At 41.4% G+C, this 285,722-nt stretch overlaps 13 protein-coding genes, 4 long non-coding RNA genes and 1 pseudogene across 46 annotated transcripts; 11 read left to right on the forward strand and 7 right to left on the reverse strand.

Moving 5' to 3' along the window:
• The first annotated feature begins 437 nt into the window (after nt 1-437).
• LOC146567622 (uncharacterized) lies at nt 438-38,618 on the forward strand. Its single transcript, XM_085287559.1, has 5 exons — nt 438-700; nt 5,220-5,816; nt 6,158-6,428; nt 16,227-16,332; nt 37,785-38,618. The coding sequence occupies exons 1-4, from the start codon at nt 569-571 to the stop codon at nt 16,316-16,318; spliced, it is 1,092 nt and encodes a 363-aa protein (XP_085143685.1). The 5' UTR covers nt 438-568; the 3' UTR covers nt 16,319-16,332; nt 37,785-38,618.
• On the forward strand, nt 20,701-25,067 carry LOC146567623 (uncharacterized; annotated as a pseudogene). The gene is made up of 3 exons (XR_014893723.1): nt 20,701-20,761; nt 21,001-21,651; nt 23,126-25,067. The product of XR_014893723.1 is annotated as an uncharacterized LOC146567623 (transcript).
• On the forward strand, nt 33,133-64,423 carry LOC146567624 (uncharacterized). Of its 2 annotated transcripts, XM_085287557.1 has the most exons (6): nt 33,133-33,386; nt 35,797-35,902; nt 39,173-39,769; nt 44,902-45,498; nt 60,764-61,360; nt 62,835-64,423. In XM_085287557.1, the coding sequence occupies exons 2-6, from the start codon at nt 35,885-35,887 to the stop codon at nt 63,408-63,410; spliced, it is 2,385 nt and encodes a 794-aa protein (XP_085143683.1). In that variant the 5' UTR covers nt 33,133-33,386; nt 35,797-35,884; the 3' UTR covers nt 63,411-64,423. The 2 variants fall into 2 exon arrangements, with proteins under 2 accessions (XP_085143683.1, XP_085143682.1); XM_085287556.1 differs by lacking the exons at nt 60,764-61,360; nt 62,835-64,423 and adding an exon at nt 45,840-48,115.
• A 12,016-nt stretch (nt 64,424-76,439) lies between these two features.
• LOC146567625 (uncharacterized) lies at nt 76,440-83,471 on the forward strand. The gene is made up of 4 exons (XM_085287558.1): nt 76,440-76,687; nt 77,464-77,569; nt 79,666-80,262; nt 82,580-83,471. Exons 2-4 carry the CDS (start codon nt 77,552-77,554, stop codon nt 83,264-83,266), a joined length of 1,302 nt encoding a protein of 433 aa, XP_085143684.1. The 5' UTR covers nt 76,440-76,687; nt 77,464-77,551; the 3' UTR covers nt 83,267-83,471.
• A 1,811-nt stretch (nt 83,472-85,282) lies between these two features.
• LOC146567626 (uncharacterized) lies at nt 85,283-93,348 on the forward strand. The gene is made up of 5 exons (XR_014893959.1): nt 85,283-85,328; nt 90,194-90,346; nt 90,795-90,905; nt 91,555-91,631; nt 91,711-93,348. It is a non-coding gene; the product is annotated as an uncharacterized LOC146567626 (long non-coding RNA).
• A 2,392-nt stretch (nt 93,349-95,740) lies between these two features.
• On the reverse strand, nt 95,741-145,522 carry LOC146567627 (phospholipase D1-like). 7 transcript variants are annotated; one of them, XM_085287568.1, is made up of 27 exons: nt 131,413-131,659; nt 120,296-120,466; nt 120,043-120,203; nt 119,260-119,399; nt 119,001-119,106; nt 118,833-118,898; nt 118,277-118,335; nt 117,955-118,047; nt 116,652-116,804; nt 116,420-116,569; nt 113,807-113,890; nt 111,577-111,658; nt 111,307-111,417; nt 111,033-111,215; nt 110,250-110,469; nt 109,093-109,185; nt 105,580-105,708; nt 105,381-105,499; nt 105,092-105,205; nt 103,899-104,009; nt 103,541-103,629; nt 102,390-102,503; nt 102,068-102,117; nt 101,247-101,381; nt 99,427-99,580; nt 98,508-98,625; nt 95,741-98,248 (listed from the first exon to the last, which is right to left on the reverse strand). In XM_085287568.1, exons 2-27 carry the CDS (start codon nt 120,432-120,434, stop codon nt 98,024-98,026), a joined length of 3,198 nt encoding a protein of 1,065 aa, XP_085143694.1. In that variant the 5' UTR covers nt 120,435-120,466; nt 131,413-131,659; the 3' UTR covers nt 95,741-98,023. The 7 variants fall into 7 exon arrangements, with proteins under 7 accessions (XP_085143694.1, XP_085143693.1, XP_085143687.1 ...); XM_085287567.1 differs by lacking the exons at nt 109,093-109,185; nt 131,413-131,659 and adding an exon at nt 145,406-145,522; XM_085287561.1 differs by lacking the exons at nt 109,093-109,185; nt 131,413-131,659 and adding an exon at nt 145,406-145,522 and having other exon boundaries at nt 120,043-120,206.
• A 14,240-nt stretch (nt 145,523-159,762) lies between these two features.
• LOC146567628 (uncharacterized) lies at nt 159,763-174,285 on the forward strand. Of its 5 annotated transcripts, none has more exons than XM_085287580.1 (9): nt 159,763-159,837; nt 160,429-160,503; nt 164,817-165,090; nt 166,444-167,438; nt 168,377-168,536; nt 169,259-169,437; nt 169,537-169,629; nt 169,943-170,068; nt 170,972-174,285. In XM_085287580.1, exons 3-9 carry the CDS (start codon nt 164,825-164,827, stop codon nt 171,412-171,414), a joined length of 2,262 nt encoding a protein of 753 aa, XP_085143706.1. In that variant the 5' UTR covers nt 159,763-159,837; nt 160,429-160,503; nt 164,817-164,824; the 3' UTR covers nt 171,415-174,285. The 5 variants fall into 5 exon arrangements, with proteins under 5 accessions (XP_085143706.1, XP_085143708.1, XP_085143707.1 ...); XM_085287582.1 differs by having other exon boundaries at nt 164,820-165,090; XM_085287581.1 differs by lacking the exon at nt 159,763-159,837 and adding an exon at nt 159,878-160,169.
• An 884-nt stretch (nt 174,286-175,169) lies between these two features.
• lrrc34 (leucine rich repeat containing 34) lies at nt 175,170-202,583 on the forward strand. 8 transcript variants are annotated; one of them, XM_085287665.1, is made up of 12 exons: nt 175,170-175,485; nt 178,419-178,525; nt 178,611-178,675; nt 178,764-178,850; nt 179,098-179,226; nt 179,303-179,398; nt 179,469-179,623; nt 179,706-179,861; nt 197,248-197,290; nt 198,451-198,483; nt 201,877-202,036; nt 202,256-202,583. In XM_085287665.1, the coding sequence occupies exons 1-10, from the start codon at nt 175,379-175,381 to the stop codon at nt 198,478-198,480; spliced, it is 975 nt and encodes a 324-aa protein (XP_085143791.1). In that variant the 5' UTR covers nt 175,170-175,378; the 3' UTR covers nt 198,481-198,483; nt 201,877-202,036; nt 202,256-202,583. The 8 variants fall into 8 exon arrangements, with proteins under 8 accessions (XP_085143791.1, XP_085143793.1, XP_085143792.1 ...); XM_085287667.1 differs by lacking the exon at nt 197,248-197,290; XM_085287666.1 differs by lacking the exons at nt 197,248-197,290; nt 198,451-198,483; nt 201,877-202,036; nt 202,256-202,583 and adding exons at nt 188,075-188,110; nt 188,190-188,648.
• Nucleotides 181,971-186,869, reverse strand: LOC146567630 (uncharacterized). Its single transcript, XR_014893965.1, has 3 exons — nt 186,510-186,869; nt 182,289-182,391; nt 181,971-182,108 (listed from the first exon to the last, which is right to left on the reverse strand). It is a non-coding gene; the product is annotated as an uncharacterized LOC146567630 (long non-coding RNA).
• Nucleotides 187,177-188,740, reverse strand: LOC146567631 (uncharacterized). The gene is made up of 2 exons (XR_014893966.1): nt 188,646-188,740; nt 187,177-188,330 (listed from the first exon to the last, which is right to left on the reverse strand). It is a non-coding gene; the product is annotated as an uncharacterized LOC146567631 (long non-coding RNA).
• Nucleotides 202,584-204,824: 2,241 nt separating the features above from the next.
• On the reverse strand, nt 204,825-211,798 carry LOC146567632 (uncharacterized). The gene is made up of 3 exons (XR_014893963.1): nt 211,469-211,798; nt 206,297-206,392; nt 204,825-205,981 (listed from the first exon to the last, which is right to left on the reverse strand). It is a non-coding gene; the product is annotated as an uncharacterized LOC146567632 (long non-coding RNA).
• Nucleotides 211,799-214,630: 2,832 nt separating this feature from the next.
• Nucleotides 214,631-220,812, reverse strand: lrrc31 (leucine rich repeat containing 31). Its single transcript, XM_085287611.1, has 10 exons — nt 220,495-220,812; nt 218,762-218,959; nt 218,229-218,372; nt 217,847-218,014; nt 217,474-217,638; nt 216,699-216,881; nt 216,424-216,591; nt 216,181-216,345; nt 215,861-216,016; nt 214,631-215,587 (listed from the first exon to the last, which is right to left on the reverse strand). The coding sequence occupies exons 1-10, from the start codon at nt 220,613-220,615 to the stop codon at nt 215,199-215,201; spliced, it is 1,857 nt and encodes a 618-aa protein (XP_085143737.1). The 5' UTR covers nt 220,616-220,812; the 3' UTR covers nt 214,631-215,198.
• A 1,126-nt stretch (nt 220,813-221,938) lies between these two features.
• eif2s3 (eukaryotic translation initiation factor 2, subunit 3 gamma) lies at nt 221,939-229,521 on the reverse strand. The gene is made up of 12 exons (XM_085287630.1): nt 229,370-229,521; nt 228,280-228,343; nt 228,073-228,200; nt 226,751-226,872; nt 226,450-226,544; nt 226,031-226,189; nt 225,365-225,499; nt 225,186-225,280; nt 224,948-225,092; nt 222,691-222,860; nt 222,429-222,601; nt 221,939-222,321 (listed from the first exon to the last, which is right to left on the reverse strand). The coding sequence occupies exons 1-12, from the start codon at nt 229,436-229,438 to the stop codon at nt 222,258-222,260; spliced, it is 1,419 nt and encodes a 472-aa protein (XP_085143756.1). The 5' UTR covers nt 229,439-229,521; the 3' UTR covers nt 221,939-222,257.
• Nucleotides 229,522-230,787: 1,266 nt separating this feature from the next.
• klhl15 (kelch-like family member 15) lies at nt 230,788-237,918 on the forward strand. 4 transcript variants are annotated; one of them, XM_085287603.1, is made up of 10 exons: nt 230,788-230,867; nt 232,399-232,486; nt 233,757-233,865; nt 234,195-234,333; nt 234,440-234,628; nt 234,718-234,942; nt 236,109-236,270; nt 236,407-236,616; nt 236,827-237,017; nt 237,105-237,918. In XM_085287603.1, the coding sequence occupies exons 3-10, from the start codon at nt 233,846-233,848 to the stop codon at nt 237,862-237,864; spliced, it is 1,896 nt and encodes a 631-aa protein (XP_085143729.1). In that variant the 5' UTR covers nt 230,788-230,867; nt 232,399-232,486; nt 233,757-233,845; the 3' UTR covers nt 237,865-237,918. The 4 variants fall into 4 exon arrangements, with proteins under 4 accessions (XP_085143729.1, XP_085143727.1, XP_085143730.1 ...); XM_085287604.1 differs by lacking the exon at nt 230,788-230,867 and adding an exon at nt 231,317-231,367 and having other exon boundaries at nt 233,757-234,099; XM_085287602.1 differs by lacking the exon at nt 230,788-230,867 and adding an exon at nt 231,317-231,367.
• Nucleotides 237,919-237,949: 31 nt separating this feature from the next.
• Nucleotides 237,950-254,242, forward strand: apoob (apolipoprotein O, b). Of its 4 annotated transcripts, none has more exons than XM_085287677.1 (9): nt 237,950-241,239; nt 243,802-243,912; nt 244,841-244,966; nt 247,527-247,559; nt 248,105-248,159; nt 248,285-248,380; nt 249,515-249,606; nt 253,347-253,436; nt 253,534-254,242. In XM_085287677.1, the coding sequence occupies exons 1-9, from the start codon at nt 241,087-241,089 to the stop codon at nt 253,576-253,578; spliced, it is 801 nt and encodes a 266-aa protein (XP_085143803.1). In that variant the 5' UTR covers nt 237,950-241,086; the 3' UTR covers nt 253,579-254,242. The 4 variants fall into 4 exon arrangements, with proteins under 4 accessions (XP_085143803.1, XP_085143800.1, XP_085143802.1 ...); XM_085287674.1 differs by lacking the exon at nt 237,950-241,239 and adding an exon at nt 243,363-243,479 and having other exon boundaries at nt 248,108-248,159; XM_085287673.1 differs by lacking the exon at nt 237,950-241,239 and adding an exon at nt 243,364-243,479.
• Nucleotides 254,243-260,270: 6,028 nt separating this feature from the next.
• Nucleotides 260,271-263,102, reverse strand: LOC146567637 (diamine acetyltransferase 1-like). Its single transcript, XM_085287678.1, has 6 exons — nt 262,836-263,102; nt 261,795-261,846; nt 261,633-261,713; nt 260,861-260,962; nt 260,742-260,782; nt 260,271-260,656 (listed from the first exon to the last, which is right to left on the reverse strand). Exons 1-6 carry the CDS (start codon nt 262,896-262,898, stop codon nt 260,480-260,482), a joined length of 516 nt encoding a protein of 171 aa, XP_085143804.1. The 5' UTR covers nt 262,899-263,102; the 3' UTR covers nt 260,271-260,479.
• A 2,579-nt stretch (nt 263,103-265,681) lies between these two features.
• On the forward strand, nt 265,682-276,733 carry acot9.1 (acyl-CoA thioesterase 9, tandem duplicate 1). 2 transcript variants are annotated; one of them, XM_085287638.1, is made up of 16 exons: nt 265,682-265,860; nt 267,365-267,468; nt 268,941-268,967; nt 269,367-269,412; nt 270,729-270,899; nt 271,364-271,401; nt 272,316-272,399; nt 272,528-272,631; nt 272,762-272,835; nt 273,430-273,497; nt 273,578-273,689; nt 273,784-273,874; nt 274,544-274,629; nt 274,712-274,799; nt 275,461-275,611; nt 276,163-276,733. In XM_085287638.1, the coding sequence occupies exons 1-16, from the start codon at nt 265,847-265,849 to the stop codon at nt 276,216-276,218; spliced, it is 1,314 nt and encodes a 437-aa protein (XP_085143764.1). In that variant the 5' UTR covers nt 265,682-265,846; the 3' UTR covers nt 276,219-276,733. The 2 variants fall into 2 exon arrangements, with proteins under 2 accessions (XP_085143764.1, XP_085143765.1); XM_085287639.1 differs by lacking the exon at nt 268,941-268,967.
• Nucleotides 276,734-277,335: 602 nt separating this feature from the next.
• pdha1b (pyruvate dehydrogenase E1 subunit alpha 1b) lies at nt 277,336-284,587 on the forward strand. 4 transcript variants are annotated; one of them, XM_085287633.1, is made up of 13 exons: nt 277,336-277,471; nt 278,700-278,720; nt 279,594-279,746; nt 280,929-280,994; nt 281,472-281,645; nt 281,785-281,911; nt 282,002-282,093; nt 282,184-282,276; nt 282,511-282,666; nt 283,009-283,080; nt 283,284-283,351; nt 283,435-283,543; nt 283,640-284,587. In XM_085287633.1, the coding sequence occupies exons 1-13, from the start codon at nt 277,412-277,414 to the stop codon at nt 283,802-283,804; spliced, it is 1,356 nt and encodes a 451-aa protein (XP_085143759.1). In that variant the 5' UTR covers nt 277,336-277,411; the 3' UTR covers nt 283,805-284,587. The 4 variants fall into 4 exon arrangements, with proteins under 4 accessions (XP_085143759.1, XP_085143760.1, XP_085143761.1 ...); XM_085287634.1 differs by lacking the exon at nt 279,594-279,746; XM_085287635.1 differs by lacking the exons at nt 278,700-278,720; nt 279,594-279,746.
• The last annotated feature ends 1,135 nt before the right edge of the window (nt 284,588-285,722 follow it).

A 285,722-nucleotide genomic window follows, 5' to 3' on the forward strand; every position in this document is an offset into this window, starting at 1 on the left:
CCTTCAGGTTTAAAACTAGTGTTAATGGAGGGAGTTTGAAGGTTGAGTTTGTTCCACGACTGCATTTCACTCACTGCCTCTGTTTGTATCTCTGTCACTGCAGGACCAACATGGAGCGAGAAGTCAGCGCTCTCAGGAGGCCGACAAACCTCACAGAAGAAAGGGAGAGAAAACATACAGCTGTGACAAGTGTGGGAAGAAGTTTACTCTGAAGGAGTCACTAAAATATCATCAGGTCATCCACACTGGAGAGAAACCGTTCAGCTGTGACTTGTGTGGAAAGACTTTTTCCTGGAAGGTTGCTCTAAAAAGACACCAACTCATCCACAGTGGAGTTAAAGCGTACAGCTGTGATCAGTGTGGCAGAGCTTTTACTCACAGTAGCAGCTTACAGAATCATCTAGTTACCCACTCTGGAATTAAGGCATACAGCTGTGACATCTGTGGGAAAACTTTCAGCCGGAAAGGGTACCGAAATATACACCTACGCATTCACACCAGAGAAGATGTGTACTGCTGTGAACAGTGTGGCAAACAGTTTACAACAGGCTCACAGTTACAACAACACATGTTTACCCACACCGAGGAGAGACCTTATAAATGTGACCTGTGTGAGAAGACTTTTAAATCTCCACATTACCTGAGACTACACCAACAGATCCACACCAGAAAGAGACTCTACAAGTGCAGTTACTGTGAGGTATGTATTTATATTGTTATCTTGTCATTTTAGCCTGACTGTTTGGAACAACTCTGCTCATTAAACTGTGTTAGCATGTTAGCAATTCTACTGCCTGGAAAAGGCTGCATCTGAGGCGGCACAGTTAATCTGCCTCAGATTGTTTTGCAGCATGTTTCATAATCTGAAAAAAAAGACATAATGACACATGTACAGACCCAAGATCTGATTTCAACACATGAGGACTTACATGCTTTTCTTTCTTATTCTCATTTAAAATGTCTATCTTTTAATAAATAATTATACGAAGCTTACACCCAAAGTTTTAATCTGATGTAAAATGTATAGAAGTTCATTACTGTATATCGTAACTATCAAGTCTAATATACCCTAGTAAGCTATACTACTTTTTCCTTTGGGAAGGTCCCATCTGTGCAGTCTGCAAATCTGTTGAAGATGTTGAATCTATTTAAATGTTCTTGAAAAATAATTGATTTCCTTGCAAGTATCATGAGGTGGAGGGTGGGTGGTTGCCTTTTGTTTTTGTTTTTTTTTGCTGGGAGTTTTAGAGCCCTATTAGTTAGGTTGCTTACTCTTTAAAATACCAGAATAGGGAGGATGGAGTAGGTTTACATTCATTAGATTGGTCAGTATTGCTGAACTATGAAATATTTTGGGTGCAGTGTATTTTTTGCATACAGGTATAACAGAATACGTTTAGTGGTTTTTTTGGGTTTTTTTTTTTACTTGATCATGATATTAAAAAATGTAAATGGTAAATGGCCTGCATTTGTATAGCGCTTTTCTAGTCCATAGGACCCCAAAGCGCTTTACACTACATTCAGTCATTCACCCATTCACACACACATTCACACACTGGCGATGGCAGCTACATTGTAGCCACAGCCACCCTGGGGCGCACTGACAGAGGCGAGGCTGCCGGACACTGGCGCCACCGGGCCCTCTGACCACCAGTGGTGGTCAGTTTTATTGATTAAAAACACACAGTATCAGATTCATATTGGTATTGGCAGATATCCAACTTTATGATATCGGTATCGGACATAACAAAGTGGTATCGTGCCATCTCTAGTACAGACCCAATATCTGATTTCAACACATGAGGACTTACATGTAAGCTTTAATCTCCAGATGATCAAATCCCACTGAGCAGTCCTTCCCTTTAAATCTAACCTCTCTTCTTCCTCTCCTGTCCTGTGTGTCTTATCTTTCTCCATCTCTGAGTGAAGTTAGCTCTCTTTCTTTTCTCTCCCTGTGATGTACAGCAGCTGGACCTTTAGCCAGCAACACACTGTGAGACAAACTGCACACAAACAGTTTGTGTGTTTGCTGATGTTTGTTGATAGAAACGCTGCATTTGAAATTACCTGTTTGTTCAGGTGCTGTGCAAAAAAGAAAGAAGAACAACGTCTCATTAGGGCTGCACGATTTTGCATAAAATGAGAATCACAATTTTTTTTGCTTAGAATTGAGATCACGATTCTCTCACGATTTTCTTTTCTAATATAAATATTTATTACACTTATTAACTGCACATCAACTTCGTAATAGTTGAGACTGAACATAAGAACAATTTCGTCTCCACCGTTGCTCGACACTGCGTGTATACAGCAGGTAGTGCAACATTTGAAAAATAGTTGCAGGATGGCACTGTGTAGCGTTTGTCTAGGTCTGAAGTTGTTTAAAAGATCTGGTGTGAAAAAAACTGAAAAAAAAATTCATAAAATTCATTGCTATATCACCTTTTGGATGGGGACCATTTTGGGTCCCGAGGGATACCAATGGATGTATAATGCAAAAACTCTTATTGCTCCAAAAATAATAATGCATCCAAATCAATTCTATTCTGAATTCTTTACCTATCCAAGGCTCTAATAACCTCATGCCAAGTAGTTCCATTTGCAACTCATTTTTTGAAAATATTGCATATTATGGTTTTTTACCCCCCAAAGAAAATAAACAGAGGTCTTTATGACAACAAAGCCATAAAAACATAAAAAATATTAAGAAAATTATGAAAAACTTTATATCAGTGGATAGGTCTGAAGTTGTTTAAAAGATCTGATGTGAAAAAAACTGAAAAAAAAATTCATAAAATTCATTGCTATATCACCTTTTGGATGGGGACCATTTTGGGTCCCGAGGGATACCAATGGATGTATAATGTAAAAACTCTTATTGCTCCAAAAATAATAATGCATCCAAATCAATTCTATTCTGAATTCTTTACCTATCCAAGGCTCTAATAACCTCATGCCAAGTAGTTCCATTTGCAACTCATTTTTTGAAAATATTGCATATTATGGTTTTTTACCCCCAAAATATAAACATGGGTCTTTATGACAATAAAGCCATAAAAACCTAAAAAAATTTAAAAGAAATTAAGAAAAACTTTATATCAGTGGATAGGTCTGAAGTTGTTTAAAAGATCTGATGTGAAAAAAAATGAAAAAACAATTCATATATGATATTGCTATATCACCTTTTGGATGGGGACCCCTTTGGGTCCCAAGGGATACCAATGGATGTATAATGCAAAAACTCTTATTGCTCCAAAAATAATAATGCATCCAAATCAATTCTGTTATGAATTCTTTACCTATCCAAGGCTCTAATAACCTCATGCCAAGTAGTTCCATTTGCAACTCATTTTTAAAAAATATTGCATATTATGGTTTTTTACCCCCCAAAAAACAGGGGTTTTTATGACAATAAAGCCATAAAAACCTAAAAAATATTTAAAAAATTATGAAAAACTTTATATCAGTGGATAGGTCTGAAGTTGTTTAAAAGATCTGATGTGAAAAAAACTGGAAAAAAAAATTCATAAAATCCATTGCTATATCACGTTTTGGATGGGGACCATTTTGGGTCCCGAGGACCGTAAAAGGGTGAAAATTTGAAAAACTCTTATTGCTCCAAAAATAATAAAGTATCCAAATCAATTCTGTTATGAATTCTTTACCTATCCAAGGCTCTAATAACCTCATGCCAAGTAGTTCCATTTGCAACTCATTTTTAAAAAATATTGCATATTATGGTTTTTTACCCCCCAAAAAACAGGGGTTTTTATGACAATAAAGCCATAAAAACCTAAAAAATATTTAAAAAAATATGAAAAACTTTATATCAGTGGATAGGTCTGAAGTTGTTTAAAAGATCTGATGTGAAAAAAACTGAAAAAAAAATTCATAAAATCCATTGCTATATCACGTTTTGGATGGGGACCATTTTGGGTCCCGAGGACCGTAAAAGGGTGAAAATTTGAAAAACTCTTATTGCTCCAAAAATAATAAAGTATCCAAATCAATTCTGTTATGAATTCTTTACCTATCCAAGGCTCTAATAACCTCATGCCAAGTAGTTCCATTTGCAACTCATTTTTAAAAAATATTGCATATTATGGTTTTTTACCCCCCAAAAAACAGGGGTTTTTATGACAATAAAGCCATAAAAACCTAAAAAATATTTAAAAAAATATGAAAAACTTTATATCAGTGGATAGGTCTGAAGTTGTTTAAAAGATCTGATGTGAAAAAAACTGAAAAAAAAATTCATAAAATCCATTGCTATATCACCTTTTGGATGGGGACCATTTTGGGTCCCGAGGACCGTAAAAGGGTGAAAATTTGAAAAACTCTTATTGCTCCAAAAATAATAAAGTATCCAAATCAATTCTGTTATGAATTTTTTACCTATCCAAGGCTCTAATAACCTCATGCCAAGTAGTTCCATTTGCAACTCATTTTTTAAAAATATTGCATATTATGATTTTTTACCCCCCAAAAAACAGGGGTTTTTATGACAATAAAGCCATAAAAACCTAAAAAATATTAAAACAATTATGAAAAACTTTATATCAGTGGATAGGTCTGAAGTTGTTTAAAAGATCTGATGTGAAAAAAAAAGAAAAAAAAATTCATAAAATCCATTGCTATATCACCTTTTGGATGGGGACCATTTTGGGTCCCGACGACCATAAAAGGGTGTAAATTTTGACGGCTATCCAAGGGTTAATTGTGCAGCCCTAACGTCTCACTTTAACTCCTGACTATGACTCACAGTTTTGCCTCTTTCATCTCTTTTTATGTTTCATACCCTGGTGATTAGTACACGATCAGGATTGTCTTTCATGTGTTACTTTTCAGGCTCAAATTGGTTTGATGTTTGATGCCCTTAGTGATGAAATAACTCCCCTCAAATTTCTCAAACCAAAAGTAAAAAAGTCTGTTTTGAAAATACAATGAGTAGAAAGTCCTTTTTGTGTGGGGAGTAAAAGTAAGGAAAATAAGGAAAAAATATTTTAGAGTGTTTGAAAAGTCATGAATTATTTTTAACACCAGGTTGAATGTAATGTGTCAGAACTACCACCAGGTGGGGATAAGAGACCTTTAAGGTGTTCAGTGCCACACTCCACCTTCAGGTTTAAAACTAGTGTTAATGGAGGGAGTTTGAAGGTTGAGTTTGTTCCACGACTGCATTTCACTCACTGCCTCTGTTTGTATCTCTGTCACTGCAGGACCAACATGGAGCGAGAAGTCAGCGCTCTCAGGAGGCCGACAAACCTCAACCAAGAAAGGGAGAGAAAACACACACCTGTGATGATTGTGGGAAGGATTTTCCTGCTAAGTCTACACTAAAATGTCATCAGGTCATCCACACTGGAGAGAAACCGTACAGCTGTGACTTGTGTGAAAAGACTTTTTCCTGGAAGCGTTCCCTAAAAACACACCAACTCATCCACAGTGGAGTTAAAGCGTACAGCTGTGATCAGTGTGGCAGAGCTTTTACTGACAGTAGCCACTTACAGAATCATCTAGTTACCCACTCTGGAATTAAGGCATACAGCTGTGACATCTGTGGGAAAACCTTCAGCCGGTTAGGGAACCGAAATACACACCTACGCATTCACACCGGACATGATGTGTACTGCTGTGATCAGTGTGGCAAACAGTTTGTCACAGACAGAGACTTACAACAACACATGTTTACCCACACTGAGGAGAGACCTTATAAATGTGACCTGTGTGAGAAGACTTTTAAATCTCCACGTTACCTGAGACGACACCAACAGATCCACACCAGAAAGAGACTCAACAAGTGCAGTTACTGTGAGGTATGTATTTATATTGTTATCTTGTCATTTTAGCCTGACTGTTTGGAACAACTCTGCTCATTAAATTGTCTCAGCTAGGGGTGGGTTTTGATAATCGATTTACGATTAAAATCGATTCTGGCTTGGATAACATGACATCAATTCATTAAAATCCTGAATCGAGTTTTTTAATATAATTTTATTTTGCTCAAAATGCCCGAATCTCAGCAGCTCTGAGTGATTATTCAGATTTTCATTTCAGTTATGATTTTGTTTGTTTTTTATTTGCTCTTTATTTCAGGCGACATTCAGGATAAAAATGGTGAAGGACTGACTTACACTGTCTTTGTGTCTTTGTTTAGAAGCAGAGCGACACAGATGGATCCAGTTCTCAACCCTGTCATCACTGTGGTGGTGGGAAAGACTTTCATTGTGACCTCTCTGGAAAAACTTTCAGTTGGAAAGCTGACCTAAAAACACATCAACGTAGACACACTGGAGAAGAACTGAAATACTGCAAAGAATGTGGGAGAAGCTTCACCACATTAAGGGGATTAAAACGACATGAACTCATTCACAGTGGGACAAAAAAGCACCTCTGTGATCAGTGTGGGTCATCTTTCATTACTGCAGGTGAGCTTAAAAGACACAAACGAGTCCACACAGGGGAGAAACCATACAAGTGCAGACACTGTGACAAAAGATTCTCACAATCAGCTAATCGTAACAAGCATGAATGTGCACACATGGAAGGAAACTACAGCTGTGACCAGTGTGACAAGAGCTTCAGGAATCTCAGTTCATACTCCAAACACAAACGATCCCACGTTACTAAAAAACTGTTTCACTGTTACCAATGTCCCAAAACATTCACTAAATTATCTGCTCTGTGCAAACATCAGCGTGATCACTCAGGGCTGAAATCACTCCCATCACAGTGAATATGAAGAGACAGAAAGATCCTCTTCTGGTTTCAGGGTCAGACTCAAAACCCTTGAGATCAGGCTCCACAGAGTTCAGAGTGAATCTCCTATAAAGATCTGATGAGGCAACTATGAATGAAAATGGTTCCCTAGTCTCATTTTAAGCTTTCTAAACTGTTCTGCTTCAGTGTTCATGTCGAGTGGTTCGCTTTGTTCCAGCAGTTGGATGAAGAAGTTTGAGCTGTGATTTCATTTCCTGTATTTCAGAGTAAAGGCTGAAGTGACAAATGGAAACATGTTTACAGTCAAAGTCAGATGAACTGTTTTCAGTGGCACAGATGGAGGTTTATCAGAGGAGGAGACTTGGCTGCTCTCCACTCACACTGAACAGGGTTCCTGCAGCTTATTAAAAATCTGACCTGAAAGTTATGAAGTTTCCTTGTAACACTGAGTTACAGTAGGGGGGCTGCTCCATAATCCAGTTCAATAACACATCTCCTGACATTAAACATAAGCTTATTTAATAATGTGGATCCCTTTTTGTCCAGATTTTTATTCAGAGGCAGCAACTGTGGTAAGAATTGACCCGGATGTTTATATATCTTAAAGTTTAGTATCAAGTTCATTTTCTTGTTGATGCAGAGCCAGAATTTAGATATTTTTAGACAATCCCATAGAAGATGCATGTAAGTTCCATCTGCTGTTTTATATTTGAGAAAAATTTGAAACATCTTTAAAATCTTTTATTTTTCCTTAAACTTGCTGTAGGTATTAAAACTTATGATTTTGTGTTTAAGATGTCGAAACAATTAATTTTGGGAGCTCATTTTTTTAAAGTTGTGGTTTCATTTGTTCAGAGTTCATCAACGTTTTCCTGATACAAGGTGTGATGGATCCATGCTTTTATACTGTTTAAGACAAATTCTGAAAGCTGAACGTTGCAGAGATTTTAGCAATTCTTGAACTTAAAGGTGCCATGATGAATTCAGCTTTATTATGTGATAAGAACAAGTAGTCTGATGTCCTGTTATCATGATGACACTAAAATTTGAGATACAATAAATAAAATAAGTTTTTGTACTAGGTATCGTCGATACCACCCTGAAGTTTACTTGGTATCGGATCCGAAAGTAAATCAGTGGTATTGCACATCACTAGTCATGATACATCAATACAATATGCATAAGAGGGCAAACCATGTTTAATTTATACATCATTCTACCAGTAATCTAGTTCATCAGTTTGTAGCTTCACAAAACTAAACAAAAAGGAATTTTTGCAACAGGTTTTTCAATCAATTTTGTTAATTTTGTTTCCAGATAAGAGAGGCCAGACCTTTCTTATCCTCTGTGTTTAATCTGGACGTTGGGACAGCTAAGAGCTTTTAAACCACAGACTTCAGTGATCTTGCAGGAGCGAACCAATTTAAAAGATCAGAAAGGTTTGAGGGTCCTAACCCATGCAACGCCTTAAAAACACATAATAAAATCTTAAAATGAATTCAAAACCTAACTCGCAGCCAGTGTAAGGATGCCAGTATGGGAGACTCGGTTGCATAAGATAAGATAACCTTTATTAGTCCCGAGCGTGGGAAATGTATTTTGTTACAGCAGTAGACAGTGCAAATGTATAAAAGGCTCTGGGGTTTTATGTCTATGTTCTGCAATATTGTGTGGCAATAAAACAGCTGGCGGTGACAATCCAGCAAAGTGGAAGCCTGTTGTCCTCCTGTATCCTGACCGATACACCATCTTGTTAGCTGCTGAACCTAAAAGAACTAGCCCTCACCAAGTACTCCTCAACAGCAAAGTTTCATAGAAAACTGAGAAAAAACACTGGAGTAATATATCCATAAGATACTGTACACCAGGGGTCGGCAACCCTAGGCACGCGTGGCACAGTTGGCAGGCTGAGAAAGAAGACGTAAGGGGAAAGGTGACTGTGATATGCCAGTCTGTTCTGCCAGAACAAAATCATAGGCTGCCTGACGTCATCGACACCGTACACCGACTCGGAGCCAAGCGACAAGGTAGCACCAGACCTAGAGGCATCATCGTGCAGTTCACCTCCCGAATCTACAGAGATGCTGTATGGAAAGCAGCCAAGACATCCTCCTACCTGCAGGACAATCATTTGAGGTTCGCTGAAGATCTGTCCAGGGAGGACAGAGAACGTCGTGACAAACTGTGGCCGATGATAGACAAAGCTCGTAAGGAGGGTAAGCCGGCTTATTTCGTGGGAGGCCGAGGATTCATCAGTGGATCAGAAGTTTTCCCTCCTTCATAGAGACGCTTATTCAGTCTCCGAAATGACATTTCTGTAAGCTTGTTTACATGGTGAACTTGATATTTTCACCCTCAGGTTAAAGCTTTATTTTGTGTTGAAGAGTGTGTTTATCTATGAAAAGCTATATTTAAACCATAGTACAGTAGATAGTTAAATACTGTGTTTTTATAAGCTTAGTCACTCAGGGTTTTTACTGTTCTACTACCTAAATTGTGCAGCACCCGGTCCCCTTATCCTATAGATCTGTTCTTAGCTGTAGAAGTTTAGAACTTACTTTTTCTCTTTCTTTTTTCTAATAACTTTGTCTTTTTCATTTGTTTCTCTTAATACCAGGGGTTTAAGACAAACATGTAAACGCAAAGCTTTGTTTTTATTTGCCAAACAATTTAAAACAGATTTTTGCTTTTTCCAAGAGAGTCATTCCACACCTGCTGATACAAATTTTTGGAAATCACAATGGGGTAATGAAGTCTGGTTGTCCCATGGCTCTGAGCGTTCTGCTGGAGTTGCCACGCTTAAAAATTATTTTTCTGGAGATGTGTTACACTCTGACTGTGACACCTTAGGACACTACCTCTGCTCACTAATCAGACACAATAACAGTACTTTCATTGCAGTAAATATATATGGTTACAATAATAAAACTGAAAATGATAAATTACTTGACTCCTTAGAAGAAAAAATTAATTTCTGGCTCTCCAAATACCCAAATTCAGTCCTCTTAATTGGCGGAGACTTTAACATTGCTTTAGACAATACGGTTGATAGGTGGCCTCCAGGGCAGCAGTCTTCATACAGTGCAAACTTTAATCTTGTGGATATTTGGAGAGAAAAATTTCCAGATGATAGACTCTTTACTTGGAGCAATAAGACAGGATCCAGGCAATCACGTGTTGACTTTTGGCTTGTTTCTGACTGTATTGATAAAGATAATATTACTGTTAATATACTTGCCACCCCCCTCACTGATCATAGACCAATTCACATTAACGTCCAAATGTTTACACTGGATACTATACCTCATAAATTCTCTTACTGGAAGCTAAATAATTCTTTACTAAAAGATAAAATAGTTAACATGCAGATTAATAAAGTAATTGTTTATTATTGGAACAAAGCTAACAGAGAGAAGTCCTTTTGTACCAATTGGGAACTTTTTAAATTTGAAGCATGCAAATTCTTGAGAAGATACGGGAGTCAAATTGCTAAATTAAGGAAAGCTGAAGAACAAGAAGTAATAAGCAGAATTGCCTCTTATTACTAGAAGTCCCCAGAAGAAATCTCAGAGGAAGATAAATTAAGTTTACTAGAACTTCAAAATAAACTGGACGGTTTATATCGACGCAAGGCTGAGGGTGCTTTCATAAGATCCAGGAAGAGGTGGCTGGAGGAGGGCGAACAAAATTCTGCTTACTTTTTCAGACTTGAAAAATACAGATCAAAAACAAACTCTATTCATCAACTAAATATTAATGGCATTGTCTCTGACAATCCTAGAGAAATTTCACATTTCTGTGCCGAATTCTATACTAAACTATACGCCTCAAAATATAATGAGGCTGTCTCAACAGGATTTTTCAATAATATTAAAAACCTAAAATCTATTGTTGTGGAAGATAGAAGTTATTGTGACAGCCCTCTGACTGTGGAGGAAGTTTGTAATTCCATTTCTGCACTTAAGGCCAATAAATCTCCCGGCACAGATGGTTTGACTGCAGAGTTTTATAAATCATTTTCTAATCTCCTGGCTCCATTTTTACTGCAGGTTTTTACAGAAAGTATAGAGAATAACATCCTCCCTCCTTCTCTTACTCAAGGTCTCATAACACTTATTCCAAAACCAAACAAAGACTTACTCTTTATTGATAATTGGAGACCCATCTCCCTGCTCAATAATGACTATAAGGTTATGGCTTTAATACTTGCTAACAGAATTAAAGAGTTTTTGGACACAATTATCGATGAGACACAATCAGGCTTTATGAGAAACAGACACATTTCTAATAACATTAGACTGGTTTTGGATTTACTTGATTACTCTGATTTGGTACCTGACAATAGCTTCATTCTCTTCCTGGATTTTTATAAGGCTTTTGATACAATTGAACATCAATTTATTTTCCACTCTTTGGAAAAATTTGGCTTCGGCAAGTTTTTCTGTAAAGCTGTCAAAACCTTATACACAAATGGCAATAGTTCTATTAAAATGATTAACGGCTCCACCCCGAGATTTGACCTGAAACGTGGTATTCGCCAAGGATGTCCTATTTCACCATATTTATTTTTACTTTGTACACAAATTCTTGCAACTAATATTTCAAACAGTGTTGTACAAGGAATCACCATAGCTGATAAGGAGCTCGTCATCAGCCAGTTAGCCGATGACACCACACTCTTCTTGAAGAATGCAAACCAAATCCCACCAGCTCTTACTGTGATTAGTGATTTCTCTGAGGCCTCTGGTTTATGCCTAAATCTTAAAAAGTGTGAGTTACTAGCAATTAAAGACTGTCCTGCAAATACTATCTGTAATATCTCTGTTAAACAAGAAGTCACATACTTGGGACTGTTAATATCCAAAGACCAAAAATCAAGATGCTCGTCAAACTTCACTCCAATTAACCCTAAAAAGGTTCAACCAGTGGCTGCAAAGGGACTTGTCTTTGAAAGGTAGAGTGTTACTTACTAAAGCTGAAGGGATATCCCGATTAACATATGCTGCTCTCTCCTTACATCTGGATAAGAAAATTAGTAAAGATATTGACCGTATGCTCTTTAATTTTATATGGAAAAACCGTACGCACTATATTAGAAAAACTGTTGTGATGAATACGTACGAATCAGGTGGGCTTAACGTCTTAGACTTTTCTACTTTAAATAACACTTTCAAAATTAACTGGGCTAAACATTTTCTTAAAACCCTATCTCTATCTGGAACTTTATACCATATCATATTTTCTCTCGTTTTGGTGGCTTTAATTTTATTTTAAATTGTAATTACAATGTTGAGAAACTCCCTGTAAAGCTTTCATCCTTCCATAAGCAGGTCCTCTTAGCGTGGACCCTCATTTATAAACACAACTTCTCACCTCACAAATACCTCATCTGGAACAACAGAGATATTTTATAGAAAAATAAATCACTTTTCCTGGAAACTTGGATCCAAAATGGGATCCTATTGGTGGCTCAGCTGGTTAGTAAAGAGGGACAACTACTTACATACGACGACTTTCTTGCACTATATAATTTTCCAATCAGTGTTCAGGAATTCTCAATGGTGCTTGGTGCCATACCCTCAGGGACTTTAATGTTATATAAAAACACTGACAGCTCGATCTCTACCTCAGTCACTCTCCCTGATCCAGCTGAGTCACCAATAGGAAAAATCTGCTTTTCACAGGAACTTGGTAACAGCAATAAGAGAATACGTAGTTTATTCCAAGAAGATATCGTCTCTCTCCCATATATAATATCTTATTGGAACCGATTTGTTCCAGATATCAAGTGGAAGACAGTCTGGATGGTCCCCCATAAATATTTGATTGTAAATAAGGTGAAAGAAGTCTCATTTAAAATTCTACATAAATGTTATCCAGCCAGTCACTACATGGTAAAATTTAAAAGGGACATAAATACTAATTGTACTTCTGTGGGGATCATCCAGAAACTGTGACACATCTTTTTTGGTACTGTTCTTTTACACAGAGATTCTGGAAGGAATTTAGCAGCTTTGTTATTGTCCATATTTTAAGGGAGTTTTCTTTACGATGGGAAAATGTTTTATTCTGTTTCTTTAAGTTCCCCAAGAAGTATGATAAATGTTTTTTTTATGATAAATTTGTTAATACCTTTAGCGAAATTCTTTATCCATAAATGTAAGTTTACTAACAAAACACCATATTTCTGTCATTATTTTAAGGATGTGGAAATGTACATACAATCAATATCAGACTCCACCAACAAAAAGGCTCTCAAAACAATATATGTATGTGAATTTTTGCGTGTATTCTTATAATTGTTACCTTCGTCTTTTACCCCTGGCTTTGTGTGTTCATGTTCTGTTGTTTTGTATACTTCATCTGTTCGTATGTTGTATACTCATTGTTTGTTAAATAAAGTTTAAAAAAAAAGATACTCTGACCCGTAACTATCGTAAAACGCTTCGACCGGAAGTAGACACCTTTCGCGCATGCGGGGTACCGATCGGTAGTGATGGGCAGATGAAGCCCCATGAAGCACTGAAGCTTTTCATCCAATTGGTTCACCCCAACGCGAAGCTTCATGAAGCTTCATTTGCTCTAGCAGGACACCTACTGGACGTAAAAAATAATAGCTGGCATGAATTTGAAGAGTGTGGCCTTTTGCACACAGCCTGTAAATGTCAACAACAAAAGGAGTGTGTAAAACATCTATATTGTAGTGATGGCAGTATACTGTGTATATTTATAGTGGCAGTATGGAAAATGATTATTTGGAAATGCTTGAAATGGAAACGATCATTTACTGTGAGGTGAGGTGTGGTTGGGGTGTGGACAGTAGTTGTGCTTTTGTAATGTTGAGGTATGGACAGCTACACACTGCCTGTTCACATTTTATTCTGTAAAAACTAAATTTTCACTGCTTTTATGGCCTTTTTAGTGGGGAGAACATAGCTGGGATTTAATGATTTAACAAATCTTTTAAATCCTTTGTCCTCCACAATGCTAAATGGCTGTGAGTCCTCAATCACCATGCTGACCAGGTCTTCATCTATTTGAGATTGTTCTCCTGAGGAAAGACAATAAAGATAAAGCACAAATATAAACATCACACACGTAACTTATAACAGTTGTATAATATTGTTATATCATTTAGTAACATTACTGCATGCTATATTATCATTGCATTTGATGGCTCACCTGGTCTTGCTCCACAATCGGTGTTCCCCTTATTCTCATGCAAAGCTCTGTAGTGCCTAAGCATGGATGAGGTGTTGTTGTTATATCCCAGCTCCCTGGCACATAACAAACACTTCACCTTGTACAAAAGTACAGACAGCTCAACATAAATTGTATTGCACCATCAGTATCATGACAATACGTCTTCTGTAGAAATTTACATACCTTGTTGGGAGGAATAAGATCAAAATGTTCCCACACAGGGGAGGACATCCTCCTCTTCTTAGCTGGCTCCATTCTCTCCTGACTTTCTCTCCTCACTCTCATAAACCTCCAAACTGTCTCCAAACTCTCACTAACCGCAACTCTCCATCAAACACCCACATTTTGATTGAAGTCTGAGGGGTTTATATCGCTGTCATATCTCGCGGCAAAGTTCGAACCACTTCATGAACCAGTCACGTGGTACAGCCGGGCAGCGAGGCTTCGGACGTCATCATTTTCAGCTCCTCCCATAAATGAAGCAAGCCTCGATACGCGCATCACGGAAACGCCCCCTCCATTACTCGACACACGCTCCGAAGCCTCGATACAGAACGTCCCATCACTACCGATCGGGTTTCCGGTACGGATCGGGTAGTGATAACTCAGACGGAGCTACCGTTTCTTCCTAAGCGAGTAAAATCCTGAATTTGGATGATAAAACAAACTAAACCAACGTTTGGATCGATATCTGCATCGATCTGCCCACCCTTGTCTCCTGGATCGTAGCTGAGATCAGCGTGAACCACGTGGGTCTCTGCTCCCTGATCTGTTTCCTGTGTTTGGAAAGAGTTGCAGCTTCATCGCGGAGTTTCTCTCGGTTTGTGGGCTCATCTAAAGGTAAGCACCGAGCTAACTTTACTGTGAGTTCAGTTCATGTTGAGTTTAGCTCCTGAATGAGGTCTTCTGCTGCTCTCCTCGGTGTCTGTTCACAGTTTATTGTGAACACGTTGAGAGAAGAGTGAGAGAGTGTTTGGAGAAAAACACCAGCTAATCATTAGCTCAGCATGCTGGGAGAAGTTGGAGCAGAAAAGTCTTTTCATTGTCCCTGCAGCTGTTTTTCTGCCTGCACCAAACCTCTACAGCCTCATTTCTATTTGAAGTGATAACAGGAAATGGATGAGAGCGATCTGCTGCAGTATCAGGGTCACAATAAACTTTATTGTCCAGCTGCTGTGGATGAACACATGAGAGGAAATGAACTCCTACAAAGTCTCATTTTAATGAGTGTGGCTGCTGTAAAGTGATGCACAGGAAGATGTTAACAAAAACTAATGAAACAGAGATGAAAGTAAACAGTGTTCATATTTGAAAGCACAGAGAATAAAAATATATTGTGGTGGTTAATTTGCAAGAGAGTGTGAAGAATGTAATAATGTCTTCCTGTGTCAAACACAGCTGCAGTCAAAGCAGGAAGGAAAGCACTGAAACCACTGATCAAAGCCCATTAATCAAAGACCGCTGATCAATGGCCATGAGTACCATTCAGAGAGTTGGGGAGTCGCTGCAATCTCAGCATTTGATCAGTGGTTGTTGATCAATGATCATGAGAATTTGCATATTAATGCTCAATAACTGACCTCCCAGCCCATTGTTCCTTCAGTGGTGCTCGTTTCAGTCATTATGCAAATGCACTGTTGAAGATTGAGGAAAGCTGCAGTCAGCTGAGACTGAAGAAGTCACTTGGATGAGGGCCGAAACGTTTTTCCTACTGCAAAAGCTACGTCCAGATGAACAGAATCAAAGTTTGGGGAATGGTGGAGGTGGTGGGACTGGGGGGCTGAAGGAGTTGAAAGTGTGGGGTGGGGGAGTAACAGGTCTGTCCCTGTTTGTGGAAACCACAGGAGGAGCTGTTCAGGCTGTTGCTGGGTGTGAATTGTTGATGGAGTCTTTAAACTTGTAGTTGCTGTTTTCCAGACTGAAGCAGAGTCGTTAGCTGAAAACTGGTTTTAGAGGTTCATTCAGGACACCTTCTCAGGCTCTTACAGCCTTACCTGTATCATAACAAAGTGTATAAACCCCAATCCACCTTTAACATGGTCCTTCTCCCAAACCTTCAAATAGGACTTTCTGGCCCTGTCATAGTAAAGGGCTGCTTAGAATATTAGAGCCAATGTCACAAAGTTCCTCCTGAAGTATAAGTGAGTGAGAGAGTTTCCTCACTTTGCAGCACAACACGTCTCACAAGATTTCTACAAGCAATCAGAGTGAAATTTGTACTTTGTGTTGTCAGATGAACATATGAGACACTTTGACTCTTCAGTGCAGTGTGGAGCCTAACAAAGATCTGTTTTGTGTCCCAGCTGATCAGCAGGAGGAGAAGAGTCTGACGGAGCAGCAGAGGAACATTTTCAGCCATCTGGACTCAGCTGAGTCACTACAGAGGAAACAATGAGCTCAACACAGGAGGTGAGGAAAATATCACAGTTTCACCAAATAATCAGTCACGTCTAAAACTCTCATCCTCCCAACCTGTTATATGACTGTGTTGTATATTATGTTGTTTTTTAGAGACCACAGCACATGTTAAAATCAGGAAGGTTTATTCATCAAAATTATTAATAATCAAATAGACAAAACATTTTTTTCATCATCCCCAAAAATACACGTTCAAAGCACCACAACAGCAGCCCGATATCAGACAGAAGCTCTCAGCTGAGCTCTGTAGAGTGGGCAATTATAATGAAGCTCTATATTGTAATTTGTAGATTCAAGCTGCTCTTCACATTTTTGGCCAGCAGATGTCACCAAAGAGGACTGTGTTGAAAAGCTTTGAGTAATGAACCTTTTTCAATACAAGCTTCAGTGTTTCAGAAAGCTTCATTTGGCCATCACTGATATAAATAATATTATAGAAATGATCAGAGGAGGCAAAAGTACATTTACTCTATACTTAAGTAGAAGTACAGATATTAGTGTTATAAATACTTCAGTAAAAGTATTCATTCAACTTCTGTACTTAAGTAACAGTGAAAAAGTACAGGCTCTGAAATGTAATCAGAGTAAAAAAGTAAAATTGCTCCTTGAAGAACTTTTTAACCACATGTTTTTTATCCAAAGTTAACTGAACCTTGTGCTTTATTAATGTAATAATAAAATAAGATTAGTAGATGAAGTACAAACTATTTATTTCTAATAAAGGTTCTCTGTTTGAATCAGTTAAGTAGAAAATGAAGGAAAATAAAACATGTGTGTATTTTCTGTTGCCTACACTGTAGAGGGTGACTTTGCCTCTAAACAGGAACATGAGCAGGGAAGAGGTTAAAGTGGGATTGAGCAGGTGGGAACCCTAAAATCAGCTGTAGTGGCTCAGCGTGGGGAAAAGAATCACAGCTCACAATAATTTCTGTTGAGAGCTCCAGTAGATTTTCTTAAAGTACAGGCTCTAGACTAACTTTTTGCCATGGGCGTACCGGTACGCCTAACTTTTTAAAGTTAGGCGTACTGGCACAAAAGTTAGGCGCACACAAATTATATAATAATTTATATAATATAATGTGTTTTTCTGGATACACTGTGCTTTTTCACCTTTCAAAGATTGATGACACCGTGTCAGAGCACTAGCTATGAATTTCAGAAGGATCAGGCCTTAACTTAACAGAAAAGTTATCAATAGTTCTTTTCCTATTACAGCTACATCCACTTCTGTCGTGCCTAGGCTGCTCACTATGGCTGGGTATCATCACTGATTTCTATAATCCATTCGATTCCGGTTTTCAAAGTCCCGATTCGGTTCAACTTAGCCTCAGACAGTCAGAAATATTATAATTCTGATCATTTATCAGTACTGATACATGTGAGACTTCATCAGAATTGTGAGCATCACAGCAGATGCCTTTGTGTCAAAGCAACTGAGAATAAAACACAGAAAAACATGAAGGAGATTTTTCTGGTCTGGCTTTTTATAGCAGATAACCTTAAAAATATTCTGCAATATTCTGCATATAAAGTTTAAATTACTTCAGTATTGAACAACAGAAAAATTAGGCTTTCTTGTCCGAGGTCATTTAAGTGAAAAAAAAGAAAAAGACAGCGCTGTAAACAACGGTAGACTGCTGGGTAATAAGCAAATGAATAATACAGAAAACAGAGATTGGAGACGTGAAACTGTTCTTGAAGTACAGAGAGAGAGAGAGCTGTGCATGAAGTGTGATTTTAATAGTCGTGGATAGGGATGGGTATCGAAAACCGGTTCTTGTTGAGAACCGGTTCCCACTGTTTCAATTCCTTGGAATCGTTCGCCACTTTTATAAACGATTCCCTTATCGATTCCAGTCGCCCCGAATGACGTCATCACGTTGAGTAGCGTCTTTTACCCAGTAGGAAACACGGCGCCTGAGCGGCACAAACGCTCAAAAGTTTGGTACACTTTATGAGAAAGGATGACAACAGGGCAATGTGCAATACTTGCAAAGTAGAGATTTCATCAAAGGGAGGAAACACTACGAACATGCAAAAGCATTTGCTCAAAAAACACGCGATTGCGTTCAACGAATGTCGTGTTTTTGATCCGCTCCGGACTAGCGAAGCTCAACCCAGCAGCAGCGGTAGCGTTTCCACGTCCTCTCCCGTTAATACTGCAGGTAACTAATCAATTAGCATTGCATATTATGTTAGCGCGATTTACCTTATTACAAAACCTGCTATTACTGTGCGTTGCATTTAGATAACCATTATGAGAGAGACAGAGTCTGGCTCAGATGCTGGCAGTTCTCGCTGCAGTCTACCGGTAGCGTCTCCTTTCAGGCAGGATAGACGAATGTCACCGAGCAGTGTCTAAGTTTGTGGTCAAAGGCTTGCACCCATTTGCCACAGCAGATGCCCCCGATTTCACTTTGGTAAGTGAATGTGTTTAATTGTAGGCAGGGACATTACTGGATATTCTTGTGTAATTGCTACAGAATAATTTATGTTAAACTTTGTTATTGCTACAGGAGAATATTTATTTTATTATTTTACATATACATTTTTTTTCCTGGGGACCCTGTGACACCCCATTGAAGAGCCGTAGGCTGTGGATCTCTTAAGATCTCACTGTTGGGTTTGTAAGGCCATGTTACTCCTAAATTTCTATCTTGTTCAAAGAGAACATATAAAACACAGTTCTAAGCTAATCGACTTTAGTGTTCTCCTTTTTTAAAAAAAGAATCGATAAGGAATCGAATCGTTAAACAGAATCGAAAATGGAATCGGAATCGTTAAAATCTTATCAATACCCATCCCTAGTCGTGGAAGCAAAACAGAAAAATTCATGACGACATTGATCAAATGTGAAGCACAGTTTGCTGCTTCTTTTGCTGCTGGCTCGGTGAATTTTGGTTGGAGAGAGACAAAACCTGCAGCTCAGAATCTGCGCAAAAGACGTAAACACAGAGCTCCGACAGCGTGTCCGTCTACGGGTCGTCGGGTGAGAAAGCCGAGAAAGACGAAGGTGATTCTGATGCGTCGGGTCTGTGTTTACGTCTTTGTGTGGAATCCGTGTACCTGCTCTCATTTGCTGTTTGGTTGTTGTTGAAATGGTTTTGTGAGCTTTAATCTGAGAATCTGGTGTTTCTGGCAAAACACAGTTATATTTAAAAGTCGATTCAGGATTTAATGATTTGATATCGCTTTATTCAAGCTACTCACCTCCCACTTCCACCTGCACTTTCAACTGGACCATGGCCAATCAGAGAGGTCCCGCCCCTTACTATCTCTGATTGGTTTAGTCCACGATAGGGGCATAATGTGTCTGTTGTTGACCACAGGGAAGGTTGCAGAGATTTTTATTTTATTTTTGTTACCCGAACAGTTGGTCGCACAGGTGCAACCAAATTTTTTTTTTTTAGTCGCACCACTGAAAAATTTGGTCGCATTTGCGACCAAATTGGTCACACTCTAGAGCCCTGTTAAAGTACAGGCTGCTGCTCTCTGTGGATGTACACAACTGAATTCAACCAGATGTCAGCAGATGTTTCATGAGCTGTCCTGGCTGATTTCCATCCTCTACACTGACCGTACACTGTCTTTATATTAGACACTATACTGTTGGTATGAAGGTGGAACTCAGTGAATGAATGTCAGCATCATGAGCTTCAGTTTAAATGAATCTCTGCTACACTTGATGTAATCTAACTGTGACATGAGCACCACAGTCACTGTGCACCAGTCACACACTGTTCTTTACTTTAAATCACAGTTCAGCAAACGAACCTGTTTATCCTGCACTAACCTGCAGAGGATCTTCATGCAGTCTTTAAATAACACAGTTAATCTGCCTCAGATTGTTTTTCAGCATCTTTCACTATCTGGAAAAACACAATGTCACATGTACAGACCCAATATCTGATTTCAACACATGAGGACTTACATGTAAGCTTTAATCTCCAGTTGATCAAATCCCACTGAGCAGTCCTTCCCTTTAAATCTAACCTCTCTTCTTCCTCTCCTGTCCTGTGTGTCTTATCTTTCTCCATCTCTGAGTGAAGTTAGCTCTCTTTCTTTTCTCTCCCTGTGATGTGCAGCAGCTGGACCTTTAGCCAGCAACACACTGTGAGACAAACTGCACACAAACAGTTTGTGTGTTTGCTGATGTTTGTTGATAGAAACGCTGCATTTGAAATTACCTGTTTGTTCAGGTGCTGTGCAAAAAAGAAAGAAGAACAACGTCTCACTTTAACTCCTGACTATGACTCACAGTTTTGCCTCTTTCATCTCTTTTTATGTTTCATACCCTGGTGATTAGTACACGATCAGGATTGTCTTTCATGTGTTACTTTTCAGGCTCAAATCGGTTTGATGTTTGATGCCCTTAGTGATGAAATAACTCCCCTCAAATTCCTCAAACCAAAAGTAAAAAGTCTGTTTTGAAAATGTAATGAGTAGAAAGTCTTTTTTTTCTGTGGGGAGTAAAAGTAAGGAAAAAAAGGAAAAATATTTTAGAGTGTTTGAACAGTCATGAATTATTTTTAACAGCAGGTTGGATGTAATGTGTTAGAACTACCAGCAGGTGGGGATAAGAGACCTTTAAGGTGTTTGGTGCCACACTCCACCTTCAGGTTTAAAACTAGTGTTAATGGAGGGAGTTTGAAGGTTGAGTTTGTTCCACGACTGCATTTCACTCACTGCCTCTGTTTGTGTCTCTGTCACTGCAGGACCAACATGGAGCGAGAAGTCAGCGCTCTCAGGAGGCCGACAAACCTCACAGAAGAAAGGGAGAGAAAACATACAGCTGTGACAAGTGTGGGAAGAAGTTTACTCTGAAGGAGTCACTAAAATATCATCAGGTCATCCACACTGGAGAGAGACCGTTCACCTGTGACTTGTGTGGAAAGTCTTTTTCCTGGAGGCTTTCCCTAAAAGCACACCAACTCATCCACAGTGGAGTTAAAGCGTACAGCTGTGATCAGTGTGGCAGAGCTTTTACTCACAGTAGCCACTTACAGAGTCATCTAGTTACCCACTCTGGAATTAAGGCATACAGCTGTGACATCTGTGGGAAAACTTTCAGCCGGATTGAGAGCAGAAATACACACCTATGCATTCACACCAGACATGATGTGTACTGCTGTGAACAGTGTGGCAAACAGTTTATAACCAACACGCAGTTACAACAACACATGTTTACCCACACTGAGGAGACCTTATAAATGTGACCTGTGTGAGAAGACTTTTAAAACTCCATATCACCTGAGACGACACCAACAGATCCACACCAGAAAGAGACTCTCCAAGTGCAGTTACTGTGAGGTATGTTTTTATATTATATTTTTATCTTGTCATTTTAGCCTGACTGTTTGGAAGAACTCTGCTCATTAACCCTTTAGAGCCGATCGGAGCGGGAACGCTCTGTTATGCGTAACTATTTTTAAATCCCGGTAGCACTGCAACCACGTAAGCTAGCGCAAAAAATTTTTTTGCATATGAAACCGGAGGAGTTGTACTTACATCTGATGCCATCAGCTTGTCCTAGGTCACGGTTTCCTTCCACATAAAGCTTTGCAAAAACTGCATAAAAAGCGCTTGCAGGAACAAAAACATAATATTCCAGAAACAAGCTTTGCCGGTCCGATCAGCTGTTCAAAACACTTCCTACGTTGGAATAGACGTCAGCGCGAACTTTTGCATTTCCGCCATTACCTGGCCGAAACCGGAAGTGACATCATTTTCGCGGAAATGTAGTCTTTTTTGCGATCAGGGCCTCAGGGCCTATACTGCTCTTTTTAAAAGTTATCTTTGACTTTATGACTTTCTGTGTCCTTTCTGGGATGCTTAGGACTCATATTGCACTGCTGGAAATAGTTTATTTTGATGCATATGCTGCTTTTTTGCAAATTTGCAGTATAATATTTATTTTCGTTTTTCCTGCAGTGTATAAAAATTGGTGTATTTCAAAAATAAAACTATGAAGACACTCAAAATAAATTTCCTGTGGTGGGAAACTATTTTGTGCAACTTTTTTGTATTTACAGTTTTGAGGGATAAGCCTCTTAAATTTCTCTAACTACAAATATATGTTAAAAAATCAAAAACGATTTTCAATTTTTTTGTAGTTTATTGCACTTTTTTGCAATTTATGTAATTACTATGCACTTAATGAATACATATTATTAAAATCTGGGCTATAATGGTTGTATTGATGTATAGCAACTTGAAATGCTCCCAAAAATGGCTCCACAGCATGTAAAAATATAATATAAGCTCTGGCGGACTTGGTTCTATGGTAGGTCTTAAAGGTTTAAACTGTCTCAGCTAGAGGTGGGTTTTGATAATCGATTTACCGATTAAAATCGAGTCTGGCTTGGATAACGTGACATCAATTCATTAAAATCCTGAATTGAGTTTTTTAATATAATTTTATTTTTCCCAAAACGCCCGAATCTCAGGTGAAACCTCACAAAATTTTGACAACCACCAAACAGCTCAAACAGTAAACTAGAGGAGGTACACGGATTATGCACAAACCGCAGACCTGCGGATTAGAATCAGTGAGTTGTCGCCTTTCTCACCTGACAGCACAGACACAGTCGGGGCTGAAAGTTTGCAGCTCACTGATTCTGATGTTTCGTCAATTCTACTGCATGAAAAAGCAGCTCTGAGTGATTATTCAGATTTTCATTTCAGTTATGATTTTGTTTGTTTTTTATTTGCTCTTTATTTCAGGCGACGTTCAGGATAAAAGTGTTGAAGGACTGACTTACACAGTCTTTGTGTCTTTGTTTAGAAGCAGAGTGACACAGATGGATCCAGTTCTCAACCCTGTCATCACTGTGGTGGTGGGAAAGACTTTCGTTGTGACCTTTGTGGAAAAACTTTCAGTCACCAATACACCCTAAAAACACATCAACGTAGACACACTGGAGAGGAACTGAAATACTGCAAAGAATGTGGGAGAAGCTTCCCCACATTAAGTGGATTAAAACAACATGAACGGATTCACAGTGGGACAAAAAAGCACCTCTGTGATCAGTGTGGGTCATCTTTCATTACTGCAGTCGACCTTAAAAGACACAAACGAGTCCACACAGGAGAGAAACCATACAAGTGCAGACACTGTGACAAAAGCTTCTCACAATCAGGTAATCAAAACAAGCATGAACGTACACACATGGAAGGAAACTACAGCTGTGACCAGTGTGACAAGAGCTTCAGGAATCTCAGTTCATACTCCGACCACAAACGATCCCACGTTACTAATAAACTCTTTCACTGTTACCAATGTGCCAAAACATTCACTTCATTGTCTGCTCTGTGCAAACATCAGCGTGATCACTCAGGGCTGAAATCACTCCCATCATAGTAAGATGCATGTCAGTGTCATCAGCTGTTTTATATTTGAGAAAAAAGGTTGAAAGATCTTTAAAAAAAATTTATTTTTCCTTAAACTTGCTGTAGGTATTAAAACTTATGATTTTGTGTTTAAGATGTCGAAACAATTAATTTTGGGAATTCATTTTTTAAAGTTGTGGTTTCATTTGCTCAAAGTTCATCAATGTTTTCCTGATGCAAGGTGGGATGGATCCATGCTTTTATGCTGTTTAAGACAAATTCTGAAAGCCGAACGTTGCAGAGATTGAGACCCATTAGACCAGGCAGCATTTTTCAATCTTCTATTGTCCTGAGCTGTGGCCTCAGTTTCACTGGAAGTTTAACCCAAGTACGGTGTCCAGCTGTGGACTGGTCCGTGGACCCGCCTGTCCTCCAGGAACACAGGTACACATCCTGGACAGGGAGGAACGCCGGTTTGAGACCAGAGTCAAGGAGACCATTTACGTCAAAAGGGAAAGACTGAATCAAGGAGGGGGCCTAAGGGGACTTTTATTTCCTTTGCAACATCCATTTAAACACAGACAAGTAACTGGACTAAGCACAGTAGGAAATGGTTTTCCCCTTCTCATCAGCAACACCTGGACAGAATTACCCTTGACCTTAAATAACCCCGTACCTACCTCTGCCATAACCAGTACATAAAATGAAATACAACCTTCTAGTAGTGTTAAAGACAGGGAAATAAGAAAAATGGCTCCTACACACCAGCTCCTAATTACATGAGGCAGAGGACATAGTAATTACTGAACTTAAAGGAGCCATGATGAATTCAGCTTTATTATGTGATAAGAACAAGTAGTCTGATGTCCTGTAATCATGATGACGCTAAAATTTGAGATACAATAAAAAAAATATACGTTTTTCTACTAGGTATTGGTTCAGTATCGTCGATACCACCCTGAATTTTACTTGGTATTGGATCAGAAAGGAAATCAGTGGTATTGCACATCACTGGTCATGATACATCAATACAATATGCATAAGACGGCAAATCATGTTTTATTTATACATCATTCTACCAGTAATCTAGTTCATCAGTTTGTAGCTTCACAAAACAAAATAAAAAGGAATTTTTGCAACAGGTTTTTCAATCAATTTTGTTAATTTTGTTTCCAGATAAGAGAGGCCAGACCTTTCTTATCCTCTGTGTTTAATCTGGACCTTGGGACAGCTAAGAGCATCTGATCCACAGACTTCAGTGATCTTACAGGAGTGAACAAATTTAAAAGATCAGAAAGGTTTGAGGGTCCTAACCTATGCAACGCCTTAAAAACACATAATAAAATCTTAAAATGAATTCAAAACCTAACTCGCAGCCAGTGTAAGGATGCCAGTACGGGAGATATGTAGTCTTGGTTGCATAAAATAAGATAACCTTTATTAGTCCCACGCGTAGGAAATTTGTTTTGTTACAGCAGTGGACAGTGCAAAGTTGCATAGAAAATTTTAAGAAAAAACACTGGAATAATATATCCATGAGATACTGTACACAATAGAATAGAATGAAATACTACATGCAATTGAATAAAATAGAATACAAATACTATTTACAATTGAGTATAATACAACGATGCCAGAAAGAGTATTGCACATGTGTGGATGTGTGTGCTTAGTCAGTTGAAGTCTTTGTTGTGGAGTCTGACAGCAGTGGGGAGGAAAGACCTGCGAAATCTCTCCGTCCCACATCGTAGGTGCCGCAGCCACTGAAGGAGCTGCTCAGAGCTGTCAGAGTCTCCTGCATTGGGTGGGAGATGTTGTCCAACAGGGATGACAGCTTAGCCACCATTCTCCTGTCACTCACCACCTCCACTGGGTCCAGAGGGCATCCTAGAACAGAGCTGGCCCTTCTGATCAACCTGTTCAGTCTCTTCCTGTCCCCAGCAGAGATGCTGCCGCCCCAGCAGATCACACTGTAAAAGATGGCTGAGGCGACCATAGAGTCATAGAAGGTCTTCAGGAGTGGGCCCTTCACTAGGGCCCCGGAGAGCAGCCAGTTGGCTTTTCTACCTTTAAAACCCTCCTACCAGCCAAATGGCTTTTAGCTAGGCTTTAGCTTCAGCCAAGTGGAAGCTAGGCTAGTCATTCATATGTAAATTAGGTTGTTACCTGGGAATTCTGGAGGGAGGGGAGTGGGGGTGTGTGAATGAGGGGGTGGGGGAGCTGCTAAAAGCTGTGAACTTCCTTTTGTGTTCACTTTGATGCATTCTCAATCATCCAGGGAAATAAATCTCCAAAAGTCACCAACTTGGAGTGTTTCAGTTTGCCATCTTAGGGAGAAATCAACACACATGGGTGTATGTCCTTTGTTGCTGCGATTTATTGATAAAAACAGTACCAAAAACCAACCATTTGTACACATATTTACAAATAATAATAAAAAGTGAGTGAGTACATTTCAACATTTTCAGCAATCACTCACAATTCTGGCACTGCCATGGTATCTGTAGTCTGCATTTACCACATGTGTATCTGTAGCAGTGAACACATCGCACAGTGGCATGATTGTTCTTGCATTTGTGTTTGACCTGACACATGGCTCTTTTTCAATTCAATTCAATTCAATTTTATTTATATAGCGCCAAATCACAACAAAAGTCGCCTCAAGGCGCTTCATAGATACAGAGAAAAACCCAAAAATCATATGGCCCCCTATGAGCAAGCACTTTGGCGACAGTGGGAAGGAAAAACTCCCTTTTAACAGGAAGAAACCTCCGGCAGAACCAGGCTCAGGGAGGGGCGGCCATCTGCTGCGACCGGTTGGGGTGAGAGAAGGAAGACAGGATAAAAGACATGCTGTGGAAGAGAGACAGAGGTTAATAACAGATATGATTCAATGCAGAGAGGTCTGTTAATACATAGTGAGTGAGAAAGGTGACTGGAAAGGAAACACTCAATGCATCATGGGAATCCCCCGGCAGCCTACATCTATTGCAGCATAACTAAGGGAGGATTCAGGGTCACCAGGTCCAGCCCTAACTATATGCTTTAGCAAAAAGGAAAGTTTTAAGCCTAATCTTAAAAGTAGAGATAGAGATAGTTTTTCCAGGGCTAGGTGTGGAGGGTTGTGTCCAAAGCAACTGTTCTTTTCTTGCCTTCTTCTCAGCTACATGAGAGTAAGCCAACTCTCTTGCAAGCTCCACCAGGAAGTCCACCCGTCTTTCCTTCGTCCCGGTGCATGCTTGATACAGCACATGTGCATTCAGTGCTGCCATGTCAATCATGTTATAAAACACGGCAACTGGCCAGCGCCGTGTTCCTCTGCGGACAGTGTACTCCCGAACCATCTGGTCCATCACATCCACGCCACACTTTGTTTTGTTGTAAAGGGTGACAGTGTTTGGCTTCCTTTTGGTAGTGTTATCAGTCTGAACCACGCTGTGCATGCTGCTAAGAATATAGACTGTCTTCTTCCGTTTGGCCGCATACGCCGTCAGCGTGGCAGCAGAGGTTGAAAACACCTAAGAAATAAGATAAATTGTTATTTCCATAGCCCTTTTACACACAATGAAACACATAAACATAGAACCACAAAAGACCTGCAACATACCTGAGTGGTGAATTCATTGCGATCTGTCTGTCTAGTGGATTGAGGAATTTCCCTGCGAATCTTGTTGACTGTGCCGAGGATGGTGGTTTTCCGTCTAAGAGGTTTTTGCGCAAGTGAAAGCGATGTGAAGAAATTGTGCGTGGTAACATTTCTGCCCTTGTCTAGGAATAGTTCCATCAGCCTCATTACTACATTTTCAGAAAGTCTCTCCCCAGTGGGACGATTGGGGTCCTTGCCAAGATATGGGAAGACATTGCAAATGTACTTGGATTTTAGGTCGCAAGCCACCCAAAACTTGATCCCAAACTTGTCAGGTTTACTTGCAATATACTGCAGGAAACAGCACCGAGTCTTTGATGGGAAAAGCTGTTCATCAACGGTGATATGTAGACCAGGGTTGTAGCACGTGATGCTGTTGGTGACAAATGATCCCCACACACTGGAAATTGCAGCGAACTTATCAGTCTTTGCTCGATCACTGCGGGTGGACTTGTCATCAAAGCGTAGGTGTTGCATGATCTCCTCCTCCTCTGTATCAGAATAATGTCTGAAATATCTTACTTACTAACTACATCCACTTACTTGTTTGAAATGTATTAGGAAATAACATGAAATGAAACTAACCGGAAGACTGATCAGACAGCTCTGAGTCCGAATCCGGCTGAACTTCTAGGTCTTCTCCATCCGAGTCACAAGGGTCGACTTCCCTCAGGATCATTTCCAAGGCCTGCTGAGTGGTGAGTCTTCTCTGCATTTTCTTTCCTTGGAGAGGAGGTCCGTACACCACAGAATTCTTCAGGGCAATCCATTGTGGCATCAATCAGACCACTGGTATAATGTTGAAAATGTTGAAATGTACTCACTCACTTTTTATTATTATTTGTAAATATGTGTATAAATGGTTGGTTTTTTGTACTGTTTTTATCAATAAATCTCAGCAACAAAGGACATACACCCATGTGTGTTGATTTCTCCCTAAGATGGCAAACTGAAACACTCCAAGTTGGTGACTTTTGGAGATTTATTTCCCTGGATGATTGAGAATGCATCAAAGCGAACACAAAAGGAAGTTCACAGCTTTTAGCAGCTCCCCCACCCCCTCAATCACATACCCCCACTCCCCTCCCTCCAGAATTCCCAGGTAACAACCTAATTTACATATGAATGACTAGCCAATTTAGCTTCCACTTGGCTGAAGCTAAAGCTTAGCTAAAAGCCTTCCAGCCATTTGGCTGGAAGGCAGGTTTTAAAGGTAGAAAGGTAGAAGCCTGGGACTCCTAGTGATGGGGTGATGCACTTTTGTACTGTACTCCTTGTCGTCCCCATCAGTGATGAGGCCGACTATTGCAGAGTCGTCAGAGAACTTCTGCAGGAAGCACTGGGTGGAGTTGTGGGAGAAGTCTGCAGTGTAGATGGTGAAGAGGAACGGAGCCAGAACGGTTCCCTGTGGGGCCCCCGTACTGCAGACGACCCTCTCCGACACACAGCCCTGAGTTCTCACATACTGTGGTCGGTCAGTGAGGTAGTCTAAAATCCAGGTGACTGACGATATCATTGACACGAGACAAAATACTTTACAACTTTATTAGTGCAAAAAACCCCATCAATGTATTTTCACATAAACAAGCAGCTGTTTTTATGTGCATTACAGTTATATAAAAATTAACAGTGCAAATGCAAATTCCTTGCTGACAGTTTAACCAAAAGGCATTTCCAGTGGAAAATGGCCAACATATCTTCAGCATAACCATGTAGAATATCCACAAAACTTAAAAGGAGGTTATACACACACAATACGGTAATATTATGTTGAAGCACAGTTTTTATCACCCCGCGAGGCTCCTGCCTACGATAGCCGTAATGCTCCAACAATCCATCAAGCGGTGCGGATTCGTAGCTTAGAAAAGTCATACTAAAACCTTTTCGAGCGCCGTGTACTACATAAAATCGTTTCCAGGTCAGTAAACACAACCAGAATTCATACATAAGACACACAGGATTATAAGTGGCACTGTTGATTTTCAGAAAAATCAAAGGATTGATTTTAAGTGTGCCGTATTTTCCAAAAAAACACGGTAATAACGACGGCCCGCTAGCATGTGCTACCAAAAATAGTGCTTTGTTGTGTATCTGACGGAACAAAGCCACACCACTGAAGTTGCAGCCTTTTTGCAAACCAGTTTTTGCTGCTAGGCAAACTGAAGTGATGAGCTCACCAGGCGCCGAAGCTGAGCCAGGACCAGCCGCTCCAGGGTCTTCATCAAGTGGGATGTCAGAGCCACCGGCCCATAGCTGTTGAGGTCTTTGGCACTGGTACAACACAGGAGGTTTTCCAGAGCTGCCTCAGGCTCTGGTTGAGGAGGTGCTCCATCACCCCACACAGTTGGTCTGCGCAGGACATGACAACCCTTGAGCTGATGCCATCTAGACCTGCAGCTTTCCTGGCTTTAATCCTCCTCACTTCCCTCCTAAGCTGGGTGGTTGAGAGAGGCAGGCTGGAGCCTTGTGTTAAGTGTGTATTGGATGCTGTTGTTGGGGGTGGGGAGGAGTGACCAGGGTGAGTAGAGGAGGTGTTAAGTATCTGAGGTGTCAGAGGTGGAACAGCAGCAGTGGGTGTGGGTGAGTCTGCAGCCGATGTTGGGAGACTGCCTCATGGATGAATCAAACCTGTTGAAGAAATGATGCAGTTCATTTGCCCACCTCACATCCCTGCCAGGCAGAGAGTTCTGACGTTTGTACCCTGAGATGGTTCTGAGGCCTCTCCAGACTTTGCCAACATTGTTTTGTTGTAATGCATGTCCCCAGGCTGTCGATGTCCTCTCCGTGGTTTCACAGACCACCTCCCACACAGTAGACTCAAAACAGTCATTAAGAGCCTCCTCGCTTTCCTCTGACCATCTCTGCACTGTGCGGGTGGCTGGTGGCTCCCTGTGCACTAAGGGCTTATACACAGGGACAAGGTGCACCAGGTTGTGATCAGATCAACCTCACTTTCCTCAATTACTTTGTAAATAAGTTGATGGACTTGAGATCCAAAATCTCCTCAAGTGCCTCCCCTTATGAAGATGCCCCTTGTTGTCCCGGGTCATTTACTTCTTTTTCTCCAAACACACTCAATGACTTAATTGCAGTAACAGGTAAAATGAAATCCTCATCATGCTCCTTAGATATATTACCTCCCTCTGTCCTGTCTGGGACTCTCACCAGCAATGGTCCCACACTACTATCCATCATCAACAATTCACTGAGGCAAGGCTGTGTTCCGTCCTATTTTAAACATGCTGAGGTAACCCCTCTGTTAAAAACACAGAATCTAGATCCTACCTCCCCTAGTAGTTCCTACAGAGTCTAGTTATTAACGAGTATTTCCAAGCACATTTTGACGTTTTTTTTGGTTTTTTTTGATATATCAACTGTTTTGTATAGTTCCGAGACAAGAATGTTTTTGCTTTTTGCGTTTAGAATGTCGCGTAAGGTTAATAAGAGCGCAAACACCTCTCAGTCAAACTTGCGGCTTGCTGCTAACACTGCATCCCCGCCTCATGGTAAAACTTCGCCACTGCCTGGGTCGCCCAACACGCTGCTCGTCGATACGGAGACGTTCACGAAGGCTGAACTCTTCTCTGAACTTCGTAAAGAAATTTCAGCACTGTTTAAAAAGGAACTGACGGCAGCATTTGCAGAGAATCTCACGTCTATCAGGTCCAACATACAGCAACTAAAAACTGACCTTTCCTCAGACATAATGACCATGCAGCAGGAATTCGCTGGCCTCAGAAGCACAGTTACGGAGATGGAACAGTCCCCGCGCTATGATTGTGAAGCTGCACTATTACGCGGACTGTGCTAGGATTCTCCAGAAGGCCAGGGAGCTGCAGACGGTTCAGATAAATAATATGACCATTTCTGTGTTCACCAACCACACTGCTAAGACAGCGCGGGCCCGTGTGGCTTTCAATGAGGTCCTTCGCCATCTTTTAATATTGGGTGGTTACTTAAACTGTGTTATTGATCCTGCCTTAGATCGCACGAATCCTCGGACCCTGACCCAATCCTCTATGTCCAAGTCTATTGGACTTCACACACAGGTGCCATCAAATATCTATCCCTAAATCCATCTACAATCTGGACACCACAGGTTCTGTACAGCATGAGGGTTAATAAATTGTACCCAAATCAATATGATGTGTAAATTGATTTATTCTTGTACCTCCATGCCACAGTGGCTGGATTCTTCACCCCAGTGAAGAGGTTATTGTTATTGCCTGATTTTAATAAATTGAGCCGTTTGCTCTTTGGTACCAAAGCATATCACAAAAAGGTTAATTCTAAAAATCAAAATCAGCTGTGTGTTAGCGGCAATACATGAAAAATCACAGGACCCACCATACAAGCGAGTCTACGAGCAGTTTTTACAAAGATTATATTAATTTTTTTAAAAAACCATATGCAAATGCCCAAAGTCTAACAACACAACCGCTACAAAAATGTAACTTTTATACGACCAGATTTTCGTATACTTCATTTAATAGTGTATTCCTCTCCAGCAGTAACTCCTACTTTGTCTGCTATTCTTATGAGGAAAAATTCTCCTGTATGACTCGCAGTGAATCCTGGGATATGGTGGGCCACAAAGGATACACCAGACCCATCCTTGAAATGTGTGGAAAAGTAGGACACGTTCGTCACCACATTCGGAGGACTCTTCGACTTTGGAAAGCCTTCATCGCATCACTGTGACATAATTGCCTACAAATACGGCATTTCAAGTATCAGTCCCCTGAATTTGGACACAGTCTTCCTCTCCTGGTGCATGCTCACTTTTTTTGACGGTTTGCAAATAAGGAGGTGGGGCATTGCCACCACTAACTAGTGTGGACAAGAATTCACTCTTACCAAATAATAAAAAATAGATGCTAAAAAAAAACCCAACCACACAGAAAGATGATAAATTCCCCTCTCGCCCGTGCAGGTGGTTTATCATTCAAGCTCAGGTCCTCTACCAGAGGCCTGGGGGCTGGCATCAAAGAATACAGCCAGTCAAACCGGGGTAGCATTTGTGGTCCCTGAAAAGGATCAATGGTGGACCGTCAGTACACACTGGAGAAATGCTTCCAGTACTGTCAGCTGTTCAGTGGGTAGAAGACATGTGACCGTTACAATCAGGCATTTGTTCAGACTGAAGCTCTTCATTGGCCAGTTTACAGTGTAGCCACTCAGAAAGTAGAGCAGATGTAATAACAGAGGTTCAGCAAACATTTAACGAAATACACATGATGGGACTTATAGTTGGCTTTTTATGGATCCAGCTCACTATGGAGTCAGAGGAAATGAAACGACAGAGTTGTGAAGAAAGCCACAAAACATGGGTTAACTGAACTGGCTTTTAACTTCTGTCAGACAGATAACGAGTATAATAAGGCAAGAAATAAAGGAAACATGACAAAAACAGTGGGAGGGAGAAAGAAATTTAAGGAGGGTAGGAGAAATGAGAAGCACAGGAAGGAGTAGGAGAGAGGAGGTGGTCATATCTGGAATAAGATTTGGACATACTGGTTTGATCACTAGTATTGGTGACTGTCAAACCTTTGAGTCGCCGAGAAGCTGAATAGGGGGATAATGTTGACGCGCCTGCTGTTCAAAATGTAAGTTTACTGCAAAAGGGTTCAAGAAGTGAACGTTTTAAGGTCTTATTCCAGTTTTTAAAACAGAGTATACATTTAGGGAGGATTTGTGTGTCGACGTTCCACTCCACAGCAGTTGGTGGCGGTAATGCACCATTTTGTTGTTTAACAACCGCCAAACAACAAAATGGTGCAAACAATATAAAGAAGAAGAAGCCTGTTCCGGGATCATATGCCGTACACAGTTTGCACAGACGGAGCTACCGTTTCGTCCTAAGCGAGTAAAGTAGGGAATTTGGATGATAAAACAAACTAAACCACCGTTTGGATCGATATCTGCATCGATCTGCCCACCCTTGTCTCCTGGATCGTAGCTGAGATCAGCGTGAACCACGTGGGTCTCTGCTCCCTGATCTGTTTCCTGTGTTTGGAAAGAGTTCCAGCTTCATCGCGGAGTTTCTCTCGGTTTGTGGGCTCATCTAAAGGTAAGCACCGAGCTAACTTTACTGTGAGTTCAGTTCATGTTGAGTTTAGCTCCTGAATGAGGTCTTCTGCTGCTCTCCTCGGTGTCTGTTCACAGTTTATTGTGAACACGTTGAGAGAAGAGTCCAGCTGCTGTGGATGAACACATGAGAGGAAGTGAACTCCTACAAAGTCTCATTTTAATGAGTCTGGCTGCTGTAAAGTGATGCACAGGAAGATGTTAACAAAAACTAATGAAACAGAGATGAAAGTAAACAGTGTTCATATTTGAAAGCACAGAGAATAAAAATATATTGTGTTGGTTAATGTGCAGCTCTTGGTGATTTGGGAGAATCATGTTTTTAATCATGTTGTGGATTGAATGTTGGGTTTGATTTAATTTTGTCTACAGAAGTTTTTCCCACTTGTGATCGTTCAGATTGATTTGTTGGGTTGACTTGAATCATGTGAAGGTTTAAAGCTGCACTTCCCCCAAAAAGAATAAAGTATAATCATGAAGAATGTAAAAATGTCTTCCTGTGTCAAACACAGCTGCAGTCAAAGCAGGAAGGAAAGCACTTAAACCACTGATCAAAGCTCATTAATCAATGGCCATGATTACCGTTCAGTGTTGTGGTTCGAATTTGAGAAGAGACATACGACTGAAAGTCCATAGTGGGTCAACACAAATGATTTTATTAAAACACATATATGTGGTGAAGATGGGCTCTGCAAAACATCAGCCTCGATCTCCCGCGAACAATAGGTGGGTGTGATATTTATACTTGTAATATGCGTCACCGCAGATGCATGTTCCAGTAACTCCAGCGAGGACATATTCTAAAAAAGTTTGGTCCTTTTACAGCATCCTGCCATGCGATTACATTTGTTCCTGACCACCGAGAACACTCACGTTAACTTTTATCGAGTGGAAAAAAAGTTAGCTTGTTTATATTATGCTAACATAGCTGTGTTGCTAGCGGTCACGTAGCACGTCATTATATACCAGCTAGCCCAACTTCAGTAACCCTACAAACGTCACTGCTGTTTAGTTTTCTGTCTTCATTTATGCTGGAAGTGATAACAGAGCTGTACGTTTTAATTTGTTTCCAAAACCCCGCAGTCAGGACATGCTATATTGTATTTAGATAGAAGCTAGCGAGCTAACTCCCTGCTAACTTCTAACTCCGTTAAATGTCATAAATTCCGTTTTCATGGATGCCTGGATGTTAAACTCAATTGTTACACCTGGTAGAGCAGAACGCTGATCATTTTATTAAAGATGAAAGACTTTAGACAGTTTTTCAACTCTCAGTAATGCCATAGTGATCATTTGATATATGGACCTGCAGCGGAGTTTAGGCCCAGACACGGCTAGTGACGTCAGACTGAACAACCGGATACTTCCTGACTCCGTTTGAGTCATCTATTACCAGGCAAACTTCAATGCAGCAGGCTGCTGAGCATACACACCAGCCTTCAATATGTGGTAAATTGTACTGTAAACATGTAGGGCAATTCTTTCAACTTGAACTTTGCTCCATAGATCAGTCGAACTCGCGCCAGCTGTAGCTTCAAACCATTAATTAACTTGACCGAGCTTATATGTGTATATAAGATTATAATGTAGTTATACTAACACCTGAAATACAGACTTTAACATAACATCAACAGTTTCAATAAATGTGTCAATGAAGTGATAATGATAAATCATAAATGATGCAACAATAATAATAATGGCCTGTAAATGGTAAATGGCCTGTATTTTTATATAGCGCTTTACTAATGATTATGAATAGTAACAGTAAATAATATTTCATCCCGACAACAGTGAGTGAGTCGCTGCAATCACAGCATTTGATCAATGAGCTTTAATCAGTGGTTGTTGGGGAATAGTGGAGGTGGTGGGACTGAAGGAGTTGAAAGTGTGGGGTGGGGGAGTAACAGGTCTGTCCCTGTTTGTGGAAACCACAGGAGGAGCTGTTCAGGCTGTTGCTGGGTGTGAATTGTTGATGGAGTCTTTAAACTTGTAGTTGCTGTTTTCCAGACTGAAGCAGAGTCGTTAGCTGAAAACTGGTTTTAGAGGTTCATTCAGGACACCTTCTCAGGCTCTTACAGCCTTACCTGTATCATAACAAAGTGTATAAACCCCAATCCACCTTTAACATGGTCCTTCTCCCAAACCTTCAAATAGGACTTTCTGGCCCTGTCATAGTAAAGGGCTGCTTAGAATATTAGAGCCAATGTCACAAAGTTCCTCCTGAAGTATAAGTGAGTGAGAGAGTTTCCTCACTTTGCAGCACAACACGTCTCACAAGATTTCTACAAGCAATCAGAGTGAAACTTGTACTTTGTGTTGTCAGATGAACATATGAGACACTTTGACTCTTCAGTGCAGTGTGGAGCCTAACAAAGATCTGTTTTGTGTCCCAGCTGATCAGCAGGAGGAGAAGAGTCTGACGGAGCAGCAGAGGAACATTTTCAGCCATCTGGACTCAGCTGAGTCACTACAGAGGAAACAATGAGCTCAACACAGAAGGTGAGGAAAATATCACAGTTTCACCAAATAATCAGTCACGTCTAAAACTCTCATCCTCCCAACCTGTTATATGACTGTGTTGTATATTATGTTGTTTTTTACAGACCACAGCACATGTTAAAATAAGGAAGGTTTATTCATCAACATTATTAATAATCAAATGGAAATTTGTCAGAGTTTTACCCCTGATACTGCTGGATAAACAGAAACTCACTCAGGAACGAGGTCACACAGAGCTCAAGTTTTCACTCGCGAGGGGGAAGCAGTTGTCTCCAACCCACTTCAACTTGCTTTTCCCCCTGCAGGTTGTTTTTATTGGTTACACACATGAATATTCATAAAGCTTGTTGCTGTATTACCTATGAGAAACTACTATAACTGGTTACAAAGTGATTGTGCTGTGCAAACGTGATTATACATTGTGTGTGGTTATATGATGAGAGTGCAGCTCTCCCAGATTGTTGTTGGTAGAATCTGTTCTTCTCAAGGCTGCTTGTTCCCCTTATCAATGTCATGCACGTAGTCATATGCGTGGGTTACCTAGATAGCAAACAGAAGCATTCTAGCTTTCTAAATGGCATTGTGTAGCTTTTTAAAGGGCAACCTACAACACATACATTAAACCTAACAGTTTTTTCATCACCCCAAAAAATACACGTTCAAAGCACCACAACAGCAGCCCGATATCAGACAGAAGCTCTCAGCTGAGCTCTGTAGAGTGGGCAATTATAATGAAGCTTCATTAGGATTTGTAGATTCAAGCTGCTCTTCACATTTTTGGCCAGCAGATGTCACCAAAGAGGACTGTGTTGAAAAGCTTCGAGTAATGAACCTTTTTCAATACAAGCTTCAGTGTTTCAGAAAGCTTCATTTGGCCATCACTGATATAAATAATATTATAGAAATGATCAGAGGAGGCAAAAGTACATTTACTCTATACTTAAGTAGAAGTACAGATATTAGTGTTAAAAATACTTCAGTAAAAATATTCATTCACCTTCTTTACTTAAGTAACAGTGAAAAAGAAAAAATGCTCTGAAATGTAATCAGAGTAAAAAAGTAAAAGTAGCTCCTTGAAGAACTTTTTAACCACATGTTTTTATCCAAAGTTAACTGAACCTTGTGCTTTGTTAATGTAATAATAAAATAAGATTAGTAGATCAAATACAAACTATTTATTTCTAATAAAGGTTCTCTGTTTGAATCAGTTAAGTAGAAAATGAAGGAAAATAAAACATGTGTGTATTTTCTGTTGCCTACACTGTAGAGGGTGACTTTGCCTCTAAACAGGAACATGAGCAGGGAAGAGGTTAAAGTGGGATTGAGCAGGTGGGAACCCTAAAATCAGCTGTAGTGGCTCAGCGTGGGGAAAAGAATCACAGCTCACAATAATTTCTGTTGAGAGCTCCAGTAGATTTTCTTAAAGTACAGGCTGTGATCAGCTGACCTGCTGCTCTCTGTGGATGTACACAACTGAATTCAACCAGATGTCAGCAGATGTTTCATGAGCTGTCCTGGCTGATTTCCATCCTCTACACTGACAGTACACTGTCTTTATATTAGACACTATACTGTTGGTATGAAGGTGGAACTCAGTGAATGAATGTCAGCATCATGAGCTTCAGTTTAAATGAATCTCTGCTACACTTGATGTAATCTAACTGTGACATGAGCACCACAGTCACTGTGCACCAGTCACACACTGTTCTTTACTTTAAATCCATCACAGTTCAGCAAACGAACCTGTTTATCCTGCACTAACCTGCAGAGGATCTTCATGCAGTCTTTAAATAACACAGTTAGTGATTAAATGGATGCTTCTCTGGTGTCCTGGATTGTTGATTACCTGACAGGAAGACCACAATATGTACGTCTCCCACAGTGTGTGTCTGACAAGGTGATCAGCAACACAGGGGCACCACAGGGGACTGTCCTCTCCCCCTTCCTCTTCACCCTCTACACCACAGACTTCAGCCACTGCACAGAGACCTGCCATCTTCAGAAGTCTTCTGATGACTCTGCGGTGGTTGGATGCATCAGCAGGGATGATGAGACAGAGTACCGGGCTGTGGTCGACTCCTTTGTCACGTGGTGTGAGCAGAATCATCTGCAGCTCAACGTGGCAAAGACCAAGGAACTGATCGTGGACTTCAGGAAGACCAGGAAACACTTGACCCCTGTTTCAATCCAGGGGGTCAGTGTTGACATTGTGGAGGACTATAAATACCTTGGAGTAAACATTGACAATAAACTGGACTGGGCTAAAAACACCACAGCACTTTACAGGAAGGGCCAGAGTCGTCTCTAGTTTTTTGAGGCGACTGAGGTCCTTCAACATCTGCCAGAAAATGCTGAGGATTTTCTATGAGTCTGTTGTGGCCAGTGCGATCCTCTATGCTGTTGCATGCTGGGGGAGCAGGCTGAGGGTCGCAGATGCCAACAGACTTAATAAACTAATCCGTAAGGCCAGCAATGTTGTGGGGATGGAGCTGGACTCCCTCAAGGTGGTGTCGGAGAGGCGGATGCTGTCCAAGATAAAGACAATGTTGGATAACACCTCCCACCCACTCCATGACATGCTGGTCAGTCACAGGAGCACGTTCAGTGAGAGACTGAGATTACCGAAAAGCACCACTGAACGACACAGGAAATCATTCCTGCCTGTGGCCATCTCCCTGTACAACGCATCCACTTAACACACTGGTTACTGCTACAACTACACGCTTCTTTTCCAGCTATTTATTTATGAGTGACTTATGTATGTATGTATGTATGTATGTATGTATGTATGTATGTATGTATGTACGTATATGTATATATTGTACTATTCTTAGTTAGCATATTGTCTGTCTTGTCTTAATGTTGGTTTATAATGGAGCACTGTAACAAAAAATAATTTCCCCCAGGGATAAATAAAGTATTCTGATTCTGATTCTGAAATAACTCTCCTCAAATTCCTCCAACCAAAACTAAAAAGACTGTTTTGAAAATACAATGAGTAGAAAGTCCTTTTTTTTTTTTTTAATGTGGGGAGTAAAAGTAAGGAAAAAATGATTTTACTGTTTGAACAGTCATGAATTATTTTTAACACCAGGTTGGATGTAATGTGTTTCTACTACCAGCAGGTGGGGATAAGAGACCTTTAATGTGTTTGGTGCCACACTCCACCTTCAGGTTTAAAACTAGTGTTAATGGAGGGAGTTTGAAGGTTGAGTTTGTTCTACGACTGCATTTCACTCACTGCCTCTGTTTGTATCTCTGTCACTGCAGGACCAACATGGAGCGAGAAGTCAGCGCTCTCAGGAGGCCGACAAACCTCACAGAAGAAAGGGAGAGAAAACATACAGCTGTGACAAGTGTGGGAAGAAGTTTACTCTGAAGGACTCACTAAAATATCATCAGGTCATCCACACTGGAGAGAAACCGTTCAGTTGTGACTTGTGTGGAAAGACTTTTTCCTGGAAGGTTGCTCTAAAAAGACACCAACTCATCCACAGTGGAGTTAAAGCGTACAGCTGTGATCAGTGTGGCAGAGCTTTTACTCACAGTAGCAGCTTACAGAATCATCTAGTTACCCACTCTGGAATTAAGGCATACAGCTGTGACATCTGTGGGAAAACTTTCAGCCGGAAAGGGTACCGAAATATACACCTACGCATTCACACCAGAGAAGATGTGTACTGCTGTGATCAGTGTGGCAAACAGTTTACAACAGGCTCACAGTTACAACAACACATGTTTACCCACACCGAGGAGAGACCTTATAAATGTGACCTGTGTGAGAAGACTTTTAAATCTCCACATTACCTGAGACTACACCAACAGATCCACACCAGAAAGAGACTCTACAAGTGCAGTTACTGTGAGGTATGTATTTATATTGTTATCTTGTCATTTTAGCCTGACTGTTTGGAACAACTCTGCTCATTAAACTGTGTTAGCATGTTAGCAATTCTACTGCCTGGAAAAGGCTGCATCTGAGGCGGCACAGTTAATCTGCCTCAGATTGTTTTGCAGCATGTTTCATAATCTGAAAAAAAAGACATAATGACACATGTACAGACCCAAGATCTGATTTCAACACATGAGGACTTACATGCTTTTCTTTCTTATTCTCATTTAAAATGTCTATCTTTTAATAAATAATTATACGAAGCTTACACCCAAAGTTTTAATCTGATGTAAAATGTATAGAAGTTCATTACTGTATATCGTAACTATCAAGTCTAATATACCCTAGTAAGCTATACTACTTTTTCCTTTGGGAAGGTCCCATCTGTGCAGTCTGCAAATCTGTTGAAGATGTTGAATCTATTTAAATGTTCTTGAAAAATAATTGATTTCCTTGCAAGTATCATGAGGTGGAGGGTGGGTGGTTGCCTTTTGTTTTTGTTTTTTTTTGCTGGGAGTTTTAGAGCCCTATTAGTTAGGTTGCTTACTCTTTAAAATACCAGAATAGGGAGGATGGAGTAGGTTTACATTCATTAGATTGGTCAGTATTGCTGAACTATGAAATATTTTGGGTGCAGTGTATTTTTTGCATACAGGTATAACAGAATACGTTTAGTGTTTTTTTTGTTGTTTTTTTTACTTGATCATGATATTAAAAAATGTAAATGGTAAATGGTCTGTATTTGTATAGCGCTTTTCTAGTCCATAGGACCCCAAAGCGCTTTACACTACATTCAGTCATTCACCCATTCACACACACATTCACACACTGGCGATGGCAGCTACATTGTAGCCACAGCCACCCTGGGGCGCACTGACAGAGGCGAGGCTGCCGGACACTGGCGCCACCGGGCCCTCTGACCACCAGTGGTGGTCAGTTTTATTGATTAAAAACACACAGTATCAGATTCATATTGGTATTGGCAGATATCCAACTTTATGATATTGGTATCGGACATAAAGTGGTATCGTGCCATCTCTAGTACAGACCCAATATCTGATTTCAACACATGAGGACTTACATGTAAGCTTTAATCTCCAGTTGATCAAATCCCACTGAGCAGTCCTTCCCTTTAAATCTAACCTCTCTTCTTCCTCTCCTGTCCTGTGTGTCTTATCTTTCTCCATCTCTGAGTGAAGTTAGCTCTCTTTCTTTTCTCTCCCTGTGATGTACAGCAGCTGGACCTTTAGCCAGCAACACACTGTGAGACAAACTGCACACGAACAGTTTGTGTGTTTGCTGATGTTTGTTGATAGAAACGCTGCATTTGAAATTACCTGTTTGTTCAGGTGCTGTGCAAAAAAGAAAGAAGAACAACGTCTCATAGGGCTGCACGATTTTGCATAAAATGAGAATCACAATTTTTTTGCTTAGAATTGAGATCACGATTCTCTCACGATTTTCTTTTCTAATATAAATATTTATTACACTTATTAACTGCACATCAACTTCGTAATAGTTGAGACTGAACATAAGAACAATTTCGTCTCCACCGTTGCTCGACACTGCGTGTATACAGCAGGTAGTGCAACATTTGAAAAATAGTTGCAGGATGGCACTGTGTAGCGTTTGTCTAGGGTAGGGGTCAGCAACCTTTAACACCCAAAGAGCCATTTGGACCCGGGTTCCACGCAAAAGAAAACGATGGGGGCGCAAATACTTTTTGACATCTCAAATGAAGATAACACTGTATATATTGTTTTTACCTTTATGCTTTGTGTGAACAACTAAGGTGTGTTGCTTATGAAGTCCATGAAGTGCTACAGAGAAAATTACATTTTATTTCTGTAATTAACACATTTTGAACTCTTAAAGAAATATAACAAAAGGAAAGACACCCAGCTGAACTAAAATGATCCATGTAGCAAAGAAAAACTGCTGTGAGCCGCCACCCTTATATCGCCTTTGGGCTTTTGGAGCCTTGACCTGACTTTAAAAAAAAAAAAAACTGGAAAAAAGCACTATGCTGCTAAAAGATGAAAAATAGATATTTGCAAAATTCTGCCTAAATATGTATTTTACCTGGTTAATGTGTGTGGCGGGGCGTGGTCTGCAGCGCTGCTGCAGGGGAGGCAGATGCATCTGAGCGGGACCCGCAATCACGCCTCGCCGCCTTAAAGTCTGTGCTCTCTATGCTGTTGTGTTGGTGTGTGTCGGGCTGTGAGCTGAAAAGCTACAGCCGGCTGTATACGTACAGCAACCGTGTGTGAAAAGTGGTCAATAAAGAGATGCTGAAAAGTATGTTCATACACTGAACAAAAATATAAACGCAACACCTTTGTTACTGCTCCCATTCCCCATGGGATGGACGTAGAGACCTAAAATTCATTCCAGATACACAATATAACCATCCCTCCCAAACAGTGGTCACAAATCAGTCCAAATGTGTGGTAGTGGGCACATCTGCTATATTGAGATAATCCATCCCACCTCACAGGTGTGCCACATCAGGATGCTGATCTGACATCATGAGTAGTGCACAGGTGTACCTCAGACTGCCCACAACAAAAGGCCACCCTGGAATGTGCAGTTTTGTCTCACAGCAAAATGCCACAGATGCCACAAGCAATGAGGGAGCGTGCAATTGGCATGCTGACAGCAGGAATGTCAACCAGATCTGTCGCCCGTGCATTGAATGTTCATTTCTCAACCATAAGCCGTCTCCACAGGCGTTTCAGAGAATATGGCAGCACATCCAACCGGCCTCACAACCGCAGACCTCGTGTAACCACACCAGCCCAGGACCTCCACATCCAGCAGGTTCACCTCCAAGATCGTCTGAGACCAGCCACCCAGACAGCTGCTGGAACAATTGGTTTGCACAACCAAACAATTTCTGCACAAACTGTCAGAAACCGTCTCAGGGACGCTCAACTGCATGCCCGTCGTCCTCATCGGGGTCTTGACCTGACTCCAGCTCGTCGCCGTAACAGACTTGTGTGGGCAAATGCTCACATCCGATGGCGTCTGGCACGTTGGAGAGGTGTGCGCTTCACGGATGAATCATGGTTCACATTGTTCAGGGCAGATGGCAGCTGAGAATGTCCCAGTTCTTGCATGGCCAGCATACTCACCGGACATGTCACCCATTGAGCATGCGTATACGACAGCGTGTACCAGTTCCCACGAATATCCAACAACCTCGCACAGCCATTGAAGTGGAGTGGACCAACATTCCACAGGCCACAATTGACAATCTGATAGACTCCATGCGACGATGTGTTGCACTGCATGAGGCAAATGGTGGTCACACCAGAGACTGACCGGTTCTGGGTCCCCAGACCCCCAATAGCGCAAAGAACTGCACATTCCAGGGTGGCCTTTTGTTGTGGGCAGTCTGAGGTACACCTGTGCGCTACTCATGATGTCAGATCAGCATCCTGATGTGGCACACCTGTGAGGTGGGATGGATTATCTCAATATGGCAGATGTGCCCACTACCACACATTTGGACTGATTTGTGACCACTGTTTGGGAGGGATGGTTATATTGTGTATCTGGAATGAATTTTAGGTCTCTACGTCCATCCCATGGGGAATGGGAGCAAAGACAAAAGTGTTGCGTTTATATTTTTGTTGAGTGTACAAACATCATCGGGTCTGCCCTGATATGTTTACAATGGGACTTCTGCTCCTGAACCTCTGCGCACAGCGTCTGCAGATCGGGGTTGTACGAAGTCACTTTCATCTTCTCGCAGGACTATAAGCTGTCATCTGTGAGGCATGAGCGGTGTTTGTTTTTAACATAGTTCACGGTGGAGAACAGCTGCTGACATAATGTGGATCCGAAGATCCATAATTGTCCTACATGGGGTTGAAAGTCTCGATAAATTGCACGGCGTTTCGGGAGGTATATCGGCTTCCGCTAGTGTGACGCTTATTTTGAGCGGGAAAAAAAATAGAATATAATTTTATTTTTATATTTCAATATCACAATAATCTTCCAATTTAGAACTACAAGTTAAAAAAGAACTAACATAAATAAAATACACTTCAGCTAAATACTTCTAATTTATTTCCCAAACCACGCGGAGCCGCACTGTAAGGACTAAAGAGCCACATGCGGCTCCGGAGCCGCAGGTTGCCGACCCCTGGTCTAGGGTGTTGATCATTTTCCTAAATCCCTCGTTTTGCACAGTGTTGATGGGAGCCATATCTTTAGCCAGGTGATAAGTGAAAGCCTCCGTAATTTCTTTGTGCCTGCGGGAGTTCGACGGCGCTGTATAAGGTTCCCGTTATTGATGTTTGGGTGGTTGACCGGGACGGATTTTCTCCTGTCACTTTCTTGACCTTTACAGCTTCGTCATCTCTCACATGCTCTCCGTTGTTTTTTCCCCTGCATCAGCAAGCTGGCTTCTGTATCACGTGGTATAAGGCTCCGCCCTTGTCATTTGTTGAGCAGGAAGAGTGAGCGCTTGTTTTCATGTCCCGGATCAAAATGCGGTACAATCGTCATCTTTTGTTTCTTCTTTTTTTTTAATCGTTGTCATTTGTAAATGAGATCGCACATAAGTATGAATTGAGATCGCGATTTTCTAACGATTAATTGTGCAGCCCTAACGTCTCACTTTAACTCCTGACTATGACTCACAGTTTTGCCTCTTTCATCTCTTTTTATGTTTCATACCCTGGTGATTAGTACACGATCAGGATTGTCTTTCATGTGTTACTTTTCAGGCTCAAATTGGTTTGATGTTTGATGCCCTTAGTGATGAAATAACTCCCCTCAAATTTCTCAAACCAAAAGTAAAAAAGTCTGTTTTGAAAATACAATGAGTAGAAAGTCCTTTTTGTGTGGGGAGTAAAAGTAAGGAAAATAAGGAAAAAATATTTTAGAGTGTTTGAAAAGTCATGAATTATTTTTAACACCAGGTTGAATGTAATGTGTCAGAACTACCAGCAGGTGGGGATAAGAGACCTTTAAGGTGTTCAGTGCCACACTCCACCTTCAGGTTTAAAACTAGTGTTAATGGAGGGAGTTTGAAGGTTGAGTTTGTTCCACGACTGCATTTCACTCACTGCCTCTGTTTGTATCTCTGTCACTGCAGGACCAACATGGAGCGAGAAGTCAGCGCTCTCAGGAGGCCGACAAACCTCAACCAAGAAAGGGAGAGAAAACACACACCTGTGATGATTGTGGGAAGGATTTTCCTGCTAAGTCTACACTAAAATGTCATCAGGTCATCCACACTGGAGAGAAACCGTACAGCTGTGACTTGTGTGAAAAGACTTTTTCCTGGAAGCGTTCCCTAAAAACACACCAACTCATCCACAGTGGAGTTAAAGCGTACAGCTGTGATCAGTGTGGGAGAGCTTTTACTGACAGTAGCCACTTACAGAATCATATAGTTACCCACTCTGGAATTAAGGCATACAGCTGTGACATCTGTGGGAAAACCTTCAGCCGGTTAGGGAACCGAAATACACACCTACGCATTCACACCGGACATGATGTGTACTGCTGTGATCAGTGTGGCAAACAGTTTGTCACAGACAGAGACTTACAACAACACATGTTTACCCACACTGAGGAGAGACCTTATAAATGTGACCTGTGTGAGAAGACTTTTAAATCTCCACGTTACCTGAGACGACACCAACAGATCCACACCAGAAAGAGACTCAACAAGTGCAGTTACTGTGAGGTATGTATTTATATTGTTATCTTGTCATTTTAGCCTGACTGTTTGGAACAACTCTGCTCATTAAATTGTCTCAGCTAGGGGTGGGTTTTGATAATCGATTTACGATTAAAATCGATTCTGGCTTGGATAACATGACATCAATTCATTAAAATCCTGAATCGAGTTTTTTAATATAATTTTATTTTGCTCAAAATGCCCGAATCTCAGCAGCTCTGAGTGATTATTCAGATTTTCATTTCAGTTATGATTTTGTTTGTTTTTTATTTGCTCTTTATTTCAGGCGACATTCAGGATAAAAATGGTGAAGGACTGACTTACACTGTCTTTGTGTCTTTGTTTAGAAGCAGAGCGACACAGATGTATCCAGTTCTCAACCCTGTCATCACTGTGGTGGTGGGAAAGACTTTCATTGTGACCTCTCTGGAAAAACTTTCAGTTGGAAAGCTGACCTAAAAACACATCAACGTAGGCACACTGGAGAAGAACTGAAATACTGCAAAGAATGTGGGAGAAGCTTCACCACATTAAGGGGATTAAAACGACATGAACTCATTCACAGTGGGACAAAAAAGCACCTCTGTGATCAGTGTGGGTCATCTTTCATTACTGCAGGTGAGCTTAAAAGACACAAACGAGTCCACACAGGGGAGAAACCATACAAGTGCAGACACTGTGACAAAAGATTCTCACAATCAGCTAATCGTAACAAGCATGAATGTGCACACATGGAAGGAAACTACAGCTGTGACCAGTGTGACAAGAGCTTCAGGAATCTCAGTTCATACTCCAAACACAAACGATCCCACGTTACTAAAAAACTGTTTCACTGTTACCAATGTCCCAAAACATTCACTAAATTATCTGCTCTGTGCAAACATCAGCGTGATCACTCAGGGCTGAAATCACTCCCATCACAGTGAATATGAAGAGACAGAAAGATCCTCTTCTGGTTTCAGGGTCAGACTCAAAACCCTTGAGATCAGGCTCCACAGAGTTCAGAGTGAATCTCCTATAAAGATCTGATGAGGCAACTATGAATGAAAATGGTTCCCTAGTCTCATTTTAATGTTTCTAAACTGTTCTGCTTCAGTGTTCATGTCGAGTGGTTCGCTTTGTTCCAGCAGTTGGATGAAGAAGTTTGAGCTGTGATTTCATTTCCTGTATTTCAGAGTAAAGGCTGAAGTGACAAATGGAAACATGTTTACAGTCACAGTCAGATGAACTATTTTCAGTGGCACAGATGGAGGTTTATCAGAGGAGGAGACTTGGCTGCTCTCCACTCACACTGAACAGGGTTCCTGCAGCTTATTAAAAATCTGACCTGAAAGTTATGAAGTTTCCTTGTAACACTGAGTTACAGTAGGGGGCTGCTCCGTAATCCAGTTCAATAACACATCTCCTGACATTAAACATAAGCTTATTTAATAATGTGGATCCCTTTTTGTCCAGATTTTTATTCAGAGGCAGCAACTGTGGTAAGAATTGACCCGGATGTTTATATATCTTAAAGTTTAGTATCAAGTTCATTTTCTTGTTGATGCAGAGCCAGAATTTAGATATTTTTAGACAATCCCATAGAAGATGCATGTAAGTTCCATCTGCTGTTTTATATTTGAGAAAAATTTGAAACATCTTTAAAATCTTTTATTTTTCCTTAAACTTGCTGTAGGTATTAAAACTTATGATTTTGTGTTTAAGATGTCGAAACAATTAATTTTGGGAGCTCATTTTTTTTAAAGTTGTGGTTTCATTTGTTCAGAGTTCATCAACGTTTTCCTGATACAAGGTGTGATGGATCCATGCTTTTATACTGTTTAAGACAAATTCTGAAAGCTGAACGTTGCAGAGATTATAGCAATTCTTGAACTTAAAGGTGCCATGATGAATTCAGCTTTATTATGTGATAAGAACAAGTAGTCTGATGTCCTGTTATCATGATGACACTAAAATTTGAGATACAATAAATAAAATAAGTTTTTGTACTAGGTATCGTCGATACCACCCTGAAGTTTACTTGGTATCGGATCCGAAAGTAAATCAGTGGTATTGCACATCACTAGTCATGATACATCAATACAATATGCATAAGAGGGCAAACCATGTTTAATTTATACATCATTCTACCAGTAATCTAGTTCATCAGTTAGTAGCTTCACAAAACTAAACAAAAAGGAATTTTTGCAACAGGTTTTTCAATCAATTTTGTTAATTTTGTTTCCAGATAAGAGAGGCCAGACCTTTCTTATCCTCTGTGTTTAATCTGGATGTTGGGACAGCTAAGAGCTTTTAAACCACAGACTTCAGTGATCTTGCAGGAGCGAACCAATTTAAAAGATCAGAAAGGTTTGAGGGTCCTAACCCATGCAACGCCTTAAAAACACATAATAAAATCTTAAAATGAATTCAAAACCTAACTCGCAGCCAGTGTAAGGATGCCAGTATGGGAGACTCGGTTGCATAAGATAAGATAACCTTTATTAGTCCCGAGCGTGGGAAATGTATTTTGTTACAGCAGTAGACAGTGCAAATGTATAAAAGGCTCTGGGGTTTTATGTCTATGTTCTGCAATATTGTGTGGCAATAAAACAGCTGGCGGTGACAATCCAGCAAAGTGGAAGCCTGTTGTCCTCCTGTATCCTGACCGATACACCATCTTGTTAGCTGCTGAACCTAAAAGAACTAGCCCTCACCAAGTACTCCTCAACAGCAAAGTTTCATAGAAAACTTTGAGAAAAAACACTGGAGTAATATATCCATAAGATACTGTACACCAGGGGTCGGCAACCCTAGGCACGCGTGCCACAGTTGGCAGGCTGAGAAAGAAGACGTAAGGGGAAAGGTGACTGTGATATGCCAGTCTGTTCTGCCAGAACAAAATCATAGGCTGCCTGACGTCATCGACACCGTACACCGACTCGGAGCCAAGCGACAAGGTAGCACCAGACCTAGAGGCATCATCGTGCAGTTCACCTCCCGAATCTACAGAGATGCTGTATGGAAAGCAGCCAAGACATCCTCCTACCTGCAGGACAATCATTTGAGGTTCGCTGAAGATCTGTCCAGGGAGGACAGAGAACGTCGTGACAAACTGTGGCCGATGATAGACAAAGCCCGTAAGGAGGGTAAGCCGGCTTATTTCGTGGGAGGCCGAGGATTCATCAGTGGATCAGAAGTTTTCCCTCCTTCATAGAGACGCTTATTCAGCCTCCGAAATGACATTTCTGTAAGCTTGTTTACATGGTGAACTTGATATTTTCACCCTCAGGTTAAAGCTTTATTTTGTGTTGAAGAGTGTGTTTATCTATGAAAAGCTATATTTAAACCATAGTACAGTAGATAGTTAAATACTGTGTTTTTATAAGCTTAGTCACTCAGGGTTTTTACTGTTCTACTACCTAAATTGTGCAGCACCCGGTCCCCTTATCCTATAGATCTGTTCTTAGCTGTAGAAGTTTAGAACTTACTTTTTCTCTTTCTTTTTTCTAATAACTTTGTCTTTTTCATTTGTTTCTCTTAATACCAGGGGTTTAAGACAAACATGTAAACGCAAAGCTTTGTTTTTATTTGCCAAACAATTTAAAACAGATTTTTGCTTTTTCCAAGAGAGTCATTCCACACCTGCTGATACAAATTTTTGGAAATCACAATGGGGTAATGAAGTCTGGTTGTCCCATGGCTCTGAGCGTTCTGCTGGAGTTGCCACGCTTAAAAATTATTTTTCTGGAGATGTGTTACACTCTGACTGTGACACCTTAGGACACTACCTCTGCTCACTAATCAGACACAATAACAGTACTTTCATTGCAGTAAATATATATGGTTACAATAATAAAACTGAAAATGATAAATTACTTGACTCCTTAGAAGAAAGAATTAATTGCTGGCTCTCCAAATACCCAAATTCAGTCCTCTTAATTGGTGGAGACTTTAACATTGCTTTAGACAATACGGTTGATAGGTGGCCTCCAGGGCAGCAGTCTTCATACAGTGCAAACTTAAAAAATTTCATGGGAAAATTTAATCTTGTGGATATTTGGAGAGAAAAATTTCCAGATGATAGACTCTTTACTTGGAGCAATAAGACAGGATCCAGGCAATCACGTATTGACTTTTGGCTTGTTTCTGACTGTATTGATAAAGATAATATTACCGTTAATATATTTGCCACCCCCCTCACTGATCATAGAGCAATTCACATTAACATCCAAATGTTTACACTGGATACTATACCTCATAAATTCTCTTACTGGAAGTTAAATAATTCTTTACTAAAAGATAAAATAGTTAACATGCAGATTAATAAAGTAATTGTTTATTATTGGAACAAAGCTAACAGAGAGAAGTCCTTTTGTACCAATTGGGAACTTTTTAAATTTGAAGCATGCAAATTCTTGAGAAGATACGGGAGTCAAATTGCTAAATTAAGGAAAGCTGAAGAACAAGAAGTAATAAGCAGAATTGCCTCTTATTACCAGAAGTCCCCAGAAGAAATCTCAGAGGAAGATAAATTAAGTTTACTAGAACTTCAAAATAAACTGGACGGTTTATATCGGCGCAAGGCTGAGGGTGCTTTCATAAGATCCAGGAAGAGGTGGCTGGAGGAGGGCGAACAAAATTCTGCTTACTTTTTCAGACTTGAAAAATACAGATCAAAAACAAACTCTATTCATCAACTAAATATTAATGGCATTGTCTCTGACAATCCTAGAGAAATTTCACATTTCTGTGCCGAATTCTATACTAAACTATACGACTCAAAATATAATGAGGCTGTCTCAACAGGATTTTTCAATAATATTAAAAACCTAAAATCTATTGTTGTGGAAGATAGAAGTTATTGTGACAGCCCTCTGACTGTGGAGGAAGTTTGTAATTCCATTTCTGCACTTAAGGCCAATAAATCTCCCGGCACAGATGGTTTGACTGCAGAGTTTTATAAATCATTTTCTAATCTCCTGGCTCCATTTTTACTGCAGGTTTTTACAGAAAGTATAGAGAATAACATCCTCCCTTCTTCTCTTACTCAGGGTCTCATAACACTTATTCCAAAACCAAACAAAGACTTACTCTTTATTGATAATTGGAGACCCATCTCCCTGCTCAATAATGACTATAAGGTTATGGCTTTAATACTTGCTAACAGAATTAAAGAGTTTTTGGACACAATTATCGATGAGACACAATCAGGCTTTATGAGAAACAGACACATTTCTAATAACATTAGACTGGTTTTGGATTTACTTGATTACTCTGATCTGGTACCTGACAATAGCTTCATTCTCTTCCTGGATTTTTATAAGGCTTTTGATACAATTGAACATCAATTTATTTTCCACTCTTTGGAAAAATTTGGCTTCGGCAAGTTTTTCTGTAAAGCTGTCAAAACCTTATACACAAATGGCAATAGTTCTATTAAAATGATTAACGGCTCCACCCCGAGATTTGACCTGAAACGTGGTATTCGCCAAGGATGTCCTATTTCACCATATTTATTTTTACTTTGTACACAAATTCTTGCAACTAATATTTCAAACAGTGTTGTACAAGGAATCACCATAGCTGATAAGGAGCTCGTCATCAGCCAGTTAGCCGATGACACCACACTCTTCTTGAAGAATGCAAACCAAATCCCTCCAGCTCTTACTGTGATTAGTGATTTCTCTGAGGCCTCTGGTTTATGCCTAAATCTTAAAAAGTGTGAGTTACTAGCAATTAAAGACTGTCCTGCAAATACTATCTGTAATATCTCTGTTAAACAAGAAGTCACATACTTGGGACTGTTAATATCCAAAGACCAAAAATCAAGATGCTCGTCAAACTTCACTCCAATTAACCCTAAAAAGGTTCAACCAGTGGCTGCAAAGGGACTTGTCTTTGAAAGGTAGAGTGTTACTTACTAAAGCTGAAGGGATATCCCGATTAACATATGCTGCTCTCTCCTTACATCTGGATAAGAAAATTAGTAAAGATGTTGACCGTATGCTCTTTAATTTTATATGGAAAACCGTACGCACTATATTAGAAAAACTGTTGTGATGAATACGTACGAATCAGGTGGGCTTAACGTCTTAGACTTTTCTACTTTAAATAACACTTTCAAAATTAACTGGGCTAAACATTTTCTTAAAACCCTATCTCTATCTGGAACTTTATACCATATCATATTTTCTCTCGTTTTGGTGGCTTTAATTTTATTTTAAATTGTAATTACAATGTTGAGAAACTCCCTGTAAAGCTTTCATCCTTCCATAAGCAGGTCCTCTTAGCGTGGACCCTCATTTATAAACACAACTTCTCACCTCACAAATACCTCATCTGGAACAACAGAGATATTTTATAGAAAAATAAATCACTTTTCCTGGAAACTTGGATCCAAAATGGGATCCTATTGGTGGCTCAGCTGGTTAGTAAAGAGGGACAACTACTTACATACGACGACTTTCTTGCACTATATAATTTTCCAATCAGTGTTCAGGAATTCTCAATGGTGCTTGGTGCCATACCCTCAGGGACTTTAATGTTATATAAAAACACTGACAGCTCGATCTCTACCTCAGTCACTCTCCCTGATCCAGCTGAGTCACCAATAGGAAAAATCTGCTTTTCACAGGAACTTGGTAACAGCAATAAGAGAATACGTAGTTTATTCCAAGAAGATATCGTCTCTCTCCCATATATAATATCTTATTGGAACCGATTTGTTCCAGATATCAAGTGGAAGACAGTCTGGATGGTCCCCCATAAATATTTGATTGTAAATAAGGTGAAAGAAGTCTCATTTAAAATTCTACATAAATGTTATCCAGCCAGTCACTACATGGTAAAATTTAAAAGGGACATAAATACTAATTGTACTTCTGTGGGGATCATCCAGAAACTGTGACACATCTTTTTTGGTACTGTTCTTTTACACAGAGATTCTGGAAGGAATTTAGCAGCTTTGTTATTGTCCATATTTTAAGGGAGTTTTCTTTACGATGGGAAAATGTTTTATTCTGTTTCTTTAAGTTCCCCAAGAAGTATGATAAATGTTTTTTTTATGATAAATTTGTTAATACCTTTAGCGAAATTCTTTATCCATAAATGTAAGTTTACTAACAAAACACCATATTTCTGTCATTATTTTAAGGATGTGGAACTGTACATACAATCAATATCAGACTCCACCAACAAAAAGGCTCTCAAAACAATATATGTATGTGAATTTTTGCGTGTATTCTTATAATTGTTAACTTCGTCTTTTACCCCTGGCTTTGTGTGTTCATGTTCTGTTGTTTTGTATACTTCATCTGTTCGTATGTTGTATACTCATTGTTTCTTAAATAAAGTTTTAAAAAAAAGATACTCTGACCCGTAACTATCGTAAAACGCTTCGACCGGAAGTAGACACCTTTCGCGCATGCGGGGTACCGATCGGTAGTGATGGGCAGATGAAGCCCCATGAAGCACTGAAGCTTTTCATCCAATTGGTTCACCCCAACGCGAAGCTTCATGAAGCTTCATTTGCTCTAGTAGGACACCTACTGGACGTAAAAAATAATAGCTGGCATGAATTTGAAGAGTGTGGCATTTTGCACACAGCCTGTAAATGTCAACAACAAAAGGAGTGTGTAAAACATGTATATTGTAGTGATGCAGTATACTGTGTATATTTATAGTGGCAGTATGGAAAATGATTATTTGGAAATGCTTGAAATGGAAATGATCATTTACTGTGAGGTGAGGTGTGGTTGGGGTGTGGACAGTGGTTGTGCTTTTGTAACGTTGAGGTATGGACAGCTACACACTGCCTGTTCACATTTTATTCTGTAAAAACTAAATTTTCACTGCTTTTACGACCTTTTTAGTGGGGAGAACATAGCTGGGATTTAATGATTTAACAAATCTTTTGAATCCTTTGTCCTCCACAATGCTAAATGGCTGTGAGTCCTCAATCACCATGCTGACCAGGTCTTCATCTATTTGAGATTGTTCTCCTGAGGAAAGACAATAAAGACAAAGCACAAATATAAATATCACACACGTAACTTATAACAGTTGTATAATATTGTTATATCATTTAGTAACATTACTGCATGCTATATTATCATGACATTTGATGGCTCACCTGGTCTTGCTCCACAATCGGTGTTCCCCTTATTCTCATGCAAAGCTCTGTAGTGCCTAAGCATGGATGAGGTGTTGTTGTTATATCCCAGCTCCCTGGCACATAGCAAACACTTCACCTTGTACAAAAGTAAAGACAGCTTAACATAAATTGTATTGCACCATCAGTATCATGACAATACGTCTTCTGTAGAAATTTACATACCTTGTTGGGAGGAATAAGATCAAAATGTTCCCACACAGGGGAGGACATCCTCCTCTTCTTAGCTGGCTCCATTCTCTCCTGACTTTCTCTCCTCACTCTCATAAACCTCCAAACGGTCTCCAAACTCTCTCTAACCGCAACTCTCCATCAAACACCCACATTTTGATTGAAGTCTGAGGGGTTTATATCGCTGTCATATCTCGCGGCAAAGTTCGAACCACTTCATGAACCAGTCACGTGGTACAGCCGGGCAGCGAGGCTTCGGACGTCATCATTTTCAGCTCCTCCCATAAATGAAGCAAGCCTCGATACGCGCATCACGGAAACGCCCCCTCCATTACTCGACACACGCTCCGAAGCCTCGATACAGAACGTCCCATCACTACCGATCGGGTTTCCGGTACGGATCGGGTAGTGATAACTCAGACGGAGCTACCGTTTCTTCCTAAGCGAGTAAAAGAGTGAATTTGGATGATAAAACAAACTAAACCAGCGTTTGGATCGATATCTGCATCGATCTGCCCACCCTTGTCTCCTGGATCGTAGCTGAGATCAGCGTGAACCACGTGGGTCTCTGCTCCCTGATCTGTTTCCTGTGTTTGGAAAGAGTTGCAGCTTCATCGCGGAGTTTCTCTCGGTTTGTGGGCTCATCTAAAGGTAAGCACCGAGCTAACTTTACTGTGAGTTCAGTTCATGTTGAGTTTAGCTCCTGAATGAGGTCTTCTGCTGCTCTCCTCGGTGTCTGTTCACAGTTTATTGTGAACACGTTGAGAGAAGAGTGAGAGAGTGTTTGGAGAAAAACACCAACTAACCATTAGCTCAGCATGCTGGGAGAAGTTGGAGCAGAAAAGTCTTTTCATTGTCCCTGCAGCTGTTTTTCTGCCTGCACCAAACCTCTACAGCCTCATTTCTATTTGAAGTGATAACAGGAAATGGATGAGAGCGATCTGCTGCAGTATCAGGGTCACAATAAACTTTATTGTCCAGCTGCTGTGGATGAACACATGAGAGGAAATGAACTCCTACAAAGTCTCATTTTAATGAGTGTGGCTGCTGTAAAGTGATGCACAGGAAGATGTTAACAAAAACTAATGAAACAGAGATGAAAGTAAACAGTGTTCATATTTGAAAGCACAGAGAATAAAAATATATTGTGGTGGTTAATTTGCAAGAGAGTGTGAAGAATGTAATAATGTCTTCCTGTGTCAAACACAGCTGCAGTCAAAGCAGGAAGGAAAGCACTGAAACCACTGATCAAAGCCCATTAATCAAAGACCGCTGATCAATGGCCATGAGTACCATTCAGAGAGTTGGGGAGTCGCTGCAATCTCAGCATTTGATCAGTGGTTGTTGATCAATGATCATGAGAATTTGCATATTAATGCTCAATAACTGACCTCCCAGCCCATTGTTCCTTCAGTGGTGCTCGTTTCAGTCATTATGCAAATGCACTGTTGAAGATTGAGGAAAGCTGCAGTCAGCTGAGACTGAAGAAGTCACTTGGATGAGGGCCGAAACGTTTTTCCTACTGCAAAAGCTACGTCCAGATGAACAGAATCAAAGTTTGGGGAATGGTGGAGGTGGTGGGACTGGGGGGCTGAAGGAGTTGAAAGTGTGGGGTGGGGGAGTAACAGGTCTGTCCCTGTTTGTGGAAACCACAGGAGGAGCTGTTCAGGCTGTTGCTGGGTGTGAATTGTTGGAGTCTTTAAACTTGTAGTTGCTGTTTTCCAGACTGAAGCAGAGTCGTTAGCTGAAAACTGGTTTTAGAGGTTCATTCAGGACACCTTCTCAGGCTCTTACAGCCTTACCTGTATCATAACAAAGTGTATAAACCCCAATCCACCTTTAACATGGTCCTTCTCCCAAACCTTCAAATAGGACTTTCTGGCCCTGTCATAGTAAAGGGCTGCTTAGAATATTAGAGCCAATGTCACAAAGTTCCTCCTGAAGTATAAGTGAGTGAGAGAGTTTCCTCACTTTGCAGCACAACACGTCTCACAAGATTTCTACAAGCAATCAGAGTGAAATTTGTACTTTGTGTTGTCAGATGAACATATGAGACACTTTGACTCTTCAGTGCAGTGTGGAGCCTAACAAAGATCTGTTTTGTGTCCCAGCTGATCAGCAGGAGGAGAAGAGTCTGACGGAGCAGCAGAGGAACATTTTCAGCCATCTGGACTCAGCTGAGTCACTACAGAGGAAACAATGAGCTCAACACAGGAGGTGAGGAAAATATCACAGTTTCACCAAATAATCAGTCACGTCTAAAACTCTCATCCTCCCAACCTGTTATATGACTGTGTTGTATATTATGTTGTTTTTTAGAGACCACAGCACATGTTAAAATCAGGAAGGTTTATTCATCAAAATTATTAATAATCAAATAGACAAAACATTTTTTTCATCATCCCCAAAAATACACGTTCAAAGCACCACAACAGCAGCCCGATATCAGACAGAAGCTGTCAGCTGCGCTCTGTAGAGTGGGCAATTATAATGAAGCTCTATATTGTAATTTGTAGATTCAAGCTGCTCTTCACATTTTTGGCCAGCAGATGTCACCAAAGAGGACTGTGTTGAAAAGCTTTGAGTAATGAACCTTTTTCAATACAAGCTTCAGTGTTTCAGAAAGCTTCATTTGGCCATCACTGATATAAATAATATTATAGAAATGATCAGAGGAGGCAAAAGTACATTTACTCTATACTTAAGTAGAAGTACAGATATTAGTGTTATAAATACTTCAGTAAAAGTATTCATTCAACTTCTGTACTTAAGTAACAGTGAAAAAGTACAGGCTCTGAAATGTAATCAGAGTAAAAAAGTAAAATTGCTCCTTGAAGAACTTTTTAACCACATGTTTTTTATCCAAAGTTAACTGAACCTTGTGCTTTATTAATGTAATAATAAAATAAGATTAGTAGATGAAGTACAAACTATTTATTTCTAATAAAGGTTCTCTGTTTGAATCAGTTAAGTAGAAAATGAAGGAAAATAAAACATGTGTGTATTTTCTGTTGCCTACACTGTAGAGGGTGACTTTGCCTCTAAACAGGAACATGAGCAGGGAAGAGGTTAAAGTGGGATTGAGCAGGTGGGAACCCTAAAATCAGCTGTAGTGGCTCAGCGTGGGGAAAAGAATCACAGCTCACAATAATTTCTGTTGAGAGCTCCAGTAGATTTTCTTAAAGTACAGGCTCTAGACTAACTTTTTGCCATGGGCGTACCGGTACGCCTAACTTTTTAAAGTTAGGCGTACCGGCACAAAAGTTAGGCGCACACAAATTATATAATAATTTATATAATATAATGTGTTTTTCTGGATACACTGTGCTTTTTCACCTTTCAAAGATTGATGACACCGTGTCAGAGCACTGGCTATGAATTTCAGAAGGATCAGGCCTTAACTTAACAGAAAAGTTATCAATAGTTCTTTTCCTATTACAGCTACATCCACTTCTGTCGTGCCTAGGCTGCTCACTATGGCTGGGTATCATCACTGATTTCTATAATCCATTCGATTCCGGTTTTCAAAGTCCCGATTCGGTTCAACTTAGCCTCAGACAGTCAGAAATATTATAATTCTGATCATTTATCAGTACTGATACATGTGAGACTTCATCAGAATTGTGAGCATCACAGCAGATGCCTTTGTGTCAAAGTAACTGAGAATAAAACACAGAAAAACATGAAGGAGATTTTTCTGGTCTGGCTTTTTATAGCAGATAACCTTAAAAATATTCTGCAATATTCTGCATATAAAGTTTAAATTACTTCAGTATTGAACAACAGAAAAATTAGGCTTTCTTGTCCGAGGTCATTTAAGTGAAAAAAAAGAAAAAGACAGCGCTGTAAACAACGGTAGACTGCTGGGTAATAAGCAAATGAATAATACAGAAAACAGAGATTGGAGACGGGAAACTGTTCTTGAAGTACAGAGAGAGACAGAGAGAGAGCTGTGCATGAAGTGTGATTTTAATAGTCGTGGATAGGGATGGGTATCGAAAACCGGTTCTTGTTGAGAACCGGTTCCCACTGTTTCAATTCCTTGGAATCGTTCGCCACTTTTATAAACGATTCCCTTATCGATTCCAGTCGCCCCGAATGACGTCATCACGTTGAGTAGCGTCTTTTACCCAGTAGGAAACACGGCGCCTGAGCGGCACAAACGCTCAAAAGTTTGGTTACACTTTATGAGAAAGGATGACAACAGGGCAACGTGCAATACTTGCAAAGTAGAGATTTCATCAAAGGGAGGAAACACTACGAACATGCAAAAGCATTTGCTCAAAAAACACGCGATTGCGTTCAACGAATGTCGTGTTTTTGATCCGCTCCGGACTAGCGAAGCTCAACCCAGCAGCAGCGGTAGCGTTTCCACGTCCTCTCCCGTTAATACTGCAGGTAACTAATCAATTAGCATTGCATATTATGTTAGCGCGATTTACCTTATTACAAAACCTGCTATTACTGTGCGTTGCATTTAGATAACCATTATGAGAGAGACAGAGTCTGGCTCAGATGCTGGCAGTTCTCGCTGCAGTCTACCGGTAGCGTCTCCTTTCAGGCAGGATAGACGAATGTCACCGAGCAGTGTCTAAGTTTGTGGTCAAAGGCTTGCACCCATTTGCCACAGCAGATGCCCCCGATTTCACTTTGGTAAGTGAATGTGTTTAATTGTAGGCAGGGACATTACTGGATATTCTTGTGTAATTGCTACAGAATAATTTATGTTAAACTTTGTTATTGCTACAGGAGAATATTTATTTTATTATTTTACATATACATTTTTTTTCCTGGGGACCCTGTGACACCCCATTGAAGAGCCGTAGGCTGTGGATCTCTTAAGATCTCACTGTTGGGTTTGTAAGGCCATGTTACTCCTAAATTTCTATCTTGTTCAAAGAGAACATATAAAACACAGTTCTAAGCTAATCGACTTTAGTGTTCTCCTTTTTTAAAAAAAGAATCGATAAGGAATCGAATCGTTAAACAGAATCGAAAATGGAATCGGAATCGTTAAAATCTTATCAATACCCATCCCTAGTCGTGGAAGCAAAACAGAAAAATTCATGACGACATTGATCAAATGTGAAGCGCAGTTTGCTGCTTCTTTTGCTGCTGGCTCGGTGAATTTTGGTTGGAGAGAGACAAAACCTGCAGCTCAGAATCTGCGCAAAAGACGTAAACACAGAGCTCCGACAGCGTGTCCGTCTACGGGTCGTCGGGTGAGAAAGCCGAGAAAGACGAAGGTGATTCTGATGCGTCGGGTCTGTGTTTACGTCTTTGTGTGGAATCCGTGTACCTGCTCTCATTTGCTGTTTGGTTGTTGTTGAAATGGTTTTGTGAGCTTTAATCTGAGAATCTGGTGTTTCTGGCAAAACACAGTTATATTTAAAAGTCGATTCAGGATTTAATGATTTGATATCGCTTTATTCAAGCTACTCACCTCCCACTTCCACCTGCACTTTCAACTGGACCATGGCCAATCAGAGAGGTCCCGCCCCTTACTATCTCTGATTGGTTTAGTCCACGATAGGGGCATAATGTGTCTGTTGTTGACCACAGGGAAGGTTGCAGAGATTTTTATTTTATTTTTGTTACCCGAACAGTTGGTCGCACAGGTGCAACCAAATTTTTTTTTTTTAGTCGCACCACTGAAAAATTTGGTCGCATTTGCGACCAAATTGGTCACACTCTAGAGCCCTGTTAAAGTACAGGCTGCTGCTCTCTGTGGATGTACACAACTGAATTCAACCAGATGTCAGCAGATGTTTCATGAGCTGTCCTGGCTGATTTCCATCCTCTACACTGACCGTACACTGTCTTTATATTAGACACTATACTGTTGGTATGAAGGTGGAACTCAGTGAATGAATGTCAGCATCATGAGCTTCAGTTTAAATGAATCTCTGCTACACTTGATGTAATCTAACTGTGACATGAGCACCACAGTCACTGTGCACCAGTCACACACTGTTCTTTACTTTAAATCACAGTTCAGCAAACGAACCTGTTTATCCTGCACTAACCTGCAGAGGATCTTCATGCAGTCTTTAAATAACACAGTTAATCTGCCTCAGATTGTTTTTCAGCATCTTTCACTATCTGGAAAAACACAATGTCACATGTACAGACCCAATATCTGATTTCAACACATGAGGACTTGCATGTAAGCTTTAATCTCCAGTTGATCAAATCCCACTGAGCAGTCCTTCCCTTTAAATCTAACCTCTCTTCTTCCTCTCCTGTCCTGTGTGTCTTATCTTTCTCCATCTCTGAGTGAAGTTAGCTCTCTTTCTTTTCTCTCCCTGTGATGTGCAGCAGCTGGACCTTTAGCCAGCAACACACTGTGAGACAAACTGCACACAAACAGTTTGTGTGTTTGCTGATGTTTGTTGATAGAAACGCTGCATTTGAAATTACCTGTTTGTTCAGGTGCTGTGCAAAAAAGAAAGAAGAACAACGTCTCACTTTAACTCCTGACTATGACTCACAGTTTTGCCTCTTTCATCTCTTTTTATGTTTCATACCCTGGTGATTAGTACACGATCAGGATTGTCTTTCATGTGTTACTTTTCAGGCTCAAATCGGTTTGATGTTTGATGCCCTTAGTGATGAAATAACTCCCCTCAAATTCCTCAAACCAAAAGTAAAAAGTCTGTTTTGAAAATGTAATGAGTAGAAAGTCTTTTTTTTCTGTGGGGAGTAAAAGTAAGGAAAAAAAGGAAAAATATTTTAGAGTGTTTGAACAGTCATGAATTATTTTTAACAGCAGGTTGGATGTAATGTGTTAGAACTACCAGCAGGTGGGGATAAGAGACCTTTAATGTGTTTGGTGCCACACTCCACCTTCAGGTTTAAAACTAGTGTTAATGGAGGGAGTTTGAAGGTTGAGTTTGTTCCACGACTGCATTTCACTCACTGCCTCTGTTTGTATCTCTGTCACTGCAGGACCAACATGGAGCGAGAAGTCAGCGCTCTCAGGAGGCCGACAAACCTCACAGAAGAAAGGGAGAGAAAACATACAGCTGTGACAAGTGTGGGAAGAAGTTTACTCTGAAGGAGTCACTAAAATATCATCAGGTCATCCACACTGGAGAGAGACCGTTCACCTGTGACTTGTGTGGAAAGTCTTTTTCCTGGAGGCTTTCCCTAAAAGCACACCAACTCATCCACAGTGGAGTTAAAGCGTACAGCTGTGATCAGTGTGGCAGAGCTTTTACTCACAGTAGCCACTTACAGAGTCATCTAGTTACCCACTCTGGAATTAAGGCATACAGCTGTGACATCTGTGGGAAAACTTTCAGCCGGATTGAGAGCAGAAATACACACCTATGCATTCACACCAGACATGATGTGTACTGCTGTGAACAGTGTGGCAAACAGTTTATAACCAACACGCAGTTACAACAACACATGTTTACCCACACTGAGGAGAGACCTTATAAATGTGACCTGTGTGAGAAGACTTTTAAAACTCCATATCACCTGAGACGACACCAACAGATCCACACCAGAAAGAGACTCTCCAAGTGCAGTTACTGTGAGGTATGTTTTTATATTATATTTTTATCTTGTCATTTTAGCCTGACTGTTTGGAAGAACTCTGCTCATTAACCCTTTAGAGCCGATCGGAGCGGGAACGCTCTGTTATGCGTAACTATTTTTAAATCCCGGTAGCACTGCAACCACGTAAGCTAGCGCAAAAAATTTTTTTGCATATGAAACCGGAGGAGTTGTACTTACATCTGATGCCATCAGCTTGTCCTCGGTCACGGTTTCCTTCCACATAAAGCTTTGCAAAAACTGCATAAAAAGCGCTTGCAGGAACAAAAACATAATATTCCAGAAACACGCTTTGCCGGTCCGATCAGCTGTTCAAAACACTTCCTACGTTGGAATAGACGTCAGCGCGAACTTTTGCATTTCCGCCATTACCTGGCCGAAACCGGAAGTGACATCATTTTCGCGGAAATGTAGTCTTTTTTGCGATCAGGGCCTCAGGGCCTATACTGCTCTTTTTAAAAGTTATCTTTGACTTTATGACTTTCTGTGTCGTTTCTGGGATGCTTAGGACTCATATTGCACTGCTGGAAATACTTTATTTTGATGCATATGCTGCTTTTTTTCAAATTTGCAGTATAATATTTATTTTCGTTTTTCCTGCAGTGTATAAAAATTGGTGTATTTCAAAAATAAAACTATGAAGACACTCAAAATAAATTTCCTGTGGTGGGAAACTATTTTGTGCAACTTTTTTGTATTTACAGTTTTGAGGGATAAGCCTCTTAAATTTCTCTAACTACAAATATATGTTAAAAAATCAAAAACGATTTTCAATTTTTTTGTAGTTTATTGCACTTTTTTGCAATTTATGTAATTACTATGCACTTAATGAATACATATTATTAAAATCTGGGCTATAATGGTTGTATTGATGTATAGCAACTTGAAATGCTCCCAAAAATGGCTCCACAGCATGTAAAAATATAATATAAGCTCTGGCGGACTTGGTTCTATGGTAGGTCTTAAAGGGTTAAACTGTCTCAGCTAGAGGTGGGTTTTGATAATCGATTTACCGATTAAAATCGAGTCTGGCTTGGATAACGTGACATCAATTCATTAAAATCCTGAATTGAGTTTTTCAATATAATTTTATTTTTCCCAAAACGCCCGAATCTCAGGTGAAACCTCACAAAATTTTGACAACCACCAAACAGCTCAAACAGTAAACTAGAGGAGGTACACGGATTATGCACAAACCGCAGACCTGCGGATTAGAATCAGTGAGTTGTCGCCTTTCTCACCTGACAGCACGGACACAGTCGGGGCTGAAAGTTTGCAGCTCACTGATTCTGATGTTTCGGCAATTCTACTGCATGAAAAAGCAGCTCTGAGTGATTATTCAGATTTTCATTTCAGTTATGATTTTGTTTGTTTTTTATTTGCTCTTTATTTCAGGCGACGTTCAGGATAAAAGTGTTGAAGGACTGACTTACACCGTCTTTGTGTCTTTGTTTAGAAGCAGAGCGACACAGATGGATCCAGTTCTCAACCCTGTCATCACTGTGGTGGTGGGAAAGACTTTCGTTGTGACCTTTGTGGAAAAACTTTCAGTCACCAATACACCCTAAAAACACATCAACGTAGACACACTGGAGAGGAACTGAAATACTGCAAAGAATGTGGGAGAAGCTTCCCCACATTAAGTGGATTAAAACAACATGAACGGATTCACAGTGGGACAAAAAAGCACCTCTGTGATCAGTGTGGGTCATCTTTCATTACTGCAGTCGACCTTAAAAGACACAAACGAGTCCACACAGGAGAGAAACCATACAAGTGCAGACACTGTGACAAAAGCTTCTCACAATCAGGTAATCAAAACAAGCATGAACGTACACACATGGAAGGAAACTACAGCTGTGACCAGTGTGACAAGAGCTTCAGGAATCTCAGTTCATACTCCGACCACAAACGATCCCACGTTACTAATAAACTCTTTCACTGTTACCAATGTGCCAAAACATTCACTTCATTGTCTGCTCTGTGCAAACATCAGCGTGATCACTCAGGGCTGAAATCACTCCCATCATAGTAAGATGCATGTCAGTGTCATCAGCTGTTTTATATTTGAGAAAAAAGGTTGAAAGATCTTTAAAAAAAATTTATTTTTCCTTAAACTTGCTGTAGGTATTAAAACTTATGATTTTGTGTTTAAGATGTCGAAACAATTAATTTTGTGAATTCATTTTTTAAAGTTGTGGTTTCATTTGCTCAAAGTTCATCAATGTTTTCCTGATGCAAGGTGGGATGGATCCATGCTTTTATGCTGTTTAAGACAAATTCTGAAAGCTGAACGTTGCAGAGATTGAGACCCATTAGACCAGGCAGCATTTTTCAATCTTCTATTGTCCTGAGCTGTGGCCTCAGTTTCACTGGAAGTTGAACCCAAGTACGGTGTCCAGCTGTGGACTGGTCCATGGACCCGCCTGTCCTCCAGGAACACAAGTACACATCCTGGACAGGGAGGAACGCCGGTTTGAGACCAGAGTCAAGGAGACCATTTACGTCAAAAGGGAAAGACTGAATCAAGGAGGGGGCCTAAGGGGACTTTTATTTCCTTTGCAACATCCATTTAAACACAGACAAGTAACTGGACTAAGCACAGTAGGAAATGGTTTTCCCCTTCTCATCAGCAACACCTGGACAGAATTACCCTTGACCTTAAATAACCCTGTACCTACCACTGCCATAACCAGTACATAAAATGAAATACAACCTTCTAGTAGTGTTAAAGACAGGGAAATAAGAAAAATGGCTCCTACACACCAACTCCTAATTACATGAGGCAGAGGACATAGTAATTACTGAACTTAAAGGAGCCATGATGAATTCAGCTTTATTATGTGATAAGAACAAGTAGTCTGATGTCCTGTAATCATGATGACGCTAAAATTTGAGATACAATAAAAAAAATATACGTTTTTCTACTAGGTATTGGTTCAGTATCGTCGATACTACCCTGAATTTTACTTGGTATTGGATCAGAAAGGAAATCAGTGGTATTGCACATCACTGGTCATGATACATCAATACAATATGCATAAGATGGCAAATCATGTTTTATTTATACATCATTCTACCAGTAATCTAGTTCATTAGTTTGTAGCTTCACAAAACAAAATAAAAAGGAATTTTTGCAACAGGTTTTTCAATCAATTTTGTTAATTTTGTTTCCAGATAAGAGAGGCCAGACCTTTCTTATCCTCTGTGTTTAATCTGGACCTTGGGACAGCTAAGAGCATCTGATCCACAGACTTCAGTGATCTTACAGGAGTGAACAAATTTAAAAGATCAGAAAGGTTTGAGGGTCCTAACCTATGCAACGCCTTAAAAACACATAATAAAATCTTAAAATGAATTCAAAACCTAACTCGCAGCCAGTGTAAGGATGCCAGTACGGGAGATATATAGTCTTGGTTGCATAAAATAAGATAACCTTTATTAGTCCCACGCGTAGGAAATTTGTTTTGTTACAGCAGTGGACAGTGCAAAGTTGCATAGAAAATTTTAAGAAAAAACACTGGAATAATATATCCATGAGATACTGTACACAATAGAATAGAATGAAATAATACATGCAATTGAATAAAATAGAATACAAATACTATTTACAATTGAGTATAATACAACGATGCCAGAAAGAGTATTGCACATGTGTGGATGTGTGTGCTTAGTCAGTTGAAGTCTTTGTTGTGGAGTCTGACAGCAGTGGGGAGGAAAGACCTGCGAAATCTCTCCGTCCCACATCGTAGGTGCCGCAGCCACTGAAGGAGCTCCTCAGTGCCGTCAGAGTCTCCTGCATTGGGTGGGAGATGTTGTCCAACAGGGATGACAGCTTAGCCACCATTCTCCTGTCACTCACCACCTCCACTGGGTCCAGAGGGCATCCTAGAACAGAGCTGGCCCTTCTGATCAACCTGTTCAGTCTCTTCCTGTCCCCAGCAGAGATGCTGCCGCCCCAGCAGACCACACTGTAAAAGATGGCTGAGGCGACCATAGAGTCATAGAAGGTCTTCAGGAGTGGGCCCTTCACTAGGGCCCCGGAGAGCAGCCAGTTGGCTTTTCTACCTTTAAAACCCTCCTACCAGCCAAATGGCTTTTAGCTAGGCTTTAGCTTCAGCCAAGTGGAAGCTAGGCTAGTCATTCATATGTAAATTAGGTTGTTACCTGGGAATTCTGGAGGGAGGGGAGTGGGGGTGTGTGAATGAGGGGGTGGGGGAGCTGCTAAAAGCTGTGAACTTCCTTTTGTGTTCACTTTGATGCATTCTCAATCATCCAGGGAAATAAATCTCCAAAAGTCACCAACTTGGAGTGTTTCAGTTTGCCATCTTAGGGAGAAATCAACACACATGGGTGTATTTCCTTTGTTGCTGCGATTTATTGATAAAAACAGTACCAAAAACCAACCATTTGTACACATATTTACAAATAATAATAAAAAGTGAGTGAGTACATTTCAACATTTTCAGCAATCACTCACAATTCTGGCACTGCCATGGTATCTGTAGTCTGCATTTACCACATGTGTATCTGTAGCAGTGAACACATCGCACAGTGGCATGACTGTTCTTGCATTTGTGTTTGACCTGACACATGGCTCTTTTTCAATTCAATTCAATTTTATTTATATAGCGCCAAATCACAACAAAAGTCGCCTCAAGGCGCTTCATAGATACAGAGAAAAACCCAAAAATCATATGACCCCCTATGAGCAAGCACTTTGGCGACAGTGGGAAGGAAAAACTCCCTTTTAACAGGAAGAAACCTCCGGCAGAACCAGGCTCAGGGAGGGGCGGGGCCATCTGCTGCGACCGGTTGGGGTGAGAGAAGGAAGACAGGATAAAGACATGCTGTGGAAGAGAGACAGAGGTTAATAACAGATATGATTCAATGCAGAGAGGTCTGTTAATACATAGTGAGTGAGAAAGGTGACTGGAAAGGAAAAACTCAATGCATCATGGGAATCCCCCGGCAGCCTACATCTATTGCAGCATAACTAAGGGAGGATTCAGGGTCACCAGGTCCAGCCCTAACTATATGCTTTAGCAAAAAGGAAAGTTTTAAGCCTAATCTTAAAAGTAGAGATAGAGATAGAGATAGTTTTTCCAGGGCTCGGTGTGGAGGGTTGTGTCCAAAGCAACTGTTCTTTTCTTGCCTTCTTCTCAGCTACATGAGAGTAAGCCAACTCTCTTGCAAGCTCCACCAGGAAGTCCACCCGTCTTTCCTTCGTCCCGGTGCATGCTTGATACAGCACATGTGCATTCAGTGCTGCCATGTCAATCATGTTATAAAACACGGCAACTGGCCAGCGCCGTGTTCCTCTGCGGACAGTGTACTCCCGAACCATCTGGTCCATCACATCCACGCCACACTTTGTTTTGTTGTAAAGGGTGACAGTGTTTGGCTTCCTTTTGGTAGTGTTATCAGTCTGAACCACGCTGTGCATGCTGCTAAGAATATAGACTGTCTTCTTCCGTTTGGCCGCATACGCCGTCAGCGTGGCAGCAGAGGTTGAAAACACCTAAGAAATAAGATAAATTGTTATTTCCATAGCCCTTTTACACACAATGAAACACATAAACATAGAACCACAAAAGACCTGCAACATACCTGAGTGGTGAATTCATTGCGATCTGTCTGTCTAGTGGATTGAGGAATTTCCCTGCGAATCTTGTTGACTGTGCCGAGGATGGTGGTTTTCCGTCTAAGAAGTTTTTGCGCAAGTGAAAGCGATGTGAAGAAATTGTGCGTGGTAACATTTCTGCCCTTGTCTAGGAATGGTTCCATCAGCCTCATTACTACATTTTCAGAAAGTCTCTCCCCAGTGGGACGATTGGGGTCCTTGCCAAGATATGGGAAGACATTGCAAATGTACTTGGATTTTAGGTCGCAAGCCACCCAAAACTTGATCCCAAACTTGTCAGGTTTACTTGCAATATACTGCAGGAAACAGCACCGAGTCTTTGATGGGAAAAGCTGTTCATCAACGGTGATATGTAGACCAGGGTTGTAGCACGTGATGCTGTTGGTGACAAATGATCCCCACACACTGGAAATTGCAGCGAACTTATCAGTCTTTGCTCGATCACTGCGGGTGGACTTGTCATCAAAGCGTAGGTGTTGCATGATCTCCTCCTCCTCTGTATCAGAATAATGTCTGAAATATCTTACTTACTAACTACATCCACTTACTTGTTTGAAATGTATTAGGAAATAACATGAAATGAAACTAACCGGAAGACTGATCAGACAGCTCTGAGTCCGAATCCGGCTGAACTTCTAGGTCTTCTCCATCCGAGTCACAAGGGTCGACTTCCCTCAGGATCATTTCCAAGGCCTGCTGAGTGGTGAGTCTTCTCTGCATTTTCTTTCCTTGGAGAGGAGGTCCGTACACCACAGAATTCTTCAGGGCAATCCATTGTGGCATCAATCAGACCACTGGTATAATGTTGAAAATGTTGAAATGTACTCACTCACTTTTTATTATTATTTGTAAATATGTGTACAAATGGTTGGTTTTTGGTACTGTTTTTATCAATAAATCTCAGCAACAAAGGACATACACCCATGTGTGTTGATTTCTCCCTAAGATGGCAAACTGAAACACTCCAAGTTGGTGACTTTTGGAGATTTATTTCCATGGATGATTGAGAATGCATCAAAGCGAACACAAAAGGAAGTTCACAGCTTTTAGCAGCTCCCCCACCCCCTCAATCACACACCCCCACTCCCCTCCCTCCAGAATTCCCAGGTAACAACCTAATTTACATATGAATGACTAGCCAATTTAGCTTCCACTTGGCTGAAGCTAAAGCTTAGCTAAAAGCCTTCCAGCCATTTGGCTGGAAGGCAGGTTTTAAAGGTAGAAAGGTAGAAGCCTGGGACTCCTAGTGATGGGGTGATGCACTTTTGTACTGTACTCCTTGTCGTCCCCATCAGTGATGAGGCCGACTATTGCAGAGTCGTCAGAGAACTTCTGCAGGAAGCACTGGGTGGAGTTGTGGGAGAAGTCTGCAGTGTAGATGGTGGTGTGGTGAAGAAGTCATTCAAAATAAAGGTTTTATATTTTTTAGCACCTCGCATTAACCAGAGCCAATCTAGCTAACACAGGGTTGCTGGCCAATTCCAATAGGTGCACCAATTCCAGGGATCGCCCGGAGATGAACAACTTCATGGGCAAATTTGTTCAGAAGAGCATAAGGATTAGCCGTTGGTGAAGCAGCCATGAAATTTTTGAATTTTACCAATACACTGCCCCGTTTCTCTCGCCTTCTTTGGCATTTCTTCCTGGTGGGATGGCATTGTGGATCGCACCGGAGGAACAGTGGTACAGTCTCGAACACAGGTGGGATATGAAAATCTTCACGTCCTTGGGCCAGTCGGGATTGCTCTACAACAGTGGCTCTGATATTTAGTAGCGATTGGAAGTCATAAACCAGAAATGTAGAGACCTTTTTTAATTTTAAACCTTCTTCTGACGAGGTTGACATTCTTATTAATTCTTTTAATGAACACTGTCTTGCCATTCTTAATCAGATTGCTCCTTTGAAAACTAGTCATTGCACTGTTAGTTCCTGCACACCATGGTTAAATAATCAAACCCGTGGTCTTCGATGCTCCTGTCGAAAAGCAGAGCGTCTCTGGAAGTCCACTGGGCTGGTTGTCCATCGGGAACACTTCAAAGAACTTCTTCACTTATATAATGAGTCAGTTAAAGAGGCCAGATCCACTTACTTCAATAATCTCATAAATCGTCATTAAAAATAACCCAAGAATTCTATTTGATACTATCAATTGTATTGTTTCTCCTCCAACTCAGCATGCTGTGTTTCTTTCTGACGAAGACTGTAGCACTTTCCTCAATTACTTTGTAAATAAGGTGATGGACTTGAGATCCAAAATCTCCTCAAGTGCCTCCCCTTATGAAGATGCCCCTTGTTGTCCCGGGTCATTTACTTCTTTTTCTCCAATCACACTCAATGACTTAATTGCAGTAATAGGTAAAACTAGAAAAATTTGCATTTCCTGCGAAAATGCTGTGTGGATGCCTTAACGCTGAAGATGTCTGCTGAAAAAAGCTGAAAAAGTTGAAAAAACAAAAAACATTGCCCTGAGCAGGATTTGAACCTGGCCCTTCTGGTTTAAAGGCGGCAATTCACCTCACTGCACCAAACTCATTCACACAAAGAAGAGGTGGAGAGAGTGACAATTGTGGTGAAATTAGCAGAAGCTGCTTAGACTTGTGCTGATAAGAGGTGAAAAAGCTAAACATTTGGCAGAAAAGAGGTGAATCAGAAGAGGCAAAGAAGCAAAAAGATGAGCTGAAAAGAGGTGTAGAAGCAGAAGTACTTGCTGAAGATGGCTGTATGTGTAATGACACACTGGAGAGCAGTGACACACAAGAAAGCAGAGCGCATGCAAGCAGGGAACATGTGTAGCAACTGTCACAGGTAGGATTCAAACCTCTGCCACCGGGTCTCACGGCAGATGCCCTACCCTCTGAGCCAAATGAGTTCTGGTCACAAGCAAAGATATGATGAGAGGGACAATGTGCACTGTGGAGCAGAAGCTCAAATTAGCAGAAAAGAGGTGAAGAGGAAGAACTTTGTTGTGAAATGAGGTAAAGAAACTGAAATTTGTGCTTAAAACAAGTGAAAAAGCTGAACTCTGAAATCCTGCTAAAACAGCAGAAGAGGCTGACATTTTTCAGCTACTCATTGAGCCAAACTGGTTCTCACGTAACTGAAAAAAGGTGGAAAAGCTTATAATTCTAATGAAAACAGCAGAAGAGGCTGAGATTTGTGCTGATAAGAGGTGAAAATGCTGAACCAATCAGAGGTACTGCTTCTGTCTGCTTCATCAGGCTGTGTACTTGTATGTATTTCTGCCATAGACTGTTAACAAGAATGTGAGGTCCATATTAGAAAAGCTGCTAAAATCATAAAACTTTGCAGAATTGTAATAAATTATCAATATGAATTACCGGTCTGTGATAGTGTATAAATTTGTACTCAAAAACTAGGTGGGATAGAAGCATAATTCTTGCACTGGGTGAATCAGCGGACTTTGGTGTACTTTGACTACGATTTACATAGCTCTTTGTATCTCCGTCGCGGAGACATGACGAGAGAAGAAATGGCTTAATTTTCGGAGTTTGAAAAATGAGAGGAGGACAGATTTCCACCCCTCAAACATGTTTTTGCAGAAACACTGTAATTTCGCTTAAATAGTATGAAATAGCAGTAATACTATGATTTGGCAGAAATACTACTTTTTAGCACAAATACTATTGTACAGAATGGTGTACGTCAGTTTAATGCTGGGTGGTGCTGCAATAGTAACTATCCTCGGTCAGAAGGAGAGGCTGACATCCAGGGATTAGATTACCACAGGTGGAGTTTATTGGCGGTCAGATGGATGGTACAGGGAGGCATGGCATACAGTAGGAGGATGTGGAGAGGTGATATGGTGTGGTTTCTATGATTAAGAACACTGGCAACAAATTCCTCCACTACAAATCAGTCTGATACCACTTCTTACAGGGTTCACGTTTACTAAGGCACTACCCAAAAGGCGCCACAAGAGGGCACTCCAACACAAGAGATGAGCTATTTACACTGTAAACACCCCCTACTTAGCCACTACATACTACAGTGATATTACAGTATACAAATTCACACAAATACTATGATTTGGCAGAAATACTATGACTTAGTAGTAATACTATAACATAACAGTTCAATGTTCTTGCACAAATACCACAATATGGCAGAAATACTATGTTTTAGCATAAATACTGTGATTTGGTATAAATACTACGATTTGGCACACATACTATATTCCGCAGATACACTATAACATAACAGATATTCTACGACTTAGTAGTAATACTATAACATAACAGAATTATTAATTGGGCACAAATACCACAATTTGGCAAAAATACTATGATTGGGTACAAATACTATGATTTGGCAATAATACTGCATTTTAACACAACTACTGAGATTTGATTGAAATACTATGATTTTGAAGAAATACTATTACTCCATACAAATACGATGCTTTGGGACAAATACTATGTTTGGGTTCCAATACTATGATGTGCAACAAATACTATGATTTGGCACAAGTACTATGATTTAGTACAAATACTATGATTTGGCAGAAATACTATGCCTTAGTAGTAATACTATAACATAAGAGATATACTATGGTTTTGCAGACAAACCAAGTTTTCTGCACAAATACCATGATTTGGAACAAATGCTATGATTTAGCAGAAATACTAAGATTGGGTACAAATACTATGATTTGGCAATAATACTGCGTTTTAACAACAACTACTGAGATTTGATTGAAATACTATGACTCCATACAAATACGATGCTTTGGCACAAATCCTATGATTTGGCAGAAATACTATGACTTAGTAGTAATACTATAACATAACAGATTTCCTAAAAAAAAACTATGAAATTGCAGTAATTCTATGACTTGGCAGAGATACTACGTTTTAGTACAAATACTATAACAACGCAGAAATACTATGACTTAGTAGTAATACTATAACATAACAGTTCAATGTTCTTGCACAAATGCCACAATATGGCAGAAATACTATGTTTTAGCACAAATACTGTGATTTGGTATAAATACTACGATTTGGCACAAATACTATATTCCGCAGATACACTATAACATAACAGATATTCTACAACTTAGTAGTAATACTATAACATAACAGAATTATTAATTGGGCACAAATACCACAATTTGGCAAAAATACTATGATTTGGCACAAATACAATGACATGGCAAAAATACTATGATTGGGTACAAATACTATGATTTGGCAATAATACTGCATTTTAACACAACTACTGAGATTTGATTGAAATACTATGATTTTGAAGAAATACTATTACTCCATACAAATACGATGCTTTGGGACAAATACTATGTTTTGGTTCCAATACTATGATGTGCAACAAATACTATGATTTGGCACAAGTACTATGATTTAGTACAAATACTATGATTTGGCAGAAATACTATGCCTTAGTAGTAATACTATAACATAAGGGATATACTATGGTTTTGCAGACATACTATGTTTTTGCACAAATACCATGATTTGGCACAAATGCTATGATTTAGCAGAAATACTATGAATGGGTACAAATACTATGATTTTGCAATAATACTGCGTTTTAACAACAACTACTGAGATTTGATTGAAATACTATGATTTAGAAGAAATACTATGACTCCATACAAATACGATGCTTTGGCACAAATACTATGATTTGGCACAAGTACTATCATTTAGTACAAATAATGTGATTGGGCAGAAGTACTATGTTTCAGTACAAATACTATGATTTGGCAGGAATACTCTGATTTAGCAGAAATACTATGTTTTAACATAAATACTATCTTTTGGCAGAAATTCCTGCTAAAAAGGACTATTTCTGCTTTTTAGCAGAAATACTGTAATTTGGCATAAATACTATAATTTGGTATAAATACTGTGATTTGGCACATATAATATATTCAGCACATATACTATAACATAACAGAAATATTATGATTTGGCCCCAAAACCATGATTTTGCACAAATACCATGATTTGGCAAATATACTATGATTTTTCAAAAAATACTATGATTTAGCAGAAGTACTAAGATGTAGTAGAAGTACTTTGCTTTAGCAGAAATACTATGATTGAGGAGTAATACCTAAACATAGGAGAAATATTGATACACAGACACACATACACAGACAGTAAAGGGAACAGGAGCTGTTGAGAGTCTGGGCTTGGTATATGTAGGTCAGTTAAATTAGCTGCACCTGCTGTAGTCAGCCCTTACACACGCAGACACAGAGAGAGGTGTGAGTTTTCTTCAGTGTATTTCTGACATTCAGGATTCCCCTCGAACAAATGGCCATAATTTCCTAACCGTAGAGGCTAGAACGGTCATTCAGACATTGTTTTGTTCAGAAGAGATGGGGGAATCTTCAGGTCTTCATAATTCAGAGATAAAATATAAATTATTAAAGATATATGACTTGTAATACACTGTAACTGAGTAGAGGCGAAGCAAAAACTGCCTTGACTTGCTCTCAAACAACCTTTGGTAACTCTAAATCTATATGGAGCATCAAAATCATTCTTTCACCGTAAGAAACAGCAGGCTTTGGTGAACAGTCATGGAAATTTTCAGGGCTCTGTGGAAATCCATCAAAAAGATATGATGAGAGAAAAAAGTGACTCATTTCCAGAATTTGAAATCTGATGAAATCTGAGCGAGGGACAAATTTCCTACCCTCAAACAAGTCTAACTCATCTCAGAACGGTAATAGGTGAGAAAATAATTCTTGAATTGTGAGCATCAGGAGTGTCTGAAGATATACCGGGACAAGCCTCATGTCTTAACTTCGCTTCGTTAAGGAGATATGACAATTTGAAAATGCCTCTCATTAGAGAAATCCAGCGGTGATTTTGAACAAACTCTCCATTGAGTTTATATGGAGAGTTTTCTGACTTTGTGTTACTCTGAGGAGATTTGCAAAATAACTATGAGTCCCACAACAATGATAGGGACATTTTCTGAAAGCCAGCAAAAATACCTACGTTTTGGTGTATAATCTGTGGGGCTTGAGTGGAAATTGAGCGAGTAGCAAGAAGTTGTTTGGACATGAAGAGAAAATTCAAACAGTTTCACTGTCCCCTCTGAGTTAATTGCATAGCAACCATAGCAACGCATGTATTTTCTGAAAAATCACAATTTTGCAACTGAAGACTTAAAGAGAGATAAGATGAAAACAGTAGAAGATCTGAAAAAGCTGAATCATACAGGAATAGCCCAATCATTTGAGAACGTTTTAAAGTTTGAATGGAGTTTCTAGGTGAAAGTATGAGGCAGTAGTTAAGTTTCAAAGACAAGAAAGTTTTAGCAGAATTGTGGAAGTTTCTCATTCATTTCAATGGGACAAATTAAAGGAAAAAAGTGTAATATTTTAAAAAGTATAATAGTAATAAACACCAAAAGTCATAGCAGAAAGAGCAGAACAGTTTAGAGTTTGAACGGTGAAAATAGCACAAAAATTGTGGAAGTAGATCCACGGCGAAAAGTGTACGGAAACACCCGGAATAATAAAGAATAAAGAGAAACAGGAACTCAATAGTGTGGATGCCTATTAAGGCATCCACACAATGAAATCCTCATCATGCTCCTTAGATATATTACCTCCCTCTGTCCTGTCTGGGACTCTCACCAGCAATGGTCCCACACTACTATCCATCATCAACAATTCACTGAGGCAAGGCTGTGTTCCGTCCTATTTTAAACATGCTGAGGTAACCCCTCTGTTAAAACACAGAATCTAGATCCTACCTCCCCTAGTAGTTCCTACAGAGTCTAGTTATTAACGAGTATTTCCAAGCACATTTTTGACGTGTTTTTTTTTTTATATATCAACTGTTTTGTATATTTCCGAGACAAGAATGTTTTTGCTTTTTGCGTTTAGAATGTCGCGTAAGGTTAATAAGAGCGCAAACACCTCTCAGTCAAACTTGCGGCTTGCTGCTAACACTGCATCCCTGCCTCATGGTAAAACTTCGCCACTGCCTGGGTCGCCCAACACGCTGCCTACAAATACGGCATTTGAAGTATCAATCCCCTGAATTTGGACACAGTCTTCCTCTCCTGGTGCATGCTCACTTTTTTTGGTGGTTTGCAAATAAGGAGGTGGGGCATTGCCACCACTAACTAGTGTGGACCAGAATTCACTCTTACTAAATAATAAAAAACTAGATGCTAAAAAAAAAACCCAACCAGACAGAAAGATGATAAATTCCCCTCTCGCCCGTACAGGTGGTTTTTAATAATAATGGATTGGATTTATATAGCGCTTTTCAAGGCATCCAAAGCGCTTTACAATGCCACTATTCATTCACTCTCACATTCACACACTGGTGGAGGCAGCTACGGTTGTAGCCACAGCTGCCCTGGGGCAGACTGACAGAAGCGAGGTTGCCATATTGCGCCATCGGCCCCTCTGGCCAACACCAGTAGGGTAGAGTGCCTTGCCCAAGGACACAACGACCAGGACAGAGAGCCCAGGGATCGAACCGGCGACCTTCCGGTTACAGATACGCTTCCCAACCCCCTGAGCCACGGTCATCATTCAAGCTCAGATCCTCTACCAGAGGCCTGGGGGCTGGCATCAAAGAATACAGCCAGTCAAACCGGGGTAGCATTTGTGGTCCCTGAAAAGGATCAATGGTGGACCGTCAGTACACACTGGAGAAATGCTTCCAGTACTGTCAGCTGTTCAGTGGGTAGAAGACATGTGACTGTTACAATCAGGCATTTGTTCAGACTGAAGCTCTTCATTGGCCAGTTTACAGTGTAGCCACTCAGAAAGTAGAGCAGATGTACTAACAGAGGTTCAGCAAACATTTAACGAAATACACATGATGGGACTTATAGTTGGCTTTTTATGGATTCCAGCTCACTATGGAGTCAGAGGAAATGAAACGACAGAGTTGTGAAGAAAGCCACAAAACATGGGTTAACTGAACTGGCTATTAACTTCTGTCAGACAGAGATAATGAGTATAATAAGACAAGAAATAAAGGAAACATGACAAAAACAGTGGGAGGAAGAAAGGAGGGGACGATGGTTGTATAAAAATTTAAGGAGGGTAGGAGAAATGAGAAGCACAGGAAGGAGTAGGAGAGAGGAGGTGGTCATATCTGGAATAAGATTTGGACATACTGGTTTGATCACTACTATTGGTGACTGTCAAACCTTTGAGTCGCCGAGAAGCTGAATAGGGGGATAATGTTGACGCGCCCGCTGTTCAAAACGTAAGTTTACTGCAAAAGGGTTCAAGAAGTGAAAGTTTTTAAAACAGAGTATACATTGAGGGAGGATTCTGGTGTCGACGTTTCACTCCACACCAGTTGGTGGCGGTAATGCACCATTTTGGTGTTTGACAACCGCCAATAACCGATACAAAGAAGAAGAAGTCTGTTCCGGGATCACATGCTGGACACAGTTTACGCAGACGGAGTTACCGTTTCATCCCAAGCGAGTAAAATCCTGATTTTGGATGATAAAACAAACTAAACCAACGTTTGGATCGATATCTGCATCGATCTGCCCACCCTTGTCTCCTGGATCGTAGCTGAGATCAGCGTGAACCACGTGGGTCTCTGCTCCCTGATCTGTTTCCTGTGTTTGGAAAGAGTTGCAGCTTCATCGCGGAGTTTCTCTCGGTTTGTGGGCTCATCTAAAGGTAAGCACCGAGCTAACTTTACTGTGAGTTCAGTTCATGTTGAGTTTAGCTCCTGAATGAGGTCTTCTGCTGCTCTCCTCGGTGTCTGTTCACAGTTTATTGTGAACACGTTGAGAGAAGAGCGAGAGAGTGTTTGGAGAAAAACACCAACTAATCATTAGCTCAGCATGCTGGGAGAAGTTGGAGCAGAAAAGTCTTTTCATTGTCCCTGCAGCTGTTTTTCTGCCTGCACCAAACCTCTACAGCCTCATTTCTATTTGAAGTGATAACAGGAAATGGATGAGAGCGATCTGCTGCAGTATCAGGGTCACAATAAACTTTATTGTCCAGCTGCTGTGGATGAACACATGAGAGGAAGTGAACTCCTACAAAGTCTCATTTTAATGAGTGTGGCTGCTGTAAAGTGATGCACAGGAAGATGTTAACAAAAACTAATGAAACAGATGAAAGTAAACAGTGTTCATATTTGAAAGCACAGAGAATAAAATATATTGTGGTGGTTAATGTGCAGCTCCTGGTGATTTGGTAGAAGAATATGACTTTCTGGCCCTGTCATAGTAAAGGGCTGCTTAGAATATTAGAGCCAATGTCACAAAGTTCCTCCTGAAGTATAAGTGAGTGAGAGAGTTTCCTCACTTTGCAGCACAACACGTCTCACAAGATTTCTACAAGCAATCAGAGTGAAATTTGTACTTTGTGTTGTCAGATGAACATATGAGACACTTTGACTCTTCAGTGCAGTGTGGAGCCTAACAAAGATCTGTTTTGTGTCCCAGCTGATCAGCAGGAGGAGAAGAGTCTGACGGAGCAGCAGAGGAACATTTTCAGCCATCTGGACTCAGCTGAGTCACTACAGAGGAAACAATGAGCTCAACACAGAAGGTGAGGAATCTATGGCCCTTTCTCAAATCTCAAGTATGATTTGTACAATTGGAACACCAGTGTACTTGATGCGATTTTTACTGAGTTTTTACCATTATAGCAGTTACATAATAGGTCCCCTATTACATAATACATAATAATAGGTCCCCTATTATGTAACTGTGCTATAATATGTTATGAGGCTTAACTTTAATCTCAGCCAAACTGATTTACTCAGGAACAATAAAACAATGAAATAAATCTAGACACTTATATATTATGTTTAACCTGCGGGGGTCTGAAAATGGTTTGTGGGAGTCCGCTGTTCTTGCCGGGCTCAAATGATCCTCGTCTGCTATCGAGCTGGTGGGTAACATGTGATGTCTTCTCGCCTAAAGAACACATATGAGTTTATTAGTAAAAGTTGAAGTACTGATTTAACCTCTTTACTCAAGATAAAGTGAAAACGTACAGGCTCTGAAATGTAATCAGAGTAAGAAAGTAAAAGTAGCTCCTTGAAGAAGATTTTTACCACCTGTTTTTCTCCAAAGCTAACTGAACCATGTGCTACATTAATGTAATAATAAAATAAGATTAGTAGATGAAATAAGAACTATTTATTTCTAATAAAGGTTCTCTGTTTGAATCAGTTAAGTGGAAAATAAAGGAAAATAAAACATATGTGTATTTTCTGTTGCCTACACTGTAGAGGGTGACTTTGCCTCTAAACAGGAACATGAGCAGGGAAGAGGTTAAAGTGGGATTGAGCAGGTGGGAACCCTAAAATCAGCTGTAGTGGCTCAGCGTGGGGAAAAGAATCACAGCCCCTCCCATGATTTTAATGAACAGCACACAGAAACACTACATATGAGTGGGTGGCGAGAGGTATGGGGTCTTCACACCCCTGTTCTCTGTTCACCATGAGGGGCCAGGAGGAGTCGCCCATCTAGTCGGGGTCTGGGATGCTGGGCCTCTCTGCTGCTGCAGGACTGGGGACGGTCTGCTTGTCTCCACCCCAGAGCACAGGGCAGCATCTCCTGGGTCTGGGAGCAGATTGCCCCTCCGTGGGTGATGGCACCTGGACCTGGGGATACAGAGTGGGGGAGTGTTAGTGTGTGCACAGTGTATATTTGTGTTTGTCTCCACGTTGGGCGAGTGCTGAGTATTTTTATGGGTGTGCATGAAGGTGGGGATGCATGATTGTGCCTGTTTGTCTATGCTTATATGTCAAGTCTGGTCTTAACTCCACCTCTCTGGGAACATCTCAAACCCCCCCCAGGTGTGGCGGTTTAGGCGCTCAGCTGTGTACTGGCTCACTCCTGGTGGCTGCTTGGTGGTGCCTGGCACCTGTGGCTCAGTCGAGCCCCTTCCAAACATTTTCTTTGGCCTTCAGACAATAAATCTTATTGTTACGGTGCCAAACTGGACAGGGGGAAAAAACCCTCAGGAAATCACATGATAGGGTGGAGTTAAGTTTCATAATAGATTCACCTGAAACCTTGGCTGACTGTGACCCACACCTGTTTTTACACCATGGCTGGTGTGATCAGGTAGAGGATCAATAGGGGTCCATGACCCTTTTTGGGGGAAACTCCCATTAAGTTTAAAATCTGGGACTCTCCACCATTTGACCCTAGCACTGAAGAAGATTCTGGGATGAGAGATGAAACGTCTTCAAGCAAGCTTGAACATGCTTGCCTTCCAAGCTCCTTAGAGTACGATGACCTGAATGACTAAGAACCTGTTAACTATTACAGTGGATCTGTTGTCATTGAACAAACTAATATCAGGAACGGGAAATATTAAAAAAAAGCATAGACCTGTAAACATTTTTTACTATTATGAGTGTTTTAGCATGTTAGCATTAATATTTGTGTATAAGTAGGAGGGATGGGCATGATTTTACTGTTTGAACAGTCATCCAACCTGGTCTTAATTATTTTTAACACCAGGTTGGATGTAATGTGTTAGAACTACCAGCAGGTGGGGATAAGATGCCTTTAAGGTGTTTGGTGCCACAGGTTTAAAACTAGTGTTAATGGAGGGAGTTTGAAGGTTGAGTTTGTTCCACGACTGCATTTCACTCACTGCCTCTGTTTGTATCTCTGTCACTGCAGGACCAACATGGAGCGAGAAGTCAGCGCTCTCAGGAGGCCGACAAACCTCACAGAAGAAAGGGAGAGAAAACATACACCTGTGATGAGTGTGGGAAGGATTTTACTGAGAAGTCTACACTAAAACGTCATCAGGTCATCCACACTGGAGAGAAACCGTTCAGCTGTGAGTTGTGTGGAAAGTCTTTTTCCTGGAAGCGTTCCCTGAAAAATCACCAACTCATCCACAGTGGAGTTAAAGCGTACAGCTGTGATCAGTGTGGCAGAGCTTTTTCTCGCAAGAGCAGCTTACAGCGACATCTAGTTAGTCACTCTGGAATTAAGGCATACAGCTGTGAGATTTGTGGAAAAACCTTCAGCCGGCCGTTCAGCCGAACCATACACCTACGCATTCACACCAGACATGATGTGTACTGGTGTGATCAGTGTGGCAAACAGTTTATAACAGACACACAATTACATGGCCACATGTTTACCCACACTGAGGAGAGACCTCATAAATGTGACCTGTGTGCGAAGACTTTTAAAACTATACATTACCTGAGACGACACCAACAGATCCACACCAGAAAGAGACTCTCCAAGTGCAGTTACTGTGAGGTATGTATTTATATTGTTGTCTTGTCATTTTAGCCTGACTGTTTGGAACAACTCTGCTCATTAAACTGTGTTAGCATGTTAGCAATTCTACTTCATGGAAAAGCAGCTCTGAGTGATTATTCAGATTTTCATTTCAGTTATGATTTTTGTTTACACGATCATGAAAAACTAAAAGTGCTGAAAATAGATATGATGGCGTTATTTAATGTTCAGGTAGTTTCGTGCCTTATCGTGGCATTAGGGCGGGACAATATGGCCCAAAAATATTTTTCACGATATATATATATATATATATATATATATATATATATATATATTTGAAAATTTGCAATAGCAACTACAGATGGCACGATACCACTTTTTTATGTCCGATACCGATATCATAAATTTGGATATCTGCCGATACCGATATGAATCCGATATAGTGTTTTTTTACTCAACAAAACTGTTTTTTAAATATCTTGCTGCATTTTGTATAAGTTCATACTCAAGTTTAAAACAACAACTACACTAAAGCTATTCTGTTATACCTGTATGCAAAAAAAAAAAATTTCATAGTTCAGCAATACTGATCAATCTAATAAACTTAAACCTACACCATCCTCCCTATTCTGGAATTTTAAAGAGTACTTAGCATAAATATTAAGCAACCTAACTAATAGGGTTCCAACTCCCAGCAACAACAAAAATAAATAAATAAAAAATAGGGAACCACCCCTCACGCTCCACCTCATGATGCTTAATCGACGTAATCAACCTTAATTTGATGCAGTGTGAAAAAAAAAATGCACAGAAATCAATTATTTTTCAAGAAATATTAAATAGATTCAACATCTTTCTTCAACAAAATTGCAGACTGCACAGATGGTACCTTCCCAAAGGAAAAAGTACTATAGCTTACTAGGGTATATATTAGACTTAATAGTTACTCTATACAGTAATGGACTTCTATTCATTTTGCATCAAATTAAAACTTTGGGTGTCAGATAATTATTTATTAAAAGCTTGACATTTTAAATGAGAATAAGAAAGAAAAGTATGTCTTTGTGCCCCCTTTTCCCTGTTCATGCCCTATCGGCCCCCCTGGCTAAACTTTGCTAGATCCGCCCCTGCACAGTTACCAGCGTCAGCTACGTAGAAAAAGATCCTCGAGTAGAAAGTAATATTAAATAAATTGTAACAACAGCTGATCAAGCTTAAACGTGCTGCTGTTGTTCAGCCGCTGGTTTCCTCTTTCTGGTGCAAAGTGGGCCAAAAGCAAACTAGAGACACGGACTCGTGACAGAAAAGCCGATCAGCTGATCGTTAAGCAGTTTCATGATTGAAGTAGCAGCAAGAAGAGGCAGTCGCTTGTTAAGCTTAACGCAGGAATGCTTTACAAACATTCAGAGATGGACTTACACACTTGCTTTACTTCTCTCGGGATAACTTTGTCGGAGATGAAATGCCGGGTTGCTAGCGAAGCTCCAAATGCTATCAAGACCACCGACAGGTCCCGCATGCCACAGCCGCTCTATCACGTGATGCATACTGCTCCGAGTGCTAACGTTCTGAGGTGAGTTACGGCGCGTTGCAAGTTTTGTGAGGTGCTTTCGTGATATTTAATGGATCGGATTACATTTTTTATTTTTCTCCGATATCCGATCCAGTAATTTAGGTCAGTATTGGACCGATACCGATACGTAATATCGGATCGGTCCATCTCTAATAGCAACATAACTGATGATATAATTGACGTGAGACAAAATACTTTACAACTCCACAACATTATTAGTGAAAAAAAAGACATGAATTTATTTTGTATATAAAAATTTAACAGTGCAAATGCAAATTCCTTGCTAACATTTTAACCAAATGGCATTTCTAGTGGAAATTGGCTGACATATCCTCAGCATAACCATGTATAATATCCACAAAACTTTGTATCATAAAACTGAAGTGTCCCGTATTCTCTGGACCATAAGGTGCATTAAGCAAAACAAAACGGTCAGATAAGTCAAGCTTTACTCAACTCATTCTTCTTGCTTCCTCCACTTCCGTACCATTGATTCATTAATGTTGAATTCTCTTGCAGCTGCTCTATTCCCATGTTCTAATGCGTGGCTGACAGCCTTGACTTTGAAATCAGTTTCATAAGCATGTCTCTTAACAGGTGCCATTTTGGGGTCCTTATACACACAACATATGGCAATATTATGTTAAAGCACTGTACGTATCACTCTGCAAGGCTCCTGACTACAGTAGCCCGTAGTGCTCCAACAATCCATCAAGGATGTGGCTTCGTACTGACTTACACTGTCTTTGTGTCTTTGTTTAGAAGCAGAGCGACACAGGTGGATCCAGTTCTCAACCCTGTCATCACTGTGGTGGTGGGAAAGACTTCCTCTGTGACCTTTGTGGGAGAACTTTCATTCTTCAGCGAAGCCTAATACTACATCAACGTAGACACACTGGAGAAAAACTGAACTACTGCAAAGAATGTGGGAGAGGCTTCCCCAAACCAAGTGACTTAAAACAACATGAACTGATTCACAGTGGGGTTAAAAATCACCTCTGTGATCAGTGTGGGTCATCCTTCATTAGTGCCAGTAGCCTTAAAATACACAAACGTGTCCACACAGGAGAGAAACCATACAAGTGCAGACACTGTGACAGAAGCTTCTCATGTTCATCTGCTTGTAACTATCATGAACGTACACACATGGAAGGAAACTACAGCTGTGACCAGTGTGACAAGAGCTTCAGGAATCTCAGTTCATACTCCAAACACAAACGATCCCACGTTACTAATAAACTGTTTCACTGTTACCAATGTGCCAAAACATTCACTTCATTATCTGCTCTGTGCAAACATCAGCGTGATCACTCAGGGCTGAAATCACTCCCATCACTGGATCACAATGAATCTGCAGAGACAGAAAGATCCTCTGGTTTCAGGGTCAGACTCAAAACCCTTGAGATCAGGCTCCACAGAGTTCAGATGGAATCTCCTGTAAAGATCTAATCAGGTAACTTTGAATGAAAATGTTCTGCTACTTAAATTTTAAGCTTTCTACACTGTTCTGCGTCAGTGTTCGTGGCGAATGGTTAGCTTTGTTCCAGCAGTTGGATGAACAAAACTGTTGTCATGTTATCAAGTTTTTATTGCATGTGTTTTAAAACATGTTCTGCAGATGTTTTCTTGTTCAGGCTGTGCTCTGAAATTCTGGAACGGTAAAATAAAAAATTAAAATAAACTGTTTGAGCCGTGATTTCACTTCCTGTATTTCAGAGTGAAGACTGAATTGACAAATGGAAACATGTTTACAGTCAGATGAACTGTTTTCACTAGCACAGATGGAGGTTTATTAGAGGAGACTTGGCTGTTCTCTACTCGCACTGAACAGGGTTCCTGCAGCTTATTAAAAATCTGACCTAAAATAAGATCTTTAAAATCATCACTTTTTTATTTAGTTTTAGACTATAGAACAAAGAAAAAAGGTAATGCTCATACACACCCAGCACACTGAGCAAACAAAATTTCAGTAACTTAATCTCTGATTTAACAGCTATACACTGTTGCAGTCAAATTGTTAAATGTTGCCATTATTGTACTTAAACTTGTAAGTCTTGGTTCAAACTAGAGATGGCACGATACCACTTTTTTATGTCCGATACCGATATCATAAATTTGGATATCTGCCGATACCGATATGAATCCGATATAGTGTTTTTTAATCAACAAAACTGTTTTTTAAATATCTTGCTGCATTTTGTATAAGTTCATACTCAAGTTTAAAACAACAACTACACTAAAGCTATTCTGTTATACCTGTATGCAAAAAAAAATATTTCATAGTTCAGCAATACTGATCAATCTAATAAACTTAAACCTACACCATCCTCCCTATTCTGGTATTTTAAAGAGCACTTAGCGTAAATATTAAGCAACCTAACTAATAGGGTTAAGCTTAACGCAGGAATGCTTTACAAACATTCAGAGATGAACTTACACACTTGCTTTACTTCTCTCGGGGATAACTTTGTCGGAGATGAAATGCTGGGTTGCTAGCGAAGCTCCACATGCTATCCAGACCACCGACAGGTCCCGCATGCCACAGCCGCTCTATCACGTGATGCATACTGCTCCGACGTGTTAACGTTCTGAGGTGAGTTACGGCGTGTTGCAAGTTTTGTGAGGTGCTTTCGTGATATTTAATGGATCGGATTACATTTTTTATTTTTCTCCGATATCCGATCCAGTCATTTAGGTCAGTATCGGACCGATACCGATACGTAATATCGGATCGGTCCATCTCTAATGCATACATTTGAATGCTTGTATACTCCATACATGCATGTATACATATGCATGTAGGAACATAATTTCTTTATAGTTTTCCATTACTTAACAGCATAAATTGATATTTTGTTGTTCATACCAGTTTTGTTTTGAGGTTCAAATCCTGAAAATTGGGCCTTCAATTGCATTTTAAAATCTTTGTAAGGTCGTCTCATTAAAAAGTGTTTCAGAGGCAAAGAAGCTAAAAAAAAATTGACAGCACCTTATAAAAACACATTAAATTATATTGTAAATGTAAGTAATTTATGTAGTTTGTAACTTCTAAATAAGTACAAACACTGGGTCACCCTCAGTACCATGCCATAACCTTACCATCTATTATAATAATTTACTATATTATAGAGTTGCTTGCATCATAACTGTGATTTATTTTGGTGTGCACAATGAATTTTCCACTGCTTAAATATCAAATAACAGAATTTGTAACATTTTCCACCACTATTATGAGCCTGAAGGATTAGATGCAAACAACTTCGTTACCTAACTCAGCATACCTGTTTTCAGTGACGCAGGGTGAGGTATTTCAAATGAGGCGACTTGGCTATTTTCCAGACTTAAATTCCTCTTCGTGCAGGTGTTCTATAGGAGTGGCAAAGTTAACTTGGCAAATGATCAAAAATCTCAAGTGTCAAAGAACCAGTTGAAAAGAGCAGAAAACTGAGGACATTTCTGATTTGGCTTTGGGATGTCGGAGGAGAAGCTGAAATCCAAACTACAACTGAGGGTAAGTGCTGACAATAGTGCAGTCAGAGCAGTATCACAGTGTGTTTGTGTAAAGTTTGCTTCCTGTGATTCTCTTCTTTATCAGGAACCATTTTTGAAAGAAGAATGAAACTGTTATTATTAGTTTTATTGCCAGATTTACTAAAACTCTATCATCAGCCACACTTCAAATCCCAGAAAGGCCCAAAAGCCTGAGCTCATAAGTATGTATGAGATGGTTTATGTTACACAATTTGAAACTGGCAAAGTTCAAACCTACTGAAACAGACTTTGGAGTATCAAAATGTTCTATAGTTAAATTACAGGATCAGAGATTCAAGATTTTTATTTGCCATTTGCGCAGAGCAACTAATGGATCAATCATATCAATCATCATGTTTACTATATACAAAAACACTGTACAGAGAGGATGGTAATGCACTTCTTAGTACTGCAAACATAACATTGCACATTTACACAAATCTGTTTCAGTGAGTATACTGCAACATCAGTCAGTGACTTAATCCCAATGTACATTTGAAGTGAGGTAGTGTTGTGTTATTTTAAGTGTTCAGTGTTTTTTGTTTTGCCATCAGTCGTACAGTGCCGGGGAGGAAGCTGAAAAACCTTGTTCTGTGTGTGACGATGCTGACCGATCTGTTGTGTCTCACGTTGTATGTGCCGTTTTTGTGTCGGAGCAGAGGGTGAGCTGGATGGTGTGAGGAAGAAAGAAAGTAATAATTTCTGCAAATCTCATGTTTTCCAGCTAAATCTGTGACTTTTAACATCTTACCCACTAATGTGCATCAGTTTCTGTGGTGCAACAAATGGGTGAAGTTTGTGAACCACAGTTTTGCTTTGTCTGTTTTGCCGTTATTTGTGTTGGGCATTGTGGATCAGCACCTGCCCTCTTTGCTTAAATAAGATCAAATCTCTTTATCTCTGGCTCTTTATAGCCTGATCCCACTTTCAGAGTCCAGAGTACAATGAAGCAAATTCAACTTTTCCAAGGTTTCTTTTAATAATAATAATGGATTGCATTTATATAGCACTTTTCGAGACCCTAAAAGCACTTTACAGTTGCACTATTCATTCACACACTGGTGGAGGTAAGTTACAGTTGCCACAGGACAAATTGACAGAAGCGAGGCTGCCATATCACACCATCAGCCCCTCTGGCCAACACCAGTGGGCAGTAGGTGAAATGTCTTGCCCAAGGACACAACAACCAAGACAAACACAGCTGGGGATCGAACCAGCAACATTCTGGTTACAAGAGGAGCGTATCAACCCCTGAACCACTTTTCCATAGATGGCTTTACTGACCTACCTTAGTTTTGCTGTGCAGCTCCTTTTGTAATCTAGCTAACTCAGTTTTGTCTGCTGCTCAGTGGGAACACTAAATTACAGCAGTTCAACGAGCTTTTCGTGACCTGTGGTGCACTCCCACGCTTCTCTTATTTCTTTAAAAGTAAAACCTACACAGGTGCACATCCACTCAAAATTTGTACTTAGGAATAAAGTTGCTTCTAAGAGAGTTTTGTATCGGTGAAAGACAAAAACCTACAACCAGGCGTTCGTGTTACCTGTGCAAAAGATGGTGACGACAACTTTTTCCAGCAATGCGATTGGAAAATATAAATGCTGGGAAAAAAGTAGAAATTCTTGTGGCTATAGGAAAATCATTATTGATTTCTAAAGCTGGACAAACATGAGGAATTCAAATGAGAGCAGAGGAAAGAAAGGCAAGCTGCGCTTAATTGTTCAGCACCTTTCAGACACGAGCTCGACATTCTTTACATAACCTGAGGTGGAAAATAATGATCTTATCTAGAAGAAGCACGAATTGGATGGATGGAATTTATGTGAGAGTTTAGGCTTGAGTTTCCGTGACAGCCTTCGCTTTAAGAGTATTATTTGTTTTGTTTTGTTCTTTTTTTTTACTTCTCTGTCTGGAAAGTGAAGTTAGGGGCGTGGCCAATTGGATTAACACTTGTCCTAACCAGACCTGGACTGGCACCTTTTTAATGTGATCTTTTAGTTTATTAGGGCCCGAGCAGTGAGAGTGCGAATTTTGCACACATGTCAGGTCTGGTGAAATATTTTGTATTTTAATGGTTTTACATATGAGCATTGGAAAATGGCTCTGGAGCGCCACCTATGCATTGTTAAATGCAGCCCTACGAAAACATTGATTGAGCTACATGAATGTATTTTGGCACACACGTGTATCATGCTGTGACGGACAAAAAGTCAGTGGGACCACTGACGCAAACACAACAGGAAGTCCGCCATGTTGGATTGAAGGTGACATTTTGGCTCCGTTTTTCCCATTTCCACGTCTCGTACTTTTGCGAACTCCTCCTTGGGATTTGATCGTATAAGCTTCATATTTGGTCAGTGTCAACTACACACCTGGGCCATGTTAAATTGCGGAGCTTTTGAGTTTTTGGGATACGGCGTGATCGTGGCGCCACAGCGAATTTCGATGATTTGCCATCAAAATCTTATTGCCTCTCATTCTTTCATACATTGTGCGATCTGGACCAAAGAGCACACATATGATAAGGCTCCAGCCCTGAACAAATTTCAACTGCCATATTTGACATCAAGTAGAGCGCCACCTATTGGGAACAGGAAGTGTCATGTTTTACACTTTGGGGTACAGTATATTGATGGGTAACATCTGCAGCCTCAAATTTTTCCAGGAAAGCCTTAAGGAGTTGGTCTTGGGTTACAATGAAAACTGTGAGTTTTTGTGAAAGGGTGTGACCCCTGCAGCATGGCGAACTTTGATGTCACGCCATGAAAAACAAATTAGTATAACTCAATGAAATCCAGCCTGAACAGTACCAGACTTTACAGGCATGATGTCAGACCCGCCCTGAACAGATTGATGTGCCCATTGTCAGGAATACGCAGAACGCCACCTAGTGGCAACAGGAAATATCATGTCTTTTATTTTGTTGCACTGATTTTTACAGGTTCATCAGGTCCACCTCAAAAGCGGTGGATATTAACATCAGTCCCTCGTGATGCTTCAGTGAGAAAATTGTGACTTTAAACTGAACAACGCACCCTGGTGGCAACGCGGTTCATGATGAAAGATGAAGTAGCTTTAGAGGGGCTTGGAAAGTTTAAAAGCTCTTGAAATTTGACGCACACCTCCAATGTGATGAAGTCTTCCTTGTTATGTGATCATTTTCATGGAATATTGGAAAATGGCTCCACAGCGCCCCTTACAAAATTTCAAAACATCAGCCCCTGCTCTGTGTTTCATCTATGAGTCTGAGACCTGGTAAGCTTATTGAAGATATCAAGATGTACAAAAAAGTCTCTTGGAGCAATATCCCAAATCCAACAGGAAGTCAGCCATTTTAAAATTAAAGTGTCATTTTCGCGACATTTTCCCCTCTTTTCAGGCCTCATACTTAGACGAACTCCTCCAAGGGATTTCATCAAAATGACGTGATCTCCGGTGCAGGGACTCTAAAGACCTTTGTGATATTAAATTGCGACGCTTTTTACGTTTAGGGAAACGGGGTGGTCATGGCGGCACGTGGAGTTTCAATCACTCGCCAAAGAGCAGTAATCTGCTGTCACTCAAAAACACAATGCCCAGTATCTCCCAGACATCGCAGGCTGATTTCTCGATTTCTCAGTAATAGTTAGAGCGCCACCTAGTGGGACGACTATAATCATCATTGAACAAGATGAAATTTTAGCTCGTGGTTCTACGCATGAATTCCATCAATGTGACATCAGATCAGACGTGATGGGTGTAGGTGTTGGGTGTGGCTCGATGCGCCGGGGTGCGAGGGCCCTCATAACGCCTCTTGCAGCTTTAATTATAAATGTAACGGAGAAAAATGGAGCATCTAAGAAATAACAATTTGCAACTGATGAAAATATAAAAGTATAAATATAAAAATATCAAATGAATATAAAATTGCTTTTGTATGGGCTCGTGTTTACTGACAGTCATGTTTCCGACCACCTGTTTAAATTTTGTGTCTGAAGAAAACGTTGTCCAGGGTGAAAGCAGGTGTGGGAACTTAATTGTGCTGTCAGTGAAAATGAAACAGTTTCTACTTGTTTCTACCTGATGCATGACCAAAGAACTCTGCTCTTCATTCATCTGTGTAAAATGAAACGGACATTTTGTGTGTTGACTTTTTTTTTAATGTTTTTTTCGTTTGTTTGTTTAGTTTGCTTGTAGTCTCTCGTAGAGCAGTTCTGGCCTCCGCAGCCCATATTTAACACCCCTGCTCTGAATCATTGCAGTCAGTGAGTGTGACGTTATCAGTGTGAAGTACTTAGCTGCCTTTACTCAGTTACTCCTCTGTTTTTTTTCTATTTTTTACATTTAATATGTTAAATGCAAAAAATAGAAGAAGAAAAAAGAAGATAAAAAATACAGTTGTTGTTTCGGCAGGCAGCACGGTGCTGTGGTGGTTAGCACTGTTGTCTCACAGCAGGAATGTCCTGAGTGTGACTCCACTGGCTGGGTCCTCCTGTGTGGAGATGGCATGTTCTCCCCATGTGTCCAAAAACATGCATTTAGTGGGGTTAGGTTAATTGGTGATTCTAAATAATAATGAAAGGGCATGCATATAAAAAATATTATTAATAAACCAACAAAATGTATTTTTTTTTAAATGAATAACTACATGGATGAGAATGAATGGTTGTCTCTTTCTATGCGACGGACGCAGCTTTATCTCAGAAATACTTAGATGCTATGCTGTAACTATAATTATTCGTGGAGCTCATAAGATGTAATGAATGTTTGAAGTGGTTCCACATTCTTACAGACTAAACCATCTGCCTACTTTCTCTAACAGTGAACAGTTTTGCTCAGTTGTTTATCTTCCTGATCTCATTCAGGTGTTTTGAACCAGTCAAAATGGCGCCCCGTGAAGGATACCAGGATGGAAACATCGCAGAGAAGCACATAGCAGAGACCGGAGCGACCAGCTGGTCCACATTCACAAAGCGTCCCATCAGTCGGTGCTTCAGTTATTACCACAAACATACAGAGTGAGACAACATTTAACATTCAGCTGTTACAGTGACACGAGAAGCTGGCTGTTCCGAACGTGGATCCGTACATGTGTAAAATCACTTAATACCAACCAGTCTTGAGAATAAATGCACTAAATGTAAAGGATGATTAAGAGCTGGTGGTCACAGTGCCCGTGCACGATATTCTTGACTTTCTATTTGAAACTATCTGCAACTGACTATAGATTGATGCCAGCTGTATGTAGAAAATGTCCCAAAGAAGTAACATGGTGCAAACTGTTAAATATAGCTTATAACTTCTAAGTAATAAAACACAAACTTGTTTCAGTTCAGCACACTCCGAGGGCAGCTGCTAAATCCTCAACCCTCGAATGACTGACTTTATTGATCTTCTGTACTTTTACTGCAGCCAGGCTACATTTTTCTCTTTTAGCCAAAGTGACTGAGTGAATCTGTCTTTCAGTGATGAGCTACAGATGGACGCACCGAAGTTTCCCACAGCCAAGTTTCTGCTGATGAAACACAACTGCAACCAGGAGCTGATCGGATCTAAATTGGAGAATGAAAATGTGAAGTAAGCATGATTAAAGGTGCCTTAATTCCCTGTCTTTGTCTTGCTTTCTGATACCTTTATTAAGAAAATGCTAGCTGGTCTAAAATTAGAGGTAACTCCAAGTGTACAAAGTTCATGAAGCAAAACAACAACCAAACTCCAGCAAACACCAGGATCAAACAGGCACAAAGTCAAAGTAAAATAGGACGTGACCTAAAAAGGGTTTGAGGACAAGATTCAGTGTGACTCTGTGGGGAGACTAAAACATAATACAAAGAAAGAGATATAAATACAAATCTCAACCACTCTTAACTAACACAACAACTCAGTGCTGATGGCTGCTCCTCCCTGAGCCTGGTTCTATTGGAGGTTTCTTCCTGTTAAAAGGCAGTTTTTCCTTCCCCGCTGTCGCCAAGTGCTTTCTGTGATTTTCTTTAGGCTAAATTACCTTTTAGTAGAAAGTCCTGTTGTGATTTAGCGCTGTATAAATAAACCTGTACTGAACTGAACTTTCTTCACTGTTTGCTTAGTTCACGTGTTTCCCTGTTGTTTTCAGATTTTGTGCAATGCTAAGCTAACCGGCTTCTAGCTGGAACGTCATATTGACAAACTGCGTTGTGTAACAGTTTCAGTGCACTGTTTATAAATGCATGACTTCTTCTTTTTACAGAACTCCGTGTGTGAGGACAAACAGTAGATGTTTTCCCCCCGATTTATAGAGTCCAACCTGAACCTTTGAAAAGACACGTAAGTTTACTTCCTCCTGATCACATTAAACCATGTTGTCTTTTTAATCATATATGCATAATGGAAATATATTTCACAGGTCATGCCTAAGATGAGGAATGAAATCCTTGAGAAGCTCGATCGATTCTTGTAAATCTCCTGCCAAACTCAGAGGGGCATGAAAAGCGAGACTGCCGTTACAGTTGCTGTAAAAAGTAACTAGAAAAAGACGTAAATGCCAACAAAAACAGAGGTGATGCTGTTCAGTTTTGATTGTGTAGATTGTATTTTTCTACATCTGTATTCTCAAGTGTCAAACGTGCATTTGAAACACATCCAAGAATTGGGCCTTAAAGGTTTATTTAACACTGCGAATGCAAAGATAGAACTGGACCAACATGCAGATGACCTGTAGTTATTTAAAGCCTCTGTGGTTTATTTCCATAAAATATGTAAAAACCTGTGAAGTACTGCAGGTGTCTCTTTATGGTGGATAGTCTTTGATACCAGGGTCACGGTTTCCTACCAACAGATTGATTTCCATCATCTTTCCTTATAAGGCAGTGTTGGATGTTTGTTTGTTATGTGTTTTTCATTTCATGTCAACAAATTCCATAAGAAGATTTCTTTAATACTTCAGGTGATTGCTGTGAGTTTTATCAAACAGGGAGAATTTGTCAGTGCTCACTTTCACATCTGGAGTAATCCACATCTGAGTTTTTTGACAATGATCAGCCCAGCGTCACAGAGGAGTGAGTGTTTATGGGCTTCTTATGGAATTTAAATTGTAGCCATCTGAACGTTTCCACTCGATTTCACTGATATGCCATTTTTCTTTCATAGAGTTTGTTTGTTCTTGTTGTGGATTCAGTTCAACTGATGTTTGTATTGCGCATCACAGTTTTGTTCCATTTGACGGGAGATTTTTAAAAAGTAGTCATGTAAATAAAAACATTTAAACTGGTGTGTGTCACAGTAGATTTGAGTAAAAAGAAACTAAAGCATTGGTTTGTAACAGGGACTCAATCTTAAATGAGCTGTGGGTCCCTGCTGGCCACTTTAGTGCTAAAGTAGTACAAATAAATAAGAAAACATCCAGAAATCCAAAAATGTAGTGGTTTTTCTTTTTTCTTTTCGCCGTTTCTTTCATTTTAAACTGCAAATGTAAACTTGTATTTTGCCTTCATATTAAATCATTTTTTGCTTTTTAAAGAAGAACAACAAACAAATCCCCCTAACAAAAAAAAGCAGCTTCAAGGGCCAGATTGCATTGTATTCCTTCACATACACGAGCCACAAGTAGGGGTGATTTTCTTTAGGATAAATTACCTTTCAGTAGAAAGTCCTGTTGTGATTTAGTGCTGTATAAATAAACCTGTACTGAACTGAACTTGTGTGTTTTCCTGGTGCTTTCAAATTTTGTGCAATGCTAAGCTAACCGGCGTCTTGAAAGAAAGGATTTTTTTTTTTTTTTAAGTAACACTTCCATCATGTGACAAAAGAAAGGCAGGGAAACAGAATGAAATGATTAATATTTAAACAAGTTTCCAAACATTTACCAATAAATGAAGCCATAAAACTACTCACATTAATCACATTAATTTCAGCATTTCATGTTATGAATTTAGCATTTTTGTCAGTTTTAAAGACATTTATGCATTTTATAACTTTGAGAAATAGATGATGAGAATTTAAAAATGTATACCATGTTATTAAGAAATAAAAGGTGTTTTTAAAATTTATTTAAAATGTATTTTTCTACAGTGGATTCTTAGCTGGACGTTCCCATTTCACAAACTTTAAACTTTCCATTTTAATTACAGGAAAAAAAATTTTAATCTTTTATGAATAAAAAGAAATTTTGAATTTCATTCAACAAAAAAGAACAATTGTGATATCATGAAAAAATATGTATTTCCATACAAGGGTTTAAATCCTAAAGAATTAGACTTTGATAATGAAAACATTTTAATATTTAACATCGTAGGTGCTGAACAGCCCATATAGATCCAGCACAGTGAGTGCTTGTGCCTCTGTGTAGATTGACAGAAAACTCTAAAGAAGATGCTACTGAGCGTCTCAGTATAAGTCTGAGTTGAACTGAACTAAGGAATCACTGAACAACACGATCAGATGCTTTTCAATGACTTGTTAACACCTCATTTATTTAATCCATCATTTCAAAAAGCAACACATGATGTGCAGATCACTTTAAGGGGCTGCCACAAAGAAACAAACTGTGCAAATAGTGCATTTTTATAGAGATACAGCAAAAACAAAGGCAGACGAGAGAAAAGCTGAGATTCAAAGAACACGAGCAAACAGTCAGATTTCAGATATATTTCTGTGTTTAAGTTGATTGATTTGAGCTCAGCCTTTTATATTTTAAGCTTCTGATTTAGATTTAATCTGATATCACAAAAGCTGAAAAGGTGAGGAGCTGAGAAAGCGCTGGACCAGGAGGTAGAAACACAGGGAGGTAGAGAGGAAGACTAAACAGAAAGAGCACACTTAAGGTCCAATTTCCAACAACATTAAAGTATCAGGTCTATCTTACAGACAGACACACGATTAGCTTCAACAATGGCTTTAAAGAAAACTGTTCAACTTATAAAGTTCACACGTTTGTCCGTGACGGTTTAATGGCAACGAGCTGCTGTCATGCTGTCAGCTGCAGTCAGTAAAGATCCTTACATTTCAAATTTACAGCACAAAACAGCATCATGCAGAGGAACAGACCAACGAGGAAGACACTAATAGTGATGCTGCGTTCCAGATGTGTTAGAAGATCAGAAGATTCTGATGCATGAGGCTTCATGCATCAGAATCTGGTTAATCAGAAGGTATGTAACTGTAAATATTCCAAACCTGCAATAATATCTTTTGGCAACTTGAGGGGAGCAGAAACAAAGTACAAAGACAAAGCTGGTGTAATATCTTCTTGATAACGCACTTAAAGACATATTTTCCACAAGGTGAAGCCATGTTTGCATCCACAAAAGTCCTCTTTTAATCACCAGAAGTTAGGGCTGATTTGAGCAATAAAAAGGTTAAAACTGAAATTGTCTATTTTGACATGGACATGGTCACGGTGATATTTACCCAAATTTTGACATAAATCAGTCAAAGTCCACAAAGTCAATATGAAATCATGAAAGTCTTGTGGTCTGACTTCGTCGCACTTTACACCAAAGTGCAGTTCTGTTCCAAATAGGACCAACACTTAATCCAATTTCAAAGGAACGCCACAAGCATTGAAGGCTTTTGTTTGTTGGATTCTCCTCAACTCTACACAGACTATCCAAGTAGCCGATCAGTATAGTGTTACATGCAGCAGCTGAACTGTAAGAGGCAATTCTTAGAGTAGGTGGAGACCAAATATGCAGCTGAAAAAGTGAAAGTTTGACTTTTGGGGTGAATAGTTGATTCAGGATTGTGAAAATGTGACAGAAGCTACTCTTTTAGATCCCCCATGACTGTTAACACCGGATAATTTAAAATGACTAAAAGGCAGAATGCAAATAGTATCACAAGTATCACAGGCAGACGTCCTGATCTAAGATAAGAGAGCTTTGATTGACTTCATGGTAGCAAAAACATGTGATTGCAGTGTCTCATGGTAGCAACGCTGCACACACAAGTTCACCAAGGGGAGATCTATCCAAGCACCACAGTTCAATCGTTCAGTCAACCAAACATTGGGAATCACCATCTGGAACAGTGACAGACTTTGGCATCATAACTTTCCGAATTAGATTTGATGGATATTCAGCAGGTGAACGCAGTAATGGACAGTCACGTGTCTTTATTCCTGCTGCTTGTCTAAACTGGCAACAGTTTGCAGACACAGTCATCACAACAACTTACTAAAGTGGTAACATGTTGTTCTACCGCCCCCTGGTGGACATAAAACATCCATTATACCAGTGACAAACCAGTATTACCTGTTAATGCAAAGTTAGCCATTGTGGGAAATTTCCGCTTTCTGACACAAAAGGAAATGCAGCAATTTAATAAACTCTTCATGCATGCTTCTCCAAAATAAAATAGCTTTGTACAAGTCTATAATTTCCTAATAGTTTCCTGGAAATAGTGACACGTTGTATGAATTGATCTCAATAACTGGAGTCTTTCTAAAAGTCAACCAATGAAAATAATTTATTACATCTAGAAAAATGTTCCCAATTACACACAAGTAATAAATAAATATTTATTATTATTTAAATCCCCCAATCACCAAGTTACAGTAGTGGTTTCCAGAAAATTATTATTAGGAAATTAGAAACCAGCAACATAGAGCTATATCAGTACAGCTGGTATAAACGTAGGTCACTTGAGGCTTAAGTCATGCAGAATCCACAGTATGAGGAATGTGTGTTAACATCAGCGTACAGTCCGTCATCTTTGGCACGTTTGATTTCCTGTTTGACATAAATATTAAAAGCAGCCACATGAGACAAGTTTAAAAGGAAAACATGTGCAGAGACGCCCGACAGCTCGATCCGGCTCTTCATCCCCGCCTCTGCTCTGCTGGATTTAACGATTTAGTGTCTTTTGAAAGCAGAAGAGTCAGAGCTGGACGTTGCATAGTGTTGTTAGAGAACGGAGGCTCAAGCTGTACTTAAAAAACAAACAAAAAAGGTAGAGTAATAGCTTCACGGTGACAGGGGAATTTCATTTTTTCCTGTAAACACGAGGCCTAGATTTTCAGGCACTGTAGAGTCCATCGCTCCCTCTGTTGCTGGTTTGTACGCCCATGTCTGTTGCTTCTGTTCAGAAGCAACCTGTGTGCACATATGAGCTCTGGGAAGCTGTGGAGTCTCTCTCAGTCTTTGAACATTGTAAGGTTAGGTTCATAGATGTTACATCACAGCTGACGCCATGCTGGAGGTGACGTTTACAAGGCTGTAAACAAAACTGCTGTATGTCTGTAACAAAGAGTCAATTCTGGTTTTTGGAGCTACTAAACACAGAAAGTAACACACACCAAAGAGCCACAACATTTAGGTCTGTCCACCTTCTGTCATAAATCAGATGGTGGATAGTCATGTTAAACATGGCTGAGCCCAAAACTCACACTGCTCCAAACCCTCCGTTTATAAAAATGTTTCCACTATTGGCTCTGTATGATGTCACAAAGTGGGGACAGTCATGATGTGGTCACCCCAGGCTGTGAGAACAGAAGTCCTGGCAGTTTAAATGAATAACATTTGTAATTTTGATGCAATTAAAGATTCTGCCCCAGGGCCCTGGTATGTATCACGATTTCTGCAGACCAAGCTCATGCACATCTACATGCTACCACCCGTTGCAACAGCAGTGGTCTCCTCCACAAAGCAAAAACTGCCCAGGACTTGAGGTCCATGCCCGACCCTAATGACTGTCCTTTAATAATGTGGGCTGCATTGATTGCTCTGCCTGCTCTGGCTCATCCTGCTGATGGTCGACCAGATTTTAGTGGAGTTTAGAAGTTTTGGCCTCTAGGTGGAGATCGTGTTCCCGGGAAGGTTTTGCGTCATGTTTCATCATGCTGGGACGAGACCGCTGCTGTCAGGGAGTGTTGGTAACATAAAAGGGTGTATGCATTTAGTCTGCAACTATCTTTTGATGGGATGCCAGGACTCAAAGCTTCTCAGCAAAGCACTGTTTTTTCACAAGATGTGATTCACCTGTCAGAAGGTTTAATGTTGTGGCTGCTTGATGTATGTTCAGGTGTGGTCTCGTATATTCGTTTAGAAACTGGAGCTTATTAGAGTTTTTTCAGATTAGTGTAACTCAAACAAATGTGGGTTTGAACAAACGCACAAAAGCCTGCTTGGACAAAATTTGGGGAACTGACCGCATTTTAGTTCCTGCTTTATTGACATGAGTATCCAGAAATATTTCTGCCTTAAGGGCAGACATTCCTCTAAAGCTGCAGCTTAAAGCTCATCACAGTAATTAGTAGGTGTTTCTAAATAATCTCCGATTTCTGTGATTTCCTTGTGTGACACAACCATTTTAAACGGTTTTGACCACACCTGTTTTCCTGTGGCACGCCTGTTGAGGCTGCCAGGTAATCTATTTAAATCACATAAATTGCCTGTTGTCAAATCATTTATTTATCATTTAAACTTCATGTATGATTTTATCTATGATTACTTCATTTTTCCAGTCTCTGCTCTCTGTGAACATGTCAGCATTTTTGACATCGGTCTGTGTGTTTGTGGAGAGTCTCAACTCAGGGAGATGCTGTCTTCTTAACATGCAATCATGAGCTATAATCTATGATGTGAAACAGAGATCATAACATTTAAAAAGCTCCAGCATGACCTCATCTGTTTTTGGTCAGAGCCCCGTCAGACCTCCAGAATGGCGTCAGAGTGTTTTCTATCCACCTTCCACTCAACGAACACAGACGTGCCCCCTCTGCCTCAGGTCCAGACCTCCATGGGCACCATAGCCTCCTTGGAGCCGATGGGTGGAAGCAGGTTTTGTTCAGACAGGAACTGAAGAGGAAACTGAACGAGGAAGCCACGGATCTTCTTCAGCTCCTCCTGAGCCCGAGCCGGGTCCTCCTTGTCCAGGCCGGCCTTGGCCAGGTAGCCCTCCAACTCCATTATGTTACGGACATCGCTGGATGGCAGACAGCGGAAAACCTGGAGGAGCAGGAGAGAAACAGGAGCTTGGAGCAATTTTTTCATGTCATTATTCAGGATCTATGACTGATTATGTAGTTATAGTATTCCTCCATGACTGTGTGACAGCAAGTGGAAAAGTTCAGCTTTACCTTCAGCTGATATGCTTGTAGTTTTAATATTGACTAAATCATCCATTAAATAATAGAAAACTCATGTAAAAAATATATTTTAGAAAAAGAAAGAAAAAGTTGAGCTGAATACAAAGGAGTACACTCACTCGCTGGTAGATGGAGGCGTTGCGAGCGCTGGTGGACATCCAGACCTCCTTGTAGAAGTGATCGCTGATTGGATCCGAAACATCGATGGTGGGATCTGTGTAAGTGCCGAGGATCGTCCTGATGGACACAGGAGGAGGGTGAGACACACAAAGATATACTGAACAATATAATAAGTAAAAACAGAGCAACAACCTGCTTTAAAATCTTTACATTTCATCATAACATTAAACAACCAAGAGACTTAAAGGGTAGAAAATGAATATAATAGTCATACAAAAATTACACATTTACTTCGAGACAAACTTGAAAAGAATTTAAAAGGCAAATAAGGACTATGTATAAAAATGGATACAATATAGCATAACTTAAAGCTTAAAGGCTGCACTTCAGTCACATCTGGATTGTTTAATTTCATGGATTGAACCACATATTAAGAAGCAGTGACTGTGTGGATGTTTGCACTATCACATTATCTGTTCTCTGGTTTCTTTTTTTCTTTTTGAAAGACAACAATGTAACTAACTAATCAGGATCTAGATGTCAGTATGGATGCAAAAACTCAAGTCGTGCGTGATGTGAAGGGAAATTTCCAAACTGGCAGAGGTGTGCAGTCTGAGACTGTTTGAAAGTCTGAGAAGTTTGAAATCTGCACCCAGTGAGAGGTGGTGAAGAGCAGAATCCATGTCAGAAAACAAGGAGGTTAAGAGAGCAGTAATGCACTAATATTAAATGAATCTGAAAGAAGGGTTTTGCCTCAAACACGCTCCTTCAGGCTGGGACTGAACCTCCCATTCTTTCACCACGTTAGCGTTGGACAGCTGATTTGAGAATGTATGTTTCCAGTTATCATCATCATTAAATAATCAGTGTTTCTGTCAAATAAGCCTTTCTAATGTGTAATTGCACATTTTTCAGTACTTGAAGCACTCGAGCCGGAGCTGCAGGGCGTATTTTCCCGCCTTGTACGGCTCTCCGTCCATCACCGAGTCCACCATCTCCGAGTCCTCCACGATCACCGCCACCTCGCTGTCCCGCTTTCCCAGCATGCTCCGGTCGTTGATGTTGGCAGAACCTGAAGAAACCGAGGATCAAACCAGGCGTCAGGGGACAGAAAGCACCAGCGGGGGGCGCTGCAACACTGGATTTTAGACTGTTTAGGTTTCTGCTGTTCAGGCTGTTTGCAGCTCTCTCACAGCCAGTTTGAGTGTACTGGAGGTTTTCACTTCACTTTATGTTAGAATCACATCCTAATCATAAGACCTGCAGCTAAACAAATACATTTCACTAAAACTACCACGAGACACTAAAAGACTTAATTACAATTAATTCAACAGGAGAGTTTTTGTTAAATAAAAGTTTACTTTTACTTTCTTGTGCTAATTCAGCTTTTTAGGGAAATGTTTTTCTTTTAAACTTGTCTTTGTGGGTGTGGGCAAAATAAAAGCACCAACTTTCCATTTAAAAACAGAGAAAAACGCATTTATTCCTAAATTTACTTACGATGCAAACAGCAACAAAACAGTCAAGACATCAGCAACATATCCTGACAGTATTATAGGATGCTGACACTGTTCAGTGGTCAAGAGTTACTGCCAACTATCACCTAAGCTTAGAGATGATTCACAGAAAAGAGATCTTGAGATGAAGTTTGGAGGAGGAAGTTCTGCTCCCTCAGATTATCTCTTTATTCTGGCCGAGTATTTTTGTTATTTTAACCATCACTTCCCCACATTGTCAACCAATATTTATAATACTGATGTCACCACATTATCAGATAATTCTGCCTTTGAAATCTACTGTACTAACTCTCCTCCCCATCACCACCACATCCGTCCGGGTGTCAACGACTCTCAGATTATCCGTACACAACACTCTGGGCCTTTCTTATGAAAACATCTGAGAAACTCAATCATTGCCTCCCAAATTAACCCATCAGTCTCATTTTATATCTCGATATATAAAAAAGTGGCTTTAGATGACGCCACTTGTGGCCACAAGTGGTGCCCTCCCACAGTGGGTTTAAAACCTGAACTAAAACCTCGAGATTTTAATTCAAGCGCCTGAAACTCTGAAACTGTCCACAGTAAGAAGGTAACATTTTTAAACAGCATCATTTAATATTAAAACAAACAAACAAAAATGTAATACCCTGCGTTTGGTTGTTTACATGAAATGAACCTGATGATTTTATAACACACAAACCAAGAAGTCAAATCTAAGGAATCCACTTCAGTAATTTCCTTAGATTCACTCATTTTTGTCTTTTACTTCAAACATTTATTTACAAAAATAAGAAAACTTATTGTCTTTTACAGCTACTATGACATCAGTGATCAAAATAATGTATAAATTATACTATTTATTGGAAATTCTGTAATTCTGAATTAAATTATTAAAACTCTTATAGCAATTTCCAAATAAAACCAGAGTTGTGGAAGCACGCGTCTTTAAATGAACTTATAAACCGAATAGATCATCAGCTTCCTGTAAAGCACAGCATCTTCCACTAATCTGCACAAAAGACAAACTCTCATCAGAAACAGGTGTTTGATTTCATCTCTCTCCATCTTTGAAAACGGTCTTATCTTGTGGAAACTGAGTCGTGACTTTGTTTTGAACCATTTTAAAAACATCTAAAATCTTCTTACACGTCTCACTCTGCAGCTCTCATTTCTCGCTTCTCTATTATACATGTTCAGGGTGGAATTTAATTCCTATACTCAGTTGAAGCTGCTCACCGATGACGACGGTGTTGTCGTCCGCGATGAGCATCTTGCTGTGGACATAGATGAGCTCAGTGACGAGCTTCCCCTCCAGATCAGCGTGAGTCCTCAGACCAGCGATGGAGATGTAGTTTATCCAGTTATCTCCCACTGCAAGCAAACACCACACAGTTACAATCACATCAGTATTTTAGCAGTTTGGGGGTTTTGATCATTGAAATTGTATAGAAAGAGCAGAAAATCCACACCGTCACCTAGTGTTTGCTCATAAGGAACTGACTGATGCGCTTCTCTGGCTAATACTATCGAGTGAGTTGGTGATATACAAATGAAACCGAAGTGAGCGAGGGAACTACGAATAAAATGTTCAAACCGACTCAGGTAAGAGCTTCATTGCTACAACTACAATTTACAGGAAAACATTGCTGAAGTTACTGTAACAATCTACACTGTAACTGGAATCCCATTTTAACACTGCGCTGCAATGACTTGAATGGCATGGACGGTGTCATTTTAGGGATAAAAGGAGTTTCTGGTTACTACACAAGTTAGGACGTAGATTTCCCGCAGAAGTATAAACCAAGCTTTAGGCATTACTGCACAAATATACACGATAAACAGGATTTGAGATTAAAAGTCTATCTAAGATTCAGCTGACTGTAAATAAACTGCTTTTTTCAGAACTAATTTATTAACTTAACCCTACATATGTTAAAGGCTGTGACACAATGATGGAAAATACAGTGCATACAGTGCAAAGAGAGCTCATAGTCCCAACCAGAGCGGCTACGTGACACCCTGTAACCATCAGGGTGTTGCTGTTAGTGCTGACTTACTCTCTTTCCTGAGCTGGGAAATGATGGAGTGGTCTCCTCTGTTCATGGTCCTGCAGGGACAGAGAGACAGAGGAGGATTAGCAGCAAGTCCACATTCCACACAACACAAGGCTCTGTGTGTGTCAGCATGTTTGAACAGGAAGCGCTGCCTGTTTACTCAAGAATGTGGGCGAGAAAAAAATGCTTCAACAAAAAAAGGAACGGCGTGAAGGCACACAGCACCCACACACACGGCAGATCTAACAGGTGTGTGTGTTAAAAGGTAAGGTGTGGCAGTGGTTTAACGTGGCTCATTCTTTGTTACTTACAAACACACACACACCTGTAGTTGAAGTGCATGACAGCCTGGATGGCGCTGCCGCCTCCAGTGTTGATGTCTCCTTCAAAGCCCGGCAACAGCGGCGTCACCACATAAACGCGATACGTTTTACCCGCCCTAAAAATCACACATAGAAAATCACAACATTTCAGTGTATTTATGAAGCTTTTCACAATATTTTAGACTCGTTTGTCTTTATTTGATGACATCCAATGATTGGCAGCTTTTCCCTCAACTGCAGAGTTCGCTACCAGGCTTGACACTTCAGGTGGTGATTAAACATCCATCAACTGTCCATCCGTTTGGCAACCTTATCCAAGATGCCATCAAACAAAGATCAGTGCCTCCAGGACCAGAACATCCGAAATATCCAATAGTTTGGTAGAGGGTTATATTCGCGCTTCACTCATTAAAGGCTATTTTAACGAGCTCAGTAACTTGAGAGGAGGAAGAGGTACTTCAGTCCTTCTAAACATGACTATAAAATCAAAACAATCCTCTAAATAACTGTACAACAACAAGCAGTCCGTGAATTTTCCAGAATGGACATTGTTCTTGTGCACAACTTTGACTTTGAGCCCAGGAAGTTGGTGCAAAAACGGATGTGAAGCATAAACTCAGATAAAAACGTATCTATGCGGGTAAAAAACCCACATCTGCTATAGTGTAAATAAAAAGATTTGATTAAGAATTTGAACTTCAGAGTGTGGCCATTTTAAAGATCTTTAAATGAATTATGCATTAATTATGCTACACATGTTTTCCTGCGTATGCATCCACTAAAGCTGGAAGGTTCATCAAAAACCCATCCTGGACTGTTTATAAACTGAAGCCACAGAGACGTCGGGGCAGGTTTGTGTTTCTGCAGGATAGAATAAACTTCCCGCCAGCAAAACATCACAGAGAGGAGAACCAAAAGGAAAGTATCCAAAGAGCTCTTTGACTGTGTCAGACCGAGTTCATCTGTTAAACATGTGGAAGGTACACAGAGCAACACAAACACTGTGTTTCTAGGAAATAATGTCACAATAAACCAGAGCGAGTGTCGAGTCCATTGGAGTGTTTTTACTCTAAACACACAGCAGCCACACAAACATCGACAAACTGTGTGTTCTTTCAGCGTTACGCTGTGTGCGTGTGCATCTGTGTTTTACCTGTACGCACGAATGATGCGCTCTGCAATCGCGTCTCCTATCTGGTTGAAAACATATTTGTTGTCGGCACAGCTGATGAAGAACTGATTCTGGGAGATAAAAACAGAAACATTCTTATATCCTGTACAAAGGTCACAAATATTTTCTGCACAGTGAAGAAAAGCGAAGTGCTCCTATGGATATCAAAGCTTCATGCTGCATACGCAGACCTGATTCTGCAAGAACATGAAGCCAAAATAAGGCTGAAGCTTTAAAAATCAAGTTGGTATCTTTCTATGTTGCAGCGTTTAGAAACAATTTCTACTTTTGTTGTTATACTTCTACTACCGGAAGGAGTTATATGTGTAAAAATGAAAACCTCTATGTAGATGAAGTGCTGGCTGTTCTTGATGACGTGGACGTAGGCATTGTGGATGGACTCTTCATGGTATTTGATGCCAGCAGACCAATCTGAAGCTGAGCGCAGGATCTGAGGGAACACAGATTAGCGATGGGAATAAGTCACAGACTCTGTTTCCTGTCACTCAGAGGAAACTTCACAGACAAGATTTATTACCTTTTTATGTTTATTTCAGCTTTTACAAAAAAGTTGGAAACTGTTCCTTGTGAACATGTTTCTATATTTGGTTATCAGCTAGTTGGCATTCCCATTTATTCCCATATTTTGATTTTATTCTGCTCAATTTTTCCATGCTGAATAACCTGATGTGGGTTAGCAAATAAATTACAAACAAATAACTATGTAGAAAATTTATAACATTTTTAACATTCCTTTTTTATGTTTTGGGAACCTCTGAACTGTATCTCAGATGATGTTTTGTTGGTTTGATTTCAGTGTGATCTTCAGCAGGTATTTTGCAGTTGAACGTGAAGCAGCTGGAATGAGAGTCAGCACCTCCAAGTCTGACCTTGTACAGTTTCCAAGTACGAGGTCTTGGTTCTCTGCCAGAAAACAGTGGATTTCTACCTCTGAGTTGGGGAAGAACCCCAAGCAAGGACAATAAAGATCTTATTCACAACTGATGTGATCCTAAACTGACCACAAGACAATGCAGTCAAACTCTACGAAGGTTATTTGATATGAATCCCTGAATATTATCTTCATGGAAATGAAAGGATGTGTGTGCAAAAGGAATCGTGTACAATTGTACGATCTACTGTACAATATGAAGCGCCTTGAGGCGACTGCTGTTGTGACTTGGCGCTATATACATAAAACTGAATTGACTTGAATAGAAACATAATTGGACCTAAGGCAGAGCTCTGGGGGACGCCACGTCAGTTCAAGTGGCAAAGTTCTGGCCTAATAATTATAAAGCTCCTGTCTGAAAAGTGAGAAACCGGCTGATCCGGACACAACAAACTACATAATAATGTATATTACAGTATATAAACCAATGTTTGTAGCTTCAACTTTTTACAATTAATGTAAAACTAATTAATTCACCGAAGATTAAGGCACATAACTGACACCAGATGACTATTAGCTAAGCCAGCAAAAATAACAACAACCCCAAAATAGCCTACTTGGGGGTTAGTACCTCTACTAACCTGTACTTTGGTGGGGATGCAGTTGGGGACTTGGTATCGCTGTTCTCCAGCAGTGGTGTGAGACTTGGGCAGCAGATATGGGTATGACAGGGAGCGGTACTTTGGCTTCACAAGCTGGTAATGCAACAGAAAAGAGATCTCATCAACTTTTTCTTCTACAGTCATGAAAATCAAGCAGACTTTGTTTAGTGCAAGTCAGTTCAACCAGGGATCACATAATTTTTGATCACAACTTTCCCAGTTCTGTCATTTTTATTCAGACTGAAGCAGCAGCAGCATGACCCCCAACCTTAGTGAAATTCCACCGCTGGATGAAGTGTCTGGCCACATCCCGAGCTGCTTTCCCATGAACCACTGAGGCGATGTCATGCCAAGGCATTCTGGGAGTTTTGTGCCTGTCTATGAAATCTAAAGAAGCAGAAACAGGAAGTTCAGACCTAAAGAAAAGCATCCTGCATCAAGAGTGAGACCATCAATGATGTGCTTACCATCGAAAGGCTTATCTAGCTGAATCCAGTCCTTGTGCACAAAGTTGCAGTAGTCTTTCCCGTGCCAGAATCGCGTGTTCCCATGCAACTCTCTGACCCCCGCAGGCTCATTTTGCACTGGGTCAGAGGCTAAAAAACAATTGATATTGATCAATTATCTATCATCAAAAGAAGACAATGAACTATTCTTATAAAAGCTATTTCAGTGAGTTCACCCAACCTGGGGAGTTCATTTTTGACCAGTTCTTATTATACTTATTTGAAACCATTATATGGTCAATATACAATGATAACAACGGTCTCTTCTTTGAGCATTTCAGTTTTCCTGATGTTGCACCTGTGCTGTTTAAACAACGCACCATTTTCATGGTGGGATTTTCAAAGATACTGCTGCTGACAAAAATACACATCCAAGCACACACCACAGTTAAACTGTATATCAGAGATGGATGGAGTCAGCACGGTACGTGAGATTTATTGTCCAAAGTGATACAAATAAGGACCATATTTTAATAGTGGCCGTGGATCAACAGAGGCCATAAACTGATCTGGAAAGTGTTTACTGAGGTCATAGATCAAATGAAAAGTACACTTTCATACAATCAAACAAAAAAAAAGCCTGCCATTTAAAAATAGGTTTAATACCTTTACATGAGCATTGGCTTTTTATTAAATTATTAAATGTTGTTTATGTAGCGCCAATTAACAACAACAGTTCTTTCCAAGCTCCTTAGACAACAGTCACCTGAAGTCGTTTTATACATTTTTATGTGGGATAAAGATCCCACAAGTTGGACATGGACTCTTTTAACAAGCATGTAATCATTACATTAAAAAATAAAACCACCTAATTTAACACACATATCTCTTTAGGCCTAAACTGACAGTGCCAATAACACACATTCAGACACAGCAATAGATGATGTTTTTAATACTAAATGTGTTAGTCTAATGTGGTTGTATGGGGTCTGCACAGCTATTAAGGATCAAATCAGCTTCTAAATGGTTTTTCTCCCTCTGCTTGCTTCTTACAGTCTTTGAGGCTCAGGACCAGCACAGCACACATTACATCAAACTCTTACTTATCAAACTGAGTCTAGAAAAGCAGCTGCTGGACAGAGAGACATAACCTGAGTGGGAAGTATTTTGGTTTTCCAATATATTAGTAATTGTCAGTGACAATTGCTAATAACTGCAACTGTAATTATACTGCAGATCAACCTGTTTTACTTCTTGTTTCATTTGATCTTTGCTTTGGGGAACTTGTTTCTTTATTGATCGTTTCCTGCCTTCTGATATTAGAGTTGCGTTATGACTGCACTATGCAGTCACTGATGAGTTAATTCCACAAGACATCCTGTGTAAGTAAATACAAACAACGACAGTTTAATCTGCATTTCTTGAAAAATCATATCGCACAAACTTAGTTTAGAGCAGAGGCGTCTACACCAGAGGCCTGATAATGAACTAATCACTGGATTCAGGTGTGTTGACTCTGGGTGAGATCTAAAACCTGCAGGACACCGGCCCTCGAGGCCTGGAGTTACCCAGCCCTGGTTTAGAGGGTCCACACTGTCTGCACAATATATAATGAAGTCTGCAAGTTTTTGAACAGTTAAATTTGCTTTGTGTCCAAATTATTATACAAATAATCACAATGAAAAGTTCTTGAACATAGCTCTTTTTAAAAATATGCTTTCCTGACATTAATGTGTGTTGGGTGGTGGTCAGGGCTATCCAGACTGACAGGTGGGACATTGAATGTCGCCTCTCCGGTGGGGAGGGAGCCTGAGATTGTCTACTTTGAGGTCTGTTCTACAGCAAATGCAGGAAAAAAATGTTTAAGAAAGCAAATGAGTTCTTTTTGAATGATACTTGTATTCAGTGTTATATTAATATAAATGCTGTACTAGAAATTTCAAGGATGATAAAAAATAATGTGATTTTTTTAAGTAAGTTAGCACAAATTATTTTTTAATTTAGTAGAACTTGAAATGATTATCAGAGGGTAAACATTTAGTATTGTGCCAGAAACACCTGGCTATTCTTAGTACTGTATACCTGCAATGAACGTTATCTTAAGTAAACTTCACTTTGTTTTTTGAGGCAATGAGTTTGCATAGTCTTTTTAAGTTCTGGGAACTAATTCAATTTTACAGTGCAGCTTATCTTAAAGAGCCATGGAGACTCTGTCAGTGATATATGGGTGTTGAAAATGCTTCAACAGCCATTTTAAAGACATGAAACAGCAGCTGGAAGGAGGACAGGACATAGAGGCTGCAAGCAGACTGAACTCCACTCACCCTGTTTGCACTACAATCACTTCACCTACCCGCCAGGCTGGAGGCTCATTTCAAAAACATATTCATACGGTCAACTGTATCAGATGTGCAAACAAAGAGAAGAAGCAACAGCAGGGGTGATTTTTCTGCCCTTATTGTTTAATTTGCATCACGTTCCCTGTGATATGACATCAGCAGGATTAACGTAGATGAACGTGGCAAACAAACAAAATGCCTCCTGCAGCTAAAAACACAAAGCCTGCAGCAGCTGTTTTACTGCAGGAACGAAACACGCTCAGAAACGTGTTTGTTTAAAAAAATAAATAAATGGAGTGAAAGTGATTACAGGCTGTGGTATATCATTAAAGGGAAAATCTGAAACAGGCCACAATCAGACTGAGCTGTGAGTTATTTAAGAGAAGGCTGGTTGATTCCTTATCATTAAACTCACAAATACACGTTTTCACCCTCTGTGTGTGCGTTTTTTCCCCTTACTCCCCCATTTCTTAGCTTTTTTTGACGTTTATGAATGTATTCATGCTCTCAGCTCACTGCGTGTGCAGGTGCAATGGACTAGATAACAGCACTGAGAACCTTTGGTCGTTTGATCAAAACGTGTTATTGCATGCCCTTGTATACAGCCCCACAATGTTTCTGTTTCAATGTCTCCAATGCATACACCATGTATATAGTTCACTCACATATATGTATATATGTACACATACATATTGCTTTTTATTTTTCCCTCGTTGTATATTGTTTTCTCTTTTTTTTTTACTTTTGCACCTTTGTAGTCCAGCTACCCAATTTCGCTGTGCAAGAAACTGCACAGTGACAATAAAAAGCTCCAAGTCTCTCTAAGTCAGTCGATCGGGAACATTAAACTGTGACTTTTGAGTGAGATTTTAGTTTTGTTTAGAAAATCAACGGGACTTATGGTTCACATAGAGGCCCGTTAGGTGGAAGCATTAAATCAGGTCTGTTAATGCTTGCTTGTTAGTGATAACTCATACAGTAGCGACTGCATTGGCACACAAAAATTTCTACTAATTGTTTTCCTGGTATAACATTTATTCTTTTGATTAAATGTTGTGTCTTAATTAAAGTTAAATAAAAAAATAGAAGCTTAGATTGACCTTTGACAAACAGAATCAAATGTCAGTCAAGCTGAAACCACAGCAAAGCACACTGCAAAACAGGCGATCTAGCAGCCACCCTGCCTCCAACTCACCAGCCTGGCACAGGCCGAGCGGTATGGCCACCCTCGGCTCTGACAGCCTGCCGGGGATCAGAGCCTGATGGCTGCTGATGCTGTCAGACCAACCTAAACGCAGCGCCCATGAAAACACACATCAAATCACCTTCTTCCCTCTAAGCAGGAGCATTTGAGTTCATGTTAATTAATAACACCTCATTAATTACAGGTTAATTTCAGCTGTTCTTGATGCAGTTCTGACAGCCACATAATACGAGAGACTGACGAGACCGAGGCAGATAAAAAAGCATCAGCACGAACGCCACCATCAAATATGATGAAAACAATGGAAGAAATGTTTTAATTTAACAAAAAGAGAGTAAAGAAATAGCTAACAAGAAAGAATGCATGTATTGATTTAATAAAGATAAACAGATAATAATAAATGTTCTTATTAAAGTAATAGAAAGAAAGGAAATAAAAAAATAAATAAAATAAAAGCAAGGAATAAATAAACCTAGTAAAAATTTACATTTTAAGATGAAATGTATTTAAAAGAGATTAACATAGAAAGACAAAAAACAACCTAAACTAATAGTTTTAGATTCATTTGTCTTTAATTCCTGTTTTCTATTTCATTAATCTTTGCAAAGTTTTATGGGGGCAAAGCTGATGCTTTGATTATTGATGATTACCTCACTCTGTCACCTATCATCTTCCATAGCACTGTCATTCCCAAAATGCCATGAATCGTACACCAGTAACACACAGTACTGTTTACCTAACCCATGTGTCGGCAACCTCCAACATCAAAAGAGCCACTTTAGATCATCCTATGAAACTACATTTAAAAAGAGCAGCATGTGATGGAGACATGGAGGCAGCAGATCCAATATCATTAGCCGATAGAGTCCCATGTGGCTCACAGTCTGTCTTACCATGCCTAAGCTAACCTAAACAAATTGCATCTGTTTCATCAAAACCATGTGAAAATACTGAAGGCAAGGATGAAAACACAACATAATTTAAGCGCCGGTGAGCAAAAATCTTTTATTTTTGCAGAGACACACACTCTGCACATAAAGTCGACTAAGCAGTTTTTGTTTTTTTAAAGTGAAAGTACACCCATGCACCCTGACATAAGCGTGTTCTGTGCATCTGCTGTGTTGTGCATGCACTTTTGCGAAACTCACACTCTTCGTGCTCCAGGTCGCTGTCGCTATCGGGATGGGCCAGCCCGTGTTTCTGCAGGTGTCTTCTGATGCTCATCCTGGTCCTCCTCAACCTCCCGTGACTCTTTAGCCTTGGCTGGTCCATCGAGTCTGCCACAGTGAATACGCCTTTTCCGTTGCTCTGGGAAAACGTACCACTGCTGTTGGCTTGGGCAGCCATGCTGGGAGAGGCAGCTGCAGCCTAATAAACAGTAATAAAACAGATGTATTATCACTCTTGTGCTGCTTTCTTTAATGTAAGTCTGATCCAGTTAATTCAGTTAATTTATATTAATTATGACTATTGGGTTCATTTTTAGATCATTTTCCCTCTGTTCTTTTTGGGTTTTTAATATTTTTTACTAAGAAAAGTTTTTAAAAAGTTATTCAGTTGATAGAAAGCTTGGTTAGAAGAAGACTTTGAGCAGCAGATCACTCTATCAGAAACATAAAAGTTGGAGTAGGCATTTGTGATATTGTGGCTAAGAGTGTTATTAATTTGAGAGGCCCTAGAATGGTTCCCTGGGGAACACCCTTGGTTATAAGGAGGTTAGTTAGCACCTAATATCAGAACATGGGAGGAGGGTTCTAAACACCTGTCTGGGTATGTTTCTGTGCAGGGTTTTCTCAATGTGAGCAGAGCATTAAATCCTTTAGTCTATTTGAAAGAAACGAGATAAGTATCTGTGGAGAGTGATGATGGGAAAATAGGTCTATAAAATGTTTTGATTCTTGCACAAAGTGACACTAAATTGAAGAAGTAACCTGCTCCAAGTGAGAGAGCGTCACACTCCCAACATCGGTGAGCCGGTGTTCCCTGTCATCCCAACGTCCATAAGCAAGGTCAATCCCACCCACAAAGGCCACCGACTGATCAATGACGATGATCTTCTCATGATGTGCCCACAGGTACACAGCGGAGGAGACGTGGTCTGGGTGGCGCATCACCTGGTGAACAAAATATCCCAAAATTTAGAGAAGAAATGCAACGTTTCAGCCATTATGAACCTGCAGAAGGCCTTTACACTTGTGTACTTGCCTTGATGTTGGGGTGGAGGCGCAGCAGTGTTCTCTTGCTGTATCCTGAGTTAATGCCCAGAGCTAACTCCACCTCCTTGTAGAGCATCACAAAGATTCGAACTCCTTGTTGCTGTGGAGGAGAGCAGGGAAACAATGAATCAGGACACAACCTTAAATTTAGCTTTCAGATGAAATAAGAGGGAAAAATACTTTGTATTATATCAATATGGAGAAATTGACATGACAGCTTTACTTTTGCTATAAAAACTAAGAAAAACGTCCTTCTTACCGCTTTGCGTTTTAGTATGCAGTCGAGACGCCATCGGTTTCCTTCAACAACTGGCCTTTTCAAAAAGATCTCTGGACTCAGCCTGCGGGACGAAACAGGCCAAAAAGGTTTTTCCCCTCAGTTCACTCTCACTGTTACGCTTCCTCCTCCTTTCCTTTCATTCATCTTTTCTGTTCCTTACTTTGCTTGTTTTCTGGTTTCCCTTTTCTCTTTCCCTTTACTTCCTCTCTAGCTAATCCGGAAGCATACCAGTAGACTTAAAACTGCGGACTCCGGCCTCCAGGATACTTGATTACACTTACACACACTTATTTTTTTATATACACATATATATTAGGGGTGCAACGATACACAAAATTCACGGTTCGGTTCGGTTCGATACTTTGGTGTCACGGTTCGATATTTTTTCGATACAAAAAAAATGTTCATGCCTTTTTAATTTGTCATTTATTAAAATTATAAATATATATTTTAACTCAAAAGTACAGTTTTTAAATTTAACCCTAACCCTTGTGCGTGTTTTTTATTTTGACAGCGAATGCGCACCTGCGGACCACTTATGTGCAGCCCTGGTTATTTAGCTCGTCATATTGCAGCCACAGAAATTGTTTTGTCCATGAAACCATAAAGCTGCACTTTCTTTTTGCCTTATAGTCTCATTTGTCATAACTTCTCCTGCTGCTTTTACACACTCACTCACATAAGCTCAGCAATTCTCTGCGCGATCAACCTCTCACATGTTTAAGCTGCGGGAGATTTCACTTGTCATGTTTGCATAGTAAGCTAACGATTAATAAGACGATGTCAGAGGAATTGGTGCACAAATTATCATCACTCACAGATCAGTGCTGTTGCTCTCTATACACAGTTCGCACGATTGCAAAGTGAAAGCAAAAAAACAAGCGCAAATTCAAACGCGACTTCAATATGTCACATATTGACAGTGGTTCACCGATGCCAATGACATAATTACCCAGCTACATTTCTGAAAGAATGCAAAAGCATTGACATATATTTTTCCTACAATAGCCCGACGGGCAGGGCAGAGATAGATTTTGGTAGCCTGACTGAAAAAATCGCTAGCTCCGGGATGTCGGGCTAGCGATATTGCAAGCCCTGTATCTGATTGAGGAATCACTCATCTTTGGAAAAGAGAGTTTATTACAGAGAAATGGCGCTTTCCAAAATAAAAGCTATACTATCCGCTTCTTCTGGGCTATATTCTCAGCAGCATAAGGAGAATCATGTGCTAACAGCTGTCTAAATGACTCGGCTAAAGTTAGTAGCATGCTTGTTGTTTTTGTCTTTGGCTAGGATGATGTCGGCGTAAATGTGCAGTCATATTCGTTGTGTTCCCACTAGTGCTTTCAGGTTAATCTCGTTGAAATGACCTTAACGCCACAACACGGCAAATCTCCGTTAACGAGCTACCGCCGATCGCTCCGTGCATGGGGCTAGACGGCCAACACGTTAAGGAGCTAACTGCGCTAACACACTAGTTCCCACCCATGTAATTGAGCATTGCATGGCACATCCAACATACTGTTTTACTTTAGTCCATGACTCGCTTACCTTCAGGGTCATACGTCACATGAAAACCAAAATAATTCCAAACGCCAGATCTGAATGAGAGTGGGGGAGGTCCATGTTGCTGAGAGCTTAACTTCTGTCTCGCTAGCTTGCCCTGCGCTCTTCCTTCTGACTATGCTGTCTGTGTGGAGCGCTCAGTGGATCTGCGCTCGACAGTGCAGCCTAGGCGGAGTAGTCGAACACAGATTCACTGAGCGCCCAACACAGACAGCATCGTCAGAAGGAAAATTGATAAAATAAATTACAAATGTTGTATTGTTCGATACATATGCGTACCGAACCGAAAGCACTGTATCGAACGGTTCAATATCGTTGCACCCCTAATATTAATATATATATATATATATATATATATATATATATATATATATATATATATATATGCAAGTAAAATGTAGTATTTTTGTTTAGTGGTAAGACTGATTTATAAAAACAAATACTGTCTGTAGAGTTAGTGTGTGTGTGTGTGTGTGTGTGTGTGTGTGTGTGTGTGTGTGTGTGTGTGTAAGTAACAGTAGCTAGACTGTAACTGATCTATTTGACCAGAAACCTCTCTTAGAGGTGACCGCCACATGCACTCAGTGCACTATGAAACACACACACAGACACACTCACAGCTCTGTGTGCGCTGAACACTCACCACCAGTCGGTGATAAAGATTTCCTCCTTGGCTTCTTCGAGAGCATTGGCCACATCCTCCATGTATGTTTTCCCGTTCACGTACCTTCAGAAGAACCACAAACAAACCCACAAATTACACTTCAATTATCGCCTTCTCAAAATGGGAAAATCAGTCCAAAACAGTTTTTTTTTTTAATTTCATATTAAAAAGTACAAAAAAAAGAAATAATCGAAGGAGCACAAGACAAGACGTCCATGAAATCTGTTTTTTTTCTCCCATTCAACACTTTGTTTATTTTCTTTCCTACTGTGAACAACAACACAGAAGGCATCAGAACTAGTTCACCACATATAAAATTATAAAATATTCTGGATTCTTTTATTTTGAAGGTGTGCCCTTCATAAACGGAATTGTCCTTCCTTTACTTTGCACTCCAACTCATTCCAAACTGTCTCAGCTGATTTTAACCTGGGGGATTATGAGTTATGAGTCCAGCCTGGAGGGGTTTCTAATCAGGGTCCTGATGAAGGGTCCCACTTATCTATAACCTGACTGGTCATCATGTTGCTGTAGGACAGGGGTGGGGCAACTCCAGGCCTCGAGGGCCGGTGTCCTGCAGGTTTTAGATATCAGCCTGGGTCAGCACACCTGAATCAAATGATTAGTTCATTATCCGGCCTCTGGAGAACTTCAAGACATGGTGAAGAGGTAATTTAGCCATTTAGATCAGCTGTGTGGGATCAAGGACACATCTAAAACCTGCAGGACGCCGGCCCTCGAGGCCTGGAGTTCCCCACCCCTGCTGTAGGATGTTGTGGAAGCCATGCATGCTGAATTAAACTGCAACACTATCCTCACATCTCCTCCTGCATGTAATTACCATCTGTCCACCTTCTCTGACAAAGACACAGCTGCGGAGGTTGTGATGTGTCTGCTGCTTTAACTCGCTGAGATTGACTCTTATTTAAGTTGCTTTTATTTCTATTTGACTCGTGAGTGGAGTGCTAACTTTTTTATTTATGTAGGAGGAGTGAATCAGAGTAGGAATAGTTTTTTCTTGTGCTATTTGAATTATAACCTGCGACGTAGCCTGACGTGCACTTCTTGCCCTCCCTCCTCTTTGTTCCCTCTCCCTGTCACACCCTTCCTCATGTCCTTCCTCCACCTTCACTTCTTCGTTTTTCTCTCTCTCGTGCACCAGGTGGGAAAACTTGCTGATTGCTCTGTCTTCTGTTTAACAGAGAATGGGAGCGTGTTCTCATCCCTCCTCAAACCCAGCTGTTCCAGCTTTCCCTGACCTTTGATCCTGTTTAAGAGACAAAACAGTTTCTGCAGGAGGCTGTAAACATGTTTACTTCTGCTGTAAAATTAGGCATTTTAACATGGGAGTCTGTAGGGAACTGACTCACTTTTGAAGCCAGCCCCAGTGGACATTAGAGGACCTGCAGTTATTGGAACTTGAGCACTAGGTTCATTTTTCAGCCTCCGAGGTTTCAGCTTTAGCCGTCCTCTGGTTTCATTGCAGTGTTTGATGCTTTTTGCTCTTGTTTGGACAGAAAGAAAAATGAAACGAACACTTCTCCTCTCACTTTTCAATCTGTCCATTGCCTGTTGAATCCTTATGCTCTTGACAGCAGGCACACACTCACTCACAGTGTGTCTCACAGATGGTATAGGGTTCCCCAGCGGGAGGACAGGTGATGAGCAGGTGAGTCTCACTTTCCCTTGCTTTGTGTCGGGTTACTCCAGCGCGAGACACACATTTGTGCATCTACCTTGTGAGGATTGCCTCTTACATAATGCTTTTTCTTTGTGTAACCTCGCAGCTACAGTCTTTAAATCTCTAAAAGTGGCTCATCACTTTCTATAAATGTCCTCATGTTTAAAGTCTAAACCTCAAAGCAGTTCCCACAAAGGCAGAAGTACACAAACACACACTAACCTGCACACTGTGCCAGCTGGACCGGGTATTGTCTAGACTTTTTTTTAAAGTGATCCTGGGTCTGGTGATTGGCACTAAAGTGCTTCAGTTTAAGGTTAAGAGGAAGATGTGAGGCTGTTTTTTACTGCTTGTTAATAAATAAAAGAAGCTCAGTTCAGCTTGCTTTTATGGAAACTGTACTGTAATGCTTTATAATGGCAGTGGATTTTACCCGCTGTTATCCAGAAGTTCAGTTTAAATGGTGATGTGTTCACTTGCAGCTGAACTTTGCAGCCTTCACTCACTCTTTCACTTGAGAGCATCATTAAATAGCATTTTAACAGCTCTGCATTCACTTTCTGTATCAGGCGCTGAGAGCTTTCCAGTTATGATGCATTTACCTATTGCAGCAGAATAGTGATGTGTTTTGGAGGTATCCATTACTGAGGTTCTCTTATATTGTTTTGCTGCTTTTAAACTGAAGTAAACACAGAACAACAAAGAACTGAAATAAAGAAATCGTCTAAGAGTCTGTCAACAAGATCGGCCCGATGCACAGTCCACAAATGTAGATCGGTATATCCCTAACTCGGTCTAATGTGACTCAGGAACTGAAACTACTTTGACTAGAAGTGATCTGAATGTTAAATAACAGGTTTTAAGGTGTCAAATGTGAGTGTAACTACAGCAGAAAGAGTAAGTGTGGTTACCATTTGGCAGGGATGTTCACTTCCACTCTAGCGAAAGATCCAAAGCGGTGATCTTTGAGGAAGGCTGAGCCATTCTTCTGGACAAAGCCTTCAATGGACTGACCCCACCAGCGGGCATGTCTGTAGCTGTTGCACTTGAGCACCAAAGACCTGCACAAACACTACTTCAGTTTCTGATTTTCTTCAAGCCTTAAAATATTGAACATAAGCAGTAAAAATAGCCATCGCAGACCTGGAGAGACTGTCCACACGGACGCCGTGTTTGGTATCCGTGTCCTTGGAGTCCATCTTGATGCCAAACTCTTTGTCAAACAGCATTACAAAGGAGATGGCGCCTGAATCCATCTTCATGTACAGCAGAAACGAGTCCTTCACCACCAACCAGCTGCACACACACACACACACAGGCAGTATTTTAAGTAAAACTTTTTTATTGTCATATACTTCCTTAAACACCATTTGGCTTATGTAAACATAATGGCTCCCCTTTAAAATAAATACATAAATAAATAAAGCTGACGAGCTTCTTAGATTCAAAATGTTTATCTGTTATGATGGATCACGGCATTTTAAAAAGGTTAAATACCCCATTTGGCGTGCCACATATTTAACTGGTTAAATGTCAACTCTTCCTACTTGTAATGAACCAAGCAGGATGGTTCAGGAAACCCCCTATGAAGCGCAACAAATACACAGAGCAATGTTTCTAATATTAATATTCTTCTGTTCACCATTTCACACCCAGGAGTTCATGCAATTAGTTCCTATCCTTGCGTGATTGAGTGTGGATTTGCATTTAACTTATGATGCACATCCTGGGAATAAGATGAAGGATTTAAATAAAAAGAATCAAAGGTGAATTCTACTGTTTGCTAAAGAAAATGAATCTAAAGCTAAATGGAAAGAACTTTACTGTTTTTGAGTCAGTCAGCTGTGGCAACACTGACGATCCTAATCAAAGTTTCCTCTTGTTGTTTAGTGGACTTACCTGTTAACCCTTCTTTCCTGCCATTAATAAGAGGCTCTGTTAAAATGACGTGTCAGCATTTTACTCCGTATCCAAGGCATTAACGATTCTGAACTGCAGTTGTACAATTTGCAGACCGTTACAGTGATTTTAACACTAATTTCAAGTATAAATCTAAGGAAGGTTTGTACAGATAAGGTTCCAGATAAGATAGCATAACATAAAACATTGCTTTAAATGCTTTATATTTAAATCTCATCTTCAGGACGTTTGGTTTGTCAGCTACATAGATAGATTCAAATGTTTTTCTTAAATCGAGTACTAACTTTTCACTTCAGAACCCCCAAGAATTGAACCCTTTCCTCAGATTAAACAGCCAATAAATACAGCATTGCATCTTCTGCATAGACGAGGTGATGCACCGGTAAGATGTCTCTAAGCTTCCCCATCATTTCCTGTTTTACCCAAGCTGCTGTGTATTTGTGACATATCACAAGCTCACATTGAAAATGACCAAGACTATTAAGGCTAAGCAAACATCCTGTAAGAATCCTGATTATTTACTGACCGTTTGGACCAGCGGTAGCACATTCTGCTGCGACCACAGCAGTTCATGCCGGGGATCCGATGGCCGCCGGATCTCTTCAGCACCATTCCCTCTCTAAAAGACAAAAGGACAGTTCATAATATAGAAAAATACTTAGAAAGAACTGGTTAGGAGAACCTTATTATACAAAGCAAGACAAGATTAAATATTTTGCCATCAACTTTAACCTGCACTCCCCACCTACACCATCTTTGAGTAGAAATTTCAGAATTTCACTGGATATATTTCTTAAAGTGCAAGATTTCAGTGAAAAATTGACACATTGATAACAAATGATTCTTACAGTCCTTTTGGTCCCAGGTCGTGAATGAAAGACAATTGACTAACATCAATGAACTCCATCTGAAAATCAAGCAAAAATATTTATAAACTCACTTTCACAAGATTGTTGTCTACTTATCATCTTCTAAGTTGACCTGAAAAGGTCGTCAGTGTTTTCCAAAATATATTGAAACCTTTCAAGGTTAACTGTTATGCTTTTCTCTATTATGTACAGTGTTACTACAGTGGATGTTCATATTAAGCATTGCCAAAGTTTTTAAAAATGAAGCTCGGATTCCAGAATACTCTAAACACTCAGTTTCTTTCTCTCTTTTTTAACCCGGTCATGTTAGATAAAGAAGCCCTGCCCACTTCTTACTTAAACCTGTTTGCAAGATGTAGCCAATCAGAAGTTGGCTTAGAGGGGGTTGGACCTAAAACTGAGGGGCCAAGTTTAAGGTAAGAAGGATTATTTGGAACTGTGAATTATGCAAAGTGACTCTGATAGAATCCAAAAACAAAAACATGGAGCTGAAAATGAGCAGAATGTAGTTACTTTGTAACTTTTGTGTCCTTACCGTAGCGTGGTAGTTCCTATACATCTGCATCGCTAGCACAGTATTCAAGTAATCTTCCAGTTGTTTCTAGATCAAGGAAACAATGAGAAATATTCAGTACAATTTAATATACGTAGTACATAAATCTGGTACCATAAAATTAAATATCGGCCATCAGGAGCAATTTACCCTTCGACTGGAAACTCCTCTGTCCAGTTCGCCATCGCCTCCTCTGGGGAGTTCTGGGATCTGGCTCACCTCACTCCTCAACGGTATGTTCCTCTTCACCGTGTGACTGCAGAGAGAGAAATAAAATAAAGTTTTGTTAGGAGGCTGTGTGTTCAAATCCAAGAACATGCAGTGGAAATACAGGCAGAAAAATGAGCTCTGCAAAGCACAGTGAAGATAAAATATGAACTGTGAATAGGCACAGGAGGCACTGAGGTACCTGCGTGGAAGTGGAATCTTCATGAAGGTCTTGTATGTTCTCAGTTCTCTGTGGAGATCGATGAAGTGCTTCTCCTTCCTCTTCACCAACCATGTAAACTCTCCATGTTTCATCTCAATTTTATACACAGCTGGCATTGACTGCACACACAGCAGGGCCTCCAGTTATTTACATTCAGTGTTTATCATTTCAAAAAGCTCATCAAATAAATGGGATTAGAATAAAGTTTGGGATTTAGTCTAGAATTTTGACATCATTTCTTTTGTTTCTGGTTGATAAACTGCCAACTTTTACTACGTTGTTGGAATCTTTAAGTAATCGAGTCACCTGGTTTTCCTAAGCAGCTAAAAGTTTCCCTGGAACTGGAATAATGACTTCTTCTGCTTTATCCATGACTGTAGATGCCATCTCAGCTGCTGCTACACCCAACCTCAGCTACATCAAGTTACTAAAATGGACCTTTTCAGTGCATTTTTACTGCTGGTGCTTTTAAGAGCATTTTAATGGACAGATATTCACCTATGTTACAGTATTGGTAAGTAAAACTCTGGTACCCAGTTTCTTGCTTAGCCCTAATCAGCAGGTATCTGTGCCTGTGTTGCATCCACACAATATACAGATGCAGCTTGCTAACCATCTAGCTGCAGCTTAGCACACCATCCTCTTCTACAAATATAGTCCCTTCTGGCTCAAACTGTGACGTCACAGTGGCTACCTCCATGTTTCATGTATAGTGTACGGCTAAATGCATTTTCTTCCCTACAGTGACAAAAAGCTCTTCACCTTGTTGACGCTCCTCTGCGTGGTGAGGTTGAAGCGGTCCTGAACTGAGGTGAAACGCTCCACCTCCAGGATTTTGACAGTGATGGGAGAGGAAAGGTAGACTTTGGCCTCTGTCTCCTTGAAACCCACTGTGTTGTAAATCTCTTTAAAAGGCAAACCCTCTGCTATTGAAAAAATATAAACAGTTACACAAACAAATCGCTTACACAACAAGTAGAGAAACACCTGTACAGAGTGCAGTGATGGCAGGTACCAGGTGCATTGGTGTCTGTCGTGTCATAATCTCCATCGCCTAAATCGAGATCGCGGGTGTCCAGATTGTCCATGATGTCGCTCATATCACTGGCAACCAGCTGCAGGGTGCTGGACGATGGCTCAATCTGCTGCAGCATGGCTAGCACTCAGTCTGGAGCCCGGGGCTCACCTGGCAGGTAATGAGGGAATATGGTGGTTAAGTCAAAGATAAGGAACAAAACTGGATGTGGTCATCTAGAGTAAAACAGATCAGAATGTGCCAATTAAACTTTTAGATTTTAAAAGCAACCGTCTCTGTGGATAAAACTAGCTCTAAGAATCCTGTTCTGATGTGTTTTTAAAACTCTTTATCTGACATTAATTGCTTATTACAGACTTCAGGTTCAGTTGCTGTGGGGGAAAAATAATCAGGAAGCCTTGAGTCTGGTCTAAACCAACAGAGAAACATTTGATCTCAGAGTCAACATGTAACCACTCGCTGCTTGTGCACTGAAAAGAAATGTCAGGGTATCATTAACGGCAGCACAGCGACCAACATCAGAGCGCTCTAAACCCATTACAGTTCCTGTCTGACGGTCAGTTCAGTTCATTAAATGGATCATTTCATGTTGCCTGAAAAGAACTTCAGGTGAATTTCTTAATTGGAATTATGCAAAATTCCCGGTCCACATCCCAAATTTTGGATGAGTCATCCAGCCAACATGACAAGCTCACTGGTGTGTTTCACCCACGCACAGCATTTCTCTTCACATTCATGTTTCTGGGTCAGTTTGTGTGAAAATCCTCTCCAGTGAATCCTCTTCATTCATGAGTGGATTAGTGTCTTATGTGAGGTTAACTGCCGCTGCGGGAGAATAAAGGAGGAGGAGAATGGACCGGTAGGCTGTAGTACAAGAAAGGGGATTAAAGAGGAATCCAGGAAAAGAAAAGATGTGTATAGAGGTTAAAAAATGGATAAGAGCGCTTATAAGAAAGCACGAGAAAAGGTTTCTGAAGTAAAGCAATGCTTTACCGTGTGGCAATCCTGAAATCCTGACTGACATCACTGATATAAACATCCACATTATCATATCCAGGTTCCATCTATCTGCCGTTTGGAGCTGAGTAAAGCCCACTTAGATTAAAGCTGTAATGTTTAAAGATCTTTCAGGTGAAGTGTGAACTTTATTTTATCAGGTGATCAGCCTGTGGTCAGAGGATTGTTCCACAGTCTTGATGCATGCTCAATTATCCAGGGAAGGACATCCCGAAAAGTTGATTCTGTGCATTTGGATGTAATGCTACGTCCAGATGAACAGAATCAACCTTTTGGGATTGTCCCACAGATTTTTTTGCAAACATTTTAGCAATGATGACAGATTAACTGTTGGGTTTAGGTCACACGAATCAAAATCAGATATTTTCTCTCTTTTAGCTCAACTTTTGGTCTCCACCACATCCTCAGGCTGAACACTGACCCCCAACTCATGTTCCAACTGTGTCTGCTTGCTGCCTAAAATGAGATTTGTTCAATAAGAATGAAAAATAGTATCGTTGTGGGCTATAAAACTCAAACATTGAACTGAAAGATGCCGTAAATCTTTCAGCATGCTGTAATTCTATAAATATCTTGATGTGTGCTGAATTGTATACAGTTTTCATGTGAGCAAATAAGAATTAAACACTAGTTGACATTGACCTCCAGAACCACCACAGGAGCCCCTAATGAATTCTCACAGTCTCCATAGCTTTTAATATACCCAGCACCTTGCTTTACTATGATACATATGACATCCATCCATTTTCTGATGCTTAATGGGTCCAGGTTTTGGAGCCAGCAGTCCAAGCAGAGATGCCAAGACCTCCCTATTACCAGCCCCTCCTCCAGCTCTTCCAGGCGGGGGGGGAGGGGAGGAGGCAGAGGTGTTCCCAAGGCAGCACAGAAACATGATCTCCCCGTGTGTTCTGGGTCTGCCCCGGTGCCTCCTGAAATAACAAGGTGGTGTCCCGGACACATCTTAGTCAGACGGCGAAAACGGGCTCAAAAAACTCAAGTTAGCTCTTTATATGCTTTCATTGATTTATCATCTTGATGCATTCTCAATCATCCAGGAATCTCCAAAAGTTGATTCTGTTCATCTGGACGTAGCGTTCTGTGGGAGAAACGTTTCGTCACTCATCCAAGTGACTTCTTCAGTCTCAGCTGACTGCAGGTTTCCCCAAATATTATAAACACTACATTTGCATAATGACTGAAACCAGCCCACTGAGGGAACAATGGGCTGGGGGGTCAGTTCCTTAATCATAATTATGCAAATTCTCATGACCATTGATCAACAATCACTGACCAAAACTCAGTGATCAATGGCCATGAGTACCATTCACAGAGAGTTGGGGAATGGCTGCAATCACAGCATTGTAAGATGGCGAAAGATGTACCCTTAGGCTCCCTCCTTGATTCAGAGATGGTCTTTCCCTTTTCATGTAAATGGCCTCCTTGACTCCGCCCTCAAACCAGCATTCCTCCCTGTCCAGGATGTTACATCCTCATCCTTGAGTGTCCACTGGCCTGTAGGTGTGAATAGACTGCAGAGTCCTGGCCTGACGAGGTAGCTCTTCTGTGTTGTGCCATCCGCTTCGCCAGAGGTTGTTTGGTTTCCCCGATGTATAAATCCTGGCAATTCTCCTGGTACTTAACAGAGTAACAGAGTTTTTGGCGCAGCGTGTTTTGGGGTTTAAAAGCCACAGAGACCCGGTGTTTGCATAATTATGATTAAGGAACTGACCTCCCGGTCCATTGTTCCCTCAGTGGGCTGGTTTAAGTCATTATGCAAATGTACTGTTTATAAGGTTGGGGAAACCTGCAGTCAGCTGAGACTGAAGAAGTCACTTGGATGAGTGACGAAACGTTTCTCCCACAGAACGCTGCGTCCAGATGAACAGAATCAACTTTTTGGAGATTCATTGATTTATATTTTCCTGTTTTCTCAGCATGAATAGTCGTCTCTGTGGTGGCCCTGTGACAGGCTACAGACGTGCCCAGGGTGCAGCCAACCTCTCACCCTGTTAAATGTGGCTGTTAAATAGATAACTTGAAGAAAATGGACGGCTTGATTTACTGTCCATCATTTTTATTGATCATCCTGAACCAGCTTCTACTTCAAACTCAATGCTGTACGTCATTACATTTTGTGGGCATCTCCAGGGTGATGCAGAGGAGGCTTAAAAGCAGGAAATAACTACACAGCTTCCTTGTTTTTAATGTGTTTTAATGGACAAGTTTGACGCCGACTCATCTGAAATAAGGTCTGGGGTTAAGACGAGCTTAAAAATATGAAGCTTAAGTAAAAATCTCAGCTGTCAATTATGAAGCTTTTATATTGTGAGACATTTTCAGTGTCATCACGCTAAAAATAGGAAGTTATTCGTGGTTATGCTGACATCATGCGGTGTAGTTTATAGTTTAACGTTAGTGCTTTGCTTTTAGGAAGATCTCAGTTAAGTTGCAAATAATATGTTACTGATAAACTTCTTTATTATTGCAAAAAAGGTATTTTCTTTCAATCAAAGGAACCAAGGCAATGCTAACCAACTTCCTGGCTGGCCTTCAAAAAAAAAAAAAAAAACAAAACAAACAAAACAAAACAAAACAAAACATTAAATAAACTGCAAAGAATTCCGGGTCCATGATTTCCTTCTTTTTTCTTTCTTCTTTTTTCTCTGTTCATAAACAACAATTTTAATAGTCAAATCTAACAAAGATTGATCTTAGATTTACGATATGTTTATTAATTGGATACCTTCAGATTGCAGAGGACTTCCCCTTTTAAATTTAACCCAAAGAAAGAAAAATATTTTTAATTCACTTTCACCTCATCTCTGCTTATATTTTAACAGAAACATTAAACCAGTGATATCACACATTTAGGTCCGTCAAGGTCTCTGGTGTGAAGCTTATTTGTAAAACTGTCATCATGTTTGACTAAAAACACGTCTATCTAAAGGTAGCACATTCTAAGAGGCAGCAGAAATACAGTCGATAATAAGATTGTGCTTCATTACTGTTCTCTATTTAAAAAAATAAACCACGCAGGAGTCAGATTTCTGACATTATGATGCAATTCCTGCCGGACAAAGTCTAACAGCTCATTCTTAGGAAGAACATGGGTTATGTTTGGGTTTAGTCAGAACTGGTTTCACTGTGGTCTGTCTGCTTTCACTTCCTGCGCCAACAAAACACCAAGAACAACCACACAAGCAGGAAAACCACACCCCGCTGAACCCCAAAGAGCATTTCTTTGCTTGCAATGTTTATTCACAGATAAAAAATCTGGCTAAATAACCGTTAATCCAACTCTCCCACAGCCACGCAAGCCATCACAGTTTACACACACACACACAAATCATGCATTTTAAAATAAATGATTTAATCCAAATCCTTTTTTATTAAATTTGAGGATTTCACACAAAGCCCCCTATTAAACTATCCACAAATAAACAATAACAAAAAATAAACAGCAGCCAAGTACAGAACTAAAGCATGAAGGAGTTACATAATGATTTGCTATTCAAACTCCATCAGTACGTTGGAATTATCACTCCAGCCCTGACCTTTGCATTTTTAGTTAGAAAAACTGTCTGAACAGCTGCTTTGCAATATTAGGAGAAATATGAGCAAAGCTTCTTGTTTCATACTGAAAGTCTAGTAGGAAAGGGAAGGAAAGACGACGACTCACTGAAGTGTCATTTGCAGAGTCAGAAGGAACACGAACACGAACACACACACACAAACAGAAAAAACTGTACTGTCCGTCACTAAGCACTAACTTACTAAAGGAGAAGTGCAGATTAAGTAACCAACTTTGAAGTTACCAAGTTGGGTCATGCATGAGCCTGGAGGGGTGCAACTATAAAGCTAGATTTATGGGTTAATGAGATATGTCCAGTTTACAGTCAGACTGGTTAGTGTCACAAAGTTGCTGGCTCTGTTTTTATCGAGCTAGATCACTATGGTAACTTATGCTGTACACATATCCCAGACTGGAGCAGGTTTCATTTGATTTTGGCTTAAAAATCACCCCAAAGTGCCAAATTTGAGCGAAATCCTATTTTTTCTGCTTCCAGAGTATGTTTTGTAAATGCAACATGTTGAGCAGTAACTTACTAATATCGCTGAACAACAACCAGCTGCACAGTTAGAGCCGTCAAAACAGCTTAACTGACAGATATTAACCATTATTAATGAAACTGAGCAAATATAAAAAGAAATATTGTCAATAATGTTTGTTATAAACATGTCTCCAGTCGATCTCTGAGGTAAATAAAGATCCACTATTGGAGCATTTATGATCGCCCACATAAAGTTTTTAAGGACACTGAGATCATCGTGGATCATCAGTGCATTCTCAATGTGAAAATAGCTTTTTTCTAATTACTAAGATTGAATGGAGTTTTGTGGGTGTTTATGGTCCTCTGCTGCTGTGAATTTCTACTGTAGTTGCAGATTTTTGTTTCTAATTTGTCGGTTTCATCCACCCAAACATTTCATCTCCAGTTTGAAAATATGTTGTAAAGAAAAAAATATTATAGCGTTATATAGTTATCAAACAATCCTGACTGATTCACGTCACACAAACACACCAACTTTGAGGTGGATGGACTACAATAAAGGGCCATGTCAGGTTTCTGAAACTGGAGGTTGTGAAGAGCATCGGTTCACTAAATCTGGACAGAAAAACTTCTAACAAAACTTCATTTATGCTGAGACTGCAGACAGCAGGGTCATTGGGCTTTAAAAAGATGACTCCATGCTGTTGCCAACAATACAGATAGACTGGGGAATGTTTTCTTGGCACACTTTGAACACTTAATTTACCAGTAAATCGTGGTTTGACTGCCACGACATGAGTGTTTCTGCTGACTCTGTACAGTTTTCTTTATTGCCACAGTTTACTATCGTCTAATGGCTTCCAACACGAAGTCAGAAGTCAAATTTTATGAACATGGAAATGCAATCAGTGACTTCCGTCTCAAGAGAAGACGTCTAATAAACTGTATGCATGTTGAGATATTATGTACTAATTATGTACTAATAAGTTAATTAGCTTTCCCTTTAGCAGTCATGTACAGAATCACCTCTCACTTGTCAAATCTCATTAAAAAGATGCTGAAAAACTTTGTTTACTCAGCCCCAAAATAAGTATTTAATTTTGCTCATTTAAAGCAATGGTTCTCAAATCTTTTGTTTACCCTTACCCCCCTGAAGCCCCACTTCAGGAGCCATAAAAAGCTCACGCACAGCTTGCACAGGCTGAAAAGCTTGGTTCATTTATAGGAATGGGTACCGGTATCCGGGCCGTCATTCTTCTCGGGCGAGTAGCTTAATGTTGTTCGTGTGTAATTTACGTTGAGTAGGCCAACTATGTTATTAAATTAATGCATGTAGGGTGAACTAGCAAACACCGTCGCAGTTATATGCGGCTGTCTTCATGTTTGATGGCAGATACATCCTTCACTCTGGCCAAAAAGGCTAAAATGACCAAAGAAAAAGTGGTCGAAATTCATAGGGCAGTGACAAAATTTAAAGTCAAAGATCTCCATCCATTTTCAACGGTGGAGTCAAAAAAAAAGAAAAAAGACGGCTAAAAAAAAAAAAAAAAACACAAGACGACAACGTTTGTGTTCTCCATTCGTTAAGCACGAGCACTGTTTCAAAAATACCGATTTGGCACCGGTATCAGATAAAACCTAAACGATACCCATCCCTATTCATTTAGCACCAGTCACACAGGCCTGGAGACTGGTCTGCAACCATTTGGCAACCATGGGTTAGTAGAGAAAGTGTACCTGGGGGTTTAGCAGTCGCTGGGTTGCAAAAAGGTGCTGCCCCAAAAATCTTCTTACAATCTTTTTAAGTGGAAGATGCCGACAAGCAGACAAGTCAACATCTTCCAAGCAAACTACCAACCACAGGACCCTGCTAAATTCACCCAGCAGACTACAGCAACAACTTGTCAACTGCTTAGGGAATACCTACAGACAACAGAGGTTGCCAGAGGGTTGACAACCAATCAGTAGGCCTCTGAGCTGTTTGATAAACTGGTTTAAAACCAACGTAAACAAAACGTCCATATACAATGTTTCCTTGTCACCACTTATATTTAGCTATTAGATACTAACCTTTCACCCCAATAATTTAAAAAGCTTAAGAAGGTAGAGCATCATGATTCTACTAGTACATCCTGCATATTAGACTTTCCCCTTAGTACACTACTGAGTTAAAAAGTACACACTCTTAATTATATGTTCAGTTGCAAACTAAAAGCAAATTTCACGCAAATACTGTGGCCTTTACTGAACCATAACACCACAAACAAAGAAAGTTACACAGTCCTCACAGAAAGATACACACGCGCAGTACACTGCATGTATTATGCAAACTAGCTACGGAACAAAGATCGTGAGTGTTTCTGGGTTTTTTTCCTCCATCAGAGTCGGATTGAAAGTGTGTATCTGAGGTGTGTCTCAATAACAATAGCTGCTGGTGGAACCGGTGGTGCAGGGATGGAACAAGAGGGGAAGAAATAAAGGTGAGGTTAACTAAAGTGAGGAAAAGTGGCCTACAGTCAGATTAAATCAATAATCTGAGGTGTGATGGCATAAAAGAAAATTTTAGCCTAGAGTTTTTACACTTAATAAAATCAGAAATGGCTTCAGTTCTGCTAAATTTTTCATCCACTCTCATGTCTGTGCAGGAATAACACAATAAGAAATCTTCACTTCTAAAAATTAAAGAGGAGCTGAAACTTGTACTTGTTCTTTTCAGTTTCTATATGAACTGAATCTGACATGTTCTGGGTTTGAAATATCCAGTAAAACAATCAACATCTAATTAACTCGCTGCGCTGGTTTCAAGAATATTAAAACGTTTTATTTTATGATGTTTAAACCTTAATTTTTCCATATCAGAATTTTAAAAAGTTTTGGTTCAACTTTGACTATGGAGCCATTTAACAATCTTCATCTGAAAATAATACTCAGCACACAAGGAAAAAGTTACGGCAAATCTGTTGAAATATACTTGAAATAAACTTGTGAATGGTTGTCTGTCCCTGTGTGTTGGCCCTGCGACAGACTGGCGACCTGTCCAGGGTGTACCCCGCCTTTCGCCCTATGACAGCTGGAATAGGCTCCAGCGCCCCCCGCGACCCTGAAAAGGATAAGCGGAAGCGAATGGATGGATGGATGGATAAACTTGAACAGACAGTGAAACCCAGATTGTGCGGATTCATTTTTGTGTAATAGACTGACGTACCACCTGTTGTTGTACTGCTACCTATAGCACAGCATGTGTTACTTAATCACAGTAATATTATGTAGTTCAAAGGCTTATCACAGTTTCTCTTAAGTGGAAAATAAATGTCATAACACACATACAATATCACAATATGACTCATTCATGCTTTAAATACCTGCAGGTATTTGTGACAAATTGTCTACAAGCCGTGTGGTTTATTTCTGCCAACATGCCAATGTTGGTAACATCAATGTTAGCAGAAGTTAATTAAACTTAGAGGTTTGCAGTCACAGTGCAATTTAAAACCATGTTACACTGACATTTATCTGAAAGTGGCGGTAAATTTGAACAGTCCCAACTCCAAACCAAATAAAAAAAATATAACATTTCATATTCCTGTCTCAGGGTGCTGGATTTGGGGCAAAACCATCCATTATTTACAATTTATTGTAAGGACTTGTCTTGATGTCAGTGGTTTTTTGTCATCATGTGTCATTATGTTTATAATTTTTTAGATATTAGATCATTTCTAAATTAAAGACAAGTATCAGATTACTTTTAATAATGATTCCTATGATATTAATATATCTAAGAAGACCCACCTTAACCTCTTTGTTTTTCATAAAGTTATTTTAATGTTTTAAATACAGTTTATTGAAGAAGTGACACATTACATTTTCTTTGTATTAATACTTTAAAAAGATCTGAGTATTTTATTTCATGCAAACATATTCAGCAGTTCGAGAGCAATCTTATCTTTAATATGTAGTGCTAGTTATGGCCATCTGACTATTATAATTCCTCAGTTTTTGCTCCAATTTTGGTCTCCTCCACCTCCTAAAAACAACATTACCAATAAGACTGGCTGCTTTCTTCCCCAGCTTGTCTGTACCTGCCTCCACCTGCAGATTTATAGGTTTTCTCTCTGTAGGTTAGAACTAAAAGTGAGCTCTGTGTTAATATAAGACTATAGATTAATGGGGCTTGCAGAATAAATCCTCTCCATTTAAGGCTGTTTTGTGAGGACATGCCCGGAGCTGCATTGTAATAAATCTCAGAATCAGGGGAGGAAACTGGGCTTGAAGGCCCACTGTTGACCTTGGAAATAACAAAAGAGTATTTTAAATTGATTAATGCAGACAGTGTGTGTGTGGATGTGTGTATACATTATGTCTGGCCCACTGAGCACTCACATTAATTGGGTACAGTGTGGCCCATTACCCCCACACAGCATCACTCGCCAGCCAGGTGGCAGGATGCTGAGCCCTCTCTCACACAAACACACTTTACTCAGATAATATAAGAGTGTTCTTTGTTATTTAAAATGATATTAGAATGTATCAGAGCTCTTATGCTAAAGAAAAAAATAATGTCAGGATTGCCTAAAATATTTGTTATCTGCACTCAGAAACTAGCCTGAACTTAAAGGAATTTCATAACAATTCAAATAAAGTTACTTTAAGTTGAATGAATACAAAGTTGGTAGACTGACAGCTTCAGACAGTGAGATGCATGATGTCTGTACAAAGGCAGGGACTGAGTTCAGTCCCAACCTTCATCACGGTTTGCATTAGGATGAAAATAAGCCATCGGACCAAATCTAAACAAACACAGCATGTTTCTGTTGTGCCAAGTCATGATAAACAATAGTCTCTGGGGAGTTTAAATGTGCTTTAATCCTGCTTTCACAAACTCAGTTTAATGAAACGAGTGATTGCTCACCTTATCTTAAAGTCAGAAGAGAAGAAAAACACTTAAATAATAATGAGAAAACGATTCAATAACTAAATAGTATAAAATAAGGACCTTAAATGTAAAATGAATGCAGGTAATTGGGGATGATATTATTTTTAGATTATATGTTGGAGAAGACAAGGAGTCAACTGCCTGTTCAGTAAGTGATGAGCTGGGTGGTCTGGATACACTAATTATCCACCAGAGTCACACTGCTGATCAAACTGGATTCAAACACCAACACGAACTTCACAGCTTTTCTCACTTTTCTATCACAAGTCCAGTCCCTCCACATTTTTTCTTTCCATTTAGATTGATGTCTCTGTCAGCCCAAAAAGCACAGCTGCACAGACTAAAGATAAACCCAAATATATCATCACACCGGTAGAAACATTTCAGAAGCTGCACCTGGTTTCCTCAGTCTGACTTTCTCCTGCTTGTGCAAGCTCATCACTACTTTCACTGCTTCACCTGGAAGTAAACGTGTCTCCTTAAATAGAGAAATGGAGCTGCAGAAGCCTGATGGTTCATAAACCCAGTGGTAATTTTGCATACACACTTTAAGTTCACACACACATTCATACTGCACTTTATTCCCTGATTAAGCACCTTCTGTAACATTCACACACTCTAATGAATGCATTCAGTTCAGTATCTTGTTAAAGGATACATCTCCATGCAGACTAAAGAAGCCGAACACTGAACTGTTGACTTTCCGATTAGGAAACGACATTCTAAGAAGACTTTAGCCTCTGATATTAGTTAACAAAGCTTTATGAGCCAGTTATTGACATTCGGCCAACATGTGAGTGGATCTCTATGAAAAACTCTTGGATTGACTGTTTGGCAGCCTCTTACAGCACAGATGCACACATACACTGATGCCATTTAACCTCAGCTGCTACTCAACCAAATCTGGTGCACTAGAAGTGAAGTACAACACTGCTGCATCCGGGTGTAAAACTCATACAAAACATGCAACAAACAAAAAATGGAGAGGAAACTGGGAACCAGAAACAGGCTGTTTGTGACAATAGGAGGATCCTGAGGAGCACGCACACATAAATGCCACAAAACAGCTCTACAGAGTATCAGCATCCACTGACCTGAGCCCGCGGAGGTCGAGGGACACCCATCATCATCTTTAACGTCTTTATAACCATCATCATCATCATGTCTTTTCTTCCCAGCGAGAAAATACACTTCCTCTCAGAAGAAGAAAAAAGAAGCTGCCACTTCACTTCTAAATCGGTTCACACGTTCATGCACACACTCGCTGCGGTGTGCAGTACACACACACACACACACACACCTCCACACGATCCTGACAGCCAGTCTGCAGGTTGAGAGCAGAGTGCCACAACCAGGCAGACGGACAAGGGAGAGATTCAAGAGGGTGGGACAAAGGGGGGAGGGAAGAGATCGTATTGGCCAGGGGGACACTTGGTAGCCAATGAGAGGGCTGCTCTTATTCCAGTTTGCATTAAAGGGCCAAACAGTTAACATGAGAACCAAATTACATAATTTTCACGTTTTGCCTTTTCAATTCAGGCTACAGCTGAAAAAGCCCATCAGTTTTTAATCAGAAAGTTTTAAATTGTTGACAATTAATTAATTGTTAGCTCTCTAAGCCTTTTTTAAAAGAAAAACAAAATTCAATCATAATTCAACAACGCAGCGTTTGATGAGAGCCAACTCTCTGTACTCTTCTCACAGGAGTGGGAATGAAAATGAACCAGTGCAGGTGTTGAACTCCAGGCCTCGAGAGCCGGTGTCCTGCAGGTTCTAGATGTGTCCTTGATCCATCACAGCTGATAAATGGCGAAATTACCTCCTCAACATTTCTTGAAGTTCTCCAGAGGCCTGGTAATGAACTAATCATTTGATTCAGGTGTGTTGAACCAGGGTGTCATCTAAAACCTGCAGGACACCGGCTCTCGAGGCCTGTAGTTCGACACCCCTGAACCAGGAAGGGTGCTTATGAAGGTTTTCTTTGTCATATGTAGTTCTTTAAAGTCTGAACGCCTAAAATCACCACACCTAAATCTGCACTGCACAGCCTATTATTGTGTTAAGACACACCTTGTTAACACAGGTTATAACATAACATCCAGCTCCACCCTTTTGACCTGAAAAACCCAGTTTATACCAGAACACTGAGCTTTCAGAGAAATGAACCAGTTTAGGTTGAAGCTGTAGTTCTGCTGCTTTACAAAGCATTAACTGTCATGTTAAAGGCGATGGCTACACAACACACGTGGATGTTTGTGCTGTAAATACATCTTAGGGTAGTGTGTGTGTCCTTTTCCAAAACCTCTGCCAGTCAATGAGCGTGCATTAGTAGGACATGCTAGTATTTTTTGGATGACACCAGCTTCACTGTATTCTTCCATTGTGAATGAAATATGTGTGTGGGTTTGTAAAAAAAATCTGTTTTTTTGACATCTTCAGAAGATAGCACAGACACCTGCACGGTCACATTTTTCTCTGAGTGAATGAGAAATTGTTTCAGGCTAAAAAATAATAAAAATTCTTGAACTAAGTGAGAGTAAAGTTGAAAGCCGGAGCAGCTTTCAACCGGAACAAGCAGTGACTCATTTTTGACATTCCAGAAAAGGACCAAAACATTCAGACTCCCACCCACATGTGAGCCACTGCAACACACGCACGCACGCAGACACACGCACACACACACACAAAGCTGGGCAGGAAGATGTATGAAGCCTGAGCCTAAATTGCAGCATTTCTCTATGGAGTCTGGTGCCTGTCACTTCCACCCCCAAATGTACAAACTAGTCCTTAAAATTACGGTGCTTGTTATTCATTTCCTGCCCGCTGTATTTTATAATCTCACATCACTAATTAATATATTTTAGTCCTGAGTTTTTTTATGAGCTGATCAATATTTACTTAAAGCCCGAATGAGAAACAATGTTTTATCCAGATTAAAGTTAATGATTAAGAGTTTATAACCCAAAAGACATTCATAGATTATCTTAAGAGAATTAGAGAATCAAGGGCACATAAAACATAGCTGACAGCAAACTAATGACTCAATGACACAATATTCTGAGTTTATATAGTGACATAGAGGTCATCTAAAAGTAGTGGTACTAGGGCTGGGCCATATCATACCATTCAGGTAATATCAGTATAATGTTAGGCAATGATAAGAGAATGAAATATCGCGAAAGAATGTGGGTAAAACGCGCATGCGCAGTGCCTTTGTTTTCATACGCACATGGTGGAAAAAGCATTTCGGTGACGCAGTATGAGAAGAGCGAAAGCAGATCGTTGAATGAAACAGATGAACCAGAACTGGTTTGTAAAAATGCTGCAACTTCAGTGATGTGGAGCCGGTTTAGCTTTCGTCCCTCAGATACACAACAAAGCACTATTTTTGGTAGAGCATGCAAGCGGCCGTCGTTATTACCAAACCGATTTTATGTGGCACACGGCTCTCAAAAATCTGCCAAAAAATGTTTTCGTACGACTTTGCTAAGCTACGAACCCGCACCGCTTGATGGATTGTTGAAACATTATGGCTGCCGTAGTCGGGAGCCTCGTGGAGTGATACGTGCTTCAACATAATATTACCGTACTGTGTGTGGATACGTTTTGTGGATATTCTACATGGTTATGTTGAGGATATGTCGGCCAGTTTCCACTGGAAATGCCTTTTGGTTAAACTGTCAGCGAGGAATTTGCACTGTTACGTTTTTATATAACTTTAATGAACATAAAAAAGCTGCTTGTTTAAGTGAAAATACATTGATGGGGTTTTTCTTGCACTAATAAAGTTGTGGAGTTGTAAAGCATTTTGTCTGGTCAATTATATCGTCAGTTATATAGTTATCGCAAATTTTCAAATGTACATCGTGATAAATATTTTTGGCCATATCGCCCTGCCCTAAGTGGTACTGCAACAAAATGATTCCTGTGCAGCCCGATAAGCATTTTCCGTCGCAGAATGATTATGAAGGACGCCACCAGCTGCACACAAGGTTGATTATTGCAGTCTCTAATTATTCTGTTTGTTTTTGGGGAGTTTTTAAGTTACAACGCTATGAAAACACAGCTAACATGAATAACAAACGTGGTCCATATCCATGTTTGAATATCTCAGGTTGAACTCAGGGCAAGATGGACGCTACACTGACTCGCTGTACCATCTTGTGGATTAAAATGGTATTACATGAGATTACAGCCCCGTCCCAGTTCAACTTTAGTCGATATCTCAGCAACACATAACATCACAGCCGCTGTTTCTTCACACTCTAATGGTATTTTAGGTAATGTAGATTTAGCAAAGTATTTTAAACAGAAAATGTTGACTTTAAGCCCTGAATTAGTAAACCATGACTTCAAAGTCAAACCATCTGTTTTTCATGAATTGTAATTTTGGTGACAGATAAAAACATTCTTATGAAAGTAGCTTTGAAATTAATTAAAAAAAAAAAAAGAAAATCAGCTGCAGTATTAATAGGATGATGTTGAACGCTGGAAAGCGTGCAGCTATTTTAATCTCGTCTTTTTAATAAGCATGTAGGGCGGCCGTTGCACTGAAACACTCTCTTGCAGAGGTGTCATGTCAGCTGCTGAAAAAAGAAGAAGAAGAAGAAAGTGAGAAAAGTCACAGGATCCTGTGAAATGATCTTGTGAAACCCAGGCCTCTGAAAACAGAAGAATGTTTGAATGTTTATGAACCAACTACAAGGTCCTAAAATAAGAAACCGACTGAACACAATCTGCCTTAAAAAGGTCATTAACAAGTTACATCAAAGGCAAACACCTGGCACGATAACAGGTCTGCGTGTAGAGCAGCCCCTGCACCGCATGCTGCTATTTTCTGATGCAGCTCAATGCTCTGACAGCTCGTCCTTGTAAAAGACGATCATTAGGCGACAACCGGCTCCACTATTCCTCTTAGCTGACACGGTGATGATGTTCCTGGCTGATCTTACAGGCCATTAAAGACACCCAGCTCCGCCCTGAAACACTTTGATGAAACACAGCCTTAACTTGTAGAGAGGCCAAAGCATACCTGAATTCATATCTGAGCAAAAACAGCCGCTTCTAATTTGACAGTTCAATTTGTTATTGCAAGATGAAAGAAATGTCAGCATGTGGGGTTTCCAGACAATAAGGCAGTTCTTGTTTGTTTTTTAGGTGGTGGACAGTCTGCACTGGTGGTTAGCTACACACAAGGAAGTTACACATTTTCCCCTTATTAACATGTTCACTGTCACATAGAGCCATTAATGTGTCACACTCTCATAATTCCCACCAGCAACTGTACGAACAGGCCGGGGTTAACTTTGACAGATATTAGGAAGCACAGACGGCCATCAAGACTACCAACAGGCTACAATGACCCTACATTTTTTTTAAGGATCATATTATTTTAATTTAAAGACAATAAAATCTCTTTTATATCCAAAATCCGGAAAACTCATCACATATGCATGGGCATGTAATAATAATGATAATTCCAACGGGGCTTTAATAATTCACGGCTGTGTACCATGCAGGGTTTGGTTTGTCACTCCTTTTGAATTAACAATAAGACAATAACGGTATTTCATGTGCTGCAGCTGCCTTTGGTTTCTGTATTTCTCTCTTTGTTTTTTATTGCTTTTAATGGTTTTAAAGAACAAAATGTTGAAATAAGGCAGCGGTTCTTTCACTGACTTCCCAGCATGCATGTGGAAAGTTCCGTTTTAGGAATCAGAGCCTCTCAGCGGTCTAAAACAATGACCTGCTTAAGTGATTTCCTTCCACAATGCACATGTCATCCTGTAATTACTGGGTAGAGCTGTTGCAGGAAGCTCAGCTCCTCCATGACTCAGACACAAAACACACAAGGTAATAAAATCACACTGTTAACATACACAGACCCAGGACATGGTGATAATTACACTTTACTGAAAGCCTTTAAAGTGCAGGAGAAACATAACTGTTCACTAAATGCGATGACAATGAAGACAACACGACAGTGACACTTAGTGGTCAGCTCTGACAGCTGCATCACCTGTCACACCGATCAGGTCTGCACACACACCTGGGCAACATTTCCTTCTGGAAGGACAAAGAGGCAAAGATGGCATAAACACAGGGCCGCACATCATTGCTCACATGTCCAGGACTGCACTGCTCTGTTATTATCAGCATGTTCCAAACACGGCATGAAAACCCGTCAGTAGTTCTACAAAGCGTAAAGAGTATTAACAGGAACTACAAAGAGAGATCGAATTTCTTCCATATAAGCTTCTCTTCACTGCCTCCCATTAGACTCAGAACTGAATTTAAACTCTTCGTCAATCAGGAGACAGACACCTTTAAAGATTAGGTTTTCCTCTTCAAGTTAGGCCTGGGTCAGGTGACTTTAACCCTTAGTAATTCTCCTATAGGTTCAGACTGTTGATGAACTCTCATCAAGTCCCCCACTGAGCACTTCACTCATTTTTATCTGCCACCCATGCATGAGTTTCTATGCTCTTCTTTTTTGGTCTGAAAGGAACAACTCGGGATCCCTGGGAGGAGCTAGAAAACATCGCTGGGAAAAGAAACATGTCTTATTAGCCTGCAGCCAGCATGAAATAATGGATCTGAATTCTCCGATTATCTGAATGACCCTTAAATGTTGCAGCTTTTATCAGAATAACAGACTGTTTTAACCGGGCTTGACAGAATAGGAGGAAGTGATATTGTGGACGTTTGTCTCAAAGGAGGTCAGATTTAAAACCACAAACTATGCAGGTTACAGGTTATCTGTCCAATCTCTCTCTCTAGGTGAAGAGAGTCCTTTTTTTCTATCCGTCTGTAGTTTCCATCATTTTCCACAGAAATCTGTGGAAAATGATGGACTGTCTGCTGACTCAATTCCCCCTCTTAGGCAGCCAAAGACAGCGACATGTTAACCCTGCTTTCTTCACAGCCATCGGCTAAAAGCCAGACTTTAGAAACGTGTCAGTCCTGTCGTTCTTCTGTAAACTAAAGTCAATCAAATTGGACAAGGAAGACAACACTCACATATAAAGCAGGATAACCTGTTAATCTTCTGATAGAGTTGAGTTAAACAGCAGCACAGAGCCAGAGTCCATCAGTCGACTAGTTTTATTAACACGTCGCTCCCTTTTATTTATCACGGGTCGTCCTCTTTTCCTGCTAAACGCTAAAAAACGAGTGAACGTGCGCCTGTTTGAGCTGATTTAACAGAACACACTGGAAGGTGTGCACCATCTGATCACCATTATTACTTAAATAACTATCACTGTTTGATAAATGCTAAATGCTTAGAGCCAGAAAACAAACACACAAACAAACAGCAGACTGTCTGGTTTAGCGTTTCCTCTGGGCTGGTTTACGACCTCACTAAACTATTTCCTGGTGAGTTTATGATCGCTGTCACTAGATTTGAGTCTTATTAATCAGCGTGTTGTTTATTTTGCAAAATGTGGTCCCATTAGATGCAAAAAGCATGTTAAAGCAGGGCATGCTTCACAGCACGCAGCATCAGATCCAGCTCGCTCTATTGAAGTCTGATTTTTGAACATCTCCAACCGAGGACTTGATATATAGAAAGTGATTTCTCTTTCTTTATCTCCTACAAAGTTGGGAGCGTGGAACTGTCCAAATTGTCTTGATATGCTGAAGCATTAAGAGTTTGTTTGGCTGAATCTAAGGGGCTGAGCCCAACATGTGAAAACAAACCCCTCACGCTAAACTCCCCCCTCAACCAAACTTTACATGTACCGGTCTCCTGGCAACCGCCAAACCCAGACTCATCCATCAGACTGCCAGACAGAAAAGTGTGATTCATCACGTCAGAGAACGCGTCTCCGCTGCTCCAGAGTCCTGTAGCAGCACGTTTTACATCACTGCATCGGACACTTTGCGTTGCTGTTGGTGATGTAAGACTTGGGTGCAGCTGCTCGGTCGTGGAAACTCTTGAGCTAATTGTGAAGCTTGGAGGTCTGTAGTGGTTGACTGCAGAAAGTTGGCGACCTCGACCCCACTCTGTGATTTCACGTAGCCCAGCACTTCGTGACTTCTCTCCCAGATGTTTGTAGAAGCAGTCTGCACGCCTACATGCTGGCTTTTATACACCTGTGGCCATGAGAGTAATGGGAACACCTGAATTCAACTATTTGGATGGGTGGAGTAAATACTTTTTGAACTGTAGCGTAGATTGTTTGAGCAACATTGGAGAGCTCAGATGAAGACGAACTGCATCTGGGCTCAAGGTTGCAACACACTTCCTTTTTCTCGCAGTAGAAATGTGTCGCTGAGAGTGTGTGTGTTTGTGTGTGTGTGAGTCTTATCGCTGAAGTAAGAACGAGTAGGAAAGACGCCCGATTTGTATGCGTCTCTTTCAGCATCAGAACACTCAGCATTTCGTTCTCGATAACATTTCTTGACGCCATCTTTGACCACTATCACATGATCATAATCTCCTGACACAGATCATGAGAGCTCACCAGCCAAACCAGTGGCACAACGGACTCTGTGTACAACTCGATTTACTAAGAGATGTCAGGCATCCAGCTGACACTCCCACAGCAAACTGAGTCACCGTCATGAAAAGGATAAAAAAAAAAAAACACATTTCCAGTCAGAACTGAAGTGAAATAACTGGATTTCATCAGGATATCCAGCAAATGTATCCATTTGACAGAAAACTGCTCAGAAACTACAAGCCTGAGTAATTTTTTGAGGCCAGTGATTCTTTTTATGACACCACCAAACATTTAAAGAGGACTTATTCTGCATTTTCTGTTGCACTGTTACAGATGCTCATATTAAAATGCCGGTTAAGAGCAGCGAGACTATAAAATCAGCAATAGAATAATAGTTAACAGATGCGTGTAACGTCTTCAAGCTTCTCCAGTTATTTTTAGTTAGCTATAGAAGGAGTGATGTCGAAGATAAAGGTCCAAAAATAGAAAGAAATCACCAGGCCAACAAAAAGCACCAGCTGAAACATGCATACTTTTCCTGTTTGCGCAATGAAACGCTTGATGCATGTGCAGGTTCAGGAAACGTGTGCAGTTTCTGAGTTTGGCTTGATTCACAGGAGTTAAAGTCATGTTAGTAAAACACATGTGGCCCAAGCTCATCCTCTAACCCATCATTTTATCAAAAGCCTAAAAGATCTCACAGTTTTGTCCCATTACAAAGAAATCCTGCTGCACCTTTCTTTCACCTCACACTCAGCAAAGAATCAATCAGTGAAATTAGAGAACAAGCACAGAACAAGTAAAAGCAGAAGTTATTTGTTGCACCACAGCAAATGTCTTGCATTATTTAAAAAAATGAAAATAAATAAATGGAGATTTAATGCTGCATCTGTAGATGGAAAAACAGGAACTTTTCAGTCAAGTAATTGAATACTGACGATGAAAATATATCTCACTTTGTTATTTAATGGTTTAAGCATTACTTCGTCCTTTCTGAAGAACAGAATACAGTGAAAAAAATGTTTTTAATCTAGTGGCTCAGATTGGACTCTTCAGCGAGCTGGTTCGGGCACATATGAAGAACTAGCTGCTTAGCATGGACCAGTTAGTTTGTGCGTCTTGTCTTTGTATAGGTAAATAGTCAGAGTGAGGTTTACTGTTACACCTGCAGATACAACATGAACACAAAATCAACAATCTGTTGGTCTGCCTGGGATGGAGTCAGATTCCCAGCTTGAGTTATTCTTTTAGTCAGCCAACAGCTACAGTTTCTAATAACGAGGTCAGTGCATGTACAAATACTCCCTGGGAGCCAAAAGCTCATTTTTCAGCATCCTCTGAAAACTTTTTCCTTGTCTGAGCTCTGAATGATGTCAGCGAGGGAGGTTATCCTGTATGTGGTAAACTCAGGCTGAAACGCTCCACCCGTCTGTTGCTCAGACCTACGAGGAGCTAAAACAGCCTGTTTCACACAGATCATAAACTGCATCAAGGCTCAGTATTCGATTAGAAAGGTTTATTCTGAATGTGAATCATGCAAAGCTACTCTAGTAGAGTCCACAAATGTAAACAGGGACCAGAAAATGAGCACTGGAAGAATAAAATATGGTAAATGGCCTGTATTTGTATAGCGCTTTTCTAGTCCCTGATGACCCCAAAGCGCTTAACACAACATCCAGGCATCCACACATTCACACTGGTGATGGCAGCTACATTGTAGCCACAGCTGCCCTGGGGCGCACTGACAGAGGCGAGGCTGCCGGACACTGGCGCCACCGGGCCCTCTGTCTTGCCCAAGGACACAACAACCGAGCCGGGACTCGAACCGGCAACCTTCCGATTACAAGACGAACTGCTGCCAATAACCCCAAATCTTTTATTTTCTGTATGATATGCATCTAAAATAAAAGTACTCATTAAGGAGTGAACCTTTTTAAAAGGAGATCCTCCGGGTGACCTTTGTGTTAACCTCCTCTCCCAGTCTAACTCAATGGTAGGTTAGAAGGTTTTCTGCATGTTCGTTGCTTACAGGCCAGAAGATTAAAAAAGGGTTCAATTGATTCTGAAATAAAGTCCCTTTAAATTAATCTGTTAAATATATGCTAGTGTAACTTATACTGCTTTTTTAAACTCATACGGCTTAAACACATTAATATAAAGAAGGGATTTTAAATGTTTTAATGGCCCTGTCCCACTTTCCTCTCGTTTCCAGAATCATAGACTGCTGCTGGTTTGTTTAACACCTTCAGCTTTACCGAAAAGCTCAGCAGCAGATTAATGTCAGGAGCTTCAGGCGAGTCTCTGATTTCTAACAGGTTTGCTCACGGCGTTGATTAAATCTTCCTCTGATGGCTGTCTCGACTGCAAACAGACACAGGCCACATTTTCCTTCACGGTGATTAGATTCTCCTGAAAACACCAAATAACTGCAGTTTGTGCGACTCCTGGCTATTCAGATTCGACTCGATGGCACTGATGGGAGCAGACTTAATTCAAGTCGACGTGCTCCTGAGGTGAAGCTCAAGCTTGCGACCTTTCAGCTACAAGATCATCTCTTTAACTCTGAGACACAGTCAAGTCACATTAATAAATCAGAATTTGTTTTGCTCCCGTCTCAGCAAATTCAGTGTGCTTTATTCAAAAAGAGACGTGACTAACTGTGACTTGACGGGCAGCTCTCCTTCAGGGATATCTTGACTGATCGCCAAGTCCCTCTAGATGAAAGTCTCAACACTTGTTTAAAACATCTCTGGGCGGCTATTTGAAGCTTCGATCTAAATGAATCGTCTTTCCTCATTATCATATCCGTAACAAAGACACAAAGACTAAACTAGCTCTACCTCAAACAGATGCAGCAGTACTGACATAAATCCGGGGATTTTAATACTTGAAGCATATTCACTTCTGTATTTGTTCAGGGCCTTTTGTTCCAGTGAAGAGACAACATGACGTTACTTGAGACAAGAGTGCTTCCAGCTCTGCATCGACAGTCTGCCCTGTGCGGCCATCAAGCGCACAGCCAGCTCCTTAAAGAAAGGCTTTGCCCAGTTTGGTGCGAAGGAGTGTAGTAGAGCTGTGACCAAAGACTGTATATAATAGATGGCTGCAGCCACTGTCACTTTACCCACCATCATATCTTATACTGAAGCCTTGGATCACTTTGAGCTTTGTCATGTGGTTGTTCTCAAACCAAATGTGCTGAGAAAGGGCTCACAGGGCAGCCACGCTGTAAATCATACCCCGCTTTATCCTGCTCCATAACTCTAAGGAGACCTTAACTACCAAAACAAGCATCACGATGTCTTAATAAGACTTTAAAATAGCAACTGAGGCCATAAACCCATAAGGAACATGTGTCCTGGTGTCATAAATCAAGTGAGAAGTCGGGTCATTTTATCATTGACTTCTATAGGATCTGACTTCTTTTTGCAAACAGAGGAGCCGACACGTTGCAGCAGCACAAACTCATTTTTTAATATCACTGATGGATTTTTCAAATATTTAAATTACACTCAAAGGTTTGTCAGCTATTTTGCAAGATATTTAAAGAAAAGCATAAAATTTAATTAAAATTATTTTAATTTATCTAAAAAAAATAATTAAAGACACAGAATTTTAAAAATAAATGTACATTTTTTCATTTAATTAGAAATAAATCAGAATATTGTTAAGTTGTGGGTTTCATTGAATAAACTAAAAAGAAAAACATAATACAAAGCCTCCCTTTAAAACACACCTGGGGGGTTGTATTAACAAAATAATACAAAACATTTAATAAACTGAAAAATGAGAAAGATTGTTTATTGGCTAATCAGCTGATCCATGTGTGTATATTTTGCTCCGTGTTATCAGTTGTTTTATGAGCCAGATGTATTTGAACTTCAGCAGCTGTATCTTACTGCACTTTACTGTATCGGTCTTCAGTTCTGCAAAGTCATGACATTTAGCTACTGATAATATTGATTAAAGGCTGGACCAAACCCACCGCTCCCAGTGCCCCTTGAGCTCTCTATCAGCATGTGTGTGTGTTGGCTGGAAAAGCACACACGCCCACGCCCACAAAGTCAATTAAGCACTCCCCACGCTGTGGCCTGTGTTTTGCTGGAAGCGCCAATAAACACAGCATATCCTACCTGCGTACAAGCCGGTCCTATTAATCAGCCTCGACAGTCTCCATGGAAGCGAGCGAGTCAACTCTGCTCCGTTTAAATCAGACCAACAAAAATAAAACCCTCCGACACACTGGAGAAGCAGGTCTGTGTGAAACAACACAAGAACAGACACCACGTGTCACTTTTCCCGCACTTGTCTTCAGACTTCCTGCTTACACTTCCTGTCCATCTCATCGCATCCTAGCAGTGTCTCAACAAACTTCATCACTGACCTGAACTGTAATTTTGTTGCCCCACAACAATCTTGCAGCAGCAGCGATGATGCAACTCTGTTAAAAGGAACTCTCTGCAGGCTTTCTGAACTGTGAAACCTTAAACACTGGAATCTTTTAAAAACAGGAAGGTGATGGTGAACTTAAACGTTGAATTAACTATTTTGATTACGAACTACAGGTACTGTTTAAATACGCTTAAATAACCAGGTGGAGTCATTTGTGACTTTTTGATGGTTCTGTTTGTTTAACACTGAAGGTCATTTATGCATCAGTCACGTTCTGCAGCAGTAAATCTTTCTATTCCAGGTCCATCATCCACAGGTCACAGCAAACTATCACAATGCAGTCGTGAAAAGTGGAAACTTTAAAGCAATCTGAGTGTATAATGTCAAACTTCTTTACATATAGATATTTTTGGAACACTAATGATCCAATTCCCTATAAAAGTACCTTACAGCTGGCCTCATATATTAACCCACTTGCAGGTTAAAGAGAAAAAAGCTTATTATCTCAACTCAAATGGTTTCACCTGATATTCTGCTTAGTTTAGATACTATACACTCACAATGCTGTGACACACTCACTCTGGACACAGCAACACTGCTGAAAAAGTGCGGACTATATCAGACATGCAATCTGTAAAGTGATGACGTATCGACCCCGTTTCCTGCTTTGGATGAGCCTTTCGTCGTGTGTCTCATTTTTCTGAGCAAACATGAACTTCCAAAACCTGTTTAGCTATTCTCTGTGTTTTAAGCATTTTTTATGATTATTATGGGATGGGATTATTTATGAGCAGGATGTCTTTAAGTTTCTAAAAACTCATCGTTTATATGACAGCATCAAATGTTTGAACGCTTTCAGTGTGGACATTAAGCTTAGGATCAGGACTTTTTCATAATTCAAATCATGCAGCAACATATTAATGTCTGAGCTCATGTTGCAGACACTCTCTTGACTCGAGTTTGGTCATTTTTCAGGGACCTTTAACCTCCTCTGCCTTAGCTGTGCTAATATGTTTATCTCAGCCTAAATGTAGCCCTGTTAGCTGCATCACGCACACATCATAATCTGCCAACTACCATACCCAGAGCCCTTCTGCCTCTGTGTCCATCCAGCGTTACATACTTCAGTCAGAACACAGCATATCATCTTTAAAATCGACCTTCTTGCTTAGCTAAAGCTCATAAATCCTCGTTTTCATGCATCTCTGGATGTTAAACACCAGGGAGCAAAGCCACACTCATTATTTTATTATAGCTGAACATTTTTAACGCTCAGGCACCTCAGCGTTTGATAGATTTTGAGGGCTAATTGAGCATTTGGACTGGAAATGGTTAAAATGTTGACAAGCAGATACTCACATTTAAGCAGGCGTTATCTAACACGACAGAGGCTGGCTCAACCCCAAAAAGAAAAAGAAATCTCTAAGTTTACACAACCTAACCGGTTTGATTTCTCTGAGCATGTGTGTTTAAAGTGTGGAAGCTGTCCCTTAGGGTACCTGAAGCACCGGCTGAGTGTGTGTGTGTAATGTTGTGTTACAGTGCCACATAAGCTGTGGAAACAGACACGCAAACAAGAAGCAGAGAGCGTAAACTGTCGCGCTTTAACCAGGAAAATTGGCCCTAAAGGCGACTGAAAGGTAATTTTGCTTATTACAAGGTGCTGGGTGAGGATGGTGAGTTGTGTTACACACTGACTGGTATGGAGGAAGTGTTTCGCTGCAAAATAGATCGACGGCTGAAAAAGGAAGAAGTGCGCAGTGACAGGTCGGCGGAGTGACGCACCGACACGCCGCAGCTGCAGCAGCTGAGTCGCTCCTCGGTACTGGTCTGACCCGTTCCCCGTGCTTCCCTGAGCCCTCCTCCGGGCCAACGTTACGCTCTGTGGATCTCCTCATTCGATTCAAGCGACACTGAGAGCAACACATGGCTCATAAGTGCTCGCTGCCTCCCAGGGCAAACTGCTGATGATGTGCACGGGCACTGCGGTGAGGAGGACGGATGCCAAGACATGCCAAAAAATCCCAAAACAAAACAGCGCATCCACCCACGTCTACCCCGCGCTTCCACCACATCACATTTTACGCGCAAAGCCACGGTTCCACTCTTTACGCGTTTACGCACCTGCGCGACCACATCAGGAGTAAACTTTGCCGACAGTCACAGATTTAATCTTACACACAAACATCTGGATGAGCCACAGACGGCACAGCTGGACCCCAAAACGAAGGCTGAGTGTTCGTCTTACCTCCTGATGTGATGTGAAGCGACGGCAGCCGGAGATCTGCTGTGGTGCCGCGAGCCGGTGACCAAAAACCACCAAAGTGCAAAGACTTACAAGACTTCCTGTTCAGTTCCTGTCAAAATAAAATCCGCACAGGCAGGACGGTGAGCTTTCTTCCATGTATTTCCAACTTGGTGACATAAAGCTACTATGGTAGTTCTATTAAAAAATAAATACATCTAAAATAAAATACGAACTCACAGAATACAACTAAAGCTTGTTTTAATAACATTTCAAATAAATACAAATAAAAAATAATAATTAGCAAAGCACAATTAAAAGACTATAATTAAATGAATAATCGATTATGTTTTATTAAAAATAAAATAAAATAAACAGTAACATGATCAAGCTGAGGGGTTTGTTTTGACTCATCACACATGAGTCTGACTGTTTGTCAGTCTGCATACTTTACAGCCGGTATTGAATGTAAAAAGGTAAGAAGGTAAATGTGAGTCCTGAGATGACCCACTGGCAGGAAAGAAGGACAAAACACCAGTGTGCTGTCATTTTGATTACTTTCTTTTCCTTTTAAAAGTAGTTAGTAATTAAGAATAATGTCATTTTATCTCCAATTGTTGAGTATTTTAAAAAGCTACACACAGTGTTGCCTTTCACTCAACTTCCAGTCTTCAGTTTGTCAGCACGTATTAAGATCTCTGAAGACACTGGAGTAAAACAGTGTAAACAGTAATAGACACAATTTAAAGTGCCACACTGAAGGTGTTTACAAGAACTTTACTTAATTTAAATCACTCTATTAAACTGAATTTACAAAGGTTACCTAAATATACTCAGATATATGTCTGCGTACTGATGAGTATGTTTGGGTCACATTCATCCATCCATCCATTCACTTCTATATTTCAGTTTGTGCTGTTTTAAAATGCCAGTCTGGTGTTTATGATTGAGAAATACATTTTTTGGCAACAGGAGTGGCACAGACTCAGTCAGAGAGAGCATTAAAAGGGACTTCGGGTTTAGGTGGCTTGCAAGTGTGCACAAATTATAACAAAGGCTAAAGGAAATTAATTAGCATATCCTATATGAGATTTTCCTGCTTAAAATAAGAATATGTCGAGTTGTTCCCTTTTTTGTGTTTTCAGTTTTGTGGAATGACGTCAAGGAAACAACGTTCAAATTTATTTCTGACTTTACTTTGAAGAGCACACTGCGATACTTCCGGATCACACAGTTTTTCTGTCTTTACCTTGATGAAGTTGATAAGACACAGTGGCTTCCTCTGTGAAACCACGCCTGAAAACCTCTGTAGCTCATTGCACTCAAGAACAAAAGTTACTTGCCATGAATTTAGAAAAAAAAACAGACAAACTTCATGTAAAGACTGAAATATAGAAACAATGAAGAGTTACTCACAAACTGAAATGCTGACTTATTCAGGCTGATTGCCACACATGCACTCTGCAGCTGGGCCACATGATCTGTGTTTATGTGGGAGAAGAGGAGGAGGATAGCACAGAAACACAGTACTCATTTCTGGGTAACTGTGTCGTTCCTTCCCTTTTTTGGTTACGTCCCTTTATCTGTAGGATATGGGAGAAGTTCGGTCTCTGATGGTAATCAAATATGCAAATACTCCCACGGGAAAGTGAGAGATTACTGCACCTAATTAGAGGGTTTGAGACCAGAGTTTCTGGGTAAAAAAGAAACTGATATCATCATTTTGTGGTGCAATGCCACATTTGTTGCACTCATATGTAGTTGGGGGCAAAGATTTGGACAGATGTTTACAGTTTTACTAAGTGTAGAACCAAATTAAAAGAATCATAAACATGTCTGTTTATACATGGCCACAGGGGGCAGAAGTCTAAGCAGAAACTGGCCTTTCCCTGACCACTTCCTCCAGCTCCTCCAGGGGAACTCCAAGCCAGCCGAGAGACGCACCCTCAGACCTGAGGGTGTCCCTGAAAACCCTCTCGTGCTCCCCTCAGCTTTCTGGCCAGCGGTATTATCTGACCAAAACATCTGATGTGTTTTGTTAATATGTCCAGACCACATCAGATGGTCCTCATTCTGGAAAAAGCCCTGGACCCCTTTATATTGCATAAGGGAAGAAAGCATTTAAGGGGCCACTGTTCCCCTGAAAGTGCTCCCATCCGACATGGGAGAGGCATAAAAATGTGTATACTGTAATTAAAAGTTGGACATGTATTCTTTCTAAAGCCCAGCTGTGGAAACTCTGCTGGATTCAAGTAAAAGTTAGATTTCACTCTATGGTGGGCTGGAGCTACTCTTCACCTGTTCTGTGATCTCAGTAAACTCTTCCATGGTGATGTCAAGGTGCCTACGTGCATCTGCACACGTCAAATCTTTCTACACATTCAGATGACAAATCTCATATTTATCATTCATCTTATATTTAACCTCATTGATTCTGTTTACAGATAATACCACAAACATAAAAGATCATTAACGGGCCACAAGACGAGGCCCCAAAACAAGGCAGGAGAAAAACCTCCAGAAACACGAACAAACAAAAAGTAAGAAAATTGGCAAACTTAAGGAAATGCCTGAAAACTCCCGTAGGTGTTTGGGGGGGCAAACAGGGGCGTAGATATCATGGAAAGCGATTAACTGATTAACATCAGAAAACTGGAGTAAAATAACAAAGGGAGCGCAGGCTCAGCCAGAAACTGTTTATGAAGGAGGAGCTCGGGTGGAGGTGACTTAATAAATGGCTGAAATGTGTGGAGCAATGGTAGGTGTAGGCTAAAGCACCTGAAATATTGTACCCATATGAGATTTGGCTCGGCGATCGTGGCTCAAGAGTTGGGAGTTCGCCTTGTAATCGGAAGGTTGCCGGTTTGAGCCCTGGCTCCGACAGTCTGGGTCGTTGTGTCCAAGGCCCGGTGGCGCCAGTGTCCGGCAGCCTTGCCTCTGTCAGTGGGCCCCAGGGTGGCTACAATGTAGCTTCACCAGTGCGTGAATGGGTGGATGACTGGATGTGTAAAGCGCTTTGGGGTCCTTAGGGACTAGAAAAGTGCTATACAAATACAGACCATTTGCCCTCCTGACTAAGGCTATGCTGGATCCGTTCACAGTTTGGATGCTTCCTGCATTGTTTCTGTCATGAAGTTGACCTTTGTTACTCTTCATTTCCTGTTTTGTTTTTGCCTGCTTTTCCACCTCTGTTTCCCTGTCAGTCATCTCTGAGTATGTCAGTCGCTTCTGCACAGGGAGTTTGCTAATGAAATGTAGTATCTGCAGTCAAAATAGGAGCCGGTTGACTTCTCTAATTACTACAGATGGGCAGGTCAGTGCTTTTTTTATTACCTCCTTTAGCAGAGGACAGACTGGATCGACCCACACCTGATAAGTCACACGGATCAATAAAATGTTAATTAACCATCTGTTTCCCATTTCATGCATTGACCTGCTGCTGAACTTTAGATGGATGAACTTTGAAATCAGCTTCTCAGTGTTGTTTTGTGTGAATAAAGATTATTAGCTATTTTAAAAAATGCTTAAAGTAAGTCTCATATTTGGTTTGACCAATTTGGTTGTGAATTTATATTTTTCAGTGGTGCTCTGTGTTATGAACTGCATGAAATAACACAGCAAGAACTCACAACAACTGTGCTCACTGTACAGTTGTTTTCCATTTGTTTCCCTTTCTAAGCTGTTTTAATATATATCACAGTCTGACTAAAATAGATTTCATCTATCGACCTCATATTTCCGGGGGGAGGGGGGGGAATCATCATAATTAAGTTTTGGCATAAAGGTGTGACATTGCTTCAGTCACAGAAAAGAGCATAAGGACCTCAAGTGGTAGTGGGCTGCAAGCCACTTTGCATTAACTGAGCAAGCTAAGTCTCCTCTGTGTAGCCTCCTCTTCTTGAGCCAAGTTGGTAACATTCTTTAATTCTATTATTTATGCACATGACAATAATTCAAATTCATGTATCTCAAATGCAGGCTGCACAGCTTCTGATCAGGATATTTTCTGTCTCTGCTTTGATGTAGTTGAGTGGCTTCCTCTGCAAAACCACATCTGAACCTTTGCAGCTCTTTGCTCTGAAGAAGAAAAGTTGCCCAGCTTGAAAAACAATGACCATGTGACAGGAAAAAAAACTGTACGCAGCTTCAACCCTCCGTCACATTCTTAACCTTCTGAGGTCTGTGTGGTAGGTCCTAACCATGACTCTAACTAACATTACACTTTCATCCAAAACATCCTTTTGCTACCCCCCCCCCCCCCGAAATATAACAATGTAAGATTAACACCAGTGCTGATTTAGAGCTCGGGTGAATGAGGAGCCTGGTGTAAGAGGAGTCTGTCCTTGACCTCATGATGTGAGCTAAAGCGATTAGGAGGAGACCCAGGAGGTGATTTCTCGACTACTGACTGGAGCCGTTGTCTTAACGTTTCTTTGCCGGTCCTTGTGTGCCCATTTATTCTTTCCTCTGATTTCTAAACTGGTTTTCCAGCCTGTCAGACAGTTTGTCCCGTTGATGCCTGCGTATTTGTTAGTAATAGAGGAGTTTGGTAAAAGCTCACCTCTACATCTCTTTGGATTCATTTGCACTGGTTTGAGAGTAGGGTTGCAGTGAGCCAGTGGCTCTGGTGCTGTGCTTGGATCAGGATAACTGATGGCAGGTGTGTTTTATTGTGCTTCCTGCCTCTTCTGTTTATGCTCCAGACTGCAAACAATGCTGTTACATGATCTCGTTTCTGTGTGCAGGCGAGGACCGGCTTGTTCGGCAGTCTGTGCAGGGAGGTAGTCTTGTCCCTTCTGAAAAGATGCCGGGCTCCCCCTGAAAAGAAATTCCTCAGATCCTTATTTATTAGAAGACTCTGCAAGTTGGTCTTAGATCCCAATCTGATCTCCATAACAACAAACCCTGGAAACAATAGGCGTGTATCTATTTGCACTGTAATATTCAAACACTGCTTCCTCTTCCCACTGCAGCAGGATTCCCAGCCTCTGCGTCTATAAAATCCTGGTTCCAGCCCTGCGGTCTGTGGACAGACCTGCCACATGGCTCCACATCAGCAGCCTCCTGTCTCACACAAAGCCACTGTTATGGCTGCACTATAAACCCTGAGCTATCTCACATTCAAACTCTCCCTCTGTGTGCTCATTAATAACACACACATTGACCTGAAGGCGTTTATTTGCTGTGCTGTGCAAACACCGGGGCCTGTTATGCACAGGCTCATGCAAACACACAGTGAATTAAAGCACATTGGATTCTTCCTTCATAGCGAGCCTGTGCTGTGTTTATTTACCGGACAGTGTCATGATTTCTGGACCAGCTGCTGAAATATTTCTCTTTCGTGTCCAGCCTCACTCGAGTCCCTCGTTCGCATTTGCAACTCAAACACCGCAACTGCAGGGACTGATAACCCATCAAATAATGCAAATTACATTTTCCTACTCATGCTGTTATTTAAGTTGGTTACCTTCTAGGCACACTTACCTCCACTGTACATCGTGTGTAGCTGATAAATACATTTTGAGTGCTTTGCAGTGATGATACAAGAAAACTTTGAACTGAATTGTTAAGAGAGAAGCGTCAGTCAGATCAAAATGAGACTGACCGACTCGTCTATCTGCTGCACGTAGAGATCAATAATTATCACTTATTCATTCCTCCAGTTGAGGAAATTGATTTTGCCAAATGGACACTCACCTGCTAGGCAACTATCATTTTCTAACTGCATTAACATTCACATCAAATGAAGAACATTATCTCTAAGACAGCCTGAATGTATCTTGTTACTGGAAAGACGTTTATTCTCCACCACGAGCAGTTTCTTCTTTTCCTTTTGCCTTTCATAAATATTTTGTCAATTACTTTATTGTTTACTTGAGTAGAGCTTTTAGGCATGTGTGCTTTGCTTGAGTCTTTCTTTTTCTGACGATCAATTTGAGGAGAGTTATTTCATATCACTGTTCACCTCCTGGACATCAAACTAATTTGAACATAAACTGGAGGCAACAGTAACACATAAAACAGGATGCTATCTCCTCCTGGACTATTGTGACTATTGTAAAGTGTAATATCTCCCATGCATGACTTTTCCTAACCTAGCGAGGTGATCTCGAGGACCTTTTTTAACTGAAGAGTTTACAATTTCTATCTTTCATATTCATATTTAAGTCAAAATAGAGATAGAGAATGATGTAAGAAAGGAAGGACAGGAGAGGAAGAGGAAGAGGAAGAAGATTTTATTCAAAGGTAAGGACTGCTCAGTGACGTCTGATTAACTAGAAATGTAAAGTTTGCATGTAATATCCTCATTCATTTTAATATCCCCACTTTTTTTAGAGTTGTTGTTTTCCTTACATTCGATCTATTACTTACATGAACGTTCATATTGTGAAACGTCTTGCAAAGCAAATATTGTCATGGTTGGCTGTGTGGCAGGCAGGCAAGCAGGAGTGACGGACCCAAAATGCAGAACTCGGCTGTACCACGTGACTGGTTCAGGAAGTGGTTCGAACTTTGCCGCGAGCTATGACAGCGATATAAACCCCTCAGACTTCATTCAAAAATGTGGGTGTTTGATGGAGAGTTGCGGTTAGAGAGAGTTTGGAGACAGTTTGGAGGTTTATGAGAGTGAGGAGAGAAAGTCAGGAGAGAATGGAGCCAGCTAAGAAGAGGAGGATGTCCTCCCCTGTGTGGGAACATTTTGATCTTATTCCTCCCAACAAGGTATGTAAATTTCTACAGAAGATGTATTTTCATAATACTGATGGTGCAATACAATTTATGTTAAGCTGTCTGTACTTTTGTACAAGGTGAAGTGTTTGCTATGTGCCAGGGAGCTGGGATATAACAACAACACCTCATCCATGCTTAGGCACTACAGAGCTTTGCATGAGAATAAGGGGAACACCGATTGTGGAGCAAGACCAGGTGAGCTCTCCTCAGGAGAACAATCTCAAATAGATGAAGACCTGGTCAGCATGGTGATTGAGGACTCACAGCCATTTAGCATTATGGAGGACAAAGGATTCAAAAGAGTTGTTAAATCATTAAATCCTAGCTATGTTCTCCCCACTAAAGGTTATAAAAGCAGTGAAAATCTAGTTTTTACAGAATAAAATGTGAACAGGCAGGACTGAGGCCTCAGTGTGTAGCTGTCCACACCTCAACGTTACAAAAGCACAACCACTGTCCACACCCCAACCACACCTCACCTCACAGTAAATGATCATTTCCATTTCAAGCATTTCCAAATAATCATTTCCCATACTGCCACTATAAATATACACAGTATACTGCCATCACTACAATATACATATTTTACACACTCCTTTTGTTGGAGGCTGTGTGCAAAATGCCACACTCTTCAAATTCATGCCAACTAATATTTTTACGTCCAGTAAGTGTCCTACTAGAGCAAATGAAGCTTCAAGAAGCTTTGCGCTGGGGTGAACCAATTGGATGAAAATTGGAATGGAAAACAGGAGGGAGACACAGCTGGGAGGGTTCAGGCTAACGAGACACGGGGAGCAACGCTAGACACACTGAGATGAGGCACAACCTTTCACAATAAAATGGGAAACAAGAAACAGACACAGACTTGACACTGAACTGAACTTGTACTAAACGAGAGACACAACCTAAGAACTAATCCCTCACAAAGAATAACTGAAACATAGAATAATACTAATAAACAAAGCATGACAAAGTGATCAGAATACAAACCATAATACAAAGGAATATAAGAACTGAAAATGCTGGGTCAAAATGACCCAGGACCGTGACAAATACAGGTATATTAACTTTGTGGTATTCAAAGGTTGCATTAAAAACTGGTGAGTTTAGTGCAGGATAAGCTGGTTACTGTGCAGTACTGTGATATAGTTTACGGTAATGTTGGGCTGGTGCAGAGCAGCTGTGCGGATCATGCTCAGTAGAAGCAGAAATCAAATGAAACTTAATGTGATGATGCTCATTCACTCACTGATTTCTGTCTTTAAACTAGCTTTCTACTGTCTGCAGGCAGCAGCTGTGACAGCTCGTGTCACTTCTGCTCATATTGAATTCAGTTGGCTAAATCCACAATGATCATGGAAGGGAGCAGAAGCAGCTGCGCAGCTCAGCTGATCACAGCCTATACACCACAGCTCCTACGACAGGAAAGGAATCGTTTTCCCTCAGAAGTCCCTGAACTTGCCATAGACTCAAAAAGATGCAGGAAGGGCCCAAAGAGTGCCAAGAAAATAATCCCACACCATTACACCTCCAACAGTCTGAACTGCTGATACAAGAAATGATAGATTCATGCTTTCATGCACCAAATTCTGACCCTAAAATCTGGACTTGCAGCAGAACTTGAGACTCATCAGTCCAGGAGACATTTTCCAGCCCTCTGTTGTGAACGTTTGGTGAACCCGTGTGAGCTGCAGCCTCAGCTCCTGTTCTCAGCTGACAGGAGTGGCACCCACTGTGGTCGTCTGCCGCTGCAGCACGTCTGCTTACAGTTTTCACATGTTGTTGACTGGATATCAAACACTTGTATATCGGTAGATTTCTTTTACTATATTTTATTAATATTTTGTTCTTTACTATTTTCTTTTCTACTGTAGCATTCTGCTGAGTGACTGTCTTCTGCTCGTCAAATACATTTCATTGCAATGCTGACCGTGTGCTAACCTGCATGTGACAAATACAACTGAAAACTGAAAGCTGATAAGATTGTTGCATTGGGGTTGTATTGGAATAGCATGATGGCATGTTGAATTGATAAAAAAGAAAAGAGTACAGCTCATATCTTTGTGTTTGTGGGTTCTTTATGTGTTTATGTTTGTTTGTGTTCTGTATGTGTTTTTTAACTAAAAAGTGGCAACAGCTGTCAGATAACTGCAGAAAAAAAGTAGTAGAAAGTATAAAATGTTACACCAAGCTGTTTCTGTTATTGTGTCTGTCCTGTTTTACATGAATGACACAAGACAGAGAAAGATCTCTGCAGAGCTTATCATTCAACAACTTCCTGCTTCAGTGTCTTTTTTCAGCATCACTTATCACAGATGTTAGCGATCCCACGGGTCACGGACGCAGGTGGTGCGGGCGATGCAGGTGATGTCACATTCCAGGGAAGCCGAACGTTCCTGCAGATCCCGCATGAGGTGGAAGGAATGTTCATCTGTAATCCTCCAACATTTACATTAAACGTGTGGCGTAAAAATGTGGCTGCGCTCTTAAAGGAGAATGACACAGTACGTGGACTCAGACCCGCGTCTTTAGCGCACACTTAATGTTAACATGTATGTGTAGATGACATGTGTTAAGCATAAATTACTACGATATTGATTTAATACAGTGGTTCCATCAGGCCCTCCAACATGGGCTGGTAAAGTGGACTGGTACTTAACACTACTCTATTTGAGCACTCAAAGCACTTTCATACTGTAAGCTTCATTCAACCATCTACCTTCCAGGCATCAGGGGATAAAGTGGACCTTCCAATTAGTGGACAAGCCGCTCTACCTCCTGAGCCCCAGCAGCCCCAGCTGAGTAACAAAAATGACCACACAGGACCATCGTGGTGCAGTACAGAGACAAAGTACACACAAAAATAACTTTTAAAAAGTCCTTGACTGAATATTTAGAAGCTAACTGAGGAACAATTTTATTTTCTCTCTTTTTTACGAGTTGAATGATTGAGTGTGTCGTTACTGAAAGTGGATGTTTTATAGGTTTGGCATTTAAGTGTGTGACAACCTCAGCCCTCGCTTCTATCCCTCACCCATTTTGGACTAAAATAAAAGGAAAATAGCTTTTTGATGTGTCAGTCGGAATTATTTTTTACATTTTAAAAGATGCACATTTCTGATAGCGTAAAGAAAGAGCAATCACTGACAGTGCTTTAGATGTGGTGCATTATATCAGTGCACAGGGTGCAGAGGTTAACACTGTCCTCTCACAGCGAGGTTTTTCTTTGGAACATCCTGGCGAGCCAGGGCCTTTCTGCATGGTTTGCATTTTCTGCCTGTCCCTGCGTGGATTCTCTCCGGACTTCCTCCCTCAATCCGGAGACATGCGTGCCAGGTTAAATGTTTCTAAACCGTGAGTGTGGGTGTGAGTGCACGATGGACTGGTGACCTGTCCGGGGTGTGACAGCTGGGAAAGGCTCCAGCTCTCTCTATGATCGAAAGGTGGATAAGCGGTTAAAGAAACAGAGCGATGCATTATATCCACTGCATGTGTTTTACAACGAAGTGAAGAAAATACAAAGAAACAGGATGTGAGCCCTGTTTCAAAGTGTGCACCATCTTTGATATATTTATCTTCCTGTATAGAAAAACATCCGAGGAAGCATCGATCCACCTCTCCGTCTTTGAATGGAAAGATTTTTAGGCGTTTTCATAAACATTAAAAAAAAACGTTTTCTTTTTTATTGCTCAGACATCGTGTTTTTACAGAGTCCGCTTTTTGGCACATTTAAGGGCCACATATTCTTGTAATGAACTTTCATCACTAACCATGATGTGGCCTCATGTGGACAGCCATGAGAGGAAGTTTGTGTGCCAGCAAGCGGTAAATAATAATGCAGTAAAACTCAGCTGTATTGCTATAAAATGTCTTCATCGAATGGTGCTTTCAAACGGTTTATGGGTGTAACTGTCGCCAGTACGAAAACATCAAGACCATAAAACAATGTTTCTGTCTTTCTTTCTTAACTACATGACTACTGCATTTATATTAAATCCATTTGTATAAGCTTTATTATTGTTGTCACAATAAATACATAAATTAATAAATACGTAAATAAATAAATAATGTTTTGAGTTCAAATCACCCTACTGTATGTCTGTGAAGGTTCTCAGTCATCCAGGTCATCGTAGTCAAAGGAGCTTGCAAACTCCTTTCACCCTACTGTAGTTGAGCCTGCAGCGCCCCCTGGTGTGGAGGCATTTTAATGCAGTGCAGAAAGGTCGGAAGTGCTACTGTAGCTTTGTTATTATCAATAAAAATATAAAATATAATCCAAACTTCCTCTATTTCCTTTTTTCTGTGCATGAACATCAGGAATCGGAGCCATGAGATGCACATTTTAAAATAATTTATCAGAGGTTTAACTTTAAAAATATTTATTCACTGTCCTCTGATGTCATTTAAATGAACGCATTTAATATTTGTATTTTACTACATGTGTCTGCCTCAGCTGTTGCTCTGTGAGGTTTATACACAAAGTTATTGCGCATTAGAGATGTGTAACGATATGGATCTTTAGCTTTAGCTGCTGCTGAACAACCCACACACATAAAAAGATCATTTGAAAATCTATCTGAAAATATTTGCTGCCAAAAACAATCATGTTTGAGGTCAGACTCGTGGGGAAAACACTTCTCCACATTTAATACAGTCCACATTTGCCAGTTTGGGACATATTGCTTCAGGCTAGAATTTTTAATTAGCTGTCAACAAAAACAATAAACACACCTGCAGGATATTGTTTTAATCTTCTTCTTCTTTTTTTCTGAAGTGATCCCAAGAGCAGCAGTTTTCTCCTGTGAAGCTACAGAACAAATCTTCTGCTGCAGATGAATGAGTCTAATTATGGCTAAAAGCAAGAAGAATATCACACGTGAGCAGGATAATGTGCCATAATTACCCAAGCAGGATAACAGCTCACAGCAGCCTGTTGGGCTGAATGTGGGGCTGAAGGTGTTTTTCTCTGGAATAATCAGCTCCTTCACTCCATGCATGATGCATGATGAGTGCAAAACAGTGTTTTAGTGCCTGAGCTGCACACTGTTGCATACAGTTTATTATTTTCCTGCACATTATTATGGCCTCCAAATGTGATTAAGAGGAAATCTGAAGTAAGACTGTAGCTAAACATCAGTTTGATTATTTCCTAAACTATAAATTCAGTCAAAGATTTCTGAAATGACAGATTTCTTGAATAAACGTGAGTGCAAGCCAAACACTAAATAGCGCTAAACACTTGTATAAAACCAAATATCATATTGTTTTTATTTATTACTCTTATTATTTCACACCCTTCAGCCTCTCCAGCCACAAGACATAGCCAAGTCCACACCCACCCACACCCCACTTTCTGTGAAAAAGATGTGAGGCAACTCTTCAGGAGACAGAAGATCATGATGTTACCAGGCTGTGCTGATCAGCTGCCTCCCATCTTCACACTGATCTTCGACAGATCCCTGGAGCTGTGTGAAGTCCCCTGCTGTTTCAAACGATCCACAATTATCCCAGTCCCCAAGGAACCCTCTATCACTGGGTTAATGACTACAGGCCTGTGCCCCTCACGTCTGTAGTCATGAAATCCTTTGAGAGATTGATGTTGACCTACCTGCAAGACATCACATGTCCCCTGCTCCACTCCTTTAGTTTACCTACTGGTCAAATAGTTCAGTGGATGATGGTGTCAACATAGAGTGCACCTCAACACTGCAACACCTCGACTGCACTGTTACATGTCCTGGAGTCCTCCGCTCCAAACTCACTCAGCTCATTGTCCCAGCCTCCGTCTGTCAGTGGATCACAAACTTTCTGAATGACAGGAAGCAGCAGGTGAGACTGGGGAGAATCACATTTCAGGACTGTGTCCTCCCTCCTCGTCTCTTCTATTCAGTTTAATTCGTTGTTATTTCTATAGCAACAAATCACAACAAGAGTTGCCTTTAAAATGCTTTATATTGTAAAGGCCCTACAATAATACAAAGAAAACCGAGAAAACCGCAACAATCATATGACCCCCTACGAGCAATCGCTTTGGTGATAGTGGGAAGGAAAAAATCACTTTTAACAGGAAGAAACCTGGAGCAGGACCAGGCTCAGGGAGGGGTGGGGCCATCTGCTGCGACCAGTTGGGGTGAGAGAAGGAAGACAGGACAAAAGACATGCTGTGGAAGAGAGACAGAGATTAATAACAAGTATGATTCACTGCAGAGAGGTCTGTTAACACATAGCAAGAAAGGTGACTGAAGGAGAAACACCCAGTGCATCATGGGAATCTCCCAGCAGCATGAGGAAGGATTCCCTTAGTTACGCTGCAATAAGTCTTCTCCCTCTACACGAATGATGACACCTTAGAAGACCCATCTGTCAAAATTGTTAAGTTTCCAGATAGCAACCTGAAGCGGCCACCAGTATGGACACTATCATCAAAAGGAGAGGATTCACTTCCTGCTGCAGCTCAGGAGATCTTGATCCAGTTCTACTCTGCAATAATCCAGTCTGTTCTCTGCTCATCCATCGGCGTACGGTTTGGATCAGCCAGTAAACAGAAAAAGAGCAGACAACAACAGACAGTCAGGACTGCAGAAGAACCATTGCTCCCGACTTACCCTCGATTCACAATTTGTACAAAGCCAGAGCAAAGAAACTAGCAGACAACATCACTGCAGACCCATCACAACCTGGACACAACCTGTTCCAGCTCTTCCCTCCGGTAGGCGCTACAGAGCACTGTACACCAAAACAAGCAGACATCTGTGCAGTTTCTTTCCACAGGACATCTCTCTGACGAACACTTAAATCAGTCACACAGTGTCTGAACTTAAAAACTTCCACTATATCTAGTAGATATAGTGGAAGTCCATTATAGAAACATAAATTATTTTAGACATATTTTATATGAAAAAATCTAAAGTTAGTCAGACGTTGGTGTCTTCACTTTTTCCATTTAATAAAGTTTTTGTTCAGTATTTAATGAGTTTGAATTACTGTTATTTATTTATGGCTATTTCCTCGTGTGTTCCTTGGTCGACTGTTTAGATTAAAATGTTTCCCTCTTTGGGCTGTACACATCTGAACTTATATTTAAAATCCAAAATGAAAACATCATAAAAACGATGTTTTACGCTTGAATGTACATATAGTTGAGTCATAAATAGGCTGAACACAAAATAATGTCTTGCTCATGTTGTAAGTAAAGCAGGAAAAAGTCGAATATATTATTATATATTATCAGTGCATATTATTATTGCTATTACTACGACATAATAGTAATGATATAATATGAAATATAAAAATACATGTGCATGACTGTTGACAGATACATAGCCTACAGATACAGTCTACTTGGTAACACAGCTATGCTATTTATAAATATCAGCCAACAACAGCACTTTTGAACATTTCAAAATCAGTGTCGCTTAAAATTATTTTCTTATTTTCTAGGCAACATTTTTTTATTGGCTTCGTATGTGTATATTTCGTATTCTATAGATTAAAGGGTTAAATATAAATGAAATGAATTCTTTTATTTTTTGCTATTACTGTAATTCCGTATTAACGATAGTAACCCTCCCCAACTGTCGTCCTTTGTCAGGGAGCGACGGTGTCTATCTTGACCGAACCCAGTTTCTCTTTGAGCAATATTGTCGTCTCGCGAGAACTTCGATGTCACGTGGATTATGGCTGAAGATCGCGGATATTAGAAGGTACTTTTCTGCTTTTATTTACTTTGTTGTGGCGTAAAATCGCGCATTTACGCAATTTGTTTATTACAGCTCGAGACGTATGTGCATTAGCTGTCGCTAAAATAAGCATGTGCAGCTTTTTGTGGCCGCTTACGTCGGCACCGCCGGTACAAACCTTCGAAATAAGAGCACAATGTTTTGCGCGCTTTTTACCACTACGAAAACAGTTAGCTTCTGCTTCGTGAATGATCCGCTGTGGTTAAACACCCGTGGGCCTTGCTCTCCTGTTTGGAGGCTTCTACTACACCCAAAGTGCAGATAAGTCTGCGAAGAGACCTAAACGGCGAGCAGGAGTAAATTGAACCCAACGGCGACACCGCTGTTAGCCTTAGCCACAGCCCGAGGCCTGCTCAGGAAGCGGGCGGGAGCTTTTATTTTCCAAAACTGCTTCTTCATCTTACCTGCCAAGGCTGTAGATTCAGATCATTATACCTGTTCGCAAGCTTTTAATATTTATGTTAGACGTCCACAAGTCCGCGTTTGGATTTTGAGCTGTTAATTAGACAATTAATATGCACCGCGGTTCGTTCTCACACTCTTTGTCATTAACAGGAGAGAAATCTACAAACCGAGAGCAAAGAGGAGGCGAAGCTGTGACTCTTCAGCAGCTCTGACACACTACTCACAGTAAGTTTTCACTCTGTTATCAAGTTTTAGAAATCCACGAGAAATCTGTGTTTTTATGTGCATTGACGTTTTTTGTGATATGATTTAAATTTTGTGCAATTATTAAAAATATTAGAAACATTACACTGGATTTCCAGCAGGTGAGTCATTAATATAAACCTGCAGGGAAGGTTTATTACGTTTATGGGGTGTTTGTGGCTCTTTGTGGTGTCTTTAGTCGTTTTAGAGTAATTCAAGGCCTCACACAGGGAGATATTAAATTAAAGCTTATTTATAAAAGTGCTTTTCACAGACAAGCAGTCACAAAATACTGTACACAAAAAAACTAGGAATAAATACATTGCTATATAATTTAAATTTAACATTAAAATGAATCAAAGTCTACTGGGAGCTTCTGTAAAGAGTATAAAATAGAAAGAACTTGCTTAATAGAACTCGTTAATAGTCTGATCATCGGTTTTTGTTTTTTTATTTAATTATTCATTTTTGTTGTTGTTGTATAGCTCAGATTTATCTAAGCCAGTAAACAGGACATTACTGTAATCTAAAAAACACTGATTAATTTTCTCCAGTTCAGCCAAGGAGACCGCTTTTTTGTTACAATGTAGACATGTTCTTTATATAAAAGAAACTCTCAGGTAGAATTTGGTTAGTCTGATTTATCTCAAGAACAGTGCTGATTATTACTGATCAGAGGAGCTAGTGTGTAAAATTGTTGAAATAAATCTTGTGGTGTCAAAGTCACACCTGTGGCTCTGGTAGCAGATGTCTGTCATATGAAGCTGGATTCAGTTAGTGAGGTAACCTCAGGTTTATCTGCAATCCATCAGTTTTCAAATCAAATCACTTTTATTGTCACATCACATGTGCAGGTACACTGGTACAGTACATGTGAGTGAAATTCTTGTGCGAGCTTCACAAGCAACAGAGGTGTGCAAAGTACAATAACATAAGAACAAGCAAAATATAAGAATGGCTAAATCTGAGAGTTATATGAATAAATGTATGTACAATATAAGAGTGTATGCATATTACTGAATGTGAATACTACGTGTGTGTGTGTGTGTGTGTGTGTGTGTGTGTGTGTGTGTGTGTGTGCGCGTATATATATATGTGTGTGTGTGTGTGTGTGTGTGTATGTATGTATGTATGTATATATGTGTATATATATATATATATATACACATATATACATACATAACACAACACCCAGCACGCCCCTGCGGGCGGTTTATCCTTCAAGCTCGGATCCTCTACCAGAGGCCTGGGAGCTTGAGGGTCCTGCGCAGTATCTTAGCTGTTCCCAGGACTGCGCTCTTCTGGACAGAGATCTCCGATGTTATTCCCGGGATCTGCTGGAGCCACTCGCCTAGCTTGGGAGTCACCGCACCTAGTGCTCCGATTACCACGGGGACCACCGTTACCTTCACCCTCCACATCCTCTCGAGCTCTTCTCTGAGCCCTTGCCCACCGATGCCTTCTTGTTCCAGCAGCCCACTTTTCGTCAGGGTGCCCTGGTTCCTCAACACCTGACGCGGACCTTGTTGATCCGGGCGACGTCCGAGCCGGCATGCCTTCATATTTATCTGTCTCGCTCATGTCTGCGGTAGGCTTGCTTAGCATAGGGGTTCTAGCCTTAGGACCCTTACTGGATACAGACGCCCCAGGCAGGAATCGAACTTGCGATCCTTTGTTCCAAAGGCGTGTAGTATATATATATATATATATATATATATATATATATTTTTTTTTTTTTATTACAAAGTAAATAGAGTAAATAATAAAATAAAGGTTGGTAGTTGACATGTGCAAAACAAGTGGCATTTATATACAGTGTGGAGTGCATAATGTTAAAGTTCCAGTAGTGAAGCTGAGGTGTCTATGACGTGTTCAGCAGTCTGATGGCCTGATGGAAGAAGCTGTCTCTCAGTCTGCTGGTACGGGACCGGATGCTGCAGAACCTCCTTCCTGATGGAAGTAGTCTGAACAGTTTATGGCTGGGGTGACTGGAGTCCTTGATGATCCTCCCCGCTTTCCTCAGGCACCGCTTCCTGTAGATGTCTTGGAGGGAGGGAAGCTCACCTCCAATTATCCGTTCAGAGCACCGCACTACTCGCTGGAGAGCTTTGCAGTTGTAGGCGGTGCTGTTGCCATACCAGGTGGTGATGCATCCAGTGAGGATGCTCTCAATGGCACAGTGATAGAAGGTCCTGAGGATGCGGGGGCTCATGCCGAATCTTTTCAGTCTCCTGAGAAAGAAGAGGCGCTGCTGGGCCTTCTTCACTGTTTTGTTTGTGTGTACTGACCACGTAAGATCCTCAGCCAGATGTACTCCAAGGAACCGGAAGCTGCTCACTCTCTCCACAGCAGCGCCATTGATGGTGATGGGGGTGTGTACTTCTCTGCACCTCCGGAAGTCCACTATCAACTCCTTTGTCTTTGCGACGTTGAGGGTGAGATGGTTGTCTTGACACCAGTGGGTCAGGGCGCTGACCTCCTCCCTGTAAGCCGTCTCATCACCGTTGGTGATAAGACCCACCACTGTAGTGTCGTCCGCAAACTTCACAATGATGTTGGAGTTGTTAGTGGCCGTGCAGTCGTAGGTGTAGAGTGAGTACAGGAGAGGGCTCAGTACACACCCCTGTGGAGCACCAGTGTTCAGTGTGATGGGGGATGAGGTGATGCTGCCCAGTCTGACCACTTGGCGTCTGTCAGACAGGAAGCTAAGGATCCAGCTGCAGAGGGAGCTGCTCAGTCCTAGATCCTGCAGTTTCCTATCCAGCTTCGAGGGAACGATGGTATTGAATGCTGAGCTGTAATCTACAAACAGCATCCTCACATACGTGTCTCTCTTCTCCAGGTGTGACAGGGCAGTGTGTAGTGTCAGGGCTATGGCATCATCAGTGGACCTGTTGTGGCGGTATGCAAACTGTAGAGGGTCCAGTGAGTCGGGTAGTGCAGAGCAGATGAAGTCCCTGACCAGCTTCTCGAAGCATTTGCTCACAATGGGGGTCAGGGCTACAGGTCGGCAGTCGTTTAATGAGGAGATGGTGGAGGATTTGGGTACAGGGACGATGGTGGCCACTTTGAAGCAGGCTGGGACTACAGACAGAGAGAGGGAAAGGTTGAAGATGTGTGTGAACACTCCAGCCAGCTGAGCCGCGCATGACTTGAGGACGCGGCCGGGAATCCCGTCCGGACCAGTAGCTTTGCGTGCGTTCACCTTCCTGAAGCACTTCCGCACATCCTCCTCAGACACAGTGTGCGCACTGACGTCATCCGCGGTGCGCACACTGTCCGGTCTCATGGTGTTCGCTGTGTCGAATCTAGCGTAGAATACGCTGGTGTCATCAGTGCTGGAAAAACCTATGTCCTCTGGAGTAGAAGGATCTGATGTTTTTGAAGACTGAAAGCTTTTTTCTTTCCCCAGTGAGCATAAATGTGATATTATTAGAAGTGTGTGTGTGGGGCGGGGGGGGATTCTAGCTTTTTTTTTCCTGTATGTTACGAATGGATGAGCTAATATAACATCTAGCCTTACTGAAGTCGTCCCTTGATGTTCTCAGGTGTATGAGAATAATTCAAGGCCTCAAACAGGTAGTAAATACTATTCAGTCAATCTCTAAGGCAGGGGTAGGCAACGCCAGGCCTCGAGTGCCGGTGTCCTGCAGGTTTTAGATCTCACCCTGTGTCAACACACCTGAATCAAATGATTAGTTCATTACCAGGCCTCTGGAGAACTTCAAGACATGTTGAGGAGGTAATTTAGCCGTTTGAATCAGCTGTGTTTGATCAAGAACACATCTGAAACCTGCAGGACACCGGCCCTCGAGGCCTGGAGTTGCCCACCCCTGCTCTAAGGTCTAATAATTCAAACAACATTGATTGCATTTACAAGCAACAGCTTTTTCCCCGCTTTGGCCTGTTTGATGGGTATTTAAGACACAGAAGCCACACCCACCGTACCAAGGCTCGCTTCATGTAAAGCTATAAAATAATTGAGCTTTTCATGGTTGACTCCACAAGTTTAGTCCATTTTGAGTGTTTATAATAATTTAGTAAAAATGCCTCGATGACCAAAGTTAGTTTTTGAAAAAATCTGTTATATTATATAAAAACAGGTTATTTTCCTTGGACTCGGTTAAAGCTATTTTTGGTGGACTGTGTGGGAAAAAACTCTGGATAAAAGTGTTGTAGCTGCAGTAATTTGTTTACATCGCTCCTGGAGCAGGAGAAACGTCTCCCTTCATGCAAAGTTGTATTTTCCCGTTGCTAATGCGTTAGTGATGAGGATGCCCTCGCCTGTTTTCCAGCAGCAGTGATGGCGCATGTCTTCAACCATGGGAAGCTGCTCCTGCAGCGCCTGCACCAGCAGCGGGAGATGGACTTTCTGTGTGACATCACCATAATGGTGAAGGACGTGGAGTTCAGGGCTCACCGTAACATCCTCGCTGCGTTCAGTGAGTATTTCTCCTCCCATGCTGAAAAGGGGGAAGAGATCACGACTTTGGACCCCGACAAGGTCAGCCGGTACTCGCTGGAGAAGCTCCTGGAGTTCGTCTACACGGGACACATGAACCTCAGCAGGTAAGCGTGAGGGTTTAGAAGCCAGCATCAGCCAAAACACGGATAGCATTTACGCAGGGTCATCCTGTACAGTTCTACATCTGTATACCCAACAACCTGAGTGTACAACATATGAACAGAATGACAGCAAAGTAGACTTGGATGTGATGAAGCCAACGTCAGATACATACACGTTATGGAAAGTAAATGTTAGTGAGACATCTTTGCTTTGTGCCTCTACGTGATTTACTGATGGCTAAAATGTGCTTATTATTAGTTGTTGTTGTGGTTCACATTAGCTCATTAAGCTTTTGTTTTTTTTAATTAAGAAAGGTAGCTAAATAGTTTTTCAGACAGTACAGGGTTAAAGTTGGCACACAAGATACAGTTAGCCTGCTAGCTGCGTGAATAAGTTCTTGGTTGTTTTGTGGCGTTAAAGGCTTCTTCATCGCTGCAAATCAAGATGGCGGCTTCGTAGTATGGTGGCTTACCTGTTCGCCAACAAGCCAAAGATCTCAGGAGGACACAAAAAACTATTTATGAAAGGTCTGCAAAATCAAACGTGTGGTGCTACACGCTGTGGAGATCTCTTTTGAAACAAGGACTGAAAGTAGCTTCTTCAAGACAGGATGTTGCTTTGTTAGCTAGGAGAGTTTTGCTAAGTGAGACGTTTGCAGTTTGGTCATTTGAGCAGAGATCTTAGTTTGGTTAATGTTGTCTGCTAATGTTGACTGTAGTTTTTTCCTGCAGTCACTCCTTTTGACCATATGTGTTAGCTAACGTTAGCTCACCTGCTTGTACAGGCACTGCCATGGCACTGTTAGATACTTGTTCTGCGGACGCCCCTTTAAGGTATTCATACCTGACGTTTGGCTAGCTCTGTTGGGTGGTGCTGTTTCCATAACAACAACAAGCAATAACTTACAAGGCGAGTGTTTTAGGTTTATGTACAACGGGGGGGGGACAACTCCAGGCCTGGAGGGCCGGTGTCCTGCAGGTTTTAGACACACAGCTGATTTAAATGACCTCCTCAACATGTCTTAAGGTTCTTTAGAGCTCTGATAATGAACTAATCATTTGACTCAGGGGTGTTGACCCTGAGTGAGATCTAAAACCTGCAGGACACCGGCCCTTGAGGCCTGGAGTTGCCCACCGATTATTCTCTGGAGTGATCAACTTCTCCAACATTTTAGTGACATACTGCACAAGCAGCCACTTTAGTTTCTAAGGATATGTTTTTAGCGTGATTTCATTGGTTAATGCTGCAGTCAGTCCACATGATGTTAGATTATGAAAAGGTCATAGGCGTGGGACACTTGTGAACTGAATTTTGAGTTGGTACTTTGAGTAAAATGTTTTTCTTTCTGGTTCCAGCACCCGACAAGCGGCCGTACGGCGAGCTGCCATCTTCTTAGGAATGGCCGAGGCCACGAAATATCTGGAGGAGTTCCCTCACTGGTCTGAGCTCGGCGAAACGTCACAGTCGGAGGCAGATAAAGAGACGGGTCTCTCGCCTCCCAGCCCCGCCTCCCCAAGCAGCCCCACCTCCCCAGTCCCACTATCCATAGTCTCTGTTGCGGGGGAATGGCACGAGGAAGGTAAGGGCAGCAGAGAGCAGGATGATGAGGGCAGAGATATGTTTGTGGAAGACGATGAAGAGTACACCCCAAGCACACCAAGGAGCACCGGGAGAGTAGGGGGCAGGAAGAGAGGTAGAAAGCCTAAAAGTTTTGGCGACGAGCAGATGGAGGCGAGCAGCTCGGCTGACGGCATGCCCAAAATCTACAGCTACAGAGGGAGAGGACGAGGGAGAGGCAGGGGCAGGGGCAGGGGGAGAGGAAGAGGAAGAGGAAGAGGGAGCTTAAAAAGTCAAGAACTCTATTTGGATGACTCTGATACGAGCGTGAAGGACTTTGGAGACACCTCAGCAGACTGGAGCCCCTCACAGGGGGAAGAAGATGAGGAGGAGCCTGGGATGAAGAGGCCGAGGCTGAGCACCGGAGAGGGGAGGAGAGGGCGAGGCCGCGGGAGAGGGAGAGGCCGCGGGAGAGGCAGGGGCCGAAACAGGGGACAGACCGATGAGGAGGAGGAGGAGGAGGAGGAGGCGGGGGATGACAGCATTGGCGGAGGCACAGAGGAGGAGGAGGCAGGGGAGGGAGTGGAAGAGGGCGAGATCGGGGAGATGGATGCGCTGGCTCTGGGCGAGATGTCGCTGTCGTGCACAGAGTGCAACAAACTGTTTAAAGACGTGAGCAGCCTGCGCCGCCACGAGAAGATCCACAAGGGGCTGAAGCCGTTCGCCTGCATCTTCTGCTCCAAAACCTTCAGGCAGGCCACGCAGCTGAAAACACACCTGCGCATACACACAGGTGAGCTCAGCACTGAGTGTCACGTGTTTTTGTTACTGGGTTTGTGAAGATGTGAGGCTGCTACACACCTTTTCATTTATAATTGTGTAAAGACAGGAAAATCCACCTGCAAGGTTCTTAGTCAGAATCAAACTTCAGTTACTTTGATTTGAATCTCATTAACTTTAACCCCTAATCAGCTAAAGGTTTTTTGTTTTGGTTTTGTTTGTTTCTTTGCAAAATAAAACAAAACCTCAGTCACTGCTTTCAGATACCATTAAAAGAAAAAACTTTTGAACTGTTCAGGCCTTTACAGTCGAAACATCTCCTGATGAGTTTCTGGGCTCAGATGCTACTTTGTAGTCTTACTTCCAACAGAGTCATGTTTATTGTTTTAAAAACAGGACTTCTTCCATCATTTATATACAGTCTGTAACCCTACTGCATTGTTTCTAATCAATTCTCTGTAATTTCCTGTCACCTGACTTCGAGTGTGGATGCCTGTGTGCTGGATTTATTCATCATTTCAGTGAAAACTTTGGTTGAAATCAGCTTGATAAACAGAAGAAAAGTTTCTTACACGTATTAAACGTGTCAAACTGGCGCTCCGGTGCTTTTCTGTGACATTTAAATGCGTAAGACGTTTGCACATCCTCTGCAGCAGAATCCTCCCTCTGTGTCACAGAGCTGTCCCATACTTTCTGCTTCCTGAGCTGCAAAAACAAGCTCCGGAAGCAGGAAGACAAACATAGGATGTTGAGCACAAGCATGAGTTTAAGTTTGGAACAGAAATGCATCGTATCACTCAGCAAACCTTTGAGTTAAAATGAAAGTATGTGCAACGTGGATGTGAAGACCGGTGTCTGTCACCAGATAAGTGGAAAACCTTTTAACCCATCAGCTGGCAGTGATAATGTAACACACGTATAACAAGCGTCCTCCTTGTTTCTCTGTTGCAGGCGAGAAGCCGTTCAATTGTGCCGATTGTGACAAGTGTTTCGCTCAGAAGTGCCAGCTGGTCGCTCACCGCCGAATGCACCACGGCGAGGAGAAGCCGTACACCTGTGAGCGCTGCGGCTTCAAGTTTGCTACCTCGTCCAATTATAAAATACACATCAGGTACGTCAGTGTGGAAGGAGCTGAGGCCAGGAGGGCCAAGAGCTTGCGTATCTGCATGCAACCCACCTTTTATTACATATGACTGACGTAACGATTCAGCTGCTGCTCTGCTTCCACAGAGGAGCTAGTTAAAGATCTTTATTTTGCTCTCGCACACACGAGGGTGTTTACGAGTGGCAGAACTAATAACATTAACCTATTGTAGGTTAAACTACCCAGTAGTTTCTATAGTAACAGTTCTGCTGGTCTGAGGGCCACTGAAGAAAAATGTGGTTGCTGGGTGGCACACGTGTGTAGGTGGTTATTTAATAATAATAATAATGGATTGGATTTATATAGCGCTTTTCTAGGCACCCAAAGCGCTTTACAATGCCACTATTCATTCACTCTCACATTCACACACTGGTGGAGGCAAGCTACAGTTGTAGCCACAGCTTCCCTGGGGCAGACTGACAGAAGCGAGGCTGCCATATCGCGCCATCGGCCCCTCTGGCCAACACCAGTAGGCAAGTAGGGTAAAGTGTCTTGCCCAAGGACACAACGACCAGGACAGAGAGCCCAGGGATCGAACCGGCGACCTTCCGGTTACAGATGCGATTCCCAATCCCCTGAGCCACGGTCGCTGTGCTTCTATTTGCTTCTCACCTGTGACTTTTTTAAGCACTTGTTGTTCTGAGTTGTTGTTCTATAAATAAAGTTAAATTTTAACACGTTTCCCACAGACTGCACAGCGGGGAGAAACCGTACGTATGTGACATCTGCGGCCAGGCGTTCGCTCAGTCCAGCACGCTGACGTACCACAAGCGACGACACACTGGGGAGAAACCGTACCAGTGCGACCTGTGTGGCATGTCCTTCTCTGTGTCTTCCTCTCTCATTGCCCACACACGTAAACACACTGGTGAGAGACGTGCAAATGAAAGGATGCGCTGCTCTGGTTTCCTGCCGCACTGGGCAAATAGACTTTACAGGCATTTTTCTGTATTTCTGTGCGTTTCAGGCGAGACTCCGTACAAATGTTCGCAGCCTAAATGCGACGCCAAATTTGTCACATCATCTGAACTGAAGAAACACATGCGGCGACTTCACCCAGGTGAGTTTAAAGCTTTGTTTGTTACGCCAAACATTTAAAGAGTGGTTAGATGGGACTGAAAGTCAGCAGTATCACACCAGGATCCTACTGCTAACTGCGGCTGTCTTTCAGGAGAGCTCATAACCTAAAATGTGCTTTATTGACATAATGAAACTATTTTAAAAATGTGCCTCAAATGGGTGTGGAAGAGATAATGAAGTGAGTTATAAAGAGCAAGCTCTCAGCTCCACACAGTTTCTGACCAATCAGGGTATAAACAGAGCCAGAAACCGATTGGCTGCAGTATTTAAATGTGTTCTCGTGGTGTTTGCAGAGGGGAACAGCGGCGTGCAGTGCCTGCTCTGTGGAAACAGATTTGCCAGCGTGAAGAACATGATCAAACACCAGGACAAAGCTCACGCCGACGAAGTGCGGCAACACAAGGAGAGAGCCCGAGCCGGTGAGCTGTCAGCCTGTTTATTAAAATCCACCGTGTCTTAAAGTGCTGTTAAAGTTTAATTGAATAAGAACCTGAAAGTGTTTTGGGACGTGTTGATCTTTTTGCAGCTTCAGTCAGAAAAACCACCCCTCAGTGTCACTGCATGATTCAGCCCTGAGGCTGGAAGCCCATCTCTGTGTTTACATGTGCATCAGTATCCTGGTTCACATTAGCTTTTTGAAGTTTCCATGGCCTGTGCAATAAAGCAGGATGCTGCAGCATGTAAGCATCCCATTGTCTGCAGTGTGCAGGCTACCTGCAGAGGCACCACTTAGACCAGCAGCAGAAACTTCCTCTCTGGCAACAGAGGAAGTGCCTAATAGAGGAAGTGAATTCAGTGTCTTTTTTGGGGGGCGGGGGTTGCTGACCAAGTCAACACATTAAAGGCGCCAGTTTCTGGAGATTTTACATCTCTGTGCCTGTACGCTTCAGATATGTGGGGTTATTCTCCATCTTTAAACCAACGTGGCAGACTTCAGTATGTAGAGTCAGTGGAGAGTTTGAGGTCGAGCTGTGATCCCAGTGAGAATGGAATAGTATTATTGATTGATTGATTTTTTTTTTTAAGTGGGTGTTCCAGATTTATTAACTCAAAGCCCAGTCCACTGGTGATGGCAAAGTAAAACAGACACACCAGAGCACAAGCTCAAAGTCAAACAGTGTTGTGAGCCAGGACTATAAATCAGGCTTAACATGGGAGTGTTGGATCTGCCTTTAACAAGTGTGCAGTGCTGCTGCTGCCTTAAAGGCACAACAGCAAAGCTCCCAATTCTGCTTGGGGGCCTTTTAAAGAACAGGCAGTAAAACTGTGTTGTTTCCATGTTGTCTTCTGGCTGTCTGACTGGGTTTTGTGTGTTTGAGCAGTGGTCCTGCTGTCCACCAGCCATCCCGTGGCCTTCGTCCAGAGCAAGCTCTCCCAGGAGAACAAAGGTTTGGGCTCCATCCCCGAGGGCGAGCCGGCCAACCCTGAACCGGCCACTCCCAACCCCAAAGCCACCGACCCCGCCGCGGCTGCCTCCGACGTCGCCACCACTGACTCTGCTGCAACCACCGCCAGCGTGACCGCTGACAGCATCACGGACGCCGCCGCCATCATCCAGGACTTCAAGGCGGAGCCCACGCACACCCCTCTCACCACCACAGAGCAGGTGACCTTCGACGCCGATCAGGAGCAGACCATCAACTCGGACACGCTGCACGCGCTGGTGGAGCAGCTGCGGCCGCCGCCTTCGCCCGCACAGACGCTGGAGCAGATTGTCATCATCAAGACGGTGGACAACATGGACAACATGCCCCCCCAGCAGTGAGGCCTGAGTAACACTGATCAGAACTAAACTTCAGTTTTAAACAGTCACTCGCTGATTGGCATAAAGTCAGTGCTCATGTTCAGGATAAAAAAATCAACATTTGTAAAGATAATCTACAATACAAAGACAATTTGGTCCAACTCGGGCTTTATTTTCATAGTTTTGACCATCATTTCAACCTGTGGTACAAACAGGAAATGTGAGCAGTCGAGTTAGAAACTAACATCAAGGTTAGACAAAATATTTTGGACGACGGACGGCAAAATATAATCCAAACTTTTTGTCGCCACATTCAGTTAAATCCAGTAGGACAGACAGTGATGGGAGCGTTTTCAGACTTTTTAGATAAATTAATCGCATTATGTGATTATTATTTGTCAAAAAAAGTCTCAAGCAGAATCCTCAGAAGTCTTTTTTTGTCTTCCATACTTCCCAAAACCCAAAGACTTTCAGCTCTCTGTGAGTTAAAATGGAGAAAAGCACCAAGTTCTGCATTTCAGAGGCTGAAACTAGAAACATGTGATGTGGTTTCCACAATTTGTACGTGGAAAAACCAGAATAATGATTCGCCGGCGTGCACACATTTAATATTTTGCAATAATAAAAAAACTTTCCAGTATTTTTTTTTTTTTTAAATTGTGACGTATGAGAAACAGACGATCAGATTCACAGCTCATGGTCTGTATTTTGGTTTATTATCAAAATCACTTAGATTCTAACATATTTACAGACGAGCGTTTCCACCAAATTAACACTGATGCAAAAAGCATCAAATGAAGCTATAAACCTCCCTCCTCCTCCTCCCAAAACATAAACCCTTAAAGAAGCAGCGTGGCTTCAGTTGAGTTGGTTTACTGGTCAAAACTATAAGAATAAAACCTGACCCAGTCATCCTTTTAAAAATGCCCATATTTTTAGTAGAAGTGAAATGAAATTCATGATCCAGCAGGATGATTTACAGCTCCTCAAGGAGAACACGGGTCATATGGCAAACAAAATGCAGTTTAACCGTGTCAGTGGTCGATACTGTTGTGTGACGCCAGTCTTGAGCTTGAGGAAAAAAAGGAGTGTGATGGAGATCTGAAAGAGGCGAAAAACAGATCAGTTATTTTTCTAATGAAGATTTTTGTTTCCTTGGCAGAGAGGAGGAAAGAGCGGCAATAAAAGGCAGAATCAAATTATTATAACCTGAAGAATCCCAATAAGATTCTCTCTTTGTGTTCAGCAGTGACGTCATGATCAGCACTGATGATTTCATGCTGTTGTGCTTAAACCCGTTTCACTTCTTTGAATGACCTGCTAACTGTTCGTGTGAGTCACAGTTAAACTACATTCTTCCTGTAAAATCCACTGTTTGGGTTTACCAGATGTAACCAGTTTTCTCCCAGCATTAACCAGCTGTACACATAAAGATAACCAGTTTGATTACTTGTGCTGTCTTTTCAATCAGCAGATGTCAGAATCAGGAGGGAAGTGAGGGGGGGGAAAGCCCAATCAGCAGATCTGTACAATTTACCGTTGTTCAGATGTCTAACGTTCTGATCCAAGTTCCTCGTTTCACTTCCCAGCTTAATGGTGAAGTGTGTGAAAAAAGAAACTGATTCTACATTTTCTTCTACTGTAGAAAGTGAAGCTTTGATTCACAGCGACTGACCTGCTTCAAACCGCTTAAAGGTGCTTTTTGTAAAAACAGCCCGTTGTGTGAAGATGATTTCCAAGTCCAAAGACGAGCGTGTTGGGTTACTGTGAGCGTGAATTGTTGTATATCTGACCAGAAGAATGATTTCAAGGGTATAAGCAGCAATGAAAAAAGGAGTTTCCTCCTGTGGATTTCTGGGATCTCCATTAGAGAGAGGGCAATTAGCTCAGGGTAGGAGGAGTCAGTTTAGGTAGTTCAGCTTCCTCCTTTAGCGAGGTGTTTAGGACTGTCTGCTGGATTAAGTGGCTGGAAGAGGAAGGTCTCCTTAGACTGCAGACCCCACAACCGTGATCTGGATACACAGACGGATGGAAATCAACATCTTTGTATTTTGTGGCAGAGATGTCAGCTAAAGCAAGGCTGAGCTGTACTCCTGTAATACCACTTTGGACCACAAGGTGGAGCAGTGAGTCAGTATAGTGTCCTCTCTGTCACACTGACCTGGCTCGTTTGGTAGCTAAAAGACTGTGTAGTGTTTTTATAAAGCGAACAGAAACTTTAGATAAGCTAGAGGTCTGATCAGATATCATTTTAAACTTACACAGAAGAAGGTGGCGCTGTTTGGGGCGGATAACTGTGCTTCCTGGTGAAACACCACCTCCTGGTGGTGAACGTTTGCATTACACTTTTTGTTTCTTTTTCTTTTTTTACAAAAAGTACCTTTAAAGTCCTCTAACCTCACACAACATTTTCTCCGATGTGGATGTCGTGGCGGCAGTTTTTTGTTTGTTTGTTTTTTCTATTACAGCTTCCTTTTGTTTGATGGAGTAACGCTTGTAAAGAATAACTCTGATACAGTACAACTCCGTTTTAATAGTTAGCGTAGTGAATAGGAGCTTTGGTATCACAAGATGTAACATCTTTATTTATCAAGCAATAAATGTTCCACCCTGCAGTGACATGTGATAATGGTGGCTTCATTGATGTAATAGAGGCTCTTTTTATTCTTCTTTTTTCTTTTTTAAGTAAATCAGTTGTTTCAGTGTGAAAGAGTGAAAAATGCATTTCTATTAACATGACTGTAGCTGTTTGTTTATTTCATTTGGTTTTTTTGTTTTAGGTAAAATGTCTGCATTACTTGTACAAATTTGTGAATTACATATACAAGTTCACTACTGTATGAAAAATGTACAACAGCAGCAGGAAAATAAAGACCGACAAAAAAGGGACAATCGGACTGCTGTTTGTCAGTTTATTATGACATTTTTACTTTTTTGTTCTTTATGTCACTGCAGATGTTTTTGTTGTTTTTCTCAAGCAGAACCACCTGTTTAGAGGATGTAATTTGATTTATAATCTAATCAGTATGTTCTGAAAGCATCCACATTGCAATAAAACACAGTTACTGAGCAAAGTGTCTAGAACTCAGTGGATACTATTTAAGGAACTGCAGTTTCTTGTCATAAATAAATGTAATACTTATGATTGGTAATATATAAATAACAAGTCTCCGATCAATTAAAAGTATTTTAGGAGTGAGGAAATAACTGGAATTGCTCAAAAATACTGTCTAGCAAAATAATGCAAATAATTTAGATTATACATTATATTCAGTGATGATTTTAAAATATTTCATGTAGCTTCTTAAAAACCACAGAACACTGACTTAAAGACAAACTGAGGACAATCCTTTAAAGGATTAATTTTTTTAAAGTTTTATCGCAATATATTTCATATTTTAAAATACAAAAAATAGACTAAAGCTCAAAATTTGTTTCAATTCTTTTTGACTATTGACTTTTATTAATTTGTGTTCTTGTAAATGCATCCATTTTGTTTCCTAAAACAATTTATTTTCTTTTACATTTCACTAACTGATCATAAAGATAAAAGCTGTAATTAAGTGTTTTGCCATTGATATTTCTTCTTAAAACGTTTTCTCTTAAATTTGAATTTGTGTTCTCCTGAATTTAAAATTGAAACTAATAAATTGGAAATATTCTTTTCTCTTAGAATGTTTATTTCTTGTTAATTAGCCACTTTTTCTTTTGATTTTCTATTATTTTTATGATTTTAAACTCAAAAGCTGAAGTTTTTTTCTTTTAATTCCACTCACATTCACCCATAATCTTTTTTTTTATTACATACTGTAATTGTTTACTGAGATGCAAACCTACACGTTCATTTATTGTATTTCTTTAATACATTAACGTTTATCTTCTGTCAAAAATCCACCTTACGTTAAAATTTCCCTCCCGATACTTGTTTGTACCTCCGCGGCTGCCGTCCCTCGTGTTGCCATAGCGACTCAAACAGTATCTAGTGATGGCGGCCCAAAGCATGTCAGAGCTTTATAAAGCTGTGCGCGCTGAGAGAAAGGTAAAAGTGAATCCGTACGTTTCGCAGTCATTGAAGAAGACGCCGTTAACGGGGTAAGCGTTTACACTTTAAACTCCAATGTAACTTTAGGGCACCAAAAATGAAGATTTTAGTGGTTACAGTTACCGTTTTAAAAGGTGGTATTTAGAATACAGTGCCTTTGTTGAAATAAATGGATTACACTGAGGTACTTTCCTGTTTCATATTGTCGCAGGTCAGGATTGTTTAGGTTTTGTTTGACAGCTACGTTCTGTAGTTCCAGGCGGCAGCGTTACGGTTGCCATGGTTACAGGGTGACGCTCTCTCTCTGCGTGTTTCCTGGGTGAGAGAGCGCCTTTTTGTTGTTGTTGTGCTAAGCTAATAGGCAGAATGCAGAATGTAGCTTCATGGGCAGTGTAGTCCGTGCTGCAGGGAGAATGGACTGCCATACCCGTTATGTGTCTGTGAGCGAGGGAGGGAGAAAAAGGAAAAGTACGAGCTGTCATCGAGGAAAAACGGGAGCTGGAAGCATGTAAATATAATAATAACCACTGCAGCCAAGAAGAGTGCCTGACGAGCCCAGTTGTAAGTAAGCTATTAAGACTCGACTGTACACTGTGTTCGTGTTTTCCTCCGAAACAATAAGTTCCGTTGGAGCAGTCTTTCAACGCCTCTCTCTGTCTCTGGCTAACAAAGTTCACCCACACAACAAAGTAAAGCTAGTTTTAGGCTACGAGCCCCACACGGACCCCGCCGTATTAGTCAGAGGTCCCTTTACTACGGATTCGGAGCCGCGGACCGTCAGTAACAGTAATAAATCACAGCAATAGTACATTCGCGTAGTTTTAAACAGCATATATTAAGTAATCCAAAGTATTCAGAATACGTTACTCTCATCGAGTAACGTAACGGATTACGTTACAGAATACATTTTGGGGCATGTATTCTGTAATCTGTAATGGAATACATTTTTAAAAGTAACCTTCCCAACACTGTATGTATGTATGTATGTATACATATATATATATATATAAAACACCCAGCACGCCCCTGCGGGCGGTTTATCCTTCAAGCTCGGGTCCTCTACCAGAGGCCTGGGAGCTTGAGGGTCCTGCGCAGTATCTTAGCTGTTCCCAGGACTGCGCTCTTCTGGACAGAGATCTCCAATGTTATTCCCGGGATCTGCTGGAGCCACTCGCCTAGCTTGGGAGTCACCGCACCTAGTGCTCCGATTACCACGGGGACCACCGTTACCTTCACCCTCCACATCCTCTCGAGCTCTTCTCTGAGCCCTTGGTATTTCTCCAGCTTCTCGTGTTCCTTCTTCCTGATATTGCTGTTATTCGGAACCGCTACATCGATCACTACGGCCGTCTTCTTCTGTTTGTCTACCACCACTATGTCCGGTTGGTTAGCCACCACCATTTTGTCCGTCTGTATCTGGAAGTCCCACAGGATCTTAGCTCGGTCATTCTCCACCACCCTTGGGGGCATCTCCCATTTTGACCTCGGGACTTCCAGGTTATACTCGGCACAGATGTTCCTGTACACTATGCCGGCCACTTGGTTGTGGCGTTCCATTTATGCCTTGCCTGCTAGCATCTTGCACCCTGCTGTTATGTGCTGGATTGTCTCTGGGGCATCTTTACACAGCCTGCACCTGGGGTCTTGCCTGGTGTGATAGACCCCAGCCTCTATGGATCTTGTACTCAGAGCTTGTTCTTGTGCTGCCATGATTAGTGCCTCTGTGCTGTCTTTCAGTCCAGCTTTGTCCAGCCACTGGTAGGATTTCTGGATATCAGCCACCCCCTCTATCTGCCGGTGGTACATACCGTGCAGGGGCCTGTCCTTCCATGATGGTTCCTCGTCTCCCTCCTCTTTCTTGGGTTTCTGCTGCCTGAGGTATTCACTGAGCACTCGGTCAGTTGGGGCCATCTTCCCAATGTATTCTTGGATGTTCGTTGTCTCATCCTGGACTGTGGTGCTGACACTCACCAGTCCCCGGCCCCCTTCCTTCCGCTTAGCGTACAGCCTCAGGGTGCTGGACTTGGGGTGAAACCCTCCATGCATGGTAAGGAGCTTTCTTGTCTTTATGTCAGTGGCTTCTATCTCCTCCTTTGGCCAGCCTATTACCCCAGCAGGGTACCTGATCACGGGCAGGGCGTACGTGTTGATGGCCCGGATCTTGTTCTTACCGTTCAGCTGACTCCTCAGGACTTGCCTGACCCTCTGCAGGTACTTGGTGGTTGCAGCCTTTCTAGCGGCCTCTTCATGGTTCCCATTTGCCTGCGGGATCCCCAGGTACTTGTAACTGTCCGACTACACTTCTCCAGTCCGAACGACATTCCAATGTCATTGCTGTATAGCCTGGTAGTGTGGATCAGTGAATCGATGTCTCGTTCACTCTTGGCATACAGCTTGATGTCATCCATGTACAGGAGGTGGCTGACAACTGCTCCGTTTCGTAGTCGGTATCCGTAGCCAGTCTTGTTAATGATCTCACTGAGGGGGTTCAGGCCTATGCAGAACAGCAGTGGGGACAGAGCATCTCCTTGGTAGATCCCGCACTTGATGGTAACTTGTGCTATGGGCTTGGAGTTGGCCTCTAGTGTTGTACGCCACATCCCCATTGAGTTCCTGATGAAGGCTCTTAGGGTCCCATTGATCTTGTACAATTCTAGGCATTCCAGTATCCAGCTGTGGGGCATTGAGTCATAGGCCTTCTTGTAATCAATCCAGGCAGTCTCAAGACTGCAAGACCAGACATATATATATATATATATATATATATATATATATATATATATATATATATATACATAGGGAGAGAGAGAGAGAGATTTATAGATTTCAAATATCAGGTTTTTAGAGATCTATTTGGGCCTCACATGGCTGGTTAACTAAACTGAGTGTGACAACCCTGGTTTAAAGATGTGTGTTTTTTCCAATGCATTTTCCATATAAACATTGATTCTCTGCTGGCATGGAAAACTTGTCTGTGTGGCAGGAAGTTCACCCTAAAACTTCCAGGAAATGTCAGACAGGTTCAGAGACTCAGTGACGACGACGTCCTCGCTCTCTGTAAATGTCTCCAACATAACAAGTGTGTTACAGGTGAGCTGGTGGATTCACGTCAACTGATTCAGACAAGGTGTGTTTAACTGTCTTTAACTACGTGTGTGTGTGTGTGAGTGACCAGGTCTTGATCTGAGGTACAACAACATAACAAATGAAGGAGTTGAACACCTTGCTAAGCTCCTGCAAGTAGGTAACAAAATGCAATGGGTGGATCATTTTCTGTAAGTAAAATGTTTCATGTTTGATGTATTTCGTGTTTGTTTTCTCTGAGCAGGAGGAGAAATCATCTCTGAGTTGTTTGGATTTAATGTTTAATGACATCCAGGCCAATGGAGCTCAAGTCCTCGCCAGCAGCCTGCAGGTTTAACACTTAATATGTTCTCATATAAACTTTATTCTTACTCTTCCTTTAGGAATTAGGTGCTTAACCCCCCACCCCCACGCCCCATGAACTAAAATGAGCTCGATCCTGGCCAGACTCCTCTTCACTCATGAGATCCTTTTAGATTTTAGCAGAATTCATTTACAGTTGGATTTTCATTCCTTTTAATGTGGCTCCAACGTTTCTAATGTGGAAGCCACGTCCCCGCCTGTCGTTCTCTCTGCAGGGTAACAGCACCCTGCTCTCTCTCAGGCTGTCAGGTAACAAGATCGGGAGAGGAGGAGGTTTGGAACTGGCCAGCATGCTGCAGGAGAACTGCGCGCTGCAGGAGCTGGAAGTGGCCGACTGCGACCTGGTAGATGGGCTTCAGTTTTTAAAAAGGTTTGGTGCTGACATCATTCTGTTTCTGAGAGTTTTCTCGATCCCTACAGGACACCAGCAGTATTATAGCGCTCATCATCATGCTGAAGAAAAACAAGGCTCTTTGCTCTGTCGATATCAGCCGCCCGCTGCTCTTCAGCCATCAGGTGCAAACACACACCAGGTATAAAACTCAATGGGAGGCAGACTGAGCTGAGCCAGCTCTTTGTGTCTCAGGAGGAGTGGGCAGTGCACTGCTCTAAGATGCTGGCAGTGAATAGCAGCCTGATGGAGCTCCACCTGGGGAGGATGGGGATGACCGACACTGGGATAGAGCAGCTCACTGAAGGCCTGGGGCGGAACAACAGCCTGCGCTACCTGGACCTGTGCAGGTAGGAAACGAGTCGAGCAGCCAGCAGAGGGCACATTTCCTCCTCTTCATACCATACATTTGTCTTTCTTGGATTTCTGTAGCAACCGTGTGACCCGTGACGGTGCGTTTCATCTCGCCATGATGCTGAAGCAGAACAGGGCCCTGGAGATTTTAGATCTGTCATCCAATCAGATTGGAGATGGTGGAGCTGGGTACCTGAGCAAAGCCATCACCTGTCCGCACAGCACCCTCAAAGAGTGAGTCCTGCATCAACCCCAGAATCAACCACACTCTTTTGGTAAAGAGGTTGCCCAGTTTTGATACACATGGAGGTTTGCAGCAGAGACAGAATCATGTTTTCTGCTTATTTTAATGACATTTTAATGACTTTAGAAACCAGAAGCCTGATTGTTTGTTTTTTACATTGAGACAATGTTTACACAGAAGGACTATATAGGGTCTTTTTTAAAGTGACTTTCAGGGATTTAGGATCTCTGAAGAAAAACTATCAATTTTTATTACTTAGAGATTTTTCAACATCTAACAAGGACAGACGAGGACAAAGTTAAATTGACCTGATTTTTGCATAACTTTAAGAATTTGAATGTGAAGAGAAGAAAAGATCCATGAACGTAATGATTCAAAGGGTTCAAATATCTTTGAATGTTTGTGTTTCAATATATTTTTCGGACTGAGGAAAACAGAAAAAAGGTTAAGTATTCTGAAGAGCGTAAGATTATGAAAAAACTAGAGATATGAAATATCCAGATTTTAGAGGCCCAGAGAGGTGAAGAGCAAAGCAGCAAACAGAGAAAGCTTTGTAAAGTAAACAGTTTTAGCTTCATCCTTTTTTAATCCTTTAATCTTGACCTGTTGTCACCAACCTGCGCTCTGTGCAAGGCTGTCTGTGTGCAGAAACAACATCACATCAGAGGGTTTGCTGTTGTTGGCTCAGGCTGTGAAATCCAGCTCGACTCTGACTCACATGTACATCTGGGGAAATCACCTGGAGGACCCCGTATGCCAGGTACAGCCCTCAGATGTCTGTTTCATCTTCTCCTCTAACATCCCATCACCCCTCTGACAGATAGACGCTCCCTCCCTGCTTCAGGCCTACTAAATATTAAATACTAAATATTAAATGTTATTGTGCAGCATGTAAGATTGACAGCGCACAATGTGCTTTGAGGCAGCAGCCAAGAAAGCTGTAGTTTGTGTCTGTGAACACCCGTGTGTACACCTGTGTGCATACCTGTGTGCATCAGTACGCATGTATTCCAAAAGTTTCTCCACATAATGATCTGCTAGGGAGTGTGGGGAGCCATAGCCCCGTCCCCCAGGGCATGAAGCGGGCATGGAGGAGATCCAGGCCAGACCCAAGGAGGACCACCGGGGGGTAACCGTGCCACCCTCCTGGGAAGAGCTGAGGAGAGGCCCAAACGAGGGGTCACCCAGCAGCCATGGAGCAGAGGCCAGAGTGGGTTACAGTGACGTGCCCGTGGGGTGCCCTGAGGCCCAGAGGCCTCAGGGCACCCCACCCCAGACCCTGGAGATGTAACCCTTCTCTCTGGGGTGGAGGCAAGCAGACCCCACCCTCTGTGACTGGCTACATGACTTTTTGACTGGCAGGCCCCAGACCGTCAGGATCGGCAACAGGACTTCAGCCCGCATTAGGAAACAGACATCTGAGGGGTGTACCTGGCATACGGGCTCCTCCAGGTGATTTCCCCAGATGTACATGTGAGTCAGAGTCGAGCTGGATTTCTCAGCCTGAGCCAACAACAGCAGACCCTCTGATGTGATGTTGTTTCCGCACACAGACAGCCTTGCACAGAGCGCAGGTTGGTGACAGCAGGTCAAGATTAAAGGATTTAAAAAGGATGAAGCTAAAACTGTTTACTTTACAAAGCTTTCTCTGTTTGCTGCTTTGCTCTTCACCTCTCTGGGTCTCTAAAATCTGGATATTTCATATCTGTAGTTTTTAGTAATTATAATAATGTGGCTATATTTTCTTCTCTAGTGATGTAAACGTTACCAAACTGGATAAAAATCTGCTCATTTTTGTTATCAGGGACCTAAAAATCCTTATTATAGGAGAAATTATTCCCACTTCCTGGTGCTTTGATTCTCTAAAGCAGTGGTGGGGACCTCCACAGACTTGCAGCTACAGCAAGTTTTTATTTTTCGATAAATCACAGAGTGATGGAGCTGTAAAGGCAGGTTTCATCACAGCAGAGGATTTCATTTAATGTGCATTCTTTAGGTTTATATCTGCAACCAGAACTACTCAGACTGCATTGTGAGGCGGCTGTGCACGACCTGCATTTATGTTAAATTAAAGTACTTCATGCGAGCGTGATTTCCCTGTGCGGATATGAATGAAACGCTGTACCGGTGTCCAGCACTGGGGGCCAGTTCCTGATGTCCATCGTGGCCATGGCCTCTTTGGAGCGCAGCAGCTTACAGATGACGGCGGTGGTCATCACACACGCCGAGTGACTCACCTGCACAATTAGAAAGAGAAAGACAGAAGAAGAAATTAAGCTCCCCTTTTTCCCCAGAGGAGATCAGAAGTCAGCCAGAGCCATACGAGTCTGCAATTAGCTGGGAGCGAGAGCTTGAGCCCTGGAGGTCTGACTGAAAGAGAAACCGCATCGGTTTAACAGACAAATTAAGAGTCTCACCTCTGACCTCTTAACAGTGGGCAGGGTGGTGGAGATGTTCTGAGGGTGAGGCGGTCCTGTGTGGTCTGAGCTCTCCACTGCAAACCTCGGACAGGAACAGAAACTGCAAGACAGACATAAACACTTCTTTTACACACACTTTGATGGCCTAACCTCTGTGTTTTTTACATTCATGTGTTTACGTGTGATGTACATGACTATTGTGCATCTGGCTCAGTGTTTGATATTGTAAAGCAAAGTCAATAACAGCAAAAATTTAATATTTTACTTTTTATTTCTGTCGCCCTCCTGCATCAATCCCAGAATCACCCACACCCTTTACCACATTTGCTTACTTTAGAGACTCCAGACACCAGGAAGTGGGAGAAATTTCTCTTATAATAAGATACGGTAATCTTTCTGACAATAGGTGAGATTGCTTTTAAATATGGAAACGGGGATAGTCACAAGAAGTTTGAGAGGCACAACTCAGACAGAAGAGCAGACAGAGAAAAGCCATGTGGATAGGAGCTACTCTCCCGAGCTAAGGTTAGCCACAGAGGGCATGGATGCAGACGAGCCCAGCCTCCTGAACATCCCGAAAGAGCTTCGTGACTTTAGGAAACACAACAACAAACAATATGCACATATTAGACGAGGGTTAAGAAGAGTTGATGCTAGAATGGAAGAAGCAGAGGGGCGATTCGACGAGACTGAGACGGTGCTACAGTTGTTTATTTTATTCATAAACTTCACTATTTCATTAATTATTTCAAGGTTTCTTTGCATCTTCATCTGTAGCAGCGGTCTCCAACCTTTTTTGCGCCACGGACCGGTTTATGCCCGACAATATTTTCACGGACCGGCCTTTAAGGTGTCACGGATAAATACAACAAAATAAAACTAGTACCGGTACCGAAAAAAAGAAGATTTATTCATAACACATGTGAAAAGACCCAGGAAAACCGAGTTAACGACCAAAACGATAACAAAATAACGCTGAAAACCGATAAAAACCTTGAAAACCATACATTTCACACCTGAGACTCTACTCTCGCGGCCCGGTACCAAACGACTCACGGACCGGTACTGGTCCGAGGCCCGGGGGTTGGGGACCGCTGATCTGTAGCACTTACACATCGGTGTATGTTCCTTGTGTTTGCTTACATTAAAATACCAGCACTAATGACCAGAGCATACAAATGCAGCTTTTCATATTTGACAATATATTTTGAAAGCACAAGACAAATCACAAACAGTTTTCAATGTAGGTTTGGTTTTTTATTTTGTTTTATTTTTCAGTTCTTGATTTGATGGTGATGTGATGCTATATTACATGTTTTTAAGATTCAGCTGAATTTAATATTTGTAATATAGCATCGAATCACAACCGTCTCCTCAAGTTGCTTTATACTGTAAGATAGAGACCCTACAGTAGCAGCAAGAAAACCCCAAATATTAATAATCCCTTATGAGCAAGCACTTGGCGACAGTGGGGAGGAAAAACTACCTGTAACAGGCAGAAACCTCCGGCAGAACCAGGCTCAGAAGGGACGGCCATCTGCCTCGGCCGGTGGGGGGTGATGGTAACGATAATACGAGGAGACACGATGAAGAATATTTCTCAGTCTAATTAAAGTCGAATGAAATAGTTTTAAAATAAAATATACCTCAGATGTTAACTCTGAGGCCAGACTGCTTTAAGATTTTAAAAGAGGTATTTGAAAAAAATCAAGATGACAATTTAGTCATCAGTACTGCCTTTAAAGCAGCAGCTGAACGGCTTCTTCAAAGCTTTTAACACTGCTGAAAAAACCTGGCAAGTTTGGATTTCTTTGGAGGATTCACGAAGCCACCAAGATTCTTTCTTATGATCTTCCTAATAATGTTGTCAAAAGATGAATCTTCTGACAACATTACATCGAAGAGCTTGTCTGCAGATCCAAACTCCTTGATAAGACCTTCAGCTGTGGCCTTGACTAATTCAACCCTGTTAATTTTAAGAATTTCCAGGTTTTCTGTGCATCTCACTTCAGAAAGTACCAAATCTATCAGATGGTTGATAGCCAAGTCTAATTTCTTTGGATCCAGAAGATTTCTGGTATTTTTGTGCAAATTTTGTGCGATTCTTGTGGCTAGAAGAGTACTAAATTGATTGGCAATGAGCTTAGCGTGAATTGACACTGATGTTTCTGACAGCTCTTCCTCTGGGTTTTCAGAGGCTGCTGGCTGACTTTGACCCTCTGTGGGGTCAGTGTCAGAGACTGATGCCTGATCACTGCTTGTATTCGAAACCAGGTCCGGGTCTTCTGCACTCACACAAACTGGCTGATTGGTGAGATCAGTAACTGGACTTGACTGTGATGTAAACAGTCTGTCGCTTGTTTCACCAGCATCTGCTCCAATCATAACTTCTTCCTTTGATGGGGTCAGCACTCTTACTATATCTTCCACGGCACCAGAAATTTTGTCATTTATAATAGTTTGGGTTAAAGTTTCATTGTCCAACCAGAAAAGAAGGTTTTGTAAGAACCTTTCCACTGAATCTTCTATGAGCACATAGGCCACATCAGGAGCAGAGGGTACATTACAGTTACCCTGTGAAGTCTTAGAGAAGTCAGACTCTGAGAGACTTTTACCCATTTGCATCGTGGGGGCTAAATATTTTGACTCGACATGGTCGTACACTTTATCTGTCAACACCATTGAAAACATCTTGATTTCCTTACTTGTCAGGTCAAGGTGTCCTGCCGAGAATAATTTACTAAACAGCCTATTCATAAGTGGCATAAATTGACTGAAGTTGAGCGGAGAAGAACTTTTAACTGTGGTTTCTAAGGTTGGTGATTTTCTGGGAACTTCTGAGGGATTTATGTGTTCGCTTTTCCTGGAGTCAGCTCTTTCACTCTCAGGGGAGGTTGCCTGTTGTCTCTGAAAGGTCAAAAATCCTTTGCTTTTCTTCAAATGATCTTTCAGCTCACTGTTCATTTTTTCAAATTCTAATTTAGCAAACCTGAAGAAGTGTTGTTTTACTTCATCTGGTTTTATAATTAGGGCGCATGATGCAAAAAAGTCTTTCACCTTTTTGATCACCAGGTCCACGTCAAAAGCAGGCTTGGGTGAGCTACACTTCTCACTTAATGTGATATCTTCTGCATCAGGATACTGAATGTTTGCAATTAACACATTTACAATGTCAACTGCAGCTTTATCTGCATGATCTTCATCATGTAAATAATTCAGATTGTTGAGGATTGTTTCAACATCCCTTTGAGCTTTCTCCTCAGCTTCTTTAATTGTTCCCATCTCAGAGAGCTTGGATTCAAGACTCTCATCACTTGAACTAAAGGAAGTGGGTAAAGCCCCCCTCATGCACAGGCCGCTCAGCTTACCTTTATATTTCTTCAGACATGAGAAAGCATGAGAAACCATGCATCTGAGGTTTTTTATGTTTGTTATTTTTCTGGTGACATAAATAGAATCCGGGTTTTCTGGGACTAGAACCCAACCCGAGTTGACTTTATTTGAGATCTCCTCCTCAATCATCTGTGTCAGCGCCACAGCGCTTTCACACTCCTCATGGGTGACATGAAGAGCAGCAGCAAAGCTGGTTGAGAGAGAGTCTCCCAATACGGGGCTTATTTTTGTCACGGCTATCCTAAGGTATGTCTGGGATGCATCATTTAATTGGTCCTGACCTCCTAGAAGTAACGTTTTTATGGTGCTTGCACTAACTGACTGAATGACATCAGTAATCATATCAGCCAGTGCTACTTGGACATCAGAGTCCCAGATCCCATTTTCTATCAAGCGCCACTGTAATCCAGAGAGCCTATCGAAACACCCGCTGATAGCAGGTGAAATCGCCTCTGAAGTAATGCGGGTAGGGATTCTAATATTGAATAAAGACATTGTCAATGACTTAGTTTCGCTACAATTACTTTGGAAATCCGTTTTCAGAAAGCTTTCAGAAAGGGAAGATCGCGGTCTGTACATTTAACGCACGACAACTAAAATGCAAAATGCAAGATTCAGGTCCCGCTGTTTCACCCCTATTTATAGACTCGAGTGGAGGTCACGTGCTGCAAGATCAAAGGCACGTACTGTGACATCAAAGCAGAAAGGAACTGAGCTGTGTGACGTCATGCCGCGAGCGTTCACCTACATGCACGTGCACACGTGAGCGATCACTAATAAATCACAGACGCATCAACGTCGGTGTTGTCAAACTTTCAATCATACCTGCAGCCAGTTCTTTGAAGCTCTCAAATGGGTTGAATGGCGGCTGTTTTCCACCATCATCGCAGAGCATTCCTCCAGCAGGTCCAACGCCTGATTCAACAAAACCCGCGACTCCGGCAGCTGTGCTCCGAAGCAGTTTGCTAATGTGATGCTAACTAGCTAATGTGATGCTAACTAGCTAAAGAATCCTAACAGGTACTTAAAAAACAAAGGGGACGAAGGAGGAGGAGGAGAAGTGGAGACAGCGACCTGACTGACTGGTTCATCTGAGGCTCTCAGTGGTTCCCTGTCTCAGCGAGATTCACAACACTTCTTGCAACAAACTCCCGTAACCATGGTTACAGGAGGACGCTCTGTTTGTGGCAGTCATTATCACAGTATGACTCACAAAGAGACGTTAATAAATATTAATTCATGCAATTTAAACACATTTTTTATTTTACTAATGAGGTGTATAATGGTTTAATATGGCACGACACCCTCGCTGATGTTGATGCCTAGGAATCTGAAGCAGCTGACTCTCCACCTCTGCTACTGCTGCTCTCCTGTAACCCACGATGAGCTCCTTGGTTTTGTTGATGTTAAGCACCAGGTTGTTGTCACAGCACCGTGATGTCACGCCCCTCACCTCTGTCCTGCATGACGTCTCATCTCCATCAGAAATGCATTCAATGAGAAGATTAGACTTTATTGATCGACGGCAGGAAAATTTGTGTGTTACCTCAGCTCAGGTAGAGATAGCAGAAGAAAATCCAAAAATCCAAATAAAATATAAACAACTACAAAATAAATAAGATAATACACTATATACAACAGTAGCATACACAGTATGTGACTATGGATAGAGTGTTGTGGAAATGCAAGAAATACATTTAATTATTCTTACATTACTATTACTATTTAAGCAATAGATATCTAAAAGTATCTATAAGTATAGACATGTACTTGCACACACATCTACACACTAAATATACACATGTATACATATACATACACATATACCTGCACACCAGGTAAATGTCCAGTGACTCATGACAGCGTGATTGAGGAGTTATAGAGTCTAACTGCTGTTGGGATCAATGATCTGTGAAAGCGCTCCTTCCTGCAGTGAGGCTGTTTTGGTCTCTGACAAGGATCTGCTCAGCTCACAGACTCATGCAGAGGATGATGTGGGTTGTTCGTGATGGATGTCAGCTTTACTAGCATTTTTAGCACACGATCAAAGTTTCTGTGGATGCTTGAAAAATCTTGAAGAACGTTGAATTCACTGAAGGTTTTAAAAATAATGCTGTAATCAGTTTCGTTACAGTTGCAGTGTTGTCTTCTGCTACTGTAGGCCACAGCAGCAGACGACAACACAGGTTGAGTAAGTGGGAGTGGGTGTTTTCAGACACAGAAGAACAACTTTAGATTAATCAAATAAAAATGTATTCAGTCAGCTTTCCAAATGTGAATGTTTCAGTTGTCTGTGAGTAGGAACTCAACTCTAATAAACTATAAGTTTATTTAACTATAAAAATAGTATGCTTGTTTGCAAAACGTGATGTGCTTCTGCATCTTCACAGAGTTTCTCTCAGTTTGTGGTCGAGAGTCCTCCAAATGTAAGCATCGAACCAGAGCTAGAATTATGTTGCTTAATCTTTATTTCACTTCCTGGATGCTGTTTCTGTTTTCCATCAGGGTCGTTCTCATGCTTTCTATTCTGATGTAAAGTAACTGGAGGAAAGCAGCTCCCCAGAACAACGATTTGTCTCCAGACATTGGCCACCTCCACCATAGCAGATAACCAGGAGTGCTCCAAGGATCAGGAAACACTGGGGACTTGAAAAAAATGCAAAAATTATTTCAGATTAAAGTTAATATAAAACGTCAAACACTGTGTGCTTCCTAGTCAGTGAGATTTAAATTTGATCCCTCTTTGTTTATTGTATGTTGTATGTTTATTATTAAATAAACATGCACAATTAGAAAGAGAAAGACAGAAGAAGAAATTAAGCTCCCCTTTTTCCCCAGAGGAGATCAGAAGTCAGCCAGAGCCATACGAGTCTGCAATTAGCTGGGAGCGAGAGCTTGAGCCCTGGAGGTCTGACTGAAAGAGAAACCGCATCGGTTTAACAGACAAATTAAGAGTCTGACCTCTTAACAGTGGACAGGGTGGTGGAGATGTTCTGAGGGTGAGGCGGTCCTGTGTGGTCTGAGCTCTCCACTGCAAACCTCGGACAGGAACAGAAACTGCAAGACAGACATAAACACTTCTTTTACACACACTTTGATGGCCTAACCTCTGTGTTTTTTACATTCATGTGTTTACGTGTGATGTACATGACTATTGTGCATCTGGCTCAGTGTTTGATATTGTAAAGCAAAGTCAATAACAGCAAAAATTTAATATTTTACTTTTTATTTCTGTCGCCCTCCTGCATCAATCCCAGAATCACCCACACCCTTTACCACATTTGCTTACTTTAGAGACTCCAGACACCAGGAAGTGGGAGAAATTTCTCTTATAATAAGATACGGTAATCTTTCTGACAATAGGTGAGATTGCTTTTAAATATGGAAACGGGGATAGTCACAAGAAGTTTGAGAGGCACAACTCAGACAGAAGAGCAGACAGAGAAAAGCCATGTGGATAGGAGCTACTCTCCCGAGCTAAGGTTAGCCACAGAGGGCATGGATGCAGACGAGCCCAGCCTCCTGAACATCCCGAAAGAGCTTCGTGACTTTAGGAAACACAACAACAAACAATATGCACATATTAGACGAGGGTTAAGAAGAGTTGATGCTAGAATGGAAGAAGCAGAGGGGCGATTCGACGAGACTGAGACGGTGCTACAGTTGTTTATTTTATTCATAAACTTCACTATTTCATTAATTATTTCATGGTTTCTTTGCATCTTCATCTGTAGCAGCGGTCTCCAACCTTTTTTGCGCCACGGACCGGTTTATGCCCGACAATATTTTCACGGACCGGCCTTTAAGGTGTCACGGATAAATACAACAAAATAAAACTAGTACCGGTACCGAAAAAAAGAAGATTTATTCATAACACATGTGAAAAGACCCAGGAAAACCGAGTTAACGACCAAAACGATAACAAAATAACGCTGAAAACCGATAAAAACCTTGAAAACCATACATTTCACACCTGAGACTCTACTCTCGCGGCCCGGTACCAAACGACTCACGGACCGGTACTGGTCCGAGGCCCGGGGGTTGGGGACCGCTGATCTGTAGCACTTACACATCGGTGTATGTTCCTTGTGTTTGCTTACATTAAAATACCAGCACTAATGACCAGAGCATACAAATGCAGCTTTTCATATTTGACAATATATTTTGAAAGCACAAGACAAATCACAAACAGTTTTCAATGTAGGTTTGGTTTTTTATTTTGTTTTATTTTTCAGTTCTTGATTTGATGGTGATGTGATGCTATATTACATGTTTTTAAGATTCAGCTGAATTTAATATTTGTAATATAGCATCGAATCACAACCGTCTCCTCAAGTTGCTTTATACTGTAAGATAGAGACCCTACAGTAGCAGCAAGAAAACCCCAAATATTAATAATCCCTTATGAGCAAGCACTTGGCGACAGTGGGGAGGAAAAACTACCTGTAACAGGCAGAAACCTCCGGCAGAACCAGGCTCAGAAGGGACGGCCATCTGCCTCGGCCGGTGGGGGGTGATGGTAACGATAATACGAGGAGACACGATGAAGAATATTTCTCAGTCTAATTAAAGTCGAATGAAATAGTTTTAAAATAAAATATACCTCAGATGTTAACTCTGAGGCCAGACTGCTTTAAGATTTTAAAAGAGGTATTTGAAAAAAATCAAGATGACAATTTAGTCATCAGTACTGCCTTTAAAGCAGCAGCTGAACGGCTTCTTCAAAGCTTTTAACACTGCTGAAAAAAACCTGGCAAGTTTGGATTTCTTTGGAGGATTCACGAAGCCACCGAGATTCATTGCTATGTGCATCAGAATAGTGTCGTCAAAAGATGAATCTTCTGATATCATTACATTGAAGAACTTGTCTGCAGATCCAAACTCCTCGATAAGGCCTTTAGCTGTGGCCTTGACTAATTTATTCATGTTATTATTAAGAATTTTTAGGTATTCGGTGCATCTATCTTCAGAAAGTACCAAATCTGTCAGATGGTTGACAACTAAGTCTATTTTTCCTCGATCCAGAAGATTTCTGGCATTTTTGTGCAATTTGTGTTTTATTCTCATGACCAGAGAAACGCTAAATTGATTTGAAATTAGCCAATCATCAGGTGACACTGATGTTTCTGACAGTTCTTCCTCTGGGTTTTCAGAGGTTGCTGGCTGACTTTGACCCTCTGTGGGTCCAGAGTGAGACACTAATGCCTGATCACCAATATTCATTGCTAGGTGCTTCAGAATAGTGTCGTCAAAAGATGAATCTTCTGACAACATTACATCGAAGAACTTTTCTGCAGATCCAAACTCCTTGATAAGACCTTCAGCTGTGGCCTTGACTAATTCAACCCTGTTCATTTTAAGAATTTCCAGGTTTTCTGTGCATCTCACTTCAGAAAGTACCAAATCTATCAGATGGTTGATAGCCAAGTCTAATTTTTTTGGATCCAGAAGATTTCTGGTATTTTTGTGCAAATTTTGTGCGATTCTTGTGGCTAGAAGAGTACTAAATTGATTGGCAATGAGCTTAGCGTGAATTGACACTGATGTTTCTGACAGCTCTTCCTCTGGGTTTTCAGAGGCTGCTGGCTGACTTTGACCCTCTGTGGGGTCAGTGTCAGAGACTGATGCCTGATCACTGCTTGTATTCGAAACCAGGTCCGGGTCTTCTGCACTCACACAAACTGGCTGATTGGTGAGATCAGTAACTGGACTTGACTGTGATGTAAACAGTCTGTCGCTTGTTTCACCAGCATCTGCTCCAATCATAACTTCTTCCTTTGATGGGGTCAGCACTCTTACTATATCTTCCACGGCACCAGAAATTTTGTCATTTATAATAGTTTGGGTTAAAGTTTCATTCTCCAACCAGAAAAGAAGGTTTTGTAAGAACCTTTCCACTGAATCTTCTACGAGCACATATGGCACCTCAGGAGCAGAGGGTACATTACAGTTACCCTGTGAAGTCTTAGAGAAGTCAGACTCTGAGAGACTTTTACCCATTTGCATCGTGGGGGCTGGATATGTTGACTCGACATGGTCGTACACATTTTCTGTCAACTCCCTTGAAAACATCTCCTTACTTGTCAGGTCAAGGTTTCCTGCCTGGGTTAATTTACTAAACAGTTTATTCAGAACCGGCACAACTGTTGTAAATTTGAGCGGAGAAGAACTTTTAACTGTGGTTTCTAAGGTTGGTGATTTTCTGGGAACTTCTGAGGGATTCATGTGTTCGCTTTTCCTGGAGTCAGCTCTTTCACTCTCAGGGGAGGTTGCCTGTTGTCTCTGAAAGGTCAAAAATCCTTTGCTTTTCTTCAAATGATCTTTCAGCTCACTGTTCATTTTTTCAAATTCTATTTTAGCAAACCTGAAGAAGTGTTGTTTTACTTCATCTGGTTTTATAATTAGGGCGCATGATGCAAAAAAGTCTTTCACCTTTTTGATCACCAGGTCCACGTCAAAAGCAGGCTTGGGTGAGCTACACTTCTCACTTAATGTGATATCTTCTGCATCAGGATACTGAATGTTTGCAATTAACACATTTACAATGTCAACTGCAGCTTTATCTGCATGATCTTCATCATGTAAATAATTCAGATTGTTGAGGATTGTTTCAACATCACTTTGAGCTTTCTCCTCAGCTTCTGCAAACTCATCACTTTCTTTTTCCTCCACAGGTTGCAGTTCTATGTGACAGTCCTGGTCATCTTTACTTATCTCTCTGTCTGTACTCCACCTCATGAGAGCCATACTTATTTCTTTAATTGTTCCCATCTCAGAGAGCTTGGATTCAAGACTCTCATCACTTGAACTAAAGGAAGTGGGTAAAGCCCCCCTCATGCACAGGCCGCTCAGCTTACCTTTATATTTCTTCAGACATGAGAAAGCATGAGAAACCATGCATCTGAGGTTTTTTATGTTTGTTATTTTTCTGGTGACATAAATAGAATCCGGGTTTTCTGGGACTAGAACCCAACCCGAGTTGACTTTATTTGAGATCTCCTCCTCAATCATCTGTGTCAGCGCCACAGCGCTTTCACACTCCTCATGGGTGACATGAAGAGCAGCAGCAAAGCTGGTTGAGAGAGAGTCTCCCAATACGGGGCTTATTTTTGTCACGGCTATCCTAAGGTATGTCTGGGATGCATCATTTAATTGGTCCTGACCTCCTAGAAGTAACGTTTTTATGGTGCTTGCACTAACTGACTGAATGACATCAGTAATCATATCAGCCAGTGCTACTTGGACATCAGAGTCCCAGATCCCATTTTCTATCAAGCGCCACTGTAATCCAGAGAGCCTATCGAAACACCCGCTGATAGCAGGTGAAAAAGGCTCTGAATTAATGCGGGTAGGGATTCTAAAACTGGATACAGACATTGTCAATGACCTAATTTCGCTACAATTACTTTGGAAATCCGTTTTCAGAAAGCTTTCAGAAAGGGAAGATCGCGGTCTGTACATTTAACGCACGACAACTAAAATGCAAAATGCAAGATTCAGGTCCCGCTGTTTCACCCCTATTTATAGACTCGAGTGGAGGTCACGTGCTGCAAGATCAAAGGCACGTACTGTGACATCAAAGCAGAAAGGAACTGAGCTGTGTGACGTCATGCCGCGAGCGTTCACCTACATGCACGTGCACACGTGAGCGATCACTAATAAATCACAGACGCATCAACGTCGGTGTTGTCAAACTTTCAATCATACCTGCAGCCAGTTCCCAGCCAACATGTATATATGGGCCCCACCTGGTTTTTGCTCGGGCTGGATGGGTACCATGTGGGCATGGGCTCAAACTGGGCTTTTTGTATGGGGCCTACTTGGGTTCTTCACATTAAACCCATATGGGCCATCCCAAGTGAGCACTTTTAGTAGGTCCTAGCTGGGTCAAACATGGGAAACACATGTAGGACCCACTTGGGTTTTCCACCTGGGATAGACATGGGCAAACACAGTCATTTAAGGATAGGCTGTTGTTGTGTGCCCCAGGTGGGGCAAAGTTAGGTAATCAATATATGTTTTAGTATCGATGACACAGGTGGGCCCCACCTGGTCAAACTAAATGGGTCGCACATGGGCAAATGCAAGTCAGACCCTGAAAACATGTCTATGTGGGCCCCAGGTGGGGCAAAGTGAGGTAATCAATATATTTTTTTAGCACTGATGACATAGGTGGGGCCCACCTGGTCAAACTATATGGGTCGCACATGGGCAAATGCAAGTCAGACCCTGAAACATGTCTATGTGGGCCCCAGGTGGGGCAAAGTTAGGTAATCAATATATTTTTTTAGCACTGATGACATAGGTGGGGCCCACCTGGTCAAACTATATGGGTCACACATGGGCAAATGCAAGTTAGACCCTGAAAACATGTCTATGTAGGCCCCATATGGGTTATGTTAAGTTAATATGGGCATATATTTTATGTGGGCTCAAGATTGTTTAGTATATATGGGACCCACTTGGGTTTCTCACATGAAAGCCATATGGGCAAAACCAAGTGGGAACATATAGTAGGTCCTGGCTGGGTCAAACATGGGAAACACTTCACTTGTTTCAAAATGGGAAACACACGTAGGACCCACTTGGGTTTTTCACCTGGGTTAGACATGGGCAAACACAGTCATTTAAAGAAAAGCGTTTGCTGTGTGCCCCAGGTGGGGCAAAGTTAGGTAATCAGTATATATTTTTTAGTACTGATGACACAGGTGGGGCCTACCTGGCCAAACTATATGGGTCACACATGGGCAAATGCAAGTCAGACCCTGAAAACATGTCTATGTGGGCCCCATATGGGTTATGTTAAGTTAATATGGGCATATATTTTATGTGGGCTCAAGATTGTTTAGTATATATGGGACCCACTTAGGTTTCTCACATTAAAGCCATATGGGCAAAACCGAGTGGAAACATATAGTAGGTCCTGGCTGGGTCAAACATGGGAAACACTTCACTTGTTTCAAAATGGGAAACACACGTAGGACCCACTTGGGTTTTTCACCTGGGTTAGACATGGGCAAACACAGTCATTTAAAGAAAAGCATTTGCTGTGTGCCCCAGGTGGGGCAAAGTGAGGTAATCGGTATATATCTTTTGGTACTGATGACATAGGTGGGGCCCACCTGGTCAAACTATATGTGTCACACATGGGAAAATGCAAGTCAGACCCTGAAAACATGTCTATGTGGGCCCCAAATGGGTTGTGTTAAATTAATATGGGCATATATTTTACATGGGCTCAAGATTGTTTAGTATATATGGGACCCACTTGCGTTTCTAACATCAAATCCATATGGGTGGGCATCCAATGTAGGTCCTAGTTGGGTTAGTGATGGTAAATGTGTACATTGGTTCAAAATGGTAGCACATGCTTATGTGAGGATTCTTCTTCTGTGAAGAGCCTGAGAAAGTGTTATTTGAATAAAGGAGGATTTATTCCAAACAAGCCCATCACAGATTGCGCACAACCCAGGGAGTTCTGAAAGTCAAATTGTAAAAATAATCTCAAAAGAAAGTATGAACATAACTCTCTTTTATAACCTGCAGACGGCACCCATGTGGTACCATTCTCTAAGAAATCACCCTAACTTTAACATATTTGGCACAACCTCAGTCTATCACTTTTGCTACCCTTACGTACAGTCAGATGTTCTTGACCCTTCATTTTTGACCCTCTCAGTATTTAGCCTTGGCTAGCAAATGTACTCAAAGTCCACATTGAGACCTCAAGATGTTATGTGTTATCAGACACTACAACCCAGCTGTCAAGTGAGACTATAGGAACTTTGGTGTTTTTGAACATTCAATGTTACTCAAAACACTCTGCACACTATTCCAAATAACTGGTTTGAAACTGGTTACTTTTTAATTTTAGATTTCATTTTATGTACTTAATGTGAACTCTGCATGGTAGGCTGCATGGTGAGGCTCAGATAAGATAAAATAAGGACTTCATGATTCTTCTTAGGTAAATTCACTTGTCACAGCAGCAATAATAAGTGATTAAAACGGACACAAGAGTAGAAAAAAAGAAAAGCAAAAAATACGAATAAAAAACCTAAGATAAAAGTGAATTACACAGACAAAATCCAGATTTGGCATTTGCAAATTAAGGATTACTGGTTGTTCAAACAATTAAGACTATTTACTTGAGCAAACATGCAGTTGAGGATTTTTAGTAGATCAGACACACTCTACTGTATTAGAGAAAAGACAGTTAGTTACATGGAAGATGGAAGTTTTGGTTAATCAGATCCAGTAAAGCTCCTGAAGCATATTACCGATCTGTTAAAATGTTACTCTTCAAACTTGTGCCCTCAAATTATATAACCAGAAATAATTTATATTTTCTTTGAACTAGTGGAAAGGAGAGGGAATGGGGTCTTTCAAGCAGTCACACTTCAACTGTGAAACTCCCTTGTCCTTATGGTTCAAAACCAGTCTAATGTTAGAAGAGCTTTTAGGTAAACTGTTATTCTTCTTCTTATCATTATTATATTTTTATTAATTATATTTTTATTATGATGTTGATTTGGGTGACACTTTTTGATAAATATTATATATTACTTTTTAAAACATATCCGGTTGTTCAGTGATGACGCGACGAATCCTACTTCCGGGTCTAAAGTAGTCTGCGTTTAATATGGCTTTTGTGTTGTTAACATGTTTAATGTTATGTATTTTCTTCTATTTAATCTCAAAAAGCTCCTAAAACAGTCAGTGATCCCTGTTGACCTCCCTCGGTTTTTATTACCGCTAATCATTTATTTAAGCTCAGTTTTTAAAACCTTACGATGTAACTACAGCCCAGCCCATGCAGCAGTATATGAATGACTAACCTCGTATTGTGGATGGATTATCTCAGTTGTTCTCCTGGCTGAAGTTTGGTCCTTTTACAGCATCCTGCCATGCGATTACATTTGTTCCTGACCACCGAGAACACTCACGTTAACTTTTATCGAGTGGAAAAAAGTTAGCTTGTTTATATTATACTAACATAGCTGTGTCGCTAGCGGTCACGTAGCACATCATTATATACCAGCTAGCCCAACTTCAGTAACCCTACAAACGTCACTGCTGTTTAGTTTTCTGTCTTCATTTATGCTGGAAGTGATAGCAGAGCTGTACGTTTTAATTTGTTTCCAAAACCCCGCAGTCAGGACATGCTATATTGTATTAGATAGAAGCTAGCGAGCTAACTCCCTGCTAACTTCTAACTCCGTTAAATGTCATAAATTCCGTTTTCATGGATGCCTGGATGTTAAACTCAATTGTTACACCTGGTAGAGCAGAACGTTGATCATTTTATTAAAGATGAAAGACTTTAGACAGTTTTTCAACTCTCAGTAATCCCATAGTGATCGTTTGATATATGGACCTGCAGCGGAGTTTAGACCCAGACACGGCTAGTGACGTCAGACTGAACAACCGGATTAACCATCCCTATGCTTAAAAAACTTTTAAAAATAAAATTGTTCTTTTAAACTTGTGCATTGTTTGACTTTTAAAATTTTTGTATCAGGTGTAAAACGACTTTTTAAATAAAGTTGTTTTTAAATTACAGGAGTAGATGCCTGCAGCTGAAACGGTTTTCTGATCTGAATACGGTAATGTTACCAGATATGCATTGTACTATGGGAAAACGGTGGTGGATCAGTGTGTAAAAAGCCCCCAAAAGAAACACACAGCGTCTTTAGCTCAAACACTGTCTGATCACTCTCTTAGATACTGTGCTGTTCCATCTAGTTATTGGTTACTGAGAAATGTTAGGTCATTAATTAATTAAGAGAGTGCAGCTGTTCAGATCAGATGGTGAAGTAGGAAAATGCAGAACATGTTATTATAGCTGAATGCTGTGCAAAATACTAGTAATAAATCTAACTCCCATTTATGGCTTTTACTACTGTGGGGCTAAATAAAAAAATTACAGACATAATGAAATCTGCTACAATTACAAAGCTTAAGTTTAAAACAATTATTATATATTAAGCATTTTTTTGCTCTTTTTTTTTTAATTCTTTTTGCTAATAATGGACTCAATTTTATTATCAACTTCAAAGACCTATTAAACTTTTAAACCATTAAATCCAGGAAATTAGATGCCCGTAAATGTACGAGACCCTCTTTATGTCTAGTATCCCCAAATATTTAATAATCCTTTCTAAAAGTACACAAATTTTGTTCTTTTCAATTAAATATTGCATGTTCAATGTATTCTTGAGCAGGTAAAAATTCCACTAAATTAGTTTTTGCATATTTTTAAGTATAATCAAATTTTTATAGTTTGCGAGTACTTTTAATTTGGAGATTTTGCCACTTGATTTGAAGTTTGGATAGTGCTTTATAGTAATTTGTAAATGTTTTGAACTCATCTGGCTTCTTAATAATTTAATAAAAAATTAACAAGCCATGTAATAATTTGAAAACCACTAGGGACCACTTATAAAAAAGTAATTCCTTTTTTACTTAAAGGAATTTAGGATTTATGTCTGTCAAGTCATTTGTTCTGGCATAAGTCACCATTTTGATATATCTTCCTGTGACTTTAAAGTCTGTCAGCTAGTTAGATACATTTTTGCACTGCTAGTGTTTGCTGCTTGAATTAGTCAGTTTATCATATAAACACATGCAGTGCCTTTCAAACTTTTAATTACACTGTTCATTTTGTGCATTAGTAAGAGAATCTTTTATATTGAATTATCCTGGGAAAAAACAAAAATGTTTGTATTTTCTCATGCACTTTCTTTCATTTCCTTATCACGTTTAGATTCTTCAAGATCACAAGCACCATCTTTGACATGTAAGTAACTTTCATATTATTTGTATTACTTATTATTATTATTATTATTATTATTTTTGAAAAGTGATGGTCTTTGGGGCATCCTTTTTTTTTATTGGTATTAAGTATATATATTTATTTAGGCACAGGAGGCAATGATCTATTTTAAAATTTAACATTTATTTAATTTTCATCTTTTATGCTAACAATAATGCCAACAGTGTTCTCTTCACTTGACCCACAACTCTGACAGTTTTGGTCCTCTGCTCTCCTCACAATTGGCTGATTTCCATCTGAGCTGCTACTGTCAACTGCATTAAACTGATTTTACATTGCCTTGTTATTCTAATCTTTATCTGCGTTTTGGACTCCAAACATTCACACCTGCTGTTAGTAACCAGAGCTCACAAGAGTGTAAGGCGTGTAGTTCAATAAAGTGATCGATGTGTTCACTAGCTGATTTCAATAAACCGGTAACTTATCAAATCCATATTTTATAGGAAGTACATTACTGATAAAAGTGGTAATAAACACGGTAACCAATAAAAATTTAAATTTCCTGTTATAAAAAAAAATACTGCAGTGAGCTCGGTTTTCTAACACCAGGTGTGAACATCTACAGTCTTTAAGCGCTGGTAAAGATTTAAAAATAAAAGCATTCAATAACATAACATTAAACACTAAATTAGTTTGATGGTGTTGACTGCAGCAGCTCAATGTTAATCAGCTGATGGTGATGGAAGCAGATGAGCGTTTTTCATCATGGTTGTTAGTGATGTGTTGGTCAAAACGAAACGGCTCTTTGAAGTGAACGACACAAGCGTGTTTTTTCTCTCTCTCTCACCCTCTCTCTCGCACTTTTTTCCGCTTCACTCTGCACGCGAGCCTTGTGCTTTGCGCTGGGAAGAGGGGGGAGGGGCGGTTGTTACACACGCAGTAGCACAGTAACAGAGCAGGAGGGAGAGAGAAAGAGCCAGGGACAACAACGTCACATTAGAAAGGTATAGTAATCATCCACAACTATTTTCAATTGCGGATGATAAAGGATTCAGAAAGTTTATTCATGCAGGCCCATATGACAGAGAATGTGCATCTTCTGTTTGTTTTCATATTATAATTTATATTTAATTGTGTTGTGGTTTGCAGTGTTTTGTGTTGTTTCACTTTAAATTTGTTTAAAAGGAAAAAGCTGAAAATTTAAATAGTTAAAAGTTGAAATGTAAATAGTTGTTTTTTTTGTATTATATGATTTATTTATTACATTTTATGTGGAGAGAATAAATAAAAGTATATTTACGGTGGCTGCTAGAGACAAAGCACGTACAAACCCCAAAACACGTAAAAACTCCATAGCACGTACAAACTCCAAAGCACGTACAAAACACAACAGAAGTGCTCCAGGATGCTAGGCACAGTGTTGAGATTTTGTTACCTAGTGGCTACACAAGCCAGGAAGTACCAACGACCGGATTTGGTGTGTGGTAGTAACAGGTAAATGAACAGCTTTTGGAATTTTTTATGAATATATATGAGTGCCTGTGTATAAATACACAAAAAATACACATATGATTTCAATTGTGTAAATTAAGTGATCTAGATAGCTCTGTTTTGGAAGTTCAGTTGATGCTAGAAATGGGTTTTGGAGTTTGTACATGCTTTGTCTCTAGGGGCCACCATATATATTTATATATAAACATATATAAATAAAACCACGTTTCTTTTTTTACATTAGTAATTCCTTTTGTTCATAATTTTATATTGTTGTTAATAATAAATTAATTAAAGCAACAAAACAACCTGAAGAGCCGGTTGGGAGCCGAAAGAGCCGGCTTTCTAAAAAGAGACGAAAATCCCATCACTAGTTGTGTAATATGCTGGTATTGATATGATCAAAAATGAACTGAGTTGTTTCGTATTCTATAGAAATTGTACATCTAATTAATAACAAGGCTTTCTGCTGATGTTATTAATTAAAAATGTATTGTTTTATTTTTAAGCAACAACTTTTTAGCATGCAATCAGTCCATGCTGTACAGGACAGATTTGTAAACTGTGCATACAAAAATAGACTATTTTACAAAATTGCTCTTTCAACAAATGTAAATCACAGCAGATTTTTTTTGTTGTAGGTGCACTGTCACAACTAGAAATGTGGGGGGAAGTCCTCAAAGTTGAAGGCAGAACAGGAAAATACATGGAAATAACAATTTTCCTTTAAATGGTAAATGGCCTGCATTTTTATAGCGCTTTTCTAGTCCCTAAGGACCCCAAAGCGCTTCACACTACATTCAGTCATTCACCCATTCACACACACAATCACACACTGGCGATGGCAACCTACATTGTAGCCACAGCTGCCCTGGGGCGCACTGACAGAGCACATCAGTAAAGGTCGATCTGGATACTTGATAACTGTTGGTATAGGTATGACATGAATTTGAATCTCCATTATCACAGGTTTTAATTGGGAGGGAACATGCAGATATACAGGAGGACTATAAACAGCAATTCCTATTGCATACAACTGTTTTAGAAAATACCAACAACACTGTTAATTTATCACTTGCTGGTCTATAGACTTTACAGTGTGGATGGATGGAAAATCCATCTGGCTCCACTCTGGCTGAATTGGTGCTACAAACAACTCTGCGCTCGGCTTTCCTGGCTGTGTGTGGATTTATACTTACACATCCAAATTTTGACCCTATTTTTCTTCCTTTCAGCTGATTGGTCAATTTCATGTCAATCACCAATTAAACAATCCAATCAGAGAACATCTCCAGAAGTTGATTCTGTTCATCTGGACGTAGCATTTTCAGTGGGAGAAAATGCTGCAAGCGCTACGTCCAGATGAACAGAATCAACTTTTGGAGATTTACTTACCTGGATGATTGAGCATGCATCAAGACAATCAGAGAACAGATAGGTTTGGCTGTTGGAGGGCTGCATTACGGAGCTTCAGGTCCTGGAAGAATAAATTCCCTTTTACATACCAGACCAGCATTTTTCTTCATTAGCACGAAGGAAAACAGTCTGTGCGTGTCAGAGTTCTGTGGTTTTTGTGTCACAGGGCTTATAATATGTGTAAAAATCTGGCCAGGGACCATCACATCACACTGCTATCATATTTTTCTGTTGCTATCATGTTTCTTTTCTGAGATGTTGTTACTTTTATGACAGATGTAATGAGAAATCTTCCAGAAAGTTAAATTTTTTATTCTATTCAAATATTTGATTCTGATAACAGATAAAGATTTTTTTTTTTTTACTTTTGTTCTGCTATTTCATAGTTTATACAAATTTTGGCCAATTCCTATTTATTTTAACCCTTTAGCCCCCAAAAAGTCGCCAGCGACAGGTTTTTCCTAACCAGATGCCAGTATCTAATCTGTCCTTTTTGTATGTTCCCCTCAGGTTGCCATGGTAGCAGATACAGGGGAAACAAGTGTAGACGATGCCACAAGAAGGATGATGAAATTCCTCATATCACCTGAGCTGGCTGTGGAGTACAACATGCTTGGCCGACATGGGGAAAAAAAGTTCAGAGATTTGCGTCTTTTTAATGTTGTGTATGGTAAGTTAGTTTCACTTGAGACATTTGAACTTTAGAAAACTAAACTTTTTTAATAAAGTGTTTGAAAGTGTAACTGAGATTGGTTATCATGCAATTTGTATATATTTTTTGAGGCAATAAAGTGAAATAAACATTGTTCTTTGAAAATCATCACCAAATGAAGTAAGCTAAGATTAACTTTACTTTGGCTTGCCCGTTTTTCTTCTTCTTCATTTGCAGAGGCACTGAAGAATTATTTAACATCAAAAGTCAACTTGCAAGAAGCAGAGAAGGCTCTGTCCAAGTGGTTCAGTGGAGCTAAAGACAGAGGAGGACCGAGGGCTGCAAGGGTACAAAATAGACTTACGGCTCTGTAAAAAAACAAACCCTGCTGATTCAAGATAAGCTTTTGAGTTTTCCATCTGACTTTTTCCCCATGTTGCTACAGTTCCAAATATCTAAGGAATTTTGCTGTAGTTTGACATTTCTAGTTTTTAAACGTTTACGCACTTTGGAATACAGTTACGTAAAATCACAGTTGTTGGACAAAATAAATGTGAAAAATGTTGTTTTGTGTACCCTCGTGATTTTTGAAATGGTTTTATTTACAAACTAGATTTTGTTTGCGGTCAGCTTTAATATATTTGGTGTCTTTGTGTCACAGAACCCGTATTAGCCGTCTGAAAAATTGATTTTGTGACTGTTTTACTACATGGGGCCCACTCAGTGCCAGAACTTAGTCAATTCAAACTAGAAATAAGATGCAAATACAGAACCCACTGCTAATGCCATTCCAACTTTTTAGCTCATGTTTTCCTCATGTTGTACCCACTAAGAACTTGAAAAATGGGGCCTAGGTGGGTTTCAGTGTACTTTGCCCAGTTGGGGTCCATTTAGTTCCCAGATTTTACCTATATAACACCGAGATGGGCTTATAAAATGGGGCCATTATGGAACCCGCGGACAATCCCACTTAAAACCCACTTTTTAGCCTATGTGGTACTCACATGGTACCCACAAAACAACTTGAAAGGTGGGGCCTGGGTGGGTTTCTTTGTACTTTGCCCAGTTGGGGTCCATTTAGTTCCCAGATTATACCAATATAACACCGAGATGGGCTTACAAAATGGGGCCATTATGGAACCCGCGGACAATCCCACTTAAAACCCACTTTTTAGCCTATGTGGTACTCACATGGTACCCACAAAACAACTTGAAAGGTGGGGCCCGGGTGGGTTTCTGTGTACTTTGCCTAGTTGGGGCCCATTTAGTTCCCAGATTTTACCAATATAACACCGAGATGGGCTTATAAAATGGGGCCATTACGGAACCCGCGGACAATCCCACTTAAAACCCACTTTTTAGCCTATGTGGTGCCCACATGGTACCCACAAAAAACTTGAAAGATGGGGCCTAGGTGGGTTTCTGTGTACTTTGCCCAGTTGGGGTCCATCTAGTTCCCAGATTTTACCAATATAATACCGAGATGGGCTTACAAAATGGGGCCATTATGGAACCCGCGGACAATCCCACTTAAAACCCACTTTTTAGCCTATGTGGTGCCCACATGGTACCCACAAAAACTTGAAAGATGGGGCCTAGGTGGGTTTCTGTGTACTTTGCCCAGTTGGGGTCCATCTAGTTCCCAGATTTTACCAATATAATACCGAGATGGGCTTATTAAATGGGGCCATTATGGAACCCGCGGACAATCCCACTTAAAACCCACTTTTTAGCCTATGTGGTGCCCACATGGTACCCACAAAAAACTTGAAAGATGGGGCCCAGGTGGGTTTCTGTGTACTTTGCCCAGTTGGGGCACATTTAGTTCCCAGATTTTACCAATATAATACCGAGATGGGCTTATAAAATGGGGCCATTATGGAACCTGCGGACAATCCCACTTAAAACCCACTTTTTAGCCTATGTGGTGCCTACATGGTACCCACAAAAACTTGAAAGATGGGGCCTAGGTGGGTTTCTGTGTACTTTTCCCAGTTGGGGCCCATTTAGTTCCCAGATTTTCCTAACATAACACCTATATGGGCATTTAATATGGGGCCATTACGGAACCCGCGGACAATCCTATATGGGGCCCATTTTTCAGCCCATTTCCAAACCATATGGGCCCCACATATAAATGTTGGCTGGGTTCTTTGAAGCTCTCAAATGGGTTGAATGGCGGCTGTTTTCCACCATCATCGCAGAGCATTCCTCCAGCAGGTCCAACGCCTGATTCAACAAAACCCGCGACTCCGGCAGCTGTGCTCCGAAGCAGTTTGCTAATGTGATGCTAACTAGCTAATGTGATGCTAACTAGCTAAAGAATCCTAACAGGTACTTAAAAAACAAAGGGGACGAAGGAGGAGGAGGAGAAGTGGAGACAGCGACCTGACTGACTGGTTCATCTGAGGCTCTCAGTGGTTCCCTGTCTCAGCGAGATTCACAACACTTCTTGCAACAAACTCCCGTAACCATGGTTACAGGAGGACGCTCTGTTTGTGGCAGTCATTATCACAGTATGACTCACAAAGAGACGTTAATAAATATTAATTCATGCAATTTAAACACATTTTTTATTTTACTAATGAGGTGTATAATGGTTTAATATGGCACGACACCCTCGCTGATGTTGATGCCTAGGAATCTGAAGCAGCTGACTCTCCACCTCTGCTACTGCTGCTCTCCTGTAACCCACGATGAGCTCCTTGGTTTTGTTGATGTTAAGCACCAGGTTGTTGTCACGGCACCGTGATGTCACGCCCCTCACCTCTGTCCTGCATGACGTCTCATCTCCATCAGAAATGCATTCAATGAGAAGATTAGACTTTATTGATCGACGGCAGGAAAATTTGTGTGTTACCTCAGCTCAGGTAGAGATAGCAGAAGAAAATCCAAAAATCCAAATAAAATATAAACAACTACAAAATAAATAAGATAATACACTATATACAACAGTAGCATACACAGTATGTGACTATGGATAGAGTGTTGTGGAAATGCAAGAAATACATTTAATTATTCTTACATTACTATTACTATTTAAGCAATAGATATCTAAAAGTATCTATAAGTATAGACATGTACTTGCACACACATCTACACACTAAATATACACATGTATACATATACATACACATATACCTGCACACCAGGTAAATGTCCAGTGACTCATGACAGCGTGATTGAGGAGTTATAGAGTCTAACTGCTGTTGGGATCAATGATCTGTGAAAGCGCTCCTTCCTGCAGTGAGGCTGTTTTGGTCTCTGACAAGGATCTGCTCAGCTCACAGACTCATGCAGAGGATGATGTGGGTTGTTCGTGATGGATGTCAGCTTTACTAGCATTTTTAGCACACGATCAAAGTTTCTGTGGATGCTTGAAAAATCTTGAAGAACGTTGAATTCACTGAAGGTTTTAAAAATAATGCTGTAATCAGTTTCGTTACAGTTGCAGTGTTGTCTTCTGCTACTGTAGGCCACAGCAGCAGCAGACGACAACACAGGTTGAGTAAGTGGGAGTGGGTGTTTTCAGACACAGAAGAACAACTTTAGATTAATCAAATAAAAATGTATTCAGTCAGCTTTCCAAATGTGAATGTTTCAGTTGTCTGTGAGTAGGAACTCAACTCTAATAAACTATAAGTTTATTTAACTATAAAAATAGTATGCTTGTTTGCAAAACGTGATGTGCTTCTGCATCTTCACAGAGTTTCTCTCAGTTTGTGGTCGAGAGTCCTCCAAATGTAAGCATCGAACCAGAGCTAGAATTTGGCTGCTTAATCTTTATTTCACTTCCTGGATGCTGTTTCTGTTTTCCATCAGGGTCGTTCTCATGCTTTCTATTCTGATGTAAAGTAACTGGAGGAAAGCAGCTCCCCAGAACAACGATTTGTCTCCAGACATTGGCCACCTCCACCATAGCAGATAACCAGGAGTGCTCCAAGGATCAGGAAACACTGGGGACTTGAAAAAAATGCAAAAATTATTTCAGATTAAAGTTAATATAAAACGTCAAACACTGTGTGCTTCCTAGTCAGTGAGATTTAAATTTGATCCCTCTTTGTTTATTGTATGTTGTATGTTTATTATTAAATAAACATGCACAATTAGAAAGAGAAAGACAGAAGAAGAAATTAAGCTCCCCTTTTTCCCCAGAGGAGATCAGAAGTCAGCCAGAGCCATACGAGTCTGCAATTAGCTGGGAGCGAGAGCTTGAGCCCTGGAGGTCTGACTGAAAGAGAAACCGCATCGGTTTAACAGACAAATTAAGAGTCTGACCTCTTAACAGTGGACAGGGTGGTGGAGATGTTCTGAGGGTGAGGCGGTCCTGTGTGGTCTGAGCTCTCCACTGCAAACCTCGGACAGGAACAGAAACTGCAAGACAGACATAAACACTTCTTTTACACACACTTTGATGGCCTAACCTCTGTGTTTTTTACATTCATGTGTTTACGTGTGATGTACATGACTATTGTGCATCTGGCTCAGTGTTTGATATTGTAAAGCAAAGTCAATAACAGCAAAAATTTAATATTTTACTTTTTATTTCTGTCGCCCTCCTGCATCAATCCCAGAATCACCCACACCCTTTACCACATTTGCTTACTTTAGAGACTCCAGACACCAGGAAGTGGGAGAAATTTCTCTTATAATAAGATACGGTAATCTTTCTGACAATAGGTGAGATTGCTTTTAAATATGGAAACGGGGATAGTCACAAGAAGTTTGAGAGGCACAACTCAGACAGAAGAGCAGACAGAGAAAAGCCATGTGGATAGGAGCTACTCTCCCGAGCTAAGGTTAGCCACAGAGGGCATGGATGCAGACGAGCCCAGCCTCCTGAACATCCCGAAAGAGCTTCGTGACTTTAGGAAACACAACAACAAACAATATGCACATATTAGACGAGGGTTAAGAAGAGTTGATGCTAGAATGGAAGAAGCAGAGGGGCGATTCGACGAGACTGAGACGGTGCTACAGTTGTTTATTTTATTCATAAACTTCACTATTTCATTAATTATTTCAAGGTTTCTTTGCATCTTCATCTGTAGCAGCGGTCTCCAACCTTTTTTGCGCCACGGACCGGTTTATGCCCGACAATATTTTCACGGACCGGCCTTTAAGGTGTCACGGATAAATACAACAAAATAAAACTAGTACCGGTACCGAAAAAAAGAAGATTTATTCATAACACATGTGAAAAGACCCAGGAAAACCGAGTTAACGACCAAAACGATAACAAAATAACGCTGAAAACCGATAAAAACCTTGAAAACCATACATTTCACACCTGAGACTCTACTCTCGCGGCCCGGTACCAAACGACTCACGGACCGGTACTGGTCCGAGGCCCGGGGGTTGGGGACCGCTGATCTGTAGCACTTACACATCGGTGTATGTTCCTTGTGTTTGCTTACATTAAAATACCAGCACTAATGACCAGAGCATACAAATGCAGCTTTTCATATTTGACAATATATTTTGAAAGCACAAGACAAATCACAAACAGTTTTCAATGTAGGTTTGGTTTTTTATTTTGTTTTATTTTTCAGTTCTTGATTTGATGGTGATGTGATGCTATATTACATGTTTTTAAGATTCAGCTGAATTTAATATTTGTAATATAGCATCGAATCACAACCGTCTCCTCAAGTTGCTTTATACTGTAAGATAGAGACCCTACAGTAGCAGCAAGAAAACCCCAAATATTAATAATCCCTTATGAGCAAGCACTTGGCGACAGTGGGGAGGAAAAACTACCTGTAACAGGCAGAAACCTCCGGCAGAACCAGGCTCAGAAGGGACGGCCATCTGCCTCGGCCGGTGGGGGGTGATGGTAACGATAATACGAGGAGACACGATGAAGAATATTTCTCAGTCTAATTAAAGTCGAATGAAATAGTTTTAAAATAAAATATACCTCAGATGTTAACTCTGAGGCCAGACTGCTTTAAGATTTTAAAAGAGGTATTTGAAAAAAATCAAGATGACAATTTAGTCATCAGTACTGCCTTTAAAGCAGCAGCTGAACGGCTTCTTCAAAGCTTTTAACACTGCTGAAAAAAACCTGGCAAGTTTGGATTTCTTTGGAGGATTCACGAAGCCACCGAGATTCATTGCTATGTGCATCAGAATAGTGTCGTCAAAAGATGAATCTTCTGATATCATTACATTGAAGAACTTGTCTGCAGATCCAAACTCCTCGATAAGGCCTTTAGCTGTGGCCTTGACTAATTTATTCATGTTATTATTAAGAATTTTTAGGTATTCGGTGCATCTATCTTCAGAAAGTACCAAATCTGTCAGATGGTTGACAACTAAGTCTATTTTTCCTCGATCCAGAAGATTTCTGGCATTTTTGTGCAATTTGTGTTTTATTCTCATGACCAGAGAAACGCTAAATTGATTTGAAATTAGCCAATCATCAGGTGACACTGATGTTTCTGACAGTTCTTCCTCTGGGTTTTCAGAGGCTGCTGGCTGACTTTGACCCTCTGTGGGTCCAGAGTGAGACACTAATGCCTGATCACCAATATTCATTGCTAGGTGCTTCAGAATAGTGTCGTCAAAAGATGAATCTTCTGACAACATTACATTGAAGAACTTGTCTGCAGATCCAAACTCCTTGATAAGACCTTCAGCTGTGGCCTTGACTAATTCAACCCTGTTCATTTTAAGAATTTCCAGGGATTCGGTGCATCTCATTTCAGAAAGTACCAAATCTGTCAGATGGTTGATAACTAACTCTAATTTTTCTGGGTCCAGAAGATTTCTGGTATTTTTTTGCAAATTTTGTGCGATTCTTGTGGCTAGAAGAGTACTAAATTGATTGGCAATGAGCTTAGCATGAATTGACACTGATGTTTCTGACAGTTCTTCCTCTGGGTTTTCAGAGGTTGCTGGCTGACTTTGACCCTCTGTGGGTTCAGAGTGAGACACTAATGCCTGATCACCAATATTCATTGCTAGGTGCTTCAGAATAGTGTCGTCAAAAGATGAATCTTCTGACAACATTACATCGAAGAGCTTGTCTGCAGATCCAAACTCCTTGATAAGACCTTCAGCTGTGGCCTTGACTAATTCAACCCTGTTCATTTTAAGAATTTCCAGGTTTTCTGTGCATCTCACTTCAGAAAGTACCAAATCTATCAGATGGTTGATAGCCAAGTCTAATTTTTTTGGATCCAGAAGATTTCTGGTATTTTTTTGCAAATTTTGTGCGATTCTTGTGGCTAGAAGAGTACTAAATTGATTGGCAATGAGCTTAGCGTGAATTGACACTGATGTTTCTGACAGCTCTTCCTCTGGGTTTTCAGAGGCTGCTGGCTGACTTTGACCCTCTGTGGGGTCAGTGTCAGAGACTGATGCCTGATCACTGCTTGTATTTGAAACCAGGTCCGGGTCTTCTGCACTCACACAAACTGGCTGATTGGTGAGATCAGTAACTGGACTTGACTGTGATGTAAACAGTCTGTCGCTTGTTTCACCAGCATCTGCTCCAATCATAACTTCTTCCTTTGATGGGGTCAGCACTCTTACTATATCTTCCACGGCACCAGAAATTTTGTCATTTATAATAGTTTGGGTTAAAGTTTCATTCTCCAACCAGAAAAGAAGGTTTTGTAAGAACCTTTCCACTGAATCTTCTACGAGCACATATGGCACCTCAGGAGCAGAGGGTACATTACAGTTACCCTGTGAAGTCTTAGAGAAGTCAGACTCTGAGAGACTTTTACCCATTTGCATCGTGGGGGCTGGATATGTTGACTCGACATGGTCGTACACATTTTCTGTCAACTCCCTTGAAAACATCTCCTTACTTGTCAGGTCAAGGTTTCCTGCCTGGGTTAATTTACTAAACAGCCTATTCATAAGTGGCATAAATTGACTGAAGTTGAGCGGAGAAGAACTTTTAACTGTGGTTTCTAAGGTTGGTGATTTTCTGGGAACTTCTGAGGGATTTATGTGTTCGCTTTTCCTGGAGTCAGCTCTTTCACTCTCAGGGGAGGTTGCCTGTTGTCTCTGAAAGGTCAAAAATCCTTTGCTTTTCTTCAAATGATCTTTCAGCTCACTGTTCATTTTTTGAAATTCTATTTTAGCAAACCTGAAGAAGTGTTGTTTTACTTCATCTGGTTTTATAATTAGGGCGCATGATGCAAAAAAGTCTTTCACCTTTTTGATCACCAGGTCCACGTCAAAAGCAGGCTTGGGTGAGCTACACTTCTCACTTAATGTGATATCTTCTGCATCAGGATACTGAATGTTTGCAATTAACACATTTACAATGTCAACTGCAGCTTTATCTGCATGATCTTCATCATGTAAATAATTCAGATTGTTGAGGATTGTTTCAACATCACTTTGAGCTTTCTCCTCAGCTTCTGCAAACTCATCACTTTCTTTTTCCTCCACAGGTTGCAGTTCTATGTGACAGTCCTGGTCATCTTTACTTATCTCTCTGTCTGTACTCCACCTCATGAGAGCCATACTTATTTCTTTAATTGTTCCCATCTCAGAGAGCTTGGATTCAAGACTCTCATCACTTGAACTAAAGGAAGTGGGTAAAGCCCCCCTCATGCACAGGCCGCTCAGCTTACCTTTATATTTCTTCAGACATGAGAAAGCATGAGAAACCATGCATCTGAGGTTTTTTATGTTTGTTATTTTTCTGGTGACATAAATAGAATCCGGGTTTTCTGGGACTAGAACCCAACCCGAGTTGACTTTATTTGAGATCTCCTCCTCAATCATCTGTGTCAGCGCCACAGCGCTTTCACACTCCTCATGGGTGACATGAAGAGCAGCAGCAAAGCTGGTTGAGAGAGAGTCTCCCAATACGGGGCTTATTTTTGTCACGGCTATCCTAAGGTATGTCTGGGATGATGCATCATTTAATTGGTCCTGACCTCCTAGAAGTAACGTTTTTATGGTGCTTGCACTAACTGACTGAATGACATCAGTAATCATATCAGCCAGTGCTACTTGGACATCAGAGTCCCAGATCCCATTTTCTATCAAGCGCCACTGTAATCCAGAGAGCCTATCGAAACACCCGCTGATAGCAGGTGAAAAAGGCTCTGAATTAATGCGGGTAGGGGTTCTAACACTGGATACAGACATTGTCAATGACCTAATTTCGCTACAATTACTTTGGAAATCCGTTTTCAGAAAGCTTTCAGAAAGGGAAGATCGCGGTCTGTACATTTAACGCACGACAACTACAATGCAAAATGCAAGATTCAGGTCCCGCTGTTTCACCCCTATTTATAGACTCGAGTGGAGGTCACGTGCTGCAAGATCAAAGGCACGTACTGTGACATCAAAGCAGAAAGGAACTGAGCTGTGTGACGTCATGCCGCGAGCGTTCACCTACATGCACGTGCACACGTGAGCGATCACTAATAAATCACAGACGCATCAACGTCGGTGTTGTCAAACTTTCAATCATACCTGCAGCCAGTTTGAAGCTCTCAAATGGGTTGAATGGCGGCTGTTTTCCACCATCATCGCAGAGCATTCCTCCAGCAGGTCCAACGCCTGATTCAACAAAACCCGCGACTCCGGCAGCTGTGCTCCGAAGCAGTTTGCTAATGTGATGCTAACTAGCTAAAGAATCCTAACAGGTACTTGAAAAACAAAGGGGACGAAGGAGGAGGAGGAGAAGTGGAGACAGCGACCTGACTGACTGGTTCATCTGAGGCTCTCAGTGGTTCCCTGTCTCAGCGAGATTCACAACACTTCTTGCAACAAACTCCCGTAACCATGGTTACAGGAGGACGCTCTGTTTGTGGCAGTCATTATCACAGTATGACTCACAAAGAGACGTTAATAAATATTAATTCATGCAATTTAAACACATTTTTTATTTTACTAATGAGGTGTATAATGGTTTAATATGGCACGACACCCTCGCTGATGTTGATGCCTAGGAATCTGAAGCAGCTGACTCTCCACCTCTGCTACTGCTGCTCTCCTGTAACCCACGATGAGCTCCTTGGTTTTGTTGATGTTAAGCACCAGGTTGTTGTCACGGCACCGTGATGTCACGCCCCTCACCTCTGTCCTGCATGACGTCTCATCTCCATCAGAAATGCATTCAATGAGAAGATTAGACTTTATTGATCGACGGCAGGAAAATTTGTGTGTTACCTCAGCTCAGGTAGAGATAGCAGAAGAAAATCCAAAAATCCAAATAAAATATAAACAACTACAAAATAAATAAGATAATACACTATATACAACAGTAGCATACACAGTATGTGACTATGGATAGAGTGTTGTGGAAATGCAAGAAATACATTTAATTATTCTTACATTACTATTACTATTTAAGCAATAGATATCTAAAAGTATCTATAAGTATAGACATGTACTTGCACACACATCTACACACTAAATATACACATGTATACATATACATACACATATACCTGCACACCAGGTAAATGTCCAGTGACTCATGACAGCGTGATTGAGGAGTTATAGAGTCTAACTGCTGTTGGGATCAATGATCTGTGAAAGCGCTCCTTCCTGCAGTGAGGCTGTTTTGGTCTCTGACAAGGATCTGCTCAGCTCACAGACTCATGCAGAGGATGATGTGGGTTGTTCGTGATGGATGTCAGCTTTACTAGCATTTTTAGCACACGATCAAAGTTTCTGTGGATGCTTGAAAAATCTTGAAGAACGTTGAATTCACTGAAGGTTTTAAAAATAATGCTGTAATCAGTTTCGTTACAGTTGCAGTGTTGTCTTCTGCTACTGTAGGCCACAGCAGCAGCAGACGACAACACAGGTTGAGTAAGTGGGAGTGGGTGTTTTCAGACACAGAAGAACAACTTTAGATTAATCAAATAAAAATGTATTCAGTCAGCTTTCCAAATGTGAATGTTTCAGTTGTCTGTGAGTAGGAACTCAACTCTAATAAACTATAAGTTTAGTTAACTATAAAAATAGTATGCTTGTTTGCAAAACGTGATGTGCTTCTGCATCTTCACAGAGTTTCTCTCAGTTTGTGGTCGAGAGTCCTCCAAATGTAAGCATCGAACCAGAGCTAGAATTTGGCTGCTTAATCTTTATTTCACTTCCTGGATGCTGTTTCTGTTTTCCATCAGGGTCGTTCTCATGCTTTCTATTCTGATGTAAAGTAACTGGAGGAAAGCAGCTCCCCAGAACAACGATTTGTCTCCAGACATTGGCCACCTCCACCATAGCAGATAACCAGGAGTGCTCCAAGGATCAGGAAACACTGGGGACTTGAAAAAAATGCAAAAATTATTTCAGATTAAAGTTAATATAAAACGTCAAACACTGTGTGCTTCCTAGTCAGTGAGATTTAAATTTGATCCCTCTTTGTTTATTGTATGTTGTATGTTTATTATTAAACATACTTCACCAATGTACGGTGCAGTTAAATGACATCAGTCAAGTACAAAACCACATATCAGACAAGCAAACCATTGAATCAACACGAATCACTTAATAATGGAAAAATAAAGGTGTGTTTGGTGTCACAGGTGATTGGAAGTCAGAGATGAGTCTGACAAAGAAGCAGAAAAACATCTCAATGAGCCATAACTAGAGGTGCATGTAACTACAGGTGCATGTATATCAAATCTTACATTGTAATGTTAAAACCAAAACCTTTTCCTAACACAGAATTTATTTTAAGTGGTAGTGCTAGTCTTTTAAGCAGAAGCATATTAAAAGCAGTCATACCAAATACTGACTTTCAAGCTTTTTAAAATTGTATAAGCTTTGTTTTTAGTATTTATACTATATTGCATGCATGTTCCCATGTTATAATAAATCAATTTTAGGTTCCTCTTGTTCCGTAACTCACAGCTTTTGTCACTACAGGAGCAAAGGGGTGTAACCCAGCTGATACCTCGGTGCTCTGATGACACCAACAGAAGTCACTCAGCCCCCGTAAACAGAGATAAACCACACAGTTTATCCCTGTGGAAAGAAAATTACCACCATGAAGCAGCCAAAAAGACGACAACAAAGTTACAGTGGGGACAGACCCTTTAGCTGTGATCAGTGTGGGAAGTCTTTTAATCAAATTAGTCACTTAAAAACACATCAGCTCATCCATGCTGGAGTTAGACCACTCAGCTGTGGCGAGTGTGGAAAGTCTCAGACTGTGACAAGCGAATCCCCTACACGACCACATAGTTCGCTCTTTCTAACAGTTCTTTATCTGGTTGCTCGTTCGTACAATACTCGGTTGCTTTTCAGCTGCAACCCCACTCACAACAACAACCTCAGGTCCCGACACGTCTTATGCAGGGGAGGCGTGATGAACTGATGGAGCTGCAGTCTGTCAGCCTCCCCTGTAGCTGCGCCACAAACCAGTCCCCGCTGCACAGACCCTATCTGGGAAACTGGTTCCAGAGCCTGAGCATTGTGTTGAAGCAGTATCTCTGATTCTGTTCTGATGTCCCGATTGTAATCAAACTGCAACGAAAAGCATTAAACCGTCTGTCAGCTGAGTTGTTGTGGCATGAATGTTCATCATGAATTGTTGAAAAATTGTAGCAACAAAGTCTTTTAAGTATTTTTGTAATGGCTGAACGCAGTTTTTGCACAATTGGAAAAGAGTGGGAGATGTAACAAAGGTGAATCTTTATTTAGGCTGTTGTCTGACTGCAGAATTACAAAGTCCAAGTGCAGAATGATAAAGTTCATGAGATTAAAAAGCAAATTAATTCCACTGTCCTTCATAAACAGAAGACACCACCATTTAAACACAGAAAGCCAACAAAACAGGTGAAGATGATCAATGACAATGAGAGAGGAGAGGGACGTAAAACTAAACATGAAATGTTTCTGACAGTTGACCGCCAAAATAAAATGGGACATATCCGGTGTGAATATCGAACTCAACAGGGAAACAGACACAGGGATAAACCCCACGGAATAAAGACTCCAAACATGCTCAAGAACAAAAGAAGAGTATTAAACGATACCGTAAACACCTAACAAAGAGTTCAACATTGTAAAACTCAAGGTCAGTCCCAGAGGACCCGTCCCAGCTGGTCACATTGTACAAATGTTTGGACAAATTTACTTGTAATCAGAAGGTTTTTCAGACCTGATTGCGTTTTTCTTCCCTAGTGCTCTTTTGAAATCTCTCTGATGATTTTTAATTTGAGATCAGATAACTCAGGCTTTCTGCTCCCTACTCCTCAGGCTGACTCTCTTCTAGGCTCTCCTGACTGTTCCCTTTACATGCTGATGATGTGTCTTGTAAATCTGGATCCCATTCCAGCAGGACGCTCCTCTTCTTCAGACAGTACCTCAGCTGCTCTCTCTCCTGACAGTCAGCTGTCCACCTCTGCATGGCCAGTCGAGCCAGCGCCGGCATTTGAGGCAGAGCTCGGAGCAGAGCGGGCAGCCAGGCTGAGCACGGAGCAGAGGTTGAAGGTCGCAAACTGACATCCACGTCTTCCAGAGAGCCCAGACCTCCTGCTGCAAACAGACTGCACCAACCGTTGTCTCCCACCAAGCTGTTGTAGGACAGATCCAGTGCACGGAGTGAGGAGAGACAGCCCCGTCTGCACACGGCAGCTGCACAGAGGAAGAGGACCCATTGATAACTGATCACTTTATGCCTGTTCACTTGACTGTTTTGTTCACAATGTTTCTGATGGAGACAAAAATAACACCGAATAGTTTCATTGTTGTGTTTTATACGACAGCTACAGATGCTGGCAGCATGAAATAAATGAAAGAAATATCAATTTCCTTCAGGCTTTACTTGTCTTAATATACATTTATGTAGCCTAATGATCCACTACAGACCAAAAAAGAAAAAGTATAATGTCATTGTGTGTTAGTTACCCAGATGTTGCATGTCATCAGTGGTGAGCTCGCAGCTGCAAAGACGGAGCTCGCTGACGACTGATGGCTGCAGAGCATCCAGCAGGAGCGCCAAGTGACCGCCAACCACTTTACACCAGGAAATATCCACCGTACGCAGATAGGACACCCCCAGGGCTGATGCATAAACACAAAGTTTTCACCATTTCAGGCTAGAGGGTGGAAGAGGTATTCGGGGAGAATGACTTGAAGGAAAACTTCTACAACTAAACAAGTGTGTGTGTGTGTGTGTGTGTGTGTGTGTGTGTGTGTGTGTGTGTGTGTGTGTGTGTGTGTGTTACCCAGAGCAGTGAAGGACTCGTTGCTCAGGTAGCAGCTGTTGAATGGCAGCCGCCTCATTTGTGTCACAGGGAGGGCGGAGACCAGCGAGTGGACCACACCTCCCACTTCCTTATTGGATGACACATCAAGCTCCGTCAGTGCAGTGAGAGAGGGCAGCACCTGGACTGAAAAACAACGAGTCACATGACTGCTGCAGCGTGCATGCGATTAGTGTCCAGCGTGTGAGATTCGTAGCAACTCACTCAGAGCCTCTAGATCATCTCGCGTGAGGCAACACAGGTGGAGGTCGAGTCTCTCCAGGTGTGTGACGTGAGCCAGGTGAAAGGTGAGGCGGCTCAGTCCACCAGCTAGAAGTTTGTTACAGGACAGGTCCAGCTCTCCCACAGAGGGGAGGCAACGGAGTGAACCACCTGCAGGACAACCAGAGGTGTGTTTTTTTTAATTTACCCCTCCGAGACTCTTATAGGACATAAAACAAAAGTAGCAATAAAAAGGAAAAATTCAGAGATCTTTGTACCGAGAGCATCAAGGCTGTCAGGCGTTAGACCGCAGGCCTGCAGTCGAAGCGTGGTGAGGGAGGTGGCGTGAGAGAGAGAGCTGACCAATTCCCTGAAGCCACCAGTGTCCACTTCCTGTGTGAGCTGAGCATTACAAGAGACGTCCAGCACACAGAGTCTGGGCAGAGCAGCCACCATTCCTCCTGAGAGATTTATGAACAGGAAAACCTCATCCATACAAATGTATCAACGAAGAGACAGCAAAAAAACAGACAAGAACATAATAAAACACCAACTGACAGCCCTGTTAAAATGGATCCAAACTGCTGCTCCTTATGTTCTCTTCTATAATATAACTATACTATACATCTAACTAATAATGAGGTCGGTGCAGGCAAACTAATCTTCAGCCCGCTTTAGACACTCAGATTCAGTCTTTTTACCCTTGAGTCTTTATCATCTCACAGAGAGAGGATATTCCTTATATGGTCATCGTTACCTCATAAAGTAAACAGAGTTCAGATAAATTAGCTAAAGCTATCCTCTCAAGACAGAATTTTTTTCTGTGAGTTAGTTTGAAATTTCTCTGTGAGCCAGTAAATCAAGATGAATGATCAAAGCTGTAAAACTGAGGGCTTATGCGCAGTGGATGAACTGTAGGGGTGAAGCACAGCCCAATATAAGATAAAGTAGGATTATTTTGAATATAAATCATGAAAAGCTACTCTATTCTATTCTACTTGAGGAATAAAACTATGGAGCTCAAGATGTGCTCCATAGATTTGAAGTTACTACCCAGCACTGTAGCATCGGCCGCAGTGAGCTGACAGGCCACCAGGTGGAGCTCCCTCAGTGATGGGTGAAGGTTCCCCAGCAGGCCTTGCAGACCACCGCCCCCAACGCCGCTGTTCCAGGACAAATCAAGAACTTCCAGAGCAGGGATGTAGCTGAGAGCTTCACCTGCACAAAACACGGAAAAATCCAACGACATGTGATCAGACAAAAGTTTTTCTGTCAAGACAAGAGTGTGAACCATTCAGCAAAGCCTCATGGGAGCTGTAGTGAGGAAGGAAATCAAGCAAAAATAACTTGATTGCATAAAGAGATTGTTCTGTTATAGCTATAAATAAGAATAAATAAAGCAGAGTGTCTGCACTGAAGATCCCACCAAGAGCAACGACGTCTTCGCCATTTAGCCTGCAGCTGCAGAGCCTCAGCGTCCTGACCTCGCTCACGTGTTGCAGATGAGACGTCAGAGCCGTCAGGGATCCACCGATCAACTCGTTCCAGGAGATGTCCATCTCTTCCACCTGGGGGAGGAACTGCAGCAACGTTGCTGAGAAGAAACGGCAAGAAAAACATCTGTCTGCCTTTCTGCCAGCTGACGCCTTACAATGAAGTCACATTACTTTATTCAGACTTAATTTCAGATGCTCCGCCTCTTGAAATGAAGCTGCATCATTGTGTTTGTGCCTTTGGGCGTATTTTTAATGCAGTTATCTGACAGATACCATGTCTGTCTTGTGTGACAGGTATGTGCGTTTTTGTACCAAGCTCCAGGAGGTCTGTAGCCGTCAGATCACAGTGAGCCAAACTGAGGCTCCTGCTGTCGGCTTTCTTCCCGAGTCTCTTCAAGAAAACACACACTCGACCCCAGCCGACGTCCCGCTCACTCTCTGCTGACGCTGCAAAGCCTGAAACACACGATACACACCCACAGGGCTTAGCATGTCACTGTAAACTGATTTTCCACAGTAAACTGTATTTTCTTGAGCTCTGTATTTTGTTTCTGAACCTCTGATTTTATCCACCTTTTTAAAAAAAAATAAAGCAACCTCTTTACGCTTTCCTCTCTAAAAACTAGGACATGTTTGAAATACTAGGATTTTTCTTTCTTTCTCTCTTTTAAATGATCTTTTAAGTCACTTTCTCTTAAAAAGACTGCAGTACTGTGAATACAGAATGCTCTACCTTTTGACCTACAGCTGCCCCAGACTCCTGGGGCCCTCAGTGTAACCTTGAACTAAACACCCATTAAAAAAAATCTAAGTTAAAATCTCGTGCTGCTTTGAACAGTACAAACCTGAGTTCGGTCCTCTGTCCTCTTTCATCTCCGATTCTCCGTCCTCGGGGATCCCCGGCCGGTCCGAAGTCCACGACAGGAAGCGTCCTAACGGCTTCCTGTCTGAGGCTGTGCGCTTCCTGCGGATCTGACTCATGATCACATCAAGTGGGGAACCTTTCCACCTGCTGCCACTGCCGTCCCGCCCCCGCTGACCATCTAATCAATGATAGGAGGAGAGAAAAGTTTAGTCTCGTCAAAAGTCACAGTTTGACATCTGAGATTATTTAAGGGATGAGCGATGGATGGAGTTAGCTATAAATCCTGTGGTGTATGGACTGGTTCAAGCTACATACCTGTCCCTATAAAAACACTGAACTGCCTCTTCAGATACCAAATTAAATTACCAATTAAAAACAAAGAGAAATCATCATCATTACAGTGGTTTTGATTCATATGTGCATATTTACAGGTTTATTAAATTATAATCAATGTGAAAATATCTATTTATGACTTGCAGGGACAGAAGGTAGAGACTTATTCTGTTCTTCCTTATTTTCTGTCACATGTATCCTGTTCCTGTGCTAAACCTGCTGATAAAGAGGTCGGTGTGTGTAAAGTAACACCTGAGGGCCAAAAGTTCACACTGATCCAAAAACACTCAGTTTTGCACAGTTTTTTCAACTCTCTCTCTGTATGATGTAATAAAGAGGAGATATGCAGATACAGAAGCTTCACCCATTTCCAGCTTACGAGCAGGAGCCAATCAGAAGTAAGCTGACTTGAAGGGGGAGGGGTTTAATTGGTTTTGTTATAGATAGGCAATGAACTGATGCGGTTCACCAAAGCCCAGTAAAGGCTAAAGAAGGGTTATTTTGAGCTGCCAGTCATGCCAACTACTCTAGTATAGTGGAATAAAAAATTGTGCTGGAAGCAGAATTGGTCCAACTTAAAGAAGAAGTAAGAACAAGTAAAAACAGGGATACTGAAATATGCAGCGTGGTGCAGGTGTGCAAGTGTTTGAATGCACTACCCGCGTATATGAGCCTATATGAGGTTTCAGTTGCTGTCTTATTTGCTCCTTTAGGAGTCCCCACAGAGGATCTGGATATCCGCTGGTTTTACTTTAGATATGTAAGTTTAATTTGATGCTGAATTTTTTTGTAGTAGAGCTGAAGGATTATGACTTTGACTTAGTACAGAATCTACCACTGCTACTTGTTTCTATACTAAAACAGTTAATCGATACAAAAACTGCAGACACTTTTCATGCAGTGCGTGTGTAGTGGAGCACAGAGCTCACTATTTAAAAGAACACATGAATGAATATCTTTATTTTCATTGTCGCTTGAACAGCTAATTTAAAACAAACATGCTGCCTCCAACTCGTAATCCTGGGAAAGCACCTGGTTAACATAGTGTTGAAACAAGGTGTTACTATACTGCTTAGAAAAAGGCCGCAAATGGCCTGAAATGGTCAGAGTACTGAGATTAAACATTAACCTGTTGGTAATTAGCTATACCTTCCTGTATTACAAGTCCTGTTAAACTAGTCAATGCTTAAAACTTTAGCATATAAAAATAACCCTGCAGTGAAATTAGAGCCATGAAAAACCTTTATTTTCAAGCTAGTTTAGGTTTTTGAATCAGCAGCAATAAAAGATGGATTCAGAGGAAGAATTATAAGCTTTCAGGATAAAAATCAGGGTTTGTAGTTTAATTGTTGATGTACTGAACAGCAGAAGTCCTCTTACCTGCAGACTCCATAATCTGAAGACAAAACACAAACAAACTATTGAAGATATATAGATATATATCGGGTGTGTTTTTATGAGTCAGTCGCGACTCGCTGACGGTCAGTTTGGAGAAAAACATAACAAGAAAAAACAAACAAACAAACGACTCTCCCTAAACTCTGCACCGAGTCTGAATCACCCCCGCAGGATCCATAAAGTCCAAGAATTCGGCGTTTTCCTCAATCACTCCTTCTACTCCTCTCTGAGCGGAGACGGAGAGACTGCCACCTGCGTGACGTCACGTCCCGTGCTCGTCAGGTGGATCAACCCGGAAGCGCGACACCACCTTCAGTAAATTGTTGCCATAGAAGCCATTAAAATGCAAATATTTATACACGGTTATAAGACCGTGGAGGTCAGTTTGAGAATATTTTGAAAATAAAACATACAATACAAAAATATAAACATTTAAAATTTTAAAAGGGAGTTTGTTCAAGTTCAAAAACTACTTCAAAAGCTACTGAAAATAAATCCATACTGGGTCATAGAGGTGTATGTTAATATATTCGTATATGCTGATATCCATCTTTTGCTATGTGGTCACATTAAAAAAAAGTTGTCGTTTAGAAGAATTATTAAAGCCGAATTAACCATAAACAGATTTTTTTTTGATCTGCAACACGACGTGTGCAGAAAAGTATCACTGAACTACTGCTAACCTTAAACAAAAAAAAAATCTTTAAAACGTAAAGATTCTTAGGCGAGGTCTGAGCGTCCCATGATGCATTGCCTCAATACGGCATTGCACATCGCCTCCTAATTATTTAAAAGTAATTCATCATTGTATGGAATATACTACTGTTAGGTTTTAAAGGGTAATTTAAGCAATTCTAACGATCTGTAGCATCTGCACTGAGGCGGGAGGTCGAACCGTTCAGAACTCGCTTGACAATGATTAAGATTTTAGGATTTCTATACAGTTGAACAAATCCCCGCAATTCATCAGTGCGATTAATGGTTCAAAGCATTAAGAAACTGTTCATATTTAATTCTGCATAGTTTGTATGGCTTTTAAACTTACTCCCACACGTTTTTCAACGCTTTTTGACCTCGGGGGTATTTTCAACCCCTGACGGCAATTTCAAAGGGCAAAATGACGTTTTATTTTTAAATTTAATTCGGACCTCTAACAGCCATTCACACAATGAATGGACCAGTGTCTACTTTTAATAGTTTGTTGTTGTTTTTTTAAATTTGTAAGCTCTCTGGGACGACACAAAGTTTTTAATTTTATTATCACATAAAACAAAGAAAAGGGGGACAATCAAAAATCTTTAAAAAGAAAAAAAAAAAAAAGCATTTTTTTAAATTACAATTTGGACAAAATTAAAACTTATCCACTAAGTAATTTCATCTCTGAGTTTCCCTGTAACAGCAAGAATGATGCTCAAAGACGACCTGGTTCCTTCCAAATTGATTTTATTCCACCTGTAATCTGAGGTTAGTACAGATCATCTCCAAACTGGTTTCTGGAGTTTTGTTACGACAGTCTGAAGCGCCTCCTCCCTTCCTGGGTCCTCCTTCATCTCCAGCAGGAAGCAGAAGTTCAGAGCACGACTTTTGCATGTCGCTGCAGAGGAAGAGGAGCAGAGCGAGGAAGCGTCTTCAAACCGCCGATATGTCCGTGTTCACTTCCCCTCCCTCCTCCGTGTGGGGAACAAATAAAAATAAAAAAAAACAAAAAAGAAGAGAAGAGTGTGATGGCCATGCGTTTGCTAGTCTCAGTCGTCGTCCACTGTGGGTGTGATGGTCACGCCTCTCCTGATTTGTCCCCAACCAATCAGACTGCAAGGAAGACAGAGAGAGAGAGTTACACATCAGGAGGCGTGTTCTGACACTGCAGCCAGAAACATCTGTGCAAACACCACACACATCTCCGCCCTCACTCTTACCGCCAGTGTTTCTCCACACGTCTGCTCAGAGCGATCTTCTCTCCGACCTCTGTGCACACCGGGTTAGTCAGCACGATTTTGGCCAGATCAGCTTTGACCGCACTGACACGGCCGCCTGTCGACAGCGAGCCGATGTTTACCATCAGCACCTCGTTCTTGGACAGTTTCTGAACCTGCAGGTCAGGAAGACAGTCAGGCTGTTAATACCAAAGTCTGAGAAGCTCACACATCTTTCCTCCCTTTCCCACAAGGCATTGCTCACCTTAGCAGCCTTCTTGTCTCCCTCTGTGCGGACTCCAAGCAGCCTCCTGAGCAGGAAATAGGAGATCTCGAGCTCAGTGAAGATCTCCGGGAGCGCTCCGACGGCGCCTAGCACCTGACCGACCATACGATCTGCTCGGCACAGCGTCGGGTCGATCTTAGTACCCACACCTGCACAAAACACATAGTTTACTCATGACTTCTCCACCATTTGGCTTGGTGCTGTAGTGACCAACTCACAAACATGATGAAGGGGATGGTGGTAAGTTTTGGGAGGACCAGGTCAAAGCTTAACACCGTTTCCATGCGGGGAGAGTAAGTGAAGGCGGTGAGGAGCTACAAATACCTGGGTGTTCACCTGGACTGGTGATGTAGCACCAAGGCTGTTTACAGTTTAGAACAGATGTAACTCTACTTCCTGAGGAAACATTTCTTTTAAAAAAATACAGCAGTTTTTGTTGCGGCCATCTTTTGGCGCAGCATCACAGCCGGTGACACCAGGAAGCCAAACAGGACAGTTTGGCTCTGAAATCTCCGTTACAACCCAAAACAGCTCGAGAGGGTTTATCAGCAGGAGGCTCCTTTGACCCTCTGGTAGTAAGAACAGATGCAGGACCGCCGTTTCTTAAATTCAGTTTTTTATATTTGTTATCTTGTATCTTGTAGTATTGCAGCTTGCATGTGTGTGTACTCTGGCTTTTATTTATAAAAGCTGTTGTGTGTTTTTAATAATCTGTATTTGCAGTACTGCAGTCTTTTTAAGAGGTTTAATAAAATAAACAGACCTAACTAACCAACACCAAAGATAGGAAATCAACCCATCTACCCACCAACCAAGACAACCCAAACCCAACTAATACTACCTCTAATAACCAACCGACTAAAACTCAACCCAACTCTAACCCTCCAAACCCAAAAGAAAACCAAGCAATTTACAACCAACCAAAACAACCTAGTAGGGCCGGGCCATATCATACCGTTCACGGTGATACCGGTGTAATGTTCATTAGAAAATGAAATATTGCGATAGAATGTGGGTAAAATGCGCATGCGCAGTGCCTTTGTTTACATACGCACATGGCGGCAACGCAGAATGAGAAGAGCGAAAGCGGCTCATTGAATGAAACATGAACCAGAACTGGTTTGTAAAAATGCTGCAGCTTCAGTGGTGTGGAACTGGTTTAGCTTTCGTCCGTCAGATACACAACAAAGCACTATTTATGGTAGCGCATGCTAGCGGGCCGTCGTTATTACCGTGTTGTTTGGAATATACGGCGCACTTAAAATCAATCCTTTGATTTTTCTGAAAGTCGACAGAGCCCCTTATAATCCCGTGTGCCTTATGTATGAACTCTGGTTGTGTTTACTGACCTCGAAACGATTTTATGTGCACGGCGCTCGGAAATCTGTCACATGTTTCAGTACGACTTTGCTGAGCTACGAAGCCGCACCGCTTGATGGGTTGTTACGGCTGTCGTAGGCGGAGCCTCGCGGAGTGATACGTACTGTGCTTCACCATAATATTACCGTATTGTGTGTATAAGCTCTTTTTAAGTTTTGTGGATATTATACATGGTTATGCTGAGGATATGTCGGCCAGTTTCCACTGGAAATGCCTTTTGGTTAAATTGTCAGCAAAGAATTTGCACTGTTACAGTTTTATATAACTTTAATGCACATAAAACAGCTGCTTGTTTAAGTGAAAATACACTGATGGTTTTTTTCCCACTAATAAAGTTGTGGAGTTGTAAAGTATTTTGTCTCGTGTCAATTATATCGTCAATTATATCGTTATCGCAAAATTTCAAATGTATATCGTGATGAATATTTATGGTCATATCGCCCTGCTCTACAACCTAACCTTTACCAAACCAATAAAAACAACCATCCAATCAACAAGCCTACCTCCTAACCAACCAATTAAAACAAACCAACCACCACAAACTCTACCAGTACCATCTAAAAACCAACCAATTAAAATACAACAAAAAGAAAAAACCTCAACCTACATATCTGCCTACCAAAAAACCCCCAATGAAAACAAACCCAACCTACCACCTATAGCCTACACCAGCATTCCTGTCAAGTAAAAAGAAGCCAGAGATTAAACTCGACTCTTTCGCTGTTTTCTCACATATGTAATCTTTTGATTGTCTGAAACATGCATCTCTCACTAGGATCACCAGCTTCTCTCTTTACAGCATAAAACTGCATTTACAGTGCAGTCAGGTAACACGAGAGCACAGAGTGCCTCTTACCGATGAGGCCTCCGGGAGCAGCGTACTGCAGATCGTTGTGCTCGGCGAACAGAGAGACGATCTTTGAGAAGATGGGTTTGCACATCAGCTTTCCCTCCTGGTCTTTGGACACAATACCTGGCCGCACCTCGATCTCCTGACCCACCTGGACACGCAGAGAAAGGCAGAGCAGAGTAAGGCGTTTGTGACTTCACACTGCTTCAAATCACCAATAATGTACTGATAAATACACTCTTACCTTGAGTACACCCTTAAGGATACTTCCTCCGGCCACACCTCCTTTCAGGTCGTCGACCTCACAGCCGGGTTTGTTCACATCAAAGGATCGAATGACTGAAACACAAAACACAGAACATTAAAACAAAACTCGAAACACTTACATAAAAGAATCAATGTTTGTGTTTTTACTCGTCTTACCAATGAGTCTGGGCTCGGATGTGAAATCTCTGACGGGCACGGGGATCATTTTGACGATGTACTCACAAACCACCTCGATGTTGTACTTCAGCTGGGCTGAGATGGGAATGATGGGAGCGCCCTCGGCCACTGTGCCTGCAGGAGGAACATTAAAAGCATTTTCACTTCAGAGTTCATCTAATTGTGTTTTTGCTGCAGAACGCTGCGTGGCATGGGAGTTTCAAAAGGGGCAACGAGCAGCAACGGAAAGAAAACCCTCAAACACATACAAAAAATAAATAAATCCTTCATTTGCTCTTTAAAACCTTAAATGGAAGTGAAACTTAACTTAAAAAATATATATCTTTGACATATATGTACAACAGAACTAACGCAGGGTTTGGACAGTGTAAATTCTGTAAACCCTGCTTAAATAAAGTGTTTAAAGCTCCAGTGGGTCGTATCATTTTAACTTTTTAATTATTCTATCATAAAAACCACACATGCATGCATGTTATATTAAAGGTTGCAGTGTTTCCTGGTGCTTTAAGTGACATTTCCTTTCCAGAAGTTAAAGTCTGGGAAACAACGGTGGTAAAATACGAAGGCTAAGTTGAGTAAAACTGCTAAACCGTCACACCTGAAATTCTAGAAATGGGCTACAAAATCTTTAAAGGGCTGACTCACCCTGCACGAAGGCCAGGATCTGCTCATACTGCTCTTTAGCCTGGCTCTCCTTCACCAGGTCAATCTTGTTCTGCAGGATGAGGATGTGCTTCAGCTTCATGATTTCAATGGCGGCCAGATGCTCTGATGTCTGGGGCTGGGGACACGACTCATTCCCAGCTGGCAGTTGAAGAGGACACAAAAACACAACGAGACAATTTTAATGTTTGGAGTCAGAGATGAGCACGATGCTGACTTTCTAATGTCATTAATCCTGGTAAAAGCATGGTCTGTTATATCCACCTCCTCTTTATCTGAACAGGGATAAGTTACCTGATTAGCGCCACTACAAAGCCAATTAAGGGGAAATGTGACAGTGCAATAAAGACGAAACACTCTTTCATAACACATCAGCTTAATCAAAGTTTTCAGAGACCCACCAATCAGCAGGAGAGCTGCGTCCATAACGGCTGCTCCGTTCAACATAGTTGCCATCAAAATGTCGTGACCGGGACAGTCCACGAACGACACATGTCTGTGAGGAAGAAGACAGCCAACAGTCACCTTCATTTTCCCTCATTTACTTTATTTCTATTGTGCTCAAACATTCAATTTCTTCTCCAGAACAGAAAAGATCCCGAAAACATTTAGTTCACCATCAAAAAGTTGTTTTTTTGTTTGAGGATTCAGAGGTTCAGCCTCTGCATTAATGATAAAATGCTTTGCCTGTTCAGGTCTTACCTGACCAGTTTGAAGTTGCCCTTGGTGCCAGTGATGTCTGTGGGAAACTCGTCTGGAGTGCTGCTGCCACATGACCTGTAGCACTCTGGCCGGGGACAGCTGGGATCATCCAGCTTGTAGACCTACGACGTGTGGAAGAGAAGCAAAAACGTGAACTCCTCATCAGCATCTGTAAACCAGCGTTCATTCAGGAGGGGGCAGAGCTACGTTTGAGATATTCAGCACACACAGCAGCTGCAGTCGGCAGTTTTTATTGTGTTTAGCGCTCAGTTTCACTTGACTACAAATACGATCTTTGTTTTGACTTCTTCTCTGTGACTCAAGCTCAAAGCTAAAAGGAACAACAACAGCACAACCAACAGTTCTTCCATATGTTCTACGCCGCCCCCTGGTGTCAACATGTAGAGAAACCCTTGGAAACCAAAATCAGCAAAATTATAAAGCAGAAAATTTCATCAGGGTGTCATTTGTTTACGCATATTTAGCATTTATACTATTTACACCTAGATGTTTTCCAAATAAGCAAACTAACACTCCATGATTGAGCTGATCATTGATCAGGTTTAAGCATTACTCACACAGACCTAGATATCAGCTGGCAACCCCCCACCAACCAGTGGTCAATAAGGAAAATAAAGTTATTCCTCACTATAAACCACCAAATTTGAGCACTTACTGGAGGACTGCAGACCAGAATGTAGTCCTATGTGACGGGGGCTTTTCTCACCCACCAAAGGCTCGTTTTAAGGCATGAAAACCGTGACATGTAGAAGGAGGTCTGCAGATTTCAATCCTACCAGTCCGCAGAGTTTAATCAGCAATATTTGGACCCCATCATACCCGTTGTTTCAGCAGGTCATGCACCTCTCGCTGTGGGTATCCTGGGATATTAAGTTATACTCCAATTCCAACTTAAACCCTTAAACTCTGAACCAACAAAAAGGCCTCTGAATGAGCCAGAAGTTCGATTTCATACAGAATCTCATCATTTTAACTGAGTAAAACAAAGCAGTTCTTTCAAAGATGGTGTTAGACTTTGAGATAAATGGCTTTAATCACTCCCAACCTGGAGAAACTGGAACCCACAATCAGCATTCTTACAGGCTTTCTCTTATCACAGACATTTTATGCAAATGCACCGTTCCCTGTGGAAACAATTTGGATTGACAATAAAGTTAAATGTGTTTGTATTTGTCGCCTGTAGACGGGGAAGTTCACGTTTGAAAGAGTAAATCCTGAACATACAAACTTCCACTGCTCTTTAATCTCAAACACTCAGGTCCAAAAATAACACAAACATCTGAGAAAATACACTCCCTCACCTTAGCATTGGCATATCCAAGCTTGATGGTGATGTTCCTCTCCAGCTCATTCTTGAACCTGACGGTGTGCACGCCAGAAATAGCTTTCACTACTGTGGACTTTCCGTGGGCCACATGACCGATGGTGCCTAAGAGAGAAGAAGGCGGAGGTCAAAACGTCTATCAAACTCTACAGAGACATCGAATCCGATCAGCTGTCTCCCATACCGATATTGATGGTGGCCTGTCTGCTGATGATCTCCGGAGAGAGAGGTGTCAAGGTCGACACGTCCTGACAAAGAGAACAATTCAGATTAATGACTCGTCATGCCAGGACCCACTGCATCAGAGCGAGCGGCGTGCTTAATCCCAAAGAATAACGAGCAGCTCACAGGCGGAAACAAAACCACCCGGGATGGTTCTCATAAAGCAACACAGAACAGCAACAATCCCTCAAGTACTCTACTTTACCAACATTATAACAGAAATCACTGGGAATTTTATTGTAGGAGTGTCTAAAGAAGCAACGTTTCAGGTGATGACTGTGTCTGGTAACAAAAGAGTTTGATGGCGACTACAATGTGTGAAGAGCATAAAACAGGACTATTTTAATGGACCAGGCCCTGATCACAGTTAAACAATAAGGTTTTGTTTCCCTTGTAGGACACATGCAGCACTACACGCAGTGTTTTGTTCTCATCTCGGTAAGTCACAACTAACGAGAACTTATGTTGAACAAAGACTAATGTTATTTAGTATAAACACACGAAAACACGCTGAAAGTCGTATCTTTGACCCACATCTTTTGGTACCAATTTCCATTTATATAAGAGGTGAGAATATGAGCTATAACAATGTAAATCCAATGAGTTAGAATGAAAGCTTTACAAGCTTCAGCTTTTTACAGCTTGGACTAACAAGAAGGATGTAAGCTTATAAAGGTGTTTTTATGCCGAACTAAACATTAAGAACCATTTTCTAGATTCTAGCAAAGATGGAGCTAACTCCGTGGAGCTAACTAAAATTAAACCGGGATAAACAGGCTTCAATAACGCTGATAACTATGAATATCAAGTAAGTCTTTCAACGTGTGAATCGTGTTAAATGTGGCTGAAATAACGCTGTATTTCGGGCTGGAAGTGCAACGGGTCTGAGCTTTCCGCCCAGCCTGGGCCCTTGCGTCATGTGCCGGGTGGCGCAGCACCGGTATCCGTTACTATTCTCCCGGCCTTCTGTGACCGTTTTACCGAATCAACGGGCCACCGACAGCCGCCAACGTAAAACCACACTGCTGTAAGCACGATATACATACACTTACCAGAGTACTGAGGTCCTGTTTGGCCAAGTGAGGCTGACCGAGCGTTGTGCCTGACTCGTCGCCCGCCATCTTGAAAGAAAAGGGAATGAATAAGGAGGCCCGGCCGAATGCCTGATCTATCGATTAAACCTGCACTCCTCTTCGCCTAAAATGTTTTCAGACAAAATAAATTTTACTGCCTGGAAGCCTGGAAGAATTTATTACAGCTTTAGAAGAAGGGGTTTTTTTTAGCGGTAACTTCCAGGTATAATTTTAAACTTAAGCGATCCGCCCAAGTAAAAGTGTAGTTGGGTCCTTTCTCGAGGGCTGATGCAACAACCGGAGCGGCTCTCAGTTTCTGCTGTAAATTTAAACCAGTTTAATAACCGCACACTGCTGCTGTTCGTATCTCATTAACAGCTGCTCATCAAGGAAACAGACATGCGTCCCAAATTTATAGTCCTCTTTTAAGAAAGAAGTGTACGTTCATCCATGTGACGGGTCCGTCGCGATTTAGTTACGTCATCTGACTAACTTTCTGTAGTTCTGGCTGTTTGGTCTATCTGAGTAGGATTACTATTATTTTATAGTAGTTCGGTTAAGTTAAAAAAAAAACGCCATAAAGCCTGATATGGGGAGACGTTAGTTAGGCTATAGCAATTATGTACCCAGATTTCAGGAGTGGAGAATAGATTTGTAGTCCGTCACATCTGTGCAGTGGCAGCCATCCCGTTCAGCCTTGTTTAGAGTGAAATATCCTGTAAAATAACATTCATATCAATATGTTCTGTTTAGGATGTCCGCTGGCATTTTTAAGTGTCCTACTGGAAAACACACAAAGCCTCAGTGAAGTACATGAAAAACTACTCTGTGAAAAATAACTTTTGTTTTTCCAGCTAACTTCACTATTTGCTCCCTCATTTCTCCTGTTCATGTATAACCTCTCTGTCCTCTTTCTCCGTCCTCCTCACTCAACTAGAAAATAACAAAAATATATTCCTATAAAAATTATTATAAGACACGCCTGTTTCTATTTGCTCTCTCTCTCTCTCTCATTCCTGCTCTCCATTTTAGTCAAAGTGTGTTTTAAATCTGCATCACTGATTTGTGTCATTAAATTAGATCTGCTCTTTCTGCCCCAACAACAAAGTCTTATTTAAGCGATTAAATATTAGTTCTGTTAATATAGTTATTGTAGGGACGCTCTGAACTCGTCTACGGCCCAGATTCGGTGGACATGTATGTGCAGATTCCTGTGTGATAGATAAAACGCTGTGATTAAAGCCATTCACGCAGAGTGGATTCCCCACTCTGCGTGAATGGTACTCGTGGTCATTGATCAACGGTCATCATAATTTGTATGTTAACGATGATGAAACTGACACCAAGTTTCAGTCCTTATGCAGATGCACCGAAGAAGTCACGCTGATGAGTGAAAACACGACGTCCAGATGAACAAAGTGAACTTTCTGGGAATTCTTTACCTGGATGATTGAGGACTAACCATTTGTACATTTATGTGAGTGCATTATTCATGTGAAAGTGTGTAGCGTAGTTATTTTCAATAACTTTGGGGCTGTTTAGCATCTCTTTAAAGACAAAATCCTTTTAAGTGTTTTTGTGCTTTTTTCTCTTCGTGCGTGGTTTGAGTAAGTTAGCCATCATCGCAAACCGGCTATGTTTAGGGATTTTTTTCTTTCTCGTTGGAGTGATTCCTCTTGGTAAATACACGATCTTCGATGCAGCGCCGCACTACGCCCTTCAGTTCCGCCCAAAAGGGAAATGACGCCGGTGCAGAAAATGGCGTCCGCAGAGCCTGTGGTCCGCTGTGGCTTTTTACCCGTTTAATTTAGCTCCGTGTGGGGGGTCTGTGCGATTGGCAGATGGACGCTGATGCCAACATGGCAGTGCAACGCTGCCACCCGCTTTCTTGATCTCGGAATCGAACTCGCAACTTGATGTCCGACGGAGCCAGAGCTGGCTGGTCGAAGAGGGGTTGTGGAGATTCGCACCGCCGAGGTGAGACGGCTGGATTCAGGCTAAGCTAAAGCGGCTCCGCCGGTCTAAGCAGCTGTCGGAGCCCCTGTAGCTCCAACTCGGAGTCGTGACAGCGAGTTTAGCCAAACACGGAGCGAAATATCCGCTCAGTTTGCGACGGTTTCCTCCTTTATCTTCCACAAATGTACGCCGCCATGTTCCGTCAGTACAGCCGAGTGTGGGGACCGTTATCCGCCAGGGTTAGCCTTTGTTTTGGCGCTCCAGTCGCGGCTCGGAGCAAGCTGTCCCCCCGCTGCTGTTTGAAGAAGTAAACACGGAAACCGAGGGCAATTTAAACCGCGTGTTGGTGCAGATTTAACACGTTAGCGGGAGGCTTATTTTGGTGACAAGTGTGCGGATGTTTTCTTTTTCACCTGGAGGCAGACCCAGGTGAGGTCAGCCACCGGGTGAGAGAGATGAAAACGAGGCTAGACCGATTCAGCGAGCTGCTTTCTGTTGCCTACATCCCGTTTTCACTGAAAGCAGTGCTGACAGGACTAATCAGCTATGGTACCAAACAAGCTTAAACAAAGCCTCAACTTTCGTTAACAATTTAGCCTTAACACACATTTCCAGCTCCGCTAGAGTAGCTTAGCATGATCCTCATTTCTCAGAGGCGGAAGACATTTGGCATATTCACAAAAGCATTAATATAATAAAAAATCTCAATCTTCATAATTAAAACATCTCAAACTGGGACACGCACGCACACGTGGGACCTGACTTGGAGAGCAGGTTGAGAAGAAACACCTCTCACACAAACGAATGTATCTGTTCAGTACTTGTCGCTTTAACGTTGGATTTTCCTTTAAATTGTCACAGGTGAAACTCTTACCAAAGAGCCAGTAAATTAAATATTCATGTAAACTGCAGAGGATGTGTGTTTTACAGCACTTCTGTGCACGAGAGCTGTGATTTACAAGGCCCTGAATGCACCGTGGACTGTTTGATGGGTATCCTCTTCATCTAAGCCTTCTTTGTCTCTGAGAGCATCTTTTTCTGTCTCCCGTCAGAACCAGGCAAGCACAAACACAGGAAATGCGAGCGGCCCCTTAGCGCTCAGCCGTCGAAGCCTGTGATTGTTCGCCCGGGCTCCAAAAGGTACGTCAAACACGCAGAACTGCACCATAAATATACATTTTTATCTCCACGCTGCCCTCCTCCAGACCATCTGCCTCATTTCGGCCGCTGAGTTTTAGGATGTGATGGGGGAAGGGCGAGGGGTCAAAGGTTAAAGTCTTGGCTCCTTAAATTTAGCTATGATACCAGTGATTTTTAATGCTTTAGAAGTTATTCTATCAGATTTATTTCCACTTCTTCATGTACAGATGATGAAAAAATAACAATACTTGTAGTTAACTGAAATACCGAACTTAAATCGCTAGTAATAGTGATTCGATGGGTTATTTCCCACGTTTCTTTCCCATACACGCTGTTATTCCTGTCACCCATAGCTTCCATCTCCTACAAAAGTAACCTTCAGTTTTCTGTCCTTCCCATATTTTGAATCTCTTCCACGTCTCATTTTCATTTGTTTCTTAAGTATTGGTGTTTAATTAGATCTTTATTTTGGTTGTTAAATTCCAGTTTATTACAGTCTGGGTGGTTTTAAATTCAGGGGTTATTTTGGTTTCATCTCTTGAAAACAATAACTTTATATCTGACCCCAGAGTCTGAGCTTTTACCATCTGTGTCTTCAAATAGGGGGAAAGAACACAATCTCATATTTAGACTGAAGTTCGGACCCAAAAAGCTACATCAGGGTATCGTATGATTTCGCTGCACGTCAGCAGCAGAAGAGCTGACGTAGCTAAAAGCAGCATCAGTTTGGAGGGATTTCTCTTCTCCTGTTCGGTCTGTGAGGAGGTCGCATGTAGTGAAACTGAGAGCAGAGGAAGTAGAAACGGGCACGGTGTGCATCACTAGTCAACTAGACCTTTAAAAGGTGATGCTCTTGCTAGCTGGAGGTGCTGGCCTCGTACCGTGATTGTTGTCATGAAGTTATCAGAGTCTGACAGCAAAATCTTGGAGGATAATCAGCAGGTAACCAACAGAATCCTAAATACAACTGATTTCCATGCCAGCCTGTTCCTGAGGTGGATAACCTCCAAGATTTCCCCCCAAAAAACAGAATGCAGGCTGTAATAAACTGGAATCCTCTTTTAATCCCACCATCATTTTACCCCCATTCAACTTTTATTTATATTTTTTGTATCATGATGAGTAAACGCACTGAGTTGATCATGTATATGAACACTAAACTGCTGAAATGAGACTAAAAGCATACGGATGATTTCTGATTGTAAATCACATGTTTCTGGTGGAAGTTTGCAGGCGTTCACGCTTTAATTGTGTTGGCTTTGTCGTCCAGGTGATTGACGCTCAGAAAAGGGACTTTGTTAGCATCTGCTGGACACAAGGGGCACTGTCCTCTGATTGGCTCGGACAACCCCCTCTGACATGCCCGTGGCCAATCAGAGGTGAGTGTGCTGCGTGTGTGTTTACGTTCTCGGTGAGCACGTGTGAGTTTCTGTGTGTTTGTGTTGTGTGTGCCTCGTGTGAAGGGTTTTCTCTCTTCTCCGTCAGCTGGTGTGTTGCAGTTGGTGCGCGGCGGCTGAAGTGCAAAGCTTTTTAACATCCCTTTAAACGACCTTCCAGCTCCTCGCTTACTGTTTCTCAGCACCTTTGTGTCCTTGGAGAGACGTCTCTTCTCTGTGTGTTCAGTTGATTTTCGTGTGGTTGTCATTTCCTCACGGTTCATCCCTTTCTCCTCGTTCACGCTTCTCTTCTGGCTCGCTCGCGCCTTCAGGTGTGTTATGTCGGGGGCGGATGTGGAGGTGTACCTGTCTCAGGTGCACGATGGGAGCGTGTCGTCGGGCTTCAGGGCGCTGTACGAGGAGCGTCTGCTGCTGGACGTCACGCTATTGATCGAGGAGCACCACTTCCAGGTACGCAACTACAGCACATGTCACACAATGGTCCATTTGAAGGATGACTCTAGGTTTGGCCTTTCTCCTCCTTTGACCCCGTTTGGTTTGCTCCTCCCACTTTCAGGCCCACAAGGCGCTGCTGGCCACCCAGAGCGACTACTTCCGGGTCATGTTCACGGCAGACATGAGGGAGCGGGACCAGGACAAGATCCACATGAAGGGGCTGACGGCTGCTGGGTTCGGCCACATTCTCCGCTTCATGTACTACGGCTCGCTGGAGCTCAGCATGCCCACGGTGCAGGAGATCCTGCAGGTAACTCGCACGCAGTTCAACGGAGCTCCTTGTGAGCCTCAAAATTCAATCCGCAGTCGCTTTAAGAACGCGTCTTCCTCTCCCCGCAGGCGGCCATGTACGTCCAGCTGACGGAGGCGGTGGAGTTCTGCTGCTCCTTCCTGCTGGCTAAGATCTGCCTTGAGAACTGCGCCGAGGTCATGCGTCTCCTGGAGGACTTCAGCGTGGGCGTGGAGGGCGTCCAGGAGCAGCTCGACAACTTCCTGCTCGAAAACTTTGTCCCACTCATGAGCCGACCCGACTTCCTGTCCTACCTCAGCCTCGAGAGACTGCAGGTTTGATCAAACGAGCGCAGATTTTAACTATAAATGCAAAACGTGCTTGTATGTCGCGCTTTTCTTTGTTATGAAGTCTGAGGAAAAGTTGTTAAAGCGACAGTTTAGAGTCAGTTTGACAAAGAAAGACGTTTCTAAACTGATAAAATGATCGACTATAATCTTTATTTATAGAAAGATTCTGGAACTAAACTGTTTTACTACTTTCTGATTTAAAAAACTCATCTGAAAATGTATTTACTCTTCTTAATTTGCACTCCTGCAGGCATCCTCACACCTTTAATAGGAGCGTGTTTTATTGACAGTCCTGGGCTGTCTGACTCCTGGTGTGTGTTTTAAAGAAAAATGCAAATACATTAGTGAGGTACAAATGGCCCAGACTGCAAGAGAAATGTTTCCCGGGGGGTTCAGGAAAAAGCGATGAGCAAATTAAAGGCACATTTGCTGTTCTCAGTACTCATAAAGTGCATTTTATGCAGCAGCTGTCGGTAAATACCAACGAGAGAGTTTAGCGGTTTCATGGTGGATAAATCTCACCGTTAAAGTCAAACTAATCCAAAGTAAAGCCTCCACGGTCCTGTTTAAGTCCTTTTTTAACCTTCTCGTTCCTGTTATGTGTTAATTCGTGCAGATGTCAGTAAAGTCATGTAGCCAGCTTTAATAAGGAGGTGGAAACATAACCTGAATTCATTCCTATGAAGTGTTAGTTAATCTGAGACAAAGCAGCAAACACAGAGTGTGCAGCTGTGATCACAGCCTCTCTGTGAGCTGACGGTGCAGAGACGTATGTGGAGAATAAGAAGTTCTCCCTGAGAGGCAGAGGAGGTGTAAGAAAGAGACGGGAGAGGAAGATTATTACTTTGAGATGTAGCAGCTGCTCAGTGACATTTGATAGAATAGAAATTTAAAGCTTACGTGTAATCGTAGGTTTAGACCTGCAGAGACTCGGGCACATGCACAGGTCTCTGATGGGATGGATTTTCTGTTTTGGGAGTAATATTTTGTTGAAAATGCTCCAGAGATGCCTTAATGTTTTCTGCTGTATTGCATTTTCTTATCTGCACTGTTTTCTCTAGTTGCTGTGGATTGATCTCTTGTGGTCTCTGTAGTGTTTGTGGAAGTTGCAGTGGCAACAAACCTGCTCTGCCCCTCTGTGTCTGATCCAGGCGTACTTGAACAGCGACGCTCTGAGTCGCTTCCCAGAAATCGAGCTGTACGAAGCAGTGCAGGCGTGGCTGCGGCACGACCGGCGGCGCTGGAGGCACACGGACACCATCGTGCAGTCCATCCGCTTCTGTCTCATGACCCCGGCCAACATCTTTGAGAAGGTGAGCGCTGCTTTCTGACCGACGTAAATGGGGGGCGGTCGCCTTCATTTTTTGAACTCCGTTGGCTCGACGCAGGTCACCGTAGCAACGTTAAGCCTACAGCCAGCTCCATAATTCACAGCTTTCCTCCACTCAGGTGAAGACGTCGGAGTTCTACCGTTACTCCAGGCAGCTGCGGCAGGAGGTCGATCAGGCTCTCAGCTACTTTCATGATGTCAACCAGCAGCCTCTGGTGGAGACGCGCTCCAACCGCATCCGCTCCGTCCGCCCGCAGACGGCCGTGTTCAGGGGAATGATTGGCCACAGCATGGTCAACAGCAAGATCCTCCTGCTGCAGCGTCCAAAGGTAGCCGCTCGTTTACGTACAAAATTGGCTACATGCTTGTACCTTTTTGTGTGCTTCCTGTCTGACACGTCTATCTTGCCTCCCTTTCTGAGCGCTCCTCGTCCCATCGGCTGTTGGGGAGAATATCTCCGAGTTGCCTCGCTGAGCCTGTAATCCTCCTTTAAAGTTCAGGATGGAGTGTTTGGATCTAACTGGTTACCTGTGTCTCAGGTGTGGTGGGAGCTGGAGGGACCTCAGGTGCCGCTGCGACCCGACTGCCTGGCCATCGTCAACAACTTCGCCTTCCTGCTGGGCGGAGAGGAGCTGGGGCCCGACGGTGAATTTCACGCCTCCTCTAAAGTGTACCGCTACGACCCTCGACAGAACTCGTGGCTACGCATGGCGGACATGTCTGTGCCCAGGTGAGAGAAGCCCGAGGTCATGGCTGCATAGTGAAGAGCTGATTTCCTCGCCAACCTTCTTCTGAGTTGTTTGTTTGTCGTTCGCAGGTCAGAGTTCGCCGTGGGCGTCATTGGAAAGTTTATTTATGCCGTGGCGGGCCGCACGCGAGACGAGACCTTCTACTCCACGGAGCGATACGACATCACAGAGGACCGCTGGGAGTTCGTGGACCCGTACCCCGTCAACAAGTACGGCCACGAGGGAACCGTCCTGAATGGGAAACTGTACATCACGGGCGGCATCACCTCCTCCTCCACCTCCAAACAGGTGTGCGTGTTCGATCCGGGCCGGGAAGCAGGAGGTGGGGGCGGAGGGGGGAGCGCGGGCGGGTCGGACTCACACAGGACACGCGCTGGCCGCGGCCCGCTGCTGCCCGGCACCCACGCCAGCTGCTGGGAGAACAAATCTAAAATGAACTACGCCCGCTGCTTCCACAAGATGATCTCTCACAACGGGAAGCTGTACGTGTTCGGAGGCGTGTGCGTGATCCTGCGGGCGTCCTTCGAGTCGCAGGGCTGCCCGTCCACGGAGGTGTACAACCCAGAGACTGACGAGTGGACCATCCTCGCCTCCATGCCCATCGGGCGCAGCGGTCACGGGGTGGCGGTGCTGGACAGGCAGATCATGGTGCTGGGCGGTCTGTGTTACAACGGCCATTACAGTGACTCCATCCTCACATTCGACCCAGAGGAAAACAAGTGGAAGGAGGACGAGTATCCCAGGATGCCTTGCAAACTGGACGGTCTGCAGGTGTGCAGTCTGCACTTCCCAGAGTACGTGCTAGAGCATGTGAGACGCTGCAGCTGAGGTCTGCTCCACCGCACGCCTCCTTTTATAGAAACGCACCGTCACGGACTGAAGGGGTGGGGGGGGCGGGATCAGGTGTTTACAGGTGGGAGACTACAGGCTTTTAAACTGGAGACCAGCACTTACCTTAAGGTGAGGAAAATGGCTGGGGCCATAGCGTTGCTCTTCCTAAACGAAGGAAGCAGCAGTCAAAGCGTGGCGCGTGAGACGCCACCCGTGAACATTTTTAGCTTTCTCAGAAAATACAGGAAAAAGTAATCGTTTGGAGGAAAGAAAAATGGTTTCATTCTGCCGCTTTATGTTCGGACTATGGTCAGCTTCCTGTTCTACTTCTCACCTTCTGTATTTAGGCGCTCCGGTCAGGCTTACCGCAGAAACGCACTGGAAGCGCCCGATTCTGATGCACCAGTCGAACAGACCTGCACCACAAATCCTACTTGAATTAGGTTCATTTCTTTTGAAGCCACCTGTTAGTGAGTGATTATATCAAACACTGGAAAATGCCCTATAAATATATAACAACAAACATGCAGTCGGGTATAGAAACAAGATGTAACACTGTAGTGTAGTCATTTTAGAGCCTCTCCAAATATACAACTGTCGACGCTTTAACCTGCTAACGGCTATCAGCTGTTATGAATTCGCTTCCAGTGCGTTCCAGCTTTCAGTCCTAATTCAGCTCTTTGCTCCCAGATATCATCAAACTACGCTCATGTTCATCCAGCACAGCATCACTGTCCTCCTCTTCGTTCCTCTGTCTCACAGTTTGAGAGTAAATGTATCCTGACAGTGATGATGATGATGATGGACTCACACAGCTTTACTCACTCTCATCTACATTCCCTGCACTTTACTGGTTGTTATTGTGTGTAAATGCACAATTTTCCCCTCCCAGCGGCTGAATGTGCTGTAATGCTGGAGACGCGTGTCTGAAATTAACTTTATGGCTGACAAGTCAAGACTGACTAAAAGAGTTGAAACATTTGAGAAACAATGGACCTCATGCAAGAACATTTTAATGCATTATGCTGATGATAAAGGACCAGAAACGATTATAAAACCATTAACCAGAGTGATGTTGTCAGAAGTACTGTTAGCTGTATGAAAAATGAGTTTTGAGGCTGAATATCAAACTCTAAAGTAGTTTTCTTGTTAAGCATAAAAAGTGACATAATTGTACCCACTCAACATTTAAAATGAAGACAGTGCACCCTGTCTTAGAACAATATTCCATTTTAACCTCTTTGAGAAACAATAGCTTGTTTATTACCCTTACAGCCAAGTTTCTGCCACTTAGCAAATACATTTGAATATATGACTTAAGGGTCACATGAAATTTCTTAATGCTGTTGAGATCTGCTAAGCTTACTGGTATAACTACAATCCGGTTTAGCTAAGGCTAGCTCTGACAATATTAGCTGGTGCATCAGCACCTAGCATTATATCCTACTGAGTTAAGTAGTACATTTAACTGTTGTTTTGTAATGCATATTACAGTTGCATCATTGGTGATTTTAAAGACACTTTAAATTACAACTTGCATGAAAATACCAAAAATAAGAGTATCTATTCAGATTTATGCAAACTAGCATTAGCCACAGTTTGACTGACTTTTATCTCTTTCTGTTCTAAACTGGTTTAGCTGCAGTCAAATGATCTTTAAACTCATTAAAATGAATGGTAATTTCCAGATGGCAAATAGGACAATATTTATACCTATCTCTATTCAGGCTTTAAGGTTAGCTGCTATTACAACAGCAGCTAGCTTTTTACTGTTTAAGCCCCCATAACCTTAGCAGTGCTAACTACCTAGTTAACCATCTATGGAACCTACTAAAAGCTGCTTAGTTAGCTGGTGTTCGCAGGAGTTTAGCTCCTTTAACTTTATTATGAACTTATTAAAATGGTCTCTGTAACATATCAAACTGAACAACCAAAATGTTAGTCTTATAAATTTACAGACAGCAACACAGGGTTTTTAATTTTAGCTAAGATTAGCCTTGGCTATCTGAAGATGGCCATCTGCCTTTGGCTGTCTAATTGGTTTTCTTTCCAAAGCTGTAAATGTATTTATCACTTATAGTGGGGAAAAGTAGTTTAAGAAAGATGAACCATAACAATAAGTCCAAAAGTAAATTTTCTGTTTTACAGCATTGCCAAGCTAATTGGTGTTAGCTTGAAGACATGGTTTGTTTCAATTGTGTCATTTCTATGGAAGGTTGTTTCTACAACTTGAAGGGAGAAAATCCTATAAAAATGAATATAAATCTGTATTTTTGGTCATCGCAAAACATAATGAATATTTATACTTAAATCTTCAAGTTTGGTATCACAAAAATTTTGACTTGCTTAAAAGTAACTTAATGTCTAACTTGGACATTTAGACAAAATTTCAAGATGCTGAAGTGAAATTTTGTTGCAAGTTGAAATTTTTACTTTTTTCAATCCGGCAGCTTCTTGTTTTGTTTGTTTGTTTTTTCTTTTTTTCAGGGGTGAAAATAAGCTTCCATAGATTGCACATCTCACAATGAAATACAGAAGTATTTCTGTATTTATTTATATTTAAATATTTATAATAATTAAAAAAAAGATCTTTACGCAAAAGTAGCTGTGGCTAACTCAGACTCTAACTGTAGCTTTGTAGTTACTATGCTTTTGTTTATAATCTATTCCATGAACTTGAGGTAGCAATGACCACAAAGTGGAAAAATAGATGGCAGCCATGATGGCTACCCTTATCAGGAGTTTAGCTAAATCTTAACAGTAAGACTTAGCTTTAGCATTAGTAAGGTGACCCATGGCTTTTTCAGCAGCTAGCTTTCTCCTGAGTTTAGCAATCTGGTTTGCTGCAAAAATACACTTTTTCTAGCCGTTTGTTGTACATGTAAATTTAAAAAGCTATTTTCTTAACAAAGGACACACTTATATTGCACATTTTTGTATATACAATGAAAAAGATCAAATCAAAACCGTGACAGCTGATCATATATGTATTTAATGTCTTGATTTACTGTTCGCACCCCAAAGATTCTTTCAAATCTGCTTCTATTCGTATTAGAGGTTCTTGCTTCAGGTTCATTGTTTCTTTGGTTGGTTTACACACTTCATATTTTATCTCTACAGACAAGATCTGTGTTTCAATGTAAGCTGCAAACACTGGAGGTCAGTATAACCAAAGCATTAAGCTGCGAAAGAATCAAACAGTTACCAGCCAGTGTTTAAATGACTTGCACCAGTGGTGTGTTCATTTCAGACATTAAGGTTTCGCCTTCCCCAGCTGATGCAAACTCCGTCTTTGTAGCTTGCACGTCTCAGCAGTGGGACGCCTCGATCCTGCAGCCCAGTAAGCCGTGCTCGATGACCAGCTCCGTGCTTGTATTGTTTTTATTTTTGTCTTTTTTGTTTTCATGAGCCAACTGTGAAAAAGGGCTAGGGCACACACTGATGCAGTTTTGTCTGTTAGCTGTATATTTAAGTTATTTATTTTCTACAGGTATTGCTTTTCACTGAGCTATGCAGTAACAGTTGTAGGATTATTTATTATGACGAGACTTCATCACAAGTCGTGTTGTTTTCAGGTCGTACCTCATCGTCTGTCCTTATTTCATACTCGGGCCGTCTGTCTTCTCTGCATGTGGCTCATCGACGGATGCTTTGAGAGGTTTTTCTTTCAGTCTTAAGGCGTACTTTAAGTATTGCAGCACCTTTGCATTTTCCTGTATGAAAGTTCTCAGAGTGTCATACTTCGCGTTCCTCTTCTTGTAGCAGCGTCAGGCTGTCCACAAATCTGTCGAGTCCTGAGCTGCAGCTTTAACAGTGTCTCTGCAAAGCCACTTTGGTTTCTTTGATGGGGACATAATCCCCAAATGGTTGAAAATCTTCCCCCACCTACACGCCTCTGCAGCAGGTGAGAGGCATGTCCCTGCAGTAGTTAATTTACGTCGCATTTCATCTCTTTGTTGACATTTCAAAAGCTTGAGTCAGCAGATTTAGGACATTTTGCTGCAGAGGTTAATGTTTTGTTTTTTTAATCAGCTAAACGTTGCAGCCATATCTCTGTACCAACAAGTCATTTAACAACTGATTTGGACACTTTAACCCAGTCAAACTCCTATAAAAATTGAAGTTGAAGACCAAACAATAACACAAAATAAACTTTTTTTTTTGCTTTTAAGTTCTGTGAACAGTTCAGTGCTTCAGATCTGTCTTAAAACTCTTGTGCTCTCTTTACTTTAGCTCAGCGCTTCTCAAACTGTGGGGCAGGCCCCACTGATGGGCCACAGAGACACCGCATGAAGTGCAAGGATGATGAGAAGCAAAATAGGAAGTGATTCTAAGCTGAATAAAATGTTTTTTGTAAGCAAATAAAACGGCGTAGATTGATTGAAATTCAAATTGGGTCCCTTTCTACTGTTAGTGATTTTAAGGACCTCCTAAATTTAAGTGCATGGTTCTGCTGTCTTAACTGAGGCAGGAAAATGAATCTCTTCATTAACTGCTCCTCTCTTCACATCTCCTCCGTGTCCCTATACTCTGCAGCTGATACCTTAAACGTCATGTGCCACTGCAGTCCGCTCGCTGCTCTTCCTCTTCTTCCTCCTTCTCTCATGTCGCCATTTGAAGAAGAAACTTGTAACCAATAAAGTACTACTGTCCCAATTCGAGGCACATCCAGTCATAGCGCAGCATCCTTTAGTCCACCAGTCTGTCAGTAGGAAAACAGAGTAGAGGATTAAAAAAAGGCATACCTTGCTACAACGACTGTATCTGAAAAAGAAAGTAAAATCAGATTAACATATCTTATAATCTGAGTAGAAACTCTTTGGAAATGATTTGTAACTTCTTTCCAGAAATAAATGTTCATATTGGTCAACTTTCACCTGCATTTGTGCTTTTCTGACTCTGTTTACTTTGTCTACATGACATTTCCCCCATTACAGATTAATGAAGCCAGTTGAAGAATGAAAATGAATTAAAACTTGCATGCAGGTTTATTATAATTATTATAAAAATCCATACAATATGCAAATATCAGCTGATATTTGTATGTGCACAATTATGACTGAAGTTGTTTATTTACTTTGCAATGTTACAGCTGAGACTGACAGAAAAAAATAGATGTAAATAAATGTGATTATTAAAATATATCACAACATAAAATTAGGAACTAACTGGAGAAGTGGGCGTCCCAGAAGCTCAACCTGTATCAGTCCTTGAGATAAGTTTAGTATTTTACCGCCACTTGTTATTTATCTTGAAGACGTTCTATATTTTTAGTTCAACACATAAGGACAGAAAGCAAGAGACTTGGGTGGAGTGAGCTTATCGAGTGCTGGCACCTGCTGAGATGCGTGTTTCCCTGATTCCCCCACCCATTAGTATTTTATTTTGTTTAGTTTTTTACATTATTACTTTTAAATTTTGTTATTTTGGTTTTACTTAGTTTTATTTTATTCGATTTTATTGTACCTATATTAATTAAAATATTTTTAATATGTTTATGTCGATCGTAGGCTCCTGGAGCATTACGCATGCGCCTCTTTCCTTGCCACTCCTCTGGCTTGCCGTAGAAAAGCGAAAGTCATCCAATAAGGAGCATGTCATATGCTAGATTGGTGAGTTTTATTCATCGTGTTCATCGTTTGTCACATGTAAAGTCATCTCGTTTTAGGTACTGGCTCTATGTTGTCGAAACTTGAGGTTTTAAAAACAAAACGACAATGAAAAGTCAGTTAAACGATGCTAGGCTAATTGAAAGCTAACCTTAGCATTGTGTTAGCTCCTCCGTATAACAAACAGCCATTAATCATGAGGAGACACCGAAACTCCTTTTTGTGTTCTGAATTCGTGTTAAATACGTGTAACTGACACCCCAGAGTCATCCATCGTATCACTGCGTGTCTAACCGGTGTGTTTACTATGCTTGTTTGCCGCCAGGTGTCGCTATGTGCCGCGGCTCCGGGGCTGGCGGGCCTGCTGAGCGGCTCGGTGCTGGCTGCAGGTGAGGGGAAGAAGAAGAGCAGCCAGCCGCCTCTGAGCATCGAGGAGGTGGGTTCAGACAGAGCCTTTCTAAAGACTTTGTTTTACTTTGTCTGTGACTTTGTTTACATCATGTTTACGACGTAGTGCACACAGCCACAGAGGTCTGGATCAGAGTCAGAGCTGACCCTGGAGGGACAGCTTCTGCATCGCAGAGCTTCAGAAGGTCACACTCTTTTTTTTTTTTTTTTTTTTTTTATTAGTAATATAAACATACAAACAAAATGCACCATATATTACAGATTCAGAGAATAAACATTTCTTACATATTAGCAACTTTCATATATAGTGAAAATAAAATATAAAGATGGGGTCACATAAATTAACAGATTATTAACTCACTAAATCAAAATCTTCTACAAAGGAAACAAAAAAAGCAGCCTTTTTCTTTTTAACTAAAGTCAAAGATTTAACCAACAGGTTTAGGTCGTTTTTCCAGTGAGCCAGTGTTGGTTTAATCTTAAAAAAGCGACATTTATGTATAAAATACTTACACAAGATTAATAACACATTAACACCATAATTAGCTTTCTTTTCTTTCAAAAACACTCCAAACATTATCATATTTAAGGTAAATGGGGTAATTTGAATCCCACTGGAATAAAGCCAGGTATGAAAATCCAACCAAAATATTTGTATAAAATTGCACAAAAAGAATAGATGGTCCAAATCCTCCTCTTCTGTTTCACAAAATACACAATTACCCGTTTCTATTTTGAATCTATCACTAAGGAGTCTATTTGTCGGGTAAATTTTATTCAAGATTTTAAATTGGACTTCTTTCCCTTTAGGAGGGATAGGGAAGGTGATATAATCAGTTCTTATTTTTTCAATTTCTTCCCTTTGGAAATCTTTTAATATGTAATTACGTCTAAGTAAATTTGGAGAATAAAGACTCCTTAATGAAGCAGAAGGTCACACTCTGTATTTGTTTCAGCTGCCGTCTCTGTACACCAGCCCTGAAGCAGCGGTGGCCCAGTACGTAGAGCCAGAGGCCGGGCCGGTGGAGCAGAGGGTGGCCTCACTGAGGAAATGGGCAGAACCATACACGAGCCAGTGTCAGGTTTGTTTACTTAACCTCAGGTGGACAACTCAAGAAAAACAGAAAATTAGTCAACCTTATGATGAACATGGACATCTGTCCAAAGCAAGCAGCACTTTATATATTAAATTATATTTGACCTGTGTGTACAGATTTTATATAGTTTCAGACTGTGGCAGATCACGTGTTCTTATAGATTTTTGTGCTGATGTATTTCTGGAAGAGAAGCTGTCATGCGGCCTAAGCTGTTGTGCTCCTGTTGTTCTTGACAGTCTCCACGAGCCTGTGGCTTTCTTTCTAATAAAGGACATTGTGGGATTCTTTTTTCTTCCTCTCTGCCACTGTTGCAGAAACATTCCCACTGAATCCAAACAGCTCGTGTTGCCTCAGAGGAGGCGGCATTTCTGTTTCTGTGAGGTTTGTGGCCTTGAGGTGAAGACGTGCAACAAAGACATGACGACGACTGGTTGCTTTCAGAGAGACGCCTGGGAACTTGTCTTTGAAATTTCTTTGCTTTCTGTTCTCCTTTCGTTTATCTCCTTCTTTCTTCTTCTTGGTTTTCTTTCTGTTTTTCTCTCCCTTGCTCTTGTTGTTCTTTTTTCTTTCTACCGCTGTGCCTCCTCACCTTTAAGCCTACCAACCATCCTCCTTTCTTTCTGTCCTGCTGTTCTTCCTTTCCTACTGACATCATTCCTTCCTTCCTCCTTTCTTACCAGCTGTGCTTCCTGGCTTCCTTACTTCTGTCCTTCCATTCCTTCTTTCGTTCCTCACATCCATGATCCTGCTATCTTTCACCCATTCATTCCTTCCATCAGTCCTTACAGGGAGTGCAGAATTATTAGGCAAGTTGTATTTTTGAGGAATAATGTTATTATTGAACAACAACCATGTTCTCAATGAACCCAAAAAACTCATTAATATCAAAGCTGAATGTTTTTGGAAGTAGTTTTTAGTTTGTTTTTAGTTTTAGCTATTTTAGGGGGATATCTGTGTGTGCAGGTGACTATTACTATGCATAATTATTAGGCAACTTAACAAAAAACAAATATATACCCATTTCAATTATTTATTTTTACCAGTGACACCAATATAACATCTCCACATTCACAAATATACATTTCTGACATTCAAAAACCAAACAAAAACAAATCAGCGACCAATATAGCCACCTTTCTTTGCAAGGACACTCAAAAGCCTGCCATCCATGGATTCTGTCAGTGTTTTGATCTGTTCACCATCAACATTGCGTGCAGCAGCAACCACAGCCTCCCAGACACTGTTCAGAGAGGTGTACTGTTTTCCCTCCTTTAAATCTCACATTTGATGATGGACCACAGGTTCTCAATGGGGTTCAGATCAGGTGAACAAGGAGGCCATGTCATTAGTTCTTCTTCTTTTATACCCTTTCTTGCAGCCACGCTGTGGAGTACTTGGACGTGTGTGATGGAGCATTGTCCTGCATGGAAATCATGTTTTTCTTGAAGGATGCAGACTTCTTCCTGTACCACTGCTTGAAGAAGGTGTCTTCCAGAAACTGGCAGTAGGACTGGGAGTTGAGCTTGACTCCATCCTCAACCCGAAAAGGCCCCACAAGCTCATCTCTGATGATACCAGCCCAAACCAGTACTCCACCTCCACCTTGCTGGCGTCTGAGTCGGACTGGAGCTCTCTGCCCTTTACCAATCCAGCCACGGGCCCATCCATCTGGCCCATCAAGACTCACTCTCATTTCATCAGTCCATAAAACCTTAGAAAAACCAGTCTTGAGATATTTCTTGGCCCAGTCTTGACGTTTCAGCTTGTGTGTCTTGTTCAGTGGTGGTCGTCTTTCAGCCTTTCTTACCTTGGCCATGTCTCTGAGTATTGCACACCTTGTGCTTTTGGGCACTCCAGTGATGTTGCAGCTCTGAAATATGGCCAAACTGGTGGCAAGTGGCATCTTGGCAGCTGCACGCTTGACTTTTCTCAGTTCATGGGCAGTTATTTTGTGCCTTGGTTTTTCCACACGCTTCTTGCGACCCTGTTGACTATTTTGAATGAAACGCTTGATTGTTCGATGATCACGCTTCAGAAGCTTTGCAATTTTGAGACTGCTGCATCCCTCTGCAAGATATCTCACTATTTTTGACTTTTCTGAGCCTGTCAAATCCTTCTTTTGACCCATTTTGCCAAAGGAAAGGACGTTGCCTAATAATTATGCACACCTGATATAGGGTGTTGATGTCATTAGACCACACCCCTTCTCATTACAGAGATGCACATCACCTAATATGCTTAATTGGTAGTAGGCTTTCGAGCCTATACAGCTTGGAGTAAGACAACATGCATGAAGAGGATGATGTGGACAAAATACTCATTTGCCTAATAATTCTGCACTCCCTGTATATCCATCCTTTCTTCTATCCTTCCATCCATCCTTCATTAACCTCGTCTCTCCTTCCATTATTCTTCATGTGACACAGGAAATAATCAAACCTGCCATCAGACAGAAGTCTCTGTTCTGTAGTTGTTGGTAAATAGTAAAACGCTCCATTAACAAGTGAAATTCAGCATCTTTATGTGTGTCTCTTGTTTTTTGCAGGAAACTGGCCGAGCTGCGTTGGAGAAAGTGGAGGTGAGTAAATGCTGAAACGTGTAAAAATATTTTTCTCGTTACATTTCATTGTTTCATTTGTTTCTGAGCTGAAATATTCACAGCATGCACAGTAAGTATAATATCGAAAACGATCCTGAAACAAATTTGGCCCTTATGAGAGATAAAAAATATACCTGAAACCAGCCTGAGGAGGCTTTGGGCCTCGTGTTCAGGGTTGTATCTTTTTCTTGGATCCTTGTAACTTCTTACAATCGGACAAATACCAGACATTATTACACAAAGACCAAGGCTGAAAACAATGAGACAAACATGATAAAAGAATCTAATTTTAAAAGGAAACATGGATATAAAGGTCAGAACAGTATGTCATGAAGAACCCTGTACGTACGTCGGCTCTGTAGGTGAGTGTGTGTAAGTGAGGAAAAAACGGTGAATAATCCAAAACCTGACAGAAATATTGATACTGAAAGTGAATTAAAGAGTTAAATAGCTGTTAAAAACAAAACTATCAAACTCTTGTGTGTCGTTTCTTTTTGGTCCACCTGATGATCTTTGGACCTCAGCAGGTGTACCAGAGGGTGGAGCCCGTCATCGGCACATCAGTAACGACAGTCACAGGTGAGGAAATGCTCGTCACTTTAATCAGCTGTTTAACGAAGGCGTGTGTGGCAGCCTGTTTGTGTTTGAACATTACATTTAAAATCTCCCTAAAAACCTTTGAGCGCCGTCACTCTGTCCTTCAGACGTGTACCAGTTCCTCAGTGACCCTCCTCCTGACCTCTACCCCAGTGTGGCGGCGGTGGGTTTCTCCGGCTTCCTGGGACTTTATTTGGCCAAAGGTAACGTGGGAACATCGGCTCTTTCTCACTGATGAATCGCGTCAGAGGGACTAATAATGAGTGTTACAGTTTAGGTTTTTACAAATGTGTCTAAAGCGACCTTGACAAAGTGCTGTCTCTTCACATTTTTCTCCGTGTTTTGCTGCTGATACATTTGGAGCCCTGCAGCTCCGGGATAATCTCCGTCCGCCCTCAGAGAGGAGGCTTGGAAACGTGTTAATCTAAAGCTGCTAGATCGTGTCTTATGTGGCTGCTCACAAACGTATAAATATTATTAAAGTGGATCTCCTCTGCTCGTGTCCGTGGACTCTGCTGGAGAGCAAAATAATCCTCGTTCATGTAGCCGTGCTTTTCCACACTTAAATGTTTCGTTCGTTTAAAGCAGACTCCTGTCTGTTTTCCCCCTTGCTGTTGTTCATTTGTGTAGATGTAAGCACGGTGGTCTCACTCAGGTGAGGACCAAACAGACCCTCTGCAGGAGGATGTGGTCTCGGTCCAGACAAACGACAGTGTGTTTGGTTTATGGTGTGAATGTGATCAAACCCAGCTATCGGGTGTATGTTGCAGGTTTGAGCTAAACAGCTTCCTGCAGCCAGACTGCAGGGCTTCCAGCACAGAAGCAAAAGTTCTGCACACTGCAACCCTAAATCAATGTTATGTTGGTCAATATACATTTAATGTTGTGTTATACACAAGTAATACAGCTCATTCATAAAGTCCCAGACACAAAGCATCATTTTGTGTCTCTTTGATCTTATTTTTAATTAAAAAACAGGTTTTGGGTCACGGTTAGTTAATGTTTACCTCCTGCAGCTGTAATCTCACAGTTACATAAAGAAGATCAGCATTATAAAGTCATGCCTGTAAACCTTTTCCTCTTTGAGCATCTATACTGTATTTTTATGTGTTTGCACTCTCTCACACACACACACACACACACACACACACACACACACACACACACACACACACACACACACACACACAGTCATGCATTTACTCTGGATTAGTAGCTGCTCTGTCTTTGAAGTGAGATATTCAGTGACCCAGTAAAAAGTGTGTACAGGTAACGAGGAACAGAACAAAAGGTGACTGACTCTCTCTCCCCCTCTCCCCCCCCCTCCCCCCTCCCAGGCTCCAGGCTGAAGCGGCTGGTGTTCCCAGTTGGCCTCATGGCCCTGAGCGCCTCCATGTTTTACCCTCAGCAGGCTGCAACCGTGTTGAAGGTGTGTGTTTATGTGCTAACACACAGCAGAACAGTATCTGAGTGTGACTGTTTGTGACAAAAACATAGACTGTATCTAAAAGATGGTCATAAACACCCTGATTGGCTTCTTGTAGCCTTAACTCTGACGTCTTAGCCTCGTCCGTGATGCTTTTTCGGAGCCAGAAGTGTCGGCACTGCAGATGGATCACACAGATGCATGTGGCTGCTAATTAGAGCTGATAGGGGAGGATTGTTGCTCCTGGATCACTCAGAGTCCCTCGCCTGGTCTTTTCTGGTTGATTTAAGTCTCTTACTGTCCTCGTATCCAGAGGCTAACATCTGCCCACACCACGTACTGTGAAAACATGATAAATGTGATGAAATTAGTTCTGTTTCACACTGAGGAACAACTGTTGCTGTGTTTACTTTGTTTGAATCAGTGTGAACGCTTCACCTGCTGCAGATAAAAACATTCAAACTCAGGTTTAGTTTTCTTTAATATTTCCCACAGCGCTGACATGCAGTCAGGAAACAGCTGCCAGCACCTCTGCTTGTTTCAGTTATTTTAATTTTTAGCCACAAATAAATTTTGCCGGAATTTGTTCCACGGAGGAAATTAACCTCCTGACTTTCTAAACTTTATCAGCCCAGCTCTGACGGACGAATCCCAGATGAAATCTTTCCAGGGATCATTCGTAAACACGTTGTGTGTTTGATCTGTGACTCGTTTCCTGTTCGGAAAGGGTTGTGTTTCCGTGCAGGAAGCCCGGGCTGTGAATTGTGTTTCTAATTTCCACTTGGGTGGTTTTAATCACTTTGTTTCCTTCACACGAACGGACAGAGCGAGACAGAGGCACACCCAGGCAGATGCACACAGCTGTAACATATGCAGAAGTGAAACAGAGGCACGGTGAGGATGTGAAAACATCTGGTCTCACGACTTAAAAGTGTGTCGGAGTCCACTCGGATGTCTGTAATGTTTCCAGTGACGTTCAGATTCATGAAAACCTGATGCTGAGCTTCAAAATCAGAAATGAAAACAGGAAACCAGGACTGAGGGACGCATCCAATGAATTTAATTTTGTTTCCAGTAATAAGGATGACATCGTTCTTTAGCCTTGTTTATGCTCACCACGTTGATGTTGCGCTCGCCATCTGTGATGTCACCGCTGACACTACAGCCATGTCACTTTTTATACTGGCCAGTCTGCTGCTTCCTCCTCGGTGATACAGGTCGTGTCGCCAGGCAGAAAAAGTCTCAGTGTCAGCGCTTGTATCAGATCAGAAGAAGTTTAAACAGGAAGCAAAGCGACCGCAAAGTTGTCTCCAGAAAGTCACGTCCTTATTTCAAGCTGCTGCAGCGTCTCGCTGATTAAAATACAAACAAGTGAACGATCCCTGGTTCGATCCTGGAAGGAGACGCAGATCCCTTTGGGGCTGCGTTAGGAAGTAAAAACTCTTTTTGTCGCACGTACATGCTTCAGATCAACAAACAAAAGGCAGTTTTTAAATGATGATTTAATTTATTAAGCAAAAAACATCCTAAAGATCTCAAAAAGCAACACATGTCACGATCTAAAGAAACGACAAAGTCACTGACAGCCATCAGATTTACATTTCTCAGGCTTTGAGATTCCAGTAAACCACTGGGAGAGCTATCATACCTTCCCAGTAGTGGCCAGTCTGCCTGGCTCCATGAGGTCACAATAGAACCCAGAACAACATTCAAAGAACTGCAGGCCTCACTTAAGGTCAGAGTTCATGATTCAACAATATAGGAGCAGTCACAGCAAAGGCCCGGTGTCCTCTGTGCTTTAATCTGGTCTTTGGACAGCTGAGAGCATCTGATCCACAGACCTCAGTGATCTTGCAAAAGATCAGAAAGGTATGAGTGTGCAAACCCACGCAACGCCTTAAAAACACATAATAAAACCTTAAAATGAATTCTAAAGCTAACTGGCAGCCAGTGCAAGGATGCCAGTATGGGAGATATGTGGTCTCTGCTGCCGAGTGACCAGCTGCAGTCGACTGACTGATGACACCGGAGTAAAAACTATTACAAACGATGGCATGGATAGCTCTCTCAAAGTCTCTCAGACAGAGAACGGCTTCACTTTAGTAAGTAGTCAAAGGTGAAAGAAACTGGACTCGATGACGGCATTAATCTGTTTATCAAACGTTGGAGTCAAAAATCAAATGAAAGGTTTGGACTGGCTTTGGAGTCCAGACTGAAACTGAGATCATCGGTGTGACCTTAAACAGGCTGTTTATGCTCAAACATCCTCCAGTGTGGTTGAATTTACACTATTCTGCAGAGAAGAGTGGACCAAGTTTGTTCACATCACTGTGATCGTCCACAGTGATGTAGACAAACTCACTGTCAGGTATCACAGAGGCTGACTGCAGTTCTTGCAGCTGAAGGTGGGACAGCCTGTTATTAGTCTGAGGAGCTTGGAAAGAAAAGCATCTGGACTTGTTTAAGTTGCTTGAAGACGTTTCACCTCTCATCCAAGAAGCTTCAGACGCTTTTCTTTCCAAGCTCCTTAGACTACGATGACCAGGATGACTGAGAACCTTCACAGACATACGACCGGTTATTAGGTTTAGGGGGCAGTTACTGTTTCCCACAGGGCCGCGTAGGTTTGCATGACTTTTTTCCCTTAATAAATAAAATTATCATTTAAAAACCGCCTTTTGTATTAACTCAGCTTTTCTTATCTGACTAATATTAAAATTCATTTGCTGATCTGAATGTGTGACAAATATATATTTTTTAAATCAGGAAGTGGGCAAATACTTTGTCGTCATGGTTCTTTTATTGCTTTTTATAAAGTCTGGTTTTATTTTGATTTCAGTTAAAAATAATGTTCCCCTCTAGCTTTGGTTTAAGTTCACTGTAATAACCTTGGTGTAGCCTCTGAATCAGATGTGAAGTCTTCTCTCCTTCCTGAGTTGCAGTGCCTGTAACATTTGTTAAATATTAACCAAAGGACGACATGATGAGCTCAGTTTCGCTGCTAATGGCAGAGACACCGGCGCACGAGTGTGAACGCACTCAGCACAGAACTGTGAATCTCGCTCAGCTCGACACCAGAAGCTTAAATTGAAATCCCCACTTTTTATCATTTATTTGAAATGTACTTATAATTCAAGGAAATGCTCTTTTTCTGAGTTCAGTGGTAATGATGGGGGCACCATCATAGCTGGCATGGCTGAGCAGGTGACGCTTACATCAGAGGCTCGAGTCCCGGACCATTTCCTGTGTGGGCCTGCCCACTAACTGTCCAGTAAAGGCTGAAGCTTGGAAATAAACCATTAATGAATTAATGAATCATTCGTATTACAATTAAATTTGATATTCTTGTTATTGATCGTGGCTCAAGAGTTGGCAGTTTGTCTTGTAATTGGAAGGTTGCCGGTTCGAGCCCCGGCTTGGACAGTCTTGGTCGTTGTGTCCTTGGGCAAGACACTTCACCCGTTGCCTGCTGGTGGTGGTCAGAGGGCCCGGTGGCGCCAGTGTCCTCGCCTCTGTCAGTGTGCCCAGGGGCAGCTGTGGCTACAACGTAGCTGCCATCACCAGTGTGTGAATGTTGTGTAAAGCGCTTTGGGGTCCTTTATACTAAGTGAAGCGCTGTACAAAAACAGGCCATTTACCATTTATAATTCCAACAAAATTCAGCAGCGACCAAACGTCAGCTTCAGAGATCATTTTCTATCTGTGCGTCTGCGTTTAGCTGATGTGTTTCGCGTTTCCTGCAGGTGAGTCGAGACTCGGCGTACACCTGGACTCAGCAGGGCCGCGCCGCTCTGGAGACTCTGTGGAAAAATCCACCGTTTGGCAAAAAGGAGGTGAGTCTGCGGCGGATGCTTTTCATGTGTTCGGTTTGCTGTTTTGATCTCCTGACGTTTTTTTTTTTTTTTTTTGTGTGTGTGTGTGTTTGTGAAGCCTGAGAAGAAAGAGCAAACGAAGGGCAGCAACACGAGCAGCTGAAGACGGCGAGCCGCTAACACCTGTGTACCTCCCAGAGCTGACAGTCGTTACATGTGAGCTTCACTTTGAATCTTTCCAAAACACCTCCGCCTCTTCCCAGAAGCAGTTTGGCTCATTGCACTGGACACCACCTCCTCTGTAAACATTCCTTCTTTCTCCTTCGATGACTTCAGCTCCTCCGGTTTAACAGAACAGGTCACAGTGACCTTTCAAAACACTTCCTCGTGCTTTAACGTCCCATTCTGCTACAGAGACCCACTAAACTCTGCCAACAACAGCATTCAGATCAGTCCGATCAGTCGTTAACACATTTTTATTCATATCTGTCATGATTTTCTTCTTCTTTTCTCCTATTTTGAAGTAAACTGAATATTTTGACTGTTTGAGCTGGGATCGACTCCTTTCTTTAGTTTTTACTGTTTATGTCAGTGAACTTAGACGGCATATATCCCAGAGCTTTGCCTCTGTCCTCTGGAGGAGGATGTAAACGAATGAAGTCGTCCCCGATGTAGTATTCAGGTCACACTGTGATTCTTATAATCCTGATTTAATGCAGTGTTATTGTGTGCACCCATCTTCAGGTATTAATGAACTGCATAATATCCATGTCTAACATTGTACTGTATATATTATGTGTAATTAAATCCAGCATTTAACACTAAAACTGCATTTATTTTTCTCTTTTGATAGTTACTCATAAAAATGCATATTTAAATTATTATTATTATGTGATTACATCCTTAAATCTCACCTGTATGTTGTAGTAAAGAAAAATAGATCTCACTGTTTTCACAAAGACAACACAAAGTGCTGAACGGTGCAGTTCCTCTAACGTCCACTAGAGGCTGGGCCTAAAGGTTAGTCACCTCTCATGGATTCCCATGCACATCTGTACCACATCTGTACATTTAATTGCTTTATAGAAACTGTCCAGAGGGGATTTTATTTTAATAAGTTATCCGTTTGGCTGCTGGTGAGCCTTAAAGTGAACAGCTGTCACTTACAGCTCCACGTAAATTAGCGGCTTCGCCTCCACCGACAGAAGCACAACAGAAAAACCAAGAGGACGACCTGGACGTTGTCCAGCATTGTTCTTTCTCACACTGTTGGTGCTGGGAGGTTAAAGACCAGCTAATGCCCACAGTGACCGTATGGGATGTTTGAGTTCTCACTCTAAAATTAAACTCCGGAGGAAACTATTACTGGACGAGTTTCCTGTTTCCTGGCCGTCTGTTTCTGATCCTTTGATGTTTGAGAGTTCAGGCTGCAGACTCTGGACTCGTCAGCATGTTTAGCAGGGATGCTGAACAATCAAAGGCCTCGGATCAAAGTTTACATTTCTGTCTAAAATCAGCTCTGTGTTTCCTTTTGGGGCCCTGCTGCTCTCGGCGGGTCCATAAAATGTGACAAATATAAAACTGAAGCAGTTCCATATTTATTCATACAGAAAATAATCATTTTGGGCCTGATGGTGGGGCTTTAATTGCTCTCAATTGCAGTTCTTTTTATGCAAAAGCTTTAAACAAATTAATATTTCCCTCAAAATCTGACTTGAAATACATCAAGTCAACCCTGTATTTTTGAGTGGATTCTAGTTATTGCAGTTACATAAAACCAGCAACACAAACCCTCAAAAACAAACAGGTCGGGTTTATTTCAAAACGATTGCTGACCAGAGTGCTGCGCGAGTTCTTGAGAAATATGTTTTTCTGTTTTATGAGAAACGCAAACATCAGCCTTTCTGTGACGTCGAAGCTGATGTTTGCTCTTAAGCATCAATTCAAAGTGAGCAGGTCAGATGTGAAGCTGTAGACTCTCACAGAGCCAATAAAAGCTGGTTTTATTGCTACGCTAACTTTGGTATTTATAACTAAGGCATGCAAAATTTAACCTCAGTACTTTTTATATTTTTGAAATTACAGGTCATGAAAATACACGATGCTTTCAGCATTTTTAAGTCCCGTAACTACAGGCGATATCTACATGAAATTTTCAGGGCTAAAGATTTGCAGCCAAATTAGCTTCAGGTCACAGGTGTCGAACTCCAGGCCTCGAGGGCCGGTGTCCTGCAGGTTTTAGATGTGTCCTTGATCCAACACAGCTCATTTAAATGGCTCAATGAGCTCTTCGACATGTCTTGAAGTTCTCCAGAGGGGCCTGGTAACGAACTAACCCTTTGATTCTAGTGTGCTGACCCCGGGTGAGATCTAAAACCTGCAGGTCACCGGCCCTCGAGGCCTGGAGTTCGACACCCCTGGGTTAAAGCATACGAAAGATTCCAGCCCTGATTCCTTCTGTGTCTCATTACTTTTCTATTACTGTTGTATTTTAGCACTCATGATTGCCGCTCACGGCTCAGATTCACAGTTTAGATACTTTAAATCAATCAAAGCTCCTTTTTCCAGATTTGGTTGCTTTTTTCACTCAATTTCTCCTTGAAAACGAAGGTTTTGGACATTGATGCCTGAAAAGAAACTGAAACTGACAGACTGTAAAACATTTGTGTGTCATGCAGAGGCTCACACCCTGCAAGAAAACAGGAAAACCTCAAGTAGAAGTACCTCAGTGTCGAAAACAGTACTGCAACTGATAAGAGGCTTTGTTACTGATGAGATTAAAAGACACTGAGCTGTGCAGCCAGTAATGACAGTGAGAAACACGCCCGTGATCCAGTACAGCAGGGTCCCCAGTCCCAGTCCACGAGGGCCGGTGTCCCTGCAGGTTTTAGATGTGTCCTTGATCCATCACAGCAGATTTAAATGGATAAATGACCTCATCAACATGTCTTAAAGTTCTACAAAGGCCTGATAATGAACTGATCATTCAGGTGTGTTGACCCAGGGTGAGATCTAAAGCCTGCAGGCCCTCATGGACTGGGATTGGGGACCCTGCAGTACAGCTTACATGTTGCAAGATGTGTTAAGTTGTTTACGCACATCTGAATAAGAATTAAGGAACTCAGAGCTGAGGAAGAAGAGAGAAAGCACAAACAGCAGCACATCCGCTTCCTGTTTGTCTGCGGCCTGCTGGGTTTTTATTTCAGCTCATGCTTGTTAGAAATCAGATGATTTGGCTTCTTGAAAGTGCCGTGTTGTTTTTTCAAAGGAAGAGGAAACCTGCATGAACCCAGAGCTCCGTCACGTGTTCAGACGAATTAAAGGAAGCCAGAGACAAAGAAAAAGAAAGCAGATGTCAGTTAAAGTGCAAAGACTCTGGAAACGTGTGTTTTAGTCTCGTTAGCTTCGAGTGAGGATGTTTGAGAGGTTTTCTAACTTGTCTCCACCTGTAACCCTCGTGTTTAGTATACGTGTCTTTTTAAATGCTGAATTTGCCTTGTCATATTGTTTCAGAGTAGAGAGCACAAACTTGTGTGTCGGTGTGTTAGTTTAGAGTCAGGGTTTGTGATTGATTCACTTCAGCAGCTATTTTGATGTCAAGAGACAAAAGCAGACAAAGTCAAAGAGTGATGACCTGTCGGCTCAGGTCACAACCATCCCGCGTCCTCACACATCCTGTTTTATTGTGGTACGGACTTTTGTTTTCCTCGTTCTGCTTTGCCCTTATTAGTTTCAATTAGCCCTGTGTTTATACTCGTCGCTTCGCATCAGCTTTCAGATCTGTTTTACCTCAGCTCTCACTTCCTCGCGCTTCACTGTCTATGATATTTATACAACTTCTTTGTGTTTCATTTCAGGACTTCTGAAACCCTTATTTCCTGTAGAGTTATGCACAGTTCAAGTGCATAACTGCTCACGTGATGAAGTCAGTGTTTGCACTTATCTAATGTAACCGCTTAAACTTAAATTAGTTTTTGTGACAAGTAGTTCACAGCATCACTGCTATGATAACACTAATTATGTTTATTATGAGAAACTGGAGGGCAAACGTTGGTCTGTGGTGTTTAGGAACTGTGTGCAGGAGGTCAGTAGAGTAGCGGTGCAGCAGACACTGCACTGTTGGATGGAGTCAGCGTTTATGTGCAGGGTGTAATTGAATGATTTGGGCTTTAAATCCCACACAGCAGCACATAAAGTGTAATTACACACAGCTGCATGGTTTCAATGCGCCCAGCACGCCCGGTGATGAGGGAGCGCCTTTCTCTCCTCAAACCAGGCGGCTGGAAGTGAAGCTGGAGAAATCAAGAGACTCTGAGATGGAAAAAGAAGTCAAAACTATTCAGGGGGAAGTTTTTTCCTCTCCTTTTATGCTCCTTACACTCTGCTTCCCAAACAAACCTCCCTTTAAAGGCCCAGAGTCTGAGACTTTGAGGAAACCGGCCCTCGGAGATAAATGACCTCACCGCACAGACATTCTGTGGAAAACTGTGTAATGAGGCTGCTGCTGTGTCAGTGGGTTTTAAATGATGTCAGAGGGTTTTCCAGACTTCTCATGTTATCAGCACAAGTCTGAATCCAGCCAGCTAAGACATCTTGTGGGGTTATATTCAGTAACGTAAACAAAACAAACCACAAAGAGGAGACTACGAGCCCTGAAGCATAGCGCCTGTGCAGCTAAGCTTTAAAAACAGTGGATTTATCCACATAAGGATCCTTATGTTGATGCATATGAAAAGCAAAGGTGGGAGTTTCTCAGATTGACCTGATTTTAGATGGACTTGATCATAAATCAGCCCTGGAGGCCTGACAGGCGTCACCGGATAAATTCACTGACCTGCAGAAGCATTTCCTCCAGCTGATGAAAGCTTAACCAGAAATATAATTTAATAATTCAACGTAAACGAGACTGATAAGATCAGTTGTTAAAACAGCACAGAGGAAGCTTAGAAGCAGGACCTGCAGCCATAATCAGAGGAGACACTGAACTTGTGCTGACAGGCGAACAGTAACTTTGCAGACAGACAACCGTCTGTGAGGTTAAACTTTACGACACGACTGTGCTTTTTCATCATTCACTGTTTCGTTATCATGTCCCTGCATCTTTATGGCAACGAGATTTCTTCTGGAACAATCTCCAGTTATTATAAGAGCTATAGAAAACTATTAAAACATAGTTCAGGCCATTTAACTGAGTTCACAGTCCAGCCTTTGACTGCTTTATGAGTCCAAACGAGGCTCCACAAAAACATCTGATAAACTGAAAACAGAGGATGCGTGGACACACAGTAACAGTATGTACTGTTTGTGTTTGCAGGGGCTCCATTTCCATTAAAACTATTTTTGAACTGCAGGTTTTATCTTGCACGAAGAAGAACAAAAAACCTGAATTCATTTTATAATCTCAGAGTTTTCCTTGCAAACGTTTCCCAGCAGCATCAACATAACTGCAGAGCTGCAAACCAGTATGTAAAAGCTTTAAGTGCAAACATAGGTGAAATACAGTCAACAAGGCAAGAACAGACGGTTTCATTCTAAAGAGCTTTAAAGTCAATATTTGGTGTGGCTGCTGTCATCCTGCACAGCTGAACTCTCCTCGGGAGCCTTAAGAGCTTGAAAAAAAGAAGGCAGCTGGACTTTGTTAGGTTTGTGAACTAATCCAGGAGGCTTCTTCAGTTCTGATCATGTGTGTCATCACCACGGCGTGAAAAGAAACCGCTGCTGCCACCCACGATGCAGTCTCGAGAACCCTTCACACCTGGCCTCAGGTGACCTCAAGTGTTTTCACGCTTAATACTCAGTGATGGTAATGACCCACGCCTTTCTCCACACCCATCGTCAACGACCACCTCCAAACGGGACGCTTTTGTTTTTAGAACTGAAGTTTAAAGAAGTCCACTTTCTTTCTTTTCTCAGGTCTGTGGGGCGACGACGACCTGGGTGAGAAGCTGCAGTCGTGCTCTCCTGCAGCTTTCTTTCAGCACTGTTCTGGAATAATTCTCCGGGCTTCAAGGACATTAAAATGTCTGCCCGGCCTTTTGGTCCCACGCTGCTTCAGTAATGTTGATGTCTGGCTTCTGGGAAGGCCGTGCTATGACTCTGTGCTCTAGCATGTTCGGTTATGCTTTTAGTGCCCTGACATTCAGGGGTCAAGCTGAAAAGTGAATCTGTTGTGAATCACATTTTCCAAGATGGCATCGTACGCTGGGTCAGATTACAATGGTGCTTTTGTGTTCATAATTTCATTAATCTGTTACTGGCTGACATTAAGCTCCCAGTGACGGAGCCGCCACAGTTTTGCTTCCCCAAATATTTGAAACCTTAGATTCATCTGTATCAGACCTGTTTGCTCTCATTTCTTAAGGACATGTGGGTCATATGCCGTGTAGTTTACTGCCTGCCACTTCTCCAAGGTCTCAGCCATCAGCTCTTTAATCACCTTGATGCAAATACACAATTTTATTCCAGTCAAATATTCAGCTTTTGGATTTTTCAGTCTTAAAAAAGGGGAACCAACGTGTTTGTGACAGGCTGCTAGTAACAGTTGTGTGTTGACGACACCGATCCAGCCCTCAAGTTGTTTCTTTTTAAATAAGTGAGTTGTAGGTCTTTGTTTGGTGGCCAGAGTGGCAAAAGAAAGACATCATTCTGTAAAGGTCAGCGCCACAGACTGGATGAGTGACTTAAAACCAGGAGAACTTAACGTCAGAATCTTCCTGATTCAACATAAGGACACGAGTGGACTCCTGCACTGTAGGTGACACATGGCCTGGTAAAGTTTTCTAATGAGTTTGAATTCTGTGAAGGAAACTATGAATTCAAGTGCAATCAAAGGCAAGTATGTAACCAACTGAAGAATGACAGTGCGATTAGCAGTTTTTATTTAAAGCTAAAAGTGATTTTAAGATTGAATAAAGACGAGTAACTCTGTGACAGATTAGACACAAAAGGCTCACTAAGACTACGAACTACAGACAGATTAAATACACCAGATTACTGTGATAAATGCTGCATTTCAAAGCTGAACTCTTCTGAAAAGCCGAGGCGCGTCTGCTCGGTCGGGCCTCTTATTCCTCAGATGGAGCGGCCATCTTGACGAGGCTGTCCTTGTCGAACCTGAAGAGCCTCCATCCCTCCTCCTGAGAGAGGTCCTCGGCACCGCGCCGCTTGTAGAACTGGACCGACGGCTCGTTGTTCTCCGCCACCACGAACATCATGCCGGTGCAGCGCGTCTTCATCGCCAGCTGGAAGAGGACGGAGAGGAGTTTAGGTTGGTGCGCTCAAAAGAACAGCCAAAGTCAGGATGCACTTTAGTTTGTAAACACTCACATTACTGAGGTTCCGCAGGATCCCTGAACCGATGCCCAGACCTGCAGAAAGAGGAACAATTCAGGCATCAATGAAGCTGCAGAGCAGGAGTGAATGTAAACAGATGGAGATGTTTTTACCTCTGTACTCATCCATCACATAGAACTCCTCCAAGTAGAGCTGCTTGCCCACCCAGGGGTCGTACGTGAAGTAGTACATGGCGAAACCCACCACCTTGCGATCTGCAGGGAGACACGACCATGTTAGGCTGTTAGAAACCAGACATCTCATTCTTGAGATTATGTGGATAAAATATATGCTGAGACTATGCAGAGCAAATAAAAGCAGGGCTGAGGTTTAATGTTTTGGGAATAACACCAGGCTTACAAGCTGTGGAGGCAAATTCTTGTTTAAGATGTGAACAAAGAGACAGTTGGGCAAAAATAAATAACTGCAACACCAGAAATGGCTCCATGCAGGAAAACTTCTACCTTAACCTTCAACCTCCTTAGGGGAAATCTGCCAGAACTTTCTCGGCCTAATCAGACTGTTTACGAGCGTCTGCGCTGCAGTCACTGGGAATGTGTCCAGATGGTGCCTCCCCTGTAGGTCAGGCACAAACTGTACTTCTCTGTACATCTCAATGGAAGCTACGTTGTGAAGAACAATTAAATAAACGTGTTCAGGGGGACTAACACCTGCAGGCGAGCGTCTGACTCTTGGCCTGTATTTACAAAACCAGGATGCACACCCTGTGGAAACGCCGTCTCAGCAGATGGTGGGAAACATTTACTCTCCTTATCAGGTGACATGATAACCTGACGGTTCCTGTGGGAAACTATTCAAGCCTCAGGCTGAAAACGATCCTCCAAGTGTTTTTGCTCCAGAAAGAGGATCCGTGGCGTTTCGTACCTTCACTGCTCTTCTCTCCTTGGATCTCAGTGATGATGCAATGGTAAAACGGGGTGTCACCGAAGCCATCCTCAAGGAGCTCTACAGGCAAACACAACCTTTAATTATTTACACAACAGAGCAGGTAGTCTTTTAGTTGTGTGCAGGTGACTTTAAACTCACCTTTCTCAGTCAGTGTCACCTGGTGCTCCATCTCCTCGTATTTTGCAAGTTCCTGGAACAACAATGGGATGATGTCATTCGTAGTGCGACACAGCACTCCTGATGCCGTTTCATTTTTATTTAGTCCAGAATCCGGTTTGTTTTGAGCTCAATTTCTTAAACAAGCAAAGTGTATTGCAGCTCTGCAGCTCATCCAGTATTCTAACAAACATTTTATTGTGCGACAAGTCATTTATTGATTAAGAACACAAAAGAATCATTGTAATAATTGGTCAGTATCATTGTGGTGATTAAGATGTGAGCGTCGAGGTTTAGATCTTTTCCATCACTTCACTTTTATTCAATGGGAATGATTGAGCAAATTCACAAGAAATGAATTGACGTTAGGGTCATTAAAAGGACCAGAAAGGAGGGAGGTTGAAAAAAATAATCTTCTCTTTTTACAATTGTATGGGAACAGTTTAAAATGGCTTTACAATTTACAAGCCAAAAAGTTAAGTGGAATTAACTAGAAGGAGCCAATTTTATTTATTTTTTAAAGCCAAGTTTACAAGTAAAGTCGATAAGGTCCTTTAAAGTCGGTATATTGTGTAAACTGAAAATGACGTTAACTTTAACTAAGAGGCCTCTAAACGCCCTGATGCTAAATATAGGCGCCACCAGTTTCCAGATCAAACCGGCACCCTCTTCGGGGTTTCGCAGATGTCGCTTGTTTGTTTTCCTCCACTAACGTTTCCGCGTCGGGGTCAGCCATGATACGGACACCGCGTCAGACGGACCATATTTAGACACCCGGCCGCTCTGAGTCATCTGACGTTAAAGAGGCCTCCGGCTCTGACCTCATTCTCGGACATCCTCAGGAAAGCTCACACCTGCCGATGTTTCGCTAGTTAACGGATTTCCACAGCTAACGGATATTGTAACACGTAACAGTTCCCTTTAGCTTTCGACCGCTATATTGAATTCCTGCTCGTTTCATATCAAATTAATTACGTTTATCCCCAAAACGGTATTTGGTTTTTTTTAATCCCACAGGCCTACCTTCACCAGTCGTAATATATCAGGCACGTCTCGGGGTTCAGCTTTTCGTAATTTATACTCCATTTTCTTCTTTTACTTTTTTTCCCTTTCGTCAGAAGTCCTCTGTATGTAAATTGGAAGATTAGGTGCTTCTTCATTCGCCTCGCAGTGGCTTTTCCCCCACAGTCAGCCTCTGGTCCGAACGCGCTCGTCGAGATAAAACATTCAGTATAACTGGCCCTCGGCTGGGTCGCTGCCGCTCTACTGTGCCCCCTTTGTTTATGTCAGGGCTTTTATAGCCGGCTCGCGCTGCAATATAATTGGTCGGTTCACTCAAGTATCGCATTTCTGACAAATCAGCGACACCCCCTGGTCACTTTTTTTGTCCAATCGGGGTACAAAGAACGGTCACATGTGGGGGTCTGTTTTTATTCTGTCATATGTTTTTCATGGAGAAAAGGACCTGGGAAAGTGTTTTTATTCTTTAGTTAAACAATGTTGAACTAATGTTTAACTAATGTATAAGAGTCAAACAATGTGCTAAATATCTAACACATTAAACAAAAACAATAGCCTATAATTTAAGTTACTTAATCAAAACAGTAACTTAACTGTAACTGTATCTGAAGTTCAGAAAACAACATCAGTTTTGCCCCAGAGATAAGATAAGAAGCACATAGATTTCCAGGTGTTATGAGGACTAGAAACTTTCTTGGGTTCTTCTAAGTTCTTCTAAAACAGATCAGTTTGGCACCAAAATAGTTACGTAACAGATAAACAATTAAATGAAGAAATATTGTTTTTACAGTATTTAAAACAGAAATGTTCTACTATACAAAAATGAAGAACATTATCATAAATACAGGACACTCTGGGCAATAATAATAATAATAATAATGGATTGGATTTATATAGCGCTTTTCAAGGCACCCAAAGCGCTTTACAATGCCATTATTCATTCACTCTCACATTCACACACTGGTGGAGGCAGCTACAGTTGTAGCCACAGCTGCCCTGGGGCAGACTGACAATAAGCTACTTTTCTGTGATTCTACACATTTATGATGTAGAAAACTGAGACATATTGTTGAAATTGTCCTTCCTTTTCTTTTAAGATATGTCAAGGATTAAATATTTAGTTGAGTGTCTTTACACTGACAGAAAGGCATTCCTGTTCTCCAAGGAAGTGAAGCCACTCAGCAGGGATCTATTTGGGCAGTTGTTGTGAAGGTTTGTCTAATTAATTTTAAAGGTCTTTGAGGAAAAAAAGAACCACATGTATGGAATCACCAGTTTTTCACATTTCTTTTTTCCTCCAGGGGGTTTAATTTCAACTCACAATGCTCCAGTACAGACTTCAGTTCAGGTCTCTCCCATAATGCCTCTGTCTGCCCACACAAGTGGAATTTTCCAACACCAGCAGACCCTACATATTCATGTGCAGAGTAGAGTGTGTGTAATGATTAGGTGTGGTTAGATGCTTCGCAGACAGTTGTAGCATTGATGTACTGGGGGGAACAATGATCCTCTGAGAACAGGTCAAAGGCCACCCCCACCCCCACACCTGCAACTGTAACTTAGACTGAAATTGATGCAATACAAGACATTTAATGTCCCTAACAGTGTATAACGTGGTTGTTTTAGTTGCTTTATTTATGACACTTCTTATACGTTATTTTCTTCTCATACATCTTACCGTTGTTGTTCATTCACTTGTAGAAGACGGACCAGAACGTTTGGCTGTCCAGAAAAGTGTTCAGCTTAAAAAAAACCAACAACTAAGGGGAAGGTGTGCCTCAGGAGTATCTTGTAGTGAAAACCAGACACTTTTAACCCTTCTGTTATGTTTGTCTCCAAGGTGAAGGAAGGACGTTCGTGGGTCAGCTTGGGCATGTTTAGTTATCCAAAACAACAAAAAACCCACAGAATAAACATTGTTCATATCTCATTATTAACTCCATTACCAACTATTTCAGTCATTATTTGATGTAGTTGTGTTCTTTACTGCTCACAGATCATGGTTCGATGAGGATATATGACTTTTTTTAAGTACAGTGTTGAATAATGGTAGTTGCCAGCTTGTCTCTCTCTCTCCCATCTAACAGTGCTTGTCTCTTGATTATCAAATCGGATGACTCTGGAAAAAATATGAAGTCTCCAGAGACATTGTGACACAAAATATACGTGTAAATATGTGAAATTAGCTACTTTCATTGTATATGTTGATTACATCTATTAAACCAAGCAGAATAAGTTCCATGTTGAAAAAATACTTTAAAATAATTTTAAATATAATATTCAATTTTGAAATGGATCACTCCGACCTGAAACATATCAGGAGGGTTAAAGGAGAATCACTTTCCCTTGTTTCCCCTTGTGCTTTGTACGCTATGACATGGTAAACACCATATTACAACATGTCAACATGTATCCACTCATCTAATAAATAAATGAAATTATTTATAGATTCATAAAAAAAAGTACACAAAGAGTGTTTTGATATTTTACTCATGCATACAGTTAGGTTTGTTACTGTTTCACTGACCCACGTTCGACAAAAACATGGGTAATTCAATAAATACAAAGTTCAAGGTTCTGGCAGAGAGAGTAACATTTCGAGAGAAAAAAATAAGAAGGACAAATTATATTAGAGTGGCAGATTTAGGCTAAACGGAAATATCAAAAACAGAAATGTAAAAGTTTTTTAAGCGGCTGTTTAGTGAGCGATAACACTTTTACTTGGAAAATCTCTCAGTGAGCACCACTGTGTCTGTCTGTGTCTAAATTTGTAAGGTTAGCCTGTCAAATAAAGTTCCTGACAGGCTGGACCGAGGGCATCAAGGCCTACGGATGCTGAGCGCTGCGTCATCACGCAGTGGGCGGAGCTGCGTGCCACCGCGGAAGCTACCCCGTCATCAGCCTCTTTCTCTCCTCAAGAGAAAACTGTGATTCTTCTTCTTTTCTCTCCCTTTTTTCAGCCCACCCGCTTCGTTTGGACCCCTCGAGGCCTCGGCTCTGTCATCCCGGTCAAAATGCTCTCACAGAGGTTAGTGACGTAAAACAAAGCTCGTGCACAGCTGTCTCTGCGGCGTCCGCGCTGTTAACAAGTGACCTAAGAGTAGCGAGGGAAGCGAAGCAGCGATAAACAGCGATTTGTGATGGTCCTTTCTCTGTTATGACTTCAGTGGTGTGTAAATGAAGAGTGACTAGTTAACCAGGCCCACAGAGGGCGGCGGTCTGTTTCCACGAAGGGCGTGTCTGCAGGAAATAAAGACAGAGCAAATCAGGAGGCCTCACACAGGATAAACACCGAAGTTAACTTATGACAGCTACACAGGCTAGTTCAGAAACCTCTACGCAGTTTACACTCCTACATGCGCTTTATAAATAAGTAATGAGGTCAAAATGACCACTACGAAGAGTTTCACATGTACAATACACACATAATAATAATAATAATAAAAACAGAAATGGCCGAAACATTATCAGTTAAAATGTTTGATTTTAAAAAGACGCTAGTTCTTCTTTTCATCCTCCTCTGTCACTCTTTGCATGTCCTCCTTCACCACATCCATGAACTTCCTCTAACTTCCTCTTTTCCATCCTTTCTCCCCATCTTCACATGTCCAAACACTCATCCTGAGCTGTGTCTCTAATTACTAATCATAACTAGTCCTATTCATCCGGCTCACTCCCAGTGAGAATCTGAGCATCTTCAACTCCTCTTTCCATCGTTTTTGTCAGCAGCACTGTCTCAGAACCACAGATCATAACAGGCCTCACTACCATTTTACAAAACTTCCCTTTTGTGACTCTCATCTTCACCTTCATCCTGCCTTCTTCTTCAGCTCTAAGGTTGCTGTCTGTTACACAACTTGAGTGTAACACGAAGAGTAAAAAACAGTGAGACTTCCTAGTTATAAATGCAGTGGAAAATTAGTTAAAAAATCAGAATTAAGTTAAAGATGTAAAATCTGTAAGAAGACGACTGAGAAAGACCAACAATATAAGTAAGACTTCAGAGAATGTTTTAAAAGATACTGATGAAGAAAGCTGAAGGCCCTCAGGCAGGTCCTTCGACAGCTGAGGGGCACAGATGAAACCAAACAGAGATTCGGGGTTTCTTCTACACAGAGGAACTTTAGGTTTGGTCAGATTAGGTCAGAGTCAAAGAAATAATCAGTATTGTTATCAAGTTATTTTTAAATTCCTTTGTCAGAAGAGTTGTGAACTTTTTGTTATTCCAGTCATTGATGCATTGTTAAAAATAAAGGACAGATTGCTGCTAATCCAGGTAACACAGACTCACTGACTTTACAGTTCATGATAACTGTCCTGTGACCCAGTCAGAAAGTGGACATGCAGTAACGAGCTATAAATGTGACTAAGCTGCAGAGAGTCACGCTCCTCTCATGGGGGGGCGGTAACAGTCCGTCTGATCAGCTGTTTGGGATCTAAACCGCTCACACGCCCGGCCTGAAATAGAGGCGGTCGGTGTGCGTGCCTGTAACAGGACTTGGTAATTACAGGAGTTTTTCTGCTTGCTTCAGGTTTCTGCTGCTGCGATCGGCCGCGTCCTTCACGAGGAAGTCGTTCTGCACGGGAGGAGCGTTGAAGCAGGGCAAGCAGGGAAAGGCACCTGACATGATCGAGGGTAAGAAAGCAAACGCACTTCCTGTTTCACATCGCCTGATTTAACAGCAAGAACACAGAGAGGTAAAGAGTGAAGTAACACATGTCAAATCAGAGCTATGATGGAACAGTTTACATACATGAAGCTAGTATCAACACAATGCAAATGTCATGTAATATGATGATTATCACATCTATGATGAGTTCCTGTTGCCACCAGGTGGCGTTATGCCATTTTAGAGGCCTCCAGACTCTTAGCAATCAGCTGACGATTGTGGCAGATTAGATATTTATACATCTGAGGTATAGTAAATTCTTGTGTTGTGGTGAAACGTCAACATTTACGATGACACAACAAACCTTCAATGCAAACTCAAAAGTTTCACAATTCTGCATTTGGGAGGTCTTTACGTTGAAGTCACCAAAATTTATTATTTTTATCGCTCAATACACTTAAATTTAATGACCTAGTTGAGCTTAAAATTACATAAATTGTGAACAGAGAACGACAACATGTATTAGGCCCAAGTATTCAGAGTTTGTTTGAAGTTTGTTTCTGTTCTATTTTTATTCTAAATCAATAGAGTAACATTTAGGAGTAAGTGCGCAGAGGAAAGTAAAAGCTGTTTGTAACCACAAAGCTTCACACAATTATGTAAAAATGAAAATCTGCCTCAAGCCTGGAAAATGGAAATTTACCATCCATCCATCCATCCATCTTCATCCGCTTTATCCGAGGCCGGGTCGCGGGGGCAGCAGCCTAAGCAAAGAGGCCCAGACCTCCCTCTCCCCAGCCACCTCCTCCAGCTTATCCGGGGGAATACCAAGGCGTTCCCAGGCCAGCCGGGAGATGTAATCTCTCCAGCGTGTCCTGGGTCTGCCCCGGGGCCTCCTCCCGGTGGGACATGCCTGGAACACCTCACCCAGGAGGCGCCCAGGGGGCATCCTTGTCAGATGCCCGAACCACCTCAGCTGGCTCCTTTCGATGTGGAGCAGCAGCTGCTCTACTCTGAGCCCCTCCCGGATGGCCGAACTTCTCACCCTATCTCTAAGGGAGAGGCCAGCCACCCTTCGGAGGAAGCTCATTTCTGCCGCTTGTATCCGCGATCTCGTTCTTTCGGTCACTACCGAAATTTACCTTTAAAGATAAAAAGCTTGAGTTTCTTTAAGGTTTTCTCAGAGAAGCTTTGTTGTGCATCCTGGGATGTTGGATTTGCGTACCTGGTTTCATAAAGGTTGATGAGAGAGAGTGCTGCGACGCCATGAATATTTTCACTGGTTTCCATCATGTTAAGTGTGATTTACTTGTGTAAATGATAATAATAAACAAAGCAAGGCCCTAAATAGGACCTGCTGTATCCTTAGTGGAACAAAGTCTCTGCTGTATTCAGGACAGAAGTGTTTTCACTTTGTACATTTGAGTTTATTCTGGTCTCCTCATGAGTCCGTCGTCCTCTGAGCCCTGTGTGTTTAATCCTTTGTGTTTCTCCACAGGAAATCCACAGTTTCATGTGTCAAATGGTGCGTGTTGGTAAACCAAGATGAATCACAACTATCTGAACTGACGAGCTTATTAATTATCTTCTAATTTACTCTAATTACATTTTAACTCCTCCCTGCATGTTTCCCCCCCACTGTCTCCTAACTGAAGTTTCAGCTTCTGCTGTTCAGCCTTTTCATAGAGCTGCATTTTATGTTCAAAGACGTCTCCTCTGGCAGAATCAAACCTTCCTGTAGCAGGAACTCTCTCGTCTTCTTCCCTCTGTGGCACTCAGCTTCAGTTTTATGTTTTCTTGCTGTTCAGACGTTGCTGAGCTGCAAGTCTCAGATCACATTGTAAAAAATGTGCTATATTTAATGGCAGCCTCCAAACTCCAGTGTTCAGATCTTTCATACATCTGGTTCGTCTTCTGTTTTCAGTGCGAAACAGGCTGAGAGAAATCGTGGGAGCTTCCACAAACTGGAGGTAACTGGCATGACTCACAGTTCAAAATCATCTTTATTTACCTCATGCTGTCTGAAATGAGCTGTTTTAGCTCCTCCCCCTTTAAGCCACCTAAGGCTTTATGCCTTAGATGAGTATATTATTGTCATCCTCTCTCTGTGACATCATACAGACCCAACAGTAGAAAAAAACTGTCAGAAACATGCGTTTTTACACACAGACTGACCTCATTTTACAAACGTTGTGGTTAATATAAACATCAGCTGTTGTAACAGTGTATATATGATAGAAAGTAAGAAAATATAATAGATTTACTTTAAATCTTAGTATGAATCCATTTCTGGTGAAACAAATCTGTTTGTGACTCTCTGCCTGTAAAAGAATCGGCAGCTGGCCTCTCCTTAAAAATCACAGCATCCTTAATCATTTCTCAGCAAATGTTAAAAGCCACCACTCAGTCTGCAGCCTTTGAATGCAGTAATAAATTTTGCTTCGATCGTTACGTTTTGGCAAGATTATCAAAAAAGACATTTTTGGTCATTTTGCTTTCACAGAGTTACTTTTGAGTTTGTTCATTGGCTTTGTGAAAAGCTGTCTGGCTGGATACTTGAGATTTAGGATTGTCCTGTTGTTACCTGCGGTCGTTCAGTTTTGTCAGACAGCTTTAGTACTGTTAGAGGTTCCACAGGGTTCTGCTCTCGGACCCCAGATATTTTATATTTACGTGCCAACACTCACTTGAATAATTATTTAAAAAATCCTCAGCATCAGATGTTATTGTATTGCAGATGACACACATATATATGACTCCCATATCATTCCTCTCTCATCTCATGTTACTCCTGTAATTTTATCAGTCTATTAAATCTGCTGTAGAATCGTCTTTTTTCTGGTAAGAAAAAAAGGCCGGTCATTTTTATCTGGAGGAATTTTGAGAAAACAAGTAAATAATGTGTTCATTTCCTGTCTGTTAGATTACTGCTGTTCACTTTTCAGTACACAATTGTTAAAGCTTTTAGCTTCCAAACCCCTACACACCTAAATCCAACCCTCACCTTCAGTATTTCTAACTGAAGTCCTAAAAATAAAGCTGACTGAGCTCATTTATCAGCAGTTAGATGACACATTTTTGCTGTTTACTGTAATTACAGGACTTTTTTATTGCTTAATAAATATTTTAAAAGATAAATCTAAAGAAAAAAGTGGTGAGAAAGTGGGACAAAACTATCGTATAATCAATAATAATAATACCAATGAAATATATTTACATGAACAAATCCAGGGAGTCTATTTTTAACATGTTATATTTAGTGATGCGGTCTCGTTCTCGTCTGCAGCGACCATCAGCAGGCCATGGCGGAGCGTGTCTCACTGTCATCCATGTTGGCCAAATCTCAGAACGAACTTCCTGCCAAGAGGATGAAGGACAGCTACCTGGAGGTGCACCTGCCCCTGGGCTCTGAGCCACAGCTCAGGGAGAAGTATCTGACCTACCACAACACCGTCAGGTAAACACGCAGAAAGCGGAGACAGTAAAGTGAGTGAACGGGCAGACCAACAGTACGTTTACCATGAAAGGAAAATCTAAGAGCTACATGACAGTCTGATAAATCCATGTCTCCTCCATGTGAATGGTGACGGGTTCAGTTACATTCTTTGTATTGGATAAGCAAGAACCTCCAGAGCCAAAAGCTGCACTTCCCCTAATGGCCACTGGAGGCAGGCTCCAAAAAGACCCCTGTGTTAAAGTGTCTGTTTACAGTAGAAACAAACTTGTTTACAGCATGCTGCAAAAACTTCATAGCTACTGTACTGACTGCTTTTATGACTCGCCTGTTTAAATGCTAGAAATTGAACCCTGTGTTTGTGCGCAGTCATCAGAAAATGAATGCAGCCTGCTCTCTGAGTAAATGTGGCCCAGTACGTCTGCGCTTCAGTTTTGACCTTCTAACTGTTTTCTGTCTCGTTTCAGGTTTGGCAGAATCCTGGAGGACTTGGACAGTTTAGCAGGTACACAGCAGATTAGATGATGGGGAACTTCACTCATTCAAGCACTAATTACACAGTTAGGTTCATTTAAACTTGGGCGCTGAAATATGGACAGGAAGTGTAGACTCTCAGCTTTTATTTGAGGGTATCCACATTCAAACTGGATGAAATTGTTACAGGAGTGTTAAAATCTACAGTTTGGTACATCCTGTGAAAGAAAGAAAGCACTGCTGAACTCAGCAACGCCAAAAGACCTGGACGTCCAGCCATCGAAGTGAACGATACTCTCCAGGAGGTCTACCAAGTCTACCATAAAGAGAAGCGGGTGTGAAAGTAAATACTCAGGGTTCACTGCAAAGCGAAAGCCAGTCATAATCCTCAAGAAAAGAGAGGCTAGACTGGGCTGGACAGGACAGAAGGGGCCGAATCAATGCTGATGTGTTCAGAGACGTACTGTCTGCTCAAACCCAGCTGAACGCAGTCAAACCGATTGGGCGGCGTTTCATAATACAGATGGACAATGACCCCAAACATATAGCTAAAGCAACCCACTCCTGAATGGACCAGTCAGTCGCCTGAACTTAACCCAGCTGATCATGTATTTCAGTTGTTGAAGATTAAGCTTTGAACAGAGAGACCCACAAACCAACAGGTAAAGGCCTGGCAGAGCATTAACCAGGAGGAAACCAGCATCTGATGATGACCATGAGCTCAATACTTCAGGCTGTGATCACCAGCACAGGGTTTTCAACTAAGTATTAGAAATTAACGTTTTGTTTTGAGTTATTTAACTTGTCCACCGAAATGAAAGGATTCAACCCACTGAATTAAAGCTGAAAGTCTGCATGTGGGTCATTTCAAATTCACTGTGGTAATGTAGAGAATCAAAATATTTATGGACCTAACTGTAATTTCTCCTCTTCTTTCTTCCTCAGTCCTCATCTCTTACTCTCACACCTACAACTCAGAACTAAAGAGGTCTCCTCTGTCTATTGTCACCGCCCTGGTGGACAAAATCGGTAAGAATCTCTCGGGTACAGGGTACAATAAACCACTTTGTTTACCACTAATATCTTTGTGTGTGTGTGTGTGTGTGTGTGTGTGTGTGTGTGTGTGTGTGTGTGTGTGTGTGCGCGCGCTTGGTCAGACATGAGGCAGCACGTCATCTACCCCGACTGCGACATCAAGTTCACAGGTCATGTGACGTGGGTGGGGAAGTCCTCCATTGAAGCCAAGATCCACATGTCACAGGTGGGCTCGCCTAACCTGCTTACTCGACTATATGCAATATATACAAAGAGAGTAATTAAATGAAGAGTCTTAACCCTGTTTATGCTCGCTGGTGGTGTAAATAAAAACCAAGTGTTTGTCTCTCCTGCAGTACCGTGACGGAGCGTACGCCTCCGTTCTGGATGCTACATTCGTCATGGTGGCCCGAGACCCAGGAAACAAGAGGTATTACATCCTGTACAGTGCCAGTGCTTTTATTTTGAAAAAACACGAGTTTAGAGAATCCCATTTCTAGATCCCAGGGCCCTTTTTTTTGAAAATCTGACATAGTTGTGATCAACAGAACCAAAAGTCATTTTATTTGCCTACGAAACACAGTTTGGGGGTTAATAGGATCAGAGTTACCCTGAAAGTAGTGTTATAGTTTCCATGTTGCAGAGGCTGTTAGGGTCCAAGAGACATAGATCTGATCGACTCTCTGAGTATCTTACCTCACAGAGATTTAAGAGTTGGGATTAATAACTATGAGGAGCTCTCTGCCCAGCACTGTACATCTGGATTCTGTCCTCTGCTCGTGTGCTGCCTCAGGAGATTTTGCATTATTATTACATTTGTTTGTTTTGGCTCTCTGCATCGAGAAAGTGTTTTCATTGAGGACTAATTATGTGCACGGAAATCATTTTATTTCCCATTTCCTGTGCAGATTTATTTTTGCATAGAGCTTTGCTTCTCAGTCCTAAAAGTGGCACGGTAAACTCATGCTGTGTTTCTCTCATACTTATTTAATACTCTGTGTTTCTGCTTCTTTTCCCTTTTCAGGGCAGCGTTTGTAAATCCACTGACGCCTGAAGGACCCGAGGAAGAACGACTCTTGCAGGAAGGCGAAGGTGAGAGCCGATGAAACAATCGCAGCTTTTATGAAGAGCGTAGTCTTTGCACGCTGATCTTGACGCTCACTCTCCTCCAGCTAACAAATCCCGCCGTGTGGAGCTGAGCACTGCGTCGCTGCTGAAGGTCGCTCCCACACAAGAGGAGAGGACGGTCGTTCACGGCCTTTTCCTCAACACCCTGGACACCAAGTACGACTGAAACATCACAGGATATCATGAGGATGTTATATTTGCTTCATATATTAAGATACACTCTGTTAAATCTCTGTGGATGTTTCTGCAGCACAGTCAGTTTCCGCAGCAGAATTCTGCCCCCAAACTCAGTGTGGATGGAAGATGCCAAACTGAAAGGATTGGAGATCTGCCATCCTCAGGTGAGAGGACGGATAAATAATAAGAAGGAGAATTTATTTCTACACTGAGGTTCATTTTAGGCTGTGAATATATGCAAGGTGTGATTTACGTAATGTATTTCTGGTCACTTTCCCATTGAAGATCATCTTCTCGTGCACCTCTAACTTGAATTCAGCCTTTTAAGTCTTCCCTGGAGATTAAACTGGAGCCTCTGGAGCTGTTTGTACCAAAGCAAGACAATCCGAGTCCACCCGATGTGCGGCTCTGTCATAGCCGGAGACTCGACTCTCTACATCAGCGATGTTCCTCCACATGAAAGACGGCTTATTTTGATCAACAGAAGTTTGAGGTTTGAAGTTCGTGGAGATAATAAAGAGCGTACAGTGCAAAGCTGAGAACTCAGGAACACGACTTTTAAGGATTCATGCTGGAAGCTGTGTAGACCAGAGGAGATGGTCTTGAAGGGGAGATTCCTAAAGCTTTTTGTAATCACACCTTGTATATATATGAACTCTTTACTTGGATATTTCCTTGAGTTGTGTTTCTTTTTTCCTAAATACCAGCAGCTATGTTTACATGGGGAAATGGATCTTTTGTGGTTTCCAGTTTCATTTATGTTCCCAGTTTAAACCCTAAATTATTTCAGCTGGAAAACTTAAAAAACCTGTTTCTGTGTTTGCGTTGACCAGGAGAGGAACATCTTTAACAGGATATTTGGAGGTTTTCTGATGAGGAAAGCTTACGAGCTCGGCTGGGCCAACGCCTGCTCCTACGGGTGAGACATTTAGACTAAAGGGTTAAAGAAACATTAAAGAATAACTGCTGTAAATGTTGTTGCTCCTTGCCGTGTGTTGCAGGGGTTGTCGGCCGAGTCTGGTGGCTGTCGATGATATCCTCTTCCAGAAACCTGTGGAGATTGGATCTTTGCTGATGCTCTCATCGCAGGTCAGAGCATCTTCTTTATAGGTGGACTACCTGTATGGCTTTCAGAGTTAGAGGCCAGCCAATGGAAAAAAAAAAGGGAGGAGTTAGATTAAAAAAGTGAAATATTTCACTTGGAGCTGATGGAGACCAAAAATGGAGCTAAAGTAAAGTGATTGTCCTTTAAGAGGAATGTAAGATGATGTTTATTTGCCAACTTTTTACACCTACAGCACTTTTTGTAAAAAATTATATCATAGGAACTAGATGTTTTTTTTACATGTGTTTTTGTGACTGAGATTAGACCAAGAATGAAGATGTTTTGAACTGAATTATCGGAGGTCACCTCTACTGCTCCATATTCTTATACTTGGACTTTGCTAGAGAAGCTTTGGATGATTCAAAGTTCAAAATAATCCTGATTTTTCTGACACCTTGGAGCAGCCTCTCAGTGAATCCTGCCTCTAAAACTGGCCTTTTTAGCCCCGCCTCCTTTAATCGAACTTTCCTCTGATTGGCTAAACAAGAATTAAGCAACATGTTTCTCTGTCCACCTTTAATATGAGCATCCAGCACTGGAACAGGAGACACGAGACAAAAAATAAGGACAATAATTACATGAACAGGATAAATGATGTTTTTATGTCTTTTTTGTGCTTCGGCTGTTTGTGTCTTTGTTTTTCAGGTGTGTTACACTCAGGGGACGTACGTCCAGGTCAGAGTTCACAGCGAGGTGTTTGACCCGCTGACCCGACAGCACAACACCACCAACATCTTCCACTTCACCTTCACTTCAGACCGCGACGTCCCCAACATCATGCCCAAGACTTATGGAGGTGAGCCGGTGCAGACAGGAAACAGTTAAAAAAAGAAATCTGATTTATATCCATGTCAGTAAGTTCCTTTCAGAATAAATCAAACAAACTTCCACGTTCAGTGCCGAAAGAAATCAACTATTAAAACGGTTGTTAAATGTTAATTTAGCTGCTGGTTGTTATGATCACGCGTTCGTTGATCGGCACTTCTCGCTTTGACTCACTCTTTTCTACCGAGACATTTACTGTGTCACGTTTTAAAAACTAGGAATAGTAGATGTTTCAGCAGCATTTTCAGCTTTTTTTCAGGTTTCCATGACAACCTGTTGCAATTTTATTACTCACTGGGTGCAGCGTATGCAGGCAGGTTAATCTACAGGTGACCCATGATGTTAGCTCCTCCACAGCCACCGAATAAAAGCCAAACTTTAAAAACTTAAAAACAAATCCTGCACATAGAGTTGTTGATTAATCTGGGATTACAGATCTGACTTGTTCTGTATTCAAAGATCAAACTGAAAGGAAGGAGAACAGCTGTGTGTACTGATGTGGATGTTTTGTGTGTCTGACAGAGTCGATGCTGTACCTGGACGGAAAGAGACACTTTGACCAAACCGTGGCGTGCTGAGGCGTCAAACTGAAGCCTTTCAGCATCCAGATGCCGAGCTCCAAGTGTTTCCGTGTTGTTGAGAATAATGAATGAATTTTAGGTTCTGACATATAACGGTTTCTGAATTTTGAACAGCCCACAGGCACTTTGTTTGAATCTTGTTGCTTCAGTCGATCTGGAGGTTTACAAATTGATGTGTTTGGCGCACTACAGCAGAAGATGCTTTTCCCCCCATGTTTCTCTATTTTATACTCTTATCATTTTTCCCACTTGTCAGTGTTACAGCCTCTCAACTGTAGAAAACGAGGTAAACACTCCAGCCCTTCTCATCATAACCTCATTCACTTCGACTCCTCGGTGTTACGATACAGCGTGTTACGTTTTTATATCTCACTGTTGCTTACACGCACAAACAGCTTTTCTTTTTTACACTTTATTATGATGCTGCTGCAAAAAGAACAAGGGTGTCAATTCTCTGGCCTTAACTGGTGTATTTACTCGAATGCAATAAAAAAGTTTTATTTATCTCGGTGTTACAGTTGTTCCTGTGTGTTTGTTTTTATTTCATTCTGTACAGCTGACGCTCGATCACTGGTTAATTTTGCCACGTAAATATGAGAAACCAGCAGCTTTGCCTTGTTAACACACAGCAGCGTTTCTTATTTTGACATGTTTAACCTCTTGGTTTGCAGTAAATAATGTTTGTGACAACGGCCTGATGTATGTTACTTACCAACAGTTCGGTAAAGATAACCACACCACACAACCAATGCTAGCTTTTTGATGCCTTTTATTTTCTGTTTTTCATCTATGATCTGTAAAGTGCACAGCTAATGAAACCTCAGAACAGTGTCAAAGCAAGAAAAATAACCAAATTTTTGGCTTTCAAAATAATCTGTTATTAAAAAATAATTTCCCAAACAAAAGAATAAAATAATGAACTATTTATTTAATCTATCGTTGAGTGGAGGCTACAGGTCGAGCCAGGGTTTAAAATTAATTACTAACGTTTAACTTGTTAAAATAAATTACAATGATTAGCGATTAAGGGTAATAGTGGGGCGTAAACATGCCTCTCTAGTTGTCGTCTAGCTATAAATACCGAGCGGAACCAATGTTGTGTGGGACTGTGGGAGTCGGCGCCGTTTTCTGCGCGTACACTAACACGGAGCATCCTTCGTTAATCCTCTCCGGGCGTCTCCGTGTGTAGCATGAAAACCATGTTAGCCATTATCTCTAACGCACTGTGCAGGATGACCGGCAGGAATGCGGTGAGTTTTCGGGGGTTGGTGTGGAAACGGAGGCCACGTTGTGTGCCGGGGCCGGTCCGCGCTAACCATTAGCTCGCCTTGTACTGTTTAGCTTGGAGGGGGGCTGACCTTGTTAGCGGTAGCTAACATTAGCACTGATGGCTGGTTTGAGCTCTTATTTGCAGTTTGCATGTTGTGGTGAAAGAATGGGTTATTCATGCTCTCGTGTGATTGGCTGACTGGACGGAAGCATGCATGAATGCAGTGACATGGCTACAGTCGGGGTGCTAGCTCTTTACCTCTCTCTAACCCTGAATATGTTATGCCTCTGGTGGTCTGCCTTCCTCACACGGCACGGAGAGCTTGTACTGCCACGCAGGCGCTGATGTGATCAATACCGACCAGCATGGGCGCTTAAACACGTGGACGAAATATTAGGAACATATTTGAAATGCATTATAGGGGCTTCTGTGAGTGCACCATGCAAATGTAAACCTCTCACTTTGCTCTCAGGTGTGTTACCTCCAGTGTTTGTCTCTAAAACCTTTATGAGCATGGCGCACGTTTTGAGAAAGTACACGAAGTTACATGCTTTAAAACAAATAAAATAAAAACATACGTGTATAAATGTGCAGAGCCGTGTACGGTAAAGACAATCGCGTAGGTTAAAGAAGTATGTTGATCCTAGAAATCCAGAGGTGACTTATCATTGCCTACCATGGTGATGTAGCCACCGTCCTAACATTGAACGCTCTGACTATAAGCTGAAGAGGGCTAAAGAAGCCATTACTATGGCTTCATAGTACACTTCTTTTAGTTTCCCATGCTCAAATATAAACTTCTAGATGACGTGAGATGTAAAGAGGATGCTAGACTTCCTTCATGGTTCAAAATCAGGCCAATCAAGAGATGCTGGGTCAGTTTAAAACACATCAGCGCCTCCCTGTGGGTCAGTAGGACTGGCAGCAGCATGTCGAGTGTTTGTTGTGGTGCATCATTTACAGAAGCTTCCTACAGGCACTGCTTTTCTAATCATATCATCCAGAATGAGATGAAGAAAAAGCTGAAAATGCCTCAGTCGAGTCTCACGCCTGCCTGTGGGAATCCTGTTCCCTTTTCCGCTGGTGCTCACTCCTACCCTCCGGCCTCCCTGCTGTTTTTATTCACACACAAACTCACTCAAAGACTCCCCATTCATTTTTCGCTTCTCTCCCTCCTCTCCCACCTCTCCCCGTCGCCTGAACCCTAGGGAGCCCAAACAGTGTCTGAGGTAAGCAGCTGCTGATGTTTGTCTGCAGGCTCCGTCCTGCTGTGGTGGTGGTGGTGGTTCCCAGGGAGCTAACTGAAGCGCAGCTAAAAGAATCGCTGTAGCGTTTGCAATGATGATCCTCATTGGTGTGGAGTGTTTGTAGTTCTTTATAGTCTTTGAGTCTTTTTTCATTTAACACGTTCATTCCACATTTGTTTGCTGTTTATTTCCTAAAACATTAATTTCACACTGGTACAACATTAAGCTGAATTTTCAGCACCTAAACAAACGGGTATCACTTCCCCCAGATTTGGGTAGCTGTGAATCAACTTTGAGTCATTACGAAAACCCCAAAAATGATCTTAAACCTGCCAAAATAACAAATGTCAGGGTTCATTTATCATTAATGTTGTGTTTGTTAATACCGTTAAATTAATAATAAAATAAAAATCAATCCTGAAATGATAAAATTAAAATGACTTGTAAGAACACTAATGCATCAATTAAATGAAGAGAAAATGAGTAAAATTATAAACAAAGTAATACTTGATAATCTTCATTTAAAAAGTCAAAATAACATATTTTAAAATCAGTTTCATAAAATGTTCTTAAGCTGTAAAGATATTCATTAACTGACTAAAAAAACAGCTATAAGGCCTCTAATCTACATAAATGACTTTGCTGGTGCTGAAGTGATTAATCTGGGATTACAGATGTTGTGCTTGTGTGAACACGTTGGGCTGGTTTCAGTCTGTCCCCTCTGTGTGTCTCATCTATTTAGACTCCACCTGTCATGTCTGTCTCTGTCTAGCTACAGCTCCTCTCTCACCTGTAGAGCTCCACTGGGCGTGCTCTGTGCTCTGGTCTGATTGGTTGGCTCCTTTTGTTCCCCAGCTACTGACTGACCTGTCAGAGTTTGTTGATCTAACGTCGCCGGCGGCGCCCGCCTCTGCACAGACCCAGCGGCTTCCACCTAAACCGCCTCCAACAGCAGTCGGTACTAGAGCAGCGTCTGCGCTGTTAGTTAGCGGCTGTGCTGACAGACCAGTAAGGACTCGTGAAGCTTCCTCCATGTCTGCTGCCTGCTCACTAACAGGGCCGGGGAACCTAACCAGAGCTGCTGCATGGATGGATATGTATGACTTAAGAACAAATGACCCTATATGCACCGACATGTCTCGTTAATGCTGCACTCTGAGCAGTGCAAAGCAGGGAGATTTCTTTGATCCCAAAAATGAGGTGGAAAAAATGATCAGCTGTTTCTTATTTTAAACATGGTTACGTGTCCAGAATTTCATAACTGGTGCATTCCCAGTCAAAATGATTCCATATATTGTGGGAAGTGTTTTCCTTTGTTTTGAAATGGCTTTGGGGCCATTGGGTAACTGTTTTATGGGTTAATTGTCAAACAAGGGCTTCTACTAACGCTACTCCTCCTGATCTATAAATCTGTCCCATAACTTTGATCATTTGATTATAAAAGTCAGAAAATTACCTAGAAAACTTAACTCTATTAAAATGATCAATTTATCAGAACTATTTTTCTTTCTCTTGGTCTTTAAGTGTTAAATCCTACGTGCACATTTATACTTTCATGAGCTAAAATGATCCCGGACAAACTGGCGCTCCTCGTCGGGCCCGTCCACACCAGGTCTGCTGCCTTTTTTTTTTCGTGGGCAACCTCACCAAACTATTTCACCTGAAGAGGTGACCGTGCACGTAAACATGACTGATCTGTGTACAATAAAAGCAGCAATGGTTATGTGCAAGTCTGCAGCTTGCAGGGCTGCAGCTGAGCACAGCTTAGAGGCATTTCTATGATCTGATATTTTACAGACAAAACAATTACTCCAAGGTTCTTATTGAAGAACTAAATTACCTTTATTAATTAACTGTCCATCAGCGCACACGTGGTGCAGGACAAAACAGGAGTCTATCAGACTGTTGAAGGGCCTGTTCAGTAAAAACCACAGCGCATTATTGGACTGGGTTTGTTCTCCCTCCCTGTTACTGACCTCCAGTGTCACAGATTACTGAAGGTCAGTGTGTGTATGAACCACCTGATCCCGCCCATCTGATCCCACAAACCCCGCCTCGCTCCTCCCCCTGCTCTGACGAGGAGGGCAGCCGTCACGCTGCTCAGTGTGGAAGACCTGTGACCGCTTTAAGTCGTGTTGTGATGCTGCAGTGATGGAAACACTGTTTCAGTTGGTTGTGTTTGTGTTCCAGGGAGCCAGAGTTGTTGTCTCCCGCTCCTTCGCTGACTTCACACCCCAGGCGACCTTTGACATCAAGGTGGGCACAAACGAGAATCACTAATGGCAATCGCAGACTGAAGGAAGGGGATTTTTACCCCATAAAGCTGCGATCAGTTAAACATCTTAGTCGATACCGAATGTAGCTCAGAACGTAACATGAAGATGGCAAGATAAAACTTATCAGGGTTAATGCACAAACTGTCCTTTCAGATAAAATATCATGGCTATATTTGTAAAGTTGATTCTGCTGTCAAACTGAATCGAATCACATCAGCAATAGTTTCAGTGTCATGATCATCAGCACGAGTCCACTCGGATCTGTATTCTGGCCTGAAAGACTACAGGAGGCTCAGCACTGTTGATGGATTCAGCAGTAAATTAATAAATGTGCTAATCTTTGGTTCAGGTCTGGATTTGTGTAGTTTATTAAAACTTCACTCATTGTGGACCAGAAATGTAAAATCTTTGGTTTGGTCTTCTTCTCCAGTTTGTGGTGTTTTTGTTTTTGGTGTAGAAATGCGACCTGCACCGCCTGGAGGAGGGCCCGCCGGTGAAGGCAGAGCTGACGAGGGAGCAGGGCCTGCAGTATTACCGCACCATGCAGACGGTGAGGCGCATGGAGCTCAAAGCTGACCAGCTCTACAAGCAGAAGATCATCAGAGGCTTCTGTCACCTGTACGACGGACAGGTATCAGCGCCTGCAGGCCAGGAACACAATTCATTTATATTGCATCCAAATCTCAGTGCATGCAAGAACATTTAGACAAAACCCAAACAAACATCAGTTTGAGTGTGGTGAGATGCAGAACATGTGGTTTCTCCTGCAGGAAGCGTGTGCTGCAGGCATCGAGGCCGCCATCAACCCCTCGGACCACCTGATCACTGCGTACCGCGCCCACGGGTACACGTACACCCGCGGCGTCTCTGTTAAAGAGATCCTCGCCGAGCTCACAGGTGAGAGCGAGAGGAAGGTATTACAGTCTGAACATGTGCGCGTCTGAGCTGGATCTTAGTCTCAGCTTCACTTTTATTTGTGCTCCTCAGGTCGTAGAGGGGGCGTGGCCAAAGGGAAAGGGGGCTCGATGCACATGTACGCTCCACATTTCTATGGAGGCAACGGCATCGTGGGCGCACAGGTGAGCACATTTAAAAAGCCTCTCACACCTGCACGTCTCTGTAGTTAAACACTCGTTACAGTTTCAGTAACTCACCTGTGAACTGTGCAGGTACCTTTGGGAGCAGGCATCGCTCTCGCCTGCCAGTACCAAGGCAACAATCAGGTGTGCGTTACGCTCTATGGAGACGGAGCAGCCAATCAGGTAAGATTTAAAAAATAATAATAAATAAATATGTCCTTGTAGGTTGTAGTTGGAATAAGGAAAGGGTGATCTCACCCTCGCTCCCTTTTATCCATTTAAGAAACATCACTAAACTCATGACTGTCCCAAAGTGAGCTGGAGAGGCTGCTGCAGTTCTGCCTTGTTTACGTGGTTCAGCTGTGTGCTTTTAATACCTCTGTAAAGCACTTTGTGACTCCTCTCTGATCCAATCAGGGCCAGCTCTTTGAGTCTTACAACATGGCCGCTCTGTGGAAGCTGCCGTGCATTTTCATCTGCGAGAACAACAAGTACGGCATGGGGACATCAGTGGAGAGAGCTGCAGCCAGCACCGACTACTACAAGAGGGGGGACTTCATACCTGGACTCAGAGTGAGACACTAACACATTAAAGCTGCAGGGCGGGGTTAAACATGGCGGGTAAATGTGCCGGTCCTGGGCAGCGGCTGCAGTGTGTCTGATGACTGTACACTGCCGCTGCCCGTTTGGACCCAGACTATAACAGGAAGAGGCTGAGAGTCTGTCCTGGCAGTTGCAGGTGTGAGCATGCATACAGCTGTCTGATGCTCATGTATGATACTGCGCACAAACACACTGGAACGCAGGGGTCGCTGCAGGGGTCGCTGCAGGGGTCGCTGCAGGGGTCGCTGCAGGGGTCGCTTCTCTGTGCTTAGAGGTGTGCCAATGGTCAGGTTTCTCTCTGCTCTCCTGCAGGTGGATGGGATGGATGTCCTGTGCGTCAGAGAGGCCGCACAGTTTGCTGCAGATCACTGCAGAGCTGGAAAGGTGAGGGTTTAGATTTTTAAAAAATAAATTTAAAATAAAACCTCTGTGCTGCACTCAGTTCTTCATACATGTGAAGGTAGAAGTCCATGGACACCCACGGGCTTTAATTTTGAAGGGTTCTCGTGATGGAGAGTTTCCTGTAGGCTCTCTAAAAGGCTCTAATCTTCCAGAGCATCGATGTGAAGCAGCACTTTGTGTTTCAGGGTCCCATCATAATGGAGCTGCAGACCTACCGTTACCATGGACACAGCATGAGTGACCCAGGTGTCAGGTGAGTTACCTTTCTAAGTCTGGATTTACCGGACCCTGGGGGAGTTGTGATTTTTCTGAGTAATTTGGTTTGACCTCCTGCAGCTACCGTACCCGCGAGGAGATTCAGGAGGTCCGCAGCAAGAGCGACCCCATCTCCATGCTGAAGGAGCGCATGCTCAGCCACAACATGGCGTCTGTAGAGGAGTTCAAGGTGAGCGTCCAGACGGCAGTGATACGTTCACAGCTTCAAACGGTTTTAAATGTCGGCAGCTGCAGGAATTACAGCACCTGATTTCTCTCCCGTCAGGAAATCGACATCGAGATCCGTAAGCAGGTGGAGGATGCGACTCAGTTCGCCACCTCGGACCCGGAGCCGCCGCTGGAAGAGTTATGCAACCACATCTTCTCCAACAACCCGCTGCTGGAGGTGCGCGGGACAAACCCCTGGTCCAAGCTCAAGTCTGTCAGCTAGACTCGGACCACACACTCAACCTTTATCCCTCACACATTCAGCACCTTCCCTCTCGATTTTAGGTCTCAGCACCTTCACGGGACTTTGAGGTTTTTCCTTGAAACTTGTCAGTGTTATTTATTTATAGTTTACTGTATAACTGTGAGATATTATTCGTGGTGGAGCCAGAGGTGTTGGACAGGATAAACATGCTGCACTGTAAACGCACAAATCCCAACATCTGACATGGAAACGTGTCCGTTAGAAACCTTCTCCATGTTTATCCTGCATTTTAAACCCTCAGATTTTTAAATGTTCCAAACTTGTGTAGATATTCCCTCAGAAGTGTGACTTTAAACTTGGGAAATGCAAATGTGATGGATTGTTCTGATAGTAAAACGCCTTTAATGAGGAGTCGCAGCCTGAGCTTCATTCCAGAGCAGTCCTCATCTGAAGCAGGTTCAGTGTCCAGGATAAGGACACAATATCAGTGTATGTAACCATAAAATGGCTCTAAAAATGTGTTTATAAGCTGAAGATGAAAGCAAGACTTTAGCTGCTTGACTCGACTACTGACAAGACAAACATCTGGACTTGTGTGGGGAAACTGAAGCTGGCAACTGGATGCACTACATTTGAGACTTTCTGGGCACTTTATGAATTTAAAGGAGTCTGTTATAAGATCTTTCCTCTGTGTTCTTTAAAGTTTACTGTATCTGAGCCTGTACAGATATAAAGCTTTCTTATTTACCTGTGTGAATGGTGGAAACTGAAGGTTGTGAAATAAAACTACTTTAAAGCAAAGTGGAAACGTGTGTTTGAATCCTATTTTATTTGCTCAGCTTTCAAATGTGGTTACAAAGTAATGCTTCAAATATGACTCAATAGTTGATCAACCTAAAGGAAATCCATGCGCTGTTCAGTTGTTCCATCCTCAACCACTAGATGTCACTATCAGGCTGAAAAACTGCTCAAAACTAAAAATTTATTTATTTTTTTCATTTTAATTAGAGTAAAATTTATCCTGGTTTATTGTCAGCATCATAGTATAAAAATGAACATGTCTGGACTTTTTTTCTTTTTTGGTCGCTTTATTAAAGCTTTATGAACGAAATTCATGCTCGACTCCGACAAACATGAAATGCTGTAAATTTAAACCACTGAAAAGTTGTCACGGAAAAAATGAAAGAAGTATTCAAAACTGGATTTTGTAGCGACGCACAGCTTTAAGGAAACGATGCGGTGAATCCAGGAGTTACGTTCACGAGGTTCTTTGTGGTGTTTGTTTTTGGTTATTGTGTAGTTTTTGATCTCGTTTTGTGTACTTCAGAAGTCATTTTCCTTCCTGTGCTCGTGTTTCTCGTTTTTGTGAGATTTTCATATATATGTATATTTTGAGTGGTTTATGGTCACTGCATAGTGTTCATTTGTATGTTTTTCTGGTAACTTGGCATTTCATAAGTTGTCACACATTTATGTTGTCCTGGAGCTTTTTTTTTTTTTTTTTTTTTTTTTAGTGGTTTATTTTGTGTTTCACTACAGTATAGTTGGAATAACTTATAGGGCTGTGGGCTGTTTGTGGACATTTAGCAGGATTTTGTGGTCTCAGTATTTCTGAGGGTGGTTTTGTGCAGATGTTGTATATTTTATGGTAATTTGTTTCATGGCATTTGTGACTGTTTTGGACATTTTGTAGTCATTTTGCGGCTGCTGGTGTATCACTTTGTATGTGTTTACTGATTTTGCATATTCGACATTTGTTGTCATTTAGAGTAGGTTTGTGGTTATTTTGTTTACATTTGGCTGCTTTGTGGTTATTTTTACATCTTTTGGTGCAATTTGCCATATTATTGTTGGATTGTCATCATTTTGCAGGTTTTTTATTTGTATTTGTGTACTTTGTGATGGGTTTTTATGGGGTTACGTGTCTTATTTTGGA

The sequence above is a fragment of the Mchenga conophoros genome, linkage group LG9, assembly GCF_057382185.1.
Source record: "Mchenga conophoros isolate Kocher_MC1m ecotype Shallow Benthic linkage group LG9, M_conophoros_male_GT1.1, whole genome shotgun sequence".
Lineage (NCBI taxonomy): Eukaryota > Metazoa > Chordata > Actinopteri > Cichliformes > Cichlidae > Mchenga > Mchenga conophoros.

Bases quoted from the DNA above. Each gene is read 5' to 3' on its own strand.
- LOC146567622 (XM_085287559.1), top strand. From the start codon at position 569: ATGTTTACCCACACCGAGGAGAGACCTTATAAATGTGACCTGTGTGAG. The intron at 5,817-6,157 runs GTATGTATTTAT...GTCTTTGTTTAG, and splicing joins ACAAGTGCAGTTACTGTGAG to AAGCAGAGCGACACAGATGG. The intron at 6,429-16,226 runs GTGAGCTTAAAA...TTTGTGTCCCAG, and splicing joins GTCATCTTTCATTACTGCAG to CTGATCAGCAGGAGGAGAAG.
- LOC146567625 (XM_085287558.1), top strand. The intron at 80,263-82,579 runs GTATGTATTTAT...GTCTTTGTTTAG, and splicing joins CCAAGTGCAGTTACTGTGAG to AAGCAGAGCGACACAGGTGG.
- lrrc31 (XM_085287611.1), bottom strand. From the start codon at position 220,615: ATGTTTTTCTCCAAACTGACCGTCAGCGAGTCGCGACTGACTCATAAA. The intron at 216,592-216,698 runs GTACAAAGATCT...GTTGTCCTGCAG, and splicing joins TGACAGCCTTGATGCTCTCG to GTGGTTCACTCCGTTGCCTC. The intron at 216,346-216,423 runs GTGAGTTGCTAC...GTTGTTTTTCAG, and splicing joins AGATGATCTAGAGGCTCTGA to TCCAGGTGCTGCCCTCTCTC.
- lrrc34 (XM_085287665.1), top strand. From the start codon at position 175,379: ATGGCGGCCCAAAGCATGTCAGAGCTTTATAAAGCTGTGCGCGCTGAG. The intron at 175,486-178,418 runs GTAAGCGTTTAC...TCTGTGTGGCAG, and splicing joins AAGAAGACGCCGTTAACGGG to GAAGTTCACCCTAAAACTTC. The intron at 179,399-179,468 runs GTGCAAACACAC...TTTGTGTCTCAG, and splicing joins CGCTGCTCTTCAGCCATCAG to GAGGAGTGGGCAGTGCACTG.
- acot9.1 (XM_085287638.1), top strand. The intron at 273,690-273,783 runs GTACGACTGAAA...ATGTTTCTGCAG, and splicing joins CTCAACACCCTGGACACCAA to CACAGTCAGTTTCCGCAGCA. The intron at 274,630-274,711 runs GTGAGACATTTA...CGTGTGTTGCAG, and splicing joins GCCAACGCCTGCTCCTACGG to GGGTTGTCGGCCGAGTCTGG.
- klhl15 (XM_085287601.1), top strand. From the start codon at position 231,307: ATGTCCGACGGAGCCAGAGCTGGCTGGTCGAAGAGGGGTTGTGGAGAT. The intron at 232,487-234,194 runs GTACGTCAAACA...TCGCGCCTTCAG, and splicing joins GTTCGCCCGGGCTCCAAAAG to GTGTGTTATGTCGGGGGCGG. The intron at 234,943-236,108 runs GTTTGATCAAAC...TGTCTGATCCAG, and splicing joins TCAGCCTCGAGAGACTGCAG to GCGTACTTGAACAGCGACGC.
- LOC146567628 (XM_085287580.1), top strand. From the start codon at position 164,825: ATGGCGCATGTCTTCAACCATGGGAAGCTGCTCCTGCAGCGCCTGCAC. The intron at 167,439-168,376 runs GTGAGCTCAGCA...TCTCTGTTGCAG, and splicing joins ACACCTGCGCATACACACAG to GCGAGAAGCCGTTCAATTGT. The intron at 169,438-169,536 runs GTGAGAGACGTG...TGTGCGTTTCAG, and splicing joins CCACACACGTAAACACACTG to GCGAGACTCCGTACAAATGT.
- apoob (XM_085287677.1), top strand. From the start codon at position 241,087: ATGACTTGCACCAGTGGTGTGTTCATTTCAGACATTAAGGTTTCGCCT. The intron at 244,967-247,526 runs GTTTGTTTACTT...TGTTTTTTGCAG, and splicing joins CATACACGAGCCAGTGTCAG to GAAACTGGCCGAGCTGCGTT. The intron at 253,437-253,533 runs GTGAGTCTGCGG...GTGTTTGTGAAG, and splicing joins CACCGTTTGGCAAAAAGGAG to CCTGAGAAGAAAGAGCAAAC.
- LOC146567624 (XM_085287557.1), top strand. The intron at 39,770-44,901 runs GTATGTATTTAT...CTGTCACTGCAG, and splicing joins ACAAGTGCAGTTACTGTGAG to GACCAACATGGAGCGAGAAG. The intron at 45,499-60,763 runs GTATGTATTTAT...CTGTCACTGCAG, and splicing joins ACAAGTGCAGTTACTGTGAG to GACCAACATGGAGCGAGAAG.
- pdha1b (XM_085287633.1), top strand. From the start codon at position 277,412: ATGAAAACCATGTTAGCCATTATCTCTAACGCACTGTGCAGGATGACC. The intron at 281,912-282,001 runs GTGAGAGCGAGA...TGTGCTCCTCAG, and splicing joins GATCCTCGCCGAGCTCACAG to GTCGTAGAGGGGGCGTGGCC. The intron at 282,667-283,008 runs GTGAGACACTAA...GCTCTCCTGCAG, and splicing joins ACTTCATACCTGGACTCAGA to GTGGATGGGATGGATGTCCT.
- eif2s3 (XM_085287630.1), bottom strand. From the start codon at position 229,438: ATGGCGGGCGACGAGTCAGGCACAACGCTCGGTCAGCCTCACTTGGCC. The intron at 226,190-226,449 runs GTGGGTCTCTGA...TTCAACTGCCAG, and splicing joins CGCAGCTCTCCTGCTGATTG to CTGGGAATGAGTCGTGTCCC. The intron at 225,093-225,185 runs GTAAGAGTGTAT...CTGCGTGTCCAG, and splicing joins TCCTTAAGGGTGTACTCAAG to GTGGGTCAGGAGATCGAGGT.
- LOC146567637 (XM_085287678.1), bottom strand. From the start codon at position 262,898: ATGGAGTATAAATTACGAAAAGCTGAACCCCGAGACGTGCCTGATATA. The intron at 260,963-261,632 runs GTACGAAACGCC...GTCTCCCTGCAG, and splicing joins AGGAGAGAAGAGCAGTGAAG to ATCGCAAGGTGGTGGGTTTC. The intron at 260,657-260,741 runs GTGAGTGTTTAC...GTCCTCTTCCAG, and splicing joins TCCTGCGGAACCTCAGTAAT to CTGGCGATGAAGACGCGCTG.
- LOC146567627 (XM_085287568.1), bottom strand. From the start codon at position 120,434: ATGCTGCAGCAGATTGAGCCATCGTCCAGCACCCTGCAGCTGGTTGCC. The intron at 119,400-120,042 runs GTGAAGAGCTTT...CTGTGTGTGCAG, and splicing joins CGCAGAGGAGCGTCAACAAG to TCAATGCCAGCTGTGTATAA. The intron at 105,500-105,579 runs GTAAGCACATCA...CTGCTTCTTTAG, and splicing joins GCTAGATAAGCCTTTCGATG to ATTTCATAGACAGGCACAAA.